Source organism: Bombus vosnesenskii, unplaced genomic scaffold (genome assembly GCF_011952255.1).
Source record: "Bombus vosnesenskii isolate JDL3184/JDL3185 unplaced genomic scaffold, Bvos_JDL3184-5_v1.1 scf7180000013315, whole genome shotgun sequence".
Classification (NCBI taxonomy): domain Eukaryota; kingdom Metazoa; phylum Arthropoda; class Insecta; order Hymenoptera; family Apidae; genus Bombus; species Bombus vosnesenskii.
The window spans coordinates 828,164-1,095,000 of NW_022882961.1; the positions used below are offsets into that span (position 1 = coordinate 828,164).

Genomic DNA, 266,837 nt, shown 5'->3' on the forward strand with positions numbered 1-266,837 from the left:
ATTAAGTAGTATAAGTAGTAATATCCCGGCCGCTGACCGAATTTACGTTAAAACGTAATTACCGCCTTAACGTAATCACTACTATTCCGTTTCTAGAATTACACATTTTTTATATCAGAGGTATCTTCGTTTTATGTAACGTTTCAACGCAGGATATTCCAACATTCCCTTTCTTCTTCTTCTCCTTTTTCAAAGACAGAAACGCAACAGTTGCATCGGTAACGTTTCTCCCAATTATACACTCGAAGCTACGTACTTATGTATCAATAGCAAGCAAGATATAAATATATTATATCGATCATGTTCCACATTGTCGATGTTATTTCGTCAAAAGCTTCTTCCCTCCGATACAATATACTCCGTAGAACGAATATGCTATCCTTCTTAGTTAAAGTTTCCAATCTATCACTTTTCCATTGTTCAAGATACGTTGAAGGAAAGCAGGCTAATTTAGAAAACTTTCTGAAAACTTCTGTTTATGATTCTTATTCTCCTGTGTATTTTAATTCGCGCAGCTGATCAGCGCGTGGCTTCTAAGCGACTCATACGCGTTTAACAAATGTCCAGTTAAAAAAGTGAAGCGCAATCTGGAAAGAAGCCAAGACGGGGGGCATGAATAGAGGTTGAATTTCGAAAAAGATGAACGAACATACAGCGTGAAAAAAACGAGGTATGAAGAGGAGGAACAAAAACGTAGAAAGGAGGCAGATAAAAGGGGAGGATCTTGAAAAGGTAGCCGACGTGTTCGCTTTGACGGATCCCCGTGTCGCCTCAACGACCAAGCGGATTAGCGGCGGATCGTGTGCGTCCGGCCGTAACGAAGCGCTTCGCGAAGCGCCACGGTAGCCAGAAAGAAGCTGGTCCAGAGAAAACGGGAGCTGTGTAAGACGGGAATCGTGTATCCGGTGTATATAATTCGATCGGCGCCCACCTAATCCAATGGAATATTTTGACACAGTGGCTCACGGCTGAGCACGCCAAGAGAAGATAGATGAAAGGGAGCCACCACATCACTGCGGTGGTATACATCTATCGACGTTGCCTCGATTCCAACCTGCTCGGTCGATCGTGTCGCGAGTTCCTGATTGCGTAGGCGCTTAACTAGTGACGCGAGAATCGAATTAATTCCGTGGGAAAAGTTCTTATAACGGTCGTCGCATCGTGTGAAAATGGAAGCATTTAAAAACGAAGTCCGAAGACTCGGTCAAATCGACGATCAAGTTGCTCTAATCCAATTTAAAATCAAATTCAATCGTGATTTGTGAAATGATTTGATTAGTGAAAAGAAGGATAAAAACTTCAAAGCATATTTCAACTAAATAACGAATTCGCGCGGGTACATTGATTTCGAGATGTTTGAATTCACGTTGTAATCCAGGTAGCTTGACTAATACGAATGAGGTTTCGGAAGTCCTTTAGATACATACGTCGTAGTAATAACTAACGCAAGGATCGCGAATCTCCATGAATCTAATTGAGCCGATCCTGTCACCCACGATCCGGTGTATTTCTGGTCGAGATACAGCCCATTCGGAAAATAAATTCAGCGACTTGCTTGCAGACGATTAATTTGGATAGTGTTGATCATTTTGGTCTCGCGAACAACCAACTGTACTACTACTAAGCGCATTATATGTATGTACCTTGTCTTAGAGAAAAGGTTAACAACCGAGAGCAACACGATTCGGATGCAACGTAAACCGTAGAAACCGATTAACCAACGGGACCCGCGGCGGAGCTCCTTAATTTACCCACAAATGATCATGCAGAAGCGAATCAGCATTGCGAGCTTCTTCCATATCCATTTCGCGTAAAGAGCTTAACGAGCGGATTACAGGGAGTACTATCGAATCGCGACAAAAGGGAGACGCGTCGTCGATTTGATATGGAACGCCCAGAGAAGCAACCTGGTACACGAGCACGCTAAACCACGTGTGCGTATATCCCATATACTCTACACTGCGTGTGCGCGATCATCGCATATCGTTTAACGCATAGAGCTTGCGCTACCATCGACAGTTCTAACCGAACAAGTCCGTCGTATCTGCACAAACACCAATTTTGACAACAACTAAATACATATCGCACTACAGTTCGCTAATACATAGTTTTTAAGCAGAGTTAGAACTATGTTCATTGGGAGTACGTACAGTTGCGTATAACGAGCGACGAATTTATTAGCGAACAGAGAGCACTGTTCGATTTCTAGACGATTCATCAAAGGATTTACGCAAATCCGTATCTGTTCTGCTTTCGAATTATTGGCGAGCTTCAACGTGGATACGTTCATATTATAATCTTTTTCAGCGCCTTAAATATTGATAATAGTCTTCTTGTGCTGTTCAAAAATTCATAATCAAGGAGTACATACAGCTCACTTCTAAACGCCTCACCCTGTAGACGATCTTACATGCGCGCTATGTGCGCAAGGGGTGTCTACATATTTCTGCACACACGCGAGACCGCTGTATGTAAGTACGTAGCCCAACAGTGTGAGCCACTATATATTATACGTGTGTACATATCTATATACCGAGAGATGTGGGAGAAGGAGTAGGTAAAGAGGGAGAGGGAGAGAGAAAAGGAGACAGAGGGACGGAAACACTTGGACAAAACGAGAGAGAGCCAGGGTCGAATGATCAGCCATAAACTGAGTCAGCGGAGATAGTATTGTCCTCTGTCTCCCCCGGAGCTTGCTCTCTCTTCTCTCCTCTCTCTTTCTCTCGTGCCACGAGGTCTGAACCACCCCATGATTCCACCTCGTCCGCAGACGCGACCGGGGTGCAGGCGGGAGGGGGATGAGAAGAGAAAAGGAAGAGATGACGCCATGAAACTATAGCATTCAATCGTTAACAAAACTGGAACATTCGGAGATAAGAATTCTAGTTGGAACTCGAATCCTAAGAATTCTGAAATTCTTTATGAACAATAGCATATGATATAGCTTGCCTACCATAAAGATCCAGACATTTACTAATATTTGGTACAAATCGTATACTTCCCATTGCTTTAATTTTCTTATTTTACTGTACTTTGTTATTGCAAATACTGAAAACATTATTAAGTATTAACCACAATGTGAATTTTTATTCTTGCTTAGACAGAAACACCATTCAGCTGTCTTCATCGTATTGCTTTAATTCTAATAAACTAGAATATATTTAGGTGTAAGTACACATATTATACACGCTAGTTCTAGTATTAACGTAAAGTACTAAACGAAGTGAAGTTTATTAAAGTTTTCCAATAAATGTAACTAATAGGTGTTTTAACTCAGGACTGGTAGTATATGTGAATAGCGATACATTGCATGTGATGGTTAAAATTGAGATCGACGAGTTACAGAGGCCTTTTATGAATTTCTAAGATATTTTTGTTATTCCTAATAGACACTCTGTTACCACTTTTTCGAAAGTAGTTTAATTGTCGTTTTCCAAGTGGAATAGGAGAAAAGGAATGGGAGAACACGCGAGCTTAATTTGTTTAATTTCATCGTGTTAACGTCAGGTGTCAATAGTACGATTTCCCAACACACAATACTAAAGATTCGTATTTAAATCGGTTGTGCATAATTCATGATCGCAGCGCAAATATCGCTGCAGCTTCAGCCTTTAAGATCGTCCAAACGTGGATAGAAAATCGTGACAGGCAGACAGACGCTCATGAATTATTGCCGTACCCTGTGCACACGACCTATCTAAATTTAACGATAATAAGGCGCACCCGCATCGATGCATAGCAATGCAGCCGAAGGTTCAGCAACAAAAAACTATTCCCAATTCTCCCGTACTTCTTTTAAACTCCTTTCATTTTCTCGCGTTGTATTACACTTTGCTATTGAAACACAATTACCTACTCGTGCAGTTGCATTTACCATTTTTACTAAAACTGTCTTTATTGTAATTAATAATTCTTGAATACGCTGACCATTGCCTCCTCGTTTGTCTCATTGTCTCAAACCAAAAAGGTATTATTATTTTAAATTTTTGTATGACTGAAATTGTATAAGTTTTCGTTGAGTTGCCACGAATTGGTTTATATCTGAGTCGACGCTACATCTGCGTCGATAACGCTCAATATATTAAATTCCAAAAACAGTTCGAATAACAGTTTCTCGATATAGAAAACGGTAATTGAACGCATCCAAGATATAAAGAATTCTATAAAGAAGGGGGGAAAAAGTGGGAATTAACCACTCTTAGAGGATGAGAAGATATTACGAAGCCGTATTACAAACGGTCAAAGATAGCTGACACCTTGGAAGTTCACCGTGGACATTTCACGGTGGAGGAACGCGTGGACGCGGCTTAAATCGATCAGCGGCCTAAGAAACACGGCTGGTGCATAGCCCGAGGGACGGTGAGCAGTGGCATGCAACAGGCCACTAGCTTCGTAGAAAGAGAAGCCCGTGTAGAAAGACTGTTTGGATCAAAGCACTTACGACGGTATTTATGCTCGCTCCTTACTCAGTCCTTTCGTCCCAGGATAAAAACGTTCCATTCATCAACCAAGTATCGCGGAAGTCAATTATCGTGCCTCGTTTCTTAATTAAAACTGGTCTTGCTACAAAGTGTAACGATAAGTGAGAAAACTTTTCACCGAGATCGTTCACGTTTTCTAGAACGGTTTTTTGATTTTCATTTGCCAGTCTACTGCGTCCTTCGATCATCTCCTCTCTTGCATTAGTTTCGATCAGTTTCTGCTGATTTTTATAGATAACAGATTCTCTTAGAACGTCTGCATTCGTTTGTAACATAGAAATTTAGGAAAATTTCCTCACCTTTTAAATATAAAAATATTTGAAATAAATCGATTCGTGATAACTTTTATGATTACGATTTAAGATAATAAACAATAAAGAACATTCGTAGTATGTATCATGTTTTTCCTTCATAGATTAAGAAAAACAAAAATGCAATACGAACAACAATAAACGAAATACGTACACGCTATTTGTGGAGAAGATGTTTCTCATGAAAGCTATATTAAACATTCCTACGTTATATTTCTAATGAAATCTTGAATTGAATTTCTTTGACGATGAACAATAAGGGTAGAAAAGAACGGTACTGATTTGTTATAATTGCCGGGCATAATTTTCTTGGGTACTTCACGAAGACAGGTTTAACTCAATAACGTCGAATACATTCCGCAAAGAGAAAGAGAAGTGACATCACGAAGCGTGTCCTTTTCACCCACATTACACGTAATTGCGAAGACTAACGAAGTTTGTGGTTCGCGGTTACGATAATGTGAACCTGACAACCTTCGATAAAGGACCGATTGCTGGTATCTGTGCCGCGACGGTTCGCGGAAATCTTTTCAAAGGAACAAAAGCGACAACAAAGGGTTCCGTTTCCCTCTTTAATTCCTCGTTAGCATTCCATCAAATCATTAACTCGAAATTGAGGGGAGTTTATACTTCTCTCGAATAACTCTTTTTTTCAAGTTCAAAGGCGAAAGTTACCACACCGTTGGATCGTTGGGAAAGTTTATAGCGAAATGTGAGAAAAATTTAGAGGCAATGTTTGTACAGAGAACTTAGTTTACAGAATTTTATAGTTGTGTGACTTCCACCATCACTATCTTCTCAACCACTTTTTAAAGAAACTTTTCGTATTTTAGTAATGATTTAATGAAGTTTTAGAGGCATGTAATGCGTTTAGCTTAGCGACGTTAACAAATTTGGTGAAAATTAAGATATATAACTTAAATTAGAAACTAGCAGTGTTAAATAATTTCCTTAGGTCAGATATGAAACAGAACTTGGTGTTTAAGCTGTCAGAAACTCTACCAACTTCCCGAAAGATCTAATATTTTACTCTACTCACGAAACTACGCGAATTTATTTAAAAAAAAAAAGGCTAGAGTTTTAGGCTCGCGAAAACATCGAGCAGCGAAGCTAATGTAGCTGCGAGCAGGTTCGGAAGACAATCCCCAAAGGTCTCGATTGGAGGATCGCGCAATAATTTATCGAATCCGTCATAACCGCGCAATAATTTATCGCAAAATTATGCAAACCGCGTGGGCGTGGCGTTCGATCAGGGAACACTGGGAAAAAAGAAAGGAGGAACGACGAATAGGAAACCGTGTGTTCGGCTCGTCGACGCGTCTGGGACAAGCTGAAACATAACCGGCTTTACGAACCCGGTGTATTTATGTGGTTTTATAACTTGTTAGGTTACACCCACTTCTTAGTCAATAGATTTTCCACTGAATGACTCGCTACACATACATGCGTATACATAAATTCAAAAATCCTCAGGGAAAAAGGACGACAGGAGAAAAAGAAGAAGAAGAAGAAGAAAAGAGTGGTTGGTTTAGGGGTAAAAAGTGAAACGGAGACACACACTTTTATCAAAATTGTTCGCCGGTGAATGAAAGAATTCTTCTGCCACGATTCGAAACGGTATTCGTAACTGTTGTCGTTGAGATAGAGAATATTTTTGGAGAATATAAATACCATTTATTCTCCATTCTTGTCTGCCTGTCACTCTCCTCCTCCGATCTCTTCGATTCTCCGTCCCTCTTTATTCTATACCGCCAACGCTTTCTCTGCTTCTCACACCTTTCCCTTCTCCATTCATTTTCTCCCTCCATTGTTCCTCTTACCTCTCTCGTTCTCTCCTATTCCACCCTTTTCCAATCTACACAACTCCCTTTTACTCTTTTTTTACGTGGTTCCTCTTTTTACCTTCATTGTGCTCTCGTGCGTCTTCCTTCGATTTCTCTCCCCTCAAGTTCCCTTCCCCTTATTTCGAGGATTCTTCCCTTTAATTCTTATTTTGTTTCCGCCCCCCACCCCCACCCCCAGATGTTTTATTCTTGCAAGCTTCTGTTCGTTCTGTCATCCCACCAATGTGAGTTACATCGATCCAAGCTCATCCGGAGCGACGCACGTTCGTCAAGATAAATGATAACTAAGTCACCCAGATATTTTATACGGTGATATTGACCCGAACGAATGCTCCGACGCTGTCAAAGCACAGATCTGAGGGCGAAATATTTTTTCGGGCTCGTTGCCAATTGCTGACGTGACCATCTACTGTGTCAGCAGTGCACGTCAGCGGCTACGTTGCACGAACAGGAAATTTTCGTCGGTGACGAGGGAACGTGAATCTTCTCCTTTTTACGAGATCGATCTTGTTAAAAATACGAACATCGGCGGCTTTACAATCCACGCTTGATTAATATTTCCAAGCTCTCGCACGCGCTGATCGATCTCTATTCTAGCCTTAGCGAATTTTTCGTATTTTCTTAACGAGGTTGCCACGAAAATTAGTCGAAAGTATTTGTTGAATATTTTATAGAAAGCGCAAACTACAAAAATAGATTGTTCGATAGAAAACTGTGGATTTTTAGAAACTCGAATGACCCTGTATTTTTCCATATCTCTTCCACTTTGCTACAAATGTTATACTTTATAGCCTTTGAATTTCGACAGACCTATTCTTGAGACAAACGAAGAGAAACTTTATGATATCGAAAAGTTATTTTATACGCTACACTAGTGTACTGCACATAATACAAATTATAGTATGGATATGTGCAATTCAATTGTAACCAACGCTTGCATCAATGACTATGTCATACATTTTGAAGTATGTATTTAATTTTGTGACTTTAATCTAAAAAATATGTCACAAATATGCCAAATTTGATGAGACACAGAGATGTTTAGTACAGTGAAGTGTTTAACGAAATGGACGAATGTCGAGTGTCCGGTGCGCTTCACTGAGGAATCATTGATAATCTAACGCGTGCACCTGGAAACGCCTAACGAGGCCCGTGCCGCAGGACGCTAATGACATTAGCAAAACTGTCAGCGGCGAGATAGAGGCTGTAACGGGCCCGCTCATTGCCTGTGTAAATATTTATTCACGTTGATGCCGCATAAAATTGAAAATCTTCATAATGCGGGGCCACCGCGGCGCATACTAAGTCTCGTATTAGCATACATCGCTTAAATCTTGATTCGTGTTTACGGTGGCCTCGTGCAACGTAAAGACCGCCTTTGAGCTATTATTAGCATGAGAAATGGAGAAGTAAGGGATTTTACTTAATGAAACTTCCATCGTTTATCATCCATTGTTCCCTTTCGATTCTGATCTTATTAGAAAATTATTAGAATCTAAATTAGCAAAACAAATTGAACCACACCAGACCTAATAACACAGAATTTATAGCATTAACGCCCTAACATCTATTTTAACGACGTGAGAAATCGATGAAAATTGTCCATGTTTTTCTTTCTTCTTGAACGCTCTAACATCTTTAATTTCTGTTCAATGCAGTGCAATTTTTCGAGCGAAATATTCATCATACTATACAATCTGCAAACGGTAATTGCACAGTCACGTATCAGATCAGAAGATGGAATAATAATCTGCTGAATCATCTATTAATTATACCATTATATAATTCTTACTAATCGATCAAATTTATGAAGAAAGCATAAGACAGTCTATACTTTTCGGTAATCGATTGATTAATTTGATGGATTAATAATTGACTATTGAAAAGCATTAACGTAAGATTTCTTCTCCGTGATTAATAAACATCTTTTTGAACATAGAATAACCAATAAAATGACGACTCGTATCGTGAGAACCACTGGTGGTCGCACTGCACGACAAGTGCATCGCTGGCCGTGTATGAGTGCCACGTTTACACATATACGAATTCCTGACGATGTTCCGTGTACGTGCACGGAACGAGTTGGTGCATGTGAGAGTGCATCGTGTCGATGTGAACGTAGAGTCACCGACACTCCTGCTCGTCCTTCTATCCTACACAGGGTGTTCCAAAAACAAGTGGTCCAATTTCAAGACTCTCTTTGCCGCGCATCGACGAGAAACACACAATATTTGAAGCGATGTAAAAGTATGTCAAGTTCGAGCCTCGCTGCTTGAGGCTACATTTGAGGAATGGCTACACTGATTGAACTAATAGAATGATGACTTAAGTAGATTAAGAAGAGTCGAGAAGCCTAAGATTCCTTTATTCATAAGTCATCGAACACGAGGAAAATCATCATATCGAAAGATGAACTCATTGGAGCGCAAACAGTTCGTATAATATCTAACATGGACAGGTTCATACATACCTATGATTTTGATAAATGACATTGATTTTCGGATAAATGAATTCAGTCGACGAACGTTCATTTGATCAGAATTAATCAGAATTACGAAATAATTCAAATCGAAATTCATAGAATATTTCGTTCCAATAAACGTACGATACGTACATATTTCTACTGTACTAAGACTGCTCCACGATTTTCGAAACGCCCTGTACATCTAGATAGCCATGTATAATAGTAACTTGCAGACGGTATATAAACATATTATATAGAAAGTCGAAGGTTGGGGTAAATACAAACAGGGTGCCCTAAAAAGAAAATAAAAGAAGGGGGAAAGGGAGAGAAAAAAGATAAGATTCGTCGAGTAGTCGGTTCTCTTTCTCTTTCTTCTCTCTGACTCTCTTGATACTCCAACCAAGTAACACGCCTACGCGCTCGGTGGAAGAGTTACCTTCGGAAAAGAGAATATAATTGTGCGATCGATAAATTCTCCGAACGTGCATCAACTACTCCATTTTGCACAAATAATGTATATTTCCGCTAATGAAGTGCCTTCGCTAGCACTGGCCTCACTTGTTCCCCTGTAAAACATTAATGTATACCGTCGTAAAACGCTGCCCTGATCGGGAAAGGTGCAGCACTGGGGGGTTGCGCGCCGAGGACAGAAAAAAGATGAAGGGAGAAAAAAAGAACATATACGTGCGTAGTAGGAATAAATACATGTTTTTCGAAACGCAAATTGTGCACGTCGTCCAGCTTCCCGAGCGTGCAATTAAATTTCATCAAAAACGGAAGACTCCTCGTGGCACACGGGGTGGGATGGATGTTACAAGTCGTCTGCCTGCGTGTCACGTGATATTAAAGTGTGTATGTGTTTGATACTATACGATGCTTTTATGTGGTCTTTCTTAATAACAATTATCTTTCATACGTCATCTTTCTTTTCCGTTTTAACTATGCAGACTTACATTGCGAACTGTCCATTGCAACTATGATAGATAAGAACATTTATCGATACGAGAAGAATTATCTATACTTTAATACATTCACAATGGCATAGATTAACAGACAATTTTCATACAATACCCGTTTCTATATTAAATATTACCTTTTAACTTCGCGCCTCACATTCCAGAGTTGGTACCATACATAGCTGAAAGGTACGTATCGACTCTAACGTACGTACGCAACGAACGTGTTAATAAACATTAAAATTACCTTTCATATAGTCACCGTTTTTTCTTTGGACCTTAACCAGACATCTATCACCAATTCTATTCTATTCGTTCAGAACTATGATCTAGATTCTAGAACACAACCGCGATCACAGCGAGAAACATCTAGAAAGATTTATCGACACCCAAAGATTCTAACTCTTATCTGATTAAAAAAAAAAAAAAAATCCTCCCTTCCTGTAACTCGAAAAAATCATAGGAATTCCGACGTATATACGCGCGTTTCACTGGACTATCATCGCGAACGAGGCCACATTACCAACAAGAGATTGATAGTTTACAAAATATTTCAGGTTCCACTATTTGGTGACTCACCCTGTATATGTACCAGGAATAACGCATGTATACATAGGCCATAGATACGTGGACCAACACGCGGCCGTACATAATGTGATATAACACACGTATCGGGGCGGTACATACGTGCACGTGTATGCGTGTAGGTGAGGGAAGAGAAAGGGCAGCGGGGACAAGGGAGAAAGAGGTGGGAAACGAAGAAGGTGGAGGTCGACGAGGGGGGATACGGGGGAGGGGAGGGGACGGAGGAGGTGGTGCACGGCGAAAAGCCGCGGCGAAACTATTGTCCGACGATGTATTAACGAGCAGCGATGCTATTGACGTGGAATCGGTCCGAGCGTCGGAAAAAACCAGACAAAAAATCAAGCTGGATCCTCGGCCGCGTGGAAAAAACGCACCGGCGAGTGTGCACACGATTTGTTCACTCGATTCTCTCTCTCTCTCTCTCCCTCTGTTGGTCCGAACTAATTGTAAGTTACACCAAGGATCCGTCGAGGATCGCAAGTTTTAAGAAAGATTCGATCATTCCAAGCATATAATGTTCTCAGTTAATCCACCTTCCTCGGTCTAACTTTAGATTAATCATTAATTTCGAATTTCTCAAGTTCACATTAATCGTGTTTCGTATTAATCATTATACTTTTGGATGTTTAAATTTAAAATGGGGTTGATCGTTTCAAGTAATCCTCTAAGTTAATTCATTTTGCTTCGAACATTGCTTCGAATTAGTCATCCTTTCGGTGAATGACAAATCGTGAGTTAAGAGTCACAGAGATGTAAGAAAGCAACTTCTTGAGAATTCGAACTTAATCACGTATTTCAACTTTTAAAAATATAGTTCGCTTAATTCCATGCTTAACTAAATTACAACCTCTCTCTCCCTCTCTCTCTAATAATTATTAAAAATTAAAAAAAAATAGATTAAATACAAACAAACTGAGCTATACCATTATAATTCTCAACTCGTCAAATACGTATACTAAATATTCCGAAAGCGTTTAACATTTGTAAGTTCCTGAAAATGTTTTTGGTTAATCAAAGTTGGAAACGCAATCTTCCATCGCGCTTCCCTTTGAAGGGAATAAAATATTGCAACGAGCAGCGCGCGAACGACAGAAAAACCGGAAAGAAGGACAATAGTTGTCCCGGGCAGAACAGGTCGAGGTTCCCGGGAATGCGGACGAATTCATCGCTGCTTCGCTTGGGAACTTCACCGTTCCGTGTTCCTTCTAACGATTTTCCATATTTTCCGCGGCGACACCAAACGGCTAGAACTGTCTCGAATTTTGCATTACGCTTTTACCGCGCTTCAAAATTTTTCTCCCGACTCATCTTCGACATACGTGTGCTACGAGGAAATTAATAACATTGGAGAAGGGAAGATTCGAGGTTTTTCGTCATCGAACGTGCATAGGATACATTAATCACTAGGTTTATGCAAATCGAAACGCCTTAATACGAGGAACTACGAATTGAAATCGCTAATTATCCGTACGATTGCATGGATGATTATAGGTCTATCGCGAGTATCGTAATTCCTCTGACATCTTCACTGTATTTACGTTTTATTCTTGACACAGCCAAGACGATGTTATCTCAACGATATTTCAATTCTTCCCGCAAATTCGTTACGTTCTCTCCACTTAACTTTGATCCACTCTTTCTTCAGCTAAAAGAAATTGAACGATACTCGACAAATTTTAATATCCTCGCTTGGAAAAACTGTCTGATTCCTTTCTTAAAGCGTCACACTTCTCTAGATTAAATTCACCTTCTGCTCCGCTTCATTCCACGAAATTGTTTATGAAATTGAAGTTCGAATTCTTATTGGACTCTCGTCTGTTGATCTTAGTGAACAGAATCCAATTGTTGGCAGAGATACTGCTTCGTTGAGAGATCGATTTTTCAATACGATATCGAACATGGAATTTCGCCTAAAAATACAACGAATTCATACAACGCGTCTCTCTAACAGATACATATGCGTTCACGTCTGGCCTCAGGTTTCACGAATTTCGTGCCTTTTGTGCTACGAGGCCAACTTTAACACGGAATATTTCTTTGACATTAGAATGGCAAAACAGTTCTTCAAAAACAAAGTATCCACTATGGTGTTATCGAAGATCGTATAGCATCGTATCAGATTCGTGAAAATTTTAATCTGCTTTTATAAAAGTAAGAGGAAGGTAAAGCGAAGAAAGTTCGAGGTCACAAAGTACGGTAAAAGTTTGTAGTGGACCAAACCGAAGTTCACCTCTCGCTATTTACTACTTTTTGTTCGCATATAGGAACTCGCGTTCCAGCAAGCAGAATCAGAAGTTAAGCCATTAAAGACTGCCGTTTTATTAGCGCAATATTTTTTCGAACAATTTATATTATCGCACATTTCCGCACGGTCTTTGAATGATATTGCTGATTATGTTTTTCAGTGTGTGCGTGTGTGTGTGTATGTGTCTCTATAGAAAATGTTTAGATAAGAAATAGATCAATGAACAACGTGTTGAAACAAGCCTTATTATTACAAACTGTATCCCTCGTATCCCGTATCACCTAAAAACCGCGTACATCTCCAATACGCAGAAGTATCAGGGTTGAACGAAGATTCTGATGATCCGTAAAACTCGTAGTTGGCATTCGCAGTTCAATCGAAAAATAGTGAGAAGCGTGCGACGTAACGGCGTTACGTCTCTCTCCCGAAGGTCGGAATTCGTTAAAGCGCGTGGAAACAAACAAGCGTGAGCAGACGCCGCAGGAGGATGCCAGCAACCGAGAGAAGAGGTGGGGTATAAAGAAGGTGGAGGCTGAGGAAGGGAGAGAGGAACGAGGTGGAGGCAGTCGCGGCAGTAACCAGCAGCAGTAGCAAGAGGGAAAAGGAGACAGGGAGAAGCAACGGCGCAACAAAGGACAATTGTTGTCCTGCCGGGAGCGACGTGAACTTTTGCGCCACGGGACAATGCTATTGCCGCCAGCGCCGATGTGGACTAAACTTTTGCCGGGTTTTACATCGGGATCGGGCTCGTCCTCCGCGGCCTCCCTCTCTCTCGTCTCTCCCCAACCCAGCCACCGGCCCTCTCTCTCTCCCCCCACCCCCTTAGTTCACCTGGTCGTACGGGCAAGGCCCAACCCGCTTCCGAGAACGCATCTACATCTCGAGAAACCGGCCGAATTTTTATACTTCTAGACGGCGCGGGCCTGAAAACAAAACGACCTCTTTTCTGCCAATTACGGCCCGCTTCGGGGGGAAAGAGGTCAGAGGGATGAGCCGCGCTAACTGGACGACAGGATGCATAGAATAAGAACGTTTTCCCGCGAGACCATTCCTTGGAAATGATCAGGCTGCTCTCATTGTTACATACGAGAATCTTAGAAGTGAAACTCATTGACTGGGGATTTTTTTGGTAATTTCCTGATTTCGTTCGTACGTCCAAGTTTATACGATTAATGTTCAATTCTCAAGATACAAGTTACTTACTTCCATAATTTCGTTCATTGCAAGAAGATGACGTAAGTAAATAGTAAATTCTAAAGTGTTTGTAATATCATCACTGTAATTTCCAAGTTATGAAGATGGTCAACGGTGGCTCTTGAACCACTTATATGTTGATATAATATTCGGTGGATTAGTTAGAGCAAACGATCGGAGCGGATTCGTGGTCGAAGGGAAATTTGGAGATGATACTCTTCGGCGGGCCAGAAGGTTTCACGGTGTTGTTTCTCTTTCGGCGGGAAAACGGTAATTACGCTTTTCAGCTGAAATTCCCTGTATCTGCGTCGTAATTCCATGCTGGAAGCATCACCGATTGAAATCATACTCTTCAGCATTGGGAAATCCAAGGTGCTTTCATTCGCGAGACGGAGATCGAAGTCTCCGCACTCCGTGGAGAATTTAATCAGCATATCTCAGCTGTCTATTCATGCGCGGGCTTCGTATTCGGCCTCTTCTTAGATCCTCGACAACGAGCAACCTCTTAGCAACATGCACAACCTGACAATGGTCCGAAGATATCTTGACTAGAATCCTGAATTCCTGGTGATTAGTTCGCGATCACGAGATCCACAACTTGTAACGTTATTACGCGGTAACACTCACGATAGAATATGAGTAAGGAAAACCAGCTTGCCGCGATCTAGACACGCGTCAAACCCGGAAATTTTCCGACTTTGCTATATCTTTTTAGTCTTTCTCACCGGTTACTTAACTCGAATTTTTATTTCACAATTTCACTTGCAAATCACACCGCGACAACACGATAAGTTACGGTTTGTTGATTTTGTAATTTTCATACTAATTCGTAACTAAGAGCAAATACTTTACCATAACACAGTTGAAAATAGGTGCAAGCTCTCGTCTTTAAAACTGTATTTTAGAGATAATGAATCCGCTATATGAGAAGAAGGGGCTATGTTATGATATTTCTGAAATATTCAGCGAGATATCAGAGAAAGCTAATTAATCTCCAGAGTAATGATCGGAATTTGGCTTACAAGTGTCTTGCGTTTCGTTACATTTGCGATTAAGAAGGTTTAGAAGAATCATGAGATACAAAGTAGAGCTACCCCGTTGACAGAGACGGATATCGTATCACACGAGCAGCTTCCTGTATTTTATTCTAAAACGAGTATCTTAAACGCGTATCGCGATATCTCCACGTCGAATCGTTGTAACGGGCCGCGAGGAGGAAGAGGCGGAGGAAGAGGTGACCTGAAAAGTTGAAAAAGCGCGATCGAGTGCCACACGAGTCGATCTAAAAACGGACTGTGCACGCGCAAGGACAAGGGATTATTCCGTGCCACTATGTGCCGTGAGAGAGCCGGCGGGCTTCCAAGGACGTCGAACATCTCGTCTTTTGTCGAACCAGCGAAAAGAAAAAGAAAAGAAAAAAAAAAAGAAGGCGGCGAGTGGATTGGAAGAAAAAGAGAAAAATATACATATTGGAAGGAAACGAGATGCAAATGTATTCGCTGGTGAAGTCAACGGGCGAAAGTGTGCAGAAGGTCAGTCTCCATCAGCGACAGGTGATTACATATACGCACGAGACGCCGGAATTCAAGGTGGAGGTGAATTACCTGGCTAGAGATTTGAGGTTAGGTCGCCACCTTCTCGGCTTGACCCTGACTCGAGGTCCTCGCGTATATCCTTCTTCGTTCGGTATATCCTTGATCGATGATGCGTGTATTCGCCACAACGCATGCGCTGTTACACGCGAATCTCTCGTGTCACGCCGTCGAAATATCGATTGCTCGACCTGCTTTGACAGTTGACCAAGTTTTTCAGCGCGTGACCATTGACAAATGATGGTTGAGTTTCGAACGATTAACGTGTACCCTGTACATCCTCTTGGAGTACAGAGTTCGATAGTAAATGCTTGGTTGTCTACCTATTCACCGCAAATCCTCTCGACTTCCTGGACAGGGAGACGAAGGAATGCGAGTTACAACAATGTTTAGAGGAATGTCGATGGAGTTTTCCAAGGGAGAACAAGAAGAAGACAAATAGTCTATTATGCATGAGATCACCCTTCGCATTTCAATCAGCGACTTTGTTACCAAGCAAATAAGCCGAAGCAATTTTGTTGCTCATGATTTTGATTAATTCTAGAGTTGTTGATAATTGAAGATAAGCGTAGAATCTGTATCGAAGAGATAAGAATGAAATTTTTATCGTAAAATTTGTGAAAAATAATTCGAATGCCCAAATTTGTAATTGTCCTAATATGCAAAATTTCCATGAAAAATAATATACAGGCCTTTCCTATAGGTATTAAGACATCCTTGGAAATTTCAATAAAATTTAGGAATCGTAGATGATTGAGAAATACGCGTTCGAGTTCTGTTCGAACGATTGCTCAAACCGCGATGTTCGCGCGTGGCCAATCTCCATGGAGCGCGGCCACGTGCTCGCGAAGTTAACTTAATTACAGCCAATTAAGCGTCAATTAACCGAGTAGCACACGGGCTGCTCGTACAGCGTACGTAGAATGGTGGACATCTACCGTGCTGTGCGCGGTCGTCCGTCAAAGTAATGACGTAGGAACACACGTCCCTATCTCCAGACAGAAACGAGAAAACGCGACGAACCGTCCCCGCCAAAATTAATTAACAAATATTGCTCACACAATCCGACGTCATCTAATTTTAATAAAATCCTGCAAGCTGTACATGGCAAAGAAGCTTCGCAGACAGATTAAACGCGTTTGCAATTAGATAGTCGCAATATTTCTACCAGAAGAACATACGAAATTAATCACCGTACAGGAAATGGAAAGATGAATTTTTATCAGTCCTTTGGAGTCCTTTGTATATGAACATAGGAAAAGATATGTTTCTATTATCATATTTATAGAAAACAAATTTTCTCCACAATCCAAAAGGAGTCGGTCCTCAAAGAATTATTCATTATAAAAAGATAACACAAACAATCGTAAATTTCAATGTCAATTTTAAAATGTAATATCTTCTCTACTTTTCTATTAATGAAATTGATCAGCATGCCTTTTGAACGGTCCATATCTTTGTATCTAGTTCTGACCAATGAACACAGATTTAGCGTTCATTTAGAAATATCTTTAAAAATATTCAGCAAAATTTGACATCTGTAGAGTCAATGTATCTGTTCAAGAACATCTTCGAACAAATCACCCCTAAAAAAATATGTATCGAAGTTTCGTGACATCCAGCTGATCAGGAAATGAAGTCGTCCTCGCAAGGATCAGCTTCTCGCGCAACCCCTTCCTTTTTACATTGAACCGGTGAGATCACTGACACTCACGGGATGAGAGGTCGGCGCAATAATTAATCATTCGTCTCCGAAGCAGCGGTAAAAAACCGACAACCGTGACGTGGACGGCCTACGAATACCAGCAGCGGCATCGTGAACGAAAACATTGACACGCGGTAAGAACCGTATTCCTAAGAATAGTCACTCGTATTCCAGATACGCAGAGCGAGTGCCATCGCGAAAGGAAAAGGGACGACGAGGCGAAAAAGAGAAAAAGAAGGAAGGAGAAAGAGAGAGAGAGAAAATGGCGTGCACGTGTGAAGAAAAAAACAGAACGATGACGCCGGGACTGCGGGTCGTTTTTTTCGCTCGTGCTCGATGGATCGAGAAGAGAAAAAACTGAGAACAACTACTTTTTTCCACGGTACACGTTTTTTTTTTTGTCTCTTCTTCCTCGCAGGCTCGAAGCAAGCCACGAAGGGGAATAGCGGAAAGATATCGCCGTCTTTTTCTCGCTGTAACGTAGTTTTTGTCGCGTCTCGTTGACTCCCGTCGATAAAAACGCGGCGTGTCTTACTGAAAGGAAATCCTACACCGTGTATGGCGATCTATATTGTAGTGGATGGTAGAATCTGTCAATGGGAGATTGAGATCTTTCGTGTCGAAGTCGCACCGCTGCATTTCGCTTCGTTGAGTTTCAATTATGATACTGGCTAATTTTAGATAAGGGAAGATTAATTATATAGCTGTTTTGTTCATTTTTGTTGGGCGGAGATAAAAGCAACGTCATTCCATTTTATTTCTTCGTAATGACAAAACGTGTTTTCAATCGCTCTACTTCTTAATATAGATTGCAATCTATAACTAGTTTCGAGCGTTACATTCGCGAAGGATTAATAACATATAATTCTGTCGGGTTAGTAAGGAAATTCAATGTCTTCGAATATTCGAAAAGTGAAAAGGTAAAAGTAAAACGTATAACCAGATAAATAACACACGACGCTAGCGTATCAATGGCGGTTATTAATGACTAATACTTTCGTGATGTCACTGTTAATTTGATTTTCCTATGCTAATCCGCTTATCGTTCATCGAATTAATTATTAGGTTGTCTGAAAAGTGTCTTTCTTTTACAGACACGTCTTTTACAACGCATCTTTATACAAACATGAAACCTAATCTGTCGAACGTTGCGATCTTTATTTTCATACAACAAAATGGATCATACGTAATTTGATAAAATAATATAAAATGGAAAATGTGCATCCATTATTTCCTTACAAAACGAGAAAAAACTTTTCGGACAACCTGATATAATAATGAAAGATCCTCGAAGTCTGTACAAAAGCGAAAAGCATGATGACGATGTAAGTATAAGTGAATAACTTAAGACACACGAAATGGGTTAACAGTGCGAAAACCAGAGGTGAAGTTCGAGCCGGTTGATCGAGTGGCTCTTTATCCAAACAAAACAACTCTGGAACAAAGATTCCCGCGGAAATCAATTAACCGTTCCTACGATACGAATCCTGCCACTCTCTATCGGCGGATCTCTTTTTACTCTCGGAGAACCAACTTCCCGATTCCATTTCCACCGCGCGGTGGTTAATGAAGCGGGACCGAAAGGAACCGGAAAGAATCCCAGGTGGAGAGGCTCGAGGCGGAGAAGAGGATGCAAACAGCGCGTGTGCACAGAAAGTTAGAGAGAAAGAGAGAGAACGATGCGCCTGGGAAGAGCTTAAAGCCAATGGGGCGACAAAAGTCAGCGCCGCTAAAAGCACCACGGACTACCGGTAGGTGCATGAATAATAATCTGTGATTAATAGAGCGCTAAGCTGCCGGTGACTCGCGGCATGAATGGCCGTAGTACTATTAAGCGGCCTCTTTATCACACCTAAGGCGATACGATGTAGTTTCGTGTTATTACATCACAAGGACCCCTTGCTTCACCATCGTGTTACATCCAATACGTACACACCGTTTAACGACTGTTTGTTCCTCGTCTTTTAAGAATCTTCATTGTCTCTCTCGGTTACAAGGTCATGAATTGAATAATTAGGTGGGCAATCACAAGCAGAGGGAAGTTTAAAATTGATATTTCGTATACAATTCCACTTTATAAAATTATGACGTTCGTTTACCCTCGTTTTATTTGACTCTTAGATTTTTTTTTCTGTTCGCCATTATAGCTGTAATACAGAAAAGTCAGAGTACTAGGTAATTGCGGTGCCCTTTTTGCAAATACAATTTCTTTGTAGCCTTTCACGCCATACAGGAATTACTATTTACTTTTTCCGCATGTTACTATCTATCAAGATTACGATTACGTATAAAAAATATCCTAATAATTTTCAATGGAAAGAAACACGGAATCGAGTGTACACGGAATCCCATGATAAATCGATCCTACAACTAATTTTGAGATCGAGGGAAATTCGATCAATGGGAACAGTTCGCGTTATAAAACAAGACGCACGTTGAATAATTCGGCGTCATTGTGAACGAACCTAAATGTCGTTACCAGCGCAATTACAATGGCAAACAGCGGAGTGCGCATTAAGTTATAATTATGTCTAAATGCCACGGTAAATTGTTCCGTTTTATTGGACGATGCGGCACACACGACAAATGTTTGTCAAAATAATGTATGACAATTTAATTTGCGGCTCGCGATTCCTCCACACATGCGTGCGCGCACTGACTTCTAAATCGTTTAAAAAAAGATAAACGCCGTTTCCTCGTTTGAATTATCTTTTTACGTCATCCAAACGAATGTTGAGATTTTTCTAGAAAAGAACAATTCACCTTTTTCCCACTATCTTCCTCAGAGACCCTCTGCCTTTATTACCTTTTCCCATTGATCACATTCCCGTAAAAACCTTTTCAATCTTCAACACGAGCCGCTGCAAAATCACTTTACATTACCGCAATCATCATCAAGAATAGTGAAACGAGCAAAGGGCTAACAGTTCCTAGCAAACTACCTACGCCGGTCTGAAAAGCGAGGATAAGAAAAAAGTGCATTCAATCGCGATGTTATTCAGCAAGAAAAACAGCGCGAACATTAACCTCCGCGGTTAATCGCGTCATCAGTCATTCCACGTCATCGTTTAGGCGCCACGTAATTGGCACTTCTGCTTTTCCTCGCAACAATCTACCGTATTTCATTTTCTTGCACTCGAATTGTTTGTTCTTATCGGTGACAAGCAGATTTCGCGTCTCGATATGCTATACTACAAAGGAGTTTTCTTATAATCTGCACATTGCGAAAATTCCCTCGTTAATCTCAATTCCTTAATTGACCACGCGTTGTCCCATTAGCGGTTGAGCATGCTATCGAGCAATTAGACATTCGTGAAAAATCACGGTAGCTCACGCAGCGGGTGATCCTCTTGATAAATCACAATAACATACCATACACATAAGAACCTGCATTACAATTTTGCGCGAAGGTGAATATCTCTTATTTCATTCGAATATCTATTCCAATGTCCCAAATTTCCCTACTTATGTTAATTGCTCCATTCCAAATTTCCAAAATCAAGCACAAGGATTTTCCTCAAAAAGTCTTTTCCCGCGTTGTTTCATACAAATTCCTATTTTAACTTTACGTTGAGCTACATCAAACATTTGTTACCTCGTTCCTATATAAGATTTCACATAAAAAATCTTCTCTTTCGTTGCCTCATTCAAAGTGCTATTCCAATATTAGCCCACTACAAATTTTTTCTCTTCCGCCCTCTAATCTCGCTTAAGACATAAAATATCTTCTCTCTTAATCGTTTCATCTAAATCTCAATTCCAAGTTTCTCTTATCCCCTTTCTGTCCGCATTTAAAGTCAATCGTTTATTTTCTATCGTGTTTAAAAATAAACAACAGATCCTGCGATCGTTCTCCCGTGACATCGAAACTCGAAGGAAAGCAAGATCATCTATAGAGAGGAGAGAGAGAGAGAGAGAGAGAGAGAGAGAAGGAGGGAGGGAGGGAAGGGAACTACCCCGCCGGCGCCAGGAAGTGGCTAAAACGTCGGGGTTTACGGCGTGTCTGCGTTACGAATCGACATGGCCCCTCGCGAACTCACCTTCTCTCTCTTCTTCCACCTCTTGGCCGACCTACTAGCGACCTACACACCTAACCTGACGTGCAACGGGTCAAGCAGGACTCCGAAGAGTCGCGAGAGTAAGAGAGCGAGAGAGGAAAGGAAGCGGGAGTGCGAGCGCGAGGAGGAAACAAGGGGTTGGAGTGGGGTCAGTTCGTGACCCGACCACCTGTGGAAGCAGCCGGTAGCTACTTCTTGTTTGCTGTTTGCGCATACCTACCTACCACTTATATGTACTACTACGTATTACGTAGGCGAACCGCCAGCCGATGACCGTGGTCACGGTTAGAACCGAAATTACGCTTCGCTCCAGCTTCTCCGCGAACTCGAAGCGAAACCTCCTTCCTCTGTTCCTTTTCGTTCTATCATACCGCTTGCATTACCGTCGGATCTGTGTTTGCGTCCTGAAAAGTTAGCACGTCGATGCATTCATCATACGAAGCTTAACAATTTGAGCGTTTAGTCCTTACGTCGCATCCTACAAGCGGTCTAAGACGTTTGGAAGAAGATAGTTTCCCTTGTACTTTTGCCAATGCACTCCGCAAAACAGAAAGTAGAGAAAATTGGTGAAGTTATATGAGAAAATATATATTTTATTCTATAAGATAAGATAAGTAAATTTTGATACAGTGGAGTTAAGTTAAATGCATGTGAACACGATAAGTCGCATTATTTGTTCTTCACAGAGGAGGAGTTTGAAGATTCGCCACGTTGTGATCAATCCCATATTGATTGAAATTGGATTTAAATGGAAGAGCACGAAAGGGGACTAACTTTTCTCCTAACTTCACCTGCTAATTCGTAATTCCTTAGCAATAACGATTTGCATCGGCAAGTTGATCATCTGTCTGGGGAAATTGACTGCAGCTGTTCTGGTATCGCACAATGGCACTGTAACATTTGCACACCTCGTCTGGAGAGAATTTACGATCGTGGCGTAGTCGTAAGATTCCTTGACTGGTTATGTTGCGTAACAGCGAAATAAGCTCGGCTGAACTTTACCCGGAAGTCAAGGTCATAGTGGATGAAACTTTACGAACTGAAAGTACTAACCCTAATCTTCCCTTAAAAAAGGAATCGTTTGTTCTTGACACAGAGAGGAAAAGAGATATGGACGTTTTACGCCATTTTAAGAGCTGATCTAATAATTCCTCGTTGGGAGGATTATCCTAATCAGTTGAAATTAGAATGACACAATTCGAAATGGACGTTGGCAACTAGTGTAATTGGAGACTTCATGATACATATTCGGATGAAACTAAGACTAAATTTATTGAATTAGATAATTTAAGTAACGAATATATAGTCTTTGTCAGAGTCATTTTGCATAATAATTTATCGATTAACACGTTGAATGCCACGGGGGTGACCGGTGACCGGTGACCGGCGCGTCAAGATTAGTAGAAATACATAATTTGAACAAATGTTAATAGTCATAAATTTTGTATTATTACCATCGTTACTACTGTGGTGTGACGATATTAATGCAGTGTAAAACATATAAAAATAGTTTTATTGATATATGGAATATAGATCTATTATGTAGGTATATTGTGTCCACGGGAAAACAAGCTTTTTTCCATATTTTACTTCAATGAGCAATAAATCCAAGGAACGTTTCAACTTGACAGATGTTTCATGGCAATTAAGGTACTTGACAGTAAAGTAAAAAATGCTAAATCTTAGGACGGTTCTTTAGAATTATTGCGGACCCAGGGAAGTATGTTTATACAGATGGTCAGCATATTGACCGAGGGATGGATTATGGTTTATGGTAGGTAAAAGGACATAACAACGTGGAAAAATTATTTAGCAACGCGAAGAAACAATATGAGAACCGCGTGAAATCGCACTTCAGCACCACGCAGGTGACCGGTGACCTCTGTAAGATAAATTCATTGATGATTATACACCGTAACATATCTCTTGTAGGTAATATTTCAACATTATATGTATCGCAATTACTGAAAATTCTCAACGCGAGAATTGATTGTAATTTCAACAAATAAATAAAAAAAAAAATATGTATCGCATAATAAAAAATTTATCGTGACGCCACGGGCAAATCTCTGTAAAATTAGAGTGGCATTCGACGTGTTAAGTAAGAAAATTTATTAAGACTTGCGATTTGCAAGATTTTTCTAATGATATTAGTTCGATCGTGCAGGAGGAGCTTTAAAAGAAGGAACAATGTAACAAATCTGAACATATCTCATAATCACTAGACACGCAGAATATTACTGTAACACAGGAAATAAGTAAGGAACTCGCTGCCATAAAAGCTGTTAGTGATTTCGTCCTAATACCTTTTTGCGGTTAAATAAAAATTATATTTCCCCCGACCTACACATTTGCCTTATACCTTTATTAAACAATATTCTGCAACGAATTTACCAAGAACTTAAATTTTCATCGTATTTACATAATGAAATACGTATTTTTCATTTACTTCCAAACATTCGACTATAAACTCATGAATTTTTCATCTCGATTAAAAACTTCTATCTAATGCTTTTAAGAACAGGCGAAGAACGTGATAAAGTCACATCTACGAATTTCTATCAAACTCTACTTTTATCAAAAAATATACTAAATGTGCCACAGTTCATGTAAATATACTATAGCTGTATAGACGATATAAGAGTCTAAAAATTAACAAAAATCGACTTATATATTTTTTGTGTGATCTTTAATTATTACGTATATTTACAGATTAGTAATTCATGCTCCTCGGCTTGTCCGATCCAACATCGGAGCGTTCCGTTGAAACACAAATGGTCCAGGGAAACGTTCGGAACTAGCACGAAGTATGAACCAAGGGAAGAGAACCGGGTTGCATCGCACGGTTGCCCGGTTGCTTTCAGTCGTAGGATGCTGAAGGCACTGCGGTTGCCATGGCAACCCACCACCACCGCAGCTCGATGTAATTATTTGAAAAACGCCCGCCGCAGCCCCATCCTCCGCCTACCACCCCCGGAGGTAGCTAGTACAGGGCGATGCAAAAGTAGCCGCCAGTCTTTTGCATCACAGCCAATCGAAGATATTATCCTGTCATTTCGACGTTGATGCACCCTTTTATTCTTACTTTCGCCATTGCCACCAAATAATTTTCGGTTCAGGTAAGAAACGCTACAGATGCTCAGATGTTGGGTATTGTGAACGAGTCTTGAATTCCTTTGACCTTTCTTTTGCAGTCAAAGCTTGTGCATAGAATTTGTTTGAATGGAAGTATTGTAGTATTGTCAGTATGATGCAAGGTTTATTTCGATGGAAGAATTCCATTGGAATCCATTTGCACAATAATTTACCAATTAATAAATTGCGAGTACTAACAAATTGGAGTCTTCATAAATGGAATAGAATTTCATCTATTAAATATTACAATGTTTACCGTGCTTTGAATATTTCATATATTTTTACATACTCCTTTATATCGCGACAATTATTCCCTCGTTCAAATTTAGTTGCGAGCAAACAAAACACACGACAAGGCGAGCTTGACGTATTAATATTCGCGTACCTTGAGAGACAGAAGTTTTTTTTTAAGTTGGCGAGTATTCGGGTCGGGTATTTCTCAAAGGAAAATTCGCGGGGTGAGTAAAGAGTGCTTGAAACAAGCACGCGAGGGACAATTATGTCAACTAGTAAATGCCAGTTGTGAACAACAATGCGCGCAATGTTTCCCCTTGTAACAAATTATCCATATGAACCGTCTGAACTTACGAAGCTTCTCCTAGCCATTTGCACGCCAATTTTATGTTAAATTTCCTAAATCTCGATTCAACGCGTTACACCCTTATTTGTGTTTCATCCCTTAAAAATTTCGCGATTGGACTAGTATCAGTATTGAACCAGTGCTAGTAAATTATTAATAACGCTAATAATTGTGCTAATACATGTAAAATAGTTTCGTTTAATAGAAATCTATAACTTACAGCTCGTACTTTGTCAATTGTAAATTGATATTCAAATCAAGTCACTGCACTTGTTATTATGTTACTTGTTATGTGTATATGTACTATTGTATGCACAATATTGATATTCATCAAATACGTGCATACAAAGCTCGAGTACAATTCCACAAAACACACACATACAAAGCATTTTCATATTACACTTTTTAGAAACATAGCTAAAGAAATGGAAACTTGTACGTATCATCTATAATTTATATTTATATATTATATTTATATATTTTAAATAGAAACCGATACATATTATCTATAATAAGTACTCCAATTCTCTATCTTATACGCGTTCTGTGTACTCTTGCACCTCCAAATTTCCCAGAAATCCAGTCTACGCATAATCTATTAATCGTTTGAAAAATTTATATGCTCGTGCTTCTCCTATGTCTTCACGAAATCGCGAAACGTTTGCACTTTCATGGCCGATCGGAATCAGGCCAGCGTTTAGGAATGTAAAGTGGCGGTATTTTTCCAGATATTCGCGGTAGAGTTCTCGGAATATTCGACATTAGATTTCTCCGGATGAAAAAAGTGGGGACAGCAGCCAATCATACAGCAATTTGTTCCGCAATAACGGAATGACGTAGTGCGATTAAAATGCTGGCAATTAAAGAACTATCGAGAGAAAGAGAGAGAGAAATGGACATCGAGGAGAACAAGATTTTAAGTGGTCTATCGTGGTTTATAAACGTGGTATCGTCGTTCGATAAAACTGGTAGGTGCAAGATAATAATAAGCGATCAGAGTATCTCTGGAATATATCTCGATACGAGTTAATGAATTCGTAACGCGTGCCTCCGAGATTGCCACGCACTAATAATTAACGTATAAAATGTCTTCCGGAAACGGTTATCGACATAAATCAATTAAACTGCACAAGCGGAGGCCTTCGATGTATCCTGCTATCTTCGAAGCGGGAAAGATCTGTCAGAACTCTTATGACTACTAAGTAATGCCGTCATTAGTCAAATTAAATGACTGTATAGAACAAAGTAAAGACGTTTATCGAGAAATAGAGATGAAATATCCGTTTTATGATACGGAACATCTCGCTCAAAAAAGTGGCGAGCGAGTTTTAGATATTAAAATAAATGATATCCTTCGTCCGTTTCATATTTTGCAAACTTTAAACAAAACAGTACTAATTAATAACCGATAGAGTGCTGCTTTTAGCTTTGTAGTAATTCGAGAAACATTCATAGCGAAGTATTGTGCATATTAGTATCTGTATAACTTAGAGATCCGAAATAGTATATCTAATAATATCTATCTCTGTCGTCAATAACCACACGGTCGATGCGACGTTAGCTTTCGATAAATAAAAAAATACCGTTAATAAATAAAAAATATATAGTTGCATTGATATTATACGATGAACGGTAAACAAAATTGAAAAAAAAAACGAATCACACAGAAATCGTTGGATGAAAAGCATCACGCAAAATGAAACCGCGAAAAGTGCGAAATCGCTCTTGATCGAGAGTGTACGCGCGTTTGCACCCTTTCGCGAGCTGTTCGTGTCTACCTAAATGTTCAAGGACGTACATAATACGACTCTGTCGAAGTCGAAAATTGTAAACGAGCAAATACAGAGAAAATCTCATCTGAAAACCGTGAAATCAAAATTGAAGAGGTTATAATTAGAGTCGCGAGTTTTTTAACTATCCGTGAAAACCGAACGTATTCGCATGAGGTTGGATAGAACGGGGTAACAATTGTAATTATAATTCTAAGTTCCGGCGACATGGTCGAAAGTCAAGTACATGGAGAAGGGTGAAATTAACGCATGTGTGGTGACACATAATTTTGCAGGTTTGATTACTGCGACAAAAGAATGAAAATATAACGAGACAAACTTATCAATTTAATTGCTTCATTGATTTTCGTGCCAGGGACTGTGGCGCAACATCATTATTTTTATTGCAGCCGTCTAGTGGTCATAAATAATGAGGGTAGCTGTTTGCTTAAAATTGTATTTGCCGGGATTATTTGATCGTTCTGGAATAAACGCGTAAAAATGAATGTTGTCCGCGACGCAATGCCGGTAAATCGAGGCACTGGAAATTTATCAGTCTTTAGAGAAATCGGGTCAATAAACATTGTATTATTAATATTTTAATACTACGTGGGACGCACAGCGTCGATGCAACTCGATATTATCAATTATTTGTACAATAGATATTAATAAAAGAAAGAATTTAATAGGGATAGATGTTACAATCCTGTAACAGAAATACCACTTGGAAATAAATCTACACGAGACACTGGTCGATGGATATGGTAAAAACTAAAAAGGTTGAAACTCTAGTTATAACGGGTCAGGAAACATTTTTAAAAGTCTGGCAGAAGACCAGATTCCAGGTTGCGTTCACGTGATTCGCAATTACAACGGTACATCCAATTACGGACGTGTTAATGAGTCCCAAGTGAAATCAGCACCGGCAGGACAGGCAGAATCAGTTTCCTCGATCGACGATCGAAGGAAGATCTTTTTATGGAATCTAACGTGCCGCAATTAGCGAAAGTTCCCAAGCATACTCGAGTCTCGATCAATCGAATACCCTATGCATCACACGTCGTAGAACAAAACGTTACACGCAATCAATTAATGGAACAACTTTTTCTTCTCAATTTTCTTAAAATCTGCAGAATCCGGATGAAAGAAATAGTAACGACAAAAAACACTGAATCCTTCCGATCTCCTTTCATAGTCGCAATAGTAAAAAACAAAATTGAATAATATAAACCGGCTATTAAAATTTGCAAAGGAAACGATGACCTTTGACCAGTTAACTGTTTTTGATGTGTATACTCGTCACGAAGAAATAGCAATATTTTGTGTTATGATGTCAGTAATAAAATTAAAAAATAGAACAGTCATTTCGTTACAACTTAATTCTATATTGTAACAGCCACACATATTCCGTATTTTACGAGTGTACTCGTCATCGATTGCTTTCTGTGACACATTTTAAGTACACACTTTTCAAAGTTTTCAAGGAAGTCGCTACAGCTAACTGGTTAATGGTTTAGGAAAATTAAAAAAATTTGATCCTTCCAAGCTATCGGAGAATAACGTATCTTTTTAATTCGAGAAAGACTTCTGAGTCATCCGAGACGTCTAAGCCGTAAGATAACCAAGCTCCATTTCAGACTGTGTACGATTAAATTCGCTGGAAAAGTTGCAGGACAAAGAATCGAATGGGCATCGTCAATCGTGTCACGAGGAACGTGACGGAGGTCTACGATGGAGGGAAAGACGCGAACGAGAAGGTGGTCTGAATAGAAGACGAAGAAAGGAAGAGAGAGATGGAGAGAGGTTCGTGGCGATGCTCACTTGTTGCTCGCTCGACTAATTGCCAAGTAATTGGCCCCGTACCCCCGCTCGTATAAAGTTTGCTTCATTGTCTTTAATAACGCCGTGACCTGCGCTAATGACTCACGTCGCATTCGTTGGTTAGGAAAGGGGAGAGCCCTGCTTTCGATGAGAAGGATCGAGTAGCTCGCGGCGCGACCGCTGCACGGAGAAAGAACCGGAAATTGCCGAAGAAATGGAAAACGCCGGGAAACGCGCAAAGCCGGACGAAATAATGATTTCCCGAGGAACTCAATCCCCGTTTGCGGAAAGACCCCGATTCTCTTTTTCTTTTCTCTCTCCGGCTACTATTAATTGTTTCATTGCGCTCTCTAAGCGAGTTCGATTCGTTTCACGTTTTATAAAGTTTCCTGTGAAACCATCGAATCGACGACTCCGATTGAAACGCAGTATAAACGGAGCTTCTAACGGAGGATGCGTTTGGTGTGGTCTTCGTTGATTTCAATGAAACTTGATGCGGTGATACTTTTACGTGAATAATCAATTTTAGCTGCGAATGACTGGCCAATTATGAGAAAAATGTATATATCTAAAATATAGGAGAATATATCATAGCGTATTGTAACAACGAATTTAATTAATAATTGTATTCCAATATGTTAACGCGAAAATATGAAAAGCTCTTCCGCAGTATAAACTATCTTTTTCATAATTACAATTTCGTTTATCGAATATATAAGATTAATCGCCATTACCAAATTTCATTGAGATTGGGGATGACCACATCTGTGAAACGTCTCTTGTAAATATCACAATCTCCTAATTTTTTATGATTTCACAAAAAAAATTCCCATCTACAAAGTCCACTAACCTTGGAACATTATCATAATTTTGAACTTGATTCGAGAGACTTTTCTCCGGTCTCCCTCGTTACAAAGTTGACGCGTTTACCATGACCATTTACCCCACCTGCGGCACTTCTCCCCATGGGTTATCCCCTCGGCCTCGTTTCCCATGCAATTAGCACAAATGCGACCTCAGTCCAGGTATTTCAACACGTCCAAGAATTTCCTCGACCGAAGTAATGCGCCAGACAAAGATATTCGAGTCCGTTAACTTCTTAACAAAGTTTCGATTCTTTTAATCGTTTCTGTCGATCGAAACCGCTTAATAGAAAGTCGAGTAACTTCAATTTATCTTTTCGATCCAAGTATTTTCTATCATCAGCTCCGTTTGTCCTTCAAACACGTCGAATGAATCGACAACTATTTCTTTCTGCGTATAATATAAAGTGAATTAAACACGTCATGACTAATGTAGAATGTTGTGTTTCACGATAAAGTAACTTTTAGAAAACTTTAGATTCCGCTACAAATAGGACTACACGTCGAATTTTCTAAAATTATGCTTAATCTAATTTTTTCAAACTTGAAGAATTTATATTATAGCCTGCATTATTATATATCGCTAAATACAATGTTAGAATATAAACCGAAAAAATTAACAACTTAAAACCAGGAACTACTAAGTCTTAAGTAAGTGTCCTACAAAAAATCCCATGCTAATCGTTTTGATTAGTTTAATATTTCTAGTGTTGAATAATATCTTCAATTATTCGAAAGAAATCGTACGACTAAAATACGTGTGTTCGTACTTTTCATCCCTTATAGCCTGGTTTGTTCAAGTCGGAAGTGCCAGCCGGACTACAGCATCCGTGAACCCCAGGAACGAGGACAATCCGTCTATGACCAGATGTGCGATTGTGCTAAGAATTGAGAGTGACTCATTCCCTTGTGGCATGTAAGGGGCACGAACATTCGAACACCGATGTAGATGCACCGTCGCCAATCCACTGCATCGTACTCTATTGTTTCTACATAATTCTTAACATTTTCATTTTACAAACAAAATTTAGATTCTATTTTGGTACTAAAACAAGATAATAAGTACACTACACGTTTTCGTGTTTATTTTATTATGTTTTTTATAATATAATTTATTATAATTAAAGAAATAAAGTCGAAAGAAGAACTTGTTTCAATCATTAAATATTATAACATGTACTATACTTAGAGTATGTTCGGTACATGACTATGAAAAATGATATATTGATTATTTTGCCTACCCTAATAATCTATACTATTGTATTATTTCACTGCTTATTTTATTGTTGGTATAGCAACAGACGACAGGTGTACAATATTGTCGAACGAATATCTCGACGAAGCCATAGTTTTCGGCACGAGTACACAAACGCAACCTGGAATATATTGAGTGTCATAAACTGCTTTATCCCTGAGGGTGTGCAGGGCGCCTTAACGAGTTTTAATCCGGATAAGAAACGATTGGCACCCTACAGACCGCGTATAACGGTACACCGGCATTAAATGTTAGGTATGGTCAGCGACCTACCGAGCTATCTCCGGTGCTACTACTCGTTACATTAGAATGCGTTCTGCCTGTAACTCTTTATTCATCGACCGTATAATGATATATTTCTTTGTTTCGAACGTATACAGTGATCAAGTGCAGTTTAATCCTCTTTTAATCCTTCTTTAACCATTTTTTCGGTTACTTTTAATCGAATTGTATTTTTCTACCCTTACAAGAATTCTTAAGTTAAACGAATTTTCTTAAAACATTAGAAACTTTTACCTTGACTGAAACGAAAGCGAAATCGAAACATAAGGAATTCGAGAATTGCAGGATTAAAATTTCCAAATATATGCTCCAGAATACAGTGGCTGACGGGAGGTGTATTCGACTATTCATAAATACATTATACGTACTATATAATATACACGTATGTGTACACACATTGTGTATACATAAAAAGTTTCTACCGTAAGTGTTCAAGTACTTTCGTGAGAAATTGCGAACATAATAAACAGTGACTTTAATTATCTTCTCGATCAGAGTATACGATCAGATACGAATGGCGGTATTTACGATTTCGATCGGGCTCTAACATGATTATCAGTTTCGCCAAGCTCGATTCAGGATAGTCAGCAAGTAGCCCTTCCATCGAGGACCTATGGAAATCGAATGACCGGTGATGCGTGAATAATATATTGAGATTCGCGTCTCGTTGTATTAACCTGTAATTTTAAAGCAGCGTTGTTGTATGAATATTTAACGTGGACATTTATTTTCCCGGACGCCCACGACGATCCTAAGCGACGCCTTTTTCATCCTGTTCGTCGATTAAAACCGACGTCCATCCGTGCCTCGGGATCACGTTCGCTCGAGGAACTTCGATATAATCGTTCTTATTAATAGCAGAATCATGAGAATAGTCAGTGAGTAACGAATATCCAATACTTCATAGATGTTTTATAGATCTGCGGATTTTTGAAAATGTAGAACGACTTTTAGTAAAATACAGGGATACAAATTTCATGTGTCCTCCTTTTTTCTTCTTTTTTTTTTTTTTTTTGCTACAAATTCTACACTTTGATCATTTATGGTTGCAACGTCAATCTTCAGAGGCTACTATGAATGAAATCGATCGTTTCGAAGCAAAGATTCGAATGTTCACGTGTTCCGTGGCCACAGAAAATCGTCAGACGACAGATCTAGAAAAGATATGAAGCAGAGACCGAAAGGGGAAGGGAACAAGCCGGGGAGACAGAGAATCTCAGCGACGCGCCGGCTAGACGGCATCGTAAACTTCGTCGAGGAACTTTTGAATTTTAGTAAGAGCCGCTCTTTCTCTATCTTCGTTTCTCCTTCCACCGACAACTGGCTCATCTTGGCCTTATAAATTAGAGGTTCCCATTTCCAAAGGCTACTGGCAGAGTATTTTCTTGCTAAACTCGTGTCGATTAGAGAATCCCCGAGTGCAAAGCTGCCGTACCCGAAGATCGTGTCGCTACGTGCGATTCCAGCTTAGGCCGAACAGAGGTCGCCAGGAGTAACGAAAAAAGGACAAGGTTTGCTTCCTGACTAAGAACAACAGGGGAAGAATACGGATAGTCGATAATGTTTCTCGCCGAGTCGGTGAAACTTGGCCAACTCGCTCCTGTACAGGTAATATCCACTTTCGATGGCGTGTTCCTCTATATTTAAAATCGTTGCTCGAATTTGTAAACGATCCCAAAGGCCATTACAATTGTGTACACATATTGGCCCCAAAGATCTCTTTAACAGGTAATGAAACGAGTTTTAACGATTCACTGCTGTAACATAATTGTACAACAGATACAAACATTGAAATATCGAATACGTAACTCGTGATCCTCGTTGGAAAACTGAAGTGTAAGGCAGGATTGAAACTAAACATCGTTACAGACAATACAATCTGCGTCTGCCGTATCTAACACGAATATCGTGAGTGTAACTCGGTGGAGACAATTGCCATAAGAAAATCTACGTTATAAGTTAGAAGTAAAAGAAATGGGAGAAAGTACAGTATGAAATGCAGCTCAACTTCAAATCGCAAAGGATTAACAGATCAATTTACAGTAACCGAAACAACAAGAATCCTGTCACCTAACAGCTCATCCATTATCATTCAATTATAAAAAAACACACCGACACCTAATAGAAACACACCCTCGACATCTATTTTAATTAGGACCACCAAACTCTTGCTCCACCCTTCATCAACTAGTGACCCGTTGTCAGCCAGCGTAGGATTATTTGGTCGAAGGGGGATGATTGGTTTGAACAGAGGTTTTTTCGTCGTTGCTCAACGTGTACTTAGCATAGAAACGTTCTTCTGGGTCATAGGTATTCAGATTTTCCGTTCCCGGCACCTAGTTTCCTCCAGGATTCGCGAAGGGTGCCGCAGCCTGCGGAGGGTGGCCCTGAGGGGGACAAGGGTGAAGCAGCTAGATGAAAGGAGGGGTAGTTAGAGGGGGGCTGAGACGAAAAGGGGAGGATCGAGGAAGCAAAAGGAAGCAGACGGCTATAAGGAGAGAAAGAGCTGGCAAAAGAAAGAAAAAGAGACATAGAGAGAGAAAGAGAGAGGGGATAATTCCACGGCTAAATATCGGTAAAAATCAATACTATCTCTTTCCTCGGTGCACCGCCATCACAGCTAATAATGCACGAAAAGAATATGGACTTTCGTGAAGACTGACGTGTCATTATAGTTGCGAACGATTTTAGACAGATTTTATCAATATATTGCGCTTGTCATGCGAAACATTTTCAGATTCAATTAGCACTACTACGAGATTCAGTAAACAAACTGAAGAGTTTGGTTCTACTTTTATTTGTATTGTTAAATACGAGCAGAGTGGTTCGATCAATTTTCTCCTAACACAGCCCCTAACAAGTGCTGTTTTGTAATTGTACGTCCATATTAATTACACTCTCCTTTTTCTCGAGAAAACAAACATCACGTAACTGTTATGTCACAAATTAATTAACAATTAATTAACAATAATATTTTCCGACCGACGAATGGGAAAATTTGCCGCGGATATGAAACTAGTTATGAATACCACGCACTTCCTATGCGAATTACAGTTGGCGCGTTCGAACGTTAATTGTTATCGCTTTTTATTCATATCGTCGTCTTCACTGCGATGGAAATAGTCGTCGGTGTATCGAATTCTAAAATTTCCACGAAATTTACGACAAGACGCCGAAATTCATCTTATCTCTCCCCTGTGATATTCGTACAAAGATAACAATCTTTAGAACTTTCTTAAAGAAATCCAGAAACATCGCACGATATACCTATGCCGTGAGCTTGTCTAATTAGTCTTGCGTTATATGCGCGTGGAAAAAGTTATACTCCGCAATTTTTCGAAAACAGATAGCAACTTTAAGGATCGTGCAAGCCACCTTATTGGAGCGGAGATCCGATTCATCGCACTCAAGATCCAAGAGTGCAGAACGCAGACCGGAAACGCGAGGTTTCTATGGGATACCGATCAATTATGTGCTCCGTGGTAAGAACGCGGTATAAACAAACCCTCGTTGCGGCTGAGCGGCCGCTATAAAGCGATACGAATTTCTCGTGCTCGTTTTCTCAAATGCTCCGAGAGTAACAGCGTGGAACCGCGGCTCGACCACGACCTGAGACAAACGGTAACGAAACGCAACGGACAGAGATCCCGACGGTTCCAAGATTCCTTTACACGGGAAAGTGTAAACGGTGGTGTGGCGCGGACGCACGAGCGAAGCTGCTGGGCCCAGACCGACGGATCGCCACCCCATCCTCGCTTTTCTACCTACACCTATAGCCCCCTAGCCCCCCCTCACCTCTGCTCCTGCCACCATCTACACCCCTCGGCCCCATCCCTCTTCGCTCTCCCAACCCAAACCCGAGAAGCAAGGAAGAGCAGGAAGGGGCAGGGAGCTCGAGTGGTTCTCAACAAACTTTTTAATATCGCGATAAAAAAGATAACGGTTAATTAATTTTTGTGTTTTTGAAAATTTGGATTTTTTAATATCAATAACTTGTCTTTTTCAAATTTGTATGTTTGGAATTTTTGCGTATCGAATATCCGCGTTTTTAAATATTAATAATTCATATTTTTTTTAAATTTAACGTTCTGAATTTTCGAGTGTTAGTAATTCGCGTTTTTACAAATTCGAATCTTTGAATTTTCAGATATTAGCAATTAAAATTTTTGAAATCTTGAATCGTCAAATTCTCAAAGGTAATTTTATAATGTACAAAAGTCAAACGACATCTGCGAAGTCAGGCGAACAGTTTTAATCAGTTTATCCAACTGTCCAAATTATCAACGATCAGGTTTCTAAAGCAATGGAAACTAACTGACGTCAAAAGCTTACGACAAAGCCAACGATCGTCGGTGTCACAATATCTCGATTTCCAGACGCATCCTTGACACGTTCTATCGATCCAGTCATATCAAGCTAATCGCGCCTCTAGTCTTGAGTGCGACTTACCCTAACACACTACGCGATATCCTTACAAATGTGCAACATAAAACGAAGGAAAACGATTGGTAAAGAGTAAATAATTTACACACGGCCGGATACCAGTGAAATATCGTGAAAAATTAAAATACAGGAAATATGAGAACCTTCGTACCACCCTGATGCCCCCCCACACTACCTCCACTCGTTGGTTCACCCGCCCTCCGTAACACGGGGTGGCTAGGAGGGTTTAGGGAGAACAGGGGAGGTGGGTCGCGTACTACCTCCTACAAAAGTATGGCGTCACCTCCCGCGGTACAATCCCTGCCAAGAATGTAACACCGTTATTTTATTCTACCTTCAACGATACGTATTCCTAGTTATTGTACTATAGAGACAAAAGAAGAATAAAAAATAAAGAAAAATTAAAAAATCATATTTAAAAAACCGTCTGATTCTTTCAAGATTAATTTTTCTTACTGCAATAAAGTGGTAGCATCATTTACCAACAATTTAAGAAAACCCATGAAAATCAAGTGAAAGTCAGACGTCAACTAATACTGTTAGTAATAAACTTTTGCTAGTAATAAACCATACATTTCTTTCTTTTCTAATAATTTTGAATAATTTAAATAATTCTTTTTCTACCAAGTACAAAATCCAAATATCGGTGCTGCTCCTTATTGACGAAGATCCTTCAATTCTTTCGTTGTAGATCGCGTTATCCGCGAAAGAGGGGTCGAAGAGAGAAGGTAAAATGTACAAGTACGAACTGAGTTGCGACAGGTAGACGATTATTCAATGTCAGGAAAATTATAGGACTAGCAGGAGTTTGTTAAAGCTTGACAGAAATTAAAATTCATATTAAGAGACCTGTATCTGCCGCAATCTTATCATTGTCGTTTTATAAATCCTCATTAAACGACACCGGTTGCTTATGTGACTCACGTGTACTAAATGAAACCCGAAAGAACGAAACTCTGTCTTCCGCGATTACAGACGGTAATAAATTTTATATGATATCAATTACTAACAGGTTTAGCGGCTCCGTAAATGCCGCCGATTTTCTTGTCAATCAAGAGATTACTCCGATGACAGAGCTTTCATCAATCATATTTACTCAATGATCTGTATTATCTGAATTCTTAATCATTCGCGTTGATTTTAGATACATTCGGAAGGCTTAAACTTTCGGATTGCTCTAAATTTGAACAAACAACAAAGCTCAAGAGATCATCATTTTGTTTAACGCTAACCTTCTCTCATATTTGTACAATTTAAAATCATTAATGTCATCGATTTTCTTATCAATAAGAACGTTCAATAAACGTGCTATTTAAATTTGTGATCTTTCGTGCTAATCTTGAAGATATCCTAAACGCGCAAAATCTTGATTACCCCAAATTTTACAGTATAACGAAGTCTTCGAGTCCGTCATTTGCAATTCACCAGCTTTTCCTCGTACTCCCACGATCCGTTCAACAGTTTACAAAGATTTAAGACACTTGTAAACTCGAACACGCGTAAACACACGCGTGAGGAATTCACGCGTGCCCACGCACTCAGTGAAAGACACGTCGATGGTTTCGCGTGTAACGCGCGGTTAAAAATCTTCTCGGACAGCTCCTATATCTCTCGATCTTGTCGCGTAGCTTATTACTCGACTCGCAAGTTCTTCTTTTTCTAATTCGAAACTCCAGTTTTGAAGTTATCGGCACGAGGAAATTCGAATAATGCGCCCTCGCCGGATTTAGCGACCGATCGAGTCACGCCTTCAGAGACGTCTGTTACTAAAACTATTCGAAAAACTGGTTTACGTAGTTCTCTCGTGGTCCGGTTCGCTCTTGTATAAATTATAGTACGTGTACACGGCGACAACTCCGACGCATGATACGAACTCTCGAAACGTCAATTCTTTCGAGTGACTCGATAACGTGTGATTTTTTCACTGCATCAATAATCTAGATCGGAGATAGTGAATCACTAACACGGCTGCCAAGTTTAGCACCGAGTGACTCGCTGCTGGCGCCGTTCATTACAGGTTTCGTCTGCACACGCGATATCTAGCTCCGTTTGGAAAAACGATACTTAACAAACAATATGTTTTCACAGTATCTGGCAACGATCGCGAAAAAATTTGGCAACTAACGGGGAAAAAAATTTATCTTCGATCTGAATTTGATGGAATCGTATTTTAAGAAGCACAGTGCTTCTCAATCTGAGAAACTTGAAGAAACGTAACTTCTTTCTTTATTGATAAAAATTGATTAAATTTTCAATACCGTAGAATTTTTCCGTTCTGTTCACACCAGAACCATTCGTCGCAGCGACTCCCTAATTATTCTGAGCAATTTACATAGACTAAGGGGAAGATGTGTCTATAAGAAATTTGATTATTACCTACTAGTGCTATCGAAAATGTTAGGAAATAGTTGCTGCTTTTGTTCCTATTTATAACTTTCCCGGTGATACATGGACGACCCCTATGTGTCTACTGAAACATTTGTGGCTTTTATCGCATCGAAGTATTGAAACAAGCTCTCTCTCTCAGTACGTAACTGATTTCGAAAACGAGTTGTTCGACTACAGAAGCATTGACGTCGATGCAAACGATCGAGACCATTTTCAAAGGGCAAGTAGCTCTGCCGAAGCAGGATTATCAGCAAGAATGCGGACTAACCGGGAGACGAGTGATAAATAACGGTGGCTACCTGTAGACTGTGTTATCTAGGAATGTTAGCAGTCGGACAACGTCAGACACGTGGTGCTCTTATGTTTTACACGCTAATAGCGACAACGTTTCTATATTCTAAACCGATGAAAGCCTATCGATGGTATCGTGTTCAAGTAAAAAACATTAATTCCATTGAATTTGGATTTAATACGCGTGATATCATTGCTGAACGTAACGTTCTCCCTTATAGCAATCAGAGTACAGCTTCAGATTTATCAAGATGCATTATCAAATACACTACGTACTCCGTTGATTGAGGAGTAATCTACGAGCTCTAAGACTATTTATTCGATAAGTTCGATCGAACGTGTTACTCATCAAATATATCTCTATCGCCCCTAGTTAATCCATCCGTATCTTCTTTATTAATTTTTAATTACTTAAATTTCGGTGATTAATAACATCAATAGATCTACATGAACCTACATTGATAATCGATAAAAAGAAAAGAACTTTCTCGCAGTCCAAAGAAAATTCGATCTCGGAAGGATTAACTCAAGACCATTACTAATTGGCGATATATCATAGTGATATAAATCAATCTATTTCTTAAACCGATAGAAATATATCTTAACTGAAAATCAAGTTACACTTTCATTGAAGTTCTATATATCGTACTTTAAAAAGTAGAAATACACAATTAAATTTAAATTCCCAAAACTTTAACTTACACTTGCATTCAGTTAGATCTCTCATATACATCATAATTGATAAGTAACACGTCGAGAGCATAATATAATCGACACTCACCCTTGCTCTATCCTATCGACGGGACCCCCAGGACCCATCATTGCTGGATGTCCAGGCCCAATAGGTCCTGTCATCGGATGACCTGGTCCGAATGGGCTTCCAGGTGGCATACCGTACTGGGGACCTCCAAACGGTTGACCATGCGAAGGAAAATGAGGATTCCCTGCTCCCGGAGGTACAAACGGCGGTCCTGAGGAACCGGGTCGACCGACGAACTGCGGTGGCCCGCCAGATGGCGAACCGAACGGGCTCGGTCCGGGCCCATTATACGGTGGCCCGGAATTATTCGGCGGCGGAGGGAAGCCCGACGAATTCGGCGGTGGTCCGGGACCAGGTGTCGAGGAACCACTAGGCGCTGGCGAGGCAGTATATTGAGGAGTCGCGGAACCGGGAGGAGGACCTTGATAGGGTGGTGCCCCTGCTGGACTACCAGCACCACCGGGAAAAGGACTCGGACCCTGGAAGGCCGCATTGCTCGGTGGACCACCTGTACTGTTGTAAGGACCGGAGCCAGGGCCACCACCCTGGCCAACGGAGTTGGGTGTAAAAGGCGATGCCTCCGAGCCGGGCGGCGGGCCCTTCCAAGAGGCTGGTGTTCCCGGATCCTCCAGTGTGGTAGTGGCTGCCAATGGCGTGTTTAGGCGGCTACAGCCTGAAAATTTAAACAATGCATGATGTTATATCTGTTGTACTTTAGAGTAATTGATCTCATATTACCAGAACATAAGAATTAAATGTGTTATACTATAGTGCGTACACTTGAAAGTACAAAGATTTTAAAAGATGAAGGAATTCTTTCTGTTATATTATGAATTAACTGTTATGATGTTACAGAAATGCCAAAATGAAGTATGTTATAATATAATATACATATTAGTACATATACATAGATTCCAAAAGATAAGAGAAGTAATATTCGAATAGCATATATAATGATATACTATTATACCGATATAATATACTCATTACAACTCCATTATTTAATACTATTCCTCTTATTACCTTCAATATTGCACATTCTTATAGATACAGATACACTTATAATGTATAAAATCTTCAATATATAAATGTTTTCATGTAGTACGTGAAGTTTCTAATGATTCGTTTAGTTATCAAGCTTATTTATGTGCAATACAGATAATTAGCTTTGCTATTATATTTATATTCTATCTATATTTAACACAATAACCTTTTTAAGCAATCTCATGTACGGTACATTTATGAGAATAGCATATCGATGCATGTAAACAACTCTAATAGTAGTCTAATAATAAACAACTCTGATGCTTATATTAACGCCACTTTACGTAAAGTAATATATAACATAGCATTTCTAAAGAATTCTAAAAACCAGAGAAGCAAAGTAAAATCACCATTGTTTGTCCCATTGGCCTTCATTGTCCTGTGGTCACCCAGATCATTCCATTGCACCGATCACCCACAATGTAGGAATCAGCACTTGGCAAAGAAAAGGTCAATCTTCCTAGATACGTTTAACTCTCAATTAAATGAGATCACAAGAAGGTCACGTTTCAATTCCTGCATGTGTAACAACTCGAGTTTTCCTTAGAATTGAATTAAGGTTATGTGCCGGTAACCTAACCTATAGTGCGGTTAGAACGCGTTTCGCGAGTCCCACCGACGGCGAGGGGACTTAAAGCGCACGAAGCACGATTCACGATACTTTTCAGGAGTCCGGATTCGCAGTCTGTCGATGCACCGTCTCATCGAAAACTGTGAAAGCTGTGAATAACAATGAGCACCTGTACGGTCGCGTTGCCGGCATTTTCATGCTGATTTTCGACCTGTTTCAAGACGTTCCACCAAGTTTCGAGTCGAGATCCAGGCGCGCACCCACTGTTAGGCGCGTGCACAGGTCCGACATCACGCTAATCTTCATTCATTTTCTCGTCACATTGCAAAAAAATTCACGATCGTCCAAACACAAATGACTCGGTGCAAGTGAGAGAGAGAGAGAGAGAGAAGAGGCAAGCGCGAATAAACACCACCAGAGTCAACAGACGACCCTTGTCAGGGACGTAGCGTGCAGGTGGCGCCACAGCATTCGTATTCGTATTCGTATTTACCGAAGGTTTTTAACCACGCATTAATTCACATCGAACGAATCGTAATAATTCTCCGTAACCGTTAGAAAGATCGAATTTTTGTTTACCATACGTATACTTCATTGATTTAATTAACCATAAGGTAAAGATACATGGTAAACACTGGCGAACGTGATTGTATCGACACAGACGTTCCGAAACGTCAAGTTTTAACTGTCAAGACAGGTTTCGCGAATGAAAATACAGGAAGCCTGTGAGGAACGCGTGACGGCACGAAAAAAAGTCACTAGTCTCCAGCACTTTCACTCGCGATTTGTCACTCACACGTGCACCGTTCGCGACGACTCGAGGAAATACACGTACGCACGTGCGCCAGGGGTGTAGCTAGTCGACACACGCACCTAGTAGTAAACTAGACTAGCTGCTCCCTCAACGGACCACGTGTTCAGTACTCACTGTCCCTCCTAACTACCCGCGCCCGGATGTCAACTGGATTTCTTCCTCGGTCGTAGCCAATAATTGTTATCCGATAGATAAAAATCGGACGACGCTGCCATTTTTAACAGACCGGCTGCATGAGCCGACGCGGTAGCAACGACTGCCTCACACCCCGCCCAAACACACTGAAAGCACACCCCATCAAGGCATACGCAGCAACTCCGTAGTGCAGCTCGTCTTTTCTGCGTCGTTTGCCTTGTGCCTTTAAACGCCAGTCGAAAAATCGTTCGGCCGCTAGACACGCGTGTTTCGTCGGCTATTAGCCACGCTTTCTCTCGATCCTCGGAGTTAAACCGTCGCCTAAGTAATCCAGTCGTATTGATTCTAAGCCGCGCGCTACCTTCGCGTAATTACACGGCTGATATTCCTTGCGCGTGCACCCGAAACTATTCACCGATTTTTCCCTAGACGCGACCGTTCTTGCCGGCTCTACGCCAATGCGCCGCGCTCCTCTACGCTTCGTTCCTTCTTCCTCGGTTTCTCTGAATGTCTCTTCTGCGTCTATCAGTGAACCGCGCGATTCATTCAAATCCTTGAGAGGTATCACTCTGACCGGCTGTAATTTCCGATCGATTAATCAAGAGGAAACTTTGGCAACGCGGTGTCGCCTGTTGCATGCGAGTAACACAGTGTGTACAAGACGTGCAGTAACGTAATCGCCTTGATTTGTAAACAACATGAGATGCCGGCTCAGTTCGTAAAGAGCGATGCACCAAAACGGGCCAAGTTAAGTGAGAAAACAATCACACGCACCAACGGAACGACCAGCCAACACGCGTCCTCCAAAGCACTACTCTCCCGCTCGCTATTATTTATCACACTTCCTCCCTTCGATATTCAATCAAACGTTTCTCTTCCTGCCGCTGCGGCAAATTAGAAACCGACGCGACGTGAAGAAACACCACACACACGATGCGTTTCTTTAATCCTCCTCCTCCGTTGGCGCACCGTTTCCGCGAACACTCGAAAGTTAACTCTCGTAACTTTCTGCGTGCAGCACAGCCAGAAAGCGTGGCGCACAAAGAACACACGTCACCAAGCAAGGATATCGAGGAGCGATCGAGCACGAAAGACGATTACGGGAAACACACGCGTCATTCGCTGCTCATTCATGGACGACTCACGGCGTGGTGGCGTGGCTCGGCCAAACGATTACAAAGAATGGAAAAAAGAAAAATAAACTGGACGTCAACTATGACTCGAAGGTGCGAAAAAAAACGTGTAGAATTGAAAGGAAATTTGTCCACCGTCAGCGTGATATCGCTTCCCGAGAATTAAAACCGCGATCCGAATGCCCGAGACGTGTAAAACATGCAAGACGACGCGAGAAGGCAGCTGTTCCACGTGGAGCGTCGCCCACGGATGCGTACGGCCCTGCGCCGAGAGCTAAACCCCCGACCGCAACGGGACTGCGCCTCGCCACAGTTACTCTTTTCTGTCACCGCCACCGCTGCCGCCGACGCCGCACTCGCCACTTTTACACAACGAAAAAATGTTTCATGTTTCTAGCGGAAAGCGAGGATCGGACAGTTTCCTAATCATCTTTATTCGCGTATGAAATTCTAATCGATCGCAGAACCATGAGAAAAGAAAATGAAAAAGAAGATAACTGTAAAGAAGGGATGCTTTTCGCGCGTGGAATGGCGCAGCGGCCGCCACATTTTTTCTCACTCCTCGTCGTTTCAAAGTCCCTCCCGTCGCGGGGGACTCAACACTCGCCGGTTGACAGTGTCACCCTAAAAATCAATAAGGGGTTCACCCTCGACCCTGCCCACCCTCTTCCTCCTCCTGCACCTTTCTCCACCTCCTCCTCCTCCTCTTCCTCCTCTTCGTCCTCCTCTTTCTATTCCTCCTCCACCTCCGCCTCTTTACTCTCTGCGTTTATCCCAGGAACGTATAGCGGGGGTCGATGGGTTGGCGAGGTTATGCTGGTCAGACGACCAGTCATTTTATTAGGCGGTGATACGACGCCAGGAGGCCTGCTAACCTTCAAACGCCGCGTTTAAGCGGTTTGCGTTTAAGATGGCTTTCCTTCCTATTACCTTTCCAAAATTTATATCTTTCACTTAAACTGGCTCGTGAAAGTATTCGAAAATTTTTATTTTCTTTTTATTGTATCTGTTATATAGGACATTTCGAAATTTCATTAGCATTGTAATGAGACACGACTATCATATTTATATTGGTAAAATCCGAAATCATTCTGAAAATGTATATAGAAGTTACGAGATATATTCAGAGAAGGTTTCTATAAAAAGAAGATATATTTCTTTTTATGTTCTTCAGAGTAAACAATTTTACCTTTTACTTTGTATTATTGTAATAATTTTCAACGTTTCAAATATTGTTCTAATAAAGAACCACGAGTTTAATTCATATAAGTTTTTCTTTTCTAATTGTAAGAAGAATTTTTAGAAGAAGAGAATAGGTTGGTGTTTCGCATCAAGAATATTGAGAACTGCTGGACGCATCCAGGCAGAACTTAACTGCATTTACGTCTCTAAGCAACGAGCGTTCATTTTTCCATCCTTTTCGTAAATGCAACCGCGTCTGGCGTCGCGACACCCAACCGTGTTATGCTTCCTTGTTCCCTGGCGAGTCGTTCGAATAGAAAGGCGGCATCAACGGGAAACTATGCCGACCTACCTCACCACCAAGTTGAACTACCAGAAAACGGAGAAGATTAGTTCACGAAGCCGGAAGTTATCTGGACCGGAGCACTTTCTAAAATTTTACGAGGCTGAATCGTTGCTTCAGCTATTTATTACTATTATCAGCGACTGACACCAATTCACCTGGGACGTGAAATAGATCGAACAGTTACATAACTTTGGGGAAAGCAGAAGTTTCAGCTTGCTATACTTAACAGAATATTACACGGCAAATATTACAATCTACTCTTTGATAGTTCGTATTATATCCTTTCTCTCATGTTACCCTCGGACATTTGCTGTAATAAAATCAACAAGCAAACCGAGACAATAGCTTAAAATCACTAACAGAAGTTTCTGTTCAAAATCTTTAACATTCATCGAGTATCGTATTATTTCAAAAAATTTAGATCTAACTATTTATTTAACGTGAAGCCTACCTGTTAAAAATATACTGCTCAGTTCCATCCTTTCCGTGTTCCATCATCACCCGTTATTTTCACTTGTTTCTTGATTCATCGATTTATTCGAATCTTCAAAGGCGAGAAATCACTATGTAGCGAAGAACTAGAGCGTTCGACTTTTTAGCCGTGAGCGGAGGCGAAATCCCGAAGAAAGTTTTCTACCGATAAACGTTCGAAGGTCACGGCTGTCAGACGAGAGAACCACGGGCATAAGAGTACGCTTGGCTCGCTGTCACGCGAACAACGCTCGCACACTGTATGTCAGTACGCATCTCGATGTCTATCTGTCGGTGAAGGCACGATTCGATAACCCGCGATTCGGGGTCAGTATGGCCGCCTTTTATATCCCGGAGATGTTGAAAAGTCGTCTTCAGTGACAGTTGATGTGTCGTCGAACGAAGAACACGCGGGCTCCGGAAAACAGCTTTGCGACCGTACTTCGTTAACGAGGCCAGCTTTTCACGCGAAGCTCAATGAGCGATATACACAACGATACACGACTGTAATGAGGCCTTGAATGACCGTGGATAGAGCCAGATGTATTCGTAAAAGTGCTCGTATTTTTCTCTTCTTTTTCCTGTTTGCATTAAATGTATGCTTTTGGACGTAAACGTTGAGCTGCATCGTTATGCGATGAAATAGCGTAAAAGCGGACTTAAGTTTCTAAGTTCGTTACTGCGTGTGTGTGTGTGTGTGTGTATGTTCATCAAATGTGCGAGACAGAATGCATGAAAGTTTTAAATGAAAATTGCAAATGATACGCCGACGAAGTTCTCCTACGCAGTATAAGAATAAATTTCTTTTAGCGGTCTTCCAGGCTTTTTAGTCATTTGTACTTTTTCTGCATCTTTAATTAAAGATTACAGGAGAAGAACAAGATAAGTGAAATTTCCTACCTTTCACAGGGAAGCCGTTCTAAAATCCAATAGCTTATCCAATCAATCTTATACTATCGAAATTGTCTTTTTATTTGGCTTTAGTACTAAACATATGTTCCTCAGAAAATGAAGAAAAATGTGCTCATCATGTTTTGTTCCTGTGTTATTCTATTAATAAGAAATACAAACGAAATGACATTTAGGTGTACGAATCAGACCGTACAGATACAATTCTCCAGGTTGTAACCGGTGGTGATTGGGAAACATTTTTTTTTCAATATTCTCATTCTCTTTGTGTGTAACCAATGAGAGAGAAGTCTCAGGCCGCGAAAACTCATCCGTTGTGGCACTTCGATTTTTCCCCGACCCCGTGATAACTTTTTCCCGCAAACCATACGGAAATATCCGCCGCGAACGCGTGGCAAGCCACGAGGTGAATGACAGTTGCGGACAGTTCGTACACAAGCACGTTCCACTGACCCTGGGTTGAAACGATTCGAACGAGCTCGGAAACAACCGACCCTTGCTTGCACGTGCTCTCTCTCCCGTGGACTTTCTGTACTTTTGGTCGACGCTGTTCCCCGACTAGAACTGTCCGAAGAAAGCCGCACACCGTTCACGGAGATATTAGGATAAGTTTCATTCATACAAACTTTGGAACAAATCTCGACCTTCGGAAACCGTGACGGTGCGAAGTCTACGAGCGGCGTTCGGACTCAAGCAAACTGAATTTAATTTCCATTAAACTCGCAAGTTTATTATATGGATGAAGAATTTCTTCTGGTTTAATGAGTTTAAATGTCTTGATAAAATTTTGCTCTTTTGATAATAAATTGTAAGGCCGTGATTTCTCATTAGTTTCGTTGTGCTTCGTGATATACAAGATTTAGCCTATGATATACTCAACGAGAACAAAGTTAGATCTATATGAAAGGGCGCATAGGGGAAAATTTCAATTTTTGTTGATCTTTTAATTTTCATGTTATTTGTTAGCTATGATAGTTGGAAAGAGAACAACTTGTTACATTCCAAGATATATATAAATCTTTTAAAACTAGATGAACAGATTATTGAATGTAAAAATTGCTTATCATATTTTTCTCTTTGTTGGTCACATGTGACATTAGCTCAAAATCGAGGAAGAAAACAAGATTGTAAATAGGATAGTTTTGGTAATATGGCTCTAATTACTGAATTTTAGGATTGTTCCTTTATTTGTTAAAGATAAGATATAATTGTGCAAAGAAACAAGATTGCAAATAGGATAGTATAAAGACTATAACTCAGAACATCAAGAGACCCGAACACAAAGAGAAACTTTCGAAAATATCGGCGAAAAGTTTGGAAAGTATCGCGACTGTTCGTGGATTGTTCGCAGCTGTTCCTAAGTGGACTCGGAAGCTTCGGAGTTCATGGCACACAGAAACAAGTTGGATCTGCGGAAAGGCACGAAGGGAAGGCCAGAAGAGCAAGTTCGTGGTTGGCTGGAGCGGGGTGGCATGAGGAGGTAGATGAGAACGAAGCACGGAGGGAGAAGCCACGTACGAAAGAGAGAGGGAGAATAGGTCGATACGGTAAACTATTGTCTGGTGGGTGAAGTGTTCACGAGAACTGGGCGGAAGACAGCTTTGCGCTGGTTACGTGCATTCTCTGCTTCGCATGAAACGCGAAGATATGACATGCTCGTCACCGCAACGATGTTCAAGCGCGTCCAAGAAACCCCGCACCTCCATCTACGCCCGCGTAACCTTTTGCGCCTGGTCCCTCGATCGATACTGGTGCACGAATCGAATCGTTCTACGCGTTATTACCGACCGAGAATACGCTACAATATTGTCCGTGATTTAATTCGTTTTGTCTTCTATTTTCTCTAAAGGGCTTTTTCTCATGATTTAATTATCCCATTTTATTGATCGTTAAATCTCAGTAACGTCCTACATACGTATTTTTGTAAAAATTGGTGCTGCTTTGCGAGAATAGAAGTGGAATAAAAATTGGTTTTTAAAATGGAAACGTGATATTTCTACGCAGTACTATTGCAGATGTTTTGAATGAAGATTTGATATTTACCTGAAGAGTGGTTAACAGCGAAAAACAGTTTCATTTCTTCTAATAAATTAAATCGACGCACTTAAAATTAGTATCGTTTATCCTACTCTTTTAATTTATTGAAAGAATTTTTTCTATTTTTCCAAAGTCCAGAATCTTTTAAATAATATATCAAATCAGAATACTAGCTACGTATATAGATATTTTGTTGTGTTTAATAATCAATGAAATTTCCGTATTTGTTCCCTAATAAGGAAACAATTAGATCGCCCCTACTTAATTTATGAAGGTTCGATAGTGTGCAACGACGCCCTCTACAATCGAATCGTTTGGCGGGAGTATCGAAGAAATTGCGATAATCGCAGTACAAAATTCGTTATGAAACTAGTAAGTCGAAGTAGAGTGAAGTAGTGAATTTTCGTGAAGCGTGAATGCAAATTTTCGAGAATTTCGTCTCTGATCTGCAGATTTGTGCAAGTATACTACGTACACAAAGGCAGTTTGGCGTGCAGCAGTGCGCAACAATCCTACATCGAAGTGTGTTTGCCGATTGTCATCGGGGGATGGAGAGGTAAACACAATTCCACCCTACCACCTTGTTCTATTCGCTACGTGTACAATCTATACATATCTGCGTGTTCGTCTAGGTACATTGGCAGCAACGCTGATGTGGGTTTCGATCGCGAAACAACTGACTAAATATGGAATAAACCTGATATTATATGGATTTTCGTATTTCGCGTTCTGAAATATCGATCTCAAAAGAGACTGGACTATTTCTTACGATCTGTGCTACTCATATTTATATGTGGAACATATTTAACTCAATCATCGAGAACAATAAAAGTGGACTTGGCACCTTACGGAACATCGCGTCACATGTTCTGTAATACCGACCATTCAGAGGTTTTATTACGCCCTCTACAATTTATAACGTTGGGTAGAGTGTAATTAGTCCGTTTGTCCATATATTTAAACGAAATTTTAGTTAGTGGATAATTAAATAAACTTCTTCTAATTGGATTGATTTTTTCTGAACTTGAATTACTACTATGAACGAGAAATCGTAAGTAATAAAGAGAACCAGTAAGCTCGTATTATATGGACTTCAGTTATATGAACTACTTGTCCTGCAGCAGGTTCAAATAAACGAAATGTCGGAATACTTTATGCTCAATACAAACACGAAAATGAGTAAAATTAAAGATATTGGTAATGTACTGTGGTTATCTGTGGACAAAATAAATGTAACATGAAATGCTTTCTTGTATCCCACAATTTAAAGGTTTGTATGTAGTTATGAAATCGTACATTATTATTGCAGAGAAAATAAAGAATTCTACGCATCTATAATACGCGTTCATAATACGCGATTGCACAGATTGAATTAACGGTAGATTAAAATAGTAATTTTGTACTTGGTAGAAGATGCTTCAATGCTGTGTACTTTGTGTGTAATAAGACCATATGAAACTAACCTTTATGCCGACCACCGATAATTAACATTCGAATTAAATGCGGAAGTTAACCAATAAATTCATGCTTTACGAAGAAAAAATTTATTACGACTGAATCTTCTACTGAATGTGATATTGTAAATCTTCGTTCTAATCTCTTATGTAAATTTGAATCTATTAATGAAACGATCTGATGATTTTTGAAAACGTACATGCATAATTAGAAGGATGGTATTATAATTATACTCTTTTCTGTGGAATTTGTGTATATAATATTGAAATAGTAAAATATGAGATAGTAAGGTTATGTCGAGTAAAAATAATCAGTAGGGAAAACAGAGTAGAAATGATTTTGTGAGGCAGAACTTTCTGCGTCTACCATTACCGAACTGGTTAAACAGGTTATCAGTTTATAGCCACCGTAAAGACATTTTAAATTTCGCGGCACATATGCATTCCGCGCCATTATCTTTTTTGTCTCATTTTAGTCGTTTCGCTGAGTTCACAGCACCGCGCAGAGGATATGTTCGAGGTAAATATATAAATCGAAAGTATTCTTATCACTTCTATTTTTTACATAGATTTTTCCGAGTATTTTTATATTTTGTGTAAGAGATCTTTATTTAGAATAATTATTTAGAGGTCATAAAAGTGTTATTAATACTTACTAGTCAATGCTTCAGTTATCATCATTATGAGCATGAGATCGTCGGTTTTTATTATTAAATAGAACAATGGAAATATGCATTTTATGCATCAAATCAAAAGCAAGCACGTTTCAATAGGTTTCGAGTTTCAAATCGTTTTATTTTAAACTTCAAATAAAAATTTAGACGTTTTAAATAAAAAATGTCAAATATTATAATTTCTAAAGGGAGAAACACGTTCACTTGCTTGAATTCTGTCAATAACGAATTCATTCGTAGTAGATATTTTATTTCCAAGTTAGGAACTGAAATGCCCATATAATAAAAAATATTTGTATCGTAATAATAATTATTATTAAATTGGGAAACGAGGGTTACGCTAAAAAGTCACTGCTAAGTATACAAAATGAAGAAAAACTCGCAAAAGAAAAACAAAAAACGAACATAGACTTTCTTTTTTTCATTTTTTTTTTTTTTTTGAATATTAATCGTTCTCTAATTTCTGCTCTGTATTCGCATTCATACATTCTTATCTCATCGTACGTCTTTGATGTCTCTCTCATTTGCTTTTTTTTTTCTTGTTTCTCCCTCTCACATACATACGTACATTCTTTCAAGTTTCTTCTCTCTTTATCGCTCACGCACTATAATTCGAGATTAAAACATCCACGGTAACAAAACAAAAAGAAATTACATAAAATCTCCCCTATGGAATTTTGCACTTCTTTCCTTTCATTTAAACTTTCTTCTACATTCTTATAGTCTTTCTAGTTGATAAAGGGCTCGTTAAAAGCACATACAAACGACCGTCGTTATCGTTCGATTTTGAAAGTCATTATCTAAGCAGTTTTATGGCACGTATTCTCGTACAAGCCCTTCCTTTTACTTTTCTTTCTTTTTTTTTTACTCTCTGTTCCGAGAAAAAGAAAACTTTTTCCTCTTCTTCATACCACTTCTTCCAATTCGTTTAGCCATTGTTAAATGAATTTCGCGGAATTATATCGTAATCGCAACAATAACGGATCTGCTTTTGATATATACATACACTCTGAAATCAGAAGTCTTTTTACCTTCGAAATACGGTTTATCAGACTTGGACGTGAAGAAGGTCTGTCTTAGATCGTATTTCTTTCGGAATACGTCAACGATCTTTGTCGATTCCCGACGGTTTTCCTTCGTAAAAGCTCAAAAAAGAAAAAAAAAACAAGAACTTTTTCTTACAAATACCTTGCAACATAGCACCATTAGAACAAGAGAAGCGTTTCAAGGCAAATCTAATAAAAAGATTATTTGTTATATAAAAAAAATAATTCGTGCTCCTTTTATGCTACGATGATAATAGAATCAATTGAAGTAAAAAAAGAAAAGAAAAGAAAAATGATTTCTACTTTTCGGCGCGTCGGGCGTAGCTTGAAGACCTTTCAAAAAACCGCGATCGTAAGTTCCAACAACGCTCACCATTTCACTCTTGTTTCGTAAAAGAACTTCCAAACATGAACAACTTATAATTGAAAGACATCGATATAGAAATCTGATTTTGCTAGAATGGTCAGGCGAGGACCTTTTACACTCTTGTACGTTTTAGGGGTACGAATGTTTTTTTTAACATTATCTGATATTTTATTTTTGTTTTTTTTTTCCTTTATCAGAGTATCCTAAAACGAACAAATTCTATTAATATGTCTACATTTAACATGGATATACCATCGGTACTTTTTTTCTTTTCTTCAGAACTTTGGTGGCCCGCGATGTTCGATCGCTTTCGGCAGCGATCACGCGTATTTTAATCAGTCAATTATGCGATGGTGCTCCTTAATTGGAATTTAAAATAAAAGATTCGCATGCTTCTTTTTCCTTTTTCTCTCTGATTTGTTATTTTTCACGAGCAATCTCTCTGTCAATAAAAAATGAAAACATTTCCTTCTTTTATCTACGCTTTCGTTTCGTTATAGTTCAATGTACAAGAGATTTTCTAGAAGTATTCTGCAAAATATTGCGTTGCACCCTAATAAGAATATATTTATATATATGCAGCGATACGACTATCGTTGGCCACACAAATAAGACAGCCTGTACATTTACTAAATCTTAACGCACTTACGTAATATTGAAAGATATAATGCAGGGAATTTATCTAGCTTAACGAATACGTGATTATATACAATATATACATATCTCGTTGCTATAACATCGCTTGCGTGCACTTATTTCTTAGAACTGACTACAGATTAGTGTGTATGGTGATAGTGTGTACGTGTCAATACAATGAAAATTGTCTAAACTTACACAGTAGAATAGGGTTCTCGCGATCGTTACTACGTAAGATTTGTCGTTATACAATAAACAATTATACATTCTGGCGATCCGTCGGTTAAAGATCTCGCATATACACATATATGTATATATATATGTATATATATATGTGATATACATGTATATGTATTTATATATATTTCTTTATTTATTTATATATTTATTTAGTTATCACATCGCACGTTCGAAATTAAGAAATTTGGACTCATAATGGAGAATTGAATTAATCTCCTGAAAAAATTTGCATTTTCGCGGGAAGATATAAAAAAAAGAACGTAAAATAGTCATTGAATTTCTTAATTGATTATTCCTAGCATTTGACCGTTACGGATGTACATTTAAACTTCGTGAAGAATGAATGTTGAAAGAATTGTTTTATCGAATGAAAAACAGTCAACAGCATTCATTCATTTCTAATATTGAGTTCAGTATTTTTCTTTCTTCTTAATCCTTTTTTTTTTTTTTGCTTTTTTCTTCTTTCCCTTTAATCGTTATCACAGTGTTTTAGTACGTTTTTCTTAATATCGAATATCCTCTCGAATATATATAAAAATTAAAATAAGACCGAAACATCGTTTCATCGATTTCCATTTACAATGAAGTTATCTCGTTATTATTGTTACATATAAAAAATTATTACCTAATTTATTGCATGATATATGCATGTACACACTTATTTCACTGTATGCACCTATTTTTCGTTTATGGTTTAAACTTCGTTTGATCTCCTCTTTTTTTATTTTTTACGTTCGACCGACACTGTATTATTCTTCCTATATCGTTACAATTGAATATTTAGAACGTTATTCAAAACGACAGTGTATTTTTAAATGATCGTCGGTAAATGCTTAAACGATAACGTAAATACACATTCTTCTATCGCGATTTAAGTTTATTCGCTGAATGTCTTTATTATTTATTGACAATTACGAGGAAATTCCTCATCGAGTAATTTCAGTGAAAATAGAATTCGAAGCGAGGAATCCGACGGATCTTTGTCTCTAGAAATGAAACCGATATTCGTTACACATCGGAAACCCTAGATGAGATCCCATTGTCTACTTAGACGTTGGAGCAGCTGGCTGATGCTGCCCCGCCATCCCCAGTCTTGGTTGCGAGGAAGCAAGTAATTCTTTGTAGTACGCACTAAATTCCGGCGGTAAAAACGACGTGGCAGCCGTGGGCGGAATCGGCGGGGGAAATAAACCATTATAGAATGCGGAATAGTACATGGGATCTAAAATCGGTAGGAACTTGCCGGGCGTGTTTGGCAGTTGTGGAAAGAAAGCTGGATTGTTTTGCGGTACCGTAGGTACATAACCAGAAGGTATACTCGGAACACTGTGTCGTCTTCCAGCTTCGGTTTGCCTCGGTTCCTGTGGCTGGTGTTGTTGTTGTTGCTGTTGTTGTTGAGCGATTAACGATTTATCGCCCTCGCTGATTCGACGCTGTTGATGTTGCTGATGCATATGTTGGTGCTGGTGATGATGCTGATGTTGAAGTGAATGCTGCTGATGCTGATGCTGATGCTGCTCCTTACCACCGCTCATTTCTACGTTTTTTCTCCTATCGATCGTATTCTGTTGCTGAATCGTTGCCATTCTAGGATAATTTCCACTATTCAGGTGATTTAGATTAGGTACATTCGGTATAACAGGATGACTCGGCTTCCTAGGTGTGTACGGTGAAACTGGTTCACTCCTCGTCGTGTACTTGCCATTCAGGTGTTGCCTTCTTTGCACAGGTATCGCGCTATTTCTAGATGGACTCGATACTCGAACATGCGTCGGTGTACTTAAGTGATTATTTTTTTGCTTAGGGTTTACGATCGTAATTTCTAAGTTATTCGAAGCCATCGTTCGACTGTCCAGTACGTTCTGGTAACCAGGGAAGGTACTTCGTTTCGAACAATCTGTTGGTTTCTCTTTAATCGACGAGTTCCTCATCTCCAAGTTTAATGGATTAGGCCTCGGCACTACAGGTACTTTCACTATTTCTAAGCTCGGCCTCGGAAACACCGGCTTGTTCGATTTTTGTGTTAAGTCGAGGACCCCGCTGTACACAGGGTCGTTATTATTGTGTATCTGATGCGGCTGCAAACGATGCAGCGTGGGACGATACTTTGGAGGGATAGGAATCTCTTTCGGATCTCCGTAAACCATTTTTTCGTTGTGTGCGAATATCGACTTTGACTGTGTCACCTTGGGCGGAAATATCCTACCGTTAGGAACAATTGGCGGTACGAAACGATGATTTGCCTGATGCAACCCTGACGACGCTGGTGGCGGGACATTAGCATTCGCGTACAATTGTAGCAACGCGGCGTTATTAGAAGTACCAAGATTTATTACGCGGCTGTTCACCATATTATTATTATTCATCATAATATTATTATTGTTATTATGATGAGCGGGATGTTGCTTGGTCGGCGTTTGTAACCGTGCTTGATGATGATGATGATGCTCTTGAGGAGACGATAACATATGTCCTATGTCCGGCGTTACGGTGACGGAAATCAACTTAGGAATGGAATTAGGTGTGACTGGAAGAGGATACGATATTGGCGGCTTTTCTTCGGATTTCATTGTTGCTGGCGCAGGAGGATTGCTTTGAATCACGCTGGGTCGCGTATCCAAGTCAACGGCAGTAACTTCAAGACCACCCTCGCGAAGTATTTCCAATTTACGTTTCTTAAAACTGGGAATGATTATCTTATCCCTACTCGTGTCACTCTCCGTTTCCAGGTCAATCACTTCTGGTGATCTAGGAGGCACTATCGTCTTCTCCGCGAAAATTGACTTCTCGCCGAACAACGGTATGTTCTCCTTACCCTGCGCCAACAGGGTGGTTTGTTTAGGATCTAGTTTGATTTCTTTCATATCTTTCTCCGGCGGTGGTGTTAATGTTACCACCGTAGAAGCATTCGTTACCACTGTAGTTACCGGAAGACCCGGCGGTGAACACGACGGTGGAACTTGTTGCGATATCAGAGGACTGTTGAGCTGCCTCTCTAATACACTTTGACTTCCAGTACCATTCGTGGGTGTCGTAGAAGGTGTACTACTCGGCGTTGAAATTGACGTATTAGAAGAAGGTGGTGGACTTGGTAATTGGCTTGTTTGCTGGCTGGGCGATGGCGTGCTATTGGCAATCATAGTATTTAACGATTTCAAGCGTTCTTGTTTCACTCGTACGCTACGCAGAGACGATGTTTTGCCCGTCTCCGTCTTCGGTTTTTCACTCGAAAGGAACGGCTGTAAAAATAAATTTAATTATCATATCGCTCGTATTATTCAATGAACGAGCATCGTATAAAGTATAGATGATGAAGTATCTCGACGATACTTACTGCTGCCGACGATACAATTGATTGAAGGGGAGGAGTTGTAGCAGTAACATTCGTTTCTACAGGGGGAGGCGTTTCCGATGGATATGAATCGTTCGTCTCTTGCTTATTATCTTCGGACTCCTCGGACACGCTGCTACTCTTACTTCGCCTTCCGGGTGTTAGTCTAACTTTCGCTTCCTCTCCTCTTTGATACCTCTCATAGGGTAACAGCAACCTGTTCGTACGACCCATTCCATAGACCGTCACTAACTTGATCACTAGTATATAAAATCATTCGAATACTTTACCTTTCGTAATGCCGTCGAGTGATAGTCGCAGCGCTGGTGGATCCTGTATTACCACCTATGTCGTCGTAAATGTTCTTCCAGAGTCGACCAGCACTGACGGAATCGTAGCCACCGAGCAATTGCACTTTCGTATAAAATAGGAAGAGATCGACTGTAAACAAAAGAACATTGTTAGTCCGATATCTTCGTTGTATCTTTAGAACATTTATTATAAGGAACGTATGAGTTTGTCAAAAGGAAACACTGCTGTAGATCAGCTTCGAACAGTACCAATCACTGTTTCAATTTAAATTACAATATATTAATATGTTTTTATATGTATGCAGGCAAAGATATGAGATCTTAATTAAAGGAGTCTAAAAATGTTTTCCGCCAATTAAAAAAAAAAAAAGACGTCACACAGATACTGACTCTGTCTGTAGCCCAGCAGTGGCATCTTTCCGACAGGCGTACCCCGCGAGTTCATGAAATTCTGCACATCCGTTAGGAATTTCTTTTCCTCGGCGGTGGTCTTTCGCTCGCTTCGTCGTACTACCGACGAAGGTGGCCTTCCAACGCTCGGTACCACCACGTTCGAACTCGCTGGGGCACTCTTCGAGGTAGACGCCACGGATGCCTCGCTCTCGTTGCTCGATTCTCCTGGCGATGCGCTACGCTTTTTACGCTTCCTTCTCGGTCTTCCTTTCAATTTCGGCGCTAAAACATTATTGTTTATTTAAATAATTTTTTTTTTAAATTCAATCATTCTCATTAGATTAAACCTTTAAGAATGCAATAAAATAACGAAGAATCGAGAAAGCAATTTAGAAAACAAGTATTTCTTTATCTCCTTAAGATTTCTTGTATTTCTGTTATCAGATACTCCTAATCTGTTAGAAGAAATTAATAGTTGCGTTATGTATGATGTTACTTAATATTTGCTATATTGTGGCAAGATTAAGAAAAATATACTCCTGATTGTATTTTTCTGGATTACTGGGTAAATACATATATGAGACATTATACGTTTACGATACCGTAATGTTCTTCTTTAATATCTGATGGTTATAAAAGTCTTACTGTTTGTTTTAATGCGATACATACAAAAGATGATGATTACCATTGGAATTAAATTAATAATGGGACAATTCACGTCTCGCACGATTTCCGTTTCAAGTAAAAAGACTGCCATTAGGATCGCGTGAAATTTTTTTATTTCCCGTAACGAGTCGAAATTATACGCAAAATGTGAATATAAAATAACCTTGGTTATTACAATTTAAAAAGTAATCATTTTAAATAGCAACAAAGAAAGAACATTATATTTCGTGAAATTTTTCGTCACAAAAGTTTGAAACGTACAAAACGAACAAATCGATATGTGCATTGTGAAAACTGTAATTACTATGAGTAATATTATGATGTATATAATATTTTATGTTATTGTAGGATAACAAGGTTAGTTTTACTACATAACGAATATTTTCAAATTATAATTCATATTTCTATCTGCTTTACATTACCAGAGCTGAACATATATATGTATGTAATTGTTTATATCAATGCCATATGGCTAATTTTAACAAAATTAAAGAAGGACACCTTCAACCATCGACTGCTCACCAAAAAAGTACATTTATTAGTTTTCGAACTTAATTTAGCACTGTACGCATTTTACACTGGACACTTGCAATATAGATCAGTATATGATATTGTTATCGTTTCTTTATAAGTTTCTATATCCATTTCACTTGTACGTATCACATTTCAATACAAACTCTGTCCAGAAAGTCATTCCTTATATCTTTTGTATGAACCACGATAATTTTACTCACCAGCAACTCGAAAATACACAATTTTATTTTCTTTAATCTTCATTAAAATAGTCATTGTCTGTCTATAACGGCGTCAAAATTAAATAAACGAAACAATCAATGTGCACAATATACAAAGTCACACCATCGCTGTTGTCACCTTCACTGGTAAAATTTCTAGAAATCCTAGCAGAATAGTTCGATTGATATTTGTAGATGGATGTTTGTTCTACTGAATGTATTAATCCGGATTATGACCTTCGCTGTTATGGTTACAAAGTATCTTTCTAATAAAGTAACACGTCGTGCACGATGGAACCTTACAATAACGTTCTTCCCGCTAGCTTTACTCGACACGTTCTGTTGTTTTTTAAATACTTCTCTAATCTTTAGCTAGTCTATGCAATCGTCTGCTGTGACTACGTGCAGCTAACCTCGGTCGGTAAATGATACCCAAAATTGCCGAAATTAATATGTATCTACTTTACGCAATGATTATTAATTATATTATGATTATGAATAATTATTAATTACCACGTAAGAACAGCATGGTATCTGATGTTTAATAAACAGGGTACTGAATAAAATTTTTACTTAGCGGACAGTATTTGTCGATTTAGTTAAAGATTAACGAATTATGTTCAGTACATTGACTTCTTAAAAAAAATAAGCTCTAGTTGTCCTGTTAATTGGATTAGGGAATAACTTTATTTTGATACTTAAGAGGTTAAATATTAATAGTAAGATACATAAATAAAGTAGCTAAAATAGGTAATTGGTAAATTATAGAATTAAATAGAAAAATATTCGATAAATAGGTAAATAAAGTCAGATAATAGTAGTGGGTTAATAGGTTAACAATTGAGCGCGTACCTAGGTGATTGCAGAGGAGCTCATGAGTTTCAAGGTCCGGGTAGTCGAAGGTATCTCTGCAGAAGAGTACCCTCGTACCTGGTGTGGCGGTGAATCCACCTAGTGCAGCTGCTATGGACGAGCAAAGCCAAGACGGTTCGGCACCTTCGAGCCTACGCAACAGTGCTCGATATCGACAGTACCTGGGGTACGAGAGCACGACCACTTTCGTTTGAGAAATACAATCCGATTTCCTTGTGTTGTGATTGCTTTCGTATTCCTTCTGTTGCTTATCGACATCTGAGAAATCGATGCCAGGATCGGTGAGCACCTGAGGTTGTGGTATTTCATATCTTAGCGGACTGTTCGCCGGAGATGACGTCGGGGACGGTGGATAAGACACCTCGCGACCCCACGACCATTCCAACGTAGGCGATAACCAGGTGACGAGATCGTGAACCCGCACGACCACCTTTTCCGATATCGTCAGCACTTCGTCCTGCAATCAGACAAATATTTTCCTTTTATAGTAATAATTGTTTAATAATTAGTAATTTAGTAGGTGCAAAATAGAAAGATATGAAAAGAAGAGTAGAATAATTTATAGAAATCGATAAATTATATTTTAAAGCGTGATTCAAGAGCGTTTATTATAGATAAACGTAATCACAAGATCTTTTGCGAGTACGAGCTATTATCCGCGTTACGTCACTAACTTATCATTTAAGTGACCCCTTTTCCGTTATTAAATCTTCTCCTCAAACTTGCTTTTATAGACTCTATAAATATGTATTTCCTCGAAACTTTTGTGTATTACTATATCTTCTAAAAGTAGGACGAAAAGTTCTCCATGTGTTTCATCATGCAACTTTTCTTTGCGATAAAACTTGCAGGGCATGTTGAAACAGTGTTTTTATATTAAATTAAATTACTTGTTGAATTAAAATAAATTACCTAACAAGAAAAGGGAGATAAACAAGATGATAATCAAGTTAGGCAATTTCCATAGAAACTTTCGGGATTTCTATTGTCCGAGGATGCAGGAACCTCTTTTACCAGTGAGACCTATCTAGAGTATTATTTTACCGACCTTCCATCGACAGGTGGAGGCACGGTCAAGTCCCTGCGCTACTTAAACTTCCCGATAATCTGACCTGTCCTGTACATAGATCTACTTGTCGCGTGTACGGCTAACACACCTATGTGCTCGTTATGTACACACATAATCCAGCCAACGTAACTCGTGGTTTATGTTGTACCTCGAGTGCATCGTTACCTACTCTGCTTCGGCGATAATTTAATTGTCCGTTGATGCCAGCGGCGACGTTATTTTCACAAAGTTTCAACTAACTCTTGGATCTGCTGATTTGTGGGATTTAATTCAACTGTAGGATATTGGTACCCATTAAAGCTTAAGGTATAAGTACATACGTTAGGAAGATTGCAAATGACAGTAATAAAGTATAAAGTTATAGAAATAAAAAAGTTCTTTTCGAGTAAATAATTTAATATCCGAAGATGGCTGAAATTGCATGATAGAACATGATAGATGATAAATGCCATACGCGCTCTTCGTGTATCTCGAAGATCGAACAATGCTAGTAATGACTCATAAGGTAAACATTGGTGTGAAATTTATTACCGAGACGTTGGACGCCTATAAATCAAACAAGAAAAGTAAATCTACAGCGCGACTAAGTATTAATGTTGTTCTCTTTCATCGTTCCTCGACCTTTGAATGAACATAAGACGAGCGGGAAATCAAATCGTAGAAAATAAAATGAACTGAAAACGTAGCCATTTAATTAATAACGAGTTAAACAATTCCAACTATCCAAGACTGAAATAACTGTATTTATTCAAACAACGCGAAGTATGATGTTATATTTAATTAACATCGCCCGGTTCTCTACGACGTTCCTTCGCAATTAGCTTATATAACTGGAAGATTCGTTAGCGGCAAATCGAATCGTCCGGAAAGAATTGAGATTCAACGAGGGGCAATTGTGAGATGCACTTGAACCGGTGGCTCTGCGAGTAAATCCGTTAACCCACAGCGAAAAGAGCCTTGAGCCAAGTAAAATGGCCGGGTTTTAACCCCTTGCACTTCAACTGCCAGTCAGAGTTAGCTGTAAGATGCTGGATGTTTCAATGGAACCACTGCTAAGTTTGACAATATCGTTTTATACTATTCAAAGAACATATACAGACTCACCAAAGTATTCGACCACTTGTAGACACTTCTTATTAGTATACCACCGGTTTGAAATTTTATTAGTGTAGTGAAACGATATTCAGAAACAAGCTTAATACGAGCATATATTTCTCAGACATCAAAAAAAAAAAAAAAAAAAAAAAAATTAAGCAATTGGTTGTCAATTATATCAAGAAATCTCAATATTTTATGGGGCCATATTTAAAGAGATACGGCTAATTATAATTGGAAACAGAATTTAAATATATACTTGTTCGTCTATGTTACGATATGATGTTCTATTTAGTTTGTAAGTCACTGTAGCCTGGGTTATACTTTCATCTTTTAGCTCCGTGTTCATCCGTGCCCTGCTTCAACTCTCGCCACTCCACTTCTCTTTTCCTCTGCTTATCTTTTTCCCCTCCTACCTATTGCTCGTCTTTCTCTCGTCCCTCGTTCATATCCCACTCTCCATCTTTTCTTCTCCCATCTCTATACCTCTTCTTCTTTCAGCTTTCAGCATTACCTCCCTTCTTTTTTACTCCCTCACCCTTGGTCACTTATTTGCCCTCCTGTTTGTACCATCTTTTCTTTGCTACTTTACCTACTCGCTCGCTTTCTCCGCTACCTCTAATATACAATCACCGGATTAATTTGCTGATTGAAATAATGTACCGAAAAGTACCCTGTGTTTTTACGTATCATTTCTTTATTAAAAATAAATTATATCATATTTACATGTACAAGGACTGAAAGCAACTAAAATTGACGCGTCTTCGTTAACTTCTAATTTGTGAAATGTTTCATCAAGGAACGGTCCAGTTAATTCGTATAAAAATCTGCAGTGTATCAGAAAAAAAGACGTATTTTTTTGATAATTACAAGAGGCTATTGACGAGGGCGTGTCAGTCCCAATGCTACTAATGCGCTTCGCAACAGATTTATTTGCCTCTTTTGGTCACGTTCATCGCCGCTCGTTTCTTCTCATTGTCAATCTCAAAGAAAATCTTGCTCTTTTCTCTTTACTACGCCGTTCCATTTCCCTGTCTCCTTCGTGCTTCTGATACCAACCGTATGGTTGGTCGCTCTCTTTCGTGTTCTCCGCCCCTGAATCACGACTCTGAAAACAAACTTTTCGTCTTAATCGCTGGGATACGCGGGAAACGATAGAACAGAATGTTGTAACCGAGAAGTATCACGCGTAGCACAAAGAAGAATCTTCCGACATGAATGCCTTTTTTCTCTCCTTTGTTCTACTCGCCTCTTCGTGTATTTATTGTCATGATTTCCTAAGAGGGTTCTCCTCTACGTTCTATTGACTTTTCGGATTGCCAATAGCTCTCTCCCTCTCTCTTCTTCCCTTTCGCCCCTCGTTGCCCTTTCACCCTTATTGATTTCGTTAACACGAAGATATCGTTTTAATTAAATCCCTCGATAGTTTTTGCATCATTTGCCCACGGCTACAAAACCGTTTGTTATCAGATACGAAATCGTGTCTGATTATTCGTGTATTACATTCGGTGCCGTTGTTTCTAGAGAGCGAGTAAACTGCGGCAACTTTGTAATCACGTTAAAGCTGGTAGTGAAACTGATGGCGGGAGTTCAACTCGCAACTCGATTCTATTTAAATATTTAAATGTAGTTTTAAACTTCCATCCCCGGACGAAGTTTCTCCAAATTGGTAATCTCTTACTTTTCAATCGTCTAGGCCGAGCACTTACGTGAAATGCAATTAGCCAACTGTAAATTTTGGATAGCGGGGAACATCGATCAAAGAGCGTCGTATTAGTCGTGGTACGAGGGCTGTGAATAGAAATGACTATAAAATTAATTATATGACTAGCGACGCGACACTAGCGCTATACTTATTTAATTAGTACTACGCTATATCAAAAGTAGGGCAGAATTACGCATTAATGAAAATATCTTCTTTGCGTATAATGCAATTAACAGTGTATTCTGGTGTTACGTTTATGGGATTTTCTCGCATTACCGAGAGATCATGTCTAGTTAAAAATCGATAACTGCCCTGAATTGAGCTGCTAAACGGTTGCTTTTCCTAAGCGTTGAGACAACGAGTGATTTAGAGGCAAGTACATAATAGATACGTGCTTCGGTATAGTGTACGGATCTTCTCGTATCATCGAGATTCTGTCTCATTGATTATCAATAATTATCCCGAATTAAGCTAAACAGCTGCTTTATGTTAAGACGAGCGATTTAGATGCAAGCTGCTCGTGTATGCATAAGTAAATTTCCCGGGTCCGTTGAAAATTTTTAATGAAACCAACACCAACACAGAGGCAGTTAAAGTTACGTTTTATTAATAGCTGAATGGATATTTCAATAAATCTTATGGCGGAACATTGAAACGCACATATTTCAAACAGCCCTCCGGCAAAGTATGCACTTGCAAAATTCAATTTAACAGAGCTACGAACGTACTGTTTGAGGCGTAAACTTTTCGCAAAGAAACAACTACCAGAGGAAATTACATTTTAAGGTTTATAGTATCTTGAAATATTAAAATATATCTGGTGGGAAACAAACGTCCGTGACTTCCTTTCCGCGACTCTTTATTACACCTTCATGTTTACCCGTAGAAATATGGTTGCTCGAAGGAACTAGGAAAATATACAGCGTCCCGGCAATCATAGTACAATCGACAAGGGGGTGATTCCACATGGAGAAATATAAAACACAATCTTTTCATACGGTGCAACGTTTCCAATGAAACTGAATTTGAAAATTTGTCTAGTCAGAACGTGGAATAAAACTGTACCGTTTAAGGCCATCGAGAAAATAGAAAGTTATAATCTATATTTTCAACTTATTTCCATACGTTGTATAACCTTCTATCGATTATTTGCTCCTGTCCAGTCTGGACTTAGACAAGTTGGCTTTCACAAAAATAAAACGTCGCACGAAACAATTTTGTTCTATAGCTTCGATTAGTTTTTTCACGTAGAATTATCCCCCTGTCGATCATACCATAATTGGCAGAATACTCTGTACAAAAGCGAAAGAGAAAGAGAAACTTTAATCAGGCGAAAACGATAAAATTAAAAGATAGAAAGAGTCATGTGTTCCTTGCGAGAGAATAAAACGATTGTTATGAAACGAGAGCGGCACCGAGTCGTTTTACACCTCTAAAATTTAGCTAACTTCCGTCGTCTGTACATTTAGAAGATGAGACAAACTCTCTCTATGCAGCCGAGTATTCCCCTTGACTGCACATATCCGAGATGTGTATCTAGAAGAGGGAGAGCCAGGGAGTCAACCAGAGAGGTAGGGCGAGAGGGTTAGGGAGAGACAAGGCGATAGCGGGATTAAAGGGGTCAACGGAGAGAAAGAGACAGGGCGAAAGGGTGAGAGAGGGTTGCGCAGCGAGGGGAAACCAGCGCACATGTGTAAGGGCAACAATGTGCCAGAAGGTAGTGCAATGTTGGCACAGATACAGACGCAGATTTAACCCCAAACTCATGACATGGACAGTATGCACGGAATCATGTGGAAATGTATTCCGACGTTGCTATGGGGATTCGCTGCCACCCTAAACACACCGATAACCTATCAATTCTCGGAGACTAAACGACCCCGCAAAGTATAATATCTTCTACGTAATATAAAAATTATTGTGTGCCATCTAATCCCACATTGGCAGATGGCTACAATGGATGAAATTTTATCCCGTACGAATTAAATAATACCGTAATAATATCGTTCGTGATCTTAATCGAACATTTTAATCAAAGATAGCTTAACAAATTTTAATCAAACATCAGAGCTGGCGAAATCGTCGAAACAAAGCGATTGTAATAAATTTAAAGGATTACGAAACTCGCCTTATAATTTCAACCGTGAGACGCTACGTTTATGGAAGATTTAATTATGCAAAAGTATATAAAATATCCAAAGTGCTTGTACCGCTCGTTATAATATTTAGTAAATGAAACAAATCTCTGGCCAGGTTCCACTCTTTCGACTATACATTTACATAAATGTCTTCAGTCTGCTAATAATCCATTAGCGGTGATTAATGCGGCTGTAAATCAATTAAAGAAGAAAGAATAATATCCGATAACGCGTTTTATCGTAAATAGCACATTATTCTCGTAAATTTTTCCTTTGCAGTTCGCAATGGCCGTTGATATCGCGTGAATAATAGCTGGACATCGCAGCTCGCTCGAATGGCGTGTTTACACTCGAGTAATTGTTACAAGCATGTACTCGATTAAGATTTTATCAAGCTCGCGCGATTCGTCAATTCCATCGTGCATTATCCTTTATACTCTATGCGATATGGTAAGGAGGAAAAATTGGCACGATGAAAAATCCATTCATATCGGTGAACAGAGACGTTATATACGTACATTCCGGCAACATCTGTCAAGCGGAAGAGAATCGGTCTTGTTTCACGATTTCATATCTCTGAGCGGCCATTAAAGAGTGGCGTGGATGGATTAAGTCAATTCTTGCGCAGGCTAACAACCAATATCAAGGGACAGGATGAGAAGGGTTCACAGTTAACTGCTAAACCAGCGAAAAGATAGGGTAAAACGTCTCGGGGAATGTTTTATGGCAAAGGTCCAAATGATGTTTGTGGCTCGGCAGAGAATACTAAGAATTGTTAATGAACTTTCGCTGTGTGTATCAGGAAAAGTAATTTCTAATTTGAGTAATCCCTTACCTCCTTCTTCCTTGTATCTCTCCTTTGTTATCTCTTGCTGTTTGGCGTATTCGATCTTTCGTGGATTACCAATTATCCTCAGAGATTTTTCTAGGTTTTGAGAACGTCCTTCTCGAATAAAAACCACTGTTGCATCAGATACGAAGTTGTTTTATCGTTCCTATTTATTCGTTTCCTATTTATTATATTCTCCAAATATTTTGTACGAAAAGATTGAAATGAAAAATGTTGGAGTATTCGCGTTCCTGCAGGAAGATAAACATAGGACAGTGTCGTCTTTGTTACGAACCAACCCTTCAATCTTTAGCTCTTGCACTTCGATTTTACGTTCGTTTGTTTTTACCATAATCGGGAGAACAATGGCAGCGGCCGCTTGTTCCACCGAGCTTATTAAAAATCTGAATTTTTTTATTAAAATCTGTTATATACGGGCAACGAGCGTTAAATTATTTTTATATTGCTCCATCATCCGATTATTGCGCGAATGGTCGACATAAATTTCGCATTACCATTTATAAATTATTTGCAACTCTGAATTCAATTAAATTTTACAGGAAAAGTCATCCCCGCGAGCGCGCGCCAGTTGTCCAGCGCATTTTGATTAATTCGCCAGCAAAAAATAATAAATAACTCTCGAAATTGTTTTACCGGCCGTATTAATTTTAACAGGGTCGCGTTGTACGATCAATAATGTATATGTCGTTCGATTTGTTTATTTCGAGAACATCGAAACGCGCGCATCGGTTTTAATAAGGATATCGCGACACGACAAGGACAAGCCTTAATTCTTTTTCGTTGTAAACGCGAAACCGACCTCCCCTGATTCGCCCATTTACCAACGAAATTTATCGCATTAAACATAATAAACGACTTGTATACTATGCAGCATGCTAGCGATATTATTATCGTAGCTACGAAACTTTCTATCTATCTGGGTAATCTCATCTTGTGCCCGCCACCTCCTTTATCTCTCGTCTTTCACTCAACTTCTTAAGTAGTCTTTTGTAACTTGAATTAAAATAGACGTCAGGAAGAGTATTCCTCGGTCGACATCGAACCAACCAGCCGCCAGATACAGAAGAAGAAAATCGTGTGCCATCGCGAACAGGTAGTGGAAATCTGTATGATTCTAAAAACGAATAATTCGTATACGGTATTTTACGCGTCTCCGGTAATTCAGATGCTTATTTGTTAAATCGATGAATTCCGCAGAACAGCAAGTAGAATAGCTGGATAAAACATCGATCCAGATCTTTTGGTTTTGGAAAATTTCAGAGATGTCAACAAATGGAATCAACATCGTGGATTATCGAGCTTATAGAAAATCAAAATCGAGGAAAATAGATCGATTTGGCAAGGGATGGAACACGCGTTCAATCGAGCTACATCGTTCAGGCCGGTAATCGTGAAACAGCGTTAAAGACGAAAAGCCGGAAGCAAACGAGAAGAAAAAATTCCGGGAGCCACCGTATAAATACGCAATGCTGCAGTTGACATATTCGCCGAGCGTACATAATACATTCATGGACGAGGGTGGTAGAGGGAGGAAGAGCCCGACGTGGTGGGGAAGTACAATCGTAGAGTGGAATATGTAGCGTGTTGGTTTTAGTGACGCTCAATCTTTGCTTGTAAACCGCACCGGGAGGCCATTACTTTGGAAGTCACGTCGTTATCCGGCCACGAATCTCACCGTGAAAAGTTTAGATTTCGAGCGTGCTTCCAAATCAAATTCTTCCCTCACCACCGCCAGGGCTTTGGAATTGTTTCTTCGTTTTTCTTTCGCCGCGAACCGGCTACCGAGCCCAACAAAGAGACGTCGTTCGAGTTTTATGGCTATGGAAGATTTACATCGTCGAAGGATAGACGAACGTGAAATCCTGGGCTTGATACAGGAAAAAAAAAAGAAACGTCTCACCGAACGTAGTAAATAAAAAAAAGAGATAAAGTATAAAAAAAAGAGAGGGGGAAAAAGCAAGGAAAAAGACGGTGATAGAGAAAGAGGAAGAAAATATATGTAACACTTGCCGGACAGGAAAATACGAACAGGATTAATTTTAGCGCTTGTGACAGGTTTAAATCAATAAGTATGAGAGCCACTGCGAAGCATAAATCATTGTTAGATTAAACCCTGGAGCACGCGGTAGTAGATGGGGCAATGGCGCGCTTTCAGGAAATATAGGGTGACCCAAAAGTTCCGATCTATATTTCATCGGGTCATGTACAGATCGACACGAATAATACTAACTGAAACTAGGCTAGTTGATCGTGTATTGGTCATCTATCTTTTAACAATTCCTTTCTCTATGTTTCCCTGTAAATTCTTAAAAAATTAAAAAGAAATTTCACTTCAAAAGAATATCGTATGCGAGTTTCCCGACGGTTTGAACAGATTCCTAAAATATTTACTACCTGAAGAATTCTTTTTGGGATGATGGGGGAAAGGTGCGCAATAACCTTAACCACAGCCATTTTAGTCCCATCCAAAAGTAGAATGGCCCTCGAAATCGTGGAACAGATGGGGAGGAGACTTTTGTACGACAGATAAAGAAAGTGCGTGCACGAAGAATGAAAAATTAGCGGTAAACATTTACGGCAATTAGCGGCGGTAATTAACGCGCGTAATGTGAAGGCCACTTCGCGGCGAAAGTCACTGCCTCTAATGTAGGAAAATACGTTTTTGCTCGATTCACTCAGTCTGAATGAAAACAGTACCACTTTGCAACTGGTATGCCAGGATTGAAGCTAAAAGGAATTTGATTATGCTTGGTAGTTTACACACGGTGTTTCTGGATCGATCGAGCCACCCGCTGTCTCTCCCTACCTTTCATACTGTCTTTCTCCATCTCTCCCTCTCACTCTCTGTTATCCCTCTGCCCTGGCTTCCTCCTCTCTTCTTCCTGTTCCATTTTCCTCTTTATCTGTCTAGCGCACTCTCTCGCTCTTTCTCTGTTCGTGTTTCTACATCTTCGTCTGGTTCCGTCGGGGTTCATATGTGAGGAATGGGAATTACTTTTTCAAAAGGGAATAAAAATGGAACGCGATCTCGATTTGATCGTGTTTGCTCGACATGGAGTATTTTTGAAAACACTTTTTCTCGTCGTTTATATCGCGGTCGAACCGTGAAAATTTCCCTTTTTTGTCGATATAAGCCTTATACATTTTAGGATAAATCTCTTTCCTCTTATTGAGAATATCAAACGTTGCATCGTTACCGACTTAGACAGAAAGGATAAGAAAATAATCAACTATCCCCTGTACTTATGTCAATGAAAAGCAATTAAGGGTTCTTTTTAATCTTGTTAAATCGTTCTTTTTACCATCGCGCCATACTTGCATTAATGGCTTCGCTTTTTCGCTGCTCAAATTATACGATAACCGTAACAGAATTCGTGTGCACGCCAGCACGATTTTTATAATAATTACCGACATGTTTCAGACGATACATAATCCTCATAATTTTCGTTTTTCCGACTTTAATCCAATAAATGGCTCGTTGATGAATTTAAAGGACACGTTGGATACTTAGTATTGCGTTCTTTGGGTAATTTTCGATTCGGTTGTCCTTCGAATAAGTTTTCTGAAAGGCATGATAAATACTAATGCGGTTATACTATATTCACTGAATGAAACAGATAGAGTTGAACATTTCAGCTAAGATTCAAAGTTTCTTGCTTGCTCTTCATGAATATATAATGTTCAACATTGTCTCACTGAGGAAAGGAAGCTTGTGTTATTAAGGAATTTTGAATGTTCCTCCTTAATCCTCTTTAGTATCCAACTTGTTTGAACATTTCATTATTTGACAGAAGCTTATAATAAAGCCACTATGAATTTCTCGCAAAATTCAATACGCGTTTTTAAAACATCTTTTTTTAAACGTAGGAAACGTCTGTTCTGTTTGTCGAAAGGAGGGCAAGACTGAAGCATAAAAATTCGAGGATCCTTCGGCTAAGGCTTAAGCCGAAAATGATAGAAGGAAAAATGACTGCGAAAAGTTTTTGTTTAAGTAGATTCTGCCCATCGAAAATAACCGGAAACTTCGAATTACAGTGGAGAACCCGTAAGTTGCGTTCCAATATTTTAGTTTTTACAGTAGCTCGAAATCTTTGAACAGTTTTATGAAACTTAAACATCGTACTTAAAACTTATAATTCCATGCAAAGAAAAAGTTACCGGAGCAACTTCTGTGCCGCCACGTTTTATGTTTCATTTCTATTCATTATTCCAATGCTTCTTCAACGCGCCGATGCAAATTTTATCTTTTAACGCGCCCACCGGCTCCGGCGCGACGCTTCTAAGCAGTTCAACGATAAAGGATTTGCGTTAACGAAGTAGTTGCCAACGTATTTCGTTAAGTCCGCGGAAACTGTTCGTCGATTAGGTATTGCTTAAACGATGGCCTATCAGCTCGCGCTTAATCCACCGAAATCTCATCGATTAATTTTAATTTACCGCTTGGTCTAAGATCAACCTCCAAATGAGACTATGAACCTTTCGACCCGTAAAATTTTAACTAGGCTAGGATAAGGGTTGAATCAGAAGGATATCTCGATCAAGCTAAATAATTTATTTTGTAATTCGTTTCGAGTTCGATTATGGCCAATTTTTAAGAGATCGGATTTTCATAGAAAAAAATTTGCTCCATGTTAATCTGTCTCGGTTATAATTATCGTAATTCCAATAACTTGTATATATTACTCTGTGTTTGTCGGTTACTTCACTATTTGCATTAGTAGTTTTTACGTAATATCTTCTAGTTGTCTGTAATAATTTTACCTTGTTATAATAGCAAACTGCAAAAGATCGTCATGCGTGTAACGAGTTATTTTTAAAAAAACAAGGAACGCCAAGGATATAGAAAAGATTAATTATTTCGAATCGACGCGGCCCGATTCGATCGTCAATAGCGAAATAATTTCGACCGCAACCCGCGTTCACGGTATAAAATCCCTAAAAGAGGATTCCGCGATGCTTTTAACCAATCGACAGAGGCATTCCGCGAAAATGAACTCCCCAGGTCGGCGATTTATTTACGCAACGTAGTGACGTGTTTTGTTTATTCAATAAATTTATCGTTGCACGAGATTCGTTTCGAGAGTTTCAAATTTGAAATACAAAGCGCGTCGAATTCCATGGAAATGCATTTGATCGATAAACCCCACACTCTGCTCCTTCTCTTCCCGTCTCTTTTTGCCCTAGCCATTGTCTCTTTCGTACAGAGAAACAGGGCCAATAGAGAGTGCATTTCCACACTGGCGAAATAAAGGTTTTTCTTGGCATTTCTTTGCTTTGACCATGTTTAACACATTCTGAGCCACGAAAAAGAGGATCGAACAGGCATTTGATCACCCATTTGGCCTTGTTTGCACATCTTAGCGAAAGTATACATCTGTTCAAAGGAGATTCGTCCATGGAGAGTCAGACAATATGAAATCTGCAATACCAGCGCGCGACCGACCGGTTTTATTACACCATTTTCCACTGTCGAACGACGAGCGTATGTGCCATAATAGGAAGGATGTATAGTAAAGTAGGGTTATTTGAGTCATTTAACAACATCTTAAAATTCAATCTCCGACTTTACATAGAATAATCAAACTTGTTATATATTATGAGCAGGAGACATCGTTCGCCTTTAAGGTAATAACGAAAGATCGAGAAAATATCGCGTATTTTAGCGCCAAGAAAGAAAAGATATCGCAACCGAGGATCAAATAAACTTCTTTCTTTCTGACGACTGGTTCAAGTTGTTTCTTTTTAGAAAACACAATGGCCGTCAAGCTGTCCATGTACACGATATATGTATTTCACACCGCTAACAACGAGTCGAATAGCCTATTTTTAAATATAAATCGCTTAGAAATCGCTCGGAACCGGATTTGATAAAATTACAAGGCAGATCACTTAGCTCGACTCAAACATCCTTCTGATTCAAACAACCCAACCTTACCCTACGTTCATAACGTTCTGCATAAAAGGCACAGCAAAGAGCACTCGAGTGTAACGTTGTAACAGAGCTCGAAAAACATTCGTGCGCTATATTAAATTACACCGGCTAGACACGGCACAAGGAAGACCAGTAATTTTCACTTAACTCCTTGATAATCTAATTTACTTAATTTCTTGATAAAGCCGGGCTGAACGTATGCTCGCGAGCAACGCAAATTTCTAATTAAGCGGCGGCGAATAATTTTATTTTGCACAGCGCCGAAACTCGAACAGTTTCTCTGCAATTCAATGAAACAACAGGGGTGAGGCGGGCGGTTCAAATGTTGCTACAGACTTACCGAAAAGTTTTACCCCCTCGGCAGTCCCCCCCCCAATTCACCCGCCAAAACGCTTCCACCCCTCTTTTGCGGTCGTCAGTGCATTATATGTATAATGCACGCATGTAACAGCATACGTTCTCGGCATCAGCATAATAATAATAAAGTGACGTTTACATTTTGCCGAATGGACGAGATAAAGGAAAAAGAAGTAGGGATTAAAGTTGCTGGTCGCGTGTTACGGGAACGTGGCAAAAACTGCCGACAAACTTTGGATCTATTATTATTTGTTACGAAGATAACAAACTTTTTCCAGCCTTTTCCTTGGCAATGCCTTTTGATAACGAAATCCTTGAGAGAGCATGAAACAAGGAGTACAAAGCTGACCATTATTCGAATTGTTTCGTATAAATATTTATCTAAAATAATTATTCGAGTACAGTCATTTCAGACGAATATTTTATCCGCGTAGTAATTATGCGTTATTTGTGATTAACAAGTTACTCTATATACACGAATGTAATTCATTATACAATTAATTTTATATTAGAATAAATTATTAATCTTATTAGAATAAATGTTTATTCATCAGCGAATGAAACGTTGTTCCTTATTTTTATTCGTTATCTTTTATTCGAGTAAAATTTTGCCCAATTCTGGGTTAGTATTTGGAACAGTGGTAAAGAATAACAATGTCGCGGAGTTTCGTCATCTGGTATATTCAAAAATATTTATCGAACCGCAACTAAGTGTTATAATAATAGTCCGGAAACGTAAATGTACGTGTAAATTGGAGTTAGCAGCGAGTTACAAAAGGCATGTTTTGATATAACTCCATCATTCTATTATTATTTTAAACAGAACTCACGAACAAGAGTCGCGAGATAAATAGCCGAAGAAGCCCCGTAATATTCGTTATTCGATTAAAATCTTGCTTCGGTTCCGATCAATAATATGTTACGTTAATTAACGAACGATAGAATCATAAAAGCATACCACTATTCCGAGAAAGATAATATCAAAGTAAATTTAATATGGCGAAGTGCGTTTTGTAAAAGCATATTATTAAAGCGGGGCTGCATATTAAAAATAAATTATGCGAGAAAATTGAACACTGACTGAACACACAGCGCCCTCGCAACGTTGAATATCCAGCGAACATTGTAAATGCAAATAACACAGGAAGGAGATGAAATAAAAAATAGAACTGTTCCATGCTCGGCTTTGTATTCCTCTCCGAGTGGAAACGAACCATGTATCGTAGAATATATATTTTTTGACGTCCTCGAAATGCTAAGGGTATTGAATAATTTTTTTACCATTTTTCGAAGTTTTTACGAATCGATTGTTTTTAAATTATATAGATAATTTGAAAGAATAAATTAGCTGAAAGTCTAAGTGACTTTTTTTCTGAAACGAGCATCGTTATGCGAATAACATAATCCTGACGACCTTCGGTAATCTTAAAATGACCTTGACCTTCAATAGTACGATCTGAACGACCTTCAAAGTAACGCATATATATATATTAATTATTATCGTTAATTTAAATGTTAATTAAAAGCGACCTTGGTATGCAATTACGGTGAACTTGATGATTTCCTTTAATCATCGATACACATGCAAATTTCATAAATATCGAAACTAAAATTAAAACGCGTACAGGGTCATAGTAGATTCAGTTTTCGTTAAAGAATTTTAGTGATATTTGCCAGAATACGAAGCAGATAATACGCGCCAGTATTCGTCAATAAATAATCGATTTATTAAAGGTTCCGCATTGTCCAAGTTATTCGAAACCGGTGTTCAAACCGAGCAATCGAGACATTTGCTGTTCCTTGTGCATTTTAGCCAAGTATCCGTGTACACGCTCGTTCCTCGGTAATGACCGCTCTCTGCATCATTCGATCATTGCTCAATTGCCGTGGAACATTATTATCGCGATTCTCGAGAGCGGAACGATAAATGCAGGGTCCTTGTACACAATATGCTCCGGCTAAAAGGAGAGAATTGCTCGCTCGCAGCTAGTGATGGACTCAAAGTACTTCGAATCACTTAAACCGTTGTAACTTGCTTCCCCCATATAATAGTAATATCATTAAACCAAGAAATAAAATGTTGCAATAGTAAATCGTAGAACCTGGAGCTTTTTCTTTTTTATCAAGTTTCACATCTTCTTTCATAAATATCAAATCATATAAAAATACTACTAAATGCTACATAATTTAATCCTGGACCTACTTAATTAATACGTAAATGCCATTAGCATCTATAAATACTTCGTTCAGGAAGCTCATCGACTCGCAAATATTCTGTGTAGTAACATGATAATTCGTTGGTTAAGTGGTACAAAAATAATGTTTGCGATGCGTCGTTTAAAATGGCGTAGGGAGCGCGTTGCTCGAAAAGATGTCATCGCTAAAAGAGAAACGATCATTGACCGAGGATGGCCGCACAGGCTTGCTCAACATTATTCCAATATCGTTCACCGGCAAAGCGTTGCGTTCACCGGGCAAACAAACAAACAAAAGAAAGAAATTCCTTCCTGCCTCATCGGAGAGACAAAAAGACAGAGAAAGACAGAGAAAGAGAGTAAAGTATTCGCAACGAAAACTGCAACGCGATAAACCTTCTAACGCGTACACGTTAAAACCGGTATTACATACACGCCGGTGAACGCGCATAATAATACACGTATGTACACGGGGAGAAAAGTCGACGGAGTTTCGTCGAGCGTGGAATTCATCTTGCTCTACGATCCCCTACATTGTGTGAGGCCATCGGGAGAACTGGTTTCATCGAGTCCCTGCGAGTAGCTGTTTCATTTTTTACCGGGAAACCAAGAGAGGGCATTTTAATAGACGATGCAATGCCAGTCAGCCTAAAGCGTTACTCGAAGCTAACCGAACCGCTGCAAAACGATTGACGAATCACCGAGCACACACGTTCTATTAGCCATGCCACTGGCTCAAAATTGATAACCTTCCGCTCCTCTTCCCGCTATTTGTCGCACGATTGCCTATCGATGAAGCCGTTAAATATGTTATTTCGCGACCGAATACCACGACATGTCCAAAAATACGTGGCAAGCCAGTACACAGCAACTTCGTTTTACGGTAAATTGGTTGAACATCGAGAGCCACCGTAACGTTTCATCTTACGAATTTTATCCCCGAGTCTTAAAGTATCGATGATGTTTCCCCCCTTCCACACTCCTCCTTTATTTCATAATATTCAACCCTCCGCCCCGAATAGTTTTCCGATAACTTTCTGTCTTGTATAAGCAAGCCACAGGGTCTGAAATTCTATAGGACAGGCCCGATACATATAAGAAAGAAACGCGCAGAGAATGATGGAACTCCGTCAGGCCAGCGAGATAAATGATGACAGTGATAAAATGTGTATTCCCATTGAAGTACGTGCCACGAAAATCGTTTCATCGCAAGCCGTTGAAATGAATTTGAATTTATACGTGTAATTTTACCGCGACTATTATATCGGCAAATACCGCCGTAAATTTTATTAGCCCGCCAGAAGGATATTGGAAAATAAATTTTAATTGATTCAGTTTCGAGCACATTTCGTTTCGATCTATGCATAAATTTGTTATACACCTTTTCTTCGTTTTATTCATCGGTAATATTACAGATTGAGCTGCTGTTAACATCAATGAATGTTGAAACACGAGCATGCAAATTCGATAAATGGTCGTCTCGATTTTTTATTTTTTATTTTTATTATTATAATTGCGATCGTACGTTCTGCTTTTCTGGACCATGCATTTGTTCAACGTACTCGCACTGTGAGAAACGGAAAGGATGTATGTAATTCCCGTGTCTTGTCTTCATCTTCGTTCTAATTAAAAAACCGGAATTCCGTAGGCATATCTTAACACGAATATGAAAATTGTTCCGCTTAATGCTTGGGAATATTATTACTGGACTGTGGATATTCGTGCAAACTCAAATTCTTACAAACGTAACTAAAAAAGATTTCACTTACTAAATATTTTCACGATTACTAGACTGTGGATATTTATGAACATTCATCTTTTTTCTAAATATAATTAAAAAAATGCGTAATGTAGGTAGAAAATTGTTTCAACTACTAAATGTTATAACGAATTCTATACCATCAATATTTTACATATTTTAGCATATTATGTTCAGTTTGTGCATTTTTACGTGTTAGAATTTTTCATAAACGCGTAAACGGTCGCAGTCTAACTGTTACGTATTATTTAAATTAAGCGTAACCTCGTTTTAAAAAATTATTCAAATTTAATGTATCGTTACATCAGAGCTCGAACGAGCCAAAGAGATGTGTTAAGAAATAACTCAAAATCGCTGAAACAAATCTAATTTAGTTTAAAAACTCGAACTAATTATTATTGATCATTCGCAATAATAGTACTCAAGCGTAAAATTCTAGAATTGGAAATTGGAGCCAATTAAATTTAGATATAACGGACATTTAATTTGATCGATGAGAGAACTCGTATCTGGCTTATATTAAAGAGGAAAGTTTTACGATAAACGGAACTGCAGTTGTGACAGGACCTTTACGTTCCTGAAGCTGAAAGCTATTCTATAAGTCGCAAACATAATAGACCACATACATAACAGAGTCATGCAACTTTAGCGTAGAAGCTATTCCTGCGGTATGACTTGCTCGCAGTGGTTCTCAATTCTCGTGCTATTACTTCGCCACGAAACTGAACGATTATTATATAATTTCATCGATGAATGTGTATATTGGATACGTATATTATTTATATAAAATCATTCAGTTTAGTTTAAAAGAGGATAAATTAAACGTAAATATAAGAAGGCAAAGGAATTTTTTCTAAAGCTTCTCTCAAAGTACAGACACGTTTGTAATTTATTGGCTTCTATGACTGGATTCGATTTAATAATAAAACAGTACGCAAAGGCTTACAAGTTTAGAAAAGGAGAGGCTGAAAGCGTTGAAATTGGTTTAGAGCGACGTGAAATCGATATACCTTTACGTATATACCGATTAGGTGGATCATGAATGTCCCATATTGTATTAAGTAAAACGCGGCTGATTGTTAGGTCTATCGTATTATCACTCAAAGCCTGTGTTCTTTGGTGAAAGGATCTGCCGGTAAAACAGATATCTGGTACCCTCTCATCATTTTTCAAATGCTTTCAGGTTTATTCTTTCCCGACGTTGATTGATGACAGAAATGCAGGCGCATAAAAGCTTGCACGAGGTTCTAGTAATGAAAAGAAGGGTTTAAAGACTCTCTTCGACGCGCCATAAGTTGCTAATGTTTTATTGCCGTAAACAGAGGCCCGAACGCTTGTAAAAGGATTAAAACAAGCGCGATGAGAAAAAGATGGGTGAATGAAAAGGTCACGCTGTAATTCGGTCGGTAACTAGATAGAAATTTTATCCAGCCAGGTATTGCGCTAACTGCACGGAGTGGCTCACATTCTCGCAGGAAACAATGAAACGAAATTATTTCCGTGCCCGAGTTCCACTCGTTAAAGTTCGAGTGGAATAATTTCAGCTCTTTCATACCGACGTAAAAATAAAATTTCTTCTTTCTCTTATATTACTTTCTCTCCCGTGGTAAGAGCAAACCGTACGCGCCGTAAACGAACGATATCACGCATATTAGAATACTGTCTTTCTGAGCGTAAGTATTCGCGTCATAATCATGAGTCTCGTTAATGCATAGTGATTATTCGATGGCACTAATGGCACGCGGATAATTACATAGAGATACTCAAGTATAATAAATTCGCTTCGTCTACATGTCTCGGCAATAGCTCGTCGAGCAATTGATTAACGATCAAAGTAGTTGGACAATGAATTTCCTTCGAATGCCAGGCTGATATACTTTATGGGAATGAATGTCATCAAGTTCAATGAGTCATCATTGTGCGACACGCGTTACGAAATATTCTCACCAATCGAGTTGGATAAATTACTTTTGAGAATTATTTTACGTACACTGGCTCGGTAATGTCTATTAATGTAAGGAACAACCGAAGATACGTATCGTGTAATTTTTATCTATAGTTTCACACTGGTTTCGAAATTTCATCAATATAATCATAATAATCGAGTCTTATAACAGCACTAACGAAGTTTCGAAATGTTTCGTCTAACACATTCATAAGAGATTTTTACAAGCGCGTTGTATGTAAATTTTCTACTGCTAGATCATTCCATAATATTAATTCCCCTTCTATGAAAGATAGTTTATAATCTTTCAATACAAACTGATCGCTTTTAGAATTTAAAATACTCACCCTATAATCTCAACCGAGTCTCGATAATAACCTATTATCGTGACTCGCGTGATGATTAAACGACCAATTTAAAAAAAAAAGAATCAATAAACGACAAACCATTAATCTCCCCTGAAAAATCTGAGTTGGGTCGCTATCGCGATAAGTTTCTTAACGTTATTCCGTCGTCATAGTATGTATAGGAACTTCAATAATACTCCAACTAGCGAAGAATATAGTACGTTAACTCTCCATGGAAATCACGAACAAAATGTACTTGCACGTAGGTACATACAATACGACTACACGCAGAGAAAAGTATATACTATATACAAGCGAACACATTCATTACGGTAGCGGTACGTGATTTCAGTGATCGGCACAGGCTTGCACTCACTTCCATAAAACTTGTTTGATTCACCGGTTAACATGACGAAACGAGCTTTGTTACCTGACATGTCCTTTATTTAATTATGTCTCTCTCTCGAAATTTCACGATGAAAAGGAACGAAAAACGTAACCTGGAACATTACGGTAAAACTTATTCAATAGAATACATTAAATTACACTGAGTTGACGTTGAACCACTCGAGAGAATGGCCGAGTTACCGTGTGTAATTATATCTTTTAATTAATTCAGTTTCCTAGTCTATTTCTTTCGAAATGTTATTTTATAAATCGCCTGGCAGAAAATACTCCGGTTAAATTCTACTATAGAACGGAGAACGAGCCTCGTGAATAAGCAAATTAAATCTTTGAAACGTCGAACAATGAGGCAGCCGCGCGCAGGTACATATTTGTTGCGCGTAATAATACCGTAATACCTTTATTTGTTTTCAGGACGGAATAAAATTAAATGTCACGTCCAATTTCGCCGAACGGTTTTCATTTATCCTTAAACCAAACGTGCGCTCGTCCGCTGCAACCATATCAATTGTACGTTTCTTTCCCACTTAAATAACAGACAATTAAGTTATCGATTAACGGAGAGACGTGTTTTGTTAGACATCTGTTGCCGTCCTAGTCCCGCGCCATCGTGATCGTGAGCTTATTTTCTCTGCCTTTTGTGCCGGCCACCCACCCGTGCAACTACTTCGTGCAGTTGTGAAACACGTTGTTCCTACGTTATTATCAAGTTATTCGATAAAATATTCCATCCCAGTTTTCTCTCACTTTTTTTTTCCTTTCTCTTATTTTCTTTTTTTTTTTTTCTTTCTTTTACCTCTTATAACCTCGATCGAAACTGGCTGACTAAAGCTTTCGTGCAAATAACTACGGATAGAAAGAGACGACAAATTTATTCGGGATAGTTCGACCATCTTAAAACGACCCAACCAAAAGCGAACAATGCCATTTCGACGTTACATGCATGGTGACGGCATGTATAAAGAGAAGGCATGTATGAATTCCGAGGTAGTTGCGTTTCGAGTGACACGCGTGCTTATGAATACGCGAAACACGCGTGTCACCGTTGAAACTCGTGAAAAAAATGGTTCGATTGTTACTATACAAGAGACGCGCCTTTTCTACTATATCACGCGACTTTTAAACAGACCGAAATCGATATAAAACGAAAATGGCTTGTTTGCTATGCTCCCCGATACATAACGCAGAATTTGCATATTATTATCTGATATTAATATTCCGAACATTATACAAACACACACACATATATATACAATTAGTGTATATGTTGTATTTAAGCGTATATATATATATATATATATATCTGTACATCTAACTGGAATGAACAAATAAATGGATAAACAACATGAAAGAAAAATACAAATTTTTAACCACGTGCCTGTTTTTCTCTTGCGACGAATAATTATATGATCTATCCTATCTTCCTTCGATTCGAGCAATTTCGTTATACGATTAAATGAACAAATAAAGGGGATTTAATGGAAACGTTATTAATTTTCGCAAATTATACAAATAACGTTATTACAATATTAATTCTCGAAAGGGATAATTATAATCGCGATCATTATTATTATTAACTAATTGTTCCCAGCGCTTCTACTCGATCCACTTCGGACGTATCTTGTTTGCTAATGGTGTCGGTCATGCATTCATTATGTGTCCATTATAATCTGGTAATCAGATCAATTTTAATTAGACGAAAAATGCGACAAGCACGCTGCAAATATCCACTTCGTTACACCTACAGAGAAACACATACCTCCAATTAATAAATGTTCAATAATATTGTTTCTATCTCTATTTTCAACTCGCGTAACTAATTACTAAATTATATAGGATATCAAACAATTTCGAGAAATTATATTTCCCCAACATTTTCAATTGCAGAGCTCGTAAAAATAATGAAACAAATCCAATATCTGAACTTTATTTATTGAAAGAGAAAAGATATTATTAATACGAAATTAATATTACTACGAATATTATTAACGCCTAATCATTCTATTTAATTACGAATTTATAGCACGTTTAAAAAAGTGTTTGATCTATAGAGTTGATTTTTCTTGGTTTACTCGAATTACCGAAACCGCAGTTACATTCTTTCAATTCCAAATTTTCTCGTTATCAGAAACGTTCCGAATATCTTTGTCGCTTCATGAATAAAAAGCGCACGGTGTATAACCAAAAAGGCAAATAAATATTATTAAAGGAAAACAATCGAACTAGTGAACGTAACACGATTATTGTTCTTTGGCCGCGAGAGTCGTAGAATTCGGATACGGCGAATGAATCCGCAGAAATGTTCCCGCTGACGCCGTGTTGTCTCCCGAGTTCAGCTTATCTCGATGTTTTGTGTGTTTTTGCACACAATCGAGACACCACTGTCTGTCGTGATGGTCTGTTAACAAGTATTGTTCCTCATTGTGGCCGGCACATGTTGACGGATGGATAGACATGCGTTGGAAAACGTTAATATCGGCCGACGTGAAATTGAAACTGATTTTATGATGTGATTCTTCTTCCCTTTTTATCTCGATCGCTGTTTCCTTTAGAAATTCGTCAATCGATATAATTTATGGCTTCTTGAACAATATCGATATTGATTAACCGTATCTCTTTCATCGATATAAATCTATGTCAGTCTTGCATAAACGCGTAAGAATTAATTAGATATTACATAGTTGCTGATTGCATGTAAGAGTCTGGTTGCTTGTAAGCTTTCTGATCGATAGCTGTTAACATTAACATGATGCGACGAGGTGAGCCGTGTTGCTGGTAGATAGCTTATGATTTATGACCACTATAGAGAACACGTCGGGTCTCCGAGTAAACGCGAACATACAAAAACAATCTCTCGCTGTGACTGATCCTAATTGGTAAATTGTTCTTTAATAACCATAGTTTTCCTTTTTAATCAACATAAAAAACGATAGAATCAGCCTTCCTTCTATATTTATTCTCTTTATACAGTGAGTACAAAAAGTAACGCATTTGTTATTTAATACGTTTAAATATTAGATCTGCCTCTCATTTTCTTTCTACGCTACTCGGATCTATAAAAGAGTTAAACGTTGTTTCTCTGCTCCGAAAACTGGTAAAAAAAATTGTGAAATTAATGAAATTACATTGCAATTGCATTACCATTGTTCCTCCTTCCTCGCTCTCTCTTTTTCCCAACCGGTTTAATTATGCTACATACAAAATACTAACGATGCAGAATTTTTGTTAATACGAAACATTATTTAATTTCATTTAATTTAATTAAAATATCGACTCGAAAAGAAAACTTGATCACCGACGGAAAAACATATCATCGGGCAAAAATCTCACGGTCTTTCTTCTGTGCAATGTATTTTTGAATGCGTTTCGTATACACGTAAAACCGCAATAAAGTACAGTAAATTTCAAAACGAAAATCGCGAATTGCGATGTTCTATTCAACAACGTTACGTTATTATGCGAAACGAAATCACGAAATAGTTTTAATATTACGTAAAGCAACGAGAGAGAGAGAGAGAGAGCCCGGGGGAAACTGCATCGATCCGGTTGGCGAATCGCGAAACTTTTCCCATTGACTATACACTCTCCTCCATGCTTACCAACTTGTCGCGCTGCCTGTACCTTGAAATAGAAATGATTAAACTTTTAATAACTGATACGTCAGTTTGCTCGCCGGGCAACATTGTGTTTTATTATACCAGTAAAATACCAAATTATACCGTAATCAATCGAATTGTTCAATTTAAAAACGACGGTTGCTATTTTTCTATTATCATTATTATTATTATCTTTGTCGTTCGTTTCACTGTTTTTTTTTTTTTTTTTTTTACGATAAAATCGTATTTTTAATTGCGTTGTAAAAACCGAGGAAAAATTCGATGTTCTTCGTTCTATCCTTGCTACAATTGTTTTCGTTATCGAAAAAATGATCGTGCTGATTTTTTGCACTTCCGTAAGCCACGTTTTATTAAAGGTAATAAGAAAGTATTAAAATAACGCGTCGAATAAAATACAATTTCTTGTATCTCAATTACGAGGTTTGGAACGAGTTTTTCTATCCTTCTCTTTCTCTCTCTCTCTTGTTTTTTCCTTTTTCTCTCTCTCTCTCTCTCTCTCTTTCTCTCTCTCTTTTAGAAATCTTTCGTGAATATCGTGTTTTATGTATGGCTGTTATCGTGAACTGTACCTCCTTTATCGATATAGAAGCCGCACTTTAATGCTTAATAATATCGCAGGAAAACTTCTCTCGAAAAATCAAGAACTCGTAATTCGTGCGCGCTGGAAAAAGAACCAACGCGGTTATAAGTAATACCTTTTCAGTCGACGCGAAATATTTCTAGTGATATTTCGTGGATTATATTGAATTTCCTCTGAAAACACGTACAAATAAATGTCTGCCGTTTACAAAAATAATCCTGAACGCATGAAAATCTTCAATAAAATTAAAAGAAAGGTACGTTCATCCAATTAAACGTAAAAATAACGTTGCTCTTTTATTTTAAAAACCGGAAAGAAAAAAGCAGAAGAAACGATGATTACGTAGAGATAAACGTGATTGATAACAAAGCACGAATTTTATCTCCTTGTATAATTATTTATAGTCATAGAAGCGATAAGTATTTTTCAACATTTTCATTCGCCAGAGAAGATACAACTTGAGAAAAATAATGTTATCTTGAAATCTTACACAAACTGTTGATTTCTAGCTATTATTGAGACGATGACTCATTCAAGTTTATGCGCAATATTCTTTTTCAGCGCACGGTTCGCAAGTATCATTTAAATCGCAGTCCATTATTCTTTTGTACGGCAACTAAATTGAATTAATTTCCCTAGTATCCCCGAACGAGCAAGTTCCTCGATAAAAGTGCCCGATAAATATGGATGCGTTGGCGGAATGATAAATTCAAATTCTGCCCGCTGTTAAATCATTTTTCAGCCACCGCTCCCTTATTTGGACTCAATTAGCTTAAACAATTATTATCGTTTCATTCGTAGCGCGGCGAAAAATACAAATTTTCATTCACGTTCCGTAAGCTAAATTTATTAAAAGTCATTATTAGTGGCACACCGTTCCCCTCTACTGGCCTCGACTCCTCACTCTCTCTCTCTCTCTCTCTCTCTCTCTCATTCCCCGCCAACCTCCGCCTTCCCCTCTCATAATTTCCATGCATCGCACGATAAATACATTGTACGTATAATAGGTTCGGTATTTCCATTCGAACTTTATACCACGTACATATATCTTGAATCATTTACAAAAGTTATATTCGACGTACGTGAAATTTTGAACTTGTACAATTACCATAAAATCTATTCAAGAGACAAAGAGAGAGGAGAAAACATAAAACAAATGGAAGTAATAATACTTTCGAAATTCAATTTGCTCGATAGAAAATTTTCAACAGTAAAATAAACGTGGATTCGTTCTGATTCAGTCGTGTAATGTTCCAACTATACCAGGACTTTCGAAAATTCTGATTTTGAGGATTCTGTGTTTGAACGCCACTTTATATGCCCGTGGTTGCAACGCAGTCATTCAAAAATTTATTTAAATTTAGCCGAAATATAATAACAATGATCTTTTGTGCCGAGGCATTCGCGCGTGGGTGTGGCCTCGGAAATTCGTGTCCTGCGATCTTAATTATAAAATATTATCTGTTTCATAAATGCAATTTCATAAATGCACCGTCTCCCTTCTCGGATCGATAACTTGCTCTCCGTTCTCCTCTTTATAATTATCTTTAAATCCAATATTTCCTGCCGACTTCATTGAAATTTCATTTAAATAATCGCAAAACTTATTCAAAGCTCGTTAAAATTCAACGGAATGAAATAGGGTCTTTAATTTGGTGCACATAAGGAAAGTTCACTGGAATCCAGCGCCATTTGCTAGAAAGTAATTTAATAACGTATTCTCTAATAAAATTTTTCTTTATAAAGATATATAAAATAATTTGATAAAGTGTACATACAGTGAATCGTTACTTTGAAGCAAATTTCATTTCTACCAGAGTGATGATTAAAAGCTACTTAGTTAAAAGAAAAAAAAAAACAAAAAAAGAAAAAAGAATAAAGAACGCTGAATAATTGTGAACTTTGTCTTTATACAACAATTTAATGCTGCTTCGTAAATTATTTGAAACTTAATAATCTCTTTACTGCGACGAAACTTATTACATTTATGCAGGCAATTTCATGAAAATAACCCGACGATGGAATTTCGCAATTTATTTATAATTGTAATAAATCTTGATTTATCGATTAAGAAAAAATTTCATTAATTTACATAAAGGTTAAGAACTTTAAATTTGTTCGCGTGAGGTAAATTATGAGAGAGCAGTGAATCATAAACAACGTCGTACGTAAACTTTTTTATAGTCTACGCAAAATAGTCGGTTAGTTGGGAAAACAAATATTGAAAAAAGAAAAAAAGAGATGTTTACGAGGTAAATTGCAGGGGCAAAATTACCAAGAATATATATGATTCTAATTATTATTATTCCAGCACAAGAGTCCAGCTCACCCACCGAGTAACCACAAAATATAACGGGTGACACACGAAGGGTTACGAAGCATCACGAAGTGACCCGAATAAGGTTCTCCGGGACGTTAGTACTAGCCACGACCTCGTTCGAACTTTTACAAGCCACTGTACACGGCCGATTCCCATACCTGCCTAATGTCCGACTATAAATATTACAATCCCCAGTATGCTAGAAGAAGTTTCGTTCTTTCGATAGTGCATCAGAGAACGACAACCATTTTCGTCAGACCTTCTTTTTCTTCTTCTCTTTTTTTCGTCACTGTAGAAATCCATGCTACATGTTTTCGAATAATTTATTTAGCTGTCTATTGCTAGAAATTTCATCGTTGATCCTAAATCAGATTAACGGTACAAGTTAATGTACTTCCTAACATATGTTTCATTTTATGGATTTACGTGTGTAGAAAGAAGTTACGTAAATATAATTTCATAAATCGTTCTAAACGAAAGTACAATGTACTTTTCTTCTAAATATTCGTTATAGGATAAAGCAAGTAAATTATCGGCGTGTATTGATTACCTTGATTAAGTGACATACCGCTATCGTAATGTATGTCTATTAAACGCTTTCAACAACAAATTTACGTAATTCTTGACAAGTTGATGCGTGCAACTCGGTAATAATGTACCGAGTGTTTACGAAAGCGTTCTATAATCTCGCGGTATGATATTAACACGAAAATGCTTATTCTAACTATGTACATGGAAATTATCATCGGAAGTTTTGTTAAGAAATATGATGCATGCTTTAACCATAATTTACCATAATTGCACGCCAGATATATACATAATACATAAGTATGTTATGTAGGCGTATATATGTACGTATATAGATAAGAAATAGGCTTTCTAGGATATAATGCATGTTGTAGATACCGTTTGTAATGATAAGGGTTAATTAAGAAAGTGACTCGTAAATGGTTGGTTTCCAACAGAGAGAACAAACAGCCAACCGGGGTTCTCTTGGCTCGAACGAAAGAACAAAAGAAACATAAGCAAGATTTACCAGTGAGTCTCAGCTCTTTAATTCGATAGATACACCTCTCTTCTCCACTTCTTTCCTTTCTCTCTTTTTCCCTTTTTCCTTTTTCTCACTTATTTTTTCTTTTTTCTTCCCCCCTTTTTTCTTTTTTTTTTTTTTTTTTTTTTTTTAAGTAAAATCAACTCCAATACCGAGTTAATGCTGTTTAACAACGAGAACCTCAGAAACTTGGCACGAACTTTAAATTACTTTAAGAATGTAATCTTACGTGCATTCAGCTGGCTCCATTCAAACAAAGTGAATCGGAACTTTTGAAAAATTGAACGTGCCGTTCTCTCCCGTCGAGCACCATCTCGAATTCCGTTTAATATTCCCTCGAGCGCGTGTCCCTTTGCTTTTAGTTAGAAAAAGGTAAAAGAAAAAAATCATAGGAAAAAGAAAGAAACGAATCTGCCCGGCATGAGGATATTTCATAAATATTTATTCACGGCACATAAAACGTGCAAAGTACAAACAAATACGGTCTAATATCGGATTCGAGTGAAAAATGACTTTTCGAAGGAGGCAAGGTAATTGAATATTTCGCGTCAGTAATATCAGTAGCGACTTTCCTTTCGTCTTGTTTCGCGTATTTACGAGTGTTTGCTGCATCGGGCAATTTCGATATTAAAAATTATTCTGTCAACTACTGGAAACAACGTTCACAGCGCAAAGGGCTTTTAATTAAAAACATCTACCCCTCGCCCCTCGTACGTGTGCCGTGTTTTTCCTTTTTATTTTTCCTTCATTTACGACAAACAATGTCGTTACAAAATACTTATTAACGCGGTTCGCTCGTTAACGGAGCGAATCGAAATAAATATATTTCATTGGATTTACAATTAGCAATAATGCTCGATGTACGAAAGGGTTAATTAATTAAGTACGTATCGATTGGCCGGAAGATAGTCTGCATCGTGTAACACGAGCTGCGCTCCGACATGAAATCAGTGGGGCAAGAGGAGTAGCGGCAGGCGGGGAGCAGTCAACCTGCTCGTGTCAGTGATTCTCATTCTATTCGACCGCCATATTTGATCCAATTGTTTTTACATTACATAATCGCAATTTTCCGAACGTTACGCGTTCTCACGCTCGAGATTCTAACCTTTGAGATAAGATTTATATCTATACGCGATTCAGATAAATTTCAGTTTCGATGAAATTGAGAAGAAATGCCGCGTTAAAACGATTCGGCTCGTTTCAATGTATGATCACCTTCCAAGCTCAAACCCTTTAGAGATCACGATAAGATAACAAGTGTAGAGGAATACGACTCCATCCTTTTCCATCGTTCTCATGAGTACCGTCGTAAATTCCAAATAATAATGCATTGTACGAGCTGGCGTGTTTTGTTTCTGAATAAGCACACTCTTGCGCGTTTGCATAATTCGATACGCGTCGGGGTTTACATTGTATTTTAATTATCTTCATTACGTTACAACTTGTACAAAGTATTTCCCCGTTGAAATTGCAATGCAAATCAACGTTAAAATAGTCAACCGTCAGATGGATAAAAAAATATAACTAATATGTTTCTCTGGTATCTACTTCAACTTCAACGTTTCTTAATTTATTTTTCTTCCTTCGCTTTTTCATTCTCTTGCCGAGTCCCGAGTTTCTCTGTACTAGAGAGCGTACATATTATTTTTAATTTATTTACGACCAAGCATCTATCTCGTGAATACGTTTTGACTGTTTCAATCTAGAAATGGTCTCGAATTCGAGGAGATTTAATTTCGGCCTTTAATTTCACTGGCGTTTGATTCGAAGTTGAATTTTCATTTCTCGAAAATCCTGCGTCGCTACGTTTTTCATATTTTTTACACGACGTCCTATCAATGCGATTTCCATTAAGCAATGCATTCAAACTTTATGAAAATCAATACGCGACGCGGGCTCGATTTATGTAAATAATACCTGGATATTCTCTTATACCGGATTAAATTTTAGAACATTACCGCTGCAGGCCAACAGAAAAATTCAATTAACGCCGATAACGAATACCGATAAAATTTAATTAACAAGGAAGATTGATAAACCGACTTCGCTATCTTGTTTTCAGCCAAAAATATTCCTATATAAACCCATTGTGCGCCAACTATTATTTCAATCGATCCCTTTTAGAACAAATCTGTAAATTCGTCCAAGGTATGTTTTCTCGTTAAACAACAGCTCGGAAAAAATGTTAACACGAATGTAAATTCTCGACGTAACAAGAATGTTGTAATCGAAAGGTGAAAGCGATCCAGCAACCAAAGTCGGTGATCAAATATAAATTTAACATCCTGAGCATGTCGAATGAAAATATCTACGCTCGATAGTAGCATAATTATTATTGAATATCACTTCTGTTACGCTCTTCGTAATAGCCTAGTTATCAATTTAAAAGTAATCAATTTTCAGCCGAAAGATATATTTATGAATATTTTTCATTGCGTGTCGAAATCGAAAATGATAATGATTGAAACGAAATTGGCCTTGAATTACGAAACATCGCTGGCCGCTTTATCGCGGAGTGATTAATTAAAAACGTCTCAGCGAAGAAGACGTTAATAAAACGTGCTGAATAATGATAAAACTTGACTACGATTATTTATAGGTCGCTCCCAATTAAGTGTCGTCTTAAGCTCCTGAAAAATATTCGACGCTTCGCATCAATTTATCGAGGCAACGTAATTCACTCACAGATTTAATATCATTATTATTTTCGTTGGGATATACATCTACACATATATACATATATGTATATATATATATATATATACACACACATGTACCATAGAGAAATATTTACTCTAAAAAAACACGAGTTTTATCCAATTCCATACACACGAAATCTGTGTGCTGAGTAACAATTTAAAAATGATATAAAACACAATAAACGCGCACAGAGGGCTCGCTTCGCTTACTTTCTATTCAAACTGATTCCCGCTGTATGCAGAAATGGAAGCAACGATGCCGAGTAAATGAAAATCTACCACTCTCGGTTATTGCTTACGTTTCAGTAACGGGCTGGTGAATATATCTGACGATAATGAAATCATTTCTCTTTGTAAGCATTAGAGACAATGATAATTTTCATATAATTCGCGTAACTTTTGCCATTCCAGTGTATCGAATATTTTACGTAAAACAGAAACAACATAACGCTCAAGTTCTCGTTAAAACGTTACAACGTTAATTATATTATTATTAAACTTGCGTGTTCGCCATTCAAATGTTAAATAGTTTTAATAATTCAGAATAATGCCGAACACTGTATATAAAACATAGTAACAATTTTAAAAATCGCATTTGAAAAATATCAATCGATAGAAGGAGTATAAAATGTGGATGCAACTTGAAGTCTACCTTATCGACGGTCAATATGCATGGGTTGTTATCAAGTGAATTCGCGTACACTGTGCAGCAGACAGATATTCCGAAAGCCTGTCCGAATATAAACGTCAAGTGTATGTTATCGTGGATCGTACAACGTATCGATATTTGCTTCCCTGCAACTCATTTCACATTAGAGCTAGGTTAACATGTTCATCTGCGACGGTAATGACGACAATACCAATGATCGCATTCCAACCGGCAATGATGAATCGTATCTTGTGACGCATATTAGCTTTGCGATTCACGAAAACGCAATATCATCGAATTGCGTCGCGTAATTTGCCCTATACTTCCTACTTACTTCTAGCATCGTAATTAACCGAGAACCGCTTTGCCGGATTCCACGTAATTTAGATAATAACTAAAATACCGCCAGAATCGTAAAGTTAACATTATCATATTTACGTTTCACGTTTTACATTGCCTGATAATGTAACATTTCCCATAAATTGTACCGTATTACTTATCACGATTAAAATCACTCAGTTCACGGAATTTAATAAAGTATTGTGTTCTTCTGTAGAATTACATGTTATATCATTTATCCACAACGAACAAAATTGCAGTATGTACGAAAGTCAAGTACTATCGCTTTCTTAATGAATTAAAATATTATTTGCCTTTTTTACGAATGCATCGAAATGCATGTTAAATCGAGAAATCGATATACAGATTTAAAACTAAAACCACCAATTTAAATTCAAATTAAAATTCCATTCGATATATATATATATATATATATATTGAAAATGTTTTACTATTCTTCGAAAGTTCTACAATTGGAAAAACATAATATATTTAGAACCGGTATTTATAGGTGTTCGAGAAGTTTCAATACGAAAACGCCGGATTCTTTACCGCTTCTTCGATCTATATCAATTTTCGAACTCGAATAATATTATTTGCTATTTTAAATTCAAATAATATAACCGAGGGTGTAATTAATTATTCTTTCGTTGGGAGAAAGAATTTCAAACGATGGAATTATCTGGATAGTCACGTATCACAGTACACTCCGTTATCGAATATCGATAATGAAAATTTAAAGGGCCTTCGACGCTTTCATTTTCCTCTTCACATCGCTTTGTGATAATCCGAGATCGTTCGTAGAAGAAGATTATCGTTAACCCTTTCCTATGTGTCGTTAACTCACGTCTCGCGTGATGTATATGAAATTAATATTAAAATCTCGGAAAAATTGTTCGAGTGATTAGAAGGAATAAATTGGTTAAACGAAAGATGACAGATCGAATTTCAAGCTAATAAACTCATATCATACTCCAGAATCGACTAGATACGAGTTTATCGTTGATAATAACTGTTTACGCATATCTCGTATTATGTGTTCCTCCATCATCCTTCTCTCTAAGTCTGAACCTATTCGGATCGTTCTACTTGTAACGTTGGCATATTGTACGCGCATCTTGTGTCTAATTACAATTTCGTTCGTCTGCTCGTAGCCTATTGTTCCCGCGTATAATAGACCATTCGATTTTACTATGTTCCCCATTTCTGTGCTTGCTCGCGTAACCACCAGCCATTTATTTATTCGTCCTCGCCACTTAACCTTACGGATATATTCATGATTCACCAGTAACAGATCATTTCCTCGTCCGTGATCCGGACCGGTGTATTGTACGTGTTCAATGGCAGCCGATAACTAACGAAACATCGTTCCACTGACAGCATCGCAATGATCGACGTTTATAGTTGCACTTACGATTCATCCAGCTGAGGATATTCGCTGACGCTCCTCTTTCTTTCCTTTTATATCTTTTCTCTCGTTTTTGCTTTTGCGAATATTTCTTTACAAGGCTGAAATAATGAAAGAATTTTTAATCTTTCTTTGATAAAGTTTCACGAAACAGAATAAAACAAAATAAAAATAATCAATTGATTTTACTGTCATTGTCGTCCGAAAAACGAAAAGGAAACGTGCATATATCGTTGCCACTTGCAGGCCGACAGGAATGCACAGTGAGAAATTCGATCGTAAAAATTAACGACCCCGTTCACAGTGATTACTTGGCGAAACTATTACGACTGACATTATTGCCGACTTTATTGCCTAATTAGTTTGTACTCGTTAACGAGCCGGGTTATCAAATTAACCTTGTAAACTGTCCAACTCTCGCGTGCGTGCTCGTTGCTGAAAAATACCAGAGAAAGTGAAAAAAAAGGAAGGAAAAATGATCGTATGCCGATAAATGTTAAAAATCAAGGGGACAATTTGTCTTGCTTTCTCCGAAAAAAAAACTCCGAACGTATATAAAGCGTCATATAAGCGCCACTTAATAACGAACATAAACTCCCGTGCCAGTCAAGTATCATCCAAGTAGCGATCGATAATTTCCAAATATATAATAGCTACTCGAAAACCACTCGCATAGTATAAATAACCGAAGAAGCGGAAATACGTTCTATTCGATGAACGAACAAGAAAGAACATCAAGAAAAGATGGGATAAAAGGATATGAAAAAGCAAGTAGAGAAGCAAGGAAGAAGAAGAGAAATCAAATAAGGGACAGCGTATAAAACGAGAATCGTTCGATGAAAGAGGCTGTAGATTGGAGTAAATTCACTTTATTACTTCATGAGTAAGCAAGAGACAAGGGAAGCGAGTAGTTTATTGAGAATTACTGTGATAAATAAGGCGGGAGCAAGCAGTGGAAGAGGTTACACCGAAGAGTGGGGAATGGCAACGCGAGGAGAACGATCTCCACTCCATGGATACTCCTCGTAATGTGCACCGTATGCAGCTACATCTACTTACACGCATACGCCAGCATCCCTCGCTGCATACGTTTACGCGTGTTTCGTGTAAACGCTCCCCCCCCCCCCCCCCACCCCCTTTGCACGCGCGCGCGTATTTATATGATGCACTATTCAAGTGCGCGTGCGGAGAATTCAGTTTCGTGTGTGCACACCAACGATACGTGTATAGACGGTGTTTCACCAACAGGGTACACTCGAGCAGCGTTAAATAGACTCTTGTATTCACGATAAAGTTATTTTTATGACTCGTCGAGAAGACATTCGTCGAGTTATTCTCCATGAAAAAGCATCAGGCAACAATTTCGGTTGCAACAGCCACGGGAAGGAAGAACATCTGGGGAAGGTGCGCAGGGGGATAGGAATTCTTCGATGGTGGAATAGAGCGACCACGAAGAGACACGAAGAAATGGAACGCGCTATAGAGAATGAATTAAGTGAGACAGAGGTAGATATAGGGGAGGCCATAGGGTGTGTGTACACACAAATCCACAGAGACCGAACGGTCAATGCTTGCTGCACTGTCACACAAATATGACACCAGGATCGAACGGAATTCAATACTGGTTTGAAATTTGTAATCAGATTGACGGCGAATTTCCGATGAATCGTGACAACATCATCTACATATATGGAGAGGACGGAGATATTCGGATGACAGATGCAAATGTAATCCGACTTGCATTCCATATATTATTTCACTTTGCCATGTGTACCGGCCCCGTATTTGTGTACTTTGTGATACGATGGACATTGTTGCACCCGTGATTTTGCTACAATGTACTTTTCAACGTTTCGATAGCGGCGCGTATCGGAAACCGATAAGATTGGAATTATGGCTTGTAATATTAACCCCCGAGCTAATATTACCGCGAACCCGCTTATATTTTTATAAAAACGTACGAGTATAAACTGTCGTGGCTTTTTTACCAGCCTCTTCACTAATTCACAGGCGCGCGCGCGCGCGCGCGCGCGCATACATACACGCGAGCAAACAAAAGAGTTTTTGTCCAAGAGAAAGTTTAACAACGCTTAAATTGTACACAACGCTTTCCAATGGGAACTCGCAAATTAAATTTGCATTTCCACAAAGTCTAATTTCCAAGGAACGACGTATTCGCAATATATTTTATCGCTTTATTCGTCGGCTTGCAATCTCTGGAAAATTACTTACTACCCTCTCATCGCAAAAATTCGACGATTTTTAAGAGACAGGTACTTACAATTTTGCTTCCCCTCACCTTAGGAACGCGTTCGCGTGTCCGGCCATTTATGAAACAGGCCTGCTTTTTATTTCGCGTTGAAAATTCTCATAGCGCGGATTCTTCTTACCCTTCTCTTCCTACTACTTACTATCATTTCAAAAAGCAACGCGCGAGTAAGTGAATAGAATGATATATATCGTAGCGATAAAGTGTCTCCGTTTCATACACCGCAATATTTTCTCAGTGCCACGTCAAGCGTATTTTTCTCCTCGGGACTATTTCTCCCTTCGAACGAAAGTATCAGAGAGTTGTATCAAGCCGAAAGAGAGCCTTTAGTTACTTAACATGGATAATCTTAGAAATAAATCAATTCCATACTTTACGTCGTCTTTTCCCGTCCGCTCGATGACTCAATTTTTTGCTTTCTTCGTCGATTTTTAAAGAAACCGTTATACGAGATAAATGAGAAAGGAAAACAATGGAAACAGTGGATATACGTATAAGTATCGATTTAAAAAAAAAATTTACGACGCGTCCGGCAGGGAATTATGCGAAACGCGATAACGATCATTAATGTAACGTTAATAATTTTATGTAACGCCCGATCGAGCATCGTAAATTATTACCAATGACAATAATGCTTCCCGATGCATTTATTCATCGCGGGCATAACAGAAAAATAATAAAACCTGTGAACGAACGAAACGAAATAAAATAATCCGAATGCGGAACAACGGGGGTGAAACAAGATTGAAGACCGTGCTTGTTTTTCTGCAATTGCAGTAATAAACACGTAAAACGATTCATCTTCGTCGGAAGATTTATTTGTCAGCGAAACGATGAAAATGTAAAAACTATTTCGAATTGGAAGCCGCTAGAGCGAAACGAGGGAATTAGATAAAAAAAAAAAAAAAAAGAAAATACGCGGCCAATATGGAAACACTTCTTTGGGAAAACTCCTCTATGGGAAAACCGCTTCTATACAAGCATAAATAGAAAATCCTGTTTCTCTAAATATTCGCAATCTCGATGAAATCACGAGAATAAATATAGAGGAGCAAATATTTGTTTGCTTTGATGAGAAATCAATTAAACGCAGCGACAGAGATTTGTAAATGGTATTGCGTATATCTCGTGGCTCGTTTAGCGACTGTCGGAAACGTGACTCATTCAAAAAGCCAAGAGAGGAACTCATCTCGTTTCGCCTTAATTATCGTCCGAGAAATCTGTGGCCAGGTATCCGTAGGAAGGGACCGAGTATTACTGTTTCAGGTGAAGAGGACAAGGCACAGAGGTAGGGGGCGATAGGTGAAAGAAATGCATTCGAGGCATGTAATCCGTTTATATTCCCCGTGACTGACCGTTCTCTCATCGGTCCCTGTTACACGAGAACGGTATAACTCTTCGTTGAAAATGTTTCTTCTCCTCCTGGTATGCCATTACTTTTCGTTCTATTATGCTTTCTTTATTCGAATTAGTAAATAAATATCATCGTGATTCTTTTCTCTCTCTCTCTCTCTCTTTCTCTCTCTCTCTCTCTCCGTCTCTCCCTCAGAACTTGTTTCGAGTCGTAGAAACAAGCAGGCGGTGGAAGTAATAATACGTCTCGTGGTTTAACCGTAATAAATCGCTACGTTTTTCATCGTTACGTTACGACGCGTACAGCGTTTTTTTAATAGTAATTTCCAAGTTTCTACGGGGAGTCGATAAAGTTTTAATTGGGAAGCATAGGACTGGCGAGACATTACAATACATATGTCGTTAGTGTTAGATCGCACATCTCAAGCTCAACTCTACGATGGCGAATTTCGTTCGTGGGAAGTGAGGATTTCAGAGTTGCTCGGGACATCGGACTGACACGACTCGGAAAGGCGAATTTCATTTTGTGGTACAAAGAATTTTGCTCGTGGGAGGTGACGGTGTTTTCGCGATTTTTGCGAGAAAATTATATTTTGTGGGCATTTTCTGAATTTTCTTCCACGTATAATTCGAAAAGTTGGAATTATTAAACTGGAATATGGAAAACGGAGTGTGGAACGCAGGATAAAATGTAGGGAATGGAATAGCGATGTAGGATAGGGAATATTGGATGTGGGATGTTAGTATATGGGACGGAGAATATAAGATTTGAGAAACGAAATAAGGAATGTGGAATGTGAGATGTGGGAAATACATATATCTTTAGCAACGTCTATTGAAACTCTCCACGGAAACCATGACACGTATGATGACGAATAGGTTTTATTTTCTCCGGAGGCGGAGTATCGGAAGAGAAGGGAGATGGAATCTGGAACTTCCACCCTCCGCCCGTCAAAAGTAAATAAAAGTTCTGTCTCACAGCGTGGTATTCAAAAGTTCTGACAGGCTAAAGAATACTATAAAACCGCGATGAACTTGTTCGAAACTACATAATATTTTGTGAAAGTTACCCTCCCTTGTAGTTCAATTAGCCACCAGCAGATCGATGTTTCTCCTCACGGATTTCATATAACTTTTAACTTGGCAGTATTTCATAATATTCTCCTAATTTTTTTCACTTCTCTATCTTTTACCTTCATCTTCCTTTTTCAAAGCAATGGATATTCCATAAATATAAAATATATTAAAAATGTATAAAAAAAAAAAGGAAATGATACAACGTACACAAACGGACAATCTTTCTGTTGTGCTCGTCAACAATCGGATTTGATAACGCCGAATCAGGATACTATCGAATTTATTTTTTACTCTCTGTCTCTGATTCGCCGTGGCAAAGTAAATTCTTTTGCCTCGTGTGACGAGAAACTCCGTGGCGCGATTTCATATTCCAACGAAGGAAAGTATTTTGCATAATTTATTTCGCTGCAACTTCTTTCCACCTTGCGTTCTCCTCCCTTCTCTTGGTCGCTATCCTCGCTCTTTGCATCTAGTCGTGCCTTCTTCTTCTGCAATTCGTCTTTTTGTTTCTGTCAACGTTACGAAACTATCGAGAGATCGATCAGCCTGCCAGTTCATTCATTCCCTATTTCCTTGAATCTCCTATCAAGGTCGTTCTACGCCGATACGCTTTGCCCGTCGTAATAAACGGCACTTCTTATTTTAACGAAAATGCCAGATACGCAAGCCGACCGTTCAATCGGGAGAAGAAAGGCCAAGAATTTCGGATATTAATGATCCGCGCGCTTCAGTATAAACTCCGGACGAAGCAGCTATCCCAGCGACGAGGGAGTAATTACGTAAAATTACGCAACACCATCAGCGACGTTTATGTCACAGGGAATCGAATTTGTCACGGACAAGTTAAGGACAATTTTCGATCGTTTGTCGTGCCTTCGAACGAGCTGCCAATTAATTCGAGATTAACGAAATATTATTACGCAGTCGTAATTATCGTTACCTAATACAGTAGCTAGCGAGTGTATTGTATAAATCTATTATGAATATATTAGGCGTGGAACATTTTGAAAATTCATTAGCAAGAATTCATCTTGAAGAATTTTCTATGATAAGTATGGAAATACTTTAACAAGCTACTATATGTGAGAAGGATGAATATGATTCAAGATAATTTCAGCATATCTTCCCTAATTAATACGATTTCTCTACATATGTATAAGGCTATGAACAGTACGAGCATGATCGGAAAACTTGATCAAACACGCAAGGATTAACGACGCGTTTCTAAGTAACTCGCAACATTCTACACAAATTAAAGAAGATTAATGTGTCATAACGATCTTTACGATTATAATTTGACGTAAAATGTAAAAGAAAAAGAAGCGATAGACACGATAAGTGTATTAATAATTTGAATACGAGACGAACGTTATCGCACGCGATATCGTACTGGCATTTTTGTTTTCAAATATGTAAATTCTCAAACGTTTGCATACGAAGCTGTCGGTATGCGAAGAATTCGGAGAATAAGTAGAAACGTTCCGCAATTTCATTCGTACAGTACAAACGGAAACTTCACGTGGCACATAATTGTACACAGCTAGCAATTTGTTATAAACCGATAATTGAGAAGCTTTCTGCGAAAAAGGTTCATAAGATAAAACCGTGGATCGAGTAAATTGCGTCGGAAGTTTTAGTTTCAATTTTTACAATGCCTTTCGAGCAACTCTCTTCTGTTTATATTTAGAAAGTAAATCAAAGTTTCAAGTATTTAATTAGAGAATGCAGTTTATATAGGTTTTTCTTTAGAGAAAACTCCATAATTAAAGATAAATAATGAGAACTTTGCGACATTCAAATCATCATATTCATTTATTTAATTATCCCGGCCGTGAGTGATTTAATAAGCTTATTTCGTATAGTATCGGTGACAAGGTTAGGAAAAAAAAACTCTCGAGTGGGGAACTTTTTTTCCCCTAGACGCGCGGCACGCGTCGCAAGGCAGCCGAGAGCGACGACGTAATTTATCCATTCGGATATCCCCTCGAACGAGCAGTTCGTAAGAAAAACAGGAAACTTTTCCGGCGGTGGCACGTGTACGCGCTTGTTGTAAACTTCGCACCGCATAAAAGCATGCAAATTGCAGCTTGCGTGTACGTGCTTGGCGTAAAGCTTCCAGAGAGCACTTTATTTTCACGTTTAACCAACTTCATTCTTGTCTGATCAGCTATGCCAACGTTCGAATCGCTTTGCCACAGGATGCGTATATGTACTACTAAAACCCTTTCGATCTTTTGATGTACGATATACGCTTTTTACGTATAAATTTTTTCATTTTTTTTTTCTCTAATGGCTCTACGGTGGGGCATGGAAAAAATAATCTTTTCAGATTTGATAGGATTAATAAATTTATTCGGTTGGCAGCCGAGGAGAAATATCGTCAACGTGTCCACGAAGAAGCGTAAACATTCGTCACTGTTCATTCTCTCGTGCATTAAATCTGCTATAAGGCTAAGAACGAAAACAACATCGTTTTCAGATTGCAAGCTCAATGTCAAAACGCATAAAGCCTGATTCAATAGGCGCGCAACGACCTTGTTCGATTTACGTCCGGTTCTGGCTGGCATCGTATTGTGGTTTATTACAACAATTCGAATAACCATTTGCCAATTTTGCAACGCTCGTCTGAAGCATCGTTAATCCTTTTGGCAATCTTGCTCGATCGCTCTAAAACGCTTTTCCTTATTCTCATATGTACATGAAACATCTCACCTAAATGAGTCCTCCTTTATGCCATCCATAAACAAATCAGAAAATAAACAACAAGTTAGTACCTGAAACAGAAAATAAATGGACAATGTTAATTAAACACGGTTAAAATTGATTCATAAATATAGCAGAAGATTATCGAATTTTATTTGTAAAATTATTATTTGAATATCTTATTTTTGTTTGCATTCGCTGTTGTTCTTATCGAACAACTTTGAGAATTGCGGAGAAGGAAAACAATTTGGTTGATGTTTCACGAGCGAAGGAGATCCCGAGTGCAGGAGATCCGAAAATGATTGCAAAAGAAGCTACGATTGCGGAAGGTGAAACGATTCTTGGGAAAAGGGGCGGCTGGTAAAGTGGTGTATCCACGCTATTTTAGTACAGCAGTGCGTGTTCTCGTTTGAGGTCACGTTTGATATTCTAATTGACTCGTTTTACATATTAAAGGACATTCGAGCCACGGAAAAAGGGAGTTTAATTACGTAGCCAGTTCGCATTGCGCATCCAACTTCTTACCACGATGAAATTGGCTTTCCTTATTAAAATTTAAGATATTCGAGAACCTATCGAGATAACCGCCAAATGTCATTAACCATTTAATTGTCACGTTAATTCAATAGTTTAGAATCGGATCATGCTCTTCTATGATTAAACAATTTTCTAATAATCGGAAAAGTACGAAAGATTTATTGATTATATTAAAACATTTCTTAAAATATTAATTAGTCAATCTTAACTAATATATCTAGCGAAACTGTACAATTTCTAAATCTGTTAAACATCAACGTACAATGGTAGAAAACGTTACAACAAGACATGAAATGAAAGTTTTGATTTGATTATCCTGTTCGACAGATATTATAAAATCGTGAAATCGATTTACCAATATTATTAGTTGGTGAACTATCGTACAAAAGGGCCGTGACAATAATATTGGAAATCATGAAGAACGGTTTGGCGATTCGTTGATCTACTCGTTAAATACATGAGCAACATCGAATAAAATTGTGCAACAACGATTTAGATCGGATTAAAAGAGTCTTAACCGAATTTTCATTTTCACTCTGATTCTTTGGTTCTTTAGTGTCTCCGTTGTACGTTTCTCTCCATCGCGAAGCGGTCTATTTCGAGAATTTCATCTTGACATAGTCGCTGAAGAGGTGGAATGAGCAATAGCGAAATGGAAGTTTCGTTCATCTCGATTTTCGCAACACGGCATTTGGTGAGAATAACCATCCACGATTCACCAACATTTTCCCTTCCTTCCTTCCTTTCTTCCTAATGTTTCCCGACGTTTACAGAATTCCCAACGATATTGCTCGTCGCATTGCTCACGAAAATCTAATAAATTACAATAATTACGCGATCCTACAAACATACAGCGTTTGATATTTTAAACGATCACGGCAGGACAATTTGACGAACTTGGCGATCGAATAGTTTCGTCGTAAATTTTTCGCATTCTGCGAATTCTCCCAAGCATCTGCCTTCAATCTCCAACTTTATTAATTAACTCAACTTCAATTTTTCTTCCGACACGACCGCGCGAAAAGAGCGAATTTCTAATTGCATTAAAAGTTGTGCTTTAGTTTCGCTTTATTTTTATAATGAACGATGGAAATATTACGAGAGCATCGAATGCTTGAAATATTGTTCAACAAACAAAGTTTTCAACCTGTTAACCGACCCATCATTTAGCTAGAAATTTTTACAATAGATTGGAAAATTCACGGCATAAAGAAGCAAAACAATTTTAGTTACGTCGATTTTAACTTTTGCACATGAAAATGTAATATTGTTAGTATTTTTCAGGAAGAATTTAACAAATTTCGCAAGCAGGATAAAAGGAATTCTTTGAAAGAGTAACAAAGGATAAAGCGGGAAAAGAGAAAAGCTTGTAGAAAGAATAATTCTATTGGAGTTGAAAGGCTGCTTTCGAAAACTCTCTATATGGTGTTTATAATTTAGGTAAAAGTTGAGTCGACCAAAATACTCCAACGAGTGTTTCCAAACAGGTTTTCTTAATAATATATCTATTAAATAAATTATTCAATAAATTTATGGCGTTAAATAAATATACGATAGAAAAGGATAGAGGAAAATAAAAATATATTTCGAACATTGAGATATTTAGATGATGTGCATAAACCAATTCTGAAAGCGTAATTCTAAACAGAATATGCAATTACAGATAGTATCATTCGTACCATAGTACAGTGCATGTTAGATAACATAGCTGTTTGATGTATTAATTCAGAGCAATTATAAGGGTTACGTTGCCCTACTGAGCGCAGACTTGCTAACTGCCGAGCACAGTTATTTTGAGATAATTGCATTTTAAAGTTTAATCGTGCTTCTGCCGCTTATGTATGCGGCTACCGAATTTCCAAGCCTTCAGTTTCCACCATGAGACGAAAATACTATTACACGTCATTATTAGTTATATCCGCATACAATTTCTTCTAATAATAACCACGTTTATTCCCAGTTACGTATACGGTGGCGCACTCTTTTCCAGGTAAAACATAGATGCCGAGTAATTCCTTGGATTTGCATGTACTTGCTAGTAATATGCAAATTATATTCGTTGCGTTAGCATAACGTAATTTAATACAGTTTCTTTGATTGACACTAGTTTGCTTTAAATACCTCTTCCGTTACAATATCGATCTTCTTGTTTTAATCAGAAGCTAATCGTTGACCAAACTTCTTTCAAGTCGGAAACTTTGGTCCTCGCTGTTTGCGAAATAGTCCCCGTTTTCGGAGTGCCGAAACTCGGGCAATGCTTTAAATGAAACGAAACACTCGACTGATCGATTTTGTGGCGAGTTTCCAAGGAAGATAATCAAACTTACCACTCTTAATATTCACGGATGCAAATAAACATGCGTGTACCACGTTTGCCACAACGGCTGGTCGTGGATGTGAAAACGGTTTGCGATCAAACGACACACAGTGTCAAGAACAGAATTAAACCGAGTACATAATTGCAACTAGGTGAACGTGTTCTCACTTTACAAACTTCTGCAAGAGGAACTTTTTACCGACCGTCGGTACAGGGCTTCGCGCGATCAGAATTCATTGACGGAGCAACGTGTATGCTTTGCGCTCGAACACATAAAACAGCCAGAGAAAGAAATAAGAAACAAGGAGAAAAGAAGGAAAGAATCAGAGACGTGAAAAGTATAAAGCAAAACGGACAAACAAAAGACAAACAAACGACGGATATAAGCGAGGTGAGTATGTACTTACGTGGACAAAATTGAATCTTGAAATGTATTTCATAAATAAACAAAAGGTTTTCGAGTAATAACGGGGATGACGAGGAGATGGCAATGGAAGGAGTGGGGAAATCGTAGAGTGGCGGAGATTCGGAAAAGAGTAGGGGACTTTACACGGTCGTTACGCATCGTGGGTGTATGCGCACGTGTTCGCAAACGCGCACGCGTATTTATATCTCTTTCCCTGTATGAATGAGTAGCGTAAATGTGCGAAAGCTCGTACGTACACGCGAATGGCATGAATAACCAGCGCATAAAGTCCCGTTTACACGTCGAAGAAAAGCCGCTCTTTTCTGTTTCGTGTTCGGCAAAAAAGGAACAATGCGTTCGGCACGTGCCTACCCCAAAGATCCGCCCGCAGAAGTTCCGCATCTCTTTTTCTCGAAAATCTTTTGAAGCTCGAAATTCGAACGTATCGACGAATAATTTTAATTTCCGCATTCTAAATTTTGAATCTGGTCGAATTTGTATCTTTAGCTGTCCGGCTAAAGCCCTAAATCTGTTTTGCACTTGAACATAGTGTTTCCTTAAGTTTCAAAACGTATTTATATCGGTGTAATAGTCTTCGTTTATTTGAATATTAAAGTACATTCGTAGTCACTTAGAAATTCTCTGAAGAGCTCGTTAACGTTTTAAAGATCGCGATATTAAATTATACGTTTGTCGAAGATTACAAACGCTAAACTTTCTGGCTTTTCTACGGACTTCTTTGCCAATATAATCTTGAACTGAATCCTTGAACGTTCAGGTATGTTCCTCCTTTGCTGAAAGTTGCACAGAAATGTTTATCTTTCTCCTAGGAAACTTTCGTAACGGATAAACCGTTCATCTCTTCGTTGCAAATCAAGCAAAAGCAAATTTGTTGACGAATTATATGAAACAGTAAGAGCAATTTTACATTCATAGCGTAGCTTGTTAACCGTTTGGATAAAATGATCTCGAACGAGTTGCGTGTAGTCGAAGGTTTTTTGCAGTTTCCTAAATAAATTATTCATGCGTCATTCCCCTTTACCTTCGCCCATTAAATTACCGCGAATACTAAATCAAACGGACGTCCATCAGAAAACGACTTAATTGTATCAAGCCACCGCTATAAGCATAAGTAAATACCGCAAAAACCAGAAATCTTTCCTTTAATGATAAAAGAACATCTAGTTAAAAACATCATCAACCTTTTTATCCTGCTTTCTTTTTATTCGCTGCATTTACCTACTTTCAGAATCTTTAAATATTGATCACTCCTACATTATGAACACAAACCAACGTTTTATTCTATTTCAACCCGTTTTTATACATATATGTATATATATACATATACATATACATATACATATACATATATAAAAAAAAGAGGAGGAAAAACAAGAGCGTTCGCGTTTTACGAGCGCTTTTATATAACTCAACACGCCCACGCTTTTACTATTTCAATTGCCAACTTCTTCTTACTACATTAAATGAAATAATACACAAGCACGCGCGCGCGCGCGCGCGCTCGATGTGTTCGGTACTTGGCATCGTACAGGTTAGTTACATTACGTTATTCCCTTATGAGAAAATAAAATCGTGCACTTTATTGCGAAAGTAAATTAAACTCCACCTCTGCGAAATACTTTTTATACTTTTCCCCCAAGTTTTCAACTGCTCTAAAAATCCACGGGAACATTGATCGCGATATAAATTTCAATCGAATATTTTCGTGCTCTTGCCCGCTGCTACCATCGGCCGAAAACTTTTGCTACCAACTGTACGTTTATAACCTAACTCTTGCACGGTCCCACGTTTCACAATTTCAAATAATAACACGAGCAAACTTTTTATACCTAATAACGAGAAAGTAGTATGTATGAAACCAAGGACTGCAAACGAACACGAGAGACCTTGGTAATCGCATTTCGTTTTCTAATCTCCATATACGAATTCATAACCGAAACGAAGTGAAAAATGCTTTTCTAAATTGTATTTCAACGTAGAAAAAGTACAATCGATCTAACGGTTCCAACTTTTCAGAACAATGTCACTTTGGTGGCACTAATAAATCGAATTAACGCGAGGGGAAGCAAAGTAAATATATTTCCCAGGAAACCAGACATTTTCAAGCGTATCGGGTATTCGTCAACAAAGTTTCGTTTGCGTCCTTTATTAATTCGATTAAACGTAGGATCAATTGGCCAAAACTTTGAGCGGGCTTCTCTTTCTACCTCCTTCTGTGTTCTCTCCCTTCTGGTGCTGGTAGTTTCCACGCGCGCGCGCGCGCGCGCGCGCTCACGCGCCCTCCCCCTTTTCACTTCGAATCTGTTTTCCCCCACTATTACTATTAACCCTTACCGTGTATTTCCCTTTTACTTTGTTTGCCCCCTTAATCTTTCATTCCGCGTGACGTCTAAGCTGAAATCTCGTAAATACGGGCAAACTTAAGGCGAGTTCAAAAGGTCTTTCATACTTGAATGTTGCTTCGTTTTCGAGAAAAAAATTTTACGAGCGTCCCTATACAAGTTTATTGACGCTCCGAGTATCTCTTTTGAGACACGGATACTCTACTTCTGTAAACCTTCCGTTTCTACCTTTTCCTTTTTTTCTTTTTTTTTTACCTATGTTCTCTTCCTTTTTAAAGAGAACCACATTTTTCCTCTCTGTGTTTTTTTTTCTGCTTTTAACAACGATGACACTTTTTCGATGTTTTCATTCCGTTGCACATTTTATTTTCGTAAAACTCTACGAAAATCACGGTGAAGTACATAACTGTTTCAAGCCGTCTGATTGAAAGAAAATCTCTAAAAACGACCACGACCATTCGCGAATTATAATAATAATAATCTCTCCTCTAATTCATACGCGATTCACGGGACGAGCACTGAAATGCGGTTACCGAGCACGAGCGAGAGAGCTTTCAATTTAATTTAAAGAACAGTTACATCTCAAATATTTCAATTTGATCACAGCCAGCATTACAGTCCAATTTCAATTTCATAAATTGCAGTAATAAATGTTCACTGACGTAGTTGTCCGCGGTGGCCACAGACTACGAGCAAATATCAGTTAATTACAATTTGCATAATACACTCGAAACTGTTCAATTCTAATTCAGGCTCGCTATGGAATCAGGTGCATTACTCCCATATCTGTTATTATATCGTAATTTTATTAGACCTATATTAAAATCAATACCTTTCGAGCGATGAATATTAAATTTTATATATGTACGTACGTATACTCTCGTTTAGTGTATATTAAATGAATCCAGTCGAAAAACCTTTCCAATCTTCCGATCAATCAGCAAAATTAATTAAATGGCAAAAGAAGAAAAAGAAGGAAGAAAAGAAAGCACATGAGGTAAAAAAAAAAAAAAAAACGAAAATTCGTAAAACCATTCGGGATGAATGGGAAAAAATTGACACGAACGAAAAGTAAGACGTCGCTGCCATTAATCGACCGGTAATCACCCTGTGGAAAATCAAATTTATTACTAGCCGGCACCGACGGCCAAGAACGAAGAAAGAGAGGAAAGGAATACAGAGAGAATGAAGAAAGCAAGAATAAAGAGAGGGAAAGTTCTTTTCGTTGGGCGCACAATAGCAAATCTGATTGCAAGAGGATTAGCAGAACGTCCCTCGTTACGAGGCTGCACATTCCGATTTAATTTGATTCAAGCTGTATAAAGTAACGTCGGACAGGGCCAGAGGGCACTGCGGTTTCTGCCGAATGTGCCTGTTCCATGTTCTATAAGATACAGAAATGCACTCGTCGCTATCTGAATAGAGGGAGACAGCGCATTGGCCCAATGAACAAACGTATTTTAACCACCTCTCAACGCTTTCAATCGATCGATGGAAATGCTGTTTCTCTTTTCCCCCACGCCCGCTCGATTTCAATTGCCCGTTATTATGTTCTTCGTTTCAACTATTCGACAAAATTGTGGGAATTGCACGCTATTCGTTCGTGTAACTGCCACTCCTATATGATTCATGGGATTTTATACGATTTCAACGGAATTACATACAGTGTATCACGAAAGTATTTCAACACTTACCACAGGAAAATTTATGCGCGTATTGTACCGAATATTTCGAAATTTTATTAACACTGTATAACGAGACACGATTGTCGTGATATTCGTAAAATTTGAAAGCGATCTAAAAACGTGTATACCAGCTACTCACTGCAAATATATATATATATATGAATTTACTTTAGTCGAAATCTAGTATACAGCATGAATAGTCATCTTGAATATATAAATGTTAGAGATGGGGTCCTATTGAATATTCAGGCTCATTAGTATAATGGGTAATTGACTAACTCGATCCAAGTCAATGTTACTTAAAAGTACATACGAATTATTTTCGTGAGCCATTATATATGTATGTATGTATTACATATATGGCCACGTTCTTAAAATGTACACGAGACGATTCATTGCATTTTTCATTTGGACAATTTATTTTCCTTCTTTTATATGCATATTTCGTTTCATTTCAAAAATCGCTTATTTTTTTATTTTTTTTATTTTCCGAAAAAAAAAAAAAATCGTAGAAACGCTGATTTCTCGTCAACCGATATTGGAGAATCAGGACCATCGATTCAATTCGTTGCAGTTGCATTCAAACATTTCACGCAAACATTCTACACTACCATAAGAATTGAAAACTATTTTCCGAAACGCTTGTGTAACATATTTTATGGTAGTAAATTCTCAGAAATCACTCTCGAAATTACAGTGATACTGCTACAATAGTTCGTTATGTTATTTTCATTGACAGTTATTTTTATCTAAGAATTTTCCTTAAGCTTCAAGGTTCGTATCCATCCTTCTTCTTCTCGTATATACGTGCGTCGCAAAATAAGAACTACGACTCTGTAATCTAAATAGAACTCACACGGTTATTGCATAAACATGCGCGGCCCGATTTATCAAAGCTGAAACAGGATTGGCGAGCACACGCACGTTCGTGCCCAAGGGTAAAAGGGATGTACTCACTTTTGATGAGAGTAACTTGCGTCCCTTTATACGTCAATCTCTCTCGCATAGAATACAGGAATAATCAAATACGTATCTATTTTTTCGATTAATACAGTCATTGTCGCAACAGTCGTTGTTCGGTCTTTGGTTTTATACACTTTAACGAGAAAGCTGGAAGGCCAAACGATATAATTCAACGAAGTTACAAAAAAAAAAAAAAAATTACAAGAATTCAAAATTAAAAATTAGTAATAAAATAAGTTTAACAGTAGAATTTTAATTATACATTTTAATAATATATTTTATTCTAGGTTTAATAGTACTGATAATGACGACGATGTCTATCTTTGATTCTTTTTAATTCATTAAGAAGTTAGTTTGCTCGTTTCTACGATCCAGGCGTATAAAAGTTTCTCCAAGAAACGGGGAAACGTTTCGAGAAATTTATAAACAAAATTTTCTACCTAACAATCTTTTAAACGGCCGTACGTAGTTAGACTGGATCCTATATTTAAAGTAAAGAGTTTTATATTAAACAACAGTGGAACGAGGATGAGCAATGGGACACGCGCTTCGTGCGATATAAAATTTTCAATGCGATAACCGTCACAGTAATTTCGCTGGACACGCGATCACCGAGCACGGATTTTGTAGGCATTCCTCCGTTTTCCGCGTAAACACCAAGATATCTGACCGATTTTAATTTCGATATATATTTCCTCTTCAAATAACTGTCCGATTTAATTAATTGTAAATACATATATATATATTTCACAAATGCAAAACCGCACATCAAAAGCATAACACAAGTCACACGAGTATTTTCATGTTTACGTTTTATGTTTAGTTTACGAGAGTAATTTACAAATATGTATAATTTATAGTTCGTATAGATATAACTTATATTTATTCATAACGCAAGAGCAATTGCTAAAATTCAATATGTTGTCGAGTTTCCAATTCCGAATCAAAATTACTTTTCCATTTGATTTTGGGATTAAACGCGTGCTTCTACCATTCTCTCCAACATTTCAAAAATATCAATAGCAATGGCTATGTATATACTACGTATTTCGTGTTAAAATATCTTTTTTTTAGTCACAAAATGAGGTAAAATGGACGTAACATAATTCTTTCCTTTCGTACGATCTTCACACGTATTCGATGCATAAAACATAAAACCGATTTATCATAATATGATTCAAGCATGATCTTCAAATGTATTCGATGCATTATCGATATGATTTTGTTAATATCGCGAGTAACTTAGCGTCTGATATAATTCATTAACATTTGCAGTAACGTTTATTAAATGCCGCCATGTCGCAATTTTAATTAAGATAATTAATCCTCTTTCTCGTTCGCTTATGCTCGCGCACCACCGAAAACGAACGTCTGAAAATTTAATTATTAATTCGATGAAGTGTATTTAATTACGCGATTAAAAGGTTTCCCCGCCGAGGTCGAAGATCATTAAAAATACAAATATCACAATCTCAATTAAAAGAATAACTATGCCAGAAAAGGTGCGCTTTGTACTAGCAAAAAAAAAAAAAAAATTGTTTATTGTTCTGATCCTCTCTCGTTTTTTCTTTATGAAAAACTGCTTTTATTTCGTTGGTTCCGCAGCCACCATCGAATTCAGCATTCTTTTGGCACGTGTGTATTTTCGAAATTATTCCCTGCCTCTCGAAATAGGATGAATCGGGCCGACGATTTAAAAAGCATCACAAACTCCATGTTAAAGTGAAAATAAATCTCCCTAAATTAAATGGCATACAGCAACGATAGTAATTTGCATTAATTGCATTTCCAACTGAAGTTTGTTTTACGCGTTCTATTTTCCACGTTACAACCTTTAGTCCGATTAAATTCCCGACAATCCAAAATCTTTCGATTAATTTCATACACGATGAAAAGAACATGAAAGACAGTTAAAATCAATTTTTTTCGGAAATTAACGTCGATAAATATTTTCAAATGAAAATTCGTATCTCGTACGAATAAATGATACGGCAGCCTACTTAGATTTATTCTTTTCAAAATTCTCCTTTATTTCGTTAACGTGTGAATTTTAATTCTATCGATCCCCGACGATTTCCGAACAAGTTATTCCGCGAATACACAGTCCATACGGTTGCATGGTATTGAATAACTTCCGAAAGACGATATTTCAATTCAAACATCATTCTCGATTCAGCTCGAGGAAGTAATAAAAAGGCAAGGAACACTTTTGCCTTACGGGCGAGCGAGAAAGAAAAAAAGAATAATATTTTAGTCTCGTATTTTTCGCGAATGTCTCGATACACACACGCACACACGTAAATACACACCGGCCAAAATTCCGATTCTTCAACGTCTTCAAACATATCCCGGGAAACCTTTCAATATCCAATATCTTAAGGCACGATATATATTAGAATCCATATTTCGATGTATTATGAATTTATCGTTGATTTCACCTTGCGTGGAAACCGAGAACTAAAATCATGGCCCCGTTACACGACCAAATATTCATTTGTCGGTAAAGAGAGAAAAATAGAAAGATAGATATAGAGAATAGAGTGAGAGAGAGAGAGAGAGAGAGAAACTACGATAGAAAAATGCCAACAATTTTGTACTACCGTTATAAAAATTTTTGTGACAAAACCAGCACGAGAGGAGATATGGGGCTGGAGAACGCGGACAAATCGTTGCATAATGGTCAAAAGAAATCGCGAAGGGATATAGGTTTGTAGATGAAAAGAGAAGCACACGAGCTTTCGAGAACTTGGAAGTCGCGAGTGGTTACTATAGCAACGCGGAAGCCGGTAAAATATTGTCTGGGGACTGCGACGAAGAGATGGGAAAAGCAAAGGTGGAGGAGAAGAAAAGGGAAGGATGAAGCAAAACAGAAAAACAGAATGAAAAGAGCAGAGCGGGGGTGGGGTAGAGATGGAGGTAGAGGAGAAGGAGGAAGAAGAGAAGCAGGAGCTGAAGGAGAAATGGAAACAGGAGGGTGAGAAAGAAGAGCGAAAGAGGATACGCGAGAAAAAAGGAGAGGCAAGAAAAAAAACAGTGGCAGGCCAGAGAGTTTCATAGAAGAAGGAAGAAGAAGGAAGAAGTTAGGTGAAGTATTTATACGGCTATAGAATACGCCTTGTCTAAATACACGAGTGGCATAATAGAAAATTTTGCGGATTGTAATAAGTTAATTTTAACATACGACTTTTTATTTGTTTCGTTTCCTTTTTATTTTAGCAATCGTCGATTCATTTTATGTTCGTAACGAACGACGATTAAACGTCAACGATATCCCAGATGACACGATTGTGTAACTTTATTATATTTAGTTGTGACCTCGTTGATGGAAATTGAATGTCTATTCAAACAATATACTAGAACAATATGCTCTAATAATATTTCGCGAATTCATTTCTTGGCCGGAATGCGCACGTTCCACGGCCGGCGGACAATAGTTAAACCGTTTCGTTAAACTAAGGTATTTAAGTGGAAACCTCGGGTCACAGGGAAAATAGTGAAATTACTCGTAAGGCAACGTTACACGAGGCATCCTGAAAACGGAAATTAAGCCTTACAACGGCATTAGACTTGCCAAGTTATTTTACGTCGGGCCGTTTTGTATGTTTATCACGAGCTACCACCGAAACGACAAGTAAATCTTCGACTTAATGAAGATCGCTGGTTATTTCGTTTTACAAAAATAAATCGATTCCGAGATAATTACGGGTTATGAAATGCAACGTGGCGCTATCTCCGGTTCCACGATGTGGCGTCATAAAAAGAAATTACTCCGTGTTCCGTTTCAACGCATAATGTGGTTTATTAAAAGACAATGTAAAGTAATAAATAATTCATTAATTCTAAATAAGTAATTTAACAGATGGTATTTGAAAAATAAAATGTCATAAAAATTAGCGCATTAATAATTAACGATTGAATTAAGAATTAATTATTAATTCTATATTTCAATTATCTTATTATAGTTTATTAATGTGATTTTAATAATGTACGATGTCAGAGATAAAATTTTACTGCCTCGTTTAAAAACGTTCCCTCCAACATCCGGCACGTGGAAAGCTAAATCAATACGCATTATATACACATATAAGCTTCAGAAAATAGTAGAAAAATTTGTGATTCGATATTATTTATATCTATATTTTTTCAGCGTAAAAATAATTTCAGTAATGAGCAATTTAAAAAATGAAAATAGGAAAAAAATAGGGGAACAAATTTTAACTACGAGAACGCCATCACGTCCGATCCGCATCGTGTAATATTGCCTTTTTTCATACATTTAATATCTGTTTCATTATCTCATAAACCTAAGCGGCCATTTTGCTATACACGAGCTCGCATCTAGAAATTGATGGGGCAAGAATTTTTCGTTCGAACAAACAGCAGGATATTCCAGTCACGTTCGACGACAAATCCTTTTCTTCCTATTTGAAACGATCATGATTTTAAGAGGTACAACTCGTGTGAAATGTGTATTTTCAGTTTCTTCTCTGGTAAAGAAAGTATATGACGGGTAGAGCACATCATATTCTCGCCACTTACCGACCGGTGAAATATTAAACGCGACATGACATCAAAGTGGAATAATTTTCGCTCCTTCTCTTAACGTTTATATCCACCATAATATTCTTGTACAAACGTAATTATTAATATTTTAAAGTAACTTTTTCAATTAAACGAGAACAAATAAAACGTACATATATTAATACATATGTATATTATTACATTATAATATATGTAGTAACTAATTAATTTGATTCTTCGATATTATTAAATTCGATTTACCTGCAACCGATTAACGTTTAAGTAAAATTACACAGGCGAATACGCAGCTACAATAACGATACAATACAATTAATAATCAATTAATTATTGATACGCCAACCAACCAATATGCGCATAGAACATAAACAGCATACAATATAACCATAATCGAATGTAATATGTATAAACAGAGTAGGCACGAATATGCTACGCAAACACGACTTCCACCATTACTAGCCGTCTAAAATGTTTCAAAAATATATGTACTCGGTGTAAAAGTTCGAAATTCTGATGAACGATGAATTTTCGATTCGACCGATAATCTATATAGTTCGACGAATTTTATGAAACACGCTCAGATGTGCGCGCACATAACGCTTAACATCAATTAACCCCATGACAAATGCGAACAGAACTGAAAAGCAGGTTTTACGACTAGTGGCTTTCCGTGTGAATGCATCCTAACACGTGGGTATAGCGAGTGGGGAGAGACAAAACAAGTGAACGAGCTCTAGACGTGGCAACGACCGGATACGCTCGCTCGGCTGTCCTCTGTCTCTTTCTCCCTTTCCCCTCTCTCTCTTTCTCTCTCTCTCTCTCTCTCTCTCGCTCCATCCTGTCCACCTATCGTTCTATTTCTTTCGCGCGTATGGTCATCCTTCTCTTGGCTTCCCCTCGATCGTTCTGTCTCGCTTGCGCGCGCTCATAGTCCTAAGTATGCAAGAACAAGAGGGGCAACGAGCACGAAAAACCCAAGGCAGTTATTATTTAGGGCCAGTTGTCATACTGACGGAGACAATAAATAGACAAAAATAACCAGTTGAAAGGGAGAGAATTTGTAATGTCTGATCAGGTTGGGCAGATATTTAACCGATCACGCGTGGCTTGATAAAATACCAAAACGAATGTACACGATCACTGGCATTTGATGTCTTCTGCATGGCACAGATATCGAACTCATGACTTTTAATCTCTCTTATCGAGACTCTATCCTTATTTCTTGCCTTTTTTACAGATTTTCCTTTTTTTTTTTTTTTGATGTACGTCACAGTTCGTAGACACACTTTTTTTTTTCGTGATATTACTTACTTCTGAAAAGCTCGTGTTTTATGAACTCCTTTTTATGCGAGGAGCTGTTATAATAATAAGAATAATGGAAGAGGGTGAGTTAAGTAATAACAAAGTTCAGCTTTAGCGAAAATTACGAGGGGATAAATTGTATAGGAGGGTGAATTAGTTTCAGATATACTGAATTTATGGAATAATATACTGTGTTCCAAGGATCGCCATTGAAGTATTATCCCAATGAAAGTTTATTTGCACGACGTTCGATATCGCTGCCCGCTTTATATGCAAAAAGGAATATCTGCCATTATTTAAAAGTACGACCTCTTTCCTATTGTAAATCCCATTGCAACGAGCGGTACGCGAAATTTTTCCCTCTGAAGTAGAGTTAGGTTGTTTCGCTACTCATCGATTTTATGCAAAGTTATTTGCTTGGCCTATTTCTCAAAGAGGAGCAGCTAAAGAGCGCGCATTGAAATAGTGAACCTTTTTCATATGCGACTGAAAAGAAAGCGTAAAATTATTAAATTAAAAGTTCGAATAAAGAAAAAAGGAAAGGAATAAATGGAAAACGGGAAACGTAGTCGAATAAAAACTTTAATTTCGAAAGTATTAAGAAAGTGTACGTAATAACTCTTCCCATCCTCTCTCTCTCTCTCTCTCTCTCGCTCGCCATTCCTTGCGTCGGTAAAACTAATTAACAAGTTTTTACTTTGATCCGCGGGATCGGCGATCAAATTGTTTCGAAAACGCGAGCAACGATGGCAGCACGATTATTTTCCTCCTCTCTATCAGTTTCTCACTTTTCATGCCGGCTGAGCGCTCTTTAAATTCATCACTCATTCATTCCCATTTTATTCGATGGAACGAATACAGAACTCGGCAGCTGGCGCGACTCCAATTCACTCTTATCTATCAGTCGCAGAATAATATTGGGAGGCATCGCGGACGCGGAATTAATTTCGTTGAAAATAAATGTCACAAGCCGCAACAATGTTCCACTACCGGCATAGAAGATGGTTAAAGTGATTGCCAAAAGTTTCTCTATAACCGATATAGCTATAACGTTATAATTAGTCTCTACATATATAGCAGCTGACGAAAGTATTCGAACGCTCGTAGAAATTATTTATTAACATATTACGCGTGTTATACGAGACATTTTAAAATTTCGTTAGACTAATTTAAAACGAATCCGAAATCGTACGTAGAATGTACAAGATATTTGATACACACATTCATAATACACGCGTAATATATATGCAATTAACACATATAAAAGTTTTCTACGATTAATGAATAAATTGTACAATTTCTTCCACGTTTCCTTTTACGATTCTTACGATTCTTACGATAGAAACGGTAGTGGTGATTTGCGACAATACGTCACAATTTTAAACCCAAGCTAAATACAGTCACGCGATAGACCGTACAGATTAGGTAATGCATTCGACACGATTGCATGATTGATTTCTATATACATTACGGTTTAATATAACATGTTTCTAGTTTAATGAAGACCGGCCTTGTTTAGAACTGTTCCAACCAGGCCATATTTGACTGAATAAACAATGATGGCGAGCTACGTAATCAGGCTCAATTAGCGAGCGAAACAATTTTATTTTTGATAAGGGGCAATGGATTTTAATGTACAATTAAAATTCAAGTCCGCGGCCTGGGCGTCTGTAAATTTGTAATAAAGCTGCATAATTGAGGACAGAGGGCTGCATAATGAAGTTGTAGCGTATTTCGGATGCACTACTACATTAAAACCGGAATATTGCGTTGAATACACAAATTTTCCATTAGCTGCTTGGATTTCGGTAAAAATCGTTCGCGAGCACGCGCGTTAAATAATATTTCTGTAATTAATCTCTCGAAATTAAAATCTGTCCGCTCGGATTATATGATTTCTCGACTCGTGTAAACATTGCCCCGAAAGGCAAAAATCATTTTCCGCGGTTTTCATTATCCCGACGGTCGCATCCGCGGATATTTTTAACATATTTAATTAAGGCTTTAATTAAATGGCTAGCGATTCAACCTACTATTTTTCCTGCTATTTTTATGAATTTTAATTAAATCCCCACGCACAACTCTTACGTCATTTTCACAACCACGCCGATTTCAATTTAAATACAACGATCGTCTGCCATGTATGTACTTGTCGAACGATAAACATCGACTAAAATAGAATTTAACCGGCGAATAAAAAAAAAAAAAAAAAGAAGACAAAAATACGTTGGTATTTGAAAATTTGAAGAGAGTCAAATCTTGTGGAGAAGAATGTTCATTCCCTCCGGGTGCATAGATTGTATATAGTAACTACACGAGATGAAATTTTTAAACGCGATTGCGAGCGACTCCTCGCACAGGGCATTTTGTGTAAATTGGCAACATTCGAGTTTCAGGTACAAATATTTAAATGAAACACGTGTTCAAATTCACGCTGCACATACAAAACAGATGCCCCACGTCGTCGTTGCCCCTCTCGCACTCTTACCAACGACGTTGGGAGAGAATGCATTATACAGGGTATATAGTTATACGTACATCCGATGGACAGACTCGTTCTCTCTTTCTGTTACGAGTTTTCAAGCAATTTAGTCATGCAAAGGCCGAATCAGTTCGTATATTATTCGAATTGAAAAATATCGTAATACCGCGTTGGCTTCGTAAATAAACCCGTTCTGATTCCCAAACGTCTCTGCACTGGCGTGGGACGTGACAAATCGAATTTTTATCGTGACATTTATCAAAGAAATATTCGCGAGAATAAAAGAGAAGCAAACAGTAATTATCGAATAACGATACGTCGTAGAAATAATATATTTAATAATAGGAAACGTAAGTATCGATCGAACGTGTAATTGTCGCTTACGTAAGTTTTTCACTACGTATCGCATAGCCGGTATAAAATGCAAATATATTCCGTGATTTAATGACATATTTCAATTTAGAATGGTTATTTATAATTAGCATGCCGGTAGATTAAAGTTAGCACAAGGATTACTAGTATTAACTGTGTAATTTCTATCTTCGAGTGAGTAATAATAACATTTCAGCCGGAGATTTATTTTACGACCCCGCTCTCTGTAGAGACCGTAATGCAGATATTGATCTGCCTGGCGTTTAATGTCACTCACAATGTTATTCCGACTAAAACATATAGCGGTGGAATTCCAATATTTAATGTGCACACCTCAAACTATTTTTAAATGGATCAACAGATCCAACGAAATCTCGCTAATAACCCAGCCAATTTAATGAAAAAGAAAAAAAAAAAAAAAGAAGAAAGAAGGAGAACGTTTGGAAATTATGAGCGCGCCATAAAATCGCTTTCTCCTTGAAATTGAATCGGATCGAATGATCGATGGCGACTATAAATCGACAATGAATGTATTGTCGATAGAATTTTAAAAGTTCGAAAAATGCGACGATGAACGTTTGCATTCCTAGTAGATAGATGATATTTCAGGTTAGTCCTTACAAGAAATCGTGAACGTAGATAGTACACCAAATTAGAGCCAGACGATGTGGCTTTTAATTAAAGCTTAAGACCGTCCGTTAAGATCGTGTGACTTCCCCGTAAATTTACGAGAGCTACGTACGTGTAAATGAACTTTGTTATGATCTATTCGGCACATATCGAATGAAAATATACATTTTTTTCCTGGATTCAATACGATCAAAGAAATGCAAAACAAATGAAATTATAGATTAAAATTGATCATCTGTATTTTTATTAAAAATAGAGAAAAATAAATTAATAAATTCACTACGTTCTAATTTTATCCGTGACGATATACAGATATGTAGGAACCATTTTAAATAAAACGTCGAACCGAATGCACTGCACCGGTGTACAAAATGAAAAATTGATTTTCCTAGATATACATTTATTATATATGTGTGTATGTATGTACGTATGTATATACATATTTTCAACGATGAAAATTACATTGATTCTATCCATGGTCGGTATAAAGGTAAATCAGATACATCCGTTACCGACAGAGCGTTAGATACAAGAGAGAGGTAAATAGAAATGCAAACAATTGCCCCTGGACTCGTATTTTCCGACGATACGACCAGTCTTCGAATATCAGGATCATACGTCACGTGAAAATAAATCACCAACTTTATATTCAGGGAATGCACTGTGCGTAGAAAATGAATACATTATGTGTTGCTCGTTTGAAAATACGACGGTTTCTATTGTATTTTATACCAAAATAAAACTTGATAAAACTCCGAAGAGAATGAAAATAGCACACAATGCCTGTTCAAATCAATTAACATTGTTCAGACATATCGAATTTATAAAACGAATAAAACATATATTTGCCAGACAAATGAAACATTGATTACCAATTTTACATTTAAGAAATGTAATTTAAGAAACGATCGACCGTGTAGATTTCTCCTATAAATCGAAAGTTTTCAGAAGACCGACCGATTAGTTGGCAAATAAATTAGTCGCATAAAAACGCGGGACTTACAGCAAAATTTCGATAATCGTGGTTGAAACGGATTTTGAAAAAATATTCTATTCATCGGGAAGGTCTATTGACTTTGGCTTGTAATATAAATCGGCATATTCCCCGAAAATATAATAAAGCGATTTACTATTCTTTTCTGCAGTAACACAAGGGTGTGTCATGTAAGTTATCGTCGTGATAAATCAACAATCGTCAATCGGGCTTGTACCATGGTGGCTCGTAATTTATTGAACGCCGCATCTTCGATCCTCGATATTCAAATTACGTCGCTTCCAACGACCTGAAAGTCTTTCAAATAGTTTGCTCATCTTCTTTTTCTATACCTTTCAAACCTTCCATAGGATTATGATAATATTACTAGCATTTTGAACGTCGTTCCCTATTTCGTAGAATATTAAAAATCCACTTTCGACGCAACGCTAGATAAGTTAACGGTACCGACAACGTTGATCTGTTAGCCGTATCACGTTTTAATTCGAAATCGTATTTAAGATAATTCGATTTTAAATACTCAGTTTTAATCGATCTTAATTTCAAAAAATGTCATCCAGCGGAATTTCAAATTTGCAATTATAATATAAATATGAATTTATGTTGAGCAGTAATGAAACGATGTACAAGTAATATTCTAGCAAATTAAAGAATGGGCGTTCGCTTAAGATGAAAGATAAACAACAGGAGGAAAGCTCATCGGTGAAATCAATTATTGTACAAACAATAAACCAACGAGTCTCTATAATAGTTCATCCTCCCCATAAAACCCATAGTTCTGTACTTGAAGCGAGAGAGTATCAACAGAGATCCCGAAGTAATTTTCTCCAGCGAATTCACCCCACCTTCCGTCACCACCTTAAAGGAGATACCATCGACAACGAAAGATTCCAATATTCCTGCGCACGCAACGCCGTTTACACAGCTTTTTGTGCAACTCGTTCACCGAGTGTGTACGCTCTGTCGTCGTGTCTGCGCGAGTTCTGTTGTTGCCAGTGTATCGCACACGAGCACACATGCTATTCTAGCCGAGCGAGAAACCGAGCCAGTATATGGACGTTGAAGGGACAAGAACAGAAGGTAACCAAGCAGATAGAGAAAGACAACGCTAGAGGATAAATTAAAGAGCGAAAGAAACGGATAGATCGAAGGAACGACGAAGGCGGACGTTCGAAACAGCGAGTAAGACGAAGACAGATGATGGAACGAGAGAGGACGATGGATTAAAAGGAAGACGATGAGTGTGAGCGAGTGGTGGCCTAACGGAAGAGAACAGAGAGAAAAAAGAAAGGGACAAACGTAGGAAAGGCGGTAAGGGCAAATAGAGAGGGCCTGATAGGAAAATAACAGGTAAAGGGAGATAAAGGAACAGATGGAGCGAATGACGGAACAAGAGAGAAGGCAAGTGACGCCATGGATAGCGAAGAACGGATCAAAGGAGTGAAAAAAGACGAGTAGACGCGAATCCGGACAAAGTGGGGTGAAGTAAGACAACCATAGGGCAAGAAGACGAATTAAGGATAGAGAAGAATGAACGGAGAGAGAGAGAGAGAAGGAGAAAGAAGAGGTTGATCAGGAACGAACGTATGCGCGGGTGCTCGTCTGTGTACGAGGCAGTAAAACTTGCTTAACTGTGTGAACGATAATTGGCACATGAATCATGCATTCGGTTGTAGCGTGTCACTCGGTGTACGTTCCACTCAGGCAACTTTTCGAGCGCACGCATGCACGCACCGTCGTTATTATGCATACAACGCAAAATAATTATCGTAAACGCGAATCAAGCTGCGCGCCATTTGCATTTTCCACGCTAATATCGAACTTTGGCAACTTTTGCCAAACGATACGTCGGTGAGTCGTTCGAAAATTTTCACCTAGTTCTGCTATTATATACCCTCGGCTGTATCGGTCGACTCTCGGTTTGAAAAATAGCGTAACGCGTTGAAAAATCATATTTGGCGCGATAAACATCCCTTATAACGTTATTAACATTAAGTTACATCCGTAATTACGGTCATCCTGTACGATCATAGTTTAAGGGCTAGGTTTATCGATCTCGTATCATATGAAAAAAATATTAGTTAGTACGGTTAACCACGACATGAAATATAGATCGTATCGGTAGATTAGTTGCAACGTTGCTTATATAGTTGGCAGTTCAATCGAGGAAGAAGACCATTCTGATTCACTGCAGATAAGATAATTCTAGAGAAAAAATTTCCTCGCAACGACGCATCGTTAATATATCTGATTGAATAAGATCCGCGATCAAATTCAGACCACGTAGATCAGAGGAAGGGATACGTATACGGTGAGTAACAATGAGATATAGATTTCAATGGTACCTTAACGATCTGCATCGTCGTGCGCAAACCTGTTTATCGAGTTCACTGTAGGCATTGGGAATATCGACGATGTTATCGTGGCTCCCGCGGACATCCACCGACCAGATTTCCAACTGTCATTAAAACATCTTCCTGTCTTTTATGTTCTTTGCCCATTAAACCTGCACTTTCTATGCTGACTCAAATTTCCATCGCTCCTTTTGATAACAGTTTACAATATACTTTTTTACCTCCTAATACAATCTATATTTGTATTCGTGGTCTTTGGATATTTCAAACAGAAAGACTTTGTCTTATAAGCAAATATGCACAACTGCTTATAAATATTTGAATGAGTTTGAAGATGATGGATAACGTTCGTATAATTTTTTGTATGATTTAATTTGCATAAAGGTCAGCGGTCTACCAGTACAGTGAAAAATTGATAGAAACCGAGTAAATGGAAAATTTACGGATATTACGTCGGCAAGAAAGATGGGAGAAATAACGGAGAACTGGACTAAGAGAGAAACTGTTGCGTTTCGACTGAAATGTTTCTGTCCCTGTTTAATATTAATATTTATGAGACAACTCTAACACGTTTGAAAGCGAACTCGGTCAAAACTTCGTTTTTACAATAAACAACCATATGTCTTAATAACAGGGCAATCTCGTTTAGCTTTTCTAATTAGAGGCGAAGTAGAGTATAAAAGATGGTATCTCTCAAATAATTATGAGCGGTATATACTCTGTGTATTTTCTTCGTGTTAAATATCAAATAATCACGCGTTTCTCGCAATTTCAATCTACGTTAGTCATCTACGACCGCTATATCGAAACCGTTGTTAAAACATCTCCATCCCAAGGCAAATTTCTATGCACTTAATTCCACTGTGTCGACCAAGTTACATTACGTTTAATTACACACAAGTAGAAAATCCATAGAAAATTCAGGACAGGACGCGAGGGTTGCACGATGCAATAGGACACAGAGTGAAAGGATGATGCAAAGATAATTATGTATTCGTCATTCGGCAAACGATAACATCAAAGTGCACTCAGCAATCGTGGACAGGAGGGACAGAGACGAAACTATAAGTCGAAATGCGATTTAAACGTCGCGTAAATGAATGGTAATTGTTCCAATGAAGGGACACTATCCCGGAGCGTGTTCGTGATCGGGCAAGTATCGCATGTACGGGACGGATTATTATTTGTTTTATCGGCTGTCCGAACGAATTTGTATTGTAGTGGCCCCGAACGAGAGTGCACGTGTGCAATTCCCTATAACCGCGTGTGTATCGGCGAACGATGACACGCACCTATACATGTGTCAAGTACACGTCTATGGAAAAATCGGTGAATGACTTTTACGAGCCTATATTCCACCGTTTTCTTCTTTTTTTTAATTCTCAATCCACGCGATTTATCTCTCGATTAAATGTGTCGTTTGCTGGATCAACGATGATTGATCGCATCAAATACAATACACGTTAAATCACGCGTATCGCGTGCACTTATAAAAGAACTTGAAATAATGTATTATCCGATCGAAAGATCAGAAGACAACTGAAATCAAAGATACAACTTTTCTTTTTCCGAACCTTCAGCCCAGACTTGCAAATCGTAGTCGTAGCGACCGATCAAAATAAATAATTCTTCGATAGTCGTGGTGACACATGGCTGAAATACGTGCGAAACGGTTACAGAAGTTTGACGAGTTCTCTTCTTTTTTTAATTTATAGCTGGTATAAAAGTACGGCTGGGCAAATTTAAACATTCATCTCGTAACACGGCCGCAACACGAGCAACGAAAAAATCAGCAAGCTCCTCGAGTTTGAGATTTTCGACGTTGTAAAAATGTCTGCAGGAATTTATGCTGTATTAACGATGCTTTCACGAGCGTGTTCTCTCCCGCGGCTTGTCGCTGCAAGCACCGATACGTTGATACTACCGAATTACCAACGCTACAACCACGAATTACCAACACTGGCTACGCGAATTACCCACACCGGCCGGCCATTATTCCGATAACCAATCAATAGGGTGCACGTACAGAAGCCTCGGGCTTCTAACGAATCGTTAAAACTAATTTCGTTGATGTGCCGCCTGTAGATAGCTGTTTATACGCGCGCTTTACACCAGTTGAATAGAGCTGGTTTATGTGGAATCAAGAATAGCTTATAGTTATGTATTCAAGCGAGTGGATGAATCCGGTGTCAGAGGATTAATATACTCGGTTGGTCGGCTACTATATTTCATCTTCTTAATACCTCTAACAGCTTCAATTATACCAGACTGTCACTTAAACCGTTACTACCGTCAAATATTTTTCTGACATTTTATATTATATTTCGATTGATCTCATATTTTATGTTCAAGTTCCGATAGACATTTCAATTCACAGTTTCGCAAACGTCCTTGCCGCTATTACGATTTGTACAAGGGAAATTCATTTCAAATGTTTCACAAACGTTAAAATGATCCGCATTAAAGTTTCTATGGCCGGTAACGAGTTTCTATTTAAACGTGATAATAAAATAACCTTACCCAATTGTCCAGACATAAACCAGCAAACGGTAAAATAGAAATAAACACGCTTCTTACCTGGAACACACAAAGAGCATTGATAATTAAATCTAATGCTAGAGCTGAGTGTAAAAAGAGGATTAAAAGGGTTAAGTTTGTCGTTAAATTGATTTCCAATGGGTAGCTAATTTGGGCGTATTTATTCTTAGGTTTACCAAGGCAAAGAACCAGGCTTCGAGAATACGTAGGATTCTTATTTCGAGCGCAGTTAGGTACCTTCGATTCTTAAAATATCGAACTCAAATTGATGCTACATAGAATAATCCCAATTCGAAACAAACCCATTGAAAATCCATCGGAACGTATTCGCTAATTCTTCGCTATGGTTTTTCCATTTTTATCCACCTAAAGTTGCATAATAAATTCCACGCTATTTAATCGCTGACTCATGGAAAAATGCGATAATAACCAGCCCCGTAATAACACATGGGACATACCCTACCTCCAATCTCGTCTATATTTTTGTCAAACTGACACTGCTGAACCGGCTTAATTTCAGTTCACCGTGGCAATGTATGCATATATTCATGCGAGCGTGTGTTCGGATCGTTCCACATTGACCAGGCCAGGTTCAGTCAATTGTTTGGCAGTGACGAGGCCCTTTGGTACCTGTGCAACGACGATGGAATCACTATTCTCGTACAGTGAAACTTTCGTCCGTGAGCCCGGGCGATGTTTGTATCCTCGCAACACTCGGTTCGAGCCCCTTCAATTTGTCAAGACTTGTCAAATTTTTTCGTTTACATTGCCGGAGCGAGATCCGATTTTAGAGACCGCGAATACGACGACCAGTGGGAAATACAGAGCGGGACATGGGGAACAGGTCATTAAAATCGTGCAGGATTTCGTCGTTCTCCACTTGCTTCTCGTTCGCGTTGCAAAGTGAAATCGTAGGAGAGGGGATTTATCGGCGATTCGACGAGGTTCGGATATTTTAATTAACCGAAAATAATTCCAGTGACTCGCGAAATTAGGTTAAGCTTGATTAATGATTGCGTCAATTTCGATTCATTGAGAGCGATTTGTTCGATGAGTTAGCTGTTCTTTGGTATTTTCCACTTTCCATTCAATCCTTTCCAGAGGAATTTTTCTTTCGACAATGAATACAATTATGCACGTAACAGCACAGACAGGTTTAAACGAGAATATACAGCGGCTATAAAAAGTACTTATCACAAAGGTATTTATCACAATATTCACGTAATTATTAATCGGTCGAAATTTCGAAAATTTGATATTAGAAATACGATATGTTGAGCCTGATAGAGAAAACCAAAGGTTTTATTGGAAAATAAGCTCGTTGTTTAATTATAGGGCTGAAAAAATGGCCACTGGCACCTTATTTTGAAACACTTGATAGCTAAGTATAATTGAGCGTTTGCTTTTAGTACAATTTAGGTGTTCGATCCTTTTTTTTCATTCGGCATCCGCCGCGTTTTACCAACACTGTTTTTTTGCCGACCGTCCACGACATGTAAAGATTAGTGTGCAGGCATAAAAGGGCCAGACGAACGTGAATGCGTATATACGTGTATATATACGTGCGTATTGTTGCACCACGGAGAAAATAAAAAGAGCACGAAAAAAAATGGAAGGGAAAAAAACGAGAGAGAGAGAGAGAGAGAGAAAGAGAAGGAGAGAGAGTGAGAGAGAGAGAGAGAAGCAAAATGAAAAAGCAGCAATGGCACGAGAGCAAGACGGAAACGCGGCGAGGGAAAAAGACACCATCTGTTACCGGCAATGAAATATATCTGTGTCAAAAAAAGATGAGAAAAAAAGAAACAGGAGCAAAATGCCGGAGAATGGCATAGAAGCGATTGTGCAACTAAAAAAGCTGTTCAATAAAAAGGGACAGTGGGAGAGGAAAAAAAGAGTGTAACTTGCAGAGATTAGCGAGGCTCAAACAGCCAGAGGAATTAATCCATTAAGAAAAGGAGGGTAATTGAAAAATATACGCTTTCAAGCAAATTGTGCTACCTACTCGTTGCGCGTGAAAGCGCAGATGTTATCACCAACATTTTGTTAATTCTCTGTCTAACCGGTTTAAAATCAACCTAATTATATGGAAGCTTTCTGTTCGCCTCGTGAACGAATAGGGAAGAGTACGACAATTGCATGTAATAGGGCAAATTCTTCATTGGATGACGCGGATGTTTACATAGTTGTAGGAAATCATTGCACATCAGGCGCAACGTTATGTTACGTGAATCGTAAATTCGTATGTATTTGAGACGTTCAGAAGAAGAGAAATATAGAAAATACACGTAATATCGAAAAATATATGAAACATTCAAAGTATTTGAAACACTCGTTGTATAATATTTGCTGTATAAATGAAACAAATTTCCTACGTCTTACTCTCTTAATTGTATTTATATATTAGCTTGCACAAACATCCACTGTATATTGATATCATATCGGGTCATATTAATTTCAATTACTTGTACGCATTTCGATTGGTCGGGAGTTGAATCAATATAACGTGACACGTACATACCAAACTAACATCGATCGATCAACAACGTTTTGGTATCCGTTAATGGGTCGCGTACGTGAATTACTTCTTTTGCCAGCGTTGTTGTTAACGCGCGAGATCCACGCCATCCGATTAATTCGATGTAATTTTCTAGTAACAACTTTGTGTATGCGTGTTCCTCTGTAAGACCGATTTCCTGTTCTCAAGCAAACGTACTTGATTACCGAGCGCAAATTGATTCGCGACACATTTTCCATCTTTCATTTCGTTCATCGAACCTATATAATTCTTTGGATCGTAATAATAAAGTAATTCGTTCATTTCTTTCTCGATCGTAGCAGCTTCAACTACGGGACGTCACGTATATTCCAATAAGCTAGAAATTATTTTGAACGTTTGTTGCTTCATGGTGGCCAGCTCGCGAGGCAACACGCAATACCCGTTATTATTTGCCGTGAATGTTCTTTCTTCAATTACGTGAACGCCGGCGAACCTAGAATAGCAGGAATAGTTTGGTTTGGATGCTCGGTTATTTCGAATAGCTAGATTATAGTTATCGAACAACTTTATTGGCCGGACGCACGGATATCTACGTGGCCACTATTAATCTCTGTGTTGTACGTGTGTTTGCGTATAATTGCGAATATTGTGGATGCATTTAAAAGCTACATTTGAAGCACGCCTTTCAAACCGATCGATCCGTTTCGTTCATTTATTCATTTATAACAGATTGAAATTTGTTTTATAACAGAATTATACGAACGTAAAGCCGTAATTATTTGTCCTTTTCTCTTTAGATTAAAAAAAAAGGGGGGGGGGGGAAATTATTCTAAAAAATTGCAGTGGAAAATAATGGAAAAATTGGAAATATATTTCCAATTTGATATCTCGAGCATCTGCCAATCTCCATCGGTCAGCCTTCGTTTCTCGGAAAAGTCTCACGAGAAACATTTGCATCCTTTGTTCATCACAGCGTTCGACGAAAATAAAAAGAGAGAATTCTTTACTTTTTTTTTTTTAACGCGATAAAAGCGGCAGACCGCCATCGTGGATTAGCGCAACGTGGAATTTCGCAGTCCCAGTTAATTGCTTCCTCCTTTTCTTTTTTTTTTTTTTTTTGTTCAATCGGTTCGCCGCCAGCAAAAGGATTTATTCACCCCTTACCATCGTCAATCGGGGAACAATGAAATTCGACGAGTTTACTGGCCGGTGTTCTTATCGCGACGCGCAAATTTTATCACTGAAACACAGTCTGCCACGATTAAATTGATCGTGAATCGTGACATCGAGATTCGATTTGCTTTCACCACACCACGGGATTCATCGTTTCGTTCAGATAATTAAACGTTATCCTATGCGCCACTAAATGTACATATCGACCTTAACGATTATTTTTCATTAACGCGCCCGTACATTCATTATCGCGTACAAACATCACGTATGAAGAAAAACACGATAAGTCATTTCTGTTAATTATATTTTATTTCGATACTATTTTACGACGAGCAATTATTGCACATTTCGAAAATTTTCCATGAAGAATGAAAGAAACAAACAACGTAATTAACTCCGCAAACAAATGCAAATATATATCTCTATGGTTTACAGCGTAGCAAATTTCAAAGTTACTTTACCAGAAGAAATAAAACAACGAACTTGCCCTGTTCTTCCTTTAGAATTTTCATATTATTCCTTCTTTCATACTCCGAGTTCTTCGAACAAATAATTCTATATCTAAGATATAACTGTTTCTTGTCATCGAGCAAAATATATCCAGACCTGTTTCATTGTTACCGGTTTTAAAGATGTTTGAGAGAGGTCTGCTTCGAGGAATCCAGAAAATCTCGTCGAGACGTGTCGCAATTGTAGTTTGCCTCATCGGACTCCGGTTGACACACTAATGCGGTGTCAACCAAGAATTTGCCTTTTCTCGAGCTTCTTACACCATTTCTATACTTGAAAAAGCGACTCGAGGCTTATTTTTACAAACCTTTCCAGATACAAAATACAGCCTCGATCGGGACAATCTCTGTTTCATACAATTCAATGAACGTGACACAGTGCATCTTGTTTAACGAGACTAGTTCTCGATATCTTTCGTACAGCGAAACTCTAGAGGAACGCGTACTCGAGCAACGACGTATATTTCAAAGTCCAACGACGAGTGCTCGTACAAAGTAACAATGGACAGCACGAAGGAAAGTATTAGAGATGAAACGTACTTGCTAACCGATATTACAGGCCGTTTGCTCTCGATACGCAACGTTTTCCAGATTGCAAATTAATCTACTAACATAATCAAGGTTATTAACGACTCGAGAATCTCGCAGCTGTCCTCACAAACGAAGCTGTTTAGCAAAGAAGAAGCAAGATAAGGACAGCTAATTCAAACCTATTAGCAACAAACCGAGGTACTAACTACAAGTGCTAAATGACACGTTCCCTCAGTTTCTCGATTTAGTTTTCGCATAGGAATTGTCGTTTATTATTTATACGTACGTTCGCTGTAGATTGCATTTTGTATGCGTGAAAATAATTTCCAATTCTTGTCTATGTATTGTAAAACATTGCGTATAATGCCGTAAAGCAAAAGTATCATCAAGAACAGAGGGATAATAAAGTTGCAGTGTGAAAGATTTCGATTTGCAAGAATGTCCATTATGCCCGCATTTCTCACAGAATGTTCTTTCCCTTTTTTTTCACCCATTCTCCCCTTGTACATTTCTTCTATCTATCCTTAACCCCTTTGCTCGTTTCTCGGCTTGTACCCTTAGGAGTTTCTTTGCAGCACGTTGCAGCTTCTTTCGCGAGATTTCCACGTTGCCGTTTTTCTTTCCTTTTCTTCATTAAACGTCAGGTTAAACATTTTTTTCACCGTCCTTATCCGATACGATTCCATCGAAACTGGCTGTCACCGTAACTCTCTCGCATAATTAGCAGTTTATAATAGCGAAAACAGGTATCTTGTACACGCTCGCCTTTACGGCTCATTTGAGAACTCGTTTGTATAAATGTACATAGGCGTTACGTGGCGATGACGCGTTGCACGCGCGTGTTTCTAAGTATTTGTAAGTACGCTGACCGTAGAAGAATTTAATCTCCTTGTCCCATGAAACGACTAACAACCCGAAAATGTGTACAGAAGCTACGAGATATTTATTATAAACATATTTTCCGAGAAATTAATATACGGTATGAGTAAGCATCTTAAACACGTAAAGAGTGTTAGAGGCTCGTTAGATATCGAGGCTCGTCGGTACAACGATGACTTACCGTTTAAATATCATTGCGATCTCCGTGAAATACGAGTTTGCGCGCCGAATATTTTCTGCCCTTTATGTACGTACACTGTACGTTTTGAAAATTGTTTCAAACTTTACTAGTATTAATCACGGTAGACGAGTCACGTAACAGCGCTAATGAAGTTTCAAAATGTTTCGTATAAGGCACGTAATATATTCATAAAAGATGTCTACGGGCGTTCGAATACTTTTATGGGTCTGTGTATTGTTCGTACACCGACGTACACAGATAAACGCCAGAAATGGAGACGCGATAAATCATTGTCCATTCGCGTTCAAGATTTTTTCCCATTCCCTCGACACGAATCGCGCATTTCCAGGTGCGTTAATGCCAGCCTCTGACCGACCGTATGTTATTTTCATCGTTGTAATAAATACTTGATTATCTAATCAACGCTATTATTGTGCACCGGGCCGGCTCGTATCTCTGTTTGCAAAACTGCGATTCTGTTTTCGTGCATCGTGACAAATGGACAATTGCTTCCGCTATTTCGTACACGAAAAATCCAGTCAAAACAATTTAGCTAGATTCGGCAATTTGTTGCAACCAACCGAGCGAACGAACCGGCTGGATAAAAATAAAATGGAAAGATCTGTCCCGTAGAAATTGACGAAACGTTTCTAGGACTTGTAACGGTTGAAATTCATTCAAATAACTAGACTGCGAGTATTTATGCAAATTTATAATTTAACCGCTGCTAGGACAAATATACCCAGACATTTGTTTCGCTTATTAAATTCACGTCGAGTCCTATACTTTATACACTTTATATGCTTTCGCGCGCTGTACGAAGACCACCGAATGGAAAAGAGCTTTCTGCTGATTTTTTTTTTTTTTTTTTTACATTTTAATGTCACTCCCGTGATCCTTTTCCGTATACGTCATATCATTTTGTGCATATTTGCGCCTCTGAATTTCCTCTAAACGCATAAACGTTCACAGTTTAACGACATGGACGTTAAATAGCATTAAAATAAGCACTCGATAAAAAAAAAATTCAATCGTTAGATACTACTTTTCATAGCGAACTATTTCTGCATTTTTAAACGATGAACGCACTATGTTTTATGCTGTATGAAAATAGTACGAGCATTAAAAGGAGAATTACGCGGCAAACGGCTCATGAAACAAGGCACGACGTGACAGATACGTTGATTGTTTCTATAATTATTCATAACCAATTAAATTCTAAAAATGCAATCCAATCGACTATAAATTATGCCGCACACAACTATATCCCTCCTTTTCCGTGACAGTTAATTTCCTGTTTTATTGCCGTATCGATCGGTAATTAAATTGGAGCCAACAACGGCCAACACTTTTATACGACAGAAGCTTTGCTGTGGCGCTTCCGTAAAATTCGTCCCATTTTATTACCATACATTCGTTAATCCCTTGTTTAATAACGCCACTGCCAACGCGGCCGGTTTATTCCAATTTCTGCTCGATGTGCAAATAAAATTTCCGAGTGCCTACCGCGCGTGATGTCATATTCAATGAAGATAACACGATCAATTCACTGTCAGCTGTTTTTAGTTGGCGTGATAAAGGATGCAACGATGCTTTTATTTTTCTTATCGTTATTTTCTTTTCCTCGTTTTTCTTTCTTCTTAAAAAAAAAAAAAAAAAGAAAAAAGAAACAAAACGATAAATCATGTTCATTAATCCTTAAATCCTACCACTGGTGAGAGTCCGATTAAATAAAAAAATTAATAAAGGAATACGAGAGATTCAAAGATCTTCGAAATGTTTTTGTCTTCGAAATTAATGTTACGAATTTGCATAATATTTTCATCGATCAAGTCTATAGCCCTAACAAAGGATAATCAAAGCAATAATAAATGAAAGGGAGACGAATAGGTAGAATATCTTTTGAACAAAGTCGCGCGACACGTAAGAAAAAGGAAAAAAAAAAGAGGAGTTTGTATTCTCTTTTACATATCACGTCAACGTGTACAAGAAAAACCATTCTCCGACCCGTACAAGCAAAGTAATTTGAATATAAAAGGGTTAAGTGTCCCATTGAACGTGCAGCGAATAACAAGTCTACTTACCACGACCCGAATATCTTCGCGAAAGAAGATTAAAATGTCGAAACGATAAAACATTCATCGAGGAAAACATTCAACGAATATTATGAAAAGGCACGAAGAACATATCCAGCAATATCTAAGAATCGTTAGACAAAAGGGATAAAAATGCTTTAATTTAGAGGAAGCTTCCGAAGAGAACGGTACGGTATAAAAAAGCTACGAACAACGAATATCGTCGATGTTAATTCGATTATCATACTTTTGAAACGGTAAAATATTAGTAATATATCGAAATAACGTCGAAAGATGGAAAGATGTAAACAATTATAGAAGAGAAATGATGAAAATATGAAATTCAGGGAAAGTTCCCATAGTGGACGTCGTCGATGTTAATTCGATTGTATTATACTTTTGAAAGGATGAAATATTCGCCTAGGAGAACGATAGGAAGAATTTTCGAGAAATATGTAAAAATTTCAGAGCAAAAGTGATGAGAATGTGAAATTGGGGGAAAATTTCGATAGTAGACATGGCACATAGAACGTTACAACTGTGAACAATGAATATCGCCGGTACTAATCCGATTTTAATACTCTTGAAAGGTTAAACTTCGGGGCAGTGATAAAATCGCCTGCCTTTTCCCGTTCGATATCCAGCTCAATGACAATTTAATAAATCCTTTATGTGGCGTTACGAGCGCGAGCAGCTACCAACCAGGAGAAAGTCACAAAGCGTAATCGAATCAGAATTTTATGACTCATCGCTTGTTCGATTGTATTATTTCGTCGAACGTTAAGTAATGAACACGGAACAAATTGGCGTTATTGTCTGGCAACTGGTTGTAAGTCAATCGGCAAATTCACTCCCTTATAACGAACTCTTGCCTTTCGCGCCACTCTTAACATTCTGTGATACTTAATTAATAGATCGTCCGGCGCATAAAGTTACATCCTCTTTTTCTTTGCTTTAATATTTCTCGGGGAGAAGACTTTATGGAAAACTCTCTGCGAACAAAGAGGGAAGAAGGTCTTCGAGTTCTTTAACTCGGTTTCCTTTTCTTTTTTGTTTCTTTTCAGCAAAGTTGGACTTGAATCACGAAAGTGTTTTATTAAGGCAGATTTATTATTATTCCAGAACACGGCCTTATTTCCACCGTGAATTCTATCTGGTCCGTCCGAGTTCACTGAAATTTTCTTCCTGTTTTTAACGCGGCAAGGAGTTAGGTTTCGCGATTTATCAACTTTATGCAAAGTCGTCTGACCTGTTTCCCACCACCGAGCAAAGACGCGCATACGTAGAAATTTTACATTTTTCTGTTTCGTTACGATTTACGATAGGAAACTTTTTAATCAACGTTCGGTCAAAATATTTCGCCTATTGTATCGCGTATACCCGTATACGAATATCGATCGGCAAAATAATCCAAGGATAAGAATGATAAATATAATAAAAAGCAATTAGCATAATTTATTATTGAAGGGTAGTCAATCAGAAAAAGTGAAGTAAATAAAACGAAAGAAGTCGTATGATCAGAGCGTATTTTCATCGGCAAGAGGATTCAGATTTCTTTATGAAGGTTATTCATTCTTTCCCCTCCAATTCTTGTTTGGTTACATTAAAGGAGGGAGCAAATATATTTTATTGCGGAGATGGGCTCCATGATAAAAACGTTCCTGGGGATATCGATCTCTCCGGGACTGGCTCGCTTCAAGGTGACTCATTACAAAGTCCGGATTTAATTTTCCGAATATCACCTTACTGTAAGCTTTAATATTAAATAGTCTCGGTTATTTTCTTTCTTTCGCGCAACGTAATACCTAGCTAGGCTGATCGATCGATCGTACCAAGGGTTTAATAACTCTTCCCTCCCGTTTTTTATTTTTAGCACAACGAGATTGTAATTTGCAAAACGGCCGAGCAAACGTTGCCAACATAGTCTATCGTTCGATCAACGTGAATAAACATTTGCATACTTTTGTTACTTCGTCTAATGTTTTATTCTTCTTTTTTTTTTTTTCTTGCCCCCCACCCCGGAAAAACAGGATTAGCGGACAAGCTCGTTAAGGAAACGTACTGACCGATATACAGCAGAAAAGAACTGGATCTTAGCCTAGTCGAACAATACGAATTGTGCTTTTACGAAGCCATTGAAACCTTGCACGTATTCAGATGTAACTTTTAATATTTAACAATTTTCTATTGTTACGCGTTATTATTAGACTACGGATATTTATGCATTTTTACGGTATATTGAAACGTGTAAAAATATTTAGAACGTACAGGATGCTGAAAAATGTGTGAATTATAATATCTAGCGGATGAAAATTCTCTTTAAACTTAATTTCTTTTTTTAATTCTACTTAATTTTCATTATGAAAATATGAATTTTCGCACGAACATGCACAAGGTAGCCGCTGTGTATGTGATCTATTTTTACAACAGATAATTTCTTCGTAGAATCGATTGGCGTTCTATTTGCTCGATTTTCTAAAAGGTAGCTAACGAAATGAAATTACGACATTTAATAAAGCAAAGTTTGTTTGGAAACTTTGCAGACGTTTATTCTTTCATCGATCTCGAGTTGGGTTCGGCAGGGAATACAAAGATAAAGAGAATGCAGCGATTTAATAAAGCTTGCAGGTGGACGAGCAAATAAAGGTGCACGGACGTAAATCTTCTTTGTAAAATCTAATCTCATGCAGCAATCCGATTAACCTTTGATCTTATTCGCAACAAAATAGTCTCGCGACGTCTAAAGTGGCCTACAATCTGCAACTATCGGCTACGTAACAAACTTCCTTTCACAGCTAATATCAAATTTATTTAATATATCGCCACGAACCGTGATTCTTAATGAAACTATAATGAAACAAACAACACGTCGTAAATTTATTTTTCATTTATTCGTTATTTACGTTGTTCAACAATGTACGAATGAAAATATTAAATTTCCCGGAGTCGTTGCAAATTTATAATACATTTCACTTACCGTAAATTTTACGATAGCAGGTGAGGAAATATCGCAGCGAGGGAATATTTTTAAATAAACGATAAAACGTTTCCATATTTTCCCCGGCGTTATATTCGTTCCGCCAAACCTACGTACACGCACAAGACATTAATGTATCGCGATGGTATAACGTTCCATAATATTATACAGGATTAAGATAATAATATGAACATCAAACTGTCTAGTTACATCGATCTCTGGCTGCCTTTCTACCTCCTCCCTAAATCGAGTTCATTCCCAAAGAACGTTATATTATACACCGCGTCGAAAGTGCTTGATCTTTCCTTATAGAGGAAAGAGAGGAAACTTTATAAGTTCCATAAATATTTAACAGACGAAAACGTAACCGTCAGAATCGCGGAATTTTAAGTACGGTTTATCAGATAAGGCTCGAAGAAACCTGTACATATCTCCCTTCTTCCCCTTTTTTTTCAACCCCCACTCCCTTTTTGAAGATGAATGGTAAGGGGGAGGGGGAGTAAGGATTAAACGGATTATCGATTTGACCCGATGACTGTCCTTTAACCTCGTTGCAAGGTGCAACGGGTCATTCATATATATATATATATATATATATATATATATATTCATATATATATATTCGTGCTTCGTAATAGAAATTGACCATCGATTCGACATTTGGTTCGTTGGCATTGCTCTCAGCAACGCGCAATCAATGTGACGATCAACCGAATGCCTGCATACGCGACACAATGATAAGCCGTCTCTATTTTCGCAAATTGGGATTTCGCGTTTGTAGTCGCAATAACCGAGAAGAAGCGAACAAAACGCTGGTGAACGATGGAACTATCGAAATATTAAACAAAGATTAGGTGAAATGAAATTAAATGAAATTTTGTTTGTTAAGTGAATAAAACGGCGAATAAGCGAGAAAAATACGATAAGCACAGTTTTGTTGAATTGAAAAGATGTGATTTTAATGTAACGTAATTAAAAAGGGGAACAACCTATTCGATTCAATGCTACAAGATACTTTTATCAGAAGATAACAGATTCATGAAGTTTTACGATATGTTGTTACGTTAATGATAAATTTTAATGCTATTTCGTGTTCTTTACCGAACGTTTCTGAAATTAGTGAGTTTCTTTAATCAAGAGCGCACGAACAAGTGAGCGGAGAAACCATTGTTCTAGGTAACAACGCTGTAATAATAACGGACCATTATCGCGCATCCTGAACTCGTAAAATCTATTTAACCGTTAAATATATATCCATGTTTAAAAATGAAGAAATATGTTACACATATATTTTACGAGTGATGATGAAATATTACGAGACTATTTGAAATAACGATGGTAAAATATTTCCGTTGCGTTCCCGTCCACATGTAAAATTTCATAAATGCAAATGTTCGCAGATTATGATTTTAAGGTAACAAAAAATCGCAATAAAAATCCATTAATATAAAACATGAAGTATAAAAATGTGAAAAATGTGAAAATATTTGTTTCTCTCTAATTAAAAAAAAAAAAATATATATATATATATAAATTTTCTATGACGATGGATATTAAAAATATTTCTTTGTTGTCGTTCGATTAATATGTCTCTCCGATTTCGAAAACATTACACCGGACCTCTTTACATGCTACTCGTCCCGACTCACATACACACCGATCAGAAATTTCATTGCCAAGCGTTACGAAAAACCTTCGAAATAAAGAAACGAACGCGTTTGCAGAACATTCGATACATATTCTCATTTGCATTCGAGATACGCTACGAAACGCGATAACGTCGAAGAAATACACGATGTAATGCAACTAAGATTACGTCTCATTAGTGCAATTAGCAGACATGAAATAACAACGCTCGAATACGGTAATAAAATGATGAATACGATGAGGTTAACGACAGAGAGCTATATATAGAGGAAGAGAGGAGGAAGGAGAGGGAATTAGTAACGTCAATAATAATAGTGGCCGCGTAACGAGGACACGAAGGAAAGACAAGATCTTAGGGACAAACTAATCGAATAACTTTTGTACTGCACTGTACTCGCCGAGTGGTAGCTATCATACACACGATTCCATCATATACAATTCGCGTCTGAGCCTCGGCCACGACCAACCGCGCATTATAAATAACTTTCAATATCGTGATGTGTATCCACTTGAAATTGCACACAACATAGTCTGCGTAGTCCATGCTTCAACAAATTACGAATTCGCTATGAAAGTATGTACATGCTTACATACATATTTTATATATTTACAGTGGCTCGTGCAAGTATTTGAGCGCCAGTCATAAACAATTTTTATGTGTACGTTATATAAGATATTTTGAAATTTCATTAAAATACTGTAATGAAACACGACTACCACGAAAATGTATATGTAAGCTACAAGATATTTGCTGATTTACCGTGGACATATATTTAGTAGAAAATTCGTATACACAATGAATAGCAATTTTAAGCATATAATAAGTATTAAGGATGGCCCCACTGAATATTCAGAGTTATTAACATAATGCGCAATTGTCATCATTCCATATACATTTTCAGATTCGTTCCAAACTTTATCAGTATGATCGTGATAGCCGAGTCTCGTTACAATGAAATTTCAAAATATTTCCTATAATATATTATATACGTAAAGGGAGATACCTACCTATAAGATATTGAAATACCTTCGTTACGTATATATTCCATATATATATATATATATACATATGTATTGTACAAATTTATATGTATAGGTTTAAAACGATCTAGTGGGCCGTTAACAGGAATCATTAGAGAAGGGACAGAGATTGACAAAAAATTCAAGGTTCGTACACCGTTAGCTTAAAATATCGTAAAAATTCCTAGGCCAGTTTTATGGCAAAAGCATACGGTCACTTGTAATCGAATTACATCTAAATCACTATTAGCTATCTCTCAGCTCAATCGGATATTTAAAATCTGACATGAAACTGTAAACACCGATAAGGATATTACATACGATTTGCGTGTCTCTGTACGATCCTCCCTTTGGAAAACGTCGTGTTATACTTGCTTCGGGAAATCTTCGCAGCTTTTATTTATGTCCGGATACAGTACGCGTCACGGTTAAGTATTATACATAACGCACAGCTGTACACGGAGGGAATTATGCGACTGCATTACAGCGAATCGAATCACTCGCGTAATTTCAAATGATAATAATGTTCTCGAGAAATTCCGATCCCACGGCATTTCCCCTCTCCACCAACCCACCCCTCGGCAAGCTGTCTCTATCCTCGTCTCATCGTTCTCCCGTCCTCTCTTTCACCCGATGTTTTCGCCTCAACAACCGCGTGATACACGCATGTATATAAACGATATAACGACGGCTAAATCGGCAAGTAAAGTGATGCATAAACTGAATGGAATTCTGGTAATTAAATGGATCTCTGAATGAACGACGATAGGCTATTCCGTTGACCCGAGATAACCCCACACAGATAATGAAATTCTTCGATTCACGGAGGCTCTATTTGTTTCTGTTTGCTCGGTTAGGTTATTAATGTGTTGGTGGAGTTTTACGCTCACTCAACATCGATGTGTCCAATTCAATACGCTCACCGGTTGTTCTTGCTTGTTAATCTTTTCCGCTTTAAGGAACAGACAGTGTACACGTATGTATGCGTGTGCAGTGCACCCTGTACATACATATGTAAATACGTGTAGCGTGGTGTGTGTATGCGCGCGCGTATTTGAACTCGAAGAAGCTCTGTGCCCGGTAGTACAGTATCGTCAAAAAGTTGACGAAATTCTCTCATTGCCGACGCTCGTGGAATTTCAAGTGATATGTGCGTGATCGTATCATGTTTTATGCATATTATCCGTGCGTATCGCGGGACGAAATATCTTTGCAAGGTTTCTTTGGCAAAAAAAAAAAAAAGGAAAGAGCAAAGGTCCGCGGGATTATTAACGAGAAAAGGGCGTACAATATCAGATACACTTTCGTTGTACGTTTCCGTTTTATTATATTTGCTGTGGCCTTTTTGTCACGCTTTCAATTATCCTACGGTATATATGCGACGATATTTTATCACGCGTGAACGTCATGCACCGTAATTAATTACAAGTCTATGCGTCACCGTACGAAACAACGCGAGATTGCTCGAAATCTACGCTCTGAATTTCAGGAGAACACTCAACGTATATTAGTTTAGCGGAATCAGAGCTTAAGCGGCTTTAAATACTTGAGATTCTGATGTAACGTGTTTAATATTTGTTTAGTACACTTGCTTAGCAGTGGATGCTTTAACGTTCAAAAAATTGTAACATTTTTAACCTTAAACGTTGGAAAGCTTGGAAATCAAATAGTTCAAATTAAAAAAAAAAAGAAAAATAAATTAATTTTGAAATTGTTTAATTTTCAAGGGTCCAAGTTTTGGACTGCTGAAATTTTGAAGTTTCGAAAACTTGAAAATTCGAATACATACAAAGTTGAAAATTCAGAAATTCGAAGATTATGAGTGTCGAGAGTTTAAAAATCGAGAAAGGGGCTGCCAATTTTCGAAATGACCGGTGATATATTACGTGGAAGCCTGTCGGAGCGCCTCTGGCGAACATCGAAATGGGCAACTACAGCAAGAAGCAAAATTAAGAGAGAAATTCTTTCAGATTGATACCAAACAACAACCATTTGCCTGGAGTCTTTTTTTCCTATCTTTAATACGGCTGATGTTTTTCTTCGCAACGCTTTCAGCTACGTAGCAGCTGAGTCAGCCAAAGAATGATTGCACCAGCTGTACAACCGACACGAAAGCGCATCGCTAATTAATTATTTTCCTGCGGATAATAAAGGGCTACTGGCCTGTTTCTTTATAAATTAAACGTTCCCCCTAGATTACAGTACGTTACGTTACGCGTTGAAATAAATTTCAATAGCTTTCTATGAAATTTTGATTAATTTACACCCACTATAAATAAAGAATAATTACTACACGTTATTCCTTCCCATAATTCTCGCAAACAAATTTCTCTTTTATTTACGGTTATTTAATTGCATATCTCGCATTAAATTTATTTAGACTTTCTCCACACGTGTTCCTATACATATATTCGTGTCTTCTTTATCTGAAGCACGTAAGGATATCAAACGCGATACATTATACTTGATTATACGATGCACAGTACGCATACTACATATATAGCGTGCACAAACGCATCACTGTCGTTTCGTCATTGTCGCGTGTAATTACATGCGTGTTAGTGAGCAACTGAGTGGGTAAGGAAGACCGCGACACTTGTATACATACATCGTTGAATGGTAATGGATATAAAAAGATTCAAGGCATTTTAAACGTAATATACCAAAGATTATGAGGAACCGTGTTGCCTCAATGATAACGCGAGATTGATTTGATGCTCGGAGAACAACCGACCATAATTACTTTAACTGCACGAAAGCAGTGCTCTCTAGATTTATTTAATATTCCTGCCATTAATGTTTATTTAATGAGTAATTATATTAATAGATGCGAGGTTAATAATAGCGCGTAAGCAATATAGTACGGTCGGTGGAACGAAAGAGTTTCAAAATATATTAACCGTAATAAAACTTCGCCGTAGTCGCGAAATTATTTATTATCGTTGAAGTACCATACAACCACCATTCTTTATTCCCACGCAGAATATATTTTAGAAGTTGAATCTTACTTGCCTCTTCTTTTTCTTACTACTACGCCATTCTGCTGGAATATTGAATTTTTTTTTACAGCCAACCATGTTATGACTCAGTAATGGGAATACAGCGACTCGAGTAGTATAAAATATACAATGGAATATTCCGCATATATCTGAATAAAATCTGTCGAAGGTTCAAAAACTGTTAAAGGACCTTGGAACCCTAGTCGTCTTTCCTTCAGCCTATCCTTGTAATTTAAACTAATCGTTATTTCAAATCTTCCTTCCGCCTCTTTTTTTTTCTGTCCACGATATTACGTATATCCTACTTTACCTAGTTTTAATGACGAAATAAATCCATGGAAGGAAAGAGAGAGAGAGAGAGGGGGAGGGAAGGCTTGGAACTAAAAGTGAGCTACAATCACAATATATCACCAGGTATAAGACAAAATTACTGTCGCGTTGTAGAACGATATGTTGTTATTTTACTCCGACGGGAAACAAAAAAACCAGAAAGCAAATAAAACATGCACAAAAAGAAATAGAGAAACAAACATTTGCGAACGTCATGTCAGTTACATCTGCAAACAACGCGTGAACACTTCACAGCTGTCAGTTATAAACCGGTGTATCCACCTCTAAACGCTTTTGCTTCCATCCCCCTCCCCTCCCCTTTTGATAAATATTTTCATACAACTGCTAAAAATTTATTGATTGGGTATGGCAACTGCATCAAAATATAATAGACACCTGTCTCGCTCGAAACAAAACTGCAGCACATTTTTCTTTTTCAACGTGCTACGTTATTATTAAGTTCAGCGAGGTAAAATTCTTCTCTTTGATACTTTACACACAGGCGGCCATATTTTTCAAACGTTAACGCAAAAATATCTGCTCCATTATTTTTCGTAGGATTAGCCGGGACAGTTACCCGCGATAAAACGTACTATCTTTATGCGATAGATCAGACCGGAAAAAAAAAAAGAAGCGAAACGTGAAACACATATCAATAACTATGCAAGAACATAATTTCAGTTTAACGATAATTGTAAACGATTATTGTACCTTAATCATGTTCCACCTTACATCCTATTACCGCTTATGACTTGTAGGTTCATAAATATTTACAGCAAGCTTGGAGTTTAAATTTATAACGTTCGAGTAAACACGAACACACGTCGAGAGAAGAGAAGCGAGTGAACGAGCGCGCGCGCGCGCGCGCGCACAAGAGCGTGTGTGAGCGCGAGCGCGACCACCCATGTGACGAGATTGTTGGAAGGTCGAAAGCGTCCCGACGTTTTTATCCATTCCTTCTAGACTATAATACGTCCGATTAAATTAACTAATTTTCCAGAGCGCGAGATCGTTTCGATATTCGTCATTCCCCGGCTATACTAATATTCCAGCTACTTGGAAAGCACAGTACTTCGACCGAAAATTCACGACAAATTACTGGTCGAATGGGCAGCGCTTCTGAACTAAGACGCTCCAAGGCGTCTAAGCATTCATTAAGCGCGCAATAAGTTCGTATTTGCGTACGAATGCACGTTCGTGATTCTACTGGTAATCCCCGATGTATTTCTAACTCTGATTTAATAAATTCGCTCGTATTCAATTACTCCTAAATGAACAACAAACACGGATAAAATATCTCGCGTGAATAGATTACTCAATTTCACTATATTTCATTCGATTTAATTAAATTTTCAGCTTGATCAAATTTTATAGGTAAAATATTTTTCACTTTTTTTTTTTTGTCGTAGCTGTGTATGTTATTACATTTTATTTAAAACATTTCTCGTAATGAGAATACAATCGCGCAGTTGATTAATTTAAATAATTACAATAGATATTCCCGAGGAACTATATACATATGTATTCGAATATGTATAAATCGTCGAAGGGAAAAAGTTCATCTCTTTGAAATCGCATGAAATAATAACGTTATCAAAATACAAGCCGTTATTAAATTATAGTGAGAAATAACCGCTTTGGGCCTGAATAGCGAGGGTCACCTTTTTTCCTATTATTGTGAAACCCTCTCTGAGCACACTGCAGAAATATTGTCTGCAAAAGGAAGCGCGAGACCAAGCGTCCAGTGACAATATCTCTACAGCGCGGCAAACTGCCAAGGACGGTACATAGGCGGCTGCATCGGTGGCTGCATTCTCTATACCTTTCTCCGTTTTCGCTATACGGTACAAGAAACAGATAAAAGCAACAGATTTGCAGATAAAAATGTCGAAGGACGAAAATATAGCTGTGCCTGATTTTTAATTCGATTAATCCACCCTGGCCGTTCCTTTTGTAAATTTCACACTGTCGGCAAAATTTCCAAAGATATTATATCCAGACAATATTTTTTCTTCCGCCAACCTCTCGTGTGATGTAACTGAATTCAATAGAACGCGCAGGAAGAACCGTACAATCGAAATAAAGAAATATAATGGTCTCTCGATTTATTAGTTACACGATAAAGGTATAATATTTTTATCTCATTTCCTATTGGAAAGCAAGGATGAAAATAAATTTCACGGAGCAATCATTTCGAACGATAAATCCACCGTTCTTAAATAAATAAGAGCTTCAACGTACTTATTATAAACAATGTCTTTTAACAATCATAATCCCCTCTGGGAATAATTATTATTCAAGAGAAACTGTTCTCGGTTTCTATTTAGATTCACGGCTTTTGTACTCTTGTTAAATTTCAGACAACGAGCAAAATCGAGGAATTAATTATGATGCTGTGTGACTGAACAAAAGGTTTACGTAATGAAAATGATATCTGCGGTGCAAATGAGAGAGAGAGAAAGAGAAAAAAAAGGGAGCAAGGCATTTCGCGTAGGTCGGTTGCCAGAAGCGATTTGTCAACTCGTAAATCATAAATCGTACCGGCCACGATTTTACGATTTACATATAGGCACTGAACTGAAACAGTTCACTACGCCAATGGGTTTAAACAGACTGCAGGCTTGCCTGTATCACCATTGGCGTATAACGTCCCACTAATCGCCGCTCTGTTTGTCAACGTAATACGTTATCTGGCTGATCGAATGATTTTCGAAGGAAATAAGTTAACAACGTAATTAAAGAGCAACTGTATCATGATTATCTAACCGTTCAACGGTTTTATTAGTAGCCTATTCAAAATTGTACTCTCCTTTAATTTCGCTCCGACTGAAAGACGTCCGTCGTAAATCGATATTGAATTTGAATGAAAATCTAATTTTACATCGACGTTGAATTACGCTTAAATTTACGTTCGTCTTTATGATGAGAAGAAAGAACGTTTGAAATATTTATATGAAAATGAAGTTTAAATAATTGAAATTAAAAGGATTATAGTTGGAAAATGCAGATTAAGCTGAAAACGGTAATAATGAAATTGAAGTAGATTAATTTTGAAAAACACGGCAAACAGCTCGCCCGTAGAAATTTTATGAATTTCTAGTTGGAATCTCTTTCGCGCTGGAAAATCGTTAAGTTCACGACTATGCAGAACTCATAAAGAGAAATGCACGGTACGTATGTGTTGTGTATATTACGTGAATACTAAAGCCTTGTACACTCGACGTTGCCTGTTTTAATTCAACGCGCCGGTGATAAAGTTATTCAGGTAAGTTTTACAAAAATGTATAAACATTTGCTTAAACGAAAGTACGCGACCAGAGTAACGCTGTATTTCATTAAAATATCCTTCGAACAAATGAACCGAGCCAAACCGGACGTTCTATTTTTTAAAATAAACGAACGAATTAATTAAAATTTTTCCTTAAACAGCAAATTCAACGTTCTTATTATTATTCAGTTGCCGGTATTATTTAACGAATTATTTTCAACGACCAGCCTGCATTATTCGTAAAATTCACGTCCGCTATGGAATTCAATCTCGTTTACAAAGAAAGGAAGATCATCAAGCTCTCGGGAGCCGCTGAAGAGAAATTTATTTGAAAGGAGATTTTATACGTTTCTTCTTATTTTCCTTCCGTTGCTTCTTATTCTTTTTCCCCTCTTTTTCTTCTATTTTTCTTTCTCAGCCTAACATGTTGCACAACAATCGTGATTTTTCTCTGACAAACGTTTATCAACAACCTACTACCTCTACTCTATCCATCCGTTGAAACTTTCTTTCGGTTAGAATTCAATTTTTTTTAGAATCTAACTTGAGAATTTCGCAATCGCGCTCGGAAAACGCGACAAGAAATTCCTTCGAGCGTCAAGTTCCTCTTCTCTTACGATTAATTACTCGCGGCTACAAATTCGTTCCAATAATAGCGAACGTAACGACAATCAATAACGAAACGAGTTATTAAAAAACGTACACAGGTTCGCAGAGACACACGATGCTCGAGTAGAGAGATTAATACCGCTATTTACGATCCTAATAATTCATCGACAGTTGGATAAATTAGTCGACCCCTAGCGGCAGTTGGTAACTTCTGTTCAAGGCCATTACAGCTCCTCTAAAAGGGTCAACAAACTTTATCTTCTTGTCTGGTGAAAAACAAAAGAGGAAAGGAATGGAAAGCAAAGCGCCGAAAAAGGGCAGCGCACCCGGGTCCGAGGGTTAACGACGTTTCACGAGTTCATCGCGCGGGAAACAGTCTTTGAAGTCCATCGTAGAGAGCGAGTAGTAATTAGGGTGAGCTAGTTCGCACGAATAATCGACCGTAGACAAATAACCTTTCGCAGGTCCGAATGGCGCGTTAACGAGTCTCCACAGCTTCGTGTGATTGGCTATGATTTTCGAAATGACGTCTACCACACAGTGTCAGAGAGGGAAGATTCGTATCTGAAGAGGATGGCGCCGTAGCCACGAATTAAAGAACGCCTTTCAGTCCTCCGCTTCAGATTTATTCCGGTTCTTTTCCAACCGCTTCTGCACCGTCAACCGTGTCCCAGTTTTTCGAAACCTATCCCATCGCGAGACGGGACCAGTTTCCCTCCTACTAATTGCCCGACATTTTTATACATATATTTCGCTAACCTAAGCGTTTTCCCCGCTAAAACGTCGTTCCTCTTACTTTTATTTAAATTTACAAAACCATCTATCTCTGACGATGTTTCCTTTTTCCACTTTTCGTGAACACGTTCTTTTAACTTTTACCAACGTAAGCTTTCTCCCTCTTTTTCCTTTTCTCATAATTCTAGTCCGTTCGAGCAATCAACTAATTTCCTTCTGGACACGCTGGCAAATTTTCTTGCGAAAAGCGATCCATTCTCCGGCTACGCCGAGATATATCTGTAACCTTTTACTTTTTGAGTAAAATTTTGAATGACTGGCATCAAGGAAATTAAACGGACGCGCTTCGGTTCGCTGAAAAAGTGTAGGTATCACGCACGTTCTTGAAAGTTATTTTTAGCCGAATCTCGATCGTAATTTGCTGGTTTATCGGACACGCGACAAGAACGTATTGAAAGTTTAGTCGAGGTAATATCTTACGTTAATCGTTTCAACAAAGAAGGAGAAAGAACGACATAATCGAACGTTTATTTCTACTTTAGAGTTTCCGTTCTCTCTGCAACGACAGAGTTCCTTTGATAAATGAAATTTCTATCGAAGAAATACGATCGGTTGTACGGAATAATAAACGGCTGATTATATTTGTCTTGAAAAATTTCTATGAAACTGTTGATCGTCGATCTCGAAGCGCGCTGCGCAGTCAGTTCTTGCGTCGTTTAAAATGAAAAATATTTAATTAAGTCATTAGCTTTTTAAAGAGTTTAATAGAATTTCATGGCTGTCAAAGAGTTGAGGTTATTAAACGTAAAATGTAATCCATACCGGCGACGCGACGCTTTGATCTTTTTTTTTCTTCAAAGCTCCGAAAACGATTTAATTAAAAAATATCTCGTATGTTTTCCTTCCTCTTTTTATTAAATAAACGCTGTTCAAGCTTCAAGCTGAATTTCCTGAAGTGAAAGAAAACCTGCGCCGTAAAGAAGCACAAACTAGCTCGCCGAGTTGTTTCTTGTCTCTTAAAAATTGCTATTATAAAATCGAGGTCCTTGGAAATTTTCACAAGTAAGTACGAAGGCCATGGAGAAAAAATGATTTCATGCTACAGAAACGCTATCGACTTTCCAATTTTTATTAAAACAATATGACGATATTTTTCCCCCCACCAGAGATAAAACGAAATGTTTCACGTTATATGTATCATAAACGGTATATCTGAATTTCAAACTTTCACATACGTGGGAAACATTAATTATAAACTCGTGTTCGTGTGCGATTAATAATTATCATTCGGGATATTTCTCGAGGTATTTCGAGTGATTTCGAACGAAATACAAATATTTAATAGAAACTTTGTACCCGTTAAATCGAATTTCAACGAACGGCAAATTAATTGAAACAAATGAACACAATTAAACGTGGGACCGACGAGCTATCCTTTTGACTAGATAGTTGAAAAAAATAAGCTGATGTAATTTCATTTTAATTGGCAACTTAGAATTCATTAAATCGCATGAGAGTCCGAACGAAACACGCAAGTTATTTTAATTCATTCCAGTCGCCATTAATACCCGACGTTTCTTGTTCGCCGTTAATTCTTCTAATCTCTTCATTTTTCTAGTATTCTGAGCCCTACTTACACTACCGTGGGTATAAATATCCCAACGTTTTAACCGATTTGTAAGAATTATACAATGTCAATGTCGATGCAAAGTGTATATTTAAATATTAAAGTTAAAGTTAAATTAAATTAAATTAGGAAAAACGATCGAGTAGATAGTGTTTAGGGTAAATAACTTTTGTTTCATTCTTGCTCGTGAAAAACTTACTAAAATGCATAATCGCCTTGCGTAATTGAATTAAATCGTATAAAAAAAATGAGCAAACATAGACAGATACGGTATTAACACCGTATGAACGGTGATTTTTCCACTGGTATTACAAATATCTTTTCGACTGGTTTCTTGACACGATTCGTCATCGATTTACGCAACTCGCACCGGCTGGTGAATCGATTCGAACGTCGAAAGCGTTTCGATGATAAAAGGTACTCGCGAGCAAAAGAAAGCTCCGCGTTATACTTTTGCTGGATGTACGGTTGCGCGAGATTATTATCGACCGAGGCCCCGGAGCTGAATTCCCAAATAACGCTGCCTTTGTTTTCCCTCGACGACGAGGGCCCCGTATTAACTCGAATTTCCATCTTTCTTCTCCTTTTTCCGACTCTTCCCTTCTGTCTATCTTTTCCACCCTTCTGCTTTAAGCTCTTTCGAAACGGCATATCGGCCAAAGAGTTTCTTGTGCCTCCGTTTGATTAAGCGCAGAACTAAGAGAAAACGAAATGCCATTTAACCCGCTTTACATTTCTGTTGCTTTTTAAATATGCTAACTACCGGCTGGCCTAAAACAAAGCCTACCACCTCGCCGTTTTCAAGATCATCGCCACGCTCGCGAATTAATTGTACCGTTAAGCCAATACTTGAACAAGTTTTAAGGCGCTATGACAATTAACACTATCGTGAAACGTTCTCGAGGATATTTTAAACTCAGGCAATAACGCATTTAACGTTCGTAAATCGAAGATAATCGAGTCCCTTAAAAGCCAAACCGATCCAGCTCTGCTTTTTGTAATCTCAAAATTAAGAGAATTTTATACTCCTATAAAGATATATATATATATATATATAGCACTATAATTTCCAGCCCTGCAATTCTTGCGGCAATTCACACTTCGAAGATTAATCGCAAAATAAAAGGAATAAATGATCTTCTCGAACGATAAGACCTTCGAGAAAAGATACAAGATACCTGAGAGGAAAAAAAAAGATAAACAAGCACCTTGGCAAATAAGGATAATCAAGATCGTAGGAGCGAAATAAAAAGATGAAAAAGAAAAAAGATATATATCGAATCATCGAGGAGCGTTATGACTAATCATAAATGAATAAGAATATAGAATGACAATCATCGAGTTTCAGTGTTTTCCCGACACATAAAATAATCCATTCGTTAATTGTTACGTAACAAGTAAGACTACGAGTTTTCACGCATTTACAGGAAAATTAAAAACAATTTAAAAGAAATAATAAAAATACACGAGATACGATGAAATGCGTAATAAATCGAAAAACATAATGCTTTCTATAATAAGTACTTGCTAGGCGAAACAATTTTCTACCGAGGTTCTACCTCTTTTAATTATACGTATTCTTGAAAATACGAATGTGCATAAAAATCCGTGGTCTACCTCCTATTAACCTGCTTTCGGCCGGTTCCATTGGCTTTCGAGTCACGATCTTTTTACTTAATGGAGTACATACGCTAAATTATCGCGATAAATTTGTAGTTGGTAATGCGAGCGTCAGCAACGCGCCACGCTCTGATAATGATAATATACAGATATCGTGAGGCATTTATCGCGCGAACTTCAAGTGTCATATTAAATCGCTTCGGAAAGGAATTAGTATGCTCTGAAAAGTTGGAACTACTCGGCTCTGCGCTCGGACGTTTTTGTTTCGAACCGGTGACGCAGGACCAAGCGATCAAATGCACGTCTCTCTCGCCTAAGACAATTTACAACATTGATTAATCGTCTTAGGAATCTTGGCCGAAGGCAAGATTAATATTATTTCTTGCTTTATACACTGGACAAGTTAAATCATCCGGATGAATTACGCTTGTCGAGCCTAAAGATTTCTGGCTATGTATATGGAAAAAAAAGAAGAAAGAAAGCAACAGGAAAGAGTGGAAGAGAGCGAGAAAGAAGATGAAAGTGTAGCGAGCAACCGAAGGAAAAGGAACTGGGTTTTAAGAGCTTTTGCCATTGGACGGGTCGGATCCAGCTTGTTTTCAAAAGACACACTCGCTACGTAACCCCTCTGAATACCAATTAACGTGAATTACGTGGGTACATGGAATTCGAGACCGTACTTTGTCTCCGTCTCTCCGCCACCCTTCTCAGTGTCCTCTTTCTTCTTCTCATGTAGATGCTCACCCTCTCTATCTTTGTCCTCCTCTCTTGATACTCTCTCGCGCGACTCGTAATTAATTTGTGGTGGTCCAGACGTGGCGAGTACGCATATACACCCTTCTCCTCTTTCTCCTCCTTTTTAAATGCGATTTCTAGTCTTATTTAAAACGATTTACCCAGACTCTGAAATCCTACACGACTTTCGTATAACATTATCTCTCTTTCGTTTAAATTTCATTTCCCTTTGCATCCTCTTCTCTGTCGAAATTTTCGAAATTTCGTTCCGACTGAACGACAATTATCGTCTGCTTTTATATCGTTCGCAATGGCTTTCATACAATTAACCGGAAGGTTAATAAAATATCCCCGCGCCTCTTTTTCTTGCTTCTTCCGTGTCAGCATAATCCGTTGCAATGACCGTGTGCGCTTGACAGTCGCGATAGGATCAAACGCTCACCGATGTAAAACAGTTGCGGTTTAATTAGCATTGTATTGCGGTACGCGATGATGAATTAGAACGATTTTAAATTGATCATCATCGAAATATATACGAGCTTGTTAAATTCGAAATACTATGGCGAAGACTAAAATGGCCGACAAAAATTCATACGTACAAGCATATCCTCTCGCGTGACTACGACTGAAACGTCGGTGATTCTTTGGAATCTACGTTTTATAAAGCGAAAATGCTAGGAATTGAGAAGTTACTGAGAAATTGAGATAAAACCGCGCGACTGTCCTTTCGGGGTGATGCCGGTATTTTTTAAGAAGGCAAACTTATTTCCTCGTAGATCTCATCTCTACAAGTTGGTTGAAATTTTTAATACGAAAGGGAGGAGTTGGACTGTTCCTTCCTTCATCGATTTCATGCAAAGTTATTCTGTTTGCCTGACTTCCTCCCGAAAGAGAAACTCGCAGCACAAATTACAACATTCATTCAATTAAACTTTAGTTATACCGTACAGTATTAAAACGTAATTTCAACATTCGCTTATTCAAACATAAGTCGATCTTCTCTCGTGAAATCTAAAATTTCCGCTCTTTCATAAAAGCAACAAAAGAGAAACAGAAAATGAAGGATTTCCTCCTGTGGAAACGTTATTAAAGAAAATTGTAAAATTAATTGCTCTAACGTTTTTATATAGAGAGGGAATAATCTAGATTCAAAATCCCTGTGAAATCTGATAAAATAGTATATTCTTTATAAACTTCTATCAAAAGAGTAGAATAAAGATGAGCAAAATGTAATATTCGTCGAGTAAAATCTCTTTTCTACATCCATATATTTCTGAAAAAATATCTCACGCCTTGTATCAACTAGTAATTCAGTCTGATATGCATACCAACAAAATAGGACGAGCGAACTTGGAAAATCTCTTGACTGGCTCGACAGTGCGATTTATGATTCATCGGCGACAGGAAATTGCGGCGCGAGCGGATTAATCACGATTAACAGCGGTCACGTTGCCATAATTGTTTCCAATTTATTCGATTCTCTTACGTAGATTGATAACGGGGCCATGGATCAGGTGCACGTATTTCAATTATTTTACCTGCATTTAAAATATTACCGCTATTCTTTCAATTTTAATTCTCATGCCTATAAAACGTATATCGAACATTCTGATATCATCTTCGTTCGTATATCTTTGAAAAATGATTTTACCGTTAATGAACATTTCCTCCAACGACTTATAACACCAGCCTGGTTGCGATAATTACGTTGTTTGCCATCTAGTGGGAAAGATCTCGAGTTGCTTAAACGTGTTTAGCAAACGCTTAAACAGCTACTAAGAATTCACTTTGAACACCCTCTCTCGGTGAGCGGGAGAAAAAAAAGGAAGAGTAACGGTCGCACAATCGGTTATAATGGGAGGGAAAAAGAAATACGGTTCCTGTTTATCCGAAATATAAAACGTATTCCGATGTAATCACGAACGTAGATCAAATCGTCTTATTAATACACCCCTGACGGACGCTCGCCCTTTCCCCCCTTAGCCTCAAAAGATCATCCCCGGAGTCATTATCGTCCCTTGAAAAAAGCAAAAAAAAGGATACGTATATATGCCGGTAATGGGAATTCACCCCTGTGAAAAAAGTTGGTTTCATGGTCGGGAGTCGGGGTCTCGAGTATTGACAATGAATAGTTTTCTTCCGTGGCAAAAGACTGGCTGCGTGGCGGGGGAACTAACCGAGAGAGAAAGACGAGTGAAGCGAGCGAGAGAGGTGCGCGTACTCGAGTCAGAACGAGAGGGAGAGGAAGAGAGAAACCATGTGGCTCGAGCGAATAGCCTCGAGTGAGACAGGAGCACCGGTAGAGGGGAAAACAGAAATATAGAGAGATAAAGACACATGGAAAGACAGACTGGTGGATGGTGGGGGTAACCGAAAGAGAAACATAGAGTGAAGGGAGGGGGAACAAGTAGGAGGGCGACGGAGTTAAAGAGCAAGAAGGCAACATGGAGTTGAAAAGCGTTGGAGAGAGAAAGATGGTAATTCGGGGAGTAGGGGAAAGAAGAGCGGACGAGGGTGGGGGAAAATTTGATAGGAGGGATGGGTTACCATGGAAACGCGTCGTACTCCCAACCAGCTCAGATAGGATATACAGGTATATATGTGTTTACATACCTACATTAGATACATACATTATAGTATTATACGGCACATATACAAGATACTCGTACGAGAAGAGCCGTAATTTGTAAGTCGATTTCCTCTTTTTTCTCTCTTCCTCTCTCTCTCTTTCTTTCTTTCGCTTTCTACACGTCGCAGTGCAGTGTATCTTGAAAGCTGAATTTCTATAACTTTTAAAATTAATATTCGATGGCTATCCCGGTTCTTACGAGAGCAGTAGAGCTCTTTCACGAGTATATTCCGACGATTGATTTGGCCGCCTGTTAACAATATAGGACCCTTCGCACGCGTACTACGTTCGATTTGTTTTTTTCTTTTTTTTTTTTTGCTGTTTTGTTTTATTTCATTTTTCTCCTATATTTTATTTTTCGCGAAATAGCTTTAACAATACGCCCGCTGGCTTGATAAAGTTTATTGGCATTTACGTAGCACGAAAAAAAAAAGTATTGCCGTTTTTAATTAATTTCAATTTTGTAATGTTTCAAAATGAAATTCGCGAGAATATGGATGAACACATTTTAAATTTTAGCTACCGGGAAAATTATATCTATCGAAAATAACGTAGCCACAATTTGAAAATTAAAAACAATGTTTATCAGAAAAGGAAGGGAACCTGGAATAATTCAACGGCAGGGAGGAGATATATGATTTTTTATAAAATCTCATTTGTGAAATCATTTTTTCTCTCCAACAAAATATGCACAGGGAAATGATCGAGTAGAAACCCGCGGGTAGAAAATTCTCAATTCCACTTTTAATTCCGTGTTCGTTCGATGAACATGGCAGATAATATAACGCTTTCAAAACTGTTATTTCACCAAACTACATATGTAGGTACATACACTCACGACAAAATAATTATGTATTCGTAGGATATCTGAGTAAAAAAAATGTATGCATAAATAAACATACGAGTAATTGATCGCGTTGGAATACGGTCGCATAAATTTAGATAAAACCGATTGACTCTTTATTTGCACTGTCAAAGGCGAAAATCAGGAACAAGGTATGCAAAGATGAACGATTCATGGGTCAATGAGGCCTTAGAGATACTTTAGAAATACTGTGTTCCCCCGCTCCATGAACGAGCTGGAGTCCGGGAGGGCACATTGGCGTAGAGTGGTGCCAACAGAAATAGAATTCCAATAAAGCAGGTTTTCAAGTGATCACGTGGAAAACTCGCTCCCCGTCTTCGTACGAAACACACATATACATATACATATGCATGATTTGAATAATAATCGCCTTACGTAATTCAAATAGATTATGAAACCGGTTTATGTCTTCTATTATATATCTACCGTATTACAAAGAACACAACTCTACTATTTATTTTCTATGTATCGATATCTACTGTGTTGATATTAAGGAAATGAAAGGAAAGAACAAATTCCCAGAAATGGAAAACTGTAAGCAAAAGCGGACAAATATTAAAAATTTAGAGAAATCGTATACGTAGTTGAAAACATCCGTGAAAATTAATCACCGGAAACTAGAAGGAGTTGTACACGACTATGCGAGCAAAACGTGGCTTTTTACTTTTATTGCGAAAGCCCCGTTTATATTCATAACGAAAACATGTCAAGCTGTCGCGCACAAAACAGAAGCCGAGATTTCACGAGAAACTTCATGGTAATATACAAAGTGTCTCGTGTACTTCCGTTTTTCTATTTCCTTTTTTCTTCCTCCTTTCTCTTTTTTGTCTTTTCTTTTTTCTTATCTTTAACTTACAGATTAACTTAAAGGAATCGAGGATCTCTCGCGATGATAATATCATCAACGATTTTTTCCATTCCCTGTATACGACGAACAATTGTCGAGAATTTTCCTGGCCCACCCGATCGATAATTAATAATTATTAATCGTTCCATAATAATTACGAATCGATAACGCTAACTGAGTTTAACTCGATACTCGACCGCAAATATTTACCTGTCCCTCTCCACCTCATCGCCGTTCCTCGGCCAACGTTAATATATCGTAAATGTTTCGATAATATTCGAATCCGTTGAATGCACAGGCTGTATACTATATATCGATCCCGCGCAGCTCGACGAGGAAGAAAACAAGCAATATAACCGGAGAATGCTCTATTGAAAACTCGTCAGACGGAGGTTAGGATCCCCGGATGCAGGAGCACACACGTATCTTGAGATTTTTATTACGATTTCGAATCGAGGATTTTTCCATTTAGCTTGCCGCTACCAACTTGGCAGACACACACGTGACACGATTATCATCACCGATAATTTCATGGACGACACACGCGGCATCATTATCACGTTCATTGTTACGCGACAGGTTAATTTTATTACACCCCTCCCCCTCTCCGCCCAGCCACCCTTTACCGAAGCTCATTTTTTTTCCTTTTTTTTTTTCTCTTTTATTCGTTAACGATCTATTTTTCTTGGCATGCGGAGCTTCCCCCGGAGCGTGAACTGGTTTCGAACGAGTGCCATGCCTTTTACGTTTTCTGGTTTTTGTGCTCCTCACGGAGGGAGACAAGGGCCGACGACTTTTAATGGACGACAGGGCGAGCCCCATAGGCGTAAACCGCGATTGTACTCCTGTTCAGGGTCTAATATTCCATCTACATCGGGACTCTATAAGAAAAACATTCCGTTGCTTCCGATCCGATCGTTTTCTCCCACCTTTTCTTCTCTTATTTCAAAACACGAGACGTGACTACCTGTTTATAGAGAAAATAATCTACCAAAACTGGTAGGAATCAAAATGTTCGCTTCCTCCTGTTTTTCAATGAAGCAAGAGGCGCTGGATAGGTTCCAGTACGTAATTGATAATAACATTAATTTAATTTATACAACAATGATATTATATCTTAACCTCTTCCCGTGCCATTTAGCTCGACGAAACTCGGGCCCAAGCGGTAGGCGTCTCGTGGCGTACTGATAGGAACTAACATTCGATTACGATCGTTCTATTACGATATTTATGTTTGGCCGCCGACTTTCTGTTCGCGAGCCTGGCTCGTGGTATTCATGTTTGGGCCAAAATCTTCATCACGAGTCAGACTCGTTAACACGGCAAGGGGTTAAACACGACCCTCGTCCAGTCAGTTATCGATGGCGGTCTTCAAATCATGCATAATCGTACAACGTGACACACTGTCCCAAATGCTACAGTGTAACGTGATGTGTCAACAATTATTCACATCCGACTGATATATTCCTCGAAGAGCAAACAATGAGCAAGCTACTATTATTTCTTTTTCATTGTTGCATTCGACGATATCGATTCTTTCTCTGTCTGGATGTTCTCGATCAGTCTCGTTTTCGTGTAACGTAACATCACGAGTGCCGCGTGAATTGTGACACCAGAACTCCGCCGCCTCCTTCCTTCCAATATCGCTCTATTCCGTGTAAACGATAAAAATATGAGCCCGAGGAGGCGGCGTTTGTTACTTTCAGTCCGTTATCGATCTTCCCGTAGCCGAACTCTCCCGTGTAATTGAATAATGCAACATGGCATTATTACACGAACTCCGTTACCGTATTTCCTGTATTGCCTCGCGTTTCAAAATAGTGTTGTGCCGTATGAACAGCAATATTATTAGTCACGAGAGAGGGGAAGACGGGAAACGAGGAGCGATGGGAAGGGGTGGTGAAGCGGGGCGCAGGAGGGGTTCTGTTACTGACATTTAGCGGTTTATTAATCGATACATTCTCTCTACTACGTTTTAACGTTTGACACGAATGTTATTCATGTTATTTCATTTGTCATTCGCATTATTCCATACGATGGCGTAAAATTCTGCCGCGTAAATATACGATATTATATTTTTCTTTTTTCTTTTAATGAATAAAAATGAGCTGACGAATTTCATTAATTTACAATGATTAACGTTAATTTCGTATACCGAAATGTGATGATATATATATATATATATACGTATATTGTAAATACCGATCGAGTCGTTATGTCATTGGACGGTGTAGAATTTCTCGATAGAAATATACAGGGTGGTTGGTAACTGGTGGTACAAGCGGAAAGGGGGTGATTCTACGCGAAAAAAGAAGTCGAAGATATAGAATAAAAATTTTTCGTTCGAGGCTTTGTTTTCGAGAAAATCGACTTTGAATTTTCGCTCGGTACGCGTGCACTTTATCACGTAACGTTATAACGGATCTCACTGTAGATCGTTATCTCGATGGAAAAATTAAAAAACAAAATTTTTTTTTAATTTTTATTCTATATTTTCGACTTCTTTTTTCGCGTAGAATCATCCCCTTTCCGCTTGTATCACCAATTACCAACCACCCTGTATAATCGTGGATCCTTTTCTACTCCTTTTTCTCTTTTCTTTGGTAGAGGGAAATTTCTTAATGATCCACGTCAATCCCGTTTGAAAAGTACATTAGAAGATTGTAATCGTTTGTCAGACGAGTAAATTAAAAAGAAGTTAATCTACTAATAATTAATGTTGAAAGGAAGAGTTTCAGTTGTCGAGATCGTTCTTTCGACTACATGTCGGCCGATATGTTAAACATTCGATTTACATTTGTAATTTCGCTGCATTTGCTGGATTTCTCATTAGTGAACAATACGATATAAATGAATGGCAGATAGGTATACTATACACCGAACGTGCTTTTCATTCGTTCGGCGATTATCGAAAATACAATTTGAAACACGTTTGGTAGAGTTCGAATGGTTCAATAGGAAAACGAGGATGGAACAAGTTCGGAACGAGCGAAATGAATTAACATCAATTGGATTGTGTCGTTTTATTCGAATATCAAATTTCCTGGATGTATTCCGAATTAAAGTTCAACAAATTTATTCTTCCGTAACCAGCTATCCTGTAAATTTCTTCTTTCTAGTCACATTCGATTCCACGATTCGTAAAGTTTGCAATATCGTGCAATAAATATGTTCGTTTCATAGGCTGTGTAAAGTTCGTACAATTTAGTCGATAAATCTTCTAGATTTCATATTCAATTTTTTGTATAATCACATGCAATTTCATAAGTTCTTTCTTTTTATAGCAGTGAAAGTTTCGCTAGCTCGTCGAATCGGCAGATTTTAAAATTCTTTTATATAAGACCGACCAGAGTATACGTATATTATTATCTCTGAGAAAATAAATATCGTTTTAAAGTAGAAATACGATTGCGGTGTAGATGTATTTCATAGTGGAATGGTTAAAGTCCATAAACATGTAAGGTAAGAGATAATACGTTAAGTAAATCGTCTTAGTGTCGAAGAAAAGTGGGGCGACGTACGTACGTGTCGGTGCAAAACATCGGAATTTGTTATCGCACCGCCCACGCTGCGATGCAAGCAATCGCTTTATCATACAGAAGTATCAAGCGCTTTAACAGAAATGAAAATATCGTTCAAAAATAACTGGTACGCACTTTTATATTCGTGGATACGCGAAACGGAATGAATAAAAAGGCCTCTCCTCGCCATCAGACAAATTGCTGCTCTAGCCACGTTGCACTGTTTAATTTAATACATCAATGTTGGAAACTGGCTAAAGAACAAACGAGGATAAAAGTATTTTTATCGTTGCAAATTTTAGATTTCATTGGATATTTAAAAAAGATTGAGAAAATTATTTATGGTTTACTTTTAGTACGTAACTACTCTTATTTTTCTTCTTTGTACTAATATTGCTGTATTTTCTTTCTTTTTTCTCTAAATCCATCACAGTACTCTACTGATATTGAAACACTGAATTTTTATGAAATATTAAAAACAAAAAAAAAAAAAGGATATATTTTTCACACCGCGTCTTTAACGATCGAGATATTTTTAATTAAAAGAGAATTCATGAATATGCAAGTGATTTGTAGCTGTTTTTCAAAACGTCCATCGGGACGAAGAATACTGTCACAATTCAAAAATGATGTTTTTCGGGAAATTGAAATCTCGCCGGGCGGAGGGCGAAAATACAAATGTAAATAAAATCGAATTCTCGACTGCTAAAATCTATTTCCAATGGAATCGGCTGATATCCATTCGTAACTTAAATAAACTAAAAGTTGTTTCGAATGTAGAATAAACTAAATAAATAAATGCATTCAGAAATTCGTTGAAAAATTTCACGCTGTTCCTATTTTTTCTCATCCTATTACATATTCTATCGAGTAATTTCCATTCGATTATCAAATAGACAAAATAAAATTCTAAAATCGTTAGTCCATAATTACAACTGAATTGTTAATAACCATTCAGCTATAAACTGACCAATCGAAAAATAGAAATACAACGAATCCTTGTGTTCAACGTACATATGATAATAAGTACTTTTAAATAGCGGCCAATAATCTCTGACATAATTATACGGCAATATGTAGCTAAGCCGAACCAGCAGATATAAACGTTGAAAAAGGAAGCTCGCTACTCTTCTGACGAGAATTGAATACGTTTTCCGAGACGAGTGTCAGTGAAACAATTTCTAAAGGCTCGACAAGTTGGTGGTGCTCAAACGAAACGAAACGAAACGAAACGAAAGCACGCAAAGTGTTCAACGGGCAAGTTCATTTTTCTCCCGGTCTCGTTACGAGCGACGAAAAGGCACGACTTCTGCGCCAAGATTAACGATTTAATTTAAGAATCCTCCATTCACCAGCTTGTTCCTACTGTTCGCGGAAATACGTATATTTTTGCTTGGAGTACAAGAGGCTTGCGATGCTCGCAATGCTAAAACTGGCCATTCGACAACCACTGCTCCAGATTACCTACAAGTCTAAAGTGCATCTTAGGTCAGTTTACGATGAGAACATTTATAGCTTAGGTTTTTCTCTTTGTTTTTCCGAAGCCTTAAAAAATTACTCGAATTTCTCAAATAAATCGAACATCTTTAAAACAAGGAAAAGGCAAAAAAAAAAAACTAGATAAACGTGTTTCCCGTGCTTCACAAACCATCGAGGTCAACGTTGCATTGACGCAATTTTATTTGCAATTATATTCTATCAACCTGCATTATCGATTTCTGCTTTTTAAAATAGCGTTCTTTGTAAAATCCTATGAAAGGGAAACACGATATTTCGTCATTGTTATTTCTTCCACGGTGCAATTTACAATTTTATGAAATCCACAACAATTTATATACATATATAACTGTTATGACCAATTACTGCCTGATGTTTCGTGACTTAGAAACAATTGAAACAGGTTCTTTGATACGTTCGAAGCGGTAATATGATTAAATTGCCTGAAAAACTTTTACAAGAAAGACGACGGAAGAAGAAAGAGAGCGAGAGAAAGGGAGAAGAAGTTGAGAATAGCTAATGTTATCAGAATGGGAAGAGCGAGAGAAATTGAGAGAGATGAGGATCAATTGCGAGGAACGGACAAGGATGGCGTGTTTCGCTAAGTAGAAGCGAGAGGACGAAGAGAAGAGAGTAGAAGAGAAAGGAGAATCCCTTCCATTCTCAGTTAGGGAGAGTCCGTACTTCCATACACAGTTACGAAGTTGGTCAAAGGTTACTACACAGGCAACGTGTGCAACTGTGTTTAGAATTATCCAATCCCACCCAGGCTATACAAGCTAAACACGTAATGTACAGTAGCGGGCAAAATTACTTTCCTCGTTGAAACTCTTTCGGCTCCCTGTATCGTTCGTTCGCGCGTCCGTAACACAACTGATTAAAATTCAGATAAAAATTTCTCCCCAAGAAGGAAAAGGGGACAATAATAATAAAGCAGAGATGATTTCGTAAAATTCCGTGAACCTTTGGAAGTTCGAAAAAAAAAAAAAAAAAAAAAAGAAAAAACACGGGGAATTTCAAATAACGCAATTTTTATAGCGTTCTATTTCTTTTTACTTTCTCCCTTCCTTCCTTTTCCATTTCTCTCTTTATATAAAGACCACGGCAGAAAAATACGATAAATCGCATTTTTATTTGTCACGGGAAAGCAACTTTTAAATTCAATTATCTGGCTTTGAATTTGAACAACGTCCGTTGCCCCATCCATTTCGCAATTTTAAGAATATCGCTTACGACGAAATTTTGTCAAGTTAAAAGCTATTTTTAACAGGTTCTATTCATCCTCTACTATGTCATGTTATAATAACCTAAAAGTTATAAAATACGTTTCATTGATCACATTATCAGACAATTGACGAACGTGTATCGTGTGCCCCTGCCGTAGTCTACGCACGTGTATTTTTGCTTCTTTGAACAGCCATTGAACGTGTACGAATTTGAAATTTTATCCCGGACCGAAGTAGAAGTAATTTAATGCTGCATCGATCGGCCGGCAGCCGTGTGGACTATAAATTGAAATTTTAAACAAGCAACGGGTGCTAATGAAATTAGTATAATAATTATTGGCACACACAGAGCCGGCACGATGTTCGGTTTTGTTTGCCAGTAGATCGAACGTCGCCGGGTCAGACCTCTTTTAACACCGATTCCATCGTGTCAGATACTTTTCCTGCTCGTCAAATATTCAATTACCGCGCAGCAGCGATGTAAAAGCAACGCGAATGAACGTGGACGAGGCCATAAAGGAAGAGGACCTTGAAGAAAGATGGCTGTAACTACTCGGCATTGGCCAACGAGCTGAATAGGCGACTTGACATAATATAAAATCGTTTTACCAAAGGGAAATATTTCAAGAAGAATTATCTGTGTATTCCATCCCGGGGAAGTCGACCTTTTACGCCATTCTCTCCTGACTTTCATTTAAGCTCTCTCTCTCACCGACCAAATTTTATTACCATTTTCTACGATTTTATATGATTAATCACTGATAATTTTATTTCCGAAAAAATTTTATTAAAAAGGAGAGGGGGAAAAAAAGAGAAGAGACGAAAAGAGGAGACAGATTTTTGATCAATATGAAAGGGGCAAAAAGGTAAAAAACACGACGAGAGTTGAATTTCCCGTCTTTTACGAGGGACTGCGATTTTAAAATTCAATATGTTGTCAACCGATTTCGTGTAAAAATTATTTTCGCATCCGGTTCTACAATTAAATATAATAACAAACGATTACACATCGTTCGACTTTTACGAAACATCGAGTATTTATCTGCCACGTATTTTCAAAAGGTTTACGTCTTCGAATCTATCAGAATGTTTCCTTTCTTCAACTTTCAATTTTCTAAATGAACTAAATGACATAAAAGTGGGAAAATCAACAAAGATAGACTTATCGTATTTTGCCTGTGTGATCTTCGTATATTAATTGATCGATAACAAGAGGGTGGCATGAATCGCAGAAATTGCACGCGACGAGCGACAAAAAGGGGGCCGGGGAAAACCGATTCGAGGCGGGCATGAATGGGACGAAGGAGATAAAAAAGAAACTTGACCAAAGTAACCCCTTTTTACTCGGTTGGCATTGTAGCGTTCATAAGGGCACTCTGTATTCGCCTAAGTAAACCAAGAACGAAAGCGTCGCCGCCACTGTCCAACCCACAAATCCCACACGAACGTATCCGCAATACGGCGGTGATAGTGAGCAGGTAAATACGCACACACCGATCATGGCCGTGTGAACGCGCCTTAAGCATCTGCCGTGGCTATCGGCCGGACACATACCGTTGCCCACGAAAATGTATGAACGCAAATACAAACGGTTTTGAACCTGTCGAGTTCATTCGACCAGCTATACACATGTCTCGGCTACTACCTGTAGCAATTTAAAGGTTAATGTCGCTCCAAGGACCGATAACTTTCTCGTCATTATCATCGTCGATACTATCGCCGATTCCTCTGCTAATTTCCATTGGATACAGTCCGTTTGTTTCTTTCTTTTTTTTTTTTTTGGCTTTCTTTTTGTTTCCTTACTTTTTTCTCTTTAATAAATTGTGCACTGTCATTCATGTCGATCATTACGATTATTATTAGCAACTCTGTTGACAGTGTTATGGATGAACGGTAAATCGGATTTGGTGATTTTTAGAAAAGATTTTTAGAAAAGGTTTGTTTGGAAATTTCTACCGATTACGACGTTCGATTAAAATTCTGTAGGTTATCTTTTACAGGGGTGGAACAAATATGAAACTGTGATTCCTAGCGATAGAAAATCGGTATTCTGTTAGGTCGTTCGAACTCTGTAATTTTAATCGAATTTTCCCTGGAATTTCTATTCGAAACTTTCACTTTCGTCCATCCCTCGGACACTAGCTCGTTTTTTTCATAGCGTTTACAACCTTATGCACACCGCGCGCGCGGACTAATTTCGTTTAAACGCGATCGCCGCGCGGGGAGTTGCAGCTGCTCGCTTATCGGTGAAATTGGCTTTTCAGGATCTCGAGTGGGGTGGCACGATTCGAAAGAAAAAATGAAACGCCGTGTACGATAAGGGACATGAACGGGCTATCCTTTTACGGCGACTGTTAGAAGACACACTTTTTCTTCCTTTTCGATAGGACATGTATAGGTCTAAATAAGAGAGTTGGAATCTTTGGCTCTGTTCATAAATTTTCCAACTTGGTTTCTACGAACCCTCGAGTCGTTCCCTTTGATTGCCCATGAAAATTCATTTTATGCCATCGAGTGGGTTTCCCGGTAACCTGACAATAAAACGATATGTAAGGCGGGGGGGAATCGATGGTCATCGTGATCGATTACTTCGCCAATTTCTATCCTTTATCTTATAACGAGGGGAAGGATAAAAGGAAAAAAAAAAGATAGAAAAGAATCTAACTAAATTGAATTTGATTAGCAAAATGCTCAAAGTGCACGTGTCTTATATTTTACTCCTACGCATAAAGATATGAATTTTCGTAAAACATCTTCGATACGCTAAGAGGAAAAGTGCAAACGATTTAAACGCATCTTACATAAAATAATAGAGGTCGTTAACGATTTGATCTCGCAATAAAATTCCTGCAGTCTATTCGTATTCGTTATCAACGAGCAGCCGTAATCACGATGATCAATTATTAACCGATAAATTTCAACGATTGATATCGAATGAATCAGCTCGAGGATGAAACGATTGAACTGATTTTTTCGAATCGATAATTCTGACTAGGTTAAAAGAAAAATATTAATCGATTAATACGCAAGAGTGGAGTGAGGCCATTAAATTACCAACTCCTGTCATAATCTATCTCACCTCTGGCCAGTTAAACTTGGCTAATAATTCGCCAGATTGGCGCCGGCAGTAGGCATGCGCAACAAAAACCAATAACACTGGCTCTCTCCACTTACCCATACAGAGTAGCTCTATACCCTGCTATAGCTTCCATTTGGCACCCCCTTGGTCCACCCCCGTCGTTCTCGATTCCTCCCTAACCCCGAGATCCCCGGCAACCATGCGAACCACGCTGCACCAACAACGTACCAACACCGTACTACTAGAGATGGGAATAAACCTGACTCGAATGGCGTCCATACGTGTTATGTTGGAAATGTTACAAGCCTCGGAGAACCTTTCGTCGACTGTTCCTCTAATCAGTAGAAAATCCAGATCGTAGAGGAAGCTCATTGTTGGCGAATTAATAGATTGCAAGGAAATATTTATTTCAGAAAAATACGATTTCATCGAATTGAATTATTATAAATTATCTGAATTCTTTTTATCGAATTGTACGTTACGAATGAACGAACGATTCCTTAAAAGATCGATACTTTTATCAGGACAAATTGCATCGAGGTGAATGTTTTTTAAATGAACGATACTCTAAGATCAAGTCGAACGTAACGAAGATGATCGGGAGAAAATATTGTTGATGAGTTACAACAGATCACGAGTGTAGAGACAATTTTCCTAAAAAAAAAAAAAAAAAAGAAAAAAAACTGACAGTCCGATTCGATTTGCCTTTATATCGGGCAAAATATGGAAAAACACGTGCCTATTGGAAAAGGTGTATTTTTCAGGCGAAAGTAGAGGCAACAATAATCAATCAGAGAATTACACTCGTCCCACTTCCGTCTGTATTCGAGCGAGTGAATCAAGCGTTCGGGTCAGTTGCAGTTCACAAACAGTTCTCGACTCGATTCCATTTCTACGTGACAGTGTTCTAATATATCCATAGTGAGTACTACATGCCGAACTAAATTCACATAAATCTGGTGGAACGCGTAATGCACGGAGCTAGATGCCGATTGAGGGACAGAATTTACGTTTTATTTGGACAATCTGGCGAATTTACTTGGCACGAGGTGCTTTCGTTCATTGCACGCGCGTTACGTCTAATTAATTAACTGCATCTAGAATATACAGGTAAACGCTACCTATCATAACAACGGTGTCACCCTGTACATAGAAATTTTGGATCGTCCCCGGGATGAAACCGATGTCAAAACTCAAGATCGATACTTCCCTATTGATTGATGATACCGACGCCATTCTATCGTTTTCGCATTAAAGTGGATCCAACATGAAATCGAGTCAATTTCAAGTGTTAATGGATTTACGTCGATACTATATCTTTATTCAACGAAACAATGCTTTTACGAGTGTCAAAGCAAAACGAAAAAAAAGAGAGAGAGAGAGAGGAGATGTAAAGTACGACAGACACGTTTATTCTAATTGATTATTCCATTCTAACGACAGGTTTGTGCATGATACCATTTTGGAAAAATTAGAGAACAGATTTTAGAGAACTTCGATTTTAACAACAGAAGATTATTTTAAAAAAACGTAGAAATATAATTTAAGAGAAAACGAAATGAATCTCTACGAATTCACGTGCGCTTTAAACGAATAAAATTAAATTGTAGCATTAAAATTAAAAAATCAAAGAACAGACATACACTTCGATTTCAACAACAGAAGATTATTTTAAAAAAACGTAGAAATATAATTTAAGAAAAAACAAAATGAATTTCTACGAATTTACGTGCGCTTTAAACGAATAAATTTCAACTGTAAAATTAGAATTAACGATAATTTCTTCGATGTTTCCATATCAACGTATAATTGCCATCTTTTCAACGAAATTAAATTTTGTACCATCTTTTTATCGATAGACGTGCACGCTTCGTTTGCAGCGTTTGATAAATTCCACTAATGGAATTATACTGTCTGCAATTGGTACAAACTTCTCTTGCAATTATTCTCCAAAGATTTTCTTATGAGTTTCCATTCCAGTAAACATGCTGGCCATGTTGAAACGTTGATATCTTTTGGCGCAGCCACTGTTTCATGTGTTTCGATGTATGAACCGGAACGTTGTCGTTGTTGATAAATAAAATTACTTTCTTCTATTCTTTCCGTGGATGATATTAAAAAATCATTGTTACATGTACGTTTCTGTCCTAGTTCTCCCAAAATGGTATTATACGCAAACTTGTTATCAGAATGGAATAACTACATGATTTTACCAAAAATACGTGTATAGTGGCTTTATGTAAATTTCGGACACTGTACACTTTCTCAATAATTCTTTCATTTGAAAGTAGCTACATCGGACACCTGTATACATATTTGTCATTAAAACGTTTTTTAGCCGCTCGATTAATATTAAACGGACGTCAAAAAGAAAGAAACAACTTTATTTTCTTGATTCATACGAAGAACGTTTATACGTAGATGAATTTAATACCAGTCGACTGTGAACATTCATTTCACGGAACGCGTGATTGCGATGTACTTGTTCGCCGTGAAATCGAGTTGAAAATTTTACGGAAAATCGGTTGTTGATTGAGTACAGTGAGAAAGAGAGGCAGAGAGTGAGAGAGAGAGGCAAAGAGAGAGAGAGAGAGAAAGAGAGAAAAAGTGGGGACTTCTATTCTTGAAATACCGGATTCGGTAAACCCGCGCGCGTTACACGAACTGAATCATAATTTCTTTTTTCCCCTCGCTCGACTCTGTTATCGATTACGTCATAGTTTACAAGATAGCGTGCACAACGGTGGATCATGTCGTGCAGTTGTAACAGCGGACGGGCCAAATCAAATTTAATTAATACACACGGTTCATGTATTACAGTTGCAAATAAAACACGATACGACCGTTTAATGAATTCCTCCGTTTAATGGCCAGGCTAACAATTTAATTAAATATTTTGCTAATTACTTCAATTTACGGTTCAATCGCGTATTTTGTATAACTTAGCATTATGCGAATCGAATGATAATTAAATTCAATATGAATAACCTTTGGACCGAGGAAAATATATGAAGGAGAACAATACGATAGATAATTCACATTTTCTGTGTTTTACGGTAGCTGAAAAAAATATTGACACGTGTATATCTTTATTTTCGAACGAAACATCTTTTTACAGGGATTCTATACATTTCATTTTCGTAGTATCAGATGTTTACAGTCGTACGAAAGTACCGCTAGATAACGAACTTAATTAAACAGTATGAAAGCGTTATAAGAAATACATTGGTGTAATAATTTTCGTAGCCAACACACAGATAGCTTTTTTTTTTAAGATTCAGACTATGTTTCTATATTTAGTGTGGCAGCTAAACGCGTGTTTGTTTTTTCTCATTCTTTTGCAAATTTTCCAAAGACGAATTGATTCGGAATATGAGCAAGACGTACTTGTTCACTATGTTTTCCTGCTGCGATCTTCGCGCGAAAGAATTAGCGCGACGAATAAAAAAACCGACAGACGCGCGTAAAAAAAAAATGAAATAGGAAAGAAAAAAGATTTATCTAGTACGGTAAGAAATGAATCAACGTAAACAAATCGATTCTGCCAGTCTGTACGATTTTATGAGTTATATCTGTACGAAGCATTGCCAGCGCACTGTACTGATGTATTATGTAAGTCACGCTTCTGAATAAGAGCCTTTACAAACACTGCATTGATTTTTGTGCGTACACGTGCAATCTCCGACTTCGAACATACAAAGTGATATTAGATATCCGCCATGTTGTACGCCTCGTGTATATCAATTTCCCGTTGATTTTCGCAAATAATTTATCTCCGACACGCGCCATGTATGAAAATAAATCAATCTGTATTTAAATGCAACGAATAATTATATTCGTGCATTTACGTCAGTTCTGTTATTCGTATCGAAAACTTTGACGATATTCTACGACCACGGGTTTTCCAATATAATGTTACGTTTTAATAAAAGAAAACGATTTTTCCTTTTCTCTTTGCACGATGATGCTCCACGTTGTGGAAACAGATACACGGGCCGGCAAAAGTATTCGAACGCATTACCATAGAAAATTTTTATATATAATACACGTACACGTAAGAGATTTCTACAAATATTGAAATACTTTCGCGAGCTAGTGTATTTCCATTATAATGAAATTTTGTAAAAAAATATTTTTCAAGAATATAGTAGAGGTTTTATGTCACGGCTACAACGCTACTTAAATGAAATTTCCTTCCTCCGTTCTTATTCTCTTTTCGCTGCGCGGTAAACGTTAATTCCATATATTTCTATCTTGAATGTTTCTCTGCAAAGTAATATTTGCATTCAAAATGTAATGGGATTGTTAAAAATGTAATACGTGTACAGCAACTGTGTTTTCCATTCTTCCCTGTTAAATTAAAGAAGATTTCAAAGCAGACCATTCGGAGCATTAAAGAAGATTTTGTTCTCCTCGGCTCTGTTTTCTATTTGTAATACAAGCTACGGCAGTTTCTTAAATCGATCAGACCCTCGAACGAACAGCTCTTCGCTCTTCATTTCTCTACAGAATTATATCGTTCCCGGGATTCGCGAAATTTTTCTCAAAGTTCCCGATTCAGCTTCCGTCGCTTTCAAGGCATTCCTCTTGAAATTCGATAACAATTCCAACGGGAGGTGCTCAAACTACACCAGCAACAATTTTGAGCGTCGGACCGAGCGATTTATTCTCAAAATGTTTGACTAAAAGCGGCGCTGCGGTGTCTGCCAATCGATTCGTCGTCGTAAACTCCCACTATTCTAAAGCTTCTAATTAAACTTAAAGCCCTTCAAGAAGCTATTTTGGTATTCTTTTTCCCAATCGCGGACGCATCACGCGAGCACAGCAAAAAGAATCGATATTTCCGAGTGTTGCGATTATGCTGCGACTTCTTGAACAGTCGCATCCCTGATACGTTTGTCAAGACCTCGGGGAAAAAATTGAACGATGTAACGCGAAGAATAAAAGGTGCGAGAAGTGACAACATTCGAATATGCAGCGATAAAAAAAAAACGATTCGTACGATTTAGGATCAGCGTCTAATGGAAGAAAACGATGCAGACGGGTTAATCGCGTTGTATGTGCAGGGCTTAAGGGTACGTTCACCCGATCGCGGATTCCCCATCGTCCTCAACACTGGCCTAACAACAACCGCGTGCACGCGAATTCCACGAGTTTTATTTAGAACATTGAATTATTCTAACGTGGAGACTGCATGCGTGCGCGTGAAGACGTCTATAAGAAGAACAGAGAAAGACGGATAGAAGAATAGAGAGGAGACGAGGAAACTCGTTCGCAATTTTCTAATAAATTATGCAGGCCAGCGTGGACTCCCCGCGAGTATCAAATGAAGTGTGTGCATCACGTCAGGTTCGTGTAACTCCATGGATTCGATAGAACAGAACGAAGCTGAGGGTACGATAAATTATAATAACGAATGGAAGGAACGTGATAATCGCATGTGAGAAATCTATTTGATCCGTGGAAGAAACTGAGGAAATTCTAGGAAACCTAATTTTTACCAAGTAATGGATAGAAAGTTGTTTCGATAATTAAATAACGATAAGTAGAGCGGCAAGTATGTATGTACATATGTGCTTTATACAGGCTATCGCTCGTTGATAATCTCTCGATTCATAAACAATAGCCTCGTGAAATGAAATGGACTCGTTCTCGTTTCTCAGTCTATCAATTAGATCGACGATAATAGCAAGAGATCACGATGTCGTGGTTATTTGTTCGAGAATTTCAAAAATTCATATTTTTTAATCGAAATGCCGATCGATAGGTTTATTGGAAAATACGAATGATCCTCTACAGTGACTAAACAATTTACGATTTCTCGTTGGTTACGATTAAGTCAATCTGGGTCAATTTATACGTTTCTATCTTCCATTTAAAAAGAATGATATCTTCCAAAGTATGCAATTTCCCGGGCGATCGTTCGAACAATCAACTCGAAGTTTCTCGACAGAGAGACTCGTATTCGCTCGAATTTCGCCGTAGGCTGCTTGAGACTGATTAATCTTTTTTCTAGGCGTTCTCGAAATTATAAAATCGAATTGCCCGAAAGACACTTGGAGCGACACGGAAATAGGACGTCAAGGTTCTCTCTCGCTGAGTACACACGCGTAAAACAGAAACGAGGGGAACGATAAAACGAGAAAAAAAAAGGAAAAGTTGAAAAGAAGGAGAGAAAAAAAAAGAAGAAGAAGGAAATATTAAGCCACGAAGAAACGAGTGCAAATAAATTTCATCGCTCCCGGAACAAACTTTTTCTCGCGGGGAGGAAATAAACGAGCGTAAAGTATTTTCCGACGGAGTGCAATGAAATATTCGCAGCGTCTATGTTCGATCGCGATGGAATGCATGCAAAACAACACTTTGTTCGCTCTTGTTATTCTCTTTGCCGTCTGTATTTATGCTGCTCAACAATACCACGACGACTTGTATATATTTTTCTCCCTTCGTTTTGTAACCTCCACTATTTCTCTCTTCATTCGCTCAAAAATTCATCCCTCGATCAGCAAGGGTTTCGATTCGTAAATATTGTGCATCAATCGGTGCGACTCGATATCGACGCAACAATGAAATCGAAAATAAAACGGGAGGGCGACATTTTGCGAATTAAATGCCCGCGCCAGACCGCTATTTCTCTTTTCTTTCCCCTACGAGCCAACAGAGAAAATTTTTCAACTCCGGTCGAGTTATTTCAGAAATTATTCCTCGCTCTAGTTTATCTCCATATTAATATCATCATTTTCGCCCGTGTACGGATATCATATCCGAACAAGGGCTTGTTACAACAAAAACTAATAACGCGAAAGCTACATTTATTAATTAGGCTTCGGGGGAACTGGTTTTTGAACTCGTGGCCTCCGTTCCGTACACGTCGCAGTTTCATCGGCGAAATAATATTTACATTTATTTTCCTCATTATATCACGCATTCCAACATCGAATGCAGTAATTAAATTAAAGAGACGAAGTAGAATAAAATTTCGCGAAAATAGAAATTCAACAACGCTACTAAAAATTAATGCGCGTATTTATCTAGAATTACACTGGAAAAACTTCATGAAAAGTTCTACAGCCGGACGAAGGAAGGGGAAAAAAGAAGAAAAATAAAAGCAACCTTTGAAACGGAGGTAGAAAAGTTCATATCCTCTTAAATTACTTCGCATAAAAAAAAAAAGAAGGCGAAAAAAGGTGGTAAAAGAAAAGAAAATGGTAAAAGAATTTTTTCGTAAAAACAGAGAGGATCTTCGAAGTTCTTATGGAAATTCTCTGAGAGTCCAAACGTTTCCCGTGGATAACGAAATCTTCAACGTATCGAACGAACGAGGAAAAAAGAAACGGTGGAAAAGAAAAGCGTCGGGTTGCAAACACAAAACGAAGAAAACTTTTTAATACATTTGTCAAAATAATCAGCCTCTTAAGATATCAAGTTATCGGCGTTGTTTATTCCTTCCGAATCAGCATACTTTTTATTCGGCCGGCAGAGCTTGTAACGACGTCGCACGAATGAGAATTTCTTCATTAAGCCGAATTTACAATGGCGTTAGCGAAGAGCGTGGAAATTGAGGCGAAATCAACGAGAAACGTGAAAACACGAGTCCGCACGAAAGAAGAGAGAGCCATCTTTCGGATATATTTATCCTGCATTTTGCGCCCTTTCTCGCCATCCTATTTTCAATCTTATTTTCAACGACGTTTAGAGACGCGAACAAGTCAAGAAATTACCCGTAATTGCCGTTTTCGTTTAGAAGTTGCCGTAAGAAAATAAAACGAAATCAAAGCTGGATGGATGAAATGAAATCTGCAGCGAGAAGGCGAGAAGGAGATGAAAGGGCGCGAAATCTCGCCAAATCTCTTCGGTAACGCGTTTTCTGGTCGTTTATAGTGACACATCGTTTTCTACACAGTCCATTCCTCGCTGTCTCTTCGCGCTCTTTGATTCTTTTCAAGGGTCATCACGGGGACTTTGAAGAATCAGAAAGAGAGAAAACAGCCGGAACAAAGTCGAAAAGCGGAAAGTATCTGCTTTCATCTTTCATTTTTTTCCCTTTTTCGCTTTTCTTTGAAAAATAATCGTCAACATTTTTTCTAATTAGTTGTGACTGTAGTTACATGGATTCGCCATGGTACTCCAACACTTGTACAAACATACGCGCAACGCAGTGCTGATAAAATTTCAAAATGTTTTCTACAAAACATGTAATATATGTACACAAAAGTTTTCTACCGTAAGCGTACACGTTTCGCATACTTTCTGTGAGTCATTGTACGTAGAACTATTACAATCGACTAATCCCAGTACGAAGCCGGAAAGTGTGAAAATATTATGCCAACGATTTATCGCGAACCGACTGTGTCGCGTATAATTGACACGATCGATGAACACGAGCGAATTAAAAGGTTCGATTTATCTTGACTATCGAACAGCGATGTTTATCCATCAACAGCTGCAGGGCGTTTCTGCTTCTAATTTACTAAGATAGGGTCATGAGCTGGCTACTCGCTTCTTGATCAATTCTCTCAATTGTCTTTCCAACAGTTTCGAAATCAAAATCCAAGCTTCGTAAATTCTTATTTCCGTTATCTTGCCGTCAAATCGAGAATTAAATGAAATTTTATACGTATCCAGTTACTAGAACACGGATTTGTATTAATTTACGTGAAATTTACATTTATTCAGAAATCTACACAACGGAAAATTGAAGACCACGGAGAAAAAACATAATGTGCAGTTTAAAGATTCAATAGTCAGTGTCATATTACCAAAGTTATCCTTTAATCGTTATTTTCGATTGTTCGAAATAAAGAGATTAAAGAAGATAGGCTTTTGTCATGTTCTATTCGTGTGTTCTTCGATAATATGTTAAAATATGAACAATATCAGAAGCATAACTACTCGTTATAACATTCAGTGGTAGAAATCTCTGTTTCACTGGTTTAATCGTGTTCGTGAAAATCCCCGGTCTAACAGTCGTAACGGTTCTCTAATTCCATAGAATCTATTTTTAAATCTTGCAAGTTTTTCGATTACGTGGAAATAATTACGTCAAGTTCGTCAATGGTTTGAGAGCAATCGGTCTCCAAGTTGGAGAGTCGCGATCGAAGCGAGAATTAAAGCGAAAGATTTATCGATCTTTGAAATACTCAATTGAAATTGAAAGACAACGGACTAACGTAATAAAACAAAGCTCGAAAGATCATGCACATACGCCGTAAAAAGTAATCTAAATATTTATGATATTTTTCCAACCTTTGAATGTAATTGAACGAGATTTTTTTATTTACGTGAATTCACCTACGTTGTCATGGAATGTGCATCAAACACCATCGAGAACGAATTAACGTTGATCTGCACGAGGCGTGTGCGTGTGTTGCGTTTCATAAAACTAACATTTAAACCAGAGAATGCATTATTCATTACGTCATTTCTGCGGACAGTATTAGAACGTAACCTTGTCGAGCTCGCAGAGATACTTATTTCTACATATTTGCAGCGTAACGGCATAATGCTTTAAAAAAAGTCTACATAATACAGAAATGTTTCCATCGTTTTCCAACATTTCGTTCAATTCGATAACTCCATCTTTTATCCTATTCGCATTTTTCTTTTCTACTTCAAATTTTCAACCTTTCGGGATAACCAATAAATAAACTACAAATCAAAACTGTTTTCCTTCCTTTCTTTTTTTTTCTTGTTTTTTTTTTCAAGGAAAGGAAATTTTCAATTTTTCGTGGTAGTTTCTTCTCTGACGAAATTTTTTTACAAACACAAAATACAATTTTTTCTGGCCGCAGAAATTTTTTACTTTTTGAAAAAAAAAAGAAAAAAGAAAAGAGAGGAGAATAGAGAATCATAACTGCTTTTACTCAGGCTTTGCCTCTCTATTGTAGCTTTAATAATTGTTAAATTACTAGCGATAGACCACGGTCAAAGATTGTTCCTCTACTAAATTTTTTAAACACAAGAGCAAATTGATTTTCGTCCAATTGGTATTAGCTGGAACGAAAATGATAATTGAAGTAAAAGAATGTCATTTTACTGGGAGCGTAGTGTTTGCAGCTATCCGGTTTCAAAAGTCATTTAAAATAATATTTCCAAGGCTGCATCCAATTTGTTGTTCTTACTCGATGCCGTGTGCAATAATACGGTCGTGATTGTGAGCACGGTGATGCGATTTAACAGTGGCTCTCGCGTGCACAGACGTTTATCGATTTAAAATAATAACGAACGCTATGTGTTTTTCCATTTACCAAAGTACCCATTATGTCCCCGCCATTATCGTGCATACACGTATATAAACGGTACTTTTAGATCTAAAAACAATTTCTATAATATTTCCAACAAACAGAATCAACATGGTTATTCGTAAAAATTCAAAAGTTGAGAAAGAGAGTGGATTTCTAGAACGCTACTGACGTCTGTTTCAAGATTTCGAGCGAGAAAAAAAACGAGGAAACGCGTGGAAACGCAAAGAAATAAAAAAAAAAAACGAAATAAAAAAGGAAGATAAAAAACGATATTCTAGCATTATAATTAAGCTTGAGCCTTTCAGAAGAATCTAAGTAATATTTATCGTAAAATCAACGATAACGATTGAAATAAAAATTAAAAGTTGGAAAAGTAGGATAATAAAAGTAGAATATAAAGTACGTTCATTAAGAAGTAATACATACTGATAAGACAAACTAGACGTTTCGATAAGTAAGATTACGACGGAGAAAATGTATTATTGAAAAAGCAATTTTCCGTCCAAGTAGGTTATTTAAATAATTCATAACGCTCGTTTATAGAACCATGTTCGAGGAATTATATTATTTTTTTTTTTTATCGCGAATTCCTCGTTGCAAGTTTGATACGATGGAATTATTTATATTCCATGGAAAGAAGTTGCGTCGAGTCACACAACATTCCGTACTCGGTGCATATTTAATTAGCTCGACAATTCGACTAACTAAATGCTGTTTTGACTGTTCGTGACTCTGCCAATTAGTAAATGCGAATGGAACTTTGTTGTTAGAGTAAAAGCGAATAACGTTACTTACTTCTCTTCTACCCGTATTTCGGTACACGCCATATATCGTTTTAATCGTAAATCGATAAAACCATTTTTCTAAGATATCGCGACGAGCTCGATATAAACCACTTCACTCGAGAAATATTTTAACGTTCCTTTTCGTCGGTTCGCCAATTAAAAGTCGAATTGGCGAGAAAAGATTTACAATCGAGAAATATGTATTCGATTTTACCGCGTGTACATCGATTTATCCATGTTCTGTTTTATCTTACATTATTTTAAACAACTATATTTCTCTGTATTTACCGGGCAGATTTAATTCGGGAAATTCATCCTTTGAAAATTGCTAAATAAAAATGACTGAAGATGAATTTGAGAAAAATGTCAAATTGAATTTCTGCATGCCACGAGAGAAACAAAATCCATTTCTAGACTGTAGTATACGATGCTTTCAAGCTAACCAGCCTGTAAACAGTGAAAATGACGAGAGAAGGGCTGCGCTTAATTGACAATGTCTCGATAGTAGAACAGGCCAACCCCAAAATCCACCCTAACCATCCAACGAGGGATTTTGCTTGTGTTCTGTAGACCCTTCCGCAGCATTTTTACATCTGCCACTCTGTACTTTACGCTTTTGCCTCTATTAACCTCTTCTATCCTTTAAATCTAACCTTTTTTTTGCATATCTCTGCTTTACTTCTGTTGAAATTTTGCAAACTGTGCCAGAGATTCAGCAGGATTTAACAGGGTACAATTCGTATAATTATTATTTGTTAATATTTAACGATAATAATGATATTTACTAGATTCGTTACACTTCTGTTAGATAAATTACTCGATAAACGCCACTCAAGCATAATTTATACTTTCTGTTATAATAATGTTATGCAACGTTCGTGTTACATTTGCGCAATAAATTTCAACGTTAGACGTTTGGCTGTAATTCCCGTGTCATTTCTACTAAATATATTCGTTTAAATCGGTAATATATAGCTTTAACAAATTATTAGCAAAATAGTCAGATCGATCAGCGTATTCTTTAAAATTTTCGCTCTCGCAATCCATAAATTTGAATTTATGTCGTGATTTATCGCGGGAAATAATGGCAAAAGTCGTTAATGAAAACACAATGTGATATCCAGTACGTTCTAAATTAACGTTCTGGCGTTAGATATATTATATTACATTACTCGCACCTTTAGAACGTAGAAAAGAAACGAATTTAATGCTTAGAGAAGACGGGAAATGAATTATAAGTATGGAACTCCGTGGAATTTCAGAGAAGCTCAAACGAGGGAGGGGCAAAAAAATAATGAGAATGCAAATATGGTTTTGAATAAAATCCGGCAAGTATGAAAGCCGCAGGAACAACATACAGATCTGCATCTACTGCCTCCCTCTTTCTTTTTTCTCTTCTTTCCTTTTCTAAAAAATTGCGTTAAGCGTTCCTTGTGTAAACGATGTAAGCGTAATACTTCTATAATAACAAAAAATTCCACACCGCGATACTTTCAAAGCCCAGGCTCGTAAATCTCTCTTCCACTATCCATCTCTCGCAGCAACTATTTATTTTTCTTTTTTTTTTTCCTAATATCCCACCATATTCAGTTGCCAATCACGTTCTCATTTTGGACTTTTTCAACGAGCGTATCTTACAACGTTGCAATTTTATCGTACATCTCGAGTCTTCCTGATTTTATCGCGTATTTTTCCAACGATAAAAACGATTTCATTCCAACGTTTTCCCCTTCTACGTCCTTCCTTTCTTTCTTTCTTTCTTTTTTTTTTTTTTTTTTTTCATTATGACAAGCGTCGAGAATTACTTGATTAGGAGGCTATGAATTTTAATAGATTTATGCAAATGCGACGCGTGAATCCAAAGTATGCGTGTATACGAACGCACTGTTCGTTCAAGAAAATTATCGAGTCTCAATTAAATTATCGAGTACACATTGCGTTTTCCCGGCGAACAAAATTCGATAACACCGATTACTCGTTTTTCGCGTTCCTCTATTAGCAGGGGGAAATAAATCTATATTTCGTTTCACGAGCGTGCCTCGGAATTCCATAAATTTTTCAACTCCGCCAATTCGTTTCATATTTTTTTCTCTCTCTTTCTCTCCTTCGTTTTTTTTTTTTTTTTTATTGTTATCCCACTTCGACCCAATTGATTCTCTTCGCTTCTCGTGCGCATTGTCGTTTCGCATTAATAAATATAAACTCGCAATTATTAATCACTTTACGCCGAGTTACATATACGCGTCGATTCACGTTATAATCGATCAATGCAGCTTCTGAATATTTATTGACCCGCGATGGAATGACATAATGCAATTTAGTATTGGAAACAAGCGAAAGTTTATTGACGATGAAGTTGAGGCATATTCCTCTTCTCTACTGTTTCTTCCTTTTCTTTTTTCTTTTTACTTTTGTTTCGGCATACAAAACGCCTGGCGGATACGATATTTCGTAATTAATATCGCCAGATGGGAAGCTACGGCCGACAAGAAGAACTCGAGGAATCAAAAGCGAACTCACAAAAGGAAACGGTCGTTAAAGAAGGGGCCATTAGCATGTCGTTAGCATAATACAAGGTGAATTTGATTCCGAGTACACGAATGTGCCCTGAACACTACCGTGGCAGCGATAATCGCGTTATTATAAGACAGATTAATTTTAGTTAAACTATAGCTTTGGGCCGGTAGAAATGGCCTGCAATCCCATACGATACACGAACCCAACGCAAAAACGAATACACCGTTTGTACACCATATTAAATTAATTTTGTCAAAAGGAAAGAGAAAAGAAAGAAGAAAAGAGACGATCGAAAGGAAAAAAGACAGAAATTTTTGCGGTACCATAGAATTTAATGAGAGGTTAATGGTTAGTCGTCACGCGAAAAAAAACGCGATTTACCCAAAGCGTGCTCCGAGTGATTTTTGCCGATGAAATGTTCGAGCAACGTGGAAAAAACAGAACGTAAACCGGTTTACGACGTCGAAAGAGCATTTCCTCGTTGTGGAACGACGCGTTCGAGTGTTTGCCAGCGATTACCAGCTAAATTACAATTATTCGCTTTGCAACTTTTCGACCGGGATAAACTTTAGATAAGAGGATGTTACTTGTACGTTATTTATTCGGTGGAAACCGATTTCAAGTGTTTTTTTCCTTTTTATATAATGCGTGTGAAAAATAATGTTCATCAAAGGAAGATAAACAGAAAAAACAAGAACCCATTGGTAATTACAGAGTTGACGTTTAAACGTATCATAGAACACGTCTGTGTGAAGTATTATGTAAAGTAAAAAAAAAAAAAAAAAAAGGATCAGAAATACATGTGCACATTCTGATTTCGTAAGAATCACGTTTCGAGTTGAGGTTTTTTGTTGCGCATTCAGCGCAGGAATATAGAATTGTTTCGAGCAACGTGGTCGACCAATGAATTAGATCAAGGTTGCATCGCATCGCTAAAATTAGCCGGCAGAGAATTCAGAAAAATTCTGGCATTACGACACTCCTAATCGTTCGACGATCTTTTAAATCATTCCGATCGGAACGCGATCGTTGTTGTTCTACCACTATATATCGCGGCGTAACCATGATTACTATGTCTTCGAAGAGAGGCCAATTAAATTGCATTGTTCGCTGGTCGAAAAGATTTATGACTCATATAGAACGTCATGTGAACAAGTTATAGATGACTTCTGGTTTCAACGATTTCAACAGTTTCTATGAAATCATTTAATTTTGGAAGACACATACTTTTTATCTTAATTCGTATTCTACGTATATTTCACACGAATTGAAAAACGCCACCGGAGAATGAAATATCTGGAAATTAATCGACCTAAAATAAAATTACATCGACCTATTGTGATGTGAAAACGCGTGAAATCGGTCTCACGTATTTTACGATTATTATTAGACTCGTGGATGTAAAATGTCCTTCTCCTTTACTGTTTCTTTGTACGAAAAATTTCAACGCTGTATTATATTTCGCTCTGCTTCTTAAACGTCGTTTCAGCCTGATTATATGTATGTTCAATTAATGCTGTACTTTATATTTTAAAGTTAAAAGGAAAAAGATTGCTTATTATCTTATCTGGGGCAATTAACTCGAATAAAAGATTACACTCGAGTAATTCGCTCGGTTCTATCGCGAAACGAGATTATCTTTTCTACGTATTTTTGCCGTGAGATTTACTATTTTACCATTTTACTTTGAATTATACTTACGTATCTTACTATCTGTATCTTATACATCTCTCCGTTACTTTCGCAATAAAGTCACAATGTAGCAATCCCAGCTGATTTATCGGTTTAAATATTACTTTCTATTTTCCAGCGCATAACTATTTACGCGCTGCTATCGCCCGTGAACCAAGATTGCTTCTCTAATTCATTATTTTCACAACGAGAGCGACTGAATAGGCAATTCGACTGATTCATTGCTCGAAAACGTTACTTTCTACCTTCCGTAGTTAAAACAACGTACGATCGAATAAAATAGAAACAAACGAATATTACCGGAGAAAAATATACTAAGTACGATCCCGTTGATTTCCCGGCCTTATCTTATTCGCTGGTTAAAACAATAGAATTTCGTCTAACGTATTAGTTAAAGAGAAACAATCTGTTCGATCGAACCATATATAAGGTTTCGTGAAAATCAATAAAAAGACAGTTCTCCTAACGCTTAATTGGCTAACAATAATTATTCATATGCAATTGAAACACAAAACAAAAATATCTGATTTATCACGAATTTCTTCTATGGTCTACGATACTCCCAATCTACTGCGAAATCAAAGTATTCGTGTCGAGTGATAGTTTCATTTGGAGACTCGACAAAGAGAAACAAGTAGATGGATAAAAAGGCGAAAATCACTCACCTCTCCGTGCGTGTCCCTTCGGCCATCCGGGGTGTTCTCCGGTAAAAAGTACAGCCGTAAAGATGCCAGAGGTTGATTCGGTCCCCTGCTGTCCATCCACAGCAACTGAAGTTCCCCGATGCTGACGAGATCTGCATCGCTCCACAATTTCGTGAGGAAGAAGCTTCCAAGACGAAGTACACGACCGTTTCCTATTCGAACTGCTTTATAGAACGTGTACGGACCGTGGCTGAAGCAAGCACCGCCCAACAACTGCAACAGAAATCAATTTTACATTAGAAAACGAAGCGTGTGCGTAGCGAGAAAATTGTACGCAATTTACATAGGCTTCGTTCGTTTCGACAAACCTTATTTGCGTATTAAGAACTGCTGCTGGTACCTAGCACGGTACGCGAACGACTGAGAGATTTCCTTTCGGACGCGTAATTTCGGCAACCTTCGTTTCGAACGTTGACGAGCCTTTGTGTTTATAAACTGATCGCGTTTAGATATGTGTTCGATGTGTTTGAAATTTACAAACGGGCAATCTACCTACAAGATTTGTGTTTTAAATGAGAAGTTTCGATACTTGAATGATAGAAAATTCTATAATAAGTAGAGTATAGGTATTTATGCGTTTATTTACGTATTTTGTTAGAAATTTGTGTGGTAGAAAAATACGCGTAATAGGAAAAAATGTATAAAAATATATTTAACGAGTGAAGTTATCTTTAAATTGAACTTAATTAAATTGATTACTCGAGTAAAATTAATTAGCGCTTTTTAATTTTCTGTGAAATCGTGCAGCATGCAAAAATAAGGTTGGTAGTAAGCGAAACATCGGAGTAGTTTTAAGGCTGGTGTCGAGTATGCTTATTTGTAAGCCGTCAGTTCAGTTTTATGGATGTTCGTCAAGTGAAACAAGTCGTTAGATGACTCATATCCCACGCCAGAGGCCCTCATTTGTAACAATGTGCTCCTTCAAAAAGCACATGCTTTTAAAAAAAAAAAAAACATCTCTCTTTCCTGGTAAACGAATATCAGCAACTTATCGTTCCAAGAAAACGAAAATTATTTTCACTTCTTTAACGATCGATAGAATTTCTAGTCGATCGATATGAACGTCTTTCCTATCAATAAATTCAAGACGCTTCGATTACGATCCACAATTATACAATTTTACTATAATCGGTTGACGTTCATTAATAAACCGTGAGCTCATTTACGAGACTGAATAGAAAACGATACAGCGTGTTTAAACTCGGATAACGTGGAAACTAATGAAGGTAAAGTAATAAATTTTCCGAGGAAGATTCAAAATGGCTTCTCGTACAGTCCGTGACGGGAATATCGGTTCTCTCCCTACACTTTGTTCGCTCGCTAAGAAAATAACATAGTTTCTAAAACAATCTTCCTAAAATATACCCGTTATAATATTTTATACGTATATATTTTACGTTACTTTTGGAGGAATATAGATTATCAATACAACCGTTCGTCGTGTCAGTTATTTATACATGTGACATTTAAAAATGAGCTTCTAAAAAAAAAAGTCATACTCAGATAAGAACTGATTACTTTATCGAGCGAATCGCAAACACATGTCAACTAAAATATAACAAGTAATTTCAATGAGTATGTATACACTAACCTCCACGTTATCTCTTATCTAAAGTTTTAAAAATGATAATAATGTTAGATTATTCTATAAAGTTTCAATTCCTTTAGATAAAATTTTCCTGCATTTATTATCTGTTATTTTCTGGAACTACATGTATTCCGTCATTTTGGAAATTTTTCAATATTTCTCAGCAATTGCTAGAATTTTCACGAAAAATATTCGGTCAATGCTCTTACGTACAATTAGATATTTTATCTTTTAAACCATTCTGATTATTATTATTATTATTATTATTATTATTATTATTATTATTATTTTGTCCTTTAATAAAATTTCGTAGCGATCGAAATGAGGAAAAATTTGTCCGTTTTAAGCGAATGACGTAATATTTATTTATTATTCTACTCTTTACTTTATCTAATCTTATTGACACGATGAAATAGATTCCCTTTCTAATTCACTGGAATTAATCATTTCTGTACTAATACTATCTACAATTTTTCTAATTCTAATTATAATCCTCAATACTTCAAACTCTCTTCATCTCAGTTTAACAATTATTATTATTATCATCATATTATCGTTATTATTACATACATATAAATAGAATGCATATAAATTAAATGAAATTAAATTAAATCGAATAATAAAATAATTGTGTTTATAATTACGAGTTTCGATGCTTGTTATTTAATTTTATCTTAATTTATAATGTTAAATAAACGAACGACCTAAGATATAATCCGAGGTTTTCATTTATCCTGTAAAAAATCACCGGTGTTATTAAAGGACGAAAAAAAAGAGCGTTTATTATTTTACGGGGAGCAAAGAAAAAGACAAAGAAGAAATTCGATAAACGAAGAGTGCACGGTGCACGTAAGTACAGTCCTGCGCATAACTCTCGATGAGCTTCCTGTACGAACAGCAAAGCGAGCAACGACTCGCATTCATGTCTTTTATACCTTCTCCCTTCCACTCTCTCTCTCCCTCTCTCTCTTTCTCTCTCTTTTACTCTCTCACGAATGCGTTCACTTCTTTCCTTCTCCCCTTTTCTTTTTGCCAAGATTCAACCGTCAACGTGCGTGATTAACGAAGCACGCGAGGGCAGCGATGCGGTTCTGTGCAATTCCGAATGCACGAGTGCATCACGCGCATCAATTACGCGGAATCGGTGCCGAAGCCGAATTTTTCGCACCACCATACATATCTACCATTTCAAGGTGATTAACTAAAACTAACCGGTAATCACGTATGTTATCGGGTATATTACTTTTACTATTACAGTACTCGAACAACACTTACTATGAACAACTTTTACTTTAAAATTTAATTAGCATCGTAGTAACGAGACACGGTCGTATCGAGTTTCAAATTTTTGCTTAGCATAATCAGGATAATCGTGTTTCGCCGCGGTGCTAATATAGTTTCGAAATGCTTCGTACAAATGTTTCCACAAGTATTTTCGTCAGACGTTATATTGGATAATCTTGATACGATCGTAGTCGATAAATAGATATTGAATAATCGTAACAACGTACGCTCCTCGTTCAATGATTCCGTTAACGTGCGAAAAAGCATATAACAGGGAAATGTAAAAGAATTCAGCGAAAAACGGGACGGGAAGTTCTTTCGCTAGGTTTTTGCCAGTTGAAATGATTTTCATATTATCGTGATATCGATCAAAGAGTTACGCACAGCATCCGGAATACAAATGCCGTTAATGCAAAAGGATGCTTTGGTACTTTGAAACCGCTTTATACACATATATGTACGTACGTATTGTGTAGATGTAGCTATTATAAAGTAAACACATCTAATCTTATCCGATATATTGCCATGTTGCGATTTAATTTTCTCAGAGACTTATTTTAGAGATGCACCTTAGACCCGGAACTTTTTAACCAAGTTTCGCACGCTTCGCTATATTCCCCTCGTCACACGTGAACGGAATACTAAAATTTCTGCACAATTTGATTAAACGATACTAATAATTATATAACATAATTTAATTAAACGTAATTGAAGCGTGGCGTTACGAGCAAGGCAGCGTACTTAGCCAAATGAAATATCAAATTTAAGAAAACTACAGCCCCGCCCCGACTCGCTGCAAATATAGAGTCAGCCCTCTTGCTTTCCTCGATTTTTCAAAAAGACCATTCCCGTAAAAGCTTTCAGTTGCCTGACTGAAAGACGAATCGGAGGGGGGTGGATTAAATTTTTTATCGTTTCACGTCCATGTCCATCATAAAGAAGTTAGCAGGAAAGTTTGATATACGAAGAAATGCTGGTAAAGGAGATGAATTATTATATAATTAGACATGATTTTATATATAGAATATCGACTGAAATATAGAGTAAGGTAGAATCGTTTGTACCGTACCACATAGTAGTCGTATACTTATTCGACTTGGCAGTATGTATATGAATTAATAGTACATACTCGAGTCAAGCTAAGTAATCTGGCATGAATAATTTTCTACAAGCTGCTCATCAAAAGTTGAAAGAGGGATGAATTCGATATAACTGCTCCTCAACAGACGTTCAATTTTTATAACGAAGCAAAATATTCACCTTTTCTATGCAGCCGTTAGTTAATACGAACTGAAGCATCACCGCGTATCGAATTGCAAATGCGATGTCCCGAGCTTTCACGGCAATGAGAAAGATTGCCATCGTAATTCAGAATATCCAATAGCAACCAAGTGAAAAAGAAAAATGCTTTGCGCTGTCTTTCTTTGCTTAACTTCGGTCTCTATAGACGCGCGTCGACTTTGCAGCCAGAGTTTGTCCGTTGCTTCTTTTGCTTTACTTACACGCTCAATTTCAAATCGAACGGATTTCAGTGTAAAATCGACATAGCAGAATTGTCAATTTATATCTCTCTGCCATTTCTACGTTTCCCGATCCACCGTACATATGAAGGGCGCGTTTGTTCCCGTTATTATAAACTAGAATTTTTAAGAAAATATATGTAATTATTGTACATACTCGTCTAGATATAGAACAGAAGAAAATAATCGTCTCGTTATTTAATTCCGATTCAGGATATACGTATACGGTAATGTTAGAGGTTGTGTTGTGTAAAAACACACAATTACTTCGTTAACTCTGATACTTCAATAGCACAGCTATTTCCTACCGCGATTGCATCGGGCTTAATTGCCCGTTAAGTCAACCTAATAACAATCTATTCTTCTGATATATTCTATTCCATCGAATCAAACATGTTTTCTTGCTATTCTAAATATACGTATAGAATAACTGAATGATTTCATATAATATTGGTAACAATCGAATTATTAGGTTACGACGTACGAAATGTTCAATTGCGTTATATCATTGCTGTGTGTCGACGCAAACGGTTTCTTGTTTTCCAATCAACATTTTTATCTGCGCATTTTCGACGTGAACAATTTTTATCCCGCAAACATTTACGTACATAGACAGGCGGTTGTTAATATTCAGCGATTCATGAATCGTTAAAAACCATACATTTCGTATCATATTATAATCCAATAATCCAACATTTCAAATCGTATTACAAATTCAACAATCCAATTATCAATAACAATCGCTCGTACAAAACCTAGCAGTTGTTCAACCATTTCTTATTTATTCAATATTCATCAAAATACAAATGCTAAAAATCATCGCAACAAGCAACAATAATATCAACGATTGGAAAAACCTACAGAGAGACGAATGCAGAACGGGGTGGAAAAAAAGTGCATCGAAGCCAATCAATTACAGGAAATAAAAACGATCAGGCACGATACGAGGGCCATATTCCCGCTGTCAATCGAGTGCTCGGTTACATAATTGAATCAATAAATGCGGAACGATAGCCATTGGATGAGCGCCACTGCCATAACTATTTCCAATGTTTTAAGGGTACAGTCGCGGACAAGAGTTTCACGTCGGTCAAGACACAAGCCTGGCTTGGCCACCAATGGTATTTATAGCGTTAATCTCGTTTCTCCGCTACAGCTGCATCGCCTGCGAACCCCCAACGCCATTGATATCGCAATTGCATCTACCGGCCCTTCTTTTTTTCCTTCTTTTCCCTCTTTTCTCTCTCTTTCTCTTTCTACTCTTCCTCCTCTTCCTCCTCCCTCCCATTTCTCCTCCCTCTTACGTTTTTACCATCCCCTCCGAAAAGTTGTACGTGTCCGCGTGCCGCGTAGTCACTTGGTTGCTGTGCATGGATTTTCGTGGCGCGTTTCTGCCTTCATTATTTACCCGCACACACACTCCAATTACCATCGCGCGTACCGGCCCTGCCAAATATTTCTCCGCGGAATCGAGAACGACAGCGCATGTATTATTCAGCGTGCGTTGTCGATGCCTCGTTCAAGCACATTTTATCCGTGTACACACACGGAACGTTACGATCGGTTTATTATTTATGCTCGTTGTCAGTCATGACCAGTGGCGCTCAACGTGTTAATTTTCTAGGACCTTAGAGAAAGAGAGAGAAAAAAAGAGAGAAAAAGAGAGAGAGAGAAAAATTGGCTGGACTTTGTTTTCGTACACGTCGAATTTCTGAACTTTCTTTTTTATAACGTACGATAGTTTCTCGGTGGAATCCAAAGATAGTAGTTTCAAAGCGCGGAGATTATTATTTTAAAAGATTATGTACACATATTCCACAGTTTACTTTGACACATACACACACGCACACGCATACATATATACGATGGGAAAAATATTTGAACACTTATCGTGGAAGATTTTTAATTAATAATAATATTGAAATTTAACGAATATACACACGTATTAAATTTGAGATATAGCAGAATGTTTTGCTCGCGTATTATAAATGTATTAAATTACCAGAATTGCAGGGCTCCTTTCCTCGCGAATAATTAATAATTACATTCGCTGTTTCAAACTTGTGAAATGCAAATCGAGATTTCTTTTATTCATTTTACACTGGAATATTATACGTATACACGGCCGGTGAAATAATAATTTTGTTCAAAACCTTTCTCGTAGCCATTAATTAATTCGAGTACCTTTAGAGGATATTAATTAAATCCAATATAAACCGACGTGGCGTTAACAAATTTATTAGTCGATACGTCTTAATACCGCCCGCTGCAAACTTGCTACTATGCTTCCAACGATCGATATATAAAGTTAAATTCTATAAGAATATAAAGAATCTGCTTTTCTTTCGAAAACTTTCTCGATATAATATTTTATAGAGGGATAATTTGTAAAACGAGAGCTTAATTGATTACTAATCGATTCGTCGTGTTGGTAGTGGTACGAGTGCTGCTTTTCGATGGAAAATAGGTCAAGCAAATGACTTTATGAACTTAATGAGCAGAAGAACGATCTACTCTCTGCCTCTCCCTCTTCCTCTCTTTCTTTGCAAAAACTTGGGCAAGCTTTTTGAAATGGAACGAAACACCCTGGATATCTTTTTGCCTTGAGAACCGCTTTCTTCTTCTGGAAAGCTAGAAAATCTTTAAAAGTCATGCAACTGGAACTAGCGAACAAAAGAACGAAGGAAATGTAAGAGGGTGGCAAAGAGAAAAGGTACGGCGAGGAAGACAAAATGATTATTCCGTGTAGAAATACTAACTACAAATGGAATATCGTCTCATTTCTGTAATTGCTCTTAAGGGGAACTGGTTTCCGAGAGCAGCATCACGCTAATCGCATGAAGAAGCGAATGCATCAGTGAATAGCCGCTACAGACCGTGTACTACTGAAAAGTGTTAATCCTTTAACTGTGAATAATTACATCCGGGCAAAAGGCGCGATACGATGGGATTTTCTCGCTAAACACGACTAAATAATATTCTTCGTTTGGTGAGTTACGAGTAGATTTACATCGGAAGAATATTCTTTCGATCGATGTTTGCCTGTCATTAATAATATTCGTGTCTCTCTAATTTAACAAGCGAATGAAACAGAGAAGGAAACATAATGAATTTCGTTTATTTTTCGTATCGAAAACATTTTATACAGGATGGCTGGTAACTGGTGGTACAAGCGGAAAGGGGGTGATTCTACGCGAAAAAAGAAATCGAAAATATAGAATAAAAATTTTTCGTTTCAGGCTTTGTTTTCGAGAAAATCGACATTGAATTTTCGATCGGTACGCGTGCACTTTATCACGTCTCGTTATAACGGATCTCACTGTAGATCGTTGTTTCGATGGAAAAATTAAAAAAAAAAAAATTTTTTTTCATTTTTATTCCATATTTTTGACTTGTTTTTTCGCGTCGAATCACCCCCTTTTTGCTTATACCACCAGTTACCAACTATCCTGTATAATTGAGAAGCTTTCTGGAAGAAAGGTTCATAAGACAAAACAGTGAATTACGTAAATCGCGTTGGAAGTTTTAGTTTTCTACTACTAAAGAAGTTTGTTTTCTTTGTGTTTACATAATAAACAAAAATTTAATAATACCTCATCTATTCGTCTAACAAATACACTAATCGAGTACGAGATACGAATGATAACTTATCTTTCTTTTCGCGTTATTATCAATTTTATTATACTTGGTTTTATTTCCTCTATAGGCCCTTGTTCGAGACAGCCCTTCAATCATTTTTTATGGACAATATGTATTATGATTTCAATTTCGTTTTTATCTCATTTAATCTTATTTTTTCAACCAAACACCGTAATATTCAGTTTGTTGTGCTTCTTCGGGTTTTATGTAATAGCCGTTGCCTGGTTTTCCTCTGGCAACCAGAGCCAACACTGGATGAGACAAGAAAGAAAAAGGAACGAGAAAAAGAATCCTGCGCGTAGCGTTTTAAGGCCACGCAGAGAAATATGATGTGTAGCACGTTTTCATAATACGAGATTACGAGTGTGCTTCGTACTTCAGCATTAAACAATTACGGATTCATAACTCTTAGTTGATATTCCATGAGAATAGAAAAGGATGAGAACGACCTTTTCAAATAGTCCTATGCTAATTAACTCCTTTCACTTTGAATAAATATTCCTAGATGGGTATAGAATAGATTTAACGTTTTGTTATAAAACGAAATAAGCCTTGAAAAACGTCGAAGCTTCGCTCGTCTGTTTCTCAAATTTTAATGGTCAATTTAAAAATTACATTGAAGCTAAGTCTCGTAATAAATGAAAGATAATAAACGATAAAAGATACAAATATTTGTCAACATCCCGTAAAAAGACGTGTTGTGCGATTCTAAGAATAAAAATGACAAGCAGTTTCTCACGTCCACAAATTCTACGCTTTATCTCGTTTAATTGCCGACATGACTCAAACAATAAATATTTGAAATCCCAATATCGTAACCATTTTCAAACTGAATTGTTTTCGTTATGCGGTAATTCTGAGAAATTGAAACGTTGAGTTTATTACATTAGAATAGATCGGACAGGATGTGAGTCACGAGTATAAAGTGTTTAAGAAACAAGCCAGCACACTTTAGTTGCAACTTAATATTCTACTACGGTCATTATCATCCAGATGTTTTCTGGCCGGCCACAGAAACAAAGATATCGATTTGTCTGGCCTCTCTAACATGGGTTCTACCAACTTGTATGCGTGTATCGTACATTTTATTTCGTGATTAATCGCGATGCCCGTTACAAGTAAATCTAACATTCAAATCGACATGACGAATAAAAATACGCGATGGAAAAGTATTTGATAGTCATGAGATACGAGTACGAGTTCACTGATATTCTTTACTCGAACCGACGATGAATATAAATATAAACAGACCGTTTACTTTGCTTATCAATTAATTACAGCAAAACGAAATAAAAATTACGGTGGCATTATATTATAAAATAGTAGACAGATAGTAGAAAAGAAATGCACGCGATTAAAATTACACGGTAGTACCGAGTTTAAAATTATAGTTCATAACCCGAAATTATACGAGGATACCGAGTTCCATTGAATATTTCGAATATCGTTAATTTTATGTTTCTCTACCCGTAAAAGTACGGTTTTCATTCTTAAGTATAGCGTGTATAATGCATTTACGTGCTTTACATATTTCGAGTTAAGAATGCGTTAAAAAAATGGTTGAAAAGAAAAAATGACGAGGAGATATCGCAACGCAATGATTGTATTAAGCAACAGAACGCAGATTCTAAACACAGGAAGTTTTATCCACTCATACATATTAACAAGGGCAATATATTAATATAAATAATGCATACGAAACAGGATCCTCCTGAACAATGTTTCATGATTATCGCATAAAAAGCATATAAAAAAAAAAAAAAAAAACGAGGAATTCTTCTCATTTAATCGTGAACACAATGAGATACATTATATAATTGGCCACCAATAAAACGACGAATTAACTTAATTCTCGTCCTGTAATCGCTAAAAGGAATATAAAAAGAGACGTCGTTAAGTAATTTCTACGCTTATTCAACGCTTGGTTTACGTAAGAAAGCGAAATGTTAACATTTTCGTTTACAGTCGGGGAAAAAGCGAACTGCCGGTAACACTTAATTGCAACAATCGATCTGTTACATAATTAATGAACTTGTTTGTTCGTTATCGACGATAAGAACCGGAAGATTAAAAACGGGAGAAAAAAGAAAACAAGGAACAAACCGTTACGGATTTCGTTTTAAGTCCCTGTAAGAGCTTAGGGAAAGTGTGTTCTATCAATTAAAGATCAAAGCGTTTCGATTTCCTGTAAATCTTTATCCCACGCGATAACAGCAGAATGCAAGAAAAACAAGGAGGATTTAAAATATTATCCCATCGTGAATTTCAATAGCATCGCATCAATCAATATTGTAGATATTATAAATCGAGAAATAAAGAAAAACGATCGTGTTACAGGCAGACCTTGTTTCTTCAAGTTCATCTTGGAATCTACGGTTGAAAGATATATGCGATGAAAGATCTTATCGTAATAATAATATAAATAAAAATTTCATAATATATAACTCATATAGATTCTTTCCCCAGAAAGCTTCTTAGTTCTTGTATTATGTGTATTGTATTATACAAAAGTAAATAGTTTGTTCTTTGAAAAGTTCAAATACCAATCACCTACTCAAATAAAAGCAAAAATTGCAGTTAGTCAATAATAAAACTTCTGATAATACAAGCTCAAAATTTTAATAAGAAACGTTAATATCGTTCGCGTAACAGATAATATTTGCAAGCAATTACAATTAAACGATTCTCTAATGTAGTCTAAATCTAATCTAAACGTGGCTCTCAGAAAAGAAAAGAAAATAAGGATAAGATATGGAGCAGTGGCTCCCTCTCTTTTTACCTCTACTACAGTGTATATGTTTGCCACGAGCATATATACTTATATATACATACACGCATATACCAAGCTGTCCAAAGACCCTCCAAAACACTATAGTCTTTCTGGTAATTTCATTCCTTCAGTTTCTCTCTCTCCCTCTTTTTCTCTCTCTCTCTCTCTCTCTCTTCTTACCTTTTGTGTACATATAATATCTGTGTCCATGTTTATCTGTCTCTCTTTCCTGATGACACTTCGCTCTAAAAGAAGCTATAGTTCTATCTCTCTCGCGCGCATCGAGGTCTCAAACAGTGTCTGTCTCCCTCTACAATGAATTTTACTAAGCGCTTTAAGCGCCCGTCACAATCAGTGAGTCACCTCAAAACATTAAGCGACGATTCACAAACGAATACATCGAGAATGAATATACGGGCAGGAAACTTTCTATTCGTCGCTCGGATATATGTACATATGTATATTTCTTGTTCCTTTGAAAGTTATTTGCTGCGTTTATTTTTTAGTCGGAGGGAGCGAAAGAGGGGGGGGGGGGGAAGAAGCCGAATCGACGTTATGAAATTAACGTAAGGCAAACAGAGGGATTGCTTTAATATAAATTCTTTTAATATAAGATATTCTTTTAATATAAAATATCGATATCGCGATGGATTTTCTAACTAATTAAATTCTTCTATTATCCTTGAGTCTGTACGATTTAAAATGATTGTTATATTTCAATAGATATTATTAAAATATAGATAGTCTTGAAATATTTAGTTTGTAATATTCAATGTAATTTTACTAACTTTGTGTTCCACGAATTTTATGAATAAAATATCCCAAGGAAAGAAGATACATGAATACATGAAAATGTAAGAAAGAGGCGAGTGGAACAACAAGATTAAAAGAATTTTCCCGAAAGAGAAACGATGATTTTTATTCGGATAACTTTATTAAGATTATAAATGGAATTTAGCCGACCCAACGCTTAAAAACTATTTACCCTACGTACTTGGTATTCGCATTGAAATTTAAATATTAGGTTCGTTCAGAGTACATAGTATACAATCTGTTAGGGGAAGTTCTTGATGGGTTTATTACATAGGCAGACATAGTTTCCCGAGCAAATATACCGCTACTAGAATGATTTATTCTACTTCGGCAATCGATACCAACCTTAAAGTGCATCTAGAATGAGCTTTCGTTGATTACTAATTGTTGCAAGTTAAACACTCGACAGAAACTATTTAACCTTTACAACATTTTGTCGAATCATTCTAATAAATGTAAAGAATATGCACGTGGAAAGTTTCTAATACTACCTACTCGAGAGGTTAAACATATCTGTTTAACTATAAAACGATAAATCTATAGATATACATATATCATTCGTATTAAAAACGCCCGAAGATATCAAAGGAAATAACGTTCGCTTTTATATCCTCTATATTCGTCGTACAGTCTGCTACAAAATTTATTCATACCGTCCCAGCATATTACATACATTGAAATCGATACACAACGTTCACACACGTGTTCCTATTTTCACTTGGATTTAGATCCCCATTACACGTCGAGAGCTGTTTGTGAGACAGCCTTTAGGCTACGCTCGCACACATATCTCGATAGCGATGGGCGCATATTTTTCTCGTATTAACGATATTTCCTGCAATTTTATACGTATAATATAAATATCCTTATTAGACAATCTTTCGAGTTAGAAATAATGAAAGTTCTTCGAACGACTGTAATCACTCGTAACTTTAATTCGAAATTAAATAAAAAATTGTATTAAAGCTTATTGCACGTGTATTATTATTATTATTATTGTCATTATTATAATAAATTTGTGAAACGTAATAAAAACGTGGATAATATACTTAATCTACTTTGGACAAAAAGTTGAAAATTCTTCAAATCATTGTAATCGTTTATGACTTTAATTTGCTGTACCTAAACATTTTTTGTTTAAATCCATTAGATTGTGCGATTGGATTAGTACGAATAGATTGTTAACCATAGTGTAGTATGATCGTAATGAAATGTAAATTCGAGAAGTAATAGGGGTGTGTGTTGTTGATAAAATGGAAAGTTTGTTGAACAGTGTTTGACCTGATCGGAAACGGCTCAAAGCCATCGCTATCAATGGACTCACGTATGCCGCAGTAAAGTAACGCCTGTATACAGGAGTGAATCGACACAGGGGAAGACACACACGAACAGAGCACGTGTATGCACACTCGATTCACGATATACGAGGAATTTGACTCAGGTATATACGTTACACGCACACGCCTTCCTCTGTAATACGAATCAACGAATAGGCACACTTGACTCGTCAGCGCATCACCTCACGCAACATTTACAGAGGCATTTAACCCTTTGCGGTTGCTGGTATTTTTCTTATTTCGAACAATTTGCATCAATGGTCGAAGAAATATTTCAGTTAAAATTCCATGAATCGTAAGCAATTCTATTTTAAAGAGTAGAATTATATTAGAAACAGAGTTTAGAATACAGCGAAATGAAGATTATTATAATTTATGGAAGTTGTGGATTTACGGAGTATTTAGAGATGTAAAATTCTGCAGAACGTACGTAACATAAAAAGTATATAAAATATCCAAAATAAAGTACATGTCGTAATGTTTACTAGATGAAACAAATCTCCTATCTAGATTGTATTTTTTTAATCATAAAAAAAATGTCTAGAAAAAGAGATTGAATATGCAGGAACATACGCAGCGCAATTATAATGATTGAAAAATACAAGAAATAATTTTAATTCAATAAAATGAAAAGAGCTTTGATAACATGAAATTGATTATCGAATTTAAAAATCGCTTATCACGGTCTTCGTATTTAAACGATAAATTAAATCTCCATTTAGGTATCTCCTGTTTCTTTAATTGCTTTCATGAAAATATGAATTTGCATAAAAATTGCCAACTTAGTAATTAGCAAGGAAATGAGAATGAACAAACGTAGTAAATGAACCTTTGTCGGTTCTCCGGGTGTAAAATTGTTTGGGTGACGGTCATTTATTTTTAAACGAAATATCGCTCGATGGATTCACGAGTGTAATCAGTTCTCGCTATTCTCGATCGAATCACTCTGTTAATTGTACGCATTATTTACCGAGCTTTCTCGTCCCATCGAGCGGGGCTAAATTTTTCTCGAGGGTCATCCATTTCAATTAAAACGAGTGGAACGAATTTCGCTGCAATTCACCGCGAGATCCATACAGTTCGGAAAGTAATTCATACAGTCCGCGGGAATGTGTATAATACGCGGAAACATTTTTGCCGAGCGGAGAAGGCAATTACGTGTTTCGAACGAGCGTGCGTTACTTTTAACAACATTTTATCGTAGTAACGAGGGTTTCGACTTCGAGTCCAGCCTTTGCGAAAATTTATTAACTACCAGATCGTGCGGAATTTCAAGACAGCATAACTACCAAACATACAACACTCCGCAAAAATTCGTAAGAAATACTTTGTTTTTTTTTAGAACAGATAAATAAATACATATAAAAATGCTTGATATTATTTTATATCTATTGTCACTTCTAAAAAAAAAAAGTATTTAACTCGACAATTATTGCTAATTTGATAACGATATATTGATTAATCCGAAGTAATTAATATTTCGTGTAAGCTTATTTTTCACGATCAAATTATTTTTCGATTAAGCTTGTTTCTCACCGTCATTGATGGTATTTCAAATAATTTATTCATATTTCACAGTATTCTTCTTCTAAATCGTTTTATATGTGTCTCGCGTGTAATCAATTTACCATTCTTTTCACTACTTCTAACATATTTATGACCCAAGACTCGCGCACAGTATCGTACTATGTATTCCCGATACATTTACAAAGAACCGCTAGATTGAAAAGTTGTTTAAATTGTTGGTGGATTAAAAATTTAACCGAAGAAGAAAATAAAAAAGGACAAACGAGATGAATGCGGTTCGATGCAGGCACACGATTCTCGTCGGTCAAATATATCTTTTCGATGTTTTGTCCTCGTAGAATCGACCGCATCAAGGCAAAAGTGACATCCCCAACATCCTCCCTCCTCCTTTTCTTTTCTCTCCTCTTCTTTATTCGCATTCTCGCGTATCACCCTTCCATTTTCTCTGTTCTTCCTCCTCTTCTTCATTCTTACTCTTCCTGTCTTGTTTGCTTTTAGCTCGGTCTCCCCGTGAGATCTTGTTCTCTTGTCATAATTATTATTATTGGTTTGAAAAGTGACTCCATACAAGACAACGAAAGTTTATAAGTAATAAAAGATATTCGGGAGCGACTGATACGTGATTCTCCCTCCGAGCTGTCGACAAAAGTCGAGCTAAGGCCCTACACGCCAGATCAGAAGTCACCTTGGAGATGGCTCCGAAAATGGAACCGGTTCCCAGCTCATATAATTGGGTCCCGCTTTGACTGGCCCTCTTTGAGAATAATCAACGTTTATTTCGCCGTTTAGCGCGAGCTGGGTGTCAGCCCATTCAAGCCGACCTTTTGTTCCTCTTTACGGAGAAATTGTTGCCCGGTTTTTAGCTAGAAAACAATTTTTATTCGTTTCTATCCTCTCGCTGCATATGCAAAGATACGCGTGATTTATATTTAACGCTATCATTCTCGTGTCTATATAACTCCAGAAATAGTTATTTTTAAAACATAAATAGTTTCTAAATATTTGTTTTCAATGTTTAATATAACTTTACTATTTTTTTTTCTTTTTTGTGTATCGCGTTTCTGAATAAAACACTGCGAAAAACGAGAATATCCAAAGATATCTCGTAAGCCGAAATTAACTCGTTGCAGGCCAACAACGATTTCATCTGCAATTTTGGTTCAATTACGTTATTTAATTCTATCGAAATCACATTGTGAAATCATGTTCTGTGCTACAGCGAAAAGGAATTCCAAGAATTTGCTCAATATCTTTTCTCGTTACCATTTCTTCTATGGATATATTTCATTTATTTCCTCTTCTCCAGGTACTTACAATTTTATGAAGAACTTTTGCATTTACGCAACTTTTATACCTTATTTCTCTGCTTGGTCTTTAATGGATTAAATTCTCAACGTAATAAAGGTGACTTAAATATTCAGTTTCGGAACAGGAAATTCTTTCAGTATAGAGAAAATTGTACAGGCTATAGAATGAATGGTAATCAAGATATACGACGAATACGCCGTAGACTCCACTCAACAGGAAAGAAGAAGAGAGTAAAAGAGAGATGATATAACGTCAAATATCCTGTAAAAACATACCTTTATTTCCATCCCATACACTTTCACATTCCGTATTTTATTCGACGATATCCGTAAGTAAATATCCCAATAATATATATATATATACACGTATATTTACGTATAGCGAATATACGAACACGGAGAAAATATTTTTCGAAACGCGTATGTTTCGACGAAATCATAGTGCAGACTGAAAAATAATTTCTTTTGAAAAAATTTCGAAATATCGCATTCGACATTTTTCGCTCCCGGATGTTTAATCCTTTTACCATATCGGGTATCGAGTATTTCATTTTGTTTGGTTTCTATAATTTTCTTCAATTTTATCCGTCATTCGAGGGTTTCTGCGTCAAACGAGACAAAATAGAATAAAAGCTAATTGTATTCTTTTTTTAACGAGACAGGCCCTTTGACCAAGGATGTAAATCAATCGCGGGTTTTCTCTAATCCAAAGGATGAAATCCATTGAAAGGAAGGGCGAGATACCTTTATTTAGGTACAATCGCTAAGAAACGGAAACGAAATCCCTCGACTTTGCGAAAGGGGAAACATTTCTCGAGCAGGAGCCACCCTGACGAGCAATTTTGTCTGAAACTGACTGAGATAAAAGTCGAGAAGGTATGTATATCGCGACTAAATTTTGACTTTAAAACGAATTCGATTTGAATTTAAAATGAGCTGGCCGCAAAATTTGAGAAAACCGTGGACAATTTTCGAAAGTTTTTCATTTAAGTCTCCTCGAACTTAACGAAATGAAAAGAACAAAAAAGAATGGGAACGAACGTTGTTACAACGGTTTAGTTAAACTTTTGGAATCATGTTTTATTAATTTCGACGATGAAAGAACATTAGAGAAATGCAAATTTATAATTAATTTCGAACAAAGTTACGACACTCGTTTCGCTAGATTTCGAGGAAAATGTAACGAAGAAGGTTGCTCACAATAACTGGGCGACTTTGCAGATCGTAAGTTGTTATCTTTATGAAAGTTTATCGTAGCATCTTGCACGGCTATGGCACGGAACTGATTACGTTTCAAACTAATTTCGGATAATTTACACGTGCTTCGTTAATAGATGCAACGATTCGTCTCTCTCTTTCTCCTTTTTCTTTTTTTATTACGCCTGGTTAATTACTATTATGAATCAAAAACTTCCTAGTCGAATTATTTCTATCGAATAATAAGCAACAGCGTTTTCTGTTTTTCCCCTTTCACTGGGAATCTGTAAAACGTGGAACTACCAGTCGGATTGAAACTCCTCTTTAATAAGTCCTTTTGATGTCTCGCTCGTAAAAACTGTCTGTCGTAATTTCTATTAATGTTATAAACTGCGAGAAACACGGAGTTCTATGTTTTAATTAGAGACTTTTCATGCCTCATATTTTTTCATTTAGAAGCTCACTATGTTGTACGCTCTTAATATCCAAATTTCATCGTTGATGGAATTCTCTTTTCTCTCTCATTTGTAAGTTGAAAGAAAGAAACCTGAAACATATACTGAAACCTCTTCGCTCTTTATTTAACTACAAAAACCACTCGTTTCCTCTTTTTACAGAAAGAAGAATCGTTAGTTATTTCCTGGGTCTTTTGACACAATTCAATTATTATTATTAGTGAAATCGTACAAATCGCAATTTACCAACTAGCTAGTATTGATAAATACTCTGGCGTAACAGCAATAAAAATGTTCCGATAATCAGAAGAAGAGAAAATTGGAAAAAAAGAGAGGACAAAAATGTTGAATTTTGATTCCCTTCGATCGAGCATCGGTAATAGGTATGATAAAGTCGTGGAAATCAAATGGCAATTGAAAAATAACGAATGGATTTGGACAGGCGGAACGATTGGACGACAAAAGGGCAAAAAATCCAGTGAATTTGGAAAACGTGCGGACGCTGTAAAAACAGACGCTGCGATATTCGATAAACATGAACCTGGAAACGAACGTAAGTAAGTGGGCTGGCAAACGAACAAATCAAATGGCATTTCGATTACAACGACGCGATATAAAATTCTTTAAAGTCCGCTAGAACTTTAATCAAGTATTAGTCCAATCGAAAACACTGCTTCAATTTGTTTTCTATCCAAATAGTTTGTCGTAATACTTTCGATAAGAGACATTCAAAGATTCGAAAGAGGCGATTCAAATTATATCGTGATAAAAGCATCATCGAAAAGAAAAAGAAGTCAATAATATGCGTTACAAAGTTTATCACGAGCCAAGAAAATCTGTTTTATTTTTAAAAGTAATTGCCGATAACTCTCCGACACTGCTAGTCTGATAAAGGATTATCGGTCGAACCAGATCGTATCGCCCAGATTAGAAACACTGTGAAACTGTTTTGCAATTAATCGTAATATCTATTATTGTTAGCAGCACCCCAAAATGAATTATTCAAAAGTACAAACAAACACAATACACTCGAATCGCTGGAGAATCGATATGGAATATATAGAAGAATGTCGAGAACGAGTTCCACTTTTTTTTTTCCCTCTTCTAAATGAAACTTTCCACCGCGAAGCCGGTTAAATAGTATCTTAATGATGCAATTGTACAGGTAGTAATACTCCATGGAAATACTCATGCGGCAACGTAACGCATTGCAAATACGAACACGAAACAACAATTACGTTTACCATTGTATGGATATATGACAATAAAACAATTGATAATATTATTCGCCATAGTGTTACTGAATTCTAGACAAATATAACGACTATTGGAAATTATTGGAAATTTAAATTTGAAATTCATATTTTCCACGTGGAAAATTTAAAATAAGAAACTTTTTGAATTTAAACTTAGATCTTTGCGAGCTTTATATGTATGAAATGTTTCTTTGGAATTAGTTAATCCACGTTTGAACCACATCGGGAAAATTGTTTCTGTACCTACGTACATGTAGTTTCGCATAGATAACGCAACGCGAGTTTCTGTTTCTCAATCGCGCGCAATCAGTGGTTTTGCGAAGAGAGTGGGGTGTACAAAGCAACGGCGCATGCGCGCCAACACCGACAAACAGTGTATTCGCGTTTATAGATCCGATATCATATTATTATTAAATCCTGGCGCAAGAAATATATTGCTGAACGGTCGAAAGAATCCAGGTTATTTCGTAACGTACGATTTTAATTTATTCACTTTGCTTATCAGCAATATTTCTCTTTTTTTCCCTTCCTTTTTTTAACTTATTATCATTCTTCTAGTTATAATATTTTGCTAAATAACGAAGATAGGAGCTATAAGATTACGCTCTTCCCGTTTAATTACTTTGTTACGCGATACCGCAAATGTTCGTCGATAATTTTCCTCCTTTTTATTGATTCATAAACAAAGTTATCTTGTTTATTTACGACGTTGCAACAATAAATTAAATTCTCGTCGTAGACTCAAAGCGCTCGTGTTTCATTCGTTTGATCATAACAATCGACGATTAACGTTCGAAACAAATGAAATAAAATGATCATATTTTGTAATTCCCTCTTTCGCCCTTTACGATTCTTTTCTTGTTAAACTCGCCGTTATTTTTACTATTGATTTTGCATAAAGAGGCAAAGTTAGGCTATAAAACGCGAAGTTAATTTAAAGACTACGATCAAGCAAAGAACTCGAGTCATTAAACTCGTTTAATTACAGCTCTGTGTAGACTTAATTATCAGAATTCTTTACTCGCCTACATTCTCGTGTTTCTTTTATGCGCTTCATGTTCGAAAATATCGCGAAAAGAAAATGCAAGCAATAAATAGAAATAGTACGAGGTCGTGAAGCCTGGGAGAAATAAATATGTATAAAGTAACGAGCATTTTGTAATAAAACATTACATTGTATCGCGACATTACACGCGATTCTCGACTTTTTTTTCTGTCGCGTTGCAACATTATACAAGTACGTACGTATCCGCCGATTGTAACAATGTTGTCGACTCTCGATAGGCTAGATAGGCCAGTTTTCAACGTAAATTGAAATTCTGATCGTCTCTTTTGCTCCCTGTTTCTCTATTTCTATTTGGTTATTATTAAATCACGAACGAAAGAAATATACACACAACCGGTGAACGTATGGAAGAATCTAGGTTATTCCGTGACGCGCAACTTTAATGCATCTACTTCGTTTATTTATAAGTATTTTCGACATTTTTGCCGATTTTTCGACCGCGTATAATCGAGCACCTGATTACGTTCCCATTTTGCTGCGCTAAAAATAAAAATCATGTCAGCTGAAAAAGAAGAAAAAAAAAAAAAAGAAGAAAGAAATGCGTCAGAAATTCATTCGTTATGCTTATAAACAATCTCCATATTTTCTACAATGCTATGAAGAAAAGCTTAGTTGAACTTGTATTATGCGAAACATTAGCGCGTATACTAAGTCACGGCTATCGTGATTGTAATAATAAAACGTAAAACCAACTTAAAAGTATAGTAGAAATGTTACGAGATGTTTACTGCGATCATATACTCGATAACAGTATAGTTGAATAGTTGACTGAAACGTATAATTAGTGTTAAAGGTGGTCTGTTATAAATAACTTATTGATAAAACGATAATAACAGTAATTTACATTTTTCTCCGTAGTCAATTTACAATGTAAACAATTTCGTGACCTTTGTGCAGCGTATACTTGCAAGAAATATGTTGCAACTTATATATTTTCATTTCAATTTATTTTTTCTCATTTTTTCGCTTTACCAACGTGATCATGTGCTGTATCATACAAAATGAACATTTTTTGTATAACACAAATAATAATTTACTTGATTAGTTATTTATTTCTCTTTTGGATCTCTTTTGTGTACAATTTACAGGAAACTTATCCTGTTCCTAAATGTGTGTATGTGCGTGTAAAAGGGAATCCCTCCACTTAATGATATATCGAGAAAATGTTTCTACATATACGTGTTCAAATATTTTTATGAGTCATCCTGCATATAAATATCAACATCAATTCGTGAAACGTGAAAGATCTAAAATGTATATGTTCTAAAATATTATTGCGATATCGAATGATTACGGTAATGCGATTCAGCATCAATCGGAGATTGTTCATCAGAGGAATTCAATTATTTTATAACAACGCAGCTTATTGCTCTGAAGTTTACAATAATATCATTCGATAATTAATTCCCGGCGAATTGAATGTTCGCGTTGTAATTTCTGAATACGAAAAGAATCGACCGTTTAATAGGATTCAGGTTCAGAAACGTATATCATCGAGCATAATATACGTATGTGTATCTTCTTTTTTCTTTGAAAGAAGTTTCTTTATGTTCTAACACACTCGTCTCTCGTAGACAGAGCTATTTATTAAATACCTCGAAACGATAGAGTCACGGATTTACCGATTACAGTATGTTATTCATGGCATGGTATTACTTTGTATTCGAATTACACGAGAACTGTCCCGCGAGATTGTTTGAATCGCATGAATTCAGCTTCCTGTAGGCAACGCTCGCCTATTATTTCACAATCGACGATGATTTCATTCGACCATTTCAATCCCTTCATCCGTTGTCGAGCTTAATTTATATAATCATCTGTTATTTTTTATTCTCTTTCTCTTTTCTTTTTCTCCTTTCTCGACGCACAGATTAATCTCTCTAACCCCTTCTCTCTCACCACCCACGTATCGCATTCAATACGTTTCTCTTTCAGAACTCTGTTCATCATTATTTTCAACGTTCTCTCTAAACAGCGTGTGCTCCAGGTGAGCTCATTTTAAATTGCGCCAGTCGAATACCAATGAATCTTTCATTTAACCTTCTGCATTATTTTTCCTACCTGCATACGACGATACAAATTAATTAAAAAGAAAAAAAAAAGTGATTCTTGAAAAAGGAAGATAAATCTGATACCATCGTAGAGTATTTTTATTATAGTCGTGTACAATTTTTCACCGTCCACCCGTATCTACGCTCTGTTTGGTTACGAGCTTTTGTGTTAAAAATAGGATTCAAACTGTTACGGTGTTGTCTGTAACAACTTCAATCCGAAAATATTCAGAGTAAAAAATATAAAAAGGCATGCACACATTTTATAAATAACAAATAGTGCCTCTCACGCGCCTCTGTTGAAGGGTTAAAGGGACAACGGCGTTTTATTTAGCGTTCTGCCTCTAGAATCTCTTTCCCGACACTCTGGGGAATGTTTGGGATATCGCGAACCTTAAATGTCCCCTTTCAAGTTCCATTCAATTTGAATTTTTCGAATCTCCCGTTTTACACGCTTCAACGTTACATTTTAATAAGTTGTTAATTAACGGTTATGTTCTAATAGGTTGTTAATTAACGGAACTTTATAAAAGCAAGCTGAACCCCGGGCTGTGCAGCCGAAATTGAATAGAATAATAAAAATTAACCGAACTGAGATAAATTTATTTTCGGTAAAACTGCTTTTATATTTTAGCGTATCGCGTCGTATCCGCTATTAATACCAAAACTTATGGAAAAGCAATTTTCCTCACATGCTAAAAAGAAATTCGGTCCTGAAAGGATTAAAACTGAACGAACTGCCGTTTACTTATTATTAAGACAATATCATGCTCATTATTGCCATACCAGACTGCAAGATATTTTTATGGACACCATATCCATTCAATTTTCATTTGAGTTTTATACGAACGTATACAATGTACGCTTTTGCCTTGTTCTTTTTGCTCAGGACGAATCGTCGAACCGTAATAGCAAAGTAATTTTCCCACACACAAGGCTCGCTCAAAATTACATTTATACTTCGTTACTCGGCTGAAATCGTGCTCCAGGCTAACGAAACAATTATATTCACTTCTTTGTACACTTAAATAAACGAGCATCCAATTATTAATCGGTCGTGTTTTATGCCCCTCTTATAACCGCTCGACGAATTAAACTTTCAATCGAATAATTTATCCGATTACTGTTATTGCTCGTTCTAATTTCACGTTTCGAATATATGCGTTCCCCTCTTTCGACTTATTTTCCAAATACATAGAAGCTAATCCACGGTCGTGAAACACGTTTGAGAAACTGCTTTATAAGTGAAAGTACATAACTAGACTCCCCTCGGGAGTGTGCACCGGATTGATCGGACCATGGGTTTCAGACTTTTTTCATGTCCGGCTATCTTTAAGGCCGGATATGCGCACGCTCACGCTACTAGTCTCCCTTTGAATAAAAGTTTTTACATCAGCGAACATCATCGATGATTCACATACTGTTAAAGTTATATGAAAAATTGTATTTTATCAGAAATAATTATAACATAACGAAACACAGGAATATGCAATGCATAACATATCGTAGCTATAGCGTAAACAACTAATCGCTATTGCTGTATCAATAACGCTAAGTAGACAAAATTTCTTCCTCCGAGTCATTTTCCATGCAATCGTATTTTCCTATCGTTAAAAAACCTCAAATCCAACACGCTGTTAGAATTACGTAGAATGGCTACAGAAAGTTATTCGCAGGTTACTGTATTTATTACAACATTTACACGTTAAATAATTAGATAATAGATTGTATATAATTTTGTAGCAGTAATTTTCGCACGACGATGAAATGTTAACTTCTCAAATCCAAATACGGGCAATTTTTTATCACTGTGTTAGTGGAAAAATTCTAGTATTTATTAACGCCGTGCATTTTTTCCAAATTCAATCGAATTACGAATATTCAGCGAAGCTTATAGTCGGATAGTTCAAATATATGTAGATACGTATGTATATACGGCAAAGCATCGGGCAAAGATTTTCCAACAGCTCCGAAAACATCAAAAGCAAGCTGCCGCGGGAACAAGAAAACAGTGGATGAAAAAGGGAAAAAATATGAGAGGGTGGGAATGAAGGGAGAGAGTGTCGAGCGGCAGTGAGTGAAACAGAGACATACAGAGAGACAAAAAGGGGCTGTGTGTGCACGCGTACGTGTGTACACACTTGGGACAGCCTGTTAAATAAGCTGACACTCAAAAAGTGGGCGGCTGACAGTTCGAAGGGAGTCGCGCGAAATCACAAATCCCTTCGAGCGCTTTTGTAATAACTTTAGACCCGCGGTTTCAAGAAATTAATCGCGCCTCTACCATCCACCATCGAAGGATTTCGCGTTTTACCAAATACCAACCAACCGAGATGAAATCAATTTTTCCATCTCTTTCCCTCCTCTTTTTTTCATTTTTCATTTTTCATTTTTCATTTTACAGATATTTTCGTGCTTTATTGGCTTTCTTCCTCTTCCCTCTTTCCCCCTTTATTTTGCAGTTTTCAAACAATTTTTATTAACCTTTTGTAAACTAAAAAGTAGCTAGAGTTTTAGATCTTTTTTTTCCATGGTATTTCCGGTATCTCTAACGTTAATACTTTATCTACCCTACGTACAATCGTTGTTCGTGTATACGTGTGCTCGTCAGAAAGTTATCTGTAATTTGACGTTCCAGAAATTTATGCGGATTAAGTTCTCCAGCAACGGCAAGAAATATTCGAACGAAGGAAAAAACTAAATTATGGCTTGTCGTCGACATCGATTCGGGCTACCCCTCGTTTCTCTTTCAATTCCACGCACGCTACGAGAAGTTCAACGAATTCGTGAAAAAAATTGTTTTCCAATTAACTCAATCGTGAATTATACCCCAAAAAAAAAAAGAAAGGAAAACTCAGCTTGCGAATACCTATAAAAATAACTCCCGGTGTTTCTACTGTCGTAAAAAGGAAACCACACTACATATAAATGTATAATGGTAAAAAACAAAAAATATAGTTTCACCAAGTTTCGTACGTAACAACCAAAGTTAAAGGAAAAGGATAATTTCTTTAAGACGCAAAGTGGAACGTAAACGAAAACCAAGCATCGTATAAATAATATAAATAATACTCGTAGATACTTCTGACAGCAAACTATAAAGCCAACAAATAGCCGGTATCTTTCATAAAGTATTATTAATTCCTCCGATAACGTGATATTTTATTCATGGAGGCGAAAGTGTCGATAAAGCACAGAGTCGCGGCGCGTTCCACACCTAATTTTCTCCAGAACCGAAGAAACAACGTGATCAATGCGCATTCGTGATCTTCGATCTTTCCCCCCGGCGTTATTTTGCCGAAAGAAATTTTTCGATTGTCGAGATAAAAAACAAAATTTCGTCCGATCCAAACGAAAAAGAGATAATATTTTCTTCGACTTCGTAATCTCCACTAACAGACTCAAAAGACCACTAACAGACATAAAGTCAGTGTTGTATCGATACGCCCCTTCCTTCCAAAGTTGCTAAAGACTGACTTCATGTTTTCAGAATCCCTTCAGTACTATTCTTCTACCTAGAATTAATTAAACTTATTAATTCAACGTTAAGTTTAAAATAGCAGAATTCGTTTGATCGACGATTGAAAGTTAATTGAAAGCGATCAAAAATTGAAGCTGTATACGCCTAGTGAATAGCGAGCAACATTCGAAAGTCGAAACGTAATCGTCAATAACAAAGCTCGTTCTGATAATTTTATTTATTTTTCTATTTACCAGCACTCATCGAATAGATGTATCGAGAAAGCAGTAAAGTAACGATTATGTAAGTGCATTTGTGAATGCACTGATCGATGCATTATATGTATTTGTTGCTTGTGGGGCGCGCGCTGCATAATCGATGGAATGCTAGACAGAGACGAGAGATTGCTGTTTTCCTTTTTCCTCTGGCTTTTCTTCTTTTCCTTTTATTTCAACCAGTCAATATAAATTTCGATATTTCACCGGTTGGAAAAAGGCAATTACTTTTAATACGTGTCAGCATAGACATGCACGATGGTAATCACATCTGTCATAAGCATATGGCGAAGATAAGTTATCGCTGGTAACTCGATTCACTCGTACGTATACAGACAAACGAATTCCATCTTTGACGATGATTACGACTGGAAATTATGATTCTTTCTTACTTATTTGTTTTTGCGGAAACAACGCTGAGCTGGCGAAACATTTTCAATCGTTAATGAAGCTCGATTGATGTATAATTATTAATTAGGACTTCAACGAATATAATTGGCACTTTTTTTCTTCTCTATTCGCTGGTTCATCGAATAGAACATTTTTTTCCAACCGAGAACAGAATTTCTAACGTTTCGAGAGAATCCTCGGTGTATAGTTACGTTTAATTAACAAAACGAGCGCAACTTCTGCGATGAATATCTTGTAATTTCTATATACATCCTCAGATTGATTTCGAATCTAATCGATAGAATCGTGACAATCGTGTCTCGATACATTACCGATAAAATGTCAAAATGCTTTATATTTATGAGCCAGCGTACGTACGCGATTAACGTTCGACTCTGAAGAAACGAATTATTTCCACGTGTTCACTAATTGTCAGAAAATTACACGAGTAATAACAAAGTCCAAGGTGAATAAAAAAAATAATATTTGCAACATCGTCGCATTTTTTGCCTTTCTATTTACGGAGTTGATCAATGTGGCTTTCGAATGGCTCGTATGTACAATCTTAAAGACTGGAATCCGTATGGTAGGTAGTGAACGTGTTAAACTTGATCTCGCCACGAATGAATAATAATCTTTACAACACGGAGACAATACATGGAACAGAGAGCTAAACTTTCTCCGGCCGACTAGATTCTATCAAAGTATACAATTTATGCTAACTTGGCTAACGTAACGAACAGGATTGTCCCTAATAACTCGTGTCAGCAGTTGATCCGGCGCAAAGCAAATAATGAAAACGCAACGAGGGGGGACAAGAGAAACGAACAGCATTTCGTGTGTTGGGACGCGTATTCGAATGACCGTGCGAACTGGAAAGTCGTCGGTGTGCAACATGATATCGTCGGTGTGCATGATTGTTTCAAGCAGGCTCTCGTAGCGATGCGGTAATTAATTCGACGGTCCCGCGGAATGTAAATCATCGTTATCGAAATGAATGCCAATGAAGCGTTTTTGTCCAAGGGAAAACCCTGGTGCGGCGCCGTTACGCTGGCTGGATTGATCGAAGATCATTCCAAAACCTTGCGAGCAAACTCGCAACGTGTTTTGCTTCGCATGCGAGCAGCTTATTGCCACAAACTCGTTCGAAATTGCAGCGATATCGATTTCTGAATAGAAGGATAGAATCGTTGGAATGTGTACAAAGGAAAAGGATTTGCCCCGTTCGATAGATTTTCGAGAGTTGTGAAGAAGTTTTGTAATACGAAACAAGTTACTACGACACATCGATCCGACGTAATATTATAGTTATAGGTTATTGGATTTTTAGCAAAGTTCCTGTAGCTGGAAGTTTATAACTTAAGATAAATTATCGATGGTCTGTAAAATGTAATTAAAAGTTGAGCGTAAGTAATATTTGGACGTGGCTCGTTTTCATTTTGTTCAAACTTTCAAGAATACACGGCCAGACACGGTTGACCTAAATCTAAAAGTTATAGGTTATTTCGTAGTACGCTAAAAATTTCAGTGAACTAAAGTGAACCTGCCTCGGCTCGTAGAAATAGAATTTACGAGCAAATAAAAATTACGTTCTTAAACAATAGCTCGACTTTTGTTTCGCGCAAGATGTCCAGAAATTAACAAACTTTCGGCCGAATGAATCGAAACACGTACGCCAACGTTCGAGGTGAAAATGATTGCAGCGATACGAAATGAAAATAGTGGCAACAACATTGAAAAACAGATTGTACTTTTAACGAGCTCGAAACTCACATAATATGAAATTAGTTTTTAGTTTTGTTTTCCGTTGAACTACGCCAACTGCGCCAGAAAAATTAACAATTCGATACCATCGTTCCCAAAGCTGTTTCCTTCTCTAATATGGGAAAAATAATTCCATTGTTTTCCTGTAATTTAGAAATTATATAAAAATGCTCATATTTATAAATAACTTTCGAATCTCATAGAAGAACATTTAATTTGAAAGGTCTGGAATTAAAAGTTTAATTCTAATTCAAATATTCAAATCTTAAATATTAGATTTTCAAATTCCATAACAACGGATATGTTTAATTGTAATTTGAATACGCTTCCTATCGTGCACAATCGCCAATTATTTCACTCAATTACGTTTCCATCTCGGAACATCGACATTTTATCGACGATCCGAGACTTTTGAACGGTACTGTAGCATCATCTTAATAATAAACGTCCACCTGCAAATACATAATTCTGCAGCAGGATTTAACGACAGGGATGGCTACGAGTTTTCTTGGCGTTAGATCACCGATTATTGGGATCGATCGGGAACGATTCACCTGCCTGTGGCTTGGGTTGCGAGCAATCGCGATCGACTATGGGGAGGAGAGTATTATTTAAAGAGCCTGTATCTGGATAGAGCGTGTGTCTCGACCTCTAGCATAATCGCGAGACACCTGGAGATCGTTGGTGTATGTTAGCTGCCGAGAAACCGGTTTCCACTAAGCTACAACCGAAAAGAAAATTTCAATAATGGTTATTACGCATCTATTCAGACGTTTTCTTGGGAAGTCTTGTTTGTTCGATTAATTAGAAATTCCCCAGGCCGTTCAACGATAAACGAACGCTTTAGCGACCAATATAGCAACAAAACAACTACATATTTCTTCATTATTTTCTTCTATATCGAGTTAGATGCTTTTAACAATCTAGCAATATATTTCTCAAATTGTAAAACTTCTTGCAAACTTCTTATTTTCGATTAACCGGCAGGACATTAAGTACAACGCTTAATTGCTATTTTTAAAAACGTTGAATTGGTTTAATAATAGTTGAATAGCAATAGTGAATTTTCCAACACACGTTTACTCAAGTATTATAATGTTACGTGGGTATTGGCTGACAAAATTGAAATAACAATTTAATTAAGTTTCAGTCGTAAATAAGCTCTGAGCTGTTTGGTATTCAATTTGACCTAATAAATAGCTGCGCGTAATTAGAAAAGCTCTGAGCATCGATGCGTTGAAGAAAACGACATTGAAATATTAAAGCAAGAAATCACAATTATAGAATGCGAGTTAATTAAAAGTTTCTTGTCGTTCGGAAATTCTTGTTCAGTAAGTTTAATAGAAAGTAAGTACGTTACAAACGAACAAGAATAAAAACTAGTCAATAGGCAACAATGATCATTAACAACTCATTAATATTAATTTTACTAGCGAGATTTTCATCGATTTCTACGGTCGAGGACGTTCCGTCTCAATTTACTAATGATTCACTTTATGAGTCCCGGAACAAACAAGGAAACAATTAAAATCGCTTTCCAAATGATAAAACAACTTCTAGAATAAGTATGGAATTATTATGATAATTAAACTGCACTTGATGTTTATGTATTTACGGAAAATTTCAAAATATAAGAATTTAATTTAAATGCGTATATGTATATGAACAAATGTATAATGTACTTCACGCTATTATGTTTTATAAACATATTATTTACTGAAAAAAAATACCTATTTAAGTTTCACGTTTTCCAACTAATTAAAAAAAAGGTATGAATTTACATAAACGTCTACGGCCTAACAATAATATGATAAATATAACGTAATTAATAATAATTTATAAATGATACTACGATAATTTTTCTATTACTTAATGTCTCAAAATTCATTTCAATAAATTATGGTACACGTGCTAGACGAACAAGAATCTTAAACAGGAATGGTTAATGAAAAACAAGCTGTCCTTCGGTACACACGATCCCATATAATGGAAAATTTATATTCCCTCTATTGAAGTTGGTTGATATTCGAAACGCGACAAAAGCACAAGGTAGTAACATAAAAAAAATATTGCATGCAGGTGCATACACGCACACGTACACACAGCAGCTCTACTAGGCAACTGTTCCCCTTTTGCAGGAAGTTGCCACAATAATAGAATGCATTTTCCATTTGTCCAATTCCCAGCAGTAATTACGTCGGACCTCTCTATCGGGTTTGAAACCCCCCACTAGCTTTCCACTTTCCACCACCCTACACACGGGACTGCAAATCGAACCCCTACACATTTCAACACACGAGCAAAAATTTCCTCTGTACACATTTTTGACAAATTTCCTCCCGTGGCCCACCACCTATATAATGATCTCAATTGTACTTGAAATAAAAATATCTGCTTTTTGGTGCTAACTCGTGAACACTATATGCGATCACTGTTAATGGATTATGGATGTTCGTGTAAATTCACGTTCTTGTAAGTGTAACTAAGGTGGTAGAATTTAAACAAAAATTGAGTTCACTCGCTGTATATTATAAAGAACTCGAGTCAGAGTAGCTAAGCAATTTAATTTTTAAGACGATAAAGCAAAAAGAAAAATTGAAATTCGAGTTAGTAAAATTGTACGTATCTAAATGTATCGAAATTTCGAAAATAGCTAAAAAAAAGAGAATACCAGGATACAAATAATTTCAATGGCATTGAAAATGAAAAACGTTGTTAAACTCCGTATGCAATGATCGCTTATAAACATATCCAAATTTCGAGGAATAACAGTTGAGCATTAAATTGATTCGTATAGATGAGTACACGTTGAATTTGATCCACAGTGAATAGAGACCCGCGATAAAAAAAGACCCACTACCACTCATAGTTGTAAACCCTTCGTTGAGGGATCGATAATGGGCTCCAGGGGCTGACCGTGATGAAAAAAAAGAGAGAAGAAAAACCGTTCGATTCACTCGACAGGGGCCGTAATCTTTCGTTCTGCACGGCTGCCGATTTGTCGCGTGCTCGATTGACACTTTGCGTTTAGATTTGTTGCGTGTATGTATTTAGCCAGTTTTTAGTCTGCGAGATCTGGGAAAGAGGTAATTTTAAGGCAATTTGGAATCGTTTATTAACCAATTCAGATAAAAGATAAAATCTTAGGAGGGAGGAAATTTGAATTTGATAATCATCTATTCGATCGTAACGTAATTTGTTACGATTCACTAACGATTAACAACGATGTAAATACACATATAACGATATACATCGTTCACGCGAGGTTTCTTACAAGATTCAGGACGAAACACGGTTGCTACTTTAGTAAAAAGAAAAAAAATTCCGGTATCAATGCGAAGCTAAAAACGAGAACACAACGTCGTATATTTTAATATAAATTTATGATGTTTTACTTCATGCACGGAATTATGATTGTCCGAAACGATTTCCCGTGCAACAGCTGTCGCTGCAACAGAATTACAATACAAATTGGTTTTTCAATTGCGATTTCAGTTATACCTAGAGAGACCGGTGAAATTATTGAACGACCGTAGGTTAAAATTATTTCATATATTGTAAAAATTAAAAAAAAAAAAAAGAAGGAAAAGGGGAGAGAGAGGGACTGAAAATACGAGGACCTATTAGAAACATTCACGTACTTAAATAAAATACAAAGAAAATGGTTTTATATAAAAAGTTCAAGTAGCTGAATTCACAGGCTGCACGAAACGCGATAAAAAACGAGGTCAAACTAACTTTTAGATATCTCAAACATGAGGGAACATTAAATTTAAATTCTAAGGTAAATATTTGATCGTTGATGGCATAATAGGAACGGTGTGCTTAGCTTCCAGTCTTCAAATTAAATTTTCCTAAAACTTACTCGCTCTTAATTCATTTATAATATATCATTTTTTCATTTTTTATCTAATTTACGATAGATGTGTAACAAACAAGGAAGGAAAACGAAAATACTTTTGACGTCGTTTCGACTCTTTTATCTCTAATATAAACATAATGCACAGAGGCAACTGTTTAAACAGAAAGCAAATTTTCCATTCAAACGTAACATCACGTTATAAATAATGTTCGTTCTTTATTTAACGAGAGAGAAAATAGGAAACTAACCGGACGAAAAATGTTCATTCACTTTCCAGCCACGGCTCCGGAAATTTCGAATGAATTGTACGACAAATACCAATTAAGGGAAACTAAAGCATACTACATATTCGGAGCTTTCAATTTGCGAAAACAAATTTCGTCGGCTATCTCATTCTCCATATTGTTTACCTCGCGTTTTCGAAAATTAAGAGTACAGCAACTGAAAGAGCGTGGAATTCACGGAACGTAGGGAAAACTTTTCCACCGAAGGTTGTAAGAAAACTTTCGTAAAAACTTTCCACTAAAAACGCAAGCGAAATATCGCAGAGTAAAGAATAGTTAAAATCCTTCACGCATCTGGCCACTTTTCTCTGTTTCCAATGAATTTACACGCCATAATGGCTATAAAGTTTATTTATCGAGGGAGCCAGTTAAAATATAAACGCAAAGTTCGTTTAATTCCCGTTTTCGAGTTAAAAGTTGGCAAGTAGAAAAAAGAGAACCGGTTAGAAAGTAACGAGCTTTAGCATCAAAGTTGCATCATCGGAGATATAGCTTCTTTCTAACAAAACATGAGACGAATCTCCACAGAACGGGACTTTAGATATTACTCCTATAGAGAACTATTCAAATTTTATTCAGCCTCGATAAAATCCACAAATTATCCGACAGAAACTTTTGAAAAACTGACTAATTTAATCGTCAAATTAATAATCAGACCGTAGATATTTATGCAAATTCATGTTTTCACAAGCATAATTAAAAAATGAAATCTGGTGAGAAATTTATTATTAATAAGTAATGGATATTTCATACACTTCGGGCATTTCATATATATTTCTCTACTAAAATCTTATTCTCCTAGATTTATTTATCGCAAACATCGTAAGACGGCATAAATAAAACATTTTTAGAAATAATGTTCGTCATTCATCCTATGCATTCTGATGTATAGAGCCGATAAAAAATCATCGTAAACACCAATAAACGAGCTAGATACCAAGCTAAAAATACACAATTGCGCATTACGATAAAAAATACAATTAACGACTCTCGATTGCACAAGATTAATGTAAAATAATTAGACAAGTAAAAAGAAAAGTAAAAGCAGATGACACGAGATAATTTAATCGAGAGAACAATGGGAACCTGGTGGAGCTGAAGCAACACACACAACTGTTATGTATTTTCATTCAGCAAACCTCAGACAAAACAATGTGTCTAAACCCGAGGCTGGCATAATCGAATTTCCGCGGATATATCTCGCTGAACGACAGCAAATCTCAGGGAAGTTAGCAAATTTATCGAGCTAAGAAAGCAGTTAGATAGTGCTCGCGTGACCATATAGAGGCTGCTTGATGATCCAGGAAGTTTTCGAGAGGAGAGACCGGATCTCTGTTGTCCGCTGGTAAACGAAACTTATTGTTAGTCGTAGCATTTTCTGCTTGACCCGGTTAGGAAGCAACTTGGCATCGCTCTTTACGCATTCGCAACGTGCTTCTGCTTCTGGACAAACGCGTGCAACAACTATTTCGAACCCTGACTCTGTCTTTGGAATATTCAACCGTGATTCCTACGCTTGCAGACGATATACCACTTTATATATATACATATATATTTCTCATCACCTCTGAATGCTCTCGTGATTTGTTTTCTTGTTGGTTGGTCAACGGAAACAGGTTAAAACGATCGTAATTAATTAGATATAATTGGATCGATAAGTGTCTTCCTGTAGCTCTGATCTTTTATCTCATAAATACAGTCAGCCATAAAAGTCTACATATACTCGTGTAATTTTATGTATTCAACTTTATTTTTATTAAGATGATTTGAAAAGATTATTTTACGATACACTGTACATTACGCGTAAGTAAGTGAATTATAATTACAATTAAAGTAACTATACATTTTTACGACTGACTTCTACGTATTATGAAAAGATGGAGAATTATAATTTACCGGCGTCGACTTATCATTGTACCTAAATATTCATAAACACGTTTATAGAGCAGAATAAAAAGACAAACATTTACTTTTGACAAAGAATACCCTGACGTTTGTATTCCGCATTCAAGCAGCTATCTCAGCTATCCTCACTCGTATCCATCCAAATATTCGAACATTTCAGTTCCTATTATAATAGCTCTGTAATAATGCATTCTCATCCAGATTTCCGTTTAATGGAAAAGATAAAAATTCTAATAAGCCGTAATCGCCGGAACAGGCCGATGATACAGTGCCAATAAAGTACAATCGACAATGACACACTCTCCCATCGATTGCTTATATAATCGAACCGCGTCCCGTCACAATGAAAAACATTGTATCTCTTTTCGAAGTCCGGTCACATCTATTATGTTTGAATACGTATTCACCCCTTCCTTGCATTTCCACTGGATTTTTTTCATCGATCAACCAATGTTTGCAGACTGATTTAAGAAATGACTTGCGTTTCTTCTTCATCACGTCGAACCTTTCCTTTTCATTAAATACGATGTTTGCTTGTTCAAGATGTTTCCATTGAATGCAATCGTGCAAAGAATTCTTTTAGGTAATGGGGTATAAAAATGAAAAAAAGAAAAAGAATAAGAAATAAAAAAGGAGAAATAAAAAAAAACAGCTTATGTCACGTGGAAGATATTTCGCTTCTAATTTGGAAAGTTCCCGACGAAAGATAGTAATAAATCGTGGAAACGAAATTTATCAATTCTCATGGTCCGTCAGCGGTACACAATAGTTGGCTGGAGAGGAATTACGACCGCGAAGGGTTAAGAACTAAGTATTTCCCAGCGTGGATCATGGAAGCGTCAACGAGATACACTGAGTCCAGACCCAAGAAAATTTACTGCCAATTACTTTTTGCCTCTCACATATGCTTGCTATATTCTCCCGCATCTACCTGGTCGACTAAAACCTGCTGACGAGGAAAGGAGAGGGTGGTCGAGGGGTGAGAAACCAGAGGAGGCTAGCGAAAGAAGGCGAGGCAACCGAAAGAACGACAGAAAGGTAAGAGACGGAAACTAACCACGCCAAGAACCCGGCTCGATGACGAAAGTGTTCCAACCGATTACGATGATTAATACATGGAATATGCATGTCAGAGACGAGTTATCAAAGAAATATTATAACTATGGCGGATATCAAGATCGTACAGCCGAGCCTTGAAAAGAATCTGATAAGATGCGCGATATTTATGACAGTTTTAACATGAATATACGCTTCACGAAAGATACAAATGCGTCCCGAGTTAATGATGCAAGCTATTCTACAGTGTGTTAAATATAAATAATTATGTGATTAAAAGCAGAACTGATTATTAATTAGATACTTTTATAAATATTTTATCCGTGTTACACGGCATGTTTTAAAACTTCATTAGCACTTTAAGGATACTCGATCGTAAGATTTAAAATTAATCTGAAAATGTATAGAGCAGTTATGGAATATGTATTTATTCAGAGATCAAAATATATTCAGCCTTTGAATAGTCAATTACTCATTATTAGACGTTACCTATGTTTATGCAAATTCATATTTTTATGAACGCAATTAAAGAAATAGAATCTAGGAAGAAGTTTATTCCATTTAATACGTCTTATAACGAGCACTATAATTTAGATATTTTATATATTTTTATATGTTCCATAATCTATTTGGTAGAAGCTAGAATTTATATATTTAGCATTAATCACGCGTTTCATACAGTATGCTAATTTATTACTTGATACATGCCTGCAGAAAATATCTTGTAACTTCTACATACGTCATTAAATATTATAATCCTAACAGCCATGTCGCAAAATGTTTTATATAACGCGTGCAATACATACATAAAAGTCTTCTGAGGTTGGTGCTCAAATACTTTCGCGGGTTAACTGTACGTCTTATTTACATTGAGCGAGTTGTAAAGTTTGAGTCAGGTCCAGGTCGTGGCCTTCTTTCGTCCGGATGAATGAAAGAACCCAACGAACGAACGATCGCGAGATCTTAATTGCAAACATTTGAACGCTTTCACAACTCACTCTACATTCGAGCCACTAGAAGAAGGTATTCAGTATCTTGGCACATTACCAATGGGAAACGCGGAATCCTCGTGTATTAACATATCATGTTATATCGATGAATCGTAATCGATGCTGATGGATTTATCGCTGTGTTATACGATTCATGATACGCTCGTATGCGTTAACTCGTTACTCTCTATAGCTCTCTACAGATTATGTAATAGCCGAACGTTATTCGGCCCGTGTTTGAAAATATTAGTAAAATTTGGTTTAATTAGTCGAACGATTCGTTAATCCTATCCCGTTCGATATCAAAGGAACATCGGGTTTCAATTAAAGTAAGAAAATGGATTGAATTTCATGATCGTCTACAAATTGCGTTTGGCTGTTTGTACGCCCGGCTATCCGCGGAAATTCCTATTTATTTATTTAAGCCACGCGTAAATTCCTATCGATCCGAAACTTCGCTGCCATTATTCATCCACGATGGATTCGTTTCGCTATACATTATTTCGCGAGAACAAAACTTGTAATTTAACAAATCTCGCCTGTCGATTATTCATCGACGCAACAAAATGCGCCATTGTTATTAATGGACTGTTCATCCGTATAATTACCATTTGTATCATTTATTAAAACTCAATGCCATTTCTGCTCCATTTCTCTCTCTCTCTCTCTCTCTCTCTCTCGTTCTTTTTCTTTACTATATCCTATCGTTCGCTTTTAACATTTTTTTTACTCTAATAACATAAAAACCGAAAATTTATATAAAACGAAAAAGCAATTATGACTGTCTGGCCATCGTTTCGTAGCGTACATTTGATTACAGTTCGACAATTTGTGTCAAGGATGGATAAACTTTGGTGCGCTCAACGTTGAGGACGAATTACGCGAAATAATGAAAGATCTGTGAGTGGAATATTTATAAGGGATGGGTGGATAACCATCATTCTAAACGATGCTAAGGTGCAAGTTTAAATACTTCCTTTCATTATGGACGAACAATTTGTGTCAAGGATGTGCAAAGTTTGTACATTTGATTATTTCAGACTTCAGACCAAACAACAATTAATCTAAAAGTTTATATCGCGGTATGTAACGCTATGAAACTCTGTTAGAGTTCTATTGCGGCTTTCTACGAATTATAATGCTGAATATTTTACATGTACGTAATACGTATTATATTTCTAAAATTAAAAAGATAGCGTGAAAATGGAACTGTAGGATTACAAGAGTGGAAGGAATGTTTAATGTAATATACTCGTAGTTTTACGAGTTGAACTTTCATCCAATGTTAGCATAGAGTGAAAAAAGAGGGACTATATTTTTAAAATCATGATTTACAGTTTCGCTTCAAATGGTATGTGTTCATGTAGTTTGATAACTTGCCAGCAGAGTTATTTAAATTACACAATTATGTACGAAGTAAATTTATCATCGAGAGAACGAGTTCGCGTGTTGTTTTTAGCGCGTGATTAATATAATAGCACTCGCCATTGTTATTATCAATTTATTATCGTGGAAGCGTATTACTATTTCCACGTACAAATATCGTTACATTGTTAATCCATCTAGAGTAAATATATTCCAAATTAGAATTTCCAAATATCGCGAATATTTCAACAAAATCAATTAACGTAGCTTTCGTTCGACAGATAAATTAAAATAATTTTAATCAAGTTTTCATTATCGTCAGAAAAATACAGAAATGGATAATCTTTCTCTTCTGTATGTTATTAATTCATAGGAATATCATTTTCCATAAACGTGGAAATGTTTTCGTGGAAATTAGAATCGGAGGCACGTAGTCGTGCGAGTTAGATTTTGCAGAGTTATTTGTTGTTCACTCAATAATGTATTTAAGAAGAGTCGCAGATAAGCGGTGGCTCGGTTATAACTCACAAAGATAAAGCGGAATCGAGTTAAAAGTTGCTTGCTTTTCTTTTAGACACGTATAAATATCGCGAATATACACGTAGATATATAGATATACATCTGGTTCTCTCCCCACGGCGAGACTTTCGTTTTTCAACTTTTTCGTTTTCAGCAGCAGATGAAAGAAGCAATGTACTTAATCGCGTGAACGCGTCTATGTGCAACCCGTGTGTACAGTCGGCGCGGAAAGTGAACTCGAACCCGCGCCGAATCACATTTAAATTGCGTTGCTGCGTAGGAATTCAATTAAATTACCGTTGATTTAACGAGTATTCGTTACAACAAACCCAAGGCACCACACATCGATGCGTTGACTCTCCGATATATGTTAACGCATTGCCACGTTTTAACCTCCAAAGTTTCGAATAAATGGAGCAAGAACGTTCGATGTCTACTTTTAAAGATGAGTAGCGTGTATCGATGTTCGAAGACTATAAAAATGTTATACAATTGCATAATACGCATCGTGTTATGTTACAGCGGATCATGAAGGTATTTAAAATTAAAATTAAGTTGAAGCTAAATTTAAATTTATGTTAAAATATAAACACTCATTTTGAAAATTTGTACGAGATATCGAATAAATTGAGCAACTGGCTGTGTAAAATAAATGTAAGCAAAAAATATTCGGTGGAATAACTAATTTCCATATATTACATTGTATTAATCTATTTGATTGAGAATAGAAGGATTCCCCTACTTTTGCATGATCAATACAGCTTATTAAAATAGATTAATGCTACGAAGGTCAGATTTAGAAAAAATCGAATCATCAAGTGCATATACGTGTTATATAAAACATTTTGAAGTTTCATTAGCAGTGTGATAAAACAGAGGTATGATGATTATTATATCGGTTGAAAGAAAATTACAGAAGTGATAGTACAAACATGCCAAGAAATACCTAATTAATCTAATGAATAAATGTATTGAATAATGTAATGAATCTTGTAATCTGTATATACATTTTCAGATTGGTTTGAAATTTTATTAATACATACAATCATGATAGCTATATCTCGTTACAGCGTTAATGAAATTCCAAAATGTTTTGCATAAATGTTTCTATAAATATTCAAATATTTTCTCAATAAAATTTGAAAATATTTTGTCTAAATGTTCCTTATAATATTCAAATACTTTCGTAAGAAACTGTATTTACATCGAGTTTCCAGAATTTCGCTGACTCAAACTATATATCTTTGTAGTTGTGTCACGAGCCACGAGCATGATTGTATTATATGTTACTTCGCTATTTTCTTCATTTTTATTTACGACTCATTTCATATTAATGTTTCTCGAATATGCAAATAAATTATTCATTCGATATATCGAAAGCGGTATTCGCGATGCACCGAAATTAATGGCTGCATAACGTTATCGTAAATATGTGGCAAACGAATCGGAGGAAAAAAAGAGAGCAAAACGTTAAATGGTAAAGAGTAGAACGCAAAGAGATTTAACGAGATGCGTTGCAACGCAAAACAACTAAAGTACGTTGCAATTATTGTAAATATAGAGTATAAAAATTTCGTATGAAAATAGAGAAAACACTGATTATTTTATGATACTCGTTTCCTCGCGCTAAATACATAATAACGATAAACGAGACAACAGAAACAAATATTTATGCGTAAATCGATCTGAGGAAAAATTTCTAAAAAGAAAATACAAAAATAAAATAAACAAATTAAAATTAGAACTGATTAAAAATGTTGAACTAATTTTAGAGGATTAATTTTATTGATAAAATATTCGAAGAGTTCGAAGAAAATTATCTATCGCTTATCGTCGTCCTTCCTTTCATTGTCGTGATACTAGTACAGTGAAATTCGTAATATTATGCTCCTAACCATAGTCGTGATAACTACCGCCGCAAATGTTGGTATTACGCGCTACATCCGCGATGCTAAATGCACGTCGAAAGTCCATTAAAATACATAGGGGAAAATAAAAGATAGACGACATAGAAAAACTAATAAGCGATTCCAAAGTGAAACGAATATTCCCGTTTTAACTTTCGTTAGTAAAAAGCAATGTAGAAAATGGAAGAGTATTTTGAAAGAATGTTATCCCATTTGAATCTTAATTTAATTTATACGCTATATATGTAGCGCATTTCGAAAAGAATTATTCAGATAAATATTTTATCACTGTATTTCTATATCGTTCTCCTATTTACTTTTGCGTATCCTTCAAAATCAATATCACGACCCGAATTGAATCAGGCAACTTTATAACGTTTTAAACGAGGTCAAATATTTCAACGACTCTTCTTTATTTGTCTGGATAAAGTAGATCTTTATGTAATTGTAAAATATTCGAACGGTAATATTTAAGACAGAAAATTATTGTAAGTAAATATTAAAACAGTCGTTAAATATTTCGCACTCTTTCAAGATATTCTTTATGGCAAATACATAGTTCTATTACTTATGCATGATAACGGATTATTAGTATTATATTGATAACGGTTTATCTTCCACGATTGTTCCAACATTCACAGCCAAGCAAACATACATATACGTTACATTGTTAGCACGTATATACGTATGTATTCGGTTTTTAACTGAAAGGCTTAATCCATGAGATTTCTTGCCTCTTTAAAACATAGCATACGATTACCATTACTAATGAGGTAAACGTAATTACGCGTTCGTGTTGTGTTGATTAACACCAGAGAACGAGGTCGTTTGATTTGATTCGATTCCCCTTGTTTACGATAGCTTGAAACTTCCACAATATTAATTATCGATCTTTCTCCGTGATGACCTCGGAAATTAATCTAGAGAATTTAATAAGGAAATTGATTAAAGCGTAAAAGGGAAGAGAAAACGAAGACCTTATTAAGACATTTGCTCGTGTGTAACGAGCGTAAACGGCGGATTATGCTTAGGGGGGGGGAAAAAAAAAAGAAAAATAACAGAGCCAACAGCACACTATACAGAGAGGAGGCCAATCCTACATTGAATTGATTTCATAACTTTTCTACTTGGAAACGCGGTCAGCCAGACTTTCTGGCGCGACTGTACCCCCTCCCGACTAATTTTGCCGATTAGAATTTTAGCATGATGTACACTCCGTGGTAAAAACTTCGCCGCTTTTCCTTCGCGCGCATTCTTTCACTTGACAATCCCAGTGTACACGCATTATCTTGTAATTATTACCAGTTTAAGCCGCACGCTTAACACATGTAAATCAAGTATCGAAAACAACTTTCTCCTGAAATATGACGTATTCACGACAAACACAAAGCGAAACGAACAAACTTATTTCGACTCCGACAATTTTCCACGATAGATAAAAATGTTTTCTTATCGCCGGTAGCATTTTTTTTTAAAATAAACTACAACGCTTTATCATTGCATTTAACGATTCTTTAAGTGTTATCTCGATCGTACAAGAGTTTCTTATCGGATCTCATTTCGGTGAGCACGCGATCAAACAAACCTAAATGCGACAACCAATTTTATAATTTACCAAAATGGAAAAAAAAAACCTGCATGATTAGAGATGTTTCGGGGAAATTAGAATTTTCTAGAAATACATATAAATATTCTTTGAGTCGCTGCTAACGAAATAATGTGACAAAGAGCGTTCCTATTGTTCGTGTCAAATCGAAACACTTGTTTTTCGAGATCCGCCCCCGCGGTGCAATTTACTCTGTAAAATATGGTGAGCTCTGCGAAGCTACAAAAGTAAATTCCATTAAAGCAGCAACGGAGTACTTTCCTTTAATGTTGTTAGCAGGAAAGAGCGTGAACGACTGCTGGTGGGGAAGATTCTGGGGGGCCGTATAAGGGTAGAAGCAAGAACGAATCATACCGAATCAACAAGCAACGCTTAATTCAATATTTTCATACATATGTTTTCTTTAAAAAAGAAGAAAAAATAAATAAAAGAAAAATTCCTCCGAGTAAAAGAAGAAGAAAAAATAACAAAAGAAATTATGTTTTGTTAACCTTTGGGAGAAATTCAACCTATCTAAAAAGGATAAGCTCGAATGATTAATGAATTAACTACGCTCTTATTACATCGTATTAAGTGAAAATGGGGTAGGCTAACCTATATTTATTTTTCACGGATTATAAATATTTGGCTCGGCTGAACGGGCAAAGATCGATACACGCACTCGGCACGCGCGTGCGAGCGCGAATAAATATGCCCGGTCGCGTGTACACAAATTTTAATTATGAATCGTCAATTGAATTCTAGGAAACAAGATCGTGCAGTTCTGTGGGCCGCGTGCGCGCGCGTCAACGCGAATGAATTATCGGCTAATTTCCTTTGCTGGTGAAAGATCGTAAAATTTATCTGGCGACTGGTTTTTGCGGTACGCGTTGTACGCGGTAGCTTTACGCGATAACTGAAAGTGCGCTTAGCGTCGCGATCATTATTTGAAGTACATTTTCAAAGGCGTGTACCACTATTGTTAGTGAAGCACCTGTCCCGCTCGGTTCGTTGAATTTGGCTCGTGCTATACGTGTGTAAGTGCGCGCGCATCGTGTCACGCGTACCAACACGAGCTCGTACGAGGATACACGAATCAGAAGAGAAAGAGAGCCATGTAAACAATACGAGTATGCGACCACATGTATGCACCGCCGATTACCGAATATATACGTGAAATAATAAGATAAGAAATTAGACGTGCTTGTGATTCGCGAATGATTCCTTAATGTTATCGTATTAGAATTACAAATATAAAACAGGAATTCGCAATTTTCCGTGAGAGGTAAAATTATAGAGTGAACTAGGAAGAACGCAACACGCATGACGAATTCGAATATAATTCTAATATAAAGAAGCAAAAGAGGAATAAATGAGAGAGAAGGATAGAAAGAGATAAAATGGCTTCGTAACTGACTATAAAATTTATTAACGATCTGCAAGAAGAAGAAAAATATAACAGTCAGTGGGTGAGTCACGAGATAATTATCTCACAAGCATAGCCAATATTTTTATCGTTGCTATATTTGCGATAGATTCATAACACGTTCGCGAATAGAGAATAAAGAATAACGAGAGAAGTTAATATTATATTACATAAATCCCGAGAGAAAATGATTGGCGTGAGAAATAGTTTTTGTTATAAAGGCCTGAACAAAGGCAGCAAAGTTATCGACGACGTGAATTACGGGCGAGCGCACTAAATTTTGAATTTAATCTTTTTAGAGATGTCGTACGTTCGTGTAATATTGAAATCCTTAAACGTAAATAGTGCCATGTCAGGGCATGACGTAATTTTCACGATGCAAAAATAGACCATTCGTTCGAAACAATTTTAATATAACACCGAGCAAATATACAGTTGTGCTTGCTGTGCGAAAAATTGTAGAAAGATAACGTGTTTATATTTGATGCATGAATTGAAGGACGTTCGATACAAAACGTATCTCGTGGAAATTACAGCCAACGTTAAAATAAATATTTTGTTATTTTTTACGACTCTTGAATCGCGTACAGAAAAACCAGGAATACATACGTATATGTATGTTTGTTTGTTTGCCGCAAGGACGGAGCATTATTTTAATCGCGATTCACGTATTATTTAAACCAACTGCAACGCACGGAATTAATAAATAGAAGCGACAATATATTTGTTTATAAAGTTTGCTTTTACCAGTTATTAAATTCAGTTTGAAATACATGCTTTCTGTTAAATTTAATTGGATTATTAAATTGTTTTCCATCGATTGTTTATTTAAATTGAATTACCAAATTTGAATATCTAATTGTCCGTATATTGTTCAAATATAATTTATACCCGGCGAATGCGAGATTAAAATTTAAAAAATTTATTATTAATATTATTATATTAAAATATTCACTGATTTATATAAACTCCGTGAAATATTAACATTTCAAAACATTACTTAGTTTATACGATAAGTATTCAATGTTGCATAATAACATCATTTCACCGTGCCTCACTTATCATACTCCAAATAGCTTCGCGTCGTATAAATATATAATTTTATTACGTCATAGACGCTCGAGTATAGGTCGCAGGGGGATGGGAATTTTCGCTGGCGCACTGATTATTATTGCATCTGCCAGTAGCATTTTTTACAATTTGTATTTCCCATTTCAGCAACAACGGGACAAGAAAAACGAAGAAGAAGAAGAAAGTAACAGACAAAAAGGAACAAAAATTTCTATGGACGCTAAATAGCTCGCCAGGAAAGTATACTTTATTCGAAAGGCCAGAGAGAATATTTTAAGTCGTTATACGGTGAACAAAGGCGACGAAAAACTGTAGAAGTTTGTTGTCTCCTTATTGCGAGAAAAAGACAATAGACTGCTTTACGTGTATTAGATACTCAGTTGAATTACGATAACAAAAATGACGCTCACCGCTTAGGCCCTGATATAATAAGTACAACCGTGACTCGCGACCCCGCATTATCGATTTAATTCTCAAATGTATACTTTCAATTCGTCCACTAATAATAAAGACAGCGAGAGCGAGCGAGCGAACGAGTGAGTGAGTGAGTCAGTAAGCGTGCAAGAAGGAGGGAGCACGGGAATAGAGGGGGAGATGACAAAAAAAAAAAAGAAGAAAACTGAAAAAAAAGATACACGAGTTACGTTAAAAATAATGAAAAAGTATTGCCAACAAATCAATAATTACGGATCAATGGTTGCTATATTTCAAGTGGTAAATAACACCAATTTAATCGCTTTCGTTATCATAAATAAAAGATAGAGCGAGAGAGAGTAGAAACTTGTCGATAATAAAAGTTGTTGTAAAACTTCTCATTCGACTGTACATCCTTTCCACGAAACACTTCTAAATATATTTTTCTCACGGCAGCCAAACATACACTCTTAAAATTTCCTTTAAACAGACGACGCTCTATTTATCTACCCGTTGTACCATAATATTTCGTCCTAATAATAACGGACGTACTTATCGATTCGACTTTTGGACGTGTGCACGAATAATGTTGTTGTGTTTTCTCTTACGACCCTTTTCTTTCACACGATTCCATTTAATCTCGATGATGTTTTTTTTTTTTTTGGAAAAAGGAAAGAGAAAGCGCGGAAAAAAAACAGCTAAACAATTCGGGGAAAAATGTAATTTCTCATTAAATCGTTGTTAGGACAATGCGAGTCGAGGTGGCTGTGTTAAATCGGGTTAAGGCACATCTATAAATACCTCACTAACTGCGAGTGAGAGAACATGAAAAAGAGAGGGAGAGAGAAAGAAGCACAAAGTGTACTGGTGGAAGCGTGAGAAAGAAAGAAAGAAAGAATACAAGAGATAAAGAAAGAGGAAGAGGGAGAGAGCGAGACATGTAAACGTAGAAGAACAGAGAGAAATAGTAAGCAAGCGTACGAATAAGCAAGAGAAAGAACGAATAGAGTGGGGGTGGAATAAGGGTGGAGAGGGGGAGAGAAAGGGGGGAGGAGGTGGCGGTGGAAGGCTAAGAAACGTGCGAGAGAGATAAACGCAGAATCACAAAGTTGACACAGAGAAATGAAAATGAAACAGAGAAAGACGACGCGCTGATAACGATGGAGGAGGGAGAGAGTTAATCAGTCCTTCTAATAGTGTGGTACATTGAAGATACACACAATTGCATTCGTTGCCAGATGTCTAAGTACACGACCGTCTCCCCTCCATTGACTACCCCTTCCCCCACTCATCACCACGCTGTCACTTCTGCATTACGGACGAGCGAGAACACATCGAGTGAATTCGACACAACGAGCGGAGGGAAGAGAAAGATCGCAGGCGCGCGGAATCTGTATTTAAGCCAGCGCAAGCCAACTTTTTAATTACAAAATTTTTTTCAAATTACTATCGGCTCACCTCTATCTTTTCCATTTCTTTGCTGCACGACTGTCACTTACTATTCCCACAGTCATCTAGGATCCTTTGGCACACACACACTGACGGCACATAGCGCGATATATCACGAGCTACACAAACGCGGTGTGCGTGTATCGAAACGATATAAGTTTGACGCGCGCGGACCAGCGACTCACGGTGCGGCGCACGCCGCTGTCCCATCAAGACTACTTTGTATTTACTCTAATTATGTGACGTCACGGATACACTGCTCGCCCCACCATTCGCCGCCGGAGGCGCCCGAGCTATGACGAGCGTGCTCGAGCGACGCCGAGGTCGAGCGAGCAACGCGCATGGCGAAGCCACCAGTCACCTGTCGTCTCTTCTCCTTCTTGTAGATCGCTTAGTGCAGTACATCGTGAAACGCTACCAATTTTATACACCGTGCGCCTCTTTCTCATCTCGAACTCTAGTATTCGCGGTTACGTATTTTTCTATCGTCACAATCTTATTCTACCACTAATTGATAAGACATCTTCGATTTCCAACAGACACTCCCAAGCGTCGCGTCGTGCAGATAAAACTACATGGCCGATTTTTGTGCTCTCTAACCTGAACCCGATGTAAGAATTTGTGCTCCTGGTGATATGTTGCTTCATGTTCGAACTACGGACTCAAGAAACCGTTCATGTTCGTGTATCTACGTTGAATATTAATATGCCGTGATCGATTAGATTTCAAAATGTCAAACTTTTGCTAAGAGTAATTGAACGTTTGACGTTTAACTCGTGACGCATATTTACGATCTCTGTTATGAATCAGCTGATAGTGCAAGAGTGCTGTTTGTCAAAAGATGGATCTTTCATAATTAGTTGATCATTATCATAAAACAATGTGTCTACGAAGATAAAATACGATATTGATAAAATTGTAATAGACATCGATTGTGCTTTGTAAATTTTAATCATTACGTTTAATGTAAGTGCGGTTACATTTAATTACTTATTGTAAAAACCAAGTGTTAGAATTTAAAGGAATCTATAAAGAATGACGTTAAAAAAGTTGAATGTATTTTGAGAAGCATAAAAATGTGTGAAAGATTAATACAAATAAACAGTAATGATATTCAAGTGGTCGAAATCGGGCAACAAATAAAATATTGTAAGAATTTACTGTTTTATAAATTACTATACGTAAAATAACTATCAATTCCGAATTTAACGAACATGGTCGATATAGATGGACAAGTGTGTCGATAAAAGTGCATAATAAATCACACCACCGTTGGAAAATCATATTTATTTATTCCATTTATTATCCAAAGCTCATTTCCAATGTCCAATTTTCATAAAAAATCTCACGCGTTGAAAATACTTGCCTTTATCGAACACACAAATTACAAAAATCAATGTCTGCCTTTGTGATAGACATGCTACATTCCCCTGCATTACGCTTTATAGGTTAACTTCGTTTTCTCGTTCCGTATAATGAATAGACCCGATAATTTTGCATTCGCGATATAATTCCCTTTTTATTTATTTAACAGTTTTTGTATAACTTTCATATATTATATGACAGAAATTTAAGTGGTTGCTCCAGATAAAGATTTTGTTGTAGCGGAAGGCAACGTGCACGAGGAAATATATAAGAATATATATGTCATATATATTCCTATACATAATATATATACATACACATATATACATATATATGTATATATGTATATACACATACAGATATATATGCATATATTAATGTATATATATGTATATGTATATACTTACAATATATGTTGAAGAAACATGTTTAGATGTCGATAGACGGATTTTAGGCCTATTTCGCGAAACATTGATTTGCACGGTGCTACGATTAGCAAACTAATAGGTACATGCGTGTATAGATTTAATTACAGTGATTATTTCGTTGTTGCTCTTTTCTTTCCTAATTTTCTATTCAGACATCTTTCATGTCCTTCCGTCGCAATTGTTTCATAAAAACGTGACATCATTTAAAGATAGATTAAATGAATGTAAATGAGAATGAATTATTTTCTTAAATTATAGCAAAAAATACAAACAAAAAGAAATGTGTTCGGAGCTGTAATCAATAATGCATGGAGCTACGAAATCAAATTTTTTGACTAGATAAAAAAAGATAAAAAATTTAAATACAAAGTCAAATGCATTTTTTATTAGTCTAAAAAATTAGTTTCCAAAATTTATTTGTTATTATTTCTTACTTGTTTTAGCAAGTATTTGGAAATAATGATTTGCAATTAATTGGTTGAAACTTGTGCAACGGAATTACATGGCGTACGGCCATTACGAGAAATCAGTTTGTGCGAATTATACACACGTCATTAATTGCTGGAAATCCTTTTCCGCCAGGCCGATCAATGACTATCAAAACTATATTACGTGAATTTTTACCTTAATTTATAAACATTGTTTGATATGACTGAACAAATGGCAATACGATGGAGCTGGGAAATAGATCCGCTAATTCATCCGTTAACCGGGTTTCGAATCGAGATGGGTTCTCTGTCTGTAAAAATTGTATGATCATACATCTATCCAATATTTATACGTTATCACGCTTCTTTAAATATGTCTTTGAGAAAGAACAGAATCTTACCGATGTTCTAGCACTAATTAGTGATCGTATGACGGAAGAAATAGCACTTTTATCACACTCGGAATTATAATTGACATGGCGCGGTCAACGAACCGAATCGAAAATTGCACTGCGCAGCCAAACTTAAAATTGGAGGGAAAACTGTTCTGACGATAGCGCCACTAACCACCTTCACTATCTAGTTATAGATGTAGGAACTACGATGATTTTTCTCTTGTGCCCAAAATCACGTATGCAAATCTTTCGAAGTTGAGATTATCTTGGACTAATTGGACTTCAAAATTCAGTGCCTTTTTCGTTCTGTGTTATTCGATTCGAAAATTCATATCTCTCGTAATAACCGTTCTACACATCTTTAATCGTATTTACGAATTTTATTCGAGCTTGTGCATAGTGTAAGAAAGTATTCGAAATTGCGACCGTTTGTGGATTAGGTTATGATTAACGTTGCAACTCAAACTGGCAAAACGAACTTGACAAGCTTTGCTGTTTAAGCAATATAGGGAGGTACACAGAATTCTTTCCAGATATTAAACATGTACATTATCGCGTACGTTTAAACGACCAATCATTTATCAATTTTATATCCAGTTTTATGCTCGTAATTATCTAAACTGGAGTTAGGATATGAATTATATTATCTTTTTTCTTAACGTGGTCAAGGTAACGTACGTGACATATTTTTGTTGTAAAATGTTTTACACTCAGAGGACACTAATTTTTCATACGTTATAATAATTTTTAGGTGAATTTGAAGACACTATAATTTTTAGAGTTACGTTTTACGCCACTGTTGCCAATATATTGGTTTTCTTGGTCCTCTAAGAGTCAATAACTGAAACAATACGAAATAACAAATTTATTCGCTATTTTAAGCACGTCGGTGACAAAATATCAATGGAATTGAAGGAGTCCCAGCATGTTCCATTAACAATCAATTGTCTAAATCTAAATTTGTCGGTACTGTAACCAGAGCATAAGTGGAGTGAGGAAAATATCACAGCTGGCCCCCGGAAACGTCGAAAATCCAAAATAAAGGAGGGACATTGAGGGCCTTCGAGGAACTGCCCGGTCGTCCCAGCACCGACCTTCTTAAACCTGTTCTTTCACACGTGTTTGCCACGTCGAGTATCATTGATAAAACGTATCTGTAAAATATAGAAAAAATGATACAAATAGTAACGATCTAAATTCTAAAAAAGGATTTTCTCAGTAAGCGAACCGGGCTGATCGGGCTTCCTTTTTGCGCGTATATTCATATTATACATGTATATTCTGTAACTAATAGTAATATTAATTGTATGATCGCTATTAACTATTTTTATTATTATTATTATCATTGGCTCGCACGCTAAACCGATCGCTGTGCCGGTGCACTATACTCACAGGTCTTACTTCGAATTTACTTCTTGTATTTATAGAATTTATTCTGTATTGAATAAAAAAATATTATAATAATTTCTTCAGATTGTGAAACAGAGCCTTAAGATTAGGCATTAGTTACTCTTTCGAAATGACGCCATAACGTCGCATGCAGGCTGCGTTAGAAGCTCGTAGATAAGTTTTCGAACGAAATATCTTCCACTACCTGGTTTCAATCTTGTCGAGTCAATGTTGTTATCCCATAATTCAACGTACCTGAAATTTAATACGGTCGAGCGCACCGGTACAGTAATTGGCTTCTACTTGTATTAAGGAAAGCGTGTCGAGGTCGCACGAGGCTTCTGAATTTTTGTTCGAAACGCTACTTTATATAGGGAAATTATAATCACAGATTGATTTAGCGCGTAAATTTCTAAGCGGTCGCGCGTTCCACGACGATTCATCGCGTTCGTTTCTTTTTGTCCATTTATAGGATTCATCGTTTAGATACGTATATATGCAATTCATAATTCAAAGTCTATCATAGTTTTTGGTCGCTAAAGGTTCTTCGTGTCTTTGCTTGTCGATCGCATTCAGTTTTCTTCTTTCGATACTCATTAAATATTCATGTTAATTATGTTTAATTAATTATTATATAACTCACAGACTATTCGATAAGAACACGTAAGCATTATTTCGTCAAGAATTATCAGTTGTAATTGCCATTAGCCTGAAAAGACGATTAAACGAACGATTAATTTCAGGTAAACTTCCAAATACACTCCACACAGATGTACTCACAAATTGTTAAAATATTTAACGCCAAACATCTGAAACAATGAATCCACCAAATACAACAGGTACAGATAGACTTTGAAACAATCTAAACTTGGCGATTCAAAGGATACATCTAACTGTTTCCTGAGATCTTTACGACATACTTCAAGCAGTCTGATATGAGGAACCCGTACGTAAATCTCGTATCTACGCACTTTCGTACTCGAATTGAAGCCTCGCACGAACGCGGTGCCGTAAAATCGTTAAATTTCTTAAAATAATTTCTTTTCTCTTTCCTAGTGTCATGTCGCTCGAGAGCTCTCCCTCACAAAAGGCTACCGCTTTAGAACATACCTATCAATGAATAAATAGTCTAAAAGCATATCACAACTAATACTTTCAATTGTTGCTGCTTTGATTCAGTTTGCTTGCAAAAGCATTAAGAAAAATTTTGTTAAAGAACTGTAGCTTATTTAAGGTGCATTTCCAAGTCAGCTTTTTATATGTATAAATTGAATGTTAGAATTTTTGGCTGGAAAATTCGCTAGTATACCAATCGCTCTCTTTCCTCCGTTAGCCTTGAAAGGAAAAGCGTACACTCGAGCGAGCAACTCGACGTAAATCATGGACCTTTTATCGAATAATCGAACATGTAAGTACTTAATTACTCCGCGTCCCCAGTATTTGTTCCCCCATCGTCTTGATTGCTACCATTCGCAGTTTCTGCGGTATTATCAGCAGATTCTACTTCGACGTTTCCTTCGACCGAAAGTTCGGTCACTATTATTCTTTCTTCTGTCTCCTCTCCCAAAGGATTTTCGTCCTCTTCGGATCCTTCCTCGGGTTCCTCCACCAACAAATTCCCTGTTTCGTTCAGACATTCCGACATCTGTTCCTTGCCTTCTATGGTTTCTTCCGTAATGGAAATCATTTCTTCATTTCTGAACGCGTCCGCAACTTTCTGCTCGATGGTTAGCTGTCTGACAGCGTTCTCCAAGTTCTCTCGTAAGACTCGGTTCATCTTCGTTTCTTCGTCCTGCCACGTTGACGGCATGAACGACATCCGTACGGTTTGGTACAGCCTCTTAAATCCTAATTTCTTGTACAAACTCTGACTCGCGTCATTTTCAGGACGTATCACAACGAACGGCTGGTACCCCTTGTCGACGACTTTTTTGGTCAAGTACCTACGATTTTACTATTATGAATGGAGAAGTATCGTTGGTGTAAGACTTTTTCGAGATTATTTACCGTAACACATTCGCTGCTACTAGAATATGACGATCTACCTCTGAAAATGCATTCTATTTTTATCAGGAATGACTTTATTATTATACTAATGATCTTTTTCTGAGTAGGGTGTTCACCATGTTGTTAGTTTCTCAAATTTTTTTGAAACAAACAATCACGTCGGTAGCAGTGAGAGTGTTAAACTCGTTCATCAAGCAATGATCCGATTATATCACGAAGATATAAAAATATAACAATAGAAGATAAGATTCGTCTACCTTGCTAATTTTGTACCGTAGCCCTTCCGTCTGTATTCTGGCTTGGTCTGCATGGAGAACATGGCTCCATAGTAAGACTGGACCATCCACGCTGCTAAACTTCCCTTAACAAAGACTCCTGCTGCTGGAAGGATTCTGATTAGCCGCAGGAAGACTTCATGACACTCCATATCGTTAGCAGGATACAGTTCATAAATTCCTTCGGCGTGTTCTGCTTTCAGCGGTTGAACTTGTATGTCAGGATCTGCGTCCTCGTCTGCTTCCTCCACGCAGTTTAGGTTGTTCGGGTCCGCGCACATGTAGACATCTCCAGCCACCCTCTCTATAGTTCCTATCCCCTCGTAAAGATGTGTCAACTTTTCCGCTAAGGCATAGTGTATGAAGTTAATGTACAAAGGCTTCGACCAATCGATCAAAACATCTTCGTTCCTCAATAATGTGAGTAGTTCCAGTCGGTCGTTAGGACAAAAGACGCCCACGCTCTCGAACAGCAAACCATGAGGCTGAAAATCGATGAAGTGATTACGTTAAAGAAGAGATTGGTCTTCTACCGGCGCTAAAACTAAGGGAAGTTGTGAAAGGCCTTGTCCTCGGGCGCATGAATTATTTATCATTGGGTTTTGTCGCCGAACGTTCAGATTTACTCTGCCCCGACTTTTAACGTCGTAAAATCCCATTTGAAATTTAACTTTGTCCCTTTGGGGAATTTAGGCACCTTGGTTTCAATGCGATCAAACAAATGAATACAATGGAAAGTATCAGGGTTTACGCGTTTTGATTTACGAATTGGCAAATTTCAGGAAAGGACAAGAGAATTTAACGGTAACAAGTTATCGAACGCACAAGATTGCGGACACGTTAATTAAGTAAAGAACATCGAGAGAGATAGAGTGTAGATTAGAAGAGTCACGACTGAGGTCAGGTAATGAACTGGCAAGGCTGTGAGACAAAAGATTGGCCGAAAGCCAAGCAAGTATCTGGGCCAACTTTTCTGCACCTCTACGCTATACGTTCGGAAACAAGATGAATTTGCCAAAGGCTCGTGAGATAGGTACACATTCCTTTTTCAATTTTATATTTTTTATCCGCGTGAGTATTTAATTGAATCATCGAGTACTTTGTTTCACAGGAGCGATTTTAAAATATTTTATCTTTTAAATTTATGAAAGAAGATAAATTACACGGACAATGTTCGATATCTTTTTCCCTGATATACTCGAGGGAAATAAACGTAGTATAAGTGGACTGTCGCGAGATAGGATCAGTCGCGGTTAAAGTATAATTTGAAACGAATGGAGATTTATTTTATACTCACAGATAATGTCATTCCGGGGAAATGTAAGCAGATCGCGTCCTCGGGCCAGTTATTAGCTACGTAGAAATTAAAATCCCATACTCTGTCATGCATGTAGGTCAACAAAGTCTGATGGAACTGTAAAACAAAGAAGACAGTTACGTTAAAAGCTGCAAACAATCGACGAAGAGTTTGTAGTCTGTTTCAAACCAGTAGTTTCCCAGCTGAATAACCACCTTGCCAAGTAAACGGACAAAATGACAAGTAATCTTTTTGCACTGTAGCAGTTACAAAGCTGTGGATCCGCGAAGAAACAGTTGGAAATCTTTTCATCTCGTGGAAGAATTAGAAGAGTACAAGCTCTTGGGGTAGTTAAGGGGTGGATTTCTTTCCCGTGGTGAGCATTGACTAAAGGCAACGTCTGAGATGAAAAGGTGGATATTTACAGGGAAGCTGCAAGATAAAGAGTAATCTAGCCAAGGGCGACGCTCCAGACGTCGGCTCTTAAAATAAAACACGTGCTATCTCTGATACGTTCGTGTCTAAAGCATTCCCTTTTTCTTCCTCAAATATTGTAATGATTTTCAATTTTGCAGGGGGGGAAAATAGTCACGATGAGTTCCATTCGTTCGTCCACTTTTGCCACCAACAGACATCGAAATCGAATCATATTGCTACAAAAGACTATGGTTGCCAATAACTGTAACAGACGACCATTTAAAATTCTAGTGATATCTGTATCGATTGCAGAATATACATATTGAATGCAGATGCATCATGCGAGCTACTAGCTCTGTAACAACCTCTCGGTTGAAAGTAAGTAAATAATCGACAGTATTGCGGAACGTCGTAGTCTGTCCTAGATTTTATATAACCGTTGCATCAGGCAGAATGGACGAATATCATGCACGATACACTGCGAACGTTCTAGCGATTTCACACGTCAATTTAATTTGGAATTTGAATACGACCCAATAGCGTCACGTAGTCGCGAGTGTTTTACCCGTTACTGCCGATATCTCTTCTATTATTTTTATTTTTTACATTTTATTTTTTCGTCAAGCGTATGGAATTTTAGCTTCCTCGACCGCATGAAAGACAGGCAAATTCCCCGCATCTCGTTTTCTGAAAAAGGAACGTAAGCGTGCTCATTTTTACTTGAAATATTTTTGTGAGCACAGATGTCGTATAATAAAATGTTTCACATGCATCGCGTGAAGTATGACCGGCATAAATTTACATATCACTGGCTCGATCGTGAAAAGAGCCGAGAGAGATGATGCAAATAAGAAAGTTGCAGGAATTGTCCCGATTCGTTTGGTGTCTTTCGAGCGAAAATGCTTCTCTTCGCGCTCGACGTGTCGCACCGCGTATACATAAAATTAATTTTGAGAAATTGAATCTTCATATCCAGTAAAATATTAACACGTAAATTTGTTTCAGCAGCCTCTTCTTATCTAATTCCTTATGTCAATTAATCTTAAAAATAAATCCACTGATAAAGTTCCTCTTTCTCTCTTTAAAATTTCATTTTTATTATACACTGGCAAAAGTGAAACTAAAGAAGTTTATTTACCTTATCATGACCTTAAAAAGCCAACGTTATTGGAGAAACTTCAAATTGCTAGCGAGATAAAAGTCATGCAAGCTAATTTACCCGGTTTAGAGATAATAATAGAGTAACACGTAACGTGCGTTAACGTGGCGAATAAACGAGACCTGGCAGCTTTATTATTTTTAATATATAACCGTATTTTTCCTTTTTCCTTAATGAATATACTTGCAACCAACGTATACGTGTTTCACGCTTCGTATCACACATTCTGTTTTAACAAAAAGCAGAATATTACCGTAACAGAAATACTTCGTTATTTTATGAACAGTTGATTGATATTTCTTCAGGTCGTACTAACTGTACCTATTTATATGAAAGAAAGGAAACGAAATGGTGTCATTATGTACACTGCTGTTAGTAGTGTACTATAGTTATCTTACCTCATCGCCACTTGCTACCGCTGTAGACAATCTCCCCTAAGCCGAAGAGCTAATGTAAGGAAGAAAAGATGATGTATGTTGGGCTTCGAGTTTCTCTCGCTTCATCCACTTGTCACGGAAACAAAAGAAGAAAAAGGCGATTCAAAAAGTGGTCCGGCGAAGCTACTCATTATCGAACCTCTTCGAGACAGGCTGTCGTTGCTCGTTAAGGATCATCATGACGCGTTGTAAGCGTGCAAGGAGCATCGATTCAAATGCGGATTCGAAAAAGCCGTACAGCATCGCGTGTGCACGTCCGGACACAACCTTGACCTTGCCTTTTCGTTGGTTGGCACAGCTTTATTCGAGGATAAATGACGTAGCCGGCATGCGCCATCGTTTCATGCTGGCCAAGCATTATAACACACAACGCGAGTACCAATGGTCATCGTTAATTCTTCCGAATCGCGCGAACTGCTAATGCGAAGCGGGATCGCAGAAAAGATGAAAAAATAACACCGGAGAACCATTGCTTGCGAACAGAACCATCTTTTGGAATTTTGCATTCAAGGAATTAAAGACGGTACGGTTTGTGTCCAGTTACGAAATTTTTGTATCTTTGTTAGTTAGTTTTCGAAAGATATCGTGAAGTACGCTATAAGGCTTGCAAAATAATAAAATGCAATAAAACTACCGTTCGATCATCTTTTTCAAAGAAAGCCTAAACGCGAGAGGATTGTGTATCGCTTATGCCTGGCATAATACAAATGGTAAATTACGAACGTTATGCGAGACGTAAGAGCTTATGATCGCAGATAAGCAATCGACGACTTTCTCGATAACGTTAAACGCTTACAACATCGAATTCCAATGGAGTGTCGCAAGAACGAATCTCTGTCGATATCGCAGTGAGATTACGAGATCAACGCCGTGCGTTGATCATGGAAACGCAACCTTGGCCTTGACTCCGCTACACCTTGCACATCGGTACCGGAATTGAGGTGGCGTGGCCAGCAGTCGTAACACCGGTAGTCCCGCCAGCCGTCGACGAGCAACAAACAAAGCTCTTTTTAGATCGATAACTCACTGGCTCGAGAGTGAAAGGCGAAAGAGAAAAAGATGGATCGATGCCGGCGGAGTCTCTTTGTAAATTCGTCGCCCCGCCGTTTTCAGCTTTAAATATTTGGAAATTGCTGACACGAAATTCTTCAGATTTACTATATAATGCACAATTCGGTCTTGATTACAAATTTCAATTACGCCTTTATTACGATATCTTAAATTACTTCGATCTATGTGCTCAGGTGTTCAGAAAATAGTATACAGACTGTTGCTTATTCCCATTATAGGTACTCGAGTGTTTTTAACGTCTATCAATACCTATTACTGCAGCAGTACGTGCGAAGAGAATAGTCGAGGTCGTAATAAATGGATACGAGACATTTAGTATAGATATGTACTGTGTTATACGTATAACGTATACTATTCGATCGAGATACATACTATGTAGTATCTTTTCTAGAAAGAAACTTTAAAATTACGTATAGTACTTTCTTATTTCCATTGATATTTTACAGATATGCGTATAACATGCTACAAAAAAGAAGGAGGAGGAAGATCTTATAATCGATGCTTGAGATGAAATGTTCAACGCGAACACACTATAATGAAGAAAAGGAACGAAGCGGCACGAGTAAACTTAATGAAAACAAACTGTACGTATAACGACGCAGCGTAACAATAAGGAACGGAACGTAAGATACTCGAGGAGAATGAACGGAAAGAAAACACCAAAATCAAGAATATGAACTAAGATGCTGATTACGCTTGAACGATAAGACTGATAATACAGATGATACTGGTATCACTGAAGGTGGTCTCTCCAGTTCGCCGTGTATATCGATCGTGGTTGTGACGTCATAACGACGTCAGCCGAATGAATTCGGTGAAGATCGGCTTCAAGACTTCCGACACCCGAGATTCGGTACACGGTGCATAACCTGCCGATTTGTCAGGCCACTACATGCGGCGAACGTTGCTGCAACAGCGTGCGTAGAAGGCAATTCATAATTCGAGATAGCATCATAAATGACCGATAACGGTGATCGATATTATCGTTAAAAATATTTTTATAATTTTAAAAAGTAACTTTTTTTCTCCATCGCTTTTCACACGTTTCTTTGTCATCGACCAAATAGATATCGAATACACTTCCCTGACTGTGTAGGAGATTAGCATTCATGAGATACTAATGTATGCATGGGGACGCAATCTGTTTCACAGAAGTACTTCATCGATAAGTACAACGTCAAGTGATTTGAAATTTATAATCTACATTAGATATCGAAATTTATTAAAAATAGCTGTCCTGATATTATTAATAATAGATGTCCTGAAACTTTTGAGTGGCTGTGCGCAGTGAACTTCTTATGGCGATGTTAAAATGAACTATGGTACAGCCGTTCAAAAAAATATCAGCTTCATACACATGGCCGAATGTGGCGAACGTACGGCGATGGTGATGAACACGAGGACACGTTTTACCATCGCGTAATCGGTGCACACGCGATTGATCTATCGAAACGTGTCGTCAGCAAAGAGATTTCAGCCTCAGTTTGGTATCATACATTAATACGTGCCTAGCTTTCTATGTACCACTTAGAAAAAATATCACGCCGCGTTGCTCGCGCCACTTTACGACCCTGCGTGCAAATATCCCGGCGAGAATATCGCCGTTGCACAAGGCGACCTGTACACGGTTACGACCTTGACACTAACCTAGCACAACGGCCGACCACTTATACCGGGTTACGGCGGAAATACTACGCAAGGATCTCTTCCTTTACACCGGTAATCTCATCCTGTCGATCCTCGCCCCCTCTTCCCTCGGGAGTCCTGCGGATATCCTCCCCCTATCGCCCGGCCAATTTTCTCCCAACTCCACGACAGATTCTGTATCCCTATTTCCTCTTCTTACTGTACATTTATCTCAAATATTTTTTCTTTCTTTCACTCGTCCTTTCTTTGATCGTTTTTTAAGTTTATCTTAATCCTCCATGAGATCGTTTACGCGACCCTAGGTGCGACGTTTTATTCGTGCACTTCTTTAAAACGAATTTTTCTCTTTTCCGAAGAACCTTTTAATTCTTGGGTCCTGCGAGGATCTATTTGTCCAATTATCATAAATCTCGGACACTAGGAACATGTAACATCGAATAATAATCGACGGGCTAAGGATCGCGCTGGTGTAAGTCAGGATCATAAGGATTTCTTATTTCAATTCTCAAATGTACCATCCGTTTAGTTCCACATTTAATTAAGTTAAAAATTTATTCTAGACTTGAAGCGATATAGTGAACTTTTTATAATAATAAATACAAATCGTTAAGAGCTTGTATAATAAATAGGGAAGAAAAATTAGGCCTGGGTAGAAAGGATGCAGCTTGTTCACGGAAGATGCGAATGTATGTATAGTCATGAAAGTTAAAGTCATAAAAAGTGACGAAGGTTAGATCAACTTGAGGTCTATTTTGGAACGTCTTCGAGTCGATCGTGTTCCAAGTTTAGGATAGAAAGCTAACGTGAACGTCTTCCAAGGACTTCAGGCTGCGGAGCGATAATTTAAAGGTGGCAAGCGCGTGCAGGTATTGGCCTTCGTTCGCACTAAATTCCTTGTGGGTTGTTTTATCGCGTCGCGGTGAATTCCAAGGACCTTAACCTTGCGATATTAATCGTGTCGTGCATTCTGCGCGCGTAGATTTACGTGTCACCTTTTCTACAGCAGCGCAGATCTATGTGTTCACCTAGCCTGCATTTCTAACCAAATTCAAGGTCTCGTCTGGCTCTCATAGCGTGATTTAGAATCGCGTTTTTGAGCAGAAGATGCCACGAAGCTCTTAATTAAATTTTCGTCCGCAAAAATTGGCCCGCGAATCTCGTAAATCAGCCGCCTTTCACGTATTCGCATTAATGCCGCAAAAAAATATAGTAATTTCCAGAGAACCACTGTAATTATGCGAGCGTTGGAATAATTTATTCGGAACCGGTTATTTTGTTTTTCGAAATGTAAACGCGCTCGAGATCGATCGCTGGAATTATTATTAGTCGAAAACACGGCATCCGAGAGGAACGGGGAATATTTTCAAGCAGGGGAAACCTAATTTGCACGTGTAACAAAACGAATTAAGTTTTTCCGTAGGGCACGTAATTTCTGATTCATTGGTTTTTGCATTAAAAAAGGTACCATTAATTACGAAGAAATGTAACTTATACAGCTTTCAACCGTAAAACTCTATTCCATTCTCTTCAGAGTTTACATGTTCTATCTATCTGGCATTTCTTCATTTTTTAACATACGTTCGAAATGTCTCGTGTCTTTTATCTTCTGAGCAAAATTGTCATATACAGACAGTTGCGAAATAACGGTTAAATATCCGAAATTGAACGAAGATAAATAAATATGGTACGAAGAAAATGAAATAGTAGCCATGATATTCAAATGGAGCACGGTAGTATTTGAAATAGGTAATTTCAGTAATCCATAATAGAAACTCTAAGGGCAAGACAAATTACAAACTCCGGTGGTCCTGCCAGGATTTCCTGAATTTCTTGTGCGTAAACGCGAGCCGAGCAAATTCAAAGGGAAATTGCACGCACCTTTAAGGATTCGGGCAGGTAGCCAGCAAGGAAGTCCAAGAGTCGAGGCAGCTCTTCCTCGGTGAGCAGACGAAAGTTCCGGCCTCGTTCCATCGCTTCGGGGCACTCCATGCTGAAACTAATTACCAAGAGATGATTGTGTAAGTGGCACGAACTTTCGAACCTCAGTCGGTCTCCGCCGGCCGTAAAACACGTGACTCTATGTCCCTGTTCATAATATGTTCAATGATATTGCTTCTTCTTTCATTGAATTTCTAAAAACTTTCTTGCGATGATTTATTCTGTAAATTTCCCTTTTTATACTCAACTGTTTATCCCGATCTTTATGCCGTATGAACGAAAACTGTGAGATAGAGTGTCCTCGGAACGACCCTATACAACTGTAAAGCGATCTTTGACGATCTCTAAAATAACTTCCGTGTGACTGCAGATAATCTTCAAAACCGCGACTTCGCATGATTTGACATTAACACGACCTTAGCAATGAACGACCTTCGTTTAAGACACGACATTGATTCCAATGCTGAATAATTAAGAAAATGACGAGAAACGTCAAACATTATTAGTTGCAGTCTTATTCCCGATGAATCATATAATTTGCAACGATCGGTCTCCAATTACTCGTTTGCAACAATGACTGGACAGTTGATCGAACGTTTTCATTTTTCAGGAATAATAATCGAAGAAACATGGAAACATCGTAAAGATGAAAAAGAAATACATAAATTGACGTGCGATTAGCGAGCATTAAAAGCACGAGATCTTATTTCCATGCTCGTTCACAGATGTTTATCGATGGACGATGATTACATAATTACAGGTACTTTTGAACTTTCAAATGTTAGAGAGCCAACACTTTCTGTGCATAGTCAAGGTCTAACTTTGGTTTATCGTGGCAAGCAGAATGTGTCCACGTGTTACACACATCCATCATCGCCCGCGCTAATTGTTTCAACCTTCCAACCTTGTTTCGCATGAGAGGGAGAAAGAGAGAGAGAGAGAGAGGGGGAGGGAGAGGAAGATAGATAGAAAATTATAAATGAAAATTTAATTGGATAATTACAAAGATGACGAGCACGCTATGAAGACCAGCACATTCCTTTTAAGGGTTTTATACATTTTTATAGACTTTTGTAGAGCACAGAATTTGTCAAAGACTCAGGCTCGAAAGTAATAGATATTTTTAAATTAAATACGTATTTAGGACATTTAAAAAAAAAAAAAGTCGAGGTTTAGGAAACGGATTTCTAAAAGATTTTCTGGATGATACTGATTTAGCTTCTAAGAATTGCAAAACAATTTCAAAAAGATAAGAATTTAATATTTTTAAGAACTAGAGATCAAAATTCAAGATATTCAGTGCTCGAGAACTTGTGATTTCAAAGGTTAAAGAATTACGTAGAATATAAAGCAACTTAGGATGACTTAATCTTTTGCCTATATACATAGTGGATGAAGCTAAAGCACATTATCTTTCAAATATCGATAGCGTGCGTTTGTAACACTCTTACCTAACCCTGTACTATCAACAAAGTCGTCGATGAATAAAATATAATTTCTGTGCTCTTCGTCATTAGCTGAGAATTAGAGGGATCTCCGATGCCATTTTAACAATGCAATACATTATAGCACTATAACAAGAAAATAACGTTAATCGGGATTAAGATAAGCGATCTATCGCTTTAATTTTCTTGCAAGCGATTTATTTTATCAGCGAGAAATTACAAAAGCCGTCAAATTTAGCGTTAATAAAATGAACGTTTAGTATTTTAACTTACTTTTGTCAGTAGATGAATTAACTGTTGTTGACAAATTAATTGTACCGTAAAAATACTTTACACAGGATATCAAAGTACACTGAATTTATTAAAAGCAAACTATTAAACTTGCTGACCGCGATGTAGCCTTTATCGTGAAAGATTAATTGCTGTAATCGATGGACCGAAAACACATATGGACAATATCGATTAGCCGCATGTATAAACATAAGGTAGTATATCGGAAAATTGAACGAAAACATTGAATTTTTATTGAGTTTATGTCTTATACAAAGAAACTCGTTGTTATCAATAAATTACTTTCGGAATAGATTCATCTTACTGGGTAAGGCCTTTGTCCTTGAATAAATCGGTTAAAGCGTAAAACTGCGTATCTTTTAGTATCATGGACGCCATTAGAATTAATAGGAATATTTATTTTGCAACATTATATCAAACATACTTTTAACGGTACGATGATTTAATTAAATGGCGCAATTAAACGAGTTTTTCAGCTTAGGATAACGATACGTGTGAGGAAAGTAATCTCACTGAGAGAATTAAGTATAGACACAGGGAAATCCAGCAAGATGTAATAGGATTGTCCCTCATGACCCATAAAATCCCGAGAGCACTGAAAAGAATAATTCTTTTGAACTCGTCCACCTATTTTATTTCTCGTTTCCTCCAAAGAGGGAATATTTTTGTTTAGATATTTCGTCAGACATTTTCTTGCCAATTTATTATCGTAACTTACCCCTTGCCGCGTGTCTGCGTAATTGCTTGCCTATTTTCACAGTAAAATAGAACAGGCATCGTCCAAATCTAGTTGATTCGACGGCACCGTATTTTGAAATCGATCGAAGGAACATTTTTAATCAACCACAGAAATAAGAATGACAAAGAAAATGATAAATGGAGAACAAACATCGAGACGTGGCACGTTCACAGCATCCCAAGCTGCTTACGATGAGTCTTCACTTACTGGTAAGTAATCAACGATTATATACGTGCCTATTTGCAGGTTCTTCTCTGCGGAGAATTACACCGGTGTCACGATAATGCCACAACAGGAAGCACTATGTAATCGGAGCCGCTTAACGCGCAACAAATAAGCTCCCAGAGGCGCACTACCGCCAAAAGATCGTTTGTAGGTGTCATTCGCAATAATACCAATTTATCGCGTTTACGTAATTATTATAAAAAAAAAAAAAACACTATCATTAGATTCGTTCGATTTACCTGAATGAATCGCGTGAGCCTTGTTCCAGCAAGACGAAGGAGAATCACCGCGATCGACGGATGTTCGATTGTCGAAAGAAAGGAGAATTACGCGACGTAAGATCGGCCGGAGGTGAGAATGGCTGCGGGCTGTTGTCAAGGGGTAGTTCCAACGGAGGCACCTGCCCTCGCCGCCCCCTGAACCCGCACTGCCGCCCCTGGGTCACCGTTACCCTCCTTGCACCGACCACCGCCGTGCTGCTCCTAGCGCAGGCGCTCTTTCATTTCAAAGACGTATCACTCCCTCTCGGTACCCAGCACTGCGCAATTTCTGATTCAATCTACTTCAGGGATTCTTAATCGAATTTTTGTAAATTATCTGGTTTAGAAAAATGTAATCGATGTAGCAGTTGTGACTACAACAGAATATATAAAAATATTCTATTGCATTGAATATCATATTGGATGACGAGAAGAGAATTATTTTTTATTGAGTATACATAAATATAGCGTTATTCTAGGTAAACGTTACAATCATAAATATTAGTTTATTTTGTGCAAGCGTGACAATTGTAATGTATCATAATGAACATAGAAAGGAGTGAGATATGCCTTGTACGTGGAAATCGATATTTTTGCAAAGATATCATCGATATGTAGTTATGTTTCTCAAGCTGTATTTTCTTATTATACTTAGAGAAATTGTCTCTTCGATCCTTCATAAATATATATATATATATATATATATATATATATATATATATACGTATATATAAAGCTTATAACCCTTTGAGCACTGCGCTTTACTCGAGATTACTGATGCAATACGCTCAGGTCTTTAAACACGTAATCGCTTTATGTTACACGATATTACGAACTGGAGAAACATTTATGAAATGAATGAGCATAGGTCAATCGAAGTATTCGTGTTTACTTCTTTTATTGACAGTTTATTAATTCTTATGACGAAAACATATACATATATCTATTTCCGATACTCCATTATTTTTCATTCTTATTAATTTCAGTCTTATGTACAATAGTGATATGAATGTAAATAAAAAATATTGCAGTGGAATATTTGTTTGGAAAATTTTAAGCATTATTGCGTTTGTGATGAACCCTCGCCACTGTACGGCACTGCGTCAAACGTCGTGGCGCAGAAAAGCACAGCTTCCACTTCTCTTCATTTTCGCAGATCGATCCGACCGACTGACAAACGTAATCGAAAATCTCGAGGTTAAAGTTGCCTATGCCAGTGGTGTGCGTAAGGAAAGTCTAGATGTAAATTACTTAAGTTTCATGTGATAAATTTCTTCACAAGTGTGTTTTTTATAACGAATCTGCAATGTTGTTTCATAAAAATTTGTATGGAAAATACCAATCTAGCCCTCTTAACTTGTGAAAGAGCGGGCAACAATGGTCATATACAATTTTATCCATTCATTTGCATAACTATTGAATCTTGGATAATTTAACCAAGTATTTTAAGAGACTATAGAATCTTTTATATCAATATAAAGAGTGTCAAAAAAGTAGCGAACTTTTCAGAATTTAATTCATTTGCTAGAATATGCTGTTAAAAAGATTTACTAAAGTGAACTCGCGGCATGATCTTTTCGTTCAGAAGATCGTGCAATCTTATCTTTATCGATAGGAAAGTGGACGAAGAAGAAAGTAATTACATATTTTCAACACGAGCATAAGTGTGCAATTGTTAATTGATATGTGGACGAGCTGGTTTGGCACAGGTAGTTTCTATTTCTTGATTTCCTCTTTAGTTCTTGATACTAAAGTATTATTATAAATCGTTCAAACCAGAGCCTTCATCTTTATTTATTAATACTCGGTGATAGATAAATCAAGTATTTAAATATTCCCTCGATATCTGGTCATTCCTTCTTGTAACAGACGCGCATGCGTCTTGAACTTAACGCGTGTTATCAAATATTGATAGACACATAACCTACAAGAGCTTGTTTTTAGTTGTTTCTATGAATACAACGAATGAAAAATTGATAATTTTCTAAATTATTTTTGATGGCATGTGTTAATTAAGAATTAAGTAAGTACAGCGAGTTATTGATAAATTATAGAATATATGTGTATATAAAAGAGGTTAAAATGTTTGGTACTCTAAGCCCAATTCATGTATTACGTTTGCGTAGTATGTATATGTATACATAAATAAACTAGATAGTAATATAAATGGTACTTATAAGTATTACATGCTAATAGTTCATATTTGAAAAAAAAATTTTTAATAAACATTGTTATTAATTAAGTTGCCAGAAATAATTGAAACACACTATTTATCTACGCAAGATAAGTTTATTTGTGTCCAACTATATGCTATAATACAGGAATTAATTTAATTTTGTTTACATAGACACTAATAATTTGGATACTGTAAAAATACGTAATTTTTTAAAAGGTAGTTACACATGAAAAAGAATGCAATGTGTTTTATCCGTTTTTATAGATTATATTAACAAAGTGAGTATGTCAAGAAGAAAACCTGGCAACGGTGACAGACAATTCAACAACGTGGATTATACACAGCTTACAGAAACTGACAATGGCTTTGTTGATTCACAGGTCAGATATCATCCTTTATGTACATTTTAAATATTCTTCTATAACTTCATAATAATGTAAATACATTAATTAAAATTGATCAAAATATCATGTAATTAAATTAAAAATAATACAAAGACAAATACTAATGATTAATTACATTTGTCTCTAACAGTTTGTGAATCCACCTGTGAAAATACCATGGAAAGCCATTATGTTAGCTGCTCTTCTTTTTGTTGGAGGTACTGTTATGCTTATCATGGGTAGTCTAATTGTAAGTGGACATATTGATTCAAAGGTAAGATATTTTAAATACCTTTTTTAAATATTTTTAAGCAAAAAATATATAATACAGTTACTATTACATTTTATCATATCTAAGAAGAATATTCTATTCATTTTACTTGTAGCTGTATTATTTATAATGACAATTTCATTATAATTTAAATGTATATAATGTGTATTTAATAATTACTTTATCTTTTACAGTATTCAGATCGTATGTGGCCAGTTATTATTTTAGGAATTCTAATGTTTATACCAGGTGCTTATCATATGAGGGTAGCTATTTTAGCTTATCAAAAGGTACCAGGTTATTCATTTGATGATATTCCAGAGTTTGATTAATGAACTACAACTTTTTTACTAAGTATTAGTTGAAAGGTCAAACATAGTCATTAATATATTAAACATTTAATTTACATCAAACTGTTTTATATAAATTGTAGATATATGTTTTTCTTGAAATATATATGTAAGTATTTACAGTTAATATGACAGTACAATTTGGTGTTGTACTTAGGTGTCCATTTTATGCAAGTATTGGATTTAATCTTAATTTAATTTAATTTTAAAACATATGGCAATTAATCAGGATATCAAAAGTTTAATTGTCAGTATTATAACTACAATACATGTTATTTTTGTATAACTGTAGTATACTTTCAAAAAGAACACAAATTTACATGTACATATTCTACCATTGTGTAATTACATAATACCAATGATCTGTGCAGTTTTATTGTACAATCTACCAAAACATAGTCAACTTAAAAATAACAAAGCCATTTTTTAATTTGTAATGACTTACATATAAAACAATTCTAATGAAAATTAAAACAATAATCAATTTCCATAAGCGAAATAGCTTAGAAAAAATGTAAAGAAATATTAATCCAAAGAGTTACCCACTTTGATAAGGAGTAGAATCTTGTTTTCATTACTTTTCTATCTTATCCTTTAAGTAACTTAAGATACTTTTCTTAGTTAATTTACATATTTTATCTAATCTCCTTTTTGTTATTAAAATGGGTGGATTAAATTGACTTTTCAATATATTTTTCATTAAAATTTTGCTTTTTTCAATCCTTCCAGATTGGTCTTTTCTTTCACCAATAAATTTCTTATTTAAAGGGATATTTTGTAAAGAATTAAAGTTCATTTATGAAGTTGGTAAATTTCCGTAATGAATTTTATATTAGGTATAACTTGCCTCAAAATTAAGATATATATTGAATTCTCTTGGGTTAATATTACCGAATCCATGTCCAACATGCAATAAAAGTTGTATCATTGAATCCAGTATTGCAAGATACATTTCTTCTTTTGTCCAATTGGTATTAGGTTGTTCGGAAAGTTGCTTTCATTTTATAAGGAAATAATAGACGCACAATATTTTTTGTTTTATATTAGTTTATTGAATTATGCACGACCGTAATAATAGAAATATAACGAAATGGACCATACCTAATTCAATAAAATAATATAAAACAAAAATTGTTCATCTATTATTACCTTATGAAGCGAAAGAAGCTTTTTGGACAACCTAATATTTATATTAAGATGTACCATTGGAGGCAACTGATCTCAAAAAATAATGAAGATAATATATGTATCGATATAAATATTTCTTATGAATAAATTTTAATTTTACTTTTTTAAATATAAAAATGCATTAGTACGTATCTGTTTGTTCTACCTGTATTCTAAAATATATTCCTAATCCAACTGCAGTATGATATAAATATTTTGACAAATCGATATCAGTATCAAATAACTTAGCAATTAATGCACGATATGTAACAGTGATTAGTGTAAGGTGGTAACGATTAATCATTCTTACAATACACACAATAAAATGGCCATCTTTTTCTAACAGAAGCACTGGTACTAGTTTACGTTTATACTTGTTTATACTTGTAAAGTACATACTTGTTACATATTTGTATAACCAATACTTTTCATCTTACCTATTGGATCAAAATTGCTATATTGATTCTGAACTAGAAATTGCAGAAGAAAATAAGCATATACTAGAAATTTTTTACAATATACAGTAATTTCCACTTACAAAGATCAGTATACATGATACTAGTTTCTGAAAAGAGTAAGCTATATGAAAATGACTATAATTAATTATTTTAAATATCATCTCCAACGTATTAAAAAACTTTTAACTCACGTCTAAGTAACAAAAAAGCTTCTATAGGTTGTTGATTTATTAAGTATATTTCAGCGAAGAGCATAATAGTTGCAGCATTAATCTTACAGAAATAAATTTGTGATTTTACCATACTGTGCATATCTTTAAGTAATATATATGCTAATTACCACAAATTTTTCTTGACTAAATTAATCAAAGCATATTTAGCAATATCAAACAATATTTGGTAACATACAGTAGTCACTCTAGTTCGGACTATAAGGTACATAAAAAATAAAATATATTTAGGAGAATTTTTAAATAAATATTAACATTTAATTGTGTATCTTTATTTTATTTATAGTAATAATAATAGTCACATATTGGTTTTTGCCTATTGTGATCTTATCTCAATGAATACAAAGATTTTTCTTATTTTCTACTCCTATATTATAATCATCCTTAAGTCACTAAGTAAATCTTTATTTTATTATAGTAAACTAATAAATGACAGAAGTAAACAAGTTCATACAAATTTAGCATTTACGATTTAAAATAATATAACACATAAATTTTATACGACAACTTGAGAATTAGCTAATAACATTTTATGTAATCGACAAAAACTTGTCTAATTATTTTTGTCAGATTTAAACAACAAAAAAATATATATATACATATATATATTCACTATTTTAGTTTATAAGTATAAAACTTAATTTAAAAGTATAAAATATGTATACATAGAAATATATGTATGCCCAAATATAAAAAAGAAATAATATAAATAAACAGAATAACTATACAGGGAGTTCAAAAAAGACCATTCAATATTTATATGATACATAAGACGCATTATGCTGGTACTAAGTCATTTATCATGATAATAATCCATGTTTACTAAGACTCGTTTATTCAGTATGCTGTGTATACAAATATTAAATGGTTTTTTTGGACACTGTATAAATTATGTTTGTGACAACAGCAAATATGTAAAACAAGAAATTTTATTTTTTTGTTTACCTATTGTATATAATTTTAAAGAATAATTTTCATCTTGTACATTATCACTGTTATCTTTTTCATTTCTCTCCTTGTGTCCTTCTCAAATATATTTATATGTTCACTTGTCTCTAATAGTCTCTCTGATTCATTTACCATAGAACATGAATCTAGTGATCCAATGCCTTGATCATACTCAGATAATATATCTTCTTTTATTCCTTGAATTTTGTTTTTATTCTTAATCAATTGTTTAAAGGATGACAGTATATTATAATTTATTTTACAATTTAGTTTATGGATAATATTAAAATTTACATCCTCAGTATGTGATTGTGTGCTTATACTTGTAAAATAATTTCTATAATTTCTGGATTCAGATGTCCTATCTTAAGCAATAAATTTTTCAATGTAATCCAATATTCACCGGGCATAATATATTCTTTCAGTATTTTTGAAACTCAATTTATGAATTCAAAGTCATTATTATTCACAATGGTTCATAGTGTATCAGTAATCACTTTGATAGAATATTCAGTTCTTTTCATCCATTCAATAGTACTGAATGCTATATCATTGGTTAAAACTTTTAACTCGTATAATTTTTTAACTATTTTTAATATATAACGATTACATTATACAATATATAATATACAAGATTCACTTTTCTTTGGATGGTACACAATGTCTACTTAACTTTCTTTTTTTGGGAGTATTATTAGTACCATTCTAGTTAGTACTGTTACATTTTTGACTTAATAAATCGTTGCTCTTATGAATTCTTATTTGGAGTATGTATTACATTATTTCCCTCTTCAACAAGGTTTTTATTGTTACAGTCTGAATTGTAATTTTCATTATATTTATCTTTTTTTAAATTTTGATTTAATTCTGATAGCCAGTACATCTGTCTTCTTTTTATCCGTATTTTGTCTATAATTGATTTAGTATGTTGTTTCCATGTAAGTTGTGTGTTTAAGTAGGTATTTAACTTGCCTTGTTTATGTTATGTGAGTGCCATTCAGTTGGATGTAATATGATTAGTGTAATATGGTTGCATTTACTGGGATTTGCTTTTATTTGTTTATCTTGTAGCCATTTTTCTATTTTTGTGATGTGCCCTTGTAGTAATGTGACTGCTGTTTCTGGATTAGTGTGCCTGACTTGAATAAATATACCGATCGAAATTAGAAGTTACGTGTGTAAACGGACATTAGGACAATTGATGTTACAGAGTCAAAAAGTACAATGAATATTTATATATATTATAAGTTCGTCGTTTCAGGGCCGTTTGAAGCCTTAAGTGCCCATTTTTTCTTACAACACAACTTATTTACCCCCACTTACTAAATTTTTATACTAGAAGTACGAGGAGGCAGGCGCAAGTTACCATAAGTTACGAATATGCCTGTTATCAGTTAAGAAGATTAGAAAGTACAGAATTATTCGAATAATTAATTCCAACAAGAAGTGTTTATATTAACAGTTATACTGTAAATAATTAGTACATGAATTTTAGAAAGCTTTTTTGATTCTTTCATAAATTTACGACATTAAATTCAAAAACTTATTACAAAGAATTCAAATAAGATTATACAAATCTTTCACATAAATAAATTACAAGTACAATTAAGTGTAGGGTACGTTAAATTAAAAAGAAACAGATATTTTTAATTATATAAAAAATATACGTCTCTTTTTACTATGGAAGTAATATAATTTTTAAAGTTTAATAAAAACAGCGCTTGTTTCATACTACTATAGTCGTTATAATCGAAGATACTGAGAACAATAGTGAACGCCCCATGGCATGCCAGAAACGAGGATATATTCAGCTTAAAAATACCAACGGTCAAGGAAGAGATCGTCAGGTACGCAGAAAAATACAAGAAAAGAACGGCAACGTCCAAACCAGCTGGCTGCTGAAGCGAGCAAAACTCTCATAGAAAAAGGACTAAAAGGAAAACACCTACCTGACCTTACTAAAGAAATAAGGTAGTCAAACTCGAACATGGTATCTCGCTGGAGGTAGCCATACACATGTTATTTAGCAATTAAGTTAGAAAAATTTACCAAATGCCCAGCTCGACAAATTGTAAAGTACAAATTAAATAATAAAATAAAATAAAATTTCATATTAACTACACACAATGTATTTCAATCTATGTATTACAAATGAAACGCTTAAAATTTATGCGACTTTCCGCGTTTACATCTATGTATATATGCAAAAAATTTGAACTAAGACCTCGTCACGTGACAGTCGTGTAAACGAATTATTATGTCAACCACTGATTGGAAAATTGCATTTCAATAAAAAAAAAAGCAATTGTGAACGTTTCTAGCTCGTGTAACCAACCTCAACGAAAGATTGTTCACGATATTTTTCCTAAAAAGCAGGCATACCTCTCTAAAATATGCTTAAGGGTCTGGAAACACAATACATTGGACTGTCTCTATAGCGTATCTGAAGAGAATCAATGGAGTGATATGCTCATAAGCTATTTCATTTGCCAAACACGTGTTAAGTGCACCTTGTAGAAGTTGTGACAACGACCATATCCAAATTCACGTCATTCCACACTACCTGACAATGAATCTTTGAATTTTGACCTTACCTTTGCATACGGCCCAACACCAAATTTTTCCCATCACGTAGGCCACTCATCCTCTCCATGCTCTTCAACTTCGACAAACTCAACATATAAAACTGCGAGCATTCGACCACGAGACTTGTCTTGGGTACAGTCTTTTCTTTTTTTTTTTATTTAGTTGTTTACATTCACAATTTGTCCGATTTGGACATTTGGTAGCATTTGGGTACAGTCATGACCGCGATTTGAACAACTATTTCAATAGTTTGTAACTTGGCTACTTCATTGTAATATTGTATTTAACCACTTTTGTGAATAAAAGCATATAAAAATATAAAAGGACAGTCAAGTTAAGCTGTTGCTCAGCTCTTCCTTTTTTATCACGAATTTTACGTGACAAAGTCTACGACCAAATATAATTTTATGATCACCATTATTTAACATTCTTTTTTATCTCCATACTTTTTAACTGTGGAGATATTTGACAGATTAGTTATTCGACATAAAAATTATATTCAATCATTAGCTTTAACTTTACAGAAACTGTTATTTCTCGTTAGATATTTACGTTTACTTTTCACGTTTATTTTCCACGTTTATTTTGCACATTTAATTTTACAATACAAAGGGAAAGAGGAAAAATCTAACCAAGAAAGTAATGCCAGAGCTATTTAGAATTGTAAAAAAGTATCTAAGTTTCGAGGGAATATTTTTCTGAAAAAAAAATCCACTAACGGATCTCACGCACATTATTATTAAAAAAATAGTACCCGAAGAATACAGCAGTCTTTCCATGGAAAAACGACATTGATTGCTATGTATACAAACTTATAAAAAGATTTGCAAAAATCAGTCAGTCTATGCTTGAGGTTGGTAAACAGTATTATCCAAGTTGTTAAAAGCCATTTGTTCATCGATCCAATCACGCGCTGAGGCAACATTGGCATAAACACCTGGAGTTCCACCTTCCGCGCAACCGATTCCCCATGCTACAATACCTGCTTGTAAATACGTACCAGGATTACTCTTCATGGGGCATACAAGAGGACCTCCTCCATCACCCTAAAAGAAAATTTTATATTCTATAATACATGATATATGATTTACGTGATAATACAATGATAGTACATGACAAAAAAGCTATAATGGATTTGACAATGGATTATAAGATCTATGTATAATAATTAATTTACTTTGCAGGTATCTTTCCCAGTCTCTCCACCAGCGCATATAAAGGTTTCGTGAAGACGGAAGTATTTTCCTAGTCTAGTTTCTCGAAGCTTGTCCTGACATTCTTTACGAGGCACTATCGGCAATTCTACTTTCTTCAAGATTACCTGGTAGTGTCCTTCCTTACCTATAAACCAACAAACGTTCCAATTAGAAGTTCGAGAATTTTTAAAATAAGATTGAATAGATCTATTCAAATTGAATTTCGTAATTGTATTGTGTTTATATCAGCACGCTTTCTAGTAGTTCGAAATCTACGTAAAACTGTAGGCGCTCGCCTGGAGATCTTTACCAAAAATATCTCTTCCCCAGCCACTAGCGAAACATCGAGAATGATCGAACACAGCATTTCGTTCTGGCAGGCAAACGAGATCCACGTTGTCCACGAGATTCACCGGCTCAGACAAGATCAAAATGGCGAAATCATTAAATAGAGTGCCGGCTTTATAATTTTCGTGAACGACTACTTTTTCTACTGTACGATCTTGATGAGGATATATTTCGTCCTTAGTTTGCGTGTCCCATTCTCCAGCACGAATTTTCAACTCAGATGGTTGTCTTCTATTGGAAAATTACGAGTGTTTAGTTACAAAATGCCAGGTGAATCGATGTCAATCATAATATTTAGAAGGATTAGATTATTTACCCTTGCACACAGTGGGCGGCTGTTAAAACAGCCAGCTTGTGAATCAAGGAACCTCCGCATTGATAAAGGTTCACTTTCTCATTTCCGATCATTTCTTCCTTCAATATAGCCACCATCCACGGGAACTCGCCAAATTGCGCTTCATTATCGACGGCGCCGGTAATTCTGAAACCAACGCCGTTGGGGTGTCTTTGCCCGCAACCTTTTCTCTCGATTGGCGGGGGCGTAATTATTTCGTTGGACCTGTCTGGTGGCTTACAACAGACTTCCATGTAGTCCGCGCACTTGCCCCATGAGGCTCTGTATCGTTAACATTGTGTATATTTTTGAGGTTATATTTCCATAAATCAATATTATAATGAAGATACAAAGAAATAAGATATAATTTATACAATGACACTATAAAGATCCAAGTGTACAAATTTCTGGCTACACAAATTTCTCACTTCATATTTCAAAAGCCACATCAAAAGAATTTTAACTGTAATATTAGTTAGAGTGGTTGACGATATTGCTTTCATTACATAAAACGAAAAATCTATTTGGAGTAGATCCAAAGATAGTCTCATGCGGCGTGCACATTCGATTCAATGAGAATTAAAGCTCACACGAACAAGTAATAAACAAACCTGACATCCACATATTTTGTTAGACAACGAATCATCGTACATGCAAAATCAGCTTTGCTGTGTATTTATTCACACTCGATAAATATGTCCATATGTTCTTAGCGTAGATACAATCAATCCAATATTACTTGACAATCGTGCATTACTTGTGCCAATAACAGTGCCAAGACTTGCCATTTTGAGACTAATCTTTAGAACTCACCCCACATAGCTAGTCTCATCATTGAAACCGGACCTGATATCAATGATTGTTTCTCCGTCGTCTGAAATGGTGCCGTTTCGACATAGATAATACGTCACGCATGTACAGTCTTCTTGTGGTTGTTTCGTCTTGTTATCTGTACCCAAAATAGTCGCCGCTGTAGTGGAGATTGGTTGGTTGGTTGGTTGAGTAAATACGTTCGATATTAAAGCATTCAACTCATTGTCCGCCATAGGGGTCTGAGTTGAAGAATTTGTCCCAGATAGGCTCGCTATCAAGGAATCCAATCCACCATCCTTTTGGGGGGCTGATACAACCAAAGAAAAGCTGGACACAGCCAGTGTCAATAGTATTCTCCACATTGCTGTGTTGAAAGTTCTGAAACAGAATTATTCCATAGATTAGAGTGGATCTTTACAATCTCAAGAGCATGAGGTGCAATGGCTCTTGAGGCCTTGAGTTCTTGAGATGGTATAAGTAGGGACTATAAGAGGATGTTAACCAGACCTTTTCCGGGTTTGGGATAAACCCTCGGCGTGATTTGTCAAGTCTCGAGAGGATAGATTGAATAATTTACTTGATTGGTCAATGAATGTTTTTCGAATGAAGATTCGATTCGATTTGATGCAAGAAAAATAATCCGCTCTCGAGGCAATAAAATATTTTTATAAAGAAGACTTGTTAATCTAGTTACAACACCAGTCTCACAAGAAAAAGAAAAAGAGAAAATGCGGTTGGTTCATCGATAGTTTGCGCATACCTGAATGTCCGCAAAAGGACAAAATCGATACTCAAATAGATGCCCCAAGGTAAATGTCTACGGGCATCGCAAGAGATTATAGGCTGACTACGGTAGTCTCATTTTATTTTGCATATAAAAAGAATGACTTCACGAAGATGAAACCGGTATGACGTGACGATATCCCCTTCCTCTCTCTTTCCCCTTTAGATAGACAAACATACGGGAAGCATTTCGAAAAATTTACCGTAGGGTAAGCTCGAGGTGTTCAATCGTTAACATTGACCATTACTCGTCTTTTATGTAGTTTCATACTAATTTCTTCTAACGCTTTCAAAACATATACACGGGGTAATCGTTCATAGTCGACATTAGCGTCCAACGTAAGATAATTTATCTTCATTACACTAGTCGACGAGGCAGATTATCAACTATATTGATAAATGTAATTGTCGTTTACCTTGATAAAAAAATACATTTGATATTCAGGAAAATATTCGACTTGAAGAGGCTGTGGAAATCCGGAGAAGTTCGCGGTCTAACGAATAATAATTGGTTGGTTTCGCAATCTAACTGCAATCATTGAAATTAAGACAAGCGTTTCAAGGTTTTCTAGAAAAAATAATTATCGTTTCACTGCGTAACCAAATATAAATCAACATTTGACTGTAAACTTCGTCATGGGTGGCTGAATGCAATTAATTATCCAGCATGTTACGCAATGTTTTTAAATAATCCATGAATTCCAAATAAGCAAAGTTTTCCTGTTCGAAATTTCCAAGATTTATCGCGATAGCTTAAAAGAGATGTAAATAAAATCATTAAAGCGGAAAATCGTAGAAACATGCAGTCAGAACAATGATGCCAAGAACTAAATGTAAAACTTAACAAAGCATCGTATTAATAGGAAATTATTATGTAAGCATCTGCCCCCGCATTCGTGTCAGATCAGGTATTCGTGACACTGACCTTTTTCCTGATCTACTTGACACTATTATATAGAACCGGTTGACCATCCAGTCGAAACATCCACATTCTCGAACTGAAATATTCTTTCACTCTTTTACGTTGATTAATCGAACGAACTTGTCACTTAGATATAAAATCAACCATCAAAGATACTTTTACAGAAATTACTCTAACCGTAATAAGTACATACGTATTTATCACATTTCAAGGAAACAAGTGTTAGTATTGCCCGTCAAGGACTTCCAAGAAAACTTCCAACAATTTCTTCATACCTTTATCTTCTTTTATATCTTTATAAACAGTGTGACACATGTTGTACCTAGAATTTCTCTATAGTTCCACAAGGTTTATTTACATAATTTACAAATTGATTTTTTTACAAAAATGAAAAGAACTAAAATTTATAATCATATTCCTATTACTTTAATTATTTAATTTCGTTAAACACCAAAAGGTATATAACTACAATACAATACATTACGTTCATGTAATACGTCGTATATAAAAAACAATGGAGTACTCACTATAAATCGATCTTAAATATACGCTGCCGAGTTTTCTTCTGGAAGAGCAACACAACAGAATGTCGAGCTCACGATTTCTTCGTTTGCACATATAGCAGCCAAGCTTCGAGCATTTATGAGAGTTGCCCCCACCAGTGTTCATGATTTCATGATTCTCCATTCCAGCGTTCATATATAACGCGTATTATGTTTCCTCTGAACTCTTAACCCATTCGGTATCAACATGATCTTGCTCCCACCACTTAGGTGGTATTCCCCATGCGCAACCATGGAACTTATACGAGCAAATTTCTTTCCTTTTCGGAATAGGTAGGATTCCCTTTTTTAACAATCTCGTTATTACTTATAAATTTTTACGCTATTATTTATAAATTGTACAACTTTCTACAATACGTACGTCTTAACGCTGATTTCCAAAGGCTGTTGATATCCAAACTCGGAAGTTTGTCTTTCGAGATATTCATAATAAAAACTGAATTTGATTTCCTCTTGGATTCGTTACCGAAACAAGTTTTCGTGAATTTAAACAGTGGTATTTCTATTAGTAAAAATAAAATTCTAACAGGTCACTAACTTTGCGTATATCCATTGAGCGATAACCTCTCGAAGATTTGTATCTATCTCCATTTAATTTCAACTGCTGTTGCTTCTAAAGAACGTGTCGGGAATTTAATATGTTCTTAGAATTCGCCATTTTTTTATGTTAAGGTCAAGTAAACTCCTTAACTATTCTGATTTCAGTTACTCGTACATATTCCAAATAAAAAAAGGATACTAAAGTTATTTCTTTGTTGTTACTTTGTCATTTCTTTGTTGCTTTGAGCATATAGATCTAATGCAGACAAATCATTTTTGTTCGCACAATATCACCATAATTATATACTTTTCTCTATTTTCCTAGTTAAAAGCAACAAAGATAGACATATTATGATCACAGTGACATCGCGCGCAGAAATCGTTTGTATCAGACTTTACTTGAATAAATAATTTGACGTATAATAATTGATTTATTTTACACTAGATGTCGCGACAATGGATAGATGATATCGATGCAATTTAGATGCGTTGTAAAAAATAGGTCGCAACAATGTCCCGTTAATCGTTCTTATCAACTCGTGAGATTTTACAATAATTGATATAACATTCACGTTATAATATTTAGCGATGCATATCGTAGATAATTGATGGGAGAATATTATTATTATCTGAGAAAATATCATAATAGTGTGCATTGTTCACCTCCTAGTGACTCAAAACTGTAATCAATATTTTTCTAACCGAATGACATAGTTTAGTTTCATGGAATATTTAGAGGAAACATTTGTAGTTTTATAGGTTATGTTTGTTATTGCTTCGAACAAAAGTCGGTACACGTTGCGTTTATTCGAACATGAAATTTTTTTTTCTTTTTTATTATTTAATTTGTACTTTACAATTTGTCCAACCGGACATTTGCTAAATTTTTCTAACTTAATTGCTAAATAACATGTGGATGGCTATCCCCAGCAGGATACCAGACAGGATACCCAGCAGGATTTTTAAGTTTGACTATCTTATTTCTTTAGTGAGGTCAGTTGAGTGTTTTCCTTTTAGTCTTCTTTCTATGAGAGTTTTGCTCGCTTCAGCAGCCAGCTGGTTTGGATAAGTTGCCGTCCTTCCTTTGTATTTTTCTGCTTACCTGCCAATTTCTTCTTTGACAATTGGTATTTTTAAATCTTTGCGTATATCCTCGTTTCTGACATACCATGGGCATTGACTATTGTTCTCGGTATTTTCGAGTTCAGTAATTCTAGTTGATTTATGTAGCTCATTGTTGCTGTCGAACATAAAATATGGCTACAAGGAAAATTGATATAATAAGGGGAGAAAATAGAAATAAGTACCGGCATGACAAAAATAATTTTATCAAACCGCTAAATTATCACATTCGTTACATTTACAAAGACGAATATTTTCTTGCGCTGTGTATTTTTTTATGGTACACAATTTTATACAGTAAATGACACAAAAATATGCATCATAAATTAAAAAGACTAGATAAAAAATTTATAAACTATATTTATTTTCTATCACGCCCCGTAAGTTGCCAATTGTTGACCGATCCATTGCGAGTATTGCGCTACATTCGTGTAAACGGCGGGAATATTTGATGATCCGCAACCGATTCCCCAAGACACTATACCAGCCTAAGAAAAGAAGTTTAAAATAATTTTTGTACTTTTTTTTCTCATTTATAGGCACCTCTAGAACGTAATACTTGAAGTAATATGATACCTGAAAGTATTGTCCCGTGGCTGTAGGACACACAAGAGGTCCACCGCCGTCTCCGCGACACGTATCCCTATTTGCTTCTCCTCCAGCACAAACAAAGGAGCTATGTAGCTGAAAATACGTTCCTAATCTCGTCGTTCGAAGACGATTTTGACAATCAGTTCTGTCCACCAGAGGAAGTTCTACTTTCCTTAACTCAGTTTGATACGTTCCACCTGTGTTGTGACATTTGATTCCGATTTGATAAATAGGAGGACGTTGCGATTATGTATAAATAGAAAAACATACAAATATCATAATGATTTTACCGAACGAGTTCTTTCCCCAACCTGTGCCGATACACCTAGTACCAGCGGGAAATGTTAATCCCTGCTGCGGCATACAAATAGGGGCGACGTTGACATTCAATTTCACCGGTCCATTTAAAATGACCACTGCTATGTCGTTGTATAGAGCAGCACTATAGAATTGGGGGTGGGTTATTATGGCTTTTATGTTTGCGTCTTGAAAGGGTAACGGTTGGTCGCCAGCTTGATTTTCCAGATCCCATTGACCAAAACGCGCTATCGGTCTACCATTTCCTAAACTAACAAGCTATATTTTAATATCCTTTTCTCGTAAATTTTAGTATTCAATAGTCAAGTTGAATTTTCAGTTATAAAATTTGCATAATCTGCTTACTTGGTAACACAATGCGCAGCCGTAAGGACAGCGCTCTTGGTAATCATAGATCCTCCGCATTGGAATAGATATTTACCATCTGATTCTATTGTTAACAGAGCTACCATCCACGGAAACTCGGCGAAATACGTTTTTCCAGTGTCCACAGGGTAAGGTTGGGCTGTGAGAAAATAAAACATCAGTTTCGATTAACTTAACGTTTCATTAATTTAACAAGACTCAACAATCATTTACAACAATCTATGTACCTGCCGCGTACGTTTTATTCTGAATACCACACCCAGGTTCCGAGAAGGACGCTTCACCATTTATAATACTCTCTCCTAATCCATCTAAATTGCGATTTCTTGCTATATTGATCGTAGAAGAGGCTCGACAACAAATTTCGTCCGTGTTTCCACACACGGAGAACCTTGGATCGATGGCACCAGCTCCACCCGTACTGACAGAGTTTCCTGGCGTGCACAACCAACTTTTCATGCAATAACAAGCCTGAGAAGTGCCAGGATTTCTAATGGGTCCGATTACCATTGGAATCCCATTTCCATAGCCTGTGTTTATCCCCTGACAGCAAGACGTTGGCACAGGACACGTCTGTTGATTGTAAGTCATCAAAGGATTCACGATCCCGACGTTTACTGGAATCACGACCCCGTTGTTGCACTGAATTGCATTTCCACATAATACACAAATTTGTGGAGAGACAACCGGAGGATTGGTTACTACAGGATACTGGATCACGCTGGCCGGTCTGCAACACACCATGTTGCTGCTGGGACACTCGATATATTGCAGACGAGGATTGATTACGCCTTCTCCGCCATAGCCGATGATTCCGTTTGCATTACATTGAGTTACAAGCACGCAGACACAGATTGGGTCAGGTTGAGGGTTTGTGGTTGGAAAAATCACCGGCGGGAGAGTCGAAGTGGTCGTAGTGGTGGCCTTCGTAGTGGTAGTTGCCTTCGTAGTGGTGGTTGCCTTCGTAGTGGTAGTTGTCTTCATAGTAGTAGTAGTAGTAGTAGGTTTCATTGTTGTAGTTGTAGTAGGTTTCATAGTAGTGGTGGTGACTGTTGCGTTCCGTAGATGACAACACACTTCCAAGTCTCCGGTGCATCTTCGGTATCTGTTTTGACATAAGAAACCATCAGTCAACCAAACGAATTAATTTTATCGGTGGTATAGAAAAATTTACCGAATGTCGATCATTCCAATGTTTTCTGTAATTATAGTACGGTTAGCGTCGCATAGGTAGTAAGGAACGCAAATGCAGTCTGCGGTTGGCGGGGTGGTTGGCACATTCTCTATCTTCTGGATCTTTTTCTTCAGTTTGAGTAGATGAAACAAGAATAAGGGTGACGAGGCACTGTGAAACGTTCTGTCCACTTTTCTCACTTCTTCGTTCGATTTGTTAGAAGATATTATTTTTGTAATCATCAAGAAGATCGTGATAAAATAAACTAGCACAAAAGGCCGCAGCATGGCTTGTTTTCTATTCGCTGGCTCGTTCTCTATTGAACGATTTTTAACACGACTCGTCATTTATGTATACAGGATGTGTCGGTTTCCTGACATACTAGGAATATCCAGATTTCATTCACAAGGCTAATAGGTTGTTTTATTATATGGACCAAGTTCTCAATTTTCTAAACAATAGCGCAACTACGTCATGGTTTATCCACTGGCTCGAAGATGCGGCCAGATAAAAATTAATGTTTACGAGCTCTTCTTTCTGTTTGGTTATTCTATATTTAGTGAAGAGCTATTTTGATACGCTAGGCTTGTCTATAATAAAATCATTGACAATATCCACTTATACTGGAGCGATTATTTGAGCAACTCGTCGTAACGAATACAAAGAGTGACCCACTTACCTAGTAAACCATCGGCTATCACAAAAGTATCGGCATAAAATATTATGACTAGCTACGAGTTAATCTGCGCGCGAAATAAATAACTTGCGTTTAAATAGCGTCGGATAAATTAACTTGGGTGTTCCTGATGTCGATGTTTGAAATTAAATTTGAAGACGGAGAGGGAATGTCGGATTAAGAAGAAAAGATATTACGTTTTAGTCGCGGTGCAAAAAGTGCTACAAAAATCTTCCTGACGGTTAATCATCGAAACGCAGCGACGTAATTGCTTCTACCGGTTGGAAGCGTGCGAAACGATTTGTGCTCGGCGACGCGTATGTCGTATAAAACGTGAACAGTTTCCATGAAATCCACCGTCACGCAAAGTTTGGTTTCTGCCTGTAAAATGTGATATCTTCCCTTTCTTTTTTTATACGCGATTTTCTGATAAAGAACAATTAAACATCGATTACTTCTCTTGAGTTAGGTTATATTTTGAAATAAGCACTCGTTTAAATTGCAGTATTCTTTAATAAACATCGATAATCATGATACAAACTATCAGACTACGTACACTTAAATAATGTCACGCCAATAACATAATATTAATAATATAGTAGTACAAATAACATTAATGATAAGAAAAATGATGAGATGCAAACATATATAATGTATCATGACGGCAATACGCAAAATATACCGTAAAATTACAATGCAGAAATGGCGAGCGCATCGTTGTGAAAAGATCGAAACTAAATTAAAATATCACATGTCCCTTTTTTTCATTCGTATCAAAATAAATTCAAAATAAATAAGCATTCATCATACTATTGAACATCATCAAATTACAAAATTAGCATTCGCTTCTTTCTCTCGTGTGTTCTTGAAGATTCTAAAAAATTTCGCCACATTCAATCGCTCGCCATATAATATATAATAATATGCTTGACAAAGGAGTGGATCATGCGATCGAAGAATAATCGCGCGGAAATTAACATTTGTACAATTCTTTTTGGATTATCAGGAATAGTGTTGAGATATATCAGGGATGAACGGAACGTGGAACGAGTAAGGAATATTACAGCGTAATAACCATCGGAATTAGCTACCTTTTCTCTGTACTCTTTAGGGCTCTCTTCTGGCTGCTATTACTACGTTATCACCTGCCGCTCATAATCGTAAACCACACTGGCATCAGATTACTGTAACGTCATCTCGCGTTTTATTGTGAATCATCTACTATACGTACTATACGTATAATGCCAGCGACAGTGCACATAGTAAACGCAACATGGCTTCCTTCTTTAATTATTTTGCGCATTGTTTTTATATATACTATAAAAAGAAAGTCGCAGGTCACGTTATAATTTACGATATATCAGCAGAGTAAAAAATTTGTTCGATTATTCCTCGCATTTATTATCTCTTTGGGCTGCTATACATCATTATCAATAGATAATACTTAATTACAACTAGTATTTATGTATATGTTATTATGTTAGTAGTTATATAAATATTAGAAATACAATAAATTTTATAAACAATTCATATCTTACGGCAAATATAGAAACAGCAGTCTATGGATCGACCCTTATTTCTTTATATAGTATAGTATATAGTATATAGTATTTCTTTATAAAGTATAGAAATGTAACGAAAGTAACAAAACAAAGTAATTCCCTAGATTTGGGATCTCTAATTTACCCATTAGGAGAACAAAAAAAGACAATAAGATACACGAGCCATCGTTTTGGTCTCGTTCTTAGAAGTTGTTAAGTCTCTCTCCCCTTGAATACAGTCAATCTATGGTACAAAAGTATTCGGCAATCATAATGTATCTCCAGAAGTAATATAGTCATTCTTATTTTATAGGTAATAATATCCTAACACGTAAATACCAATAATTACTATATAATAGGAACTTGAACATAAAAGACTCTGTAATAGAAATCTAATTAATGTACACATATCTATAAACTCATTGTTCTATCCATATCAACTCCCTGAAATTTCGATTAAAAGTTACAACACGGAATTCGATCTTACATAGAGGGAATACTTGAGCAATGCAACACTACAGAGAGCAGGAGTGACTGTTCTTCCTCTCCTGTCTCATTGCGTGCACAAACAAGTGTCACAAGAAAATCTGAAGTACTATTAAATTGCACGAAACAATTCTAATACGATTTCAAAACCGCCCAATAGGTTACGTCTCCTCAGACATAATCTCCAATATGATGAGCCGATACCTTTACATACAACTATGCAACTGTTTGATTACTAATTGTAAAATCTATCGATAAAGTATTCCGGAAAACAATTGTTTTCTCATCTTTCCTTAAATAGTTTCGTTAAATGCTATCGCCAAACGATAAACTGTATTCGAAATCCCCTGTGAAAATTAACCTTAAATCTACTCGTCACTAGATATGAAAATACGCAAAACAAAAATTTTCGATCATTCGAAAATAAATAAATTTACCAAATAAAGTATAAAGAATATACTAAAGGTTCGACATTATCGCTTAATCTAATTCAAAAATATTTCCAAAACTACAAAAGCAAACTCGCTGCAGAGAAACCAATGCATTCACCCGCTCGTTCAGCTGTGTTAGTCCTAAATGCACGAGAGCGATATTTTATGTTTCTTCTTTCTTCGTTTTCTTATTAAGAACAATAAAGACAGATATATATATATAAACGCAGCGAAATAGCGCGGTAAAATGTCGCTCGTATACATTCAGGGTTAATATGACAGAACGATACGTACTTATCTGATTCGACTTGGTACGCTTCGACGAACGTGTGACGGATGTCTAAAGTGAAATACGCGCACTAAGAAAGATCGGTGAAGCGGCGAACAAAAAAGCCACTGCCTGGAAAGAGCCACGAATCTGACCGTCAGTTATCGAAGTACCGATCAAAAGAATGTAAACATCACGACTAATTGCTGGTATTCTCGTTTCGGTGACCTTCGACGAGACTCACAGTCAAGACACAGGAACGAGAGGCTTTGCAAGTTCGTCGGTTTCATCAAAGTAACTAAACATCCATAGATATATATAGAGACTATGCGTAATTTCACTTTTTAATTATTTCGATCATTGTTCGAAAATGACGAGCGTCATGAAAGAAGTCTGGTAAATTAAAAGTATAATGTACGAGCTGCAAACTTTTGTATATATTCTACGTACCTACTTAATTGTTATGGAACGATCAAGTATACACTTTAAAAGGAACTTTATTTCATTGGTCCCTCTCGTCGGTCGTTTAAGAGAAGTTAACCTTAAAAAGAAAAACTTTTCTCTTATAATTTTGGTTAACCGTTAGTAAAGTACAAACGCAGTCTCCATGTTACATTTAATGTTGGTAGATAAAACTGCGTAAAAGCTTTCAAGTCGCAATATCATGTAAGAGTTGCTTTGTTTCATTTCAGCTCAAATAAGTATAATTCTCTCTGTCCATTGGCGTGTCTCGATAAAAAAAATCCTGACTCAAAGCATTTAAGATAGGAAAATGTAATTTGCGTTTGTTAAACGGTTTATAGAGAATCAGTACGATTTTGAACAATGTCATATATCTGACTGTCGTATAAAAATTGTTAATCTTCTTATTCACATTATCACAGTACATATTCGTTTCAATAAATCGAATTCAATTCGTTCTTACATCGGCGTAAAATTCGGTTGAAGACTAACATTAAGGGATATAGGTGTTCGTGGACGTTACGCAAATGCGATAAACGTATATAAATTAAAAAAATATATTTATGGTATCAAGTGCTGGCTCGAGAAAAATGGAAAAACTACGTATATTCATATACGAATGAATATTTGTTCGCAATATTGCAAGGAAGAGCTAAAACGACACGTTTGACGAGAATATATGGCACCACGTTTCGTATAATTCCTACAACTAACAATAAGATCTTTGGATGCAGCCTCTCGATTGTCTAGACGGTTCGTGTTACAAGAACGGTCTTTGCTTTTCTTAGAAATTTCCAGGTTTATTTTACGTCTCCTTTTCACTACGTACACTACGTGCTATTGCACGAATGGGGAGAAATAAATACAATGTAAGAAAGAGAAGAACAAAGATAATAGAGTGAAAGAAATGCAAAATAAACTTTCGCCGCAGCAGATCAACGTGATGGCAACTTTGTTGCGCAAATCGTTGCTAGAAATTAGAACGCATACTCTTGTAAGGCACTTTATTTCGTTGCTTGTTTTGGAAAGATGCGACAATGGTAAGATTACCTGTCAGCAGATGATATACCGAAACGCTTGAAAAGTTCGAAGCATCTGTTCTTTGAAGTCCTCGACGAAAAGTAGATAGATTCTTCCATGTTTTATGACACGACGATGGTGACACGAGTGTTCGAGTGTCATGTGCGTTTTACTTGACGCGTCGTTTGCCCATGGAGTTTCTCAATAGCTTGAACGTATTCACCGTCGCTAATGTTCCAGGTTTCTGGCTCTTCGGGCAATACTTAACCGTATGAGCCACGTCTCCGTACGCACCGCAAATTGGACATGTATAGGCCCTAAAGAAAAGATGGTGTGAATATAATTTGAAAATTATAGCTCTTGAATTTTTTTCTTTTTAATACTTTTTCTGGAGCTTAATAATAATAATAATGATAATAATAATAATAATAATAATAATAATAATAATAATAATTTACCAATTCAGAATATCAATGATTCAACAAGTTATGAGTCAGTTTACAAAGTTCCTTTTCAAATAGGATGATGATTATTTACTTACTTTTACGTTCTTAAGTTATCTTAAGTTATCTTAAGTTCTTAAGTTATATACATATACATATACATATACATACATACATATATATATATATATTAATGATTTGTAAAGTTTCACTAATATTATTATAATGTGGAATTCTAATTATGAAATATGTAAATTCGTCTAAATTATCAGTAGAACGTAAAAGTAACTTACCGAGCATGAACAAGTTGGAACGAAATAGAATTTTGTTTGGACTGCAGAAGGATAGAAAAAATATGTCGACGGGAGAAGTGAAAGTTCGATTTACCTCAAAACCGGACAAGAAACGCGACCTTCAGCATCTTTTAACAAATGTTTCCTGTAATAAGCCTCCTCTTCGCCATTATTTCTACAGAAAACGCATTCTGTAGGTAAAGGTTTCTTATTTTTCTTGCGGCGTGGTATTTCTGGCACCGTAAAATTGTCCAGGTCTGGACAGTATTCAAAATCACGCCCATTTTGACGGAAATCTTCCATTACTTCATCGACTACAACAACCAAGTAAAATTACATGAATTGCTTTCCTTCGAAGTACACAGAAAAGGAAAAGGAAAAGGAAAAGGAAAAAGAAAAACAAAAGAAAAGCAATTAAAGTGACGTAATGTATGACGAATAAATAAAAAGTAATTCTACGTGAGAAACTTATTAGTGAAAAGATCGCATTAAAGACAATCGTTAGTCATCGAAAGCTTGCGAAGGTGACGGAACGATTACAAAGAAATACAATACTCCGGGGATAATCACGTCTAGTTTATTTTCGTCGAGCGAGGGCTTTTTCGAGGTCTAATGCGAGAAAGTGTAAGTCGAGAAAATAACGGCCGTAAGTCTTGTGTTTCATAGTTTGTAAACAGATTCGTCCTGATTTTTCGAGTAACGAAAAACAACATGGTCGTGTAATCTAACATAAATATTATTCCTGACAATTATTATGATTGTCACGACTTAAAAACTATCGAAAGATTCTGAAAACAATATTTATATTGATAACACATTCTCTGCGAAAACAATATTGAAAACACATTCTCTAACAATAAAATTTCTATGTTTTCATTTTGAATAGATATGTTGAGATACGAATATTACCATCGCAATTATCATCTTTCAGCTCCCTTAACCTAAGGTGGAGCAAAAAACCTGCCATTTTCTGTTTATGTTTACTCGATCTCGAATATCTGTATCGCGGTAAGAACGATCACTTGAATCGTTTCTTTTTCTTCCTTTGTCTTTTCTCTTCGAAGAAACAAATAGTCAATATGTTGTTACATGTTCATAAAATATTGGTAAAATACGAACTAAAAAATAATTATAAGCATTTAGCGATTAAATTAGCAGGTGATATTTTTTACTTGATTCGGTAAACTCGGTCGAATATGCGTTTCTAGCGATCGTGAAGGACAAGCTATTTCGCAGAACGTTTTAGAATACAGAATTCCTTTTATCGATTCGTTTGTTTACAAACTATGTAAGGTATCTGATAATCGGAACGCGATCTCATCGCGCATTATGAACCATGATATGTACACGCAATTTCAAATTGAAACGCAATATCGAAACATTAAATTAAAAGCTATAATCACTACCTAATTTATTGAATTTTAATCAGTAATCAATTTACCGATCATTTCGTGTTACATAAATAAGAAACGCGTTGCTTGTGGATTGGTGTGACACGTTTCTTGTTTTTAGCGAAACAAATGGTCATCGATGACAGTTCATATTTATCGTAAGTCATAGGGAATTCATAATGAGAAAACTATTGTGGTTACGTCTAAAGATTATTTACGCTACTATTTAGTTAATACGATTTAATAAAGAAGAAATATTTACGAAAATATTATGACGTAGGGATTAGAATTTGCTGTAGAACGCACTGTGTTATTAAATTACGTCATTTTAGATAGGGAACAGAAGCAAAGAAAGGAAGAATAAAATTTCTACGGAACGAAAAGTATGAAGATGCTATATCGTTTACGACGCAGAAGATTACGTTACGTTACACAATGCTACGTTACATCATCTACATACGTAATTTGGAAATTTAACATAGGCTAAAATAGCTTTTTATCTCACCGGCTCTAAAAATCGATATAAAATCGATAAAGCATTCTGTCTCGCTTCGATCGATCTTCGACGTTAGTATTACTTAAAGATTCTTCCAGCAAATTCCGTATCTTCAAAATCGTGCGAAATTATAGAAATATCCTTGAAAATAATCAATGCTAAATCAACTTACCATCTGGAAGTGAGGAGTTTGGAGTTTCGATTGTGAAATTAGAAAACAATCTCTTGATTTCCTCTTCGAGACTAGTGTTGAACGGATAAAACATGTTCGATACCTCTGGCAACGGAAGTGTTTGCGGGCACAAGATATGCATTGTGAATATAAACGAAGAGAAGGTGAAAATGAGAAAGACGGGTAGTGCACGACTTTTCGCGAGAAAACGCTGAAAATGTAAAGACTTTGGAAAACAGCGAACGAAACGTCCCGGTCCAGCACAGTCGAGTTTCGAAATTCAACTGACGAGCTAGGGTGTCATACTATGTCACTGTGACCAACGATCGCTACCAAAGGGCCCGATGGTGGGGATGGTGCCTCTACACTTGGGCCTGTATTCATAAATATATGTAGGTAAGTGCGTAATACGATACCAATAAAACATACAGTGATCGATTTTGAGCGTTTCCAATGAAAAAATACTTGAATTAGTGATCGAATAATATAAGATGACCTTAAAATTGATAAATTGCTTAAAAATTTGTAAATGTAAATCGTAAAGCGTAAATTAGTACATTCTGTTGGTACCAAAAATATTGAAATTACCATTTTCTGGGTTTTGAAACAGCTTTGTTAAGCTTTTATTAGATATTGGTAACGAAAGTGTTTCAAATTTAATTCTTAGACAAAAGAACGAATCGAGATGAAACGAATGCCGTATCAGAATATGTTTGCATTATCTGAATATCTTTGATCTCTCCGCGCGATGACAATAACTTTAGATTGTAGTTTAAATCTGCAGACGTTATATTCCAGGCTACGAAAGAAGACACAGTTTTTCACTCATTTATTTTTAATGTCAAGATGCATATCAGTTATATAAAAATACTGTTAGAAAACGATCGTTCGCATTGCGGTAGTTTTTAACGATCGGTTCGTTATAGTTTGACGGATCGCTTTTGCGGCAACTTGCGGTTCCGATCGATTTGGATCGAAATCGTTATCATTCTTCTTGGTGAAAAAAGAGACAAAAGAATGTTCGCTAATCTTCATCTTTATTGTTACTGTGTAAATATGTAGGCACTGAACAAATAATGTTTCATAATTTGTTTACAAACATTTACATTTACTTTTTTTTGTTCAATCATTGAATATTCTCTGCGAGCAGCTTGGCCAACATTAGCCAAGACCGCTTTTAATCCATCTGCTCGACCTTTTAACATCCTTACGCGTAAATACCATTATCGTCTTTCAGCATTGTATGCACTCGACCCAATTTCTAATTACGATCTCAATATTTTTTATCAATATATATATATATATAATATATATATTTATATATATATATTTACTTTATTTTTTATGTATACTTTAATCTCTATCCGCTAATATAATGTTTTTCTAGTCTAAAAATTACCACGATTATTAAAGATAATATATACTCCTGGGAAATTATAATTAAAATAATAGTAAATATAATAATATGTCAAACATATATGTCCTGTGTCCATGTGTATGAATGTAAAAAAGAGGAAAGGAGATAGGTAGAACGATAAAGGAACAGGGAGAGAAAAAGGAAGGAATAAAGCAAGCTGTGGTTCGCGCAAGAAATAGAATTACAGATAACGAACGCAAATTCTAAACTTTGGCTAATGAGAAATGATACTTCGTGGAAACGAGAATGCGATATCGCTCCATTGATCGATTGGTGGTATCCGTCATCGCATTCTCCGATGATTTTCAAAATATTTCTGTGTATACATAGTACTAATTAAATTAAACCAAATTGATGTAAACTTTGATAAGGAAAGAGAAAACAGAAAAAGGAGACAAATGGGCAGTGGAAGAGGAAGTTTTCTGTACGAAACGGATGCGTTACGAATGCGCATGCGCGTAACGCGCGCGTGTTGTATGTGTACGCGATGGTCGGGCATATGACGATAATTCGCCATCGGTAAAAGAGAAAAACAAAAATCTGATTTCGTTTCGTTTTGTATCTTTTTTTTTCTGTTTTTACTTTTCGATTCTTACGGACAGCAGAG

At 37.1% G+C, this 266,837-nt stretch overlaps 8 protein-coding genes and 2 long non-coding RNA genes across 15 annotated transcripts; 4 read left to right on the forward strand and 6 right to left on the reverse strand.

Annotated features, from left to right (window-relative positions):
* Positions 1-38,863: 38,863 nt before the first annotated feature.
* Positions 38,864-40,061, reverse strand: LOC117235291 (proline-rich protein 2-like). Its single transcript, XM_033497172.1, has 3 exons — positions 40,046-40,061; positions 39,044-39,695; positions 38,864-38,867 (listed from the first exon to the last, which is right to left on the reverse strand). Exons 1-3 carry the CDS (start codon positions 40,059-40,061, stop codon positions 38,864-38,866), a joined length of 672 nt encoding a protein of 223 aa, XP_033353063.1.
* A 1,615-nt stretch (positions 40,062-41,676) lies between these two features.
* LOC117235323 lies at positions 41,677-43,682 on the forward strand. Its single transcript, XM_033497220.1, has 2 exons — positions 41,677-42,338; positions 42,605-43,682. The coding sequence occupies exons 1-2, from the start codon at positions 42,290-42,292 to the stop codon at positions 42,883-42,885; spliced, it is 330 nt and encodes a 109-aa protein (XP_033353111.1). The 5' UTR covers positions 41,677-42,289; the 3' UTR covers positions 42,886-43,682.
* Positions 43,683-46,754: 3,072 nt separating this feature from the next.
* Positions 46,755-49,413, forward strand: LOC117235319. 2 transcript variants are annotated; one of them, XR_004493655.1, is made up of 4 exons: positions 46,755-48,036; positions 48,117-48,220; positions 48,297-48,715; positions 48,786-49,413. It is a non-coding gene; the product is annotated as an uncharacterized LOC117235319 (long non-coding RNA). The 2 variants fall into 2 exon arrangements; XR_004493654.1 differs by having other exon boundaries at positions 46,760-48,036; positions 48,297-49,413.
* An 803-nt stretch (positions 49,414-50,216) lies between these two features.
* LOC117235317 (mastermind-like domain-containing protein 1) lies at positions 50,217-222,501 on the reverse strand. Of its 3 annotated transcripts, XM_033497211.1 has the most exons (8): positions 222,292-222,483; positions 202,040-202,076; positions 176,713-176,966; positions 58,369-58,846; positions 56,114-56,398; positions 55,703-55,853; positions 55,416-55,629; positions 53,125-55,320 (listed from the first exon to the last, which is right to left on the reverse strand). In XM_033497211.1, exons 2-8 carry the CDS (start codon positions 202,041-202,043, stop codon positions 53,125-53,127), a joined length of 3,582 nt encoding a protein of 1,193 aa, XP_033353102.1. In that variant the 5' UTR covers positions 202,044-202,076; positions 222,292-222,483. The 3 variants fall into 3 exon arrangements, with proteins under 3 accessions (XP_033353100.1, XP_033353102.1, XP_033353103.1); XM_033497209.1 differs by lacking the exon at positions 202,040-202,076 and having other exon boundaries at positions 50,217-55,320; positions 176,713-176,964; positions 222,292-222,501; XM_033497212.1 differs by lacking the exons at positions 202,040-202,076; positions 222,292-222,483 and adding an exon at positions 177,060-177,132 and having other exon boundaries at positions 176,713-176,964.
* On the forward strand, positions 222,484-223,567 carry LOC117235320. The gene is made up of 2 exons (XR_004493656.1): positions 222,484-222,751; positions 222,822-223,567. It is a non-coding gene; the product is annotated as an uncharacterized LOC117235320 (long non-coding RNA).
* LOC117235318 lies at positions 223,553-239,645 on the reverse strand. Its single transcript, XM_033497213.1, has 5 exons — positions 239,475-239,645; positions 236,476-236,593; positions 229,867-229,983; positions 228,552-229,054; positions 223,553-228,230 (listed from the first exon to the last, which is right to left on the reverse strand). The coding sequence occupies exons 2-5, from the start codon at positions 236,584-236,586 to the stop codon at positions 227,708-227,710; spliced, it is 1,254 nt and encodes a 417-aa protein (XP_033353104.1). The 5' UTR covers positions 236,587-236,593; positions 239,475-239,645; the 3' UTR covers positions 223,553-227,707.
* Positions 239,646-240,631: 986 nt separating this feature from the next.
* Positions 240,632-243,037, forward strand: LOC117235289 (transmembrane protein 230). 2 transcript variants are annotated; one of them, XM_033497168.1, is made up of 4 exons: positions 240,632-241,204; positions 241,936-242,051; positions 242,206-242,328; positions 242,520-243,037. In XM_033497168.1, the coding sequence occupies exons 1-4, from the start codon at positions 241,180-241,182 to the stop codon at positions 242,655-242,657; spliced, it is 402 nt and encodes a 133-aa protein (XP_033353059.1). In that variant the 5' UTR covers positions 240,632-241,179; the 3' UTR covers positions 242,658-243,037. The 2 variants fall into 2 exon arrangements, with proteins under 2 accessions (XP_033353059.1, XP_033353060.1); XM_033497169.1 differs by lacking the exon at positions 240,632-241,204 and adding an exon at positions 241,364-241,518 and having other exon boundaries at positions 242,520-242,831.
* A 5,729-nt stretch (positions 243,038-248,766) lies between these two features.
* Positions 248,767-253,128, reverse strand: LOC117235288 (phenoloxidase-activating factor 2-like). Of its 2 annotated transcripts, none has more exons than XM_033497166.1 (6): positions 252,988-253,128; positions 250,756-251,133; positions 249,925-250,224; positions 249,571-249,839; positions 249,242-249,405; positions 248,767-249,110 (listed from the first exon to the last, which is right to left on the reverse strand). In XM_033497166.1, exons 2-6 carry the CDS (start codon positions 251,115-251,117, stop codon positions 248,907-248,909), a joined length of 1,299 nt encoding a protein of 432 aa, XP_033353057.1. In that variant the 5' UTR covers positions 251,118-251,133; positions 252,988-253,128; the 3' UTR covers positions 248,767-248,906. The 2 variants fall into 2 exon arrangements, with proteins under 2 accessions (XP_033353057.1, XP_033353058.1); XM_033497167.1 differs by having other exon boundaries at positions 250,789-251,133; positions 252,988-253,127.
* Positions 253,129-254,936: 1,808 nt separating this feature from the next.
* Positions 254,937-257,654, reverse strand: LOC117235287 (coagulation factor X-like). Its single transcript, XM_033497165.1, has 6 exons — positions 257,135-257,654; positions 256,188-257,065; positions 255,940-256,099; positions 255,567-255,844; positions 255,262-255,473; positions 254,937-255,173 (listed from the first exon to the last, which is right to left on the reverse strand). The coding sequence occupies exons 1-6, from the start codon at positions 257,479-257,481 to the stop codon at positions 255,057-255,059; spliced, it is 1,992 nt and encodes a 663-aa protein (XP_033353056.1). The 5' UTR covers positions 257,482-257,654; the 3' UTR covers positions 254,937-255,056.
* Positions 257,655-260,979: 3,325 nt separating this feature from the next.
* On the reverse strand, positions 260,980-265,123 carry LOC117235295. The gene is made up of 3 exons (XM_033497176.1): positions 264,814-265,123; positions 262,849-263,068; positions 260,980-262,335 (listed from the first exon to the last, which is right to left on the reverse strand). Exons 1-3 carry the CDS (start codon positions 264,953-264,955, stop codon positions 262,188-262,190), a joined length of 510 nt encoding a protein of 169 aa, XP_033353067.1. The 5' UTR covers positions 264,956-265,123; the 3' UTR covers positions 260,980-262,187.
* Between the last annotated feature and the right edge of the window lie 1,714 nt (positions 265,124-266,837).

What these genes read in the sequence shown, in the direction of transcription:
- LOC117235289 (XM_033497168.1), top strand. Translation starts at nt 241,180, where the DNA reads ATGTGGACGAGCTGGTTTGGCACAG. An exon ending in GACGAGCTGGTTTGGCACAG is followed by an intron (nt 241,205 to 241,935) that starts GTAGTTTCTATT and finishes CCGTTTTTATAG; the next exon opens with ATTATATTAACAAAGTGAGT. An exon ending in GTGGACATATTGATTCAAAG is followed by an intron (nt 242,329 to 242,519) that starts GTAAGATATTTT and finishes TATCTTTTACAG; the next exon opens with TATTCAGATCGTATGTGGCC.
- LOC117235295 (XM_033497176.1), bottom strand. Translation starts at nt 264,955, where the DNA reads ATGCATATCTTGTGCCCGCAAACACTTCCGTTGCCAGAGGTATCGAAC. An exon ending in AAACTCCTCACTTCCAGATG is followed by an intron (nt 263,069 to 264,813) that starts GTAAGTTGATTT and finishes TGGTTGTTGTAG; the next exon opens with TCGATGAAGTAATGGAAGAT. An exon ending in GTTTCTTGTCCGGTTTTGAG is followed by an intron (nt 262,336 to 262,848) that starts GTAAATCGAACT and finishes TCTTTTCTTTAG; the next exon opens with GGCCTATACATGTCCAATTT.
- LOC117235323 (XM_033497220.1), top strand. Translation starts at nt 42,290, where the DNA reads ATGCCGGCTCAGTTCGTAAAGAGCGATGCACCAAAACGGGCCAAGTTA. An exon ending in ACCAAAACGGGCCAAGTTAA is followed by an intron (nt 42,339 to 42,604) that starts GTGAGAAAACAA and finishes TTCTGCGTGCAG; the next exon opens with CACAGCCAGAAAGCGTGGCG.
- LOC117235288 (XM_033497166.1), bottom strand. Translation starts at nt 251,117, where the DNA reads ATGTGGAGAATACTATTGACACTGGCTGTGTCCAGCTTTTCTTTGGTT. An exon ending in GATGAGACTAGCTATGTGGG is followed by an intron (nt 250,225 to 250,755) that starts GTGAGTTCTAAA and finishes TTAACGATACAG; the next exon opens with AGCCTCATGGGGCAAGTGCG. An exon ending in CTGGGAAAGATACCTGCAAA is followed by an intron (nt 249,111 to 249,241) that starts GTAAATTAATTA and finishes ATTTTCTTTTAG; the next exon opens with GGTGATGGAGGAGGTCCTCT.
- LOC117235317 (XM_033497209.1), bottom strand. An exon ending in GAAGGGACACGCACGGAGAG is followed by an intron (nt 58,847 to 176,712) that starts GTGAGTGATTTT and finishes GTCTGATTGCAG; the next exon opens with GACGAAGTGCTGACGATATC. An exon ending in CAATTGTATCGTCGGCAGCA is followed by an intron (nt 55,321 to 55,415) that starts GTAAGTATCGTC and finishes TTATTTTTACAG; the next exon opens with CCGTTCCTTTCGAGTGAAAA.
- LOC117235287 (XM_033497165.1), bottom strand. Translation starts at nt 257,481, where the DNA reads ATGACGAGTCGTGTTAAAAATCGTTCAATAGAGAACGAGCCAGCGAAT. An exon ending in GCTGCGCATTGTGTTACCAA is followed by an intron (nt 255,845 to 255,939) that starts GTAAGCAGATTA and finishes ATAGCTTGTTAG; the next exon opens with TTTAGGAAATGGTAGACCGA. An exon ending in TTGGGGAAAGAACTCGTTCG is followed by an intron (nt 255,474 to 255,566) that starts GTAAAATCATTA and finishes GTCACAACACAG; the next exon opens with GTGGAACGTATCAAACTGAG.
- LOC117235318 (XM_033497213.1), bottom strand. Translation starts at nt 236,586, where the DNA reads ATGGAGTGCCCCGAAGCGATGGAACGAGGCCGGAACTTTCGTCTGCTC. An exon ending in TCCCCGGAATGACATTATCT is followed by an intron (nt 229,055 to 229,866) that starts GTGAGTATAAAA and finishes ATCGATTTTCAG; the next exon opens with CCTCATGGTTTGCTGTTCGA. An exon ending in TACGGTACAAAATTAGCAAG is followed by an intron (nt 228,231 to 228,551) that starts GTAGACGAATCT and finishes GTAAAATCGTAG; the next exon opens with GTACTTGACCAAAAAAGTCG.